This window comes from Labeo rohita, chromosome 20 (assembly GCF_022985175.1).
Source record: "Labeo rohita strain BAU-BD-2019 chromosome 20, IGBB_LRoh.1.0, whole genome shotgun sequence".
Taxonomy (NCBI): domain Eukaryota; kingdom Metazoa; phylum Chordata; class Actinopteri; order Cypriniformes; family Cyprinidae; genus Labeo; species Labeo rohita.
In genome coordinates this window covers 17,325,281-17,540,766 of record NC_066888.1, presented here as the reverse complement: position 1 = coordinate 17,540,766, position 215,486 = coordinate 17,325,281, and the positions used below count along the sequence as shown (strand labels likewise).

The 215,486-nt window shown below is 35.9% G+C and overlaps 14 protein-coding genes across 29 annotated transcripts; 5 read left to right on the top strand and 9 right to left on the bottom strand.

Moving 5' to 3' along the window:
• Positions 1–20,318: 20,318 nt before the first annotated feature.
• si:dkey-85n7.8 (COX8 domain-containing protein) lies at positions 20,319–21,635 on the bottom strand. The gene is made up of 2 exons (XM_051139076.1): positions 21,377–21,635; positions 20,319–20,770 (listed from the first exon to the last, which is right to left on the bottom strand). The coding sequence occupies exons 1-2, from the start codon at positions 21,494–21,496 to the stop codon at positions 20,660–20,662; spliced, it is 231 nt and encodes a 76-aa protein (XP_050995033.1). The 5' UTR covers positions 21,497–21,635; the 3' UTR covers positions 20,319–20,659.
• A 1,529-nt stretch (positions 21,636–23,164) lies between these two features.
• btbd7 (BTB (POZ) domain containing 7) lies at positions 23,165–81,446 on the top strand. The gene is made up of 11 exons (XM_051138660.1): positions 23,165–23,586; positions 48,401–48,617; positions 52,112–53,236; positions 67,048–67,256; positions 68,627–68,702; positions 71,136–71,296; positions 73,682–73,825; positions 74,088–74,277; positions 75,798–75,976; positions 76,831–77,238; positions 78,060–81,446. The coding sequence occupies exons 2-11, from the start codon at positions 48,536–48,538 to the stop codon at positions 78,714–78,716; spliced, it is 3,231 nt and encodes a 1,076-aa protein (XP_050994617.1). The 5' UTR covers positions 23,165–23,586; positions 48,401–48,535; the 3' UTR covers positions 78,717–81,446.
• Positions 81,447–88,038: 6,592 nt separating this feature from the next.
• Positions 88,039–94,250, bottom strand: ubr7 (ubiquitin protein ligase E3 component n-recognin 7). Its single transcript, XM_051092127.1, is given in 12 exon segments — positions 88,039–88,830; positions 88,832–88,851; positions 88,930–88,991; positions 89,073–89,253; positions 89,377–89,568; positions 90,429–90,550; positions 91,741–91,846; positions 91,975–92,028; positions 92,752–92,847; positions 92,927–92,987; positions 93,423–93,556; positions 93,899–94,250. Coding segments are annotated over 12 exon segments (1,230 nt in total). The 5' UTR covers positions 94,031–94,250; the 3' UTR covers positions 88,039–88,760.
• A 2,035-nt stretch (positions 94,251–96,285) lies between these two features.
• Positions 96,286–97,267, top strand: si:dkeyp-55f12.3 (uncharacterized protein LOC568418 homolog). The gene is made up of 2 exons (XM_051139490.1): positions 96,286–96,503; positions 96,823–97,267. The coding sequence occupies exons 1-2, from the start codon at positions 96,308–96,310 to the stop codon at positions 96,927–96,929; spliced, it is 303 nt and encodes a 100-aa protein (XP_050995447.1). The 5' UTR covers positions 96,286–96,307; the 3' UTR covers positions 96,930–97,267.
• Positions 97,268–98,530: 1,263 nt separating this feature from the next.
• On the bottom strand, positions 98,531–99,737 carry tmem251 (transmembrane protein 251). The gene is made up of 2 exons (XM_051139489.1): positions 99,622–99,737; positions 98,531–99,178 (listed from the first exon to the last, which is right to left on the bottom strand). Exon 2 carries the CDS (start codon positions 99,161–99,163, stop codon positions 98,735–98,737), a length of 429 nt encoding a protein of 142 aa, XP_050995446.1. The 5' UTR covers positions 99,164–99,178; positions 99,622–99,737; the 3' UTR covers positions 98,531–98,734.
• A 2,009-nt stretch (positions 99,738–101,746) lies between these two features.
• Positions 101,747–125,414, top strand: itpk1a (inositol-tetrakisphosphate 1-kinase a). The gene is given in 12 exon segments (XM_051138579.1): positions 101,747–102,112; positions 102,243–102,339; positions 104,963–104,987; positions 111,135–111,260; positions 112,321–112,438; positions 116,912–117,010; positions 117,146–117,186; positions 118,088–118,253; positions 121,184–121,251; positions 121,585–121,747; positions 124,190–124,376; positions 124,378–125,414. Coding segments are annotated over 11 exon segments (1,188 nt in total). The 5' UTR covers positions 101,747–102,112; positions 102,243–102,244; the 3' UTR covers positions 124,478–125,414.
• An 83-nt stretch (positions 125,415–125,497) lies between these two features.
• Positions 125,498–141,021, bottom strand: chga (chromogranin A). The gene is made up of 8 exons (XM_051138580.1): positions 140,771–141,021; positions 139,121–139,170; positions 138,088–138,181; positions 136,018–136,086; positions 135,698–135,781; positions 131,728–132,036; positions 128,771–129,138; positions 125,498–126,069 (listed from the first exon to the last, which is right to left on the bottom strand). Exons 1-8 carry the CDS (start codon positions 140,814–140,816, stop codon positions 125,986–125,988), a joined length of 1,104 nt encoding a protein of 367 aa, XP_050994537.1. The 5' UTR covers positions 140,817–141,021; the 3' UTR covers positions 125,498–125,985.
• A 4,917-nt stretch (positions 141,022–145,938) lies between these two features.
• si:dkey-177p2.18 (phospholipase B1, membrane-associated) lies at positions 145,939–154,047 on the bottom strand. The gene is made up of 15 exons (XM_051138943.1): positions 153,480–154,047; positions 153,178–153,268; positions 152,895–152,953; positions 152,029–152,096; positions 151,873–151,916; positions 150,285–150,405; positions 150,081–150,132; positions 149,904–149,984; positions 149,507–149,572; positions 149,014–149,105; positions 148,683–148,764; positions 148,495–148,596; positions 148,252–148,347; positions 147,011–147,082; positions 145,939–146,878 (listed from the first exon to the last, which is right to left on the bottom strand). Exons 2-15 carry the CDS (start codon positions 153,218–153,220, stop codon positions 146,726–146,728), a joined length of 1,131 nt encoding a protein of 376 aa, XP_050994900.1. The 5' UTR covers positions 153,221–153,268; positions 153,480–154,047; the 3' UTR covers positions 145,939–146,725.
• Positions 154,048–154,146: 99 nt separating this feature from the next.
• sel1l (SEL1L adaptor subunit of ERAD E3 ubiquitin ligase) lies at positions 154,147–167,786 on the bottom strand. The gene is made up of 21 exons (XM_051138942.1): positions 167,199–167,786; positions 167,002–167,048; positions 165,823–165,994; positions 165,325–165,492; positions 164,935–165,040; positions 163,730–163,892; positions 163,473–163,526; positions 163,322–163,381; positions 162,913–162,994; positions 162,584–162,738; positions 160,609–160,665; positions 160,421–160,489; positions 160,216–160,293; positions 160,045–160,107; positions 159,880–159,967; positions 159,203–159,351; positions 158,954–159,119; positions 158,066–158,140; positions 157,119–157,291; positions 156,008–156,136; positions 154,147–155,909 (listed from the first exon to the last, which is right to left on the bottom strand). Exons 1-21 carry the CDS (start codon positions 167,269–167,271, stop codon positions 155,703–155,705), a joined length of 2,334 nt encoding a protein of 777 aa, XP_050994899.1. The 5' UTR covers positions 167,272–167,786; the 3' UTR covers positions 154,147–155,702.
• Positions 167,787–168,094: 308 nt separating this feature from the next.
• ahsa1a (AHA1, activator of heat shock protein ATPase homolog 1a) lies at positions 168,095–173,257 on the bottom strand. The gene is made up of 9 exons (XM_051139071.1): positions 172,868–173,257; positions 171,018–171,208; positions 170,855–170,937; positions 170,651–170,768; positions 170,474–170,565; positions 170,217–170,342; positions 169,974–170,075; positions 169,758–169,809; positions 168,095–168,675 (listed from the first exon to the last, which is right to left on the bottom strand). The coding sequence occupies exons 1-9, from the start codon at positions 172,945–172,947 to the stop codon at positions 168,503–168,505; spliced, it is 1,017 nt and encodes a 338-aa protein (XP_050995028.1). The 5' UTR covers positions 172,948–173,257; the 3' UTR covers positions 168,095–168,502.
• Positions 173,258–176,990: 3,733 nt separating this feature from the next.
• si:dkey-177p2.6 (uncharacterized protein LOC568712 homolog) lies at positions 176,991–189,116 on the bottom strand. The gene is made up of 2 exons (XM_051139065.1): positions 188,464–189,116; positions 176,991–180,767 (listed from the first exon to the last, which is right to left on the bottom strand). Exons 1-2 carry the CDS (start codon positions 188,613–188,615, stop codon positions 180,068–180,070), a joined length of 852 nt encoding a protein of 283 aa, XP_050995022.1. The 5' UTR covers positions 188,616–189,116; the 3' UTR covers positions 176,991–180,067.
• A 1,162-nt stretch (positions 189,117–190,278) lies between these two features.
• cdca4 (cell division cycle associated 4) lies at positions 190,279–195,922 on the bottom strand. 15 transcript variants are annotated; one of them, XM_051138776.1, is made up of 4 exons: positions 195,159–195,912; positions 193,749–193,892; positions 193,173–193,259; positions 190,279–192,491 (listed from the first exon to the last, which is right to left on the bottom strand). In XM_051138776.1, exon 4 carries the CDS (start codon positions 192,482–192,484, stop codon positions 191,618–191,620), a length of 867 nt encoding a protein of 288 aa, XP_050994733.1. In that variant the 5' UTR covers positions 192,485–192,491; positions 193,173–193,259; positions 193,749–193,892; positions 195,159–195,912; the 3' UTR covers positions 190,279–191,617. The 15 variants fall into 15 exon arrangements, with proteins under 15 accessions (XP_050994733.1, XP_050994732.1, XP_050994731.1 ...); XM_051138775.1 differs by having other exon boundaries at positions 193,749–193,773; XM_051138774.1 differs by having other exon boundaries at positions 193,173–193,892; positions 195,159–195,270; positions 195,387–195,912.
• A 3,021-nt stretch (positions 195,923–198,943) lies between these two features.
• Positions 198,944–206,161, top strand: ftr97 (finTRIM family, member 97). 2 transcript variants are annotated; one of them, XM_051139400.1, is made up of 16 exons: positions 198,944–199,191; positions 199,340–200,027; positions 200,871–200,966; positions 201,106–201,339; positions 201,444–201,603; positions 201,700–201,831; positions 202,612–202,707; positions 202,819–202,947; positions 203,047–203,148; positions 203,867–203,986; positions 204,097–204,192; positions 204,513–204,623; positions 204,816–204,917; positions 205,020–205,124; positions 205,401–205,490; positions 205,586–206,161. In XM_051139400.1, exons 2-16 carry the CDS (start codon positions 199,455–199,457, stop codon positions 205,609–205,611), a joined length of 2,172 nt encoding a protein of 723 aa, XP_050995357.1. In that variant the 5' UTR covers positions 198,944–199,191; positions 199,340–199,454; the 3' UTR covers positions 205,612–206,161. The 2 variants fall into 2 exon arrangements, with proteins under 2 accessions (XP_050995357.1, XP_050995356.1); XM_051139399.1 differs by having other exon boundaries at positions 202,810–202,947.
• A 377-nt stretch (positions 206,162–206,538) lies between these two features.
• On the top strand, positions 206,539–211,718 carry ftr79 (finTRIM family, member 79). Its single transcript, XM_051139401.1, has 12 exons — positions 206,539–207,268; positions 207,377–207,472; positions 207,611–207,844; positions 208,471–208,630; positions 208,718–208,852; positions 208,949–209,041; positions 209,241–209,360; positions 209,493–209,588; positions 210,337–210,453; positions 210,593–210,688; positions 210,865–210,972; positions 211,124–211,718. The coding sequence occupies exons 1-12, from the start codon at positions 206,696–206,698 to the stop codon at positions 211,207–211,209; spliced, it is 1,914 nt and encodes a 637-aa protein (XP_050995358.1). The 5' UTR covers positions 206,539–206,695; the 3' UTR covers positions 211,210–211,718.
• The last annotated feature ends 3,768 nt before the right edge of the window (positions 211,719–215,486 follow it).

The window sequence follows — 215,486 nt, the reverse complement described above, 5'->3', positions numbered from 1 at the left end:
GCCTCCCCTGAGCCCACTGAGTCTTAACAGACCCCTTAAAGAGTGCGGTGGGTTTGGTGGGGGGTAACTGAGAATGAATAGGGGAAAGTCAACATGAGAGGAGGCAATGCCTCCATCGCGATATGATTGGATATGACTGGTTCTGATCAGCTATGATTGGTGAACGAACAAACAATATAATGGCGTTATTGGGAAGACTAATTTAAAAGTAAGTAAACAACTCACAGACGTACAGTAAATATAATCACTTTGACAAGTCAAAAATCAAACTTCAAATGGCCTGATTTGGGGGAATTTTTTGTGAGCAGCTTGTTGAAATTAAAGGGTCGTGAAGTTAAAGGTTCAAGTCTGTGACCAATATTTACTGAGCCTCTGATGACTGATGATCCGAAAATAAGTTAATTATTAAAAAGTACAGCTAAATCATCAATTCATAAACAAAATATATAATGTATTAAATTATATATATATTTATTTTTAATTGTTACTGCCTTGAGTTATTTTTTTGGAATAAACGTAAAATACTTAAAAACACTAAACTTATGAGATTTATACTTGGTTTTAAATTACAGAATACCCTGTTAATTACACTGTCAATGTAAAATCAGAATATAGATTTTTAATATAAGTAATATTAACCAATAAAATGTGACTGGGCCATGCATTTACATTTAATAATAAAAAAAAGTAAAAAATTTGATGACTTACAACTTCATCTTGCTTCCTGTCATTGCTCTTCTCCGAAACCAGGTGCATTGCAAGAATGCTGTCACAATAAAGCCATTTTGGTTATCTTGGAGAAATGCATTTGTGACAGTTTAAAGGATCACTCCACGTACAAAATAAAAATTTCCTGATAATTTACTCACCCCTGTGTCATCCAAGATGTTTATATCTTTCTTCAGACATGAAGAAGTTTTTTGAGGAATACATTCCAGGATTTGTCTTCATATAGTGGATTTCAATGATGCTAAATGGATTAAAGTGTTAAAAATGCAGTTTCAATGCATTTTTAGGATTTTTCATCATACAGTAGACTTCAATGGTGCTAAACGGATTAAAGGGTTAAAAATGCAGTTTCAATGCAGCTTCAAAGGACTCTAAACAATCCCAACTGAGGAAAAAGGGTCTTATCAAACGATCGGTTGTTTTTTTTTTTTTTAAAAAAAAGACCATTTATACACTTTTTAACCTCAAATTCTCATCTTGTCCAGCTCTGCGATATGCAAGCGTACTCTGTGCACTCCAGTTTAATGCAGTTAGGGTATTTTGGAAAGCTCCCATCTAATTTTTTCCCCAACTTGTTTACAAAGTGAATATCCAAAGAAGGTCAAATGCCATTAACAAAAAAAAGGTAAAACAGCGATTTTGAAGGTGGAGCAGAAAATGAGATGAGTGTTTTTCGACATACCCTAACTGTATTGAACCGGAGTGCACAGAGTATGCATGCGCATCACAGAGCTAGACAAGACCAGCGTTTAAGGTTAAAAAGTATATACAGGTTTTTTTTTTTTCAAGAAATAACCAATCATTTTGCTAGATAAGACCCTTATTCCATAGCTGGGAATAAATAGAGCTCTTTGAAGCAGCATTGAAACTGCATTTTTAACCTTCAGTCTGCTGAGCACCATTATAGTCCGCTATACGGAGAAAAATCCTGGAATGTTTTCCTCAAAAAATGTAATTTCTTTTCGGCTAAAGAAAGAAAGACATATCTTGAATGACATGGGGGTGAGTAAATTATCACTGGAATAATCCTTTAAATCCCTGTTTTGGGATAAAAAATGATCTACAGGTCTGAATAATATGACTTGGATTAAAGCACTTCACACTTCAGCCATTTGTATCATCACAATGTTTGATCTTAAAATCCATGTGTAAGGGTAAATATCTTGTGAGTCAAAGATTGTGGCCTTTAGATGAATCAAACGATAACAGCCCCCCTCTTACTCGTGTCTTTCAGATAAGACTTCCACACCACTGCATTACTCAGTGTCAGCTCTAATAACATGTTGCAAAATATTTCTTTGTGCTTGCATGGTCTCTCCATGATGTAATGCTCTATCGAAGCCTGTGGAGAGCACTTGGATATAATGCAGCTGAAGCACAGTGCCCAACCTTGCATGGGTCCTGGGGGGGTTGGTAGGGGGGTTGCATGGGTAGACTGTGTCCTGAGATGGAGGGAGCAGTTGTGATAGATGATGTTGTGACAGCCGTTGGTTTCTTGCTGAGTTTTTTCCGCCCCAGGTCAAGGAGTGAAGTGGAGTGGAGTCAGCACAGCCATGGCACTGTGATTTAAGGCCTGTGCTTCAACAGTAAATCGATCTGAGTGGAAGAGCCTGAGTGGCCAGCAGCAGAGAAGCAAATCCAGCAAGGTATCCCTCAGCTCCCAGGGAGCACATTGCACTTTCTGACAGGATAGCCGTAGCGCTGCCAAAAGCCTCTGCAAGCTCATGCAATCCCTAAAGTAAATCGCAACAGAGCATGCCTACAAAAAAATCAGTGCTGTGATGTAATGGATAACAATTATTTGCTTTCCCGTGCAACATGTAACTTTGCCAGCGTCATTTTTTACTCAAGCATTTAAATTGGACAGTTAGTCAATCATTATTTGCTGTACCACCTGAGCCTTTTTTAAAATAAACTGCTTTAAATAAAACCATTTATAATGTATATTTCAGTGTACATTGTTGTCAGTGCAACTTGTGTACTATATAGAGTCAATACAACTTGTGCACTATACAGACTTATGGTGCTTTTTGTTGTATGAAATACTTTATCATCCTTAAGGTGCTTTCTGATGTGTTTTTGTCCTTTGTGGATGCTCTGGGAGAGCTTCTATTTACTCTGTGATTAATGGACTTTTGCCTTTTTTCATGAGCCAGTTCATCTCTCTTCTAACTGTCAAGGTAACTTTTAAATCTAAGCTGGGAACAGCTTTAAGTGCCATTGCTGAAGTACGCTTCACTCTCTACTGCGAAAGATAGCTAATGGCACTTTACAGATAACAGGACACGAGTGATCTGCAAAAGCTTTTAGCATTAGAATTATCATTAAGAGGTATTGCGTCATAAATGTCTATGCATTCACCTCCGTTGATCTTTGCGTCACGTACGACAACAGAGTTTAAGTATTTTCTAAACTTGCTGAAGTCCTGGCCTTGTAGTTGCTGTATGTATTACCGTAGATGCCTATGAATTAGATCTTACTGCAGCACGAGCAGAAATAAACTGTAGGCGTTCTGAGTTGAACTGACATGCAAATTACAGAGCCATTACTTTTACACAGTAATGAAATGCTTGAATGGACCATTGACACCTCATGACTTAAACAAAAGCCATAACTTAATGTTTATACAGTGGTGTAAATGTGCAACTCTACAGGGTCTGGTACAACATTTAGTATAATATCATGAAATTAATCTATATTGGCCATTCTACAGAATTGGTTCAAAGTTGTGGAAACGTCTTGGAAAAAAAAAAAAAAACAACAACGTCTTTTTCTCATAATTCCAGTAATTGTGCAGTTAATTCTCGTATTGCATTTTCAGAGTTTTGGATTTTTTTTTACTCTCCCCAAATTCGCAAAAATTGCTAAAACCACTGTATTACGTATGCCAGGCCATGGAGTTAGCATGCTTCTTCTTCTTCTTTTTTTTTCTTAAGCATTTTTGGTGGTTGGCAAACCAACTGATAGGTGCTTTACCGTCACCTTATGGACTGAAGTGTGAAACAAGAGTTTTAGTTAGCGTGCTGTTTGTTCGCGTTGCCCTTAAAATCAGCACGTACTGCGTATGTTTTCGAAGATTTCCGTAGTGTGTGTTTACATGGAAGCAATAACAGTGGCGTTTTCAAAAACTTGGTCTTTAAAACCCCTTTTCAAAATTATGCGTTTTCAGTCCCCAAAACGCTGTCTAAACGAACAGTAAAAAAGCATAAAAAGTTTCCAGTTTTTGGAAAATATAGTATATAGTATAGTATAGTATAGTATATATATAGTATTAATCTTTAAAGATTTTTGAACTTCACTTAAAAAAAATCTAAAAGATATTTTTAAAACCAACAATGGAAGGATCTTAGTATTATGGGTTTTTTGATTGTGGGACAGCAGTTTGCACCAATTCTGTAGAATGGTCCATATATGTGTTGCTTGCAAGCAGATGATTGTGTCGGAAAACATCAGTTTATACTGACTGATCGTCGACTTGGAACTAGGTGATGTAGTCATAGTATCTGCCAGCTTACTGAGCCATACTAACTAGATAAACCTTGACCCCTTGGTCACAAAATTATTTTCACGCCTGTAAAGGATCTGTAGGTTTTATATACTCTGTACTGGCACATTAGTTCATTTTGTCCAGGAAAATTACACTATGACATTTTTTGTTGTCTGAAAGAGTAATGAAATAAATTATATTTTGTAATAAATATACAAATATTGCTTACCCCAAATGTTTAAGGATTAGTGCACATAGTGTTGAAACTATTTATTTAAAAATGACTGGCTTTATTCTAATTAAAAATGTGCCATATTAATTGTTAGAAATAATTATTAGAATAAAACGTAGACCTGATCTGGGGATGTTGTTTTTGTCTTGTTTATAATTGTTCTGTTTTGGAGTAGCAGGCCAGGGATGATGGAGTCTGGTGTGATGAATTGCTGACCTGACCTTTGTCCTTGCCATTCTGATGTATCATCATCGCCTGGCTTAACAGCACAGGTCAGTCCAGAGAACAAATGGAAAGATTATAGGGGAGTGAGGGAGTTGAGATGTCAGTAAAATACAATGAGCTGATATGTCAGAATGTACAAAAATAACCCACTGTAACGGACACACGCTGGGGCCTGCATTTCTTTATGTTTCTTTTTGTTTTATTTTCATCTGGCTTTCCCAAAATATTGTGATGTCTATTTAAAGGAATGGTTTAACCAAAAATAAAAATTCTGTCATCACCCTCCTGTCCAAACCTTTATGACTTTCTTGAAGATATTTTGAAAAGTGTATCTGTGCTTTTTCATCCATACAGTTAAAGTTAATGTTGTCCAACATAAGCAAAATCAGATTAACAATTCTTCAAAGTGTCTTCTTTTGAACTTTCATTTTTGAGTGAACTATCCCTTTAAAGAGGTTTCAGTTTGATTCTTTTATAGAGGACTCAAGTGTGACAATAGCCTTGGTTAAATCTGTTTTTTCTTTGAAAAATGTCACAGTATCAAATGTCAGACCATGGCAAAAGATCAAACAGGGCTTTAGTCCAAAGACCTTCCAGAGATGGATATGTGGCGTATGGTATCGCGAGTCTGCAGAGGGGAGTTTATTTTCCTGAAAACTAGCCAGCCAACATCAATAGCGAAATTAACATGAACAACATGGTGCAACCTTTTGTATTAGTGTCATCATGCAGTATGTTTTTGATACATCAATTAGGGCCTGAGATATCAGTGTGTGTCCTTGTGTTCTTTTGAATGGATTAATGACTTCTTTTCATTTATTATCCACAGGTAAGGGCCTTTGAAACGATGGATGCATTGTTAGCTCAACCATTATTAACGCCCAGGCTCCAGCTTGGCCTGCATGATGAAAGAGAGCAAAATGAATGCGATGGTAATAGACATAGATCCACAGCTGTGGGACTGAAGGCCCCTCTTTGTAATTGAGCTTCTCTTTTAGTGTGAAAGATTGAACTTCGATAGCCAAGAGCACCTCGTTTCACCTTTTGTCTCTCAGACATTAGCTAGGTATCATTAGACTGGAGTGAATGTGGCATAGAATTGTGTTTCAAATGAAATTCCAGCACAAAGACGTTTTAATGATTCAGAAGCAGTTCTTAAAGGAGACACATGAAAATCTGACTTTTTCCATGTTTAAGTGCTATAATTGGGTCCCCGGTGCATCTACCAGCCCCAAAAATATGAAAAAGGACAACCCAGTAGCTGCTCAGATGTTGCTTCTCCCATGACGTAGAAAGAGGATCTTATTATAATATTACCGCCCCTTAATCTGCACGTTTCCACCCACGGCGCCACCATTTAGTTTTTGCAACCAACAATTTAGAGTCCCAGCATGCAGAGGAGACAAGATTAATATAAACACTGTAACTCATTTGTGCTTTTAACATAAACTTGTGTATATTTGACAGTTTAAGCGCAATAAGACATGAAAGAGAACTTTAAAACGCAAGATTTCAGTGCAATAATCAAAAACAAAGTAATGTTTTTAGCAGAGTATCTGAGGTACGAGCTGTAAAGGCACAGCTCTATTCTGGAAAAGGGGGCGGGGAGCATCAGCTCATTTGCATTTAAAGAGACATGCGCGAAAACAGCATGTTTCTGCTTCCAATCAAAATGGCCATTTTCGAAATGATATAATAGGCCTAAATGATCTGTGGGGTATTTTGAGCTGAAAAGTTCACAGACACATTCTGGGAACACACGTATATTACATATTGTGAAATGAGGCATAATAAATCTCCTTTAAATGTTATTCTAATTTCAGAAATTATTGGTTACCACCCTAAATACTCTAAAGTCTTCACTGAGGATGCACAAATGAAGATATTTTGAAACATTTTTGTTTATACAGTGAAAGTCAGTGGAATCCAGTGTTGTTTTGGGCCCCATAGATTTTAACTGGTCAGGCAAAAACAGTTGAAACATTCTTCAAAATATCTTCTACATAACAAATATCCAGGTTTGGAACAACATGAGGGTGATTACATTATGACAGATCACAGTATATTATTAATATTGTGTTGTGTATGGTATTTATAGAATGAGGCATAAACTTATTTGACAACATAGAGTATCACAGATCAGCGGTTCTATTTTTAAAGCTTTTATTATTTCCCTTGTGACTATCAGGATGAATGTTACCAGCGCCAAGGCCCGTGTATAAGGATCTGACAAGCAGCGTCTCAAAGCATCTCATTGTGACTTAATTTGATCATATAGGAACAATTAATGTGAGAAATCAGTGCCAATGAAGCAATAAAAGTGTTTGTTTTGGGAAAAATTAGACTATACAAAACAAGCTGATAGTGCTCATTGACTTCCATTGACTTCCCATATTTTTTTCCATACTATGGAAGTCAATAACTACCGTCAACTGTTTGGAACCAGAATATACAGATGATAAACTAATAGAGATGGACGTTCTACAACAACTGGCTCTGGCTTCTTACTACCTTTCTGGGTCTTGAACGTGTCAATTGCATTGCTGTCTATACAGGGTCTGAAAGCTATCGGATTTCATCAAAAATATCCTAATTTGTGTTCTGAAGATGAACGAAGGTCTTACAGGTTTGGAACGACATGAGAGTGAGTAATTAATGACAGAGTTTTCATTTTTGGGTGCACTATCCCTTTAAAACTTCATATTTACAGTTATCATTATAATGTGTTTGATGTGAACAGGCCATTAGCAAGATCAAAGAAGTTGTCGATTTTTTTCCCCAGCTATCTTTACATCGTACATTACAAATACAACTATGTTCTAGTCTTGCACCATTTGCTTTCACTGCAGTTATCAGTTAGCATCGATGATCATTTTTTCTAAATGAGAGAAATTACTTTAAATGTCAGCAAAACACCTTTTCCAAGAGTCATAATGTAATCGTTTCTGAGAACTCAGACCCAGCTGTGAGAGGAGTCGGGAAGCCTGGGGAGGACAGAGAGAACTCGTGATTGTGGTGTGAACAGCGGACAGTGAGTGGGTTTCTGCTGCCAGGTGCATCTGGCAGGATAAATTATGTGACTGATTTACCGCATCACAGCGGCACAGTTGGTTGTGGATAACAGGGCATGAATCACGCAGCGTCCTCCAGAGGGGGGTCACCACTTTCAACGTAAACTCCTGTCCACTCTGCATCTTTCCAAGTTTGGGGTTTGTAAGATTTTTAAATGTTTTTGAAAAAAGTATTTTAAGTTCTCTTAAGTTCACCCTGACTGCAAATATTTGATTTGGGAAAAAAACATCCTTGTAGCATCATAAAATTACAGTGAACCACTGATGTCACATGGACTACTTTAATGATGTCCTTATTAACATTCTAGACTTTAAACATGGTAGTTGTGTCGCTGTCTATGCAGGGTCAGAAAGCTCTTGGATTTCATCAAAAATATCTGAATTTGAATTTAGAAGATCAACAAAGTTCTTACGGGTTTGGAACGACATGAGGGTGAGTAATGATAGAATTTCATTTTTGGGTGAACTATGTCTTTAACAATGACTGTGCATTTGAAACTACTCTGTGAAACAAAGAATAAACCATGGTGGTCTAGAATGGTGCTTGCCAGCCGAGGTTTACATACTTGCTCAAATATTGATTCATAGTACTATATTAAGTAAATGTTCTAGCAACACTATCAGGCTTATTGTACACATTGTCCCCATACAAAATGAGATCTCAGACCTAGTATTAGACACAAGAACATACACCCCATATGCATGTGTATTGTTTGCTATTTTAAAAGCTGCATGGTCTAAAAGAAAATCAGTTAAATAAAATGTCTGAACAGCATGGACACATTAAATCTTAGTGTTTCTAAAGTAAATCCGCCACTCAATTACAAATGCATACACAACACTAGGTGTTTCAAAACTGAGCTTAGGTTAATGAGACACAGCTAAGCCTAGAATCCTTAGAAAATAGTTTGATTACAAAGCTAATTGATTTTACAAATAAGCAAACATGCTGGTAAACCATACTTGAATGCTGAAAGGCTAATTAAATAATCCAGTAATGTGTAATCTGACCACAGATTTTATCCAGTCTAACTGAATCAGTCCCAAATCATAATGGTAGCAGTCAGTTCCTCTCCTAACATAAATGGCACTTTGTCCTAGTCCTGCTTTTCTTCCTGGTCTCACTGATCATCACCAGCGGATGCTGCACATAAATGAGGTTGAAATACACATTACGATACATGCTAAGATATACGTATATGTGGAGGAAAAAATAAATAAAATATACAAAAAAATAAAATATACACATTCACACACAGAGAATATCTAAAAAATTAGGCCATCCAGTGCTAACTGCAATAAGAATATGACTGAAATGTCAGATGATCTGCTGATTCCAACACAAGGATTCTGTCAGACTTTCTTCTAATTCAACAATGCAGCCACAACCCGGCTTTCACCTATTCAGCCTTTTCATAGTTACTTATGCATGCAGAAATCTGACATTTCCAAACAGTAAAAATTGCAAATGCATAAAATCCCCAGCTGTCTTTGATCTAATTAAGCTGAGTTTTCATTCCTCGTTTGTCATTCTGATTCAGTCTATAGCAGCCCAGTCAGCCAGAGCCATTGACTGAACTCAGCCTTGAAATCAGATGTACCAAACGTGATTGCACACATGATGTGAATGCTGCGTGGACGTATGCCCATCAGCAACAAAGCATTACACAACTGTTAGCTCCAGTCCTCAACTCTGATTGGTCAAGCAGAGTCCTGAATATAGCAGTCTAACAGCACAGAGATTTTTCACTACTTGTATCACTCCACTTATCTGTGTTTGTATATTCCAGACAGGCTGTTTAATTAATGATGGGTATTTTTCAGTGACTTTTTTTTGCTAGTTGCTTTGCTACACTCAAGCTGCTCTCTTTATTGGTCAGTCATTCTTTCCCTCAAATTATTTATTTAGAAGCACAGTTATATAAAACTTTGCATTTACATTTATTCAGCAGCTTACAAATGAGGAATACAACTAGATAGTCTTGTCTATGTGAATTAATCAGTGAATCATTCACTCAACCAATTCATTCAGAAACACTGGCTGTATTTAAAATCGTAACATACACTCACTATTCCCTACATTATTTTGCTAAAATAGTACAGTGAATGATGAAAGGAAAAAGAATGAGCAAATTCAGGCACTATGTGCCGGAAGTCCTGCTTACACCGTCTTCTGGCGAGATAGGAGAATTCATTCAGTGCAACGCTGACAGTTCATAGGCTCTAGTACCTAACCATTGAATGTACGTTCGTTGTTGAGGTGTGTTGTGGGATTGAATGAGTGCATTAGACAATGTCTACTATAGTTTAGACACTACTACAAATGGCTGTCTACTAGGGCTAGACGATTTGACCTAAAAGCAAAATGTTGATTAATTTAATTTTTTACTTCCATTACGATTAATGAACAGTTTTTTTGCCCTCATATTTATAGATGTGAGTATGACTCGCTGTTGCATTTGATCTTTCTGTAAAAAGATCTTGTCCAAAGATTTCACATTTAGGAAGACTGTGCACTCCTATTACTTATGAACGAGAGAAAGTGCAATAGCCAACATGGCGAATAAGTCCTGACTTCTAAATGAAACAGCCAAACGTTTACTAGTAAAGTCATTGCATCACTGCACCTGCCGTTAGAAGCTCCGGTCATAGAAACAGGCAGCGTTCGCAAACTCTTGACTGCACATTGACGCATTAGTCTAGCCTTAAAAACAAGCTTTTTTAAAGTTATCTAAACATAAGAAACAAGCTTATTGAGACTGTTGTTGTCAAATTTCATTGGTTAGCATTGATTGATTTCAAACATGAATTTTGATCGTAAGCTTTTGGAGAATCTGATGTTTCCCCATTTGAAGAGATAGGAGCTGCACTTGCATGCTCGAGAGGCGTTTCAAAGATGGCCGCCGAGTGAAATGACTTGTCTTAAAAAGACTTTGTCTTGTCCTGTCACTCTATATACACAAGTTACTCTAGGTTCTTACTGGCCATTCACAAAAAAAAAAAAAAACGTTTTTGCATGTTAAATGCAAGATGCAGTGTTCAGGAATGGGTTAAAAAAAGCGCAGAGTAGAATGTCTACTCTGCTATGTTGCCGTCAAATACAAAACACCACCTCCGTGGTCTTCTCATTGGTCCACTGTTTTGGAACTGACATTGATGAGCGGTGCTGCATGTAAAAGTTTAAATTCTGTTAACTTGACACGCCAACTTAAATGAACCACTCACGTGCGAGACGCTGCAAAAGACACAAGCACGACGGTCATACACGTCCATATAGCGCCGACTACACACGTGGTAGAATTTTCAAATCCAAAAGAAAATTCAAATCCAATTTGAGCTTTGGATGATATTTTGGAAAGTATTTGAACTTCTGCAGCTAGACCATATGCAACCCCCCAACCGGATGTGATGTATTCCTATCAAAACTATGAGCACGAGGTCAGAATTACTGATATTTTCCACTTTAACGTTATTCTGTAACACTATATATGTAAAATGCCGCTTTAGAATAATTATGACAGAAACAATTATTTTAGAATTGTTAAATCATAATATAGGTTGATTAGCGCCATAAACCTTCTATGTTTTTAGTTTGGGGGTCATTTGTTTTGTGTCGAGACCAGTGTCGAGACCAGTTCTTTGTGTCGAGAAAGTTCTGTGCGACTGCCACTAGGGGGAGAAATGCAACAGTCATATTCAAATGTCAGAGACAGTTGAAAAGCACCTTAAGAATGGTATGTACAAATTCATAGTATTGAAAAAACAGCAGGCGAAAAGTAAACCCAAAAAAAGGAACAAATTTATAGTCAATTTCACAAATAATTAAAAGAAATATCAAGCGAGCTAAATAGTATTTTCTTGTAAAATATACTTCAATAATTTTTGCATTTTTACTTTGGCAGTACGCAGAGGCCTTTTTTTTTTTTGAATGGATGTCAATGGAGGAAAGGCTTCAGTACGCTGAATAAACAGCTTTTATGAGGAATCGGCTTATCATTTAATGAATCGGCTAAACTATTTTGTCATTAAAAAAGATTGGATTAAACTATTTTTAGAGTTTACACCAAAAAATGCTATTTTATAAGAGAAGTCACCTATGTTTTGCGAAAGGTAGGATTTAATTTATGGCACTTCTCATTCATTTCTATCCACCTTTTTCTTTAACACGGAAGTAAGCTTATGGGTGAGACTTCCGGTTCATTAGCCGATATAGGGAAATAACGAGAAGAATAACTATGTACAGACAGTAAACGGTAAAACTGTTTGCGCTATAAACCAGTGTGGACATAAATAAGATATTACATTAAAATAAAATGGTAAGACACACCAATTTGCAAAATCAAACAACAAAACGAGCTGTTTCATACAGCTAAAAAGCTGGGCGCGAATGAGACCAGAAGCCAGACCCATAAAATGTACAAATGGCCACGCCCACTTTTACGGAAAGAAAAAGGTGGATGTTGCACAACTGTTTGAAATTCACTGACGTCCAGGCTGTAATGTGATTGGTTATGAAGGCACACATGATCCAAGTGGTAAGTAATACAGACCCCCGTATCTCCCAATCATAAGACAATCACTGCATTTGATGGACACTTTACTATCCTATGAAGAAGTGACACAGCTGACACTGACAGATTACATGACAGTAACAACATGGTGGATGAATTTCATTCATATACCCATATGGTCGCAAAGAAAGTGCAAACTGAAATATAGTACCTACTCAGACAGTATGCGATTTCAGACACGTCAGTTGTAAGTGAATCTTAAATCATTCCCTCAATTGATTCTTTCAAAAATGGATTCAAACTTTGTCCATTCAGGAAATCCATTCAGGAACAAAATACCACTATTGCTGTGTTGCTCTGGGATTTGACAATTGATTTTTTTTTCTTTTTTTTATCATTGTTTGGGCTTTTTTGTTGGTGTAGCAAAAACACTCAGACCTACAACACTGTGTCTAAAGTAACCACTCAATATTAACTTCTGATTTATTTACCTTTTTTTCAAAAGCAATATCATACTCACAGTCATGTCATTGATCTAAATATCAGTAAATATTAAATATACATGTTGCCTTTTGCTGATTTAAGCCACAATCTAAGCAATTTTTTTCTGAATCTATTCTCAGAAACAGGACAATGGTTTTGTTTCTGCAAGTCACAGGGTCAATGCATAAATGCAGCTCTGGCAAAATGTAATGTAAGGTGCTCTTTAACAGATGTTCTCATTAAGCAGAAAGTAACTGCCTAACAAAAGCTGTTGATCCAAAAATAAAACACCATTCTGTAGTGACATTGTGGTTAAGCCTTGAACAAGTTGGTGAAATGGCACTGCTGTCTTTTACACAAAGGCTCCATCTGCTGGGGGCATTGAAACACCAAGTGATCTCTCAAAGTCTAAAGGTGATCTGTCTACCCTTAAAATAACACACATTGCCCCTTTTGCTGTCTGATTTATGTTGACCGCTGAGGGTGTTTAACATTTTCAACATAAAGAACAGACGACTCTGCAACACGTCTTTAATTTCGAAACCTCTTTGAATAGATTTGATACGTCAGCTTTTTCATATCACAAAGCTACGTACAGCCTTTAGCAAACCCAGCAATGAGTTCAGTTGATAATGGCATTTATCTCTCTTGTGAAGCTGTGATAATGGCAATGCAGTTTCAGCAGTGATTTTTTTCTCCTTCTAAGTCTTCATGCTGACACTCAATTATAAGAAACAAAAGTATGTAAGGCACAGAAGAAGACAAGATGAGAATAACACAAAAGAAGGAGATTGTGTTTTAAGAAAAAAATACCCAGGCCTTACTTATTTTCGTACTGGTCATATCTGGCATTTGTGTCTATATTTATGAAACTTTTAGATGACTATTTTTAGGTTTTATTTTGAAAGTAGAGGCCTACAGTAAAAAAAAAAAAAGGGTTTGATGCATTATTCATCTGGCTAAATTTAGAGGGGCTGTATTAAGACGGGGCACTCAGGCAACGGTCTGATGGTGCTGTGTTCTGGGTTGGACAAGGTTTCATCCTGTTTATTCTGTGCCCTCTGTGCTATTAATAATCTGCCACTCGGATGTGATAGTGACTTGTTTGGGGAAGCCCTAAATGTGGATGCAGTTCATTTAGGGCTATGCCTGTCTCATTGTGTGAGTCATGTGAATTTTTCATGCTTTTTTTTTTTTTTTTTTTTAATACTGCCGTGACTACAGTGGTGCATTTCAAGACATACTGTATAAATGAACAAATGTAATCTAATCTAGAAACCTATTCTTTGAATGAACTTTTTAAATATTTAAAGGGATAGTTCACACAAAAATGAAAATTCTGTCATTAATTACTCACTCTTAAGTCATTTCAAACCAGTAAGACCTTTGTTCACCTTCAGAACACAAATTAAGATATTTTTGATGAAAGCTTTCTGACCTTACATAGACAGCAATGTAACAACCGTACCATGTTCAAGGCCCAGAAAGGTAGTAAGGACATTGTTAAAATAGTCCATGTGACATCAGTGGTTCAACCGTAATTTTCTGAAGCTACAAGAATACTTTTTGTGTGCAAAGATGTTTGGTTGAACTATCCCTTTAATTCATGATTTATTTTTTTAGAAAGTTTGCTTTATTATCTAATTGATGACATTCACTTTTTCACAATCTAGCTTAGACTTTCTAGTTTTAGCCTGAGGAAGAAGACTAGTTTAGTACCCTTTTAAACATTTATTTATTCATAAATAAATTCGTCTTCTTAAAAGATTCTTTTACAGCAGCTATAATATGTTATACTTTTTAAAGTTTATATTAATACGGATTTTATATTTTTCATAATGCTCACTATTTAAAATGTAGCTGCAGAATTACTATAAAGTCTTACTTTCTTACTTTTAAAGTTCTGTGTGCATATTTTTTTGTTCACTACCAGTGTTACACCACAAGAGAGCACTAAATCAGCTCACTTAATGTAATGTTTTCACAATACTTAGCCTTCATGTTCTAGTCATTTTGACTTGGAGAGGATTTTCTTTTTTTCAAAAACGCTAGTTGATGTTATCGCATTGCTAATACAAAAAAAGATTATTTTTATATTTTTCCATGACCTTGTTACTCTTGTGGTGTTTCCGTTTTAAAAATAACCAATCTACAAAAATTGCTTATAAATGTCTTATAAAAATATTTTTATTAACTTGTATTCTCTCAATTAGTTTGTTTTGAATTTATTTTAGCAACTGATTGATTGTAGACCTCATCTGAAATTATGCAACCCAGTTTTTGAGGGAACAGTGCCAAAATGATTAAATAATGCTTAATTTTATTTGCTATTTTTGAATAGTACATAAATAGTACTTCAGCTTGTTAGGTCTTTATTTTATTGCAAATCATGTTGTTTTCACCGATAAGTACAATACGTAAACAAAAACCAGGTGAAAAGGGTCTCGCCAAGACACAGTGTGGGAAAGTGTGAGCCTTATGGCACCTTAACTGTGTGTACATCCTCACAGCAAACAGATACACACACACACACCCCCAGAGACCAATTCACCCAGAGCTCACTTATTTATCATGCACACATACAGCACACACACACTCACACGACTGTGGTCACGTACAGTATCTTCTATCTTGCTCATCTTCGCCTAAAGGCACTGTGTGTGTTTTAAGCTCTGTGGTAACATTTAACCTTAATCACTGTCCATTTACAAGCTTGAGAACTCATTTCATGTAGTGTAATGCATGAGTGCACAGATATCAAATAAATCCAGTCCTTTCCCTCATAATTCTTTTTTATTAAACAGATATGCAATTAGTCTGAAGCAGAGCAGACACCAGCACAAGCTTACTTAGCTCTGAGCAGGAGGGAAAGAACATTCTGTCCCGAGTTGTGGGAATATCAGGAAACAATGTTTGCTCTAGAGACAGTATTGCCGCTATTTACATGTTAATCTTTGAGAGATCAGCTGCAGCATGCCAGAAAGTGAAGGAAGCATAAATCTGTTTTATTTTCAGTCTACAGATCAGGTGCATATTATTAAATCTTTCTAAAAATTAATTATATGTAGCATCACTTGTCACATTTTTTAATATTTGTACACTATTTGAAAAGCAACAGGAAACACATGGGTTAATGATGGATTATCTGCTTTTGATAATGATAATAAAACTCTGCTTGACTTTCCATAATCAACAGAGCCTATCAAAATAACCACTGCATTACTCTGGAACAATTAGCTGCAGGTCTCATAGTACTTGGGGGGGTCCGCTCATTCCATTTCACTGTGGGTCGTTTTGAGTTTCATATACATTTAAAAAAAAACTCTTCTAACTGGAGACATTAGGATGAGTGACGCACTGCTGAATTCGTCCCAGTGGAATTGCTAAAATTCATGCAGAAAGCTACAAGCTCATCATAATTAAAGTAGTTAAACTACATTCAAGCTGCTGCTATTACAAGACATTGACAAAAAGTAGCAAATTACATTGAATTAAGGGGGGGTAATATTTTTATTATTACTACTAAACAATAAAATCATACAATTTAGGCCTGTAAGTTAATCAGATGTATATTTTTAACAACAATTACTAGTGTTACAGTATCAAACTTGAACAGGTAAGTCAATGGTTACCACAACAAAAACAACTGGGGCTCATTTCTGTGAATCATTTTGTCAGTCTATTCATTTAAATGAATCATCAAATGAACCAGACTTTTCAAAGCAATGTGAGTGAACGGGACATTTGAACGAACCGATTCACTAGAACAAATCTGCTGCTGGGTCATTCTATAATTAGGGGTACATTTACAATTTAACAATGTGAAGAAAAGAGTTTTCCTTTTTCCCAAAAACCCAAACGTGACCTTACATAGCTGCTTTGAAACTACCTATATTGTAGTTTTTTTAAGTGCTATATAAATAAAGGTGATCTGTAGGAATATGTGCATAAAATACCATCTATGTTTGCTACTGTCCACCATATTACCTTTACTGGGTAACGCAGTTGACAGGTAACTTAGTTGACATTTTTTGTGTGTTTTGGGCCTATACTCAACATGGAAGCCTAGAACTACTGAGCATATGGCATGTTTAGAAATATATTTTTATTAACAAAATTATGTTTTTTGAGGAAAACATTTCAGCATTTTTCTCCATATAATGGAGTGATATGGTGCCCCGATTCTGAACTTCCAAAATGCGGTTTAAAGGCTTCAAACAATCCCAAATGTGGTTGTAAATGATCCCAGCCGAGGAAGAAGGGTCTTACCTAGCAAAATGATCGGTTGTTTTCATTAAAAAATACAATTTAAATACTTTTTAATCTCAAACGCTCATCTTGCCTTGCTCTCCCTGAACTCTGTGTAATCTGTCTCAAGACAGTTAGGGTATGTCGAAAAACTCATTGTATTTTCTCCCTCAACTTCAAAATTTATTTCAAAATCATCCTAAATCGCTGCAGAAGTACCGACCCAGTCTTTGCAAAGTAAACATGCAAAGAAGATCAAACACCCTTAACAATAGGTAAAACAGTGATATAGGATGATTTTGAAGTTGAGGGAGAACATGAGATGGGAGTTTTTCGACATACCCTAACTGTCATGAACCGGAAAAAAAACACTCCAGGCAGAGTAAGACAAAACGAGCATTTGACATTAAAAAGTATATAAATTGTATTATTTTTATTAAAATAACCGATCGTTTCGCTACTTGGGTAACACCGTTGACAGTCAATCCACTCTTGACACAGGTTTGCTAGTTTAACCGATATTAGGGGAAAGAGAGAGAACACAGCTTCAAGTGTTTCATCCACGTGCTTCTAGACGAAATATCATCACACTGTGCAAATTATGGGAGAATGGGGCAAACCATTCCTTTTTTTAGGGTGGGGGGGGGGGGTTCTTAGGGGTAACTTCGTTGACAATTGTTTTCGGACACAAAAAGTTATATCAAAATAAACACATATTCATTTTGAAGCACACACCCAGATGTCTTGATAACCTTATCTAACTGAAAACAAAACTGAAATGTATTTATATTTAAGGTCATCTTCATGATTAAATGCAGAGTAGAATGAGCAACTTTACAAAATCGGACAGCTGAATACCAGGGTTGTACGTGACGTGAATATCGTTTTTAAACAAAATGATGATTAATTCTGATTCACTAGAATGAATCAGACTTTCCAGAGCTGCTCATACATTATAGAAAGGTCTATTTAAGATGCTAAAGTAGACTTAAGAGAGTAACTTTTATCTGATGGCATCTGATTATTTCTTCAACTTAAACATAAACGGCTTAGTTCACCCAAAAATGGAAATTCTGTCATTAATTACTCACCTTCATGTCGTTCCAAACTTGTAAGAGCTTTGTTCATCTTCGGAACACAAATTGAGATATTTTGATGAGATCCGAGAGCTTTCTGGCCCTCCATTGACAGCAATGCAACTGAAACGTCCAAACGACCCAGAAAGGCAGTAAGGACAACATTAAAATAGTCCACGTGACATCAGTGTTTCAACTGTAATGTAACCAAGCTACTTTTGCAAGCAATGAATAAAAAATAACGACTTCAACAATATCTTCTCTTCCGCGATACACTGTTCTGACAATGCCTGTCTGCTGTCATGCTGCTAGTAAATGTAGAAGCATCACTAGTTTTAGTTAGTTAATTCCCAGTGCAAAATGATGGTAAAAAATGATATAACAGCAAAGTGGACCAGATGTTAAGGTGATTTTGTTATACATTTTTTAAGGCTAGGAATGCATCTTGTTTCCTTTATAAGGATTCAAGGAGACTTATTTAAACAAGGTTAGAACAGAAATAATTTCATGTTACCACAATGAGGCTGAATCTCAACATTCCTGCTGTTCTGGAAAAATAAACAAACAATGGGGATTCTGAAGTGCTTGAGACCAGGGTCAGTCTTTGGAAAATGGATGTATCCTGATGTCCCTAGACTTAGCAACTCATTTTAGTGACTAATTGAGTCTCATGTCTAGATCTTCAAGCCCATGTATGCTACTATGCTGAAATGTCTCTATAGCAGAGAAGATACAGAACATTTTATTTATATAAATTTTGCTGAAAAAAGTAAATTTCCTTGCTCATCTAAATATTTGAAATGTCCATTAATGTTCCCTTTGTAGCAGGCTGCAGGCATGAGTTCATGTGAACAGCATCATTATTAAAACAAAATTATAATTTGTCCACTATGACCTTAGCCTGTGACATAATAGTGTTTCCTTTGCTCCAAAGAGGAAACACTCACAGACAAACATTGGCTGTATCATGTTTGTGTTTTGGATGTTATCAAGCACATCAGTGTTCTGTTTAGTTTCCTCAAGTATGCAGACCTTTCGAGATACTCAATGTGGGTGGTAGCTTGCCATTTAGCTGGCAGCTATCACCTTGCAACTCTCCTGAAGCTAACCAGAGCTGAATCGATACCTGGATGAGAGACTCCTGAGTAAACTAAGGGTAGCTGTTGGTGTCATTTAGACCAGCAGGGGGTGCTCACCCTGTAATCTGTATGAGTCCCAGTGCCCCCAGAATAGTCACTACCTGGGATTCTATACAGTAAAAAGACACAGTGCTTTAGGTGAGATGTTGAACTGAGGTTCTGACTCTTTGTGCTCATGAAAAATCCTAGGGTGGTGGTTTAACCCTTGTGCCGTGGCCTTCTAATAACCTTCACCTACACTGTAAAAGTGGCTTGTAATCATAGGGGAACAACTTTAAGTGCTACATAGCACATATCTTGTCAAATGGTGCTATGTAGAACCATAAGAGGAACCCCATTCTCTTCCTTAGATTTTAGATATATTGTTGATATATACAGGGGCTTAACAGGTTCTTTGTATGTGGTGCCATATAGAACCTCAACCACCCCAAAGAACTGCTGAAGATCCATACTGGACTTAACAGGTTCTTTATATGGTATAGCAGTGCTGTATAGGACCTCAACCACCCCAAAGAACCACCGAAGAACCACTGAAGAAACACACTGGGCTTAACAGGTACTTTATATAGTATAGCAGTGTTGTATAGCACCTCGACCACCCTAAAGAACCACTGAAGAACCTTACTGGGCTTAACAGGTTCTTTATACAGTATAGCGGTGCTATATAGCAACACAACCACCGCAAAGAACAGCTGAAGAACCACTGAAAAACCGTACTGGGCTTAACAGGTTTTTTATACAGTATAGCGGTGCTATATAGCACCTCAACCACCCTAAAGAACCGCAGAAGAACCACACTGGGCTTAACAGGTTCTTTATATGGTATAGTGGTGATATATAACACCTTAGCCACCACAAAGAACCGCTGAAGAACCATACTGGGTTTAACAGGTTCTTCATACGGCAGAAGTGCTACCACCTCAAAAACCCCAAAGAACCACTGAAGAACCAAATTGTTTGTGTGTGTATAAATTTTCTGCATCAATCTGCTTCCTTCAGTCTCTGCTTCAACTTATGGGACATTATTGAAGTGATTTTCTCAAGAAATCTCATTTCTATGTATACTTCTAAGCAGTGCCCCCAAGGCAAGAACAATTAGCACAGTGAAAACACAAAGTTATCAACCAAAACAGAAACTTTATTACAGAAGAAAGCATACAGTCATTTTGCATGCAATAAGGGCCACAGTCCTAAGGCATTAAACACCATGGAATTACATTTTTTGTTAGATTCAAAATGGGGCCAATTTGTTCCTCCCATAAACAACTGGACAGTTTTATTATTGGATCATTTTTATTAATATTATTAGCCATAATAGGTATACTTGTGATGTTGCTCATGATGTTGTGTTTTAAAGATCTAAATGTGTCACTGGAGGTGAATAATGCTTTAGAGGCAGCCAGGTCTGTCAGTGGTACACGACACAGTTATGTTGTCCGTGTCGGAGATGTGCGTTCTTTAGGATGCTGGAGGTTTGGCTCTCTGACGATATTCTGGGATGTGGTGCAGAATCCACCCAGCGGGGGCCAGGAGGGCAACGGCAAACACAGACATGATGAAAAAACTTTGCTGCAGAAACACATGAAATACACACATGAAATCAAATGACTTTAAATGCTTTCAAAATGCACTGCTATTTATTTTAAAAAAAGTAATGTGTAAAATAATATCACATTGATGACAAAAGTTGAATTTTCAGCACTCATTACTTTGTTTTTAGTGTCACATGATCCTTTAGAAATCATTCTAATATGCTAATGCGCTAACAAAACATTTCTTATTATTGTTGTGTTGAAAACATTTTGTGGAAACATTGATAAATAGAAGTTCAAAAGAACAGCTTTTTTAAAATAGAAATATTTTGTTCAATTATAAAAGTCAATTTAATGCATCCTTGCTGAATAGAAAAATGAATTTCTTTAAAAAAAAAAAATCAGACTGACCCTAAAGTTTGAACAGTTATATATTATACAATACTACTAACTATGTGAACCAAATATGTTGTGGAAGGTTTGGTCAATTTGACATTGTAATTCTGTTCTTGTCTAAACACAGGGATTATGTTCTTCAATATAAGGAGTCATCCAAGATAATCCCATTATCTCCATTGACCTAATGCTGGCTGATCCCATGAATCTTTGCAACCTTTTAGGATTTTGTAATCGTTTTACTCACCCCAGGTCCGATCTTGTTTTTGGGTGGTTTGCTGTAGATGCTGGAGTTGCGCTTCTGGACAATATCCCTCACCCTGCTGACAGTCACCGGCTGCACCGCTCCCCTCAGAAAGGTCAGCATCCCACCAGCTGTATGGGTCAGGACCAGTAAGTCTGGATGTGTCTGAGAGAGAGAGAGAGAAAGAGAGGCTGAGGGAGAAGGAAAGGGGGGATGTTCACTGGGTGCAACCCCTGGGTTTCCTGCCTCAGGACTGCTGAAGAGAAAATAGATGTATCCTGTCATATTATAGACTTTATCTCCCAAAACCAGCCCACTCTTTGGGAGGGGCCTATACGGTTTGACCACCCACCCGGTATATTAACTTTTCTCCAACGCCACTTTTGACGATGTAACTAAACAGCAGAATATAACATTGATTCAATGTAATTTTGATTTAAAGTTACATCGACTCATACTGGACCGTTAAACTGTAAAATTAAGATCTTGAACTTTTCTTAACCTTACAGGTGATAGACAAGCTAATGCTAAGCTCATTTTGGTTCATAATGTAATAGTCCCACGGATCGTAACTGTATTTTCTTTTGCGATTAACGTCTTATGTGATTTACACCCTACTTAGTAGATGCTGTTTGCCAGCCCATGAGTTCTCAAGAACACAGGTAGCCAAGAAACACCTGGCTCTCTGCTTAGTGCATTCAGGGCTGTGTCCAGTACAAAGAGGTACAAATTACAAGAGATCTGATTAGAGGAGCAGATTAAAGGGAGATAAAAGTGCAGAAAGTGGTGCAGCTGGCCGTGTGTTCTGTCAGCTGTCAGTACGGCCTGCGGTACTGCGCTTCATTCATGTTGGTGATCACATTACAGAGGCTGGTCTTTCATGTCAGAACACCGCTTGCCATTCAACACTTCCACAGTGGATACACCCTACTCATTGTTTGGTTAATGTACTTGGGTGTGAGCAATCTTTTGTGTATCCTGTTATTGTGCTATTTTAATATCTTCAGTGGAAAGTAGATATTTTACCTGAGGATATTTTTTTTTCAACAGCATTAAACGTATATATGAAAGTAGGACAAAAAAATTCTGAAAGCAAGATTTTTTATGTGCTTTCTTTGAAAGCATAAACTCTTACCAGCCTTTGTTGGTGATAGTGAGGGATGTGTATGAAGCTACTGAAATGAAATGAAGTCATTTTATTATTCAACTTCATCCAGATTTGCATAGATTATGAATGACGTCATAAAGATTTATGAGAAATCGTAGGCCATCCATTTGAAGCCACCTAGTGGACAACAATTCAATAATGTGGTGTTGTCGCCCTCCTATGGGAAAAGTCTGATGACTACATAAAGAAACAATTATATTATATTATATTAAGAATTATGTCACATAGTTACATTAATTATATTCTTAAAATATTAAGATTTATAATATTTTATATATTCTATATACATGTTATTAAAGCTGTTAAGTGTTATAATAATAATAAAAAAAAATGTTTTTAAAATGGTATCTATTTGTATATTCATTTATGTGTAATAAATCTTTTGTAGGCTAACATTATAAATTGATTAATTTACGTATTTTAATTGTTTCTTTAAAAAGAATTCTTACTGACCCCAATTTTTTAACGATCAAACGGTCAAAAACGACTATATTAAAGCGAATGGTTAAGGCTTTAACGCATTTCTTCATTACATTTGGCACATAGGTCCAACTGACGCAGAAGACCTTGTTTTGGTTGATTGGACCTTTTTGCTCTATGCCTCATCTGAGCTCGAGCAGATAGATGGCGTAGCGACATTGCTAACCGAATCCTGACGCTTAGCCCTCCCCTCATTGTTTTACTGAATAAGAGGAGGATACAACACTACATGTAATATTTGCTCACGGCAAACTGAAAGCGAAGAGCCCAGACTCTATTTGAGCTGTTTTGTTGTTGAACGAGGCATTAAAAGCGAGTAATGTAGGACGGATGGTGTAACGTAAAAGTACTAGCAGCCTGCTAGCGCTTCATGTATGTGTTTGTATGTGTGTATGTGTGTGTGAACCCGGGACGCGCATAGGCTTTTTTTTTTACTCAATAACACTCCACGAAAGAAAAGTGCGAGCAAATTTGCTCGGCTAAGCAAATATCAGGAGTCGCTGGCTTGGATTTTGGCTCGTTTTATGAGCAAGAAGAGAAGAGAGGACCAGTAAACTTGACTCAGGTAGGGTTAAAGGCATTTTTTTCTCCTTTTTTGCTTTGCTTGCTAATCTGCCATGGCGAGCTGCTGAAGTAGCTACATTTACAGTTGTGCCTTGTCTATTAAAACCACAACAGCCTGTGACTGTTTATCTACAATGTTGGTTATTATAACCGGGTAAACTTAAAATAGTAAGCTATTTCACTCTTCCACACTGAACTAGTAAGCAAAGCTTAGTTATTATGGTTAGCTTGCATGCTAAACCAAAAGAAAACATTAACATAACGTAAGTTCTTTAATTTATTGCACAGAGAGGTTGAAACAACTAGATACGTCGCATTTTGCTAACTTTTTCACCCAAAGGAGCTGTTAGGAGCTACCTGAATGCTAAATGCACATAAAGCTAGGCTAGCTGAGTATGCGTAGTGTGCAGTTATTACAGATGTAATGCCTTCATGTATGCGGACACGTCATTTAATAAAGAGAAAGATTCATGCATGGATGTTCATTTGGAGCTGTCAGTAGGCACCAGCATGTCATAACCAGTTTCAAATATGTGTCAGACTTGATTTAAAAGATACTCTTTCAGTTGCCCAGCATAATATATAGATCCTAATGAGTTCCAAAAGCATACTTGGCATGTTCGAGATGTTTGTGCTTGTAAAAAGCTAGTATAGTCCCCATGAGAGAGCTGTTTTGCTTCATCTAACAGGTCCTCCCTCAGTGACCTGCCTTTATTTGTATTTAAAAAAGGAGGCTTGTGCACTGTGCCTTATTTTGGACCTCTGTAATTAGACAGGGTATTGTTTAGGAAAATTAGTGGACAGGAACATATTCCCCTGTCTTTGTCTTGACTGTTTATTTCCTCTGGAATTCTGGAAGTCGTCAGGGTCTAATTAAAGGCAAAGTTTTAACTGGTGACCAAATTGGTTTACATAAAGTCCCATCCTGTTTGGCCCCCCTGAGTTCATTCACCTCTACAGTATCTCTTAGTTTCCCACACAGAGCTGCGCTAATAAAACAATTGTTTTGCAGCTCAAACTGCCTTCTTTTTGATAACAGAGACGGTCACAGTGAGAATTATTTGGCGTAGTAGGAAATATTCAGCGATTTCAAGTGCCTTCGTTATCAGATGTCCCCCAAGCAAGACTAGCGACAGAGTGATTTCCTGATAGCCTAGCGCCTACCCATGAGAAACAAAGGTAGACGGTTTAATGGAACAAAACCAAGCCAATTGTGTCCTGCTTTATCTGACGCTGCTCTGTTGAGAGAGTGTCGTCCTTAATATAGCTCAATCAGCACCGTTGTTGTTCATCAACGTGGGTAATTCAAGAAACAATCGAGTGAGGAGAGCACTGTGCGGTTTGGGTCCTGCAGTATGTTATAGACGTGTTTTGACTGTGGTTGATGTGTAGGGGTTTCCCCCCCTCTTTTTTCATCTTCCTGTGATGTAGACCATCCTTTCCTCTGCTACGGTGCTGCAATATGTGCCTGTGCCAACAGTTAAGTCAGATTTATGTGTGATGGTGCTGCAGCTCTGTGTTAAAGGGATAGTTGACCTGAAAATGCGAGTTCTGTCATCATTTACTCATCCTCATGTCATTGCAAAACCTGTAGCGAAATGTTTTGAAGAACATTCATGCAAATCTGTGACTACTGCTACAAAAATTCCAAATGGCACAAAAGTAGTTCATATGACTTGTGCTCTGGATAACAAGCCATATGATGCTGGGAGAAGAACAGGTTGAAATTTTAAGTTGTTATTCACTGATAATCTTGCCACTCAATGAGATTATAACTTGATTTGTGAACTGGATGACCTGGGTAATTGTAAAGAACCTGCTTTTGTTCACTGATCAATTTCTTGAGTTCAGTTAACTTACTCAGTGGTCTGATCTTTGTTGCAGTTTGAGTTTGCACCTTACTTTTTGATCTGTTCCTCATAGCTTTCAGTATGACTTGAATCTAGTGCAGCTTGCATTTATAGTATTAATAGAATACAGTGCTTTTTCCGTTTTAGCTTTTGGTTCTGTCGTTGTATAGAAATGAACTCTGTACAGATTCCTCAAAAGGTTATTTGTTTAATTTTTTGATTTTGTTTTGTTTTTGTGAACAGTTTTGTTTTTAATTGTAAAAAGCATAATGCATATTGCATAGAGACTAGGTGAAAATTATAGGCAGGGCTTGAGTGAGGATTTTTCGTCTCTGCTGGCTCATTCAGGACAGTAATTCAGTCATTTTTACTTGCCCTGCTAGTATTTTCACCACATGGCACAATTATCCATTTTATTTTTAGTGACATATCTGTGTATGAGTCAGGAAAATATAGTTTTCATTGACTGTTTGCTTTGACAACAAATATTTTGAGTTTCTATTTTTTACTTGCCTTACTATATGCACTTCTGTCTAAATGTTTGGGGTCATTGAAAATGTTTTTTTTTTTTTTCTCCATGATTTTGTACAGTCTCTTATGCTTGCCAAGGCTGCATTTATTTTGAAAATACAGTAGAAACTGTAATTCTGTAAAAATTTATTACAATTAAAATAACTGTTTTCAGTTTTTTAAAAAAAAAACATACTTAAATGTAATGTAATGTTATGATGACAGCAGAATTTTCAGAAGCCGTTACATAAAAATAAGCACAGTTTCCATCTAACAAGTCAAAGAGAACAAAATCGTCACTTATAGATAAACTGACACCATATATTACTAAGAAAACTAGGAGAAACCACCGAATGTAGTAACTTTCATATATAATACATTACTTGCACCTCAGAGCGAGCAGATGAAACACAATAAATGTGATTATTTCTTTCAGAGGTGGATGCTTGCTGTTTGGGAACGCAGTTGTGTAAGACTGCGAGGCAATTATACAGAAATACTTTGATGGCAGACTTTGCTCAGGCATTTCAGAATGACCATAACATTTCAGATGCTGTGGAATGAGATCGGTCCACTGGTTAGACGGGTTTTGCTGTCCCATCACACAAAGTCACATGACTTTTTTGATGCATATGGAGGAATTTATTCGGCATATCAAGTCAAAAAGCGAGCTTTTTTGTGAATGAAAGGATTTTTATTCGAAATGTGGCTTTTCCATCACTGATGCAACGCTTTAAAATGCGCATAAAAACAGGGTGATGGAAGCATACATAGCTAGTGTCACATGATCCTTCGGAAATTTGTTTTAATATGATGATTTGTGCTCAAGAAACATTTTTTAATTATCAGTGTTGTAAAAAGATGTTCTGCTTAATGTTTGTGGAAACTTTTTTTCAGGATTATTTAATTAATAGGATGTTCAAAAAAGGGTTTATTTGAAGTGCAATATAACTGCTCTCAATCGATTTAAAAAAAGAAAACTAATCGGATATTTTTTTCTGAAATTAATTGCGATTAATCCCACCTAGCATTAAAGATTTTAAATATACTTTTATATTGCAATCATTTAACATTTAATCTTCAAATTAATGTAGAAACAACATAAAGACAGAATATTTTTAATATTTAGTTAATGGCATCTTTTTTATGACTAAAGGCGAGTATCATTGAAACCAATACTACTGATATTGCTAGGAGATTGTTCTTTTTTTCCTAATATTTAACCATTGACTATAGCCAGTAAACATTATAATATAATTGAGTTATAAATTTTTAACATTTGTTAGATTTTATAAAATAACTTCTAAATTAAGTGAACTTAATGTTCACAGAAACAATTATTTACCTATGCCCTTCAGCAAGTAGGAAATATACGGAAATTGATTAAAGTTATCAAACACTAAATTCTAAATTAAATATAGATGAATGCTTAAAGCTACAAGTGTTTTTAATTTCCTAATTTTTCTTCTGTTCTTTGATTTAAAAGACATCACAGCAGCTGGGTTATTAGGTTATTTGGCTGCTATTACTTTAAGAGCTCCCTCTGCTGCTGAATGTGCCACAGGTCTGACATGCAATAGTAACATATGCTCTTTAATATGAAATGATACAGGTTACAGCACGCGCTGCCGTATTTGTGCGTGCAGTCGAAGAGAATGCGTTACGAGCACAGTATAACTGCTGACAGGACAGGAAAATTAATTTTTACTGACACATGGCCTGACAACATCTCATCTGAACGCAGTTCACTGTTGTTCCACTGAAGCTCTCTCTTGTCACCTGCACCATTTCCGCGCTTGTTTGACTATGGCCTGTGCGTGTCTGAAAAGTCTCCTGTTTGATGTGGTCGTAAAAACGTTCTGCATCTAAATTAACTTGATTCCTGTCAAGAAAAAAGAGCCAGAAGCAGTTGTTGTGAGTGGGGTGGCCAACCCTAGCCCTGCCCCTGTGTTAACTGCGTTAAATATTTTTAACGCCGTTAAACTAGAAAAATGAATCACCTGCGTTAACAAGCTAATTTTGACATTGCTACATTATATTATTAATTTTAATCTATCTGTTAAATGTAAGTATTAATTTCTTTTAAAAAATGCGGCTTGTCAAACTTATGAGAAATGTTTAAGTTTGCAAGACATTAAAACACGTCTATAATCAGTGAATACAAGATGTAGTGACAGTGCAGCAACTGACCCGATAGGACAAGTGACAGATCTGCCAACTGTCCCAAAACTCTCTCACACTGTGGACCATCAGGCCATCCTCAATTTGTTGCACCCTGTTTATAGGGATAACTGCTTTACAGCTGACAGTATCTAGTCAGTGCATTAAGAATCGTTCTGAAATTTTTGCTGTCATGAATAAGTTCACTGTCTCTCTGTAGCAATGTGCCAGGGTTTTGCAGACTGACTGTGTGGTTCTTGTGTACACTGTAAGGCCCCAATCACACCGAACACGGTTTTTAGGTCTGAAAATGGGAGTTGCACCGCACTGCCTTTTTTTGGTGACTTTTAAAAAAAGAGCAGTGCGTTGCAGTTTTTTATGTTGCTAGGCAACCATTAAATCAGCAGTCCTGTCAGTCTAATCAAAGGATTGTAGCACGAGCGCTCTAAAATCTTTGGTTTTTGCTGTTAAGTAAACTGTTATATTAGCAAAAACACAGCTCTGGGTAACCCGCGATAGACACCAAACGTTTCTTCTCCATCACTGCAGTCTCCAGACTTTCTAAGCAACAGTAAACTTTCGTCACCACAACAGAAGGCCCGCCTCTCCATTTATTCGATTGGACAATGGAAAAAAACGCAATGACATTGGGCGCTTTTCTGCTCAGAGTCAACTTCAGGCGCTCAAGGCGCCTCTTACTGCAAAAACGTGTTCTGTCTGATCAGGGCCTAACATGAGTAGCTGTATAACCTTGAAAAGCATCAAACAACTGCAAGTCTGGTTGTATCGATTAACGGCGCCCCAGGTATGATTCAAAAATAAGGTTTTATTGGACTTTTGTTGTCTGCGCACTCATAATCTTATAGTAATCTTTTTGCAACAAAAGTATGATGATTGTTATGAAACATTGCTCATCTCTTCATATTCAGTACAATGATGTTTCAGCTCATTTGGCTTATGTATTTCAGGCAAACAAGGAAATTTGCTGCATTATAAGGGCGGCAGCTTTATACATTTGGACTTTGCTGACATAATTGCTATAATGGTTTGCTATTTTTTGTAACATGAAGCCAAAAATGGTAGCTGGCTGATGCACATGGATATAGAAATATGAATAAAATGTTTGTTTTTTTGTTTCAGTGTGCAGTCTTTGAAAGTCCCTGTAGTTTCACAAGCACACTGGCTTGACCTCTGGCTGCTGTCACTGGAGAGAGAAATTGGATGGGGAAAGGAAAGTGGGACATGTTTTCATTTTCCTCTCCCCCCTTGTTGTCCTTGGCAACCACTTTTTTCCCCTTCTCTTAAAATGACAGGCTGACTCGGGTCCCAATATTTCACCTTGTCCAATAGGATGTTTGAGCTCTCCTTCTTTTGCACATTCTCTCTCTTACACGCACACGCGCACACACACACACGCGGGAATTAAGTGCTCACTTCCTTTGTCTAGCCCTCATCATCATGCACTAATGAAACCCAGCGCTGTTCAAGACCAAGACTGCAGCAGTGGATTTATTTCAAATGCTGGAAATGCTATTTTTCACTTATTTCTCAGAGAAATGTCATTCTTGGGATCTGCCATATTTTACAAGAGTAATGTTGCAGCATAAAAAGTAATGGTAAATTGCAACGCGGAGGGAGTTTCCCATATGAGACACTTCCTGTGCCTGTTAACTTGCAGGTTGACATCATATGTAGCTATTATTCATTGAGATGGGAACATTTTTGACGTTTCCGTTCAGAAAGTTGAGCTTTCGTGCACCACATTGAATCAAACATAAAACAGAGAGCATAGCCAGACATTTTATCTTCTTCACCACCCCAAGTCCTTTTTTTTTTTTTATTTGACTATATTGAGTATCCCTCCCAGGCCTGAGGGTTGTATCAATCATTCAGGAATATTGCGTTGCAATCTAAAGTCTCTTAAGTTTAACTCTCATTCAGTATTACCTCTGTGGCTTGACATCACTCTTGTAGGAGACCTCAGATCTCGCAGGCTTTTATTCATTCATTTTAAAGGCATGGAATAGGCAAAAGTGGTTTGTTGGAGTGTGTGTTCACAAACCACAACTCACTGCTGGAATGCCCAGCTTGGAGTGTTGCGGTCAGGGTATTTAGGTTTGTTTTTTTTGTCTTTTTTTTTTTTTTTTTTTGCTACTTTGGCCTAGACAGAGGGTTATTTGCATTTACTCTTAGCTTTTTTACTCTCAATGATGTTGTATTATTGAGATAAAGATGTTTATAAGTTTTTATATTTTTAGCTGCAGTACATGCTGTGTTGTAACTGTTTGGGTTGTGGATGGTACAAACCCTGTCAGTAAAAAAAGATCATGCACTTTAAATAGGGCCTTATGAAATCTGTTTTTTTTTTTTTTTTTCCCAAAATATATTTTTCCAAATTCAGTTTTTGTTTTAATTTTTCTAGATAGTTTTTTTTTTTTTAGCTTACATTTTTTAGACTCCCTTTAAATGGTTAAAAATATTAATAAAACATGTTTAATTAATTGAAATCATGAAACACACATTTTGACAGCAATCTCTAAAAGTTTAACAAAAATTACATTTTAAGGCCTACAAGGCTTACATTTTAATGAAGGAGTTTTATTTTTTTTTTACCAATTTCTGTGTTTTCTATTAATGTTCTGGATTCCATTTTAATGGTTTCATTCAAATTTAATACTTAAAAGCATCTCTAATAATAGTTTTTATATATAAAAATGTGTTCCTTTATTTTTCAGAAATACTTAGTGTATTTACATTTTTCTATCAAATAAATTTGTTAGAGATGTTCATTTCAGTTACTTTTCCTAACTGACAGCTGACGTTCATTATCCGATTATTAACCGTTAACTGACAAGGTTATTTTAAATTTAAATTGAATTATTTTAGAAAGGATCTGTTAAAAATACCAAAATTAGTTTTCCAGTGATTCATTTTACATGCGCAAAAAGCAGCAAACAACAGAACATGAGGATTCACATGGACGCATCACATCACGCTCCTGCATCGCTTCTGCGAACGGCGAAAAACATAATAAAGCTAGGCTATATATATAATGAATGAATAGGCCTATACGATAAATAATTTTACTTAATTAACAAAACGAGAGAAAAAACTGTGGAGAAAGTAGCTAGTATGCAGAGTTTTGGTTCATGTGCTTTGCGAAAGGAAGATGGCTGAAAGCGGCATCTTATTTTTCTTTATCTTACAAAAGCACAAAGATATGTTTTTATTGTGAATGTACACAAATAAAAGCAAACCGTGCCACGCGCACACACAGTTAAGCATTGCTAACTTGACAATGCAGCCTTTCCATTATCATAAAAAAATACAGTCAGCCAAACATATGGAAAAAAATCACACTGCTTAATCAACAAAAGTGAGTGAAGTACAAAACCAGGGTTACCTAATAAATAATATTTTGGCATTTAAATGCATCTCAAATACGGAAACATTTGGATTTGTGTCGTATGAGATGGCCAACGTTAGTTTCAGTTTCGCTTTAGATTAAAATTAAGTCGTTTTGGTGTTGTTTCTATAGCCTAGCGTCTTATATTTTTCATTCTTGTTCTTTTCTGAATACTGTTAAATTTAAATAATTTTTGTGGAGTGAGGGAAATATAGCCTAGTCTATGTTTGTGGTGTTTGTAAACATTTTGCGTTGGCATCAGGTCTATGTATGAATGTGATAACAAAAAACTTTATAGGCCTTTTTTCTCTCTCTCTCAAAAATGCAATTTTATTTCATTTTAACCATCCAGCAGAAGTATTAAAATATTTTGATAAATTACTGAAAAAAATTAAATGACATTTTAAACCATTTAACTGATTATCGGTCAAAATTTTTTCTGTCGGTTAATGGTTAACCGGTTAATGGTTAACCGGTTAAAATAAGCATCCCTAAAATTCGTATAAATATTTCTTATAAATATTCTTTAAAAATAATATTTCAATCATTTAATTGTTAGTATGTTTAATTGTTAATATTGGTATAATAGAAGTGCTATCATTACATTATTTAATTTTTTTGTCACAGTTTCTTCAAGTTGAACTGAACTTTTATTTTGACAGGTTCCTGTAAAGATTGTTTCTTTCTGTATATGAGACAATAAAAGTTTTTCTCAAAAGAAATGGTAAAATGCTCATGAAGTAATTCTCAGAGCAGTTCTAGAGATTGTTTGCGTTCATGTACTCGTATATCAAGGAGGTAGAGGCTGAAAACAACACAAGCATCATGCACATCTTAGTATGTGTAGTAAACAAAACCGCCCACTTGAGTCATTCATTCACACAAAGATCAGGGTTGCCAAGTCCACGTGGTTTTACCTGAAATTGCACTACTTTTTACACTGTTCCCGCATGTAGTTTTTGAAGTGCGCTGGTTAAAGTGATATCTCTGGAACGTGACTTTGACAGAGGGGGAGCTCTGACCAAGGGGAAAACCGTGGAAAAAACATGATTGAGCTAGTTTTGATTAGCAGTTGGGCCGGTTTTGTGTCACTGACCTGGCAACCCTGACAGAAACTCGTGGAACATGCAGGATTCATATTTAAATAGTATTTTTAGTATTGCATTTTTGCTTAAGTGTACTGACCTACTTTTGATTTATTCATCCAAAATTTGACAAATTCCGTGTTAGACAGTAAGTTCAATTTTTATGACTAGATCCGACAATGACGTCTGCGTTTTTCGCATCACGGAAATCATAGGGCTCTATTTGAAGCATCACTGCTAAAGCTATACTCTGATAGATGGGTATTTTTGGCCATTGCATTGTCTCTCACACTATTTGTTTTTTCACTCTTATATAAATGCCCCAATTTAAAAAAAAAAACAATCCAATCTGAGTTAACCCAAAATCAGCCTAATAATACAGGGCTATCTTTAGACTGATTAGTTGCCTAGTCATTCAGGCAATTTGCAGACTGAAGTTGATTTCAAAAACAAGTAGATTTGCAAATCACTAATGCTCAATTGGTTTTTAAATAGCCAATTGCTCGTTATGTTAGCTTGAAATGGTTTGCCCACACATTCAATAGCTTTTCTAAGTGTAATAAGTAGACAAGGCTCTATCCACATGACCATCTAAAAATGCATTTCTAATTCTAGGCTATAGTCTCAGCAGGGATTTCAGAAGCGCTTTCCAAAAAAGCTTTAATTTTTGACTGACTGGCTTTCTGATGGCATTGACAGGAGGCTCTCAGCGACCTGTTTAAGGTTTTTGATAATGCATTAGCAGTCTGCCCTGCATCAGGCTTCACTGAGACTCCACGTGCCACTGAGATGATAGTGAAGCCTTCACTCCGTCAAGCTTACTTACACTCTGAGACACACTGGAGCTCCCGGTCATCCTTCTCACCGCAGGCTATGTCTTTCCTGATGTGTAAACTCTGATTATGAGAAACAGATTGTAGTTGTTTACAGTGGTGCATAATCACATTTGTACTGGGCACAGGTGACTAGACAGTGAAAGAAGCAATAATGTCCTTCACACTTAGATTCACTTTGATTAAACACTAATTTTACGGAGGATTTATATCAATGGCTTCTATTACCATAAGTCTGCATGGTTTGTGCAAGCATTTAGATGTTGTATACCTGGCACACAGACAGGTAGAGGCGAGAAGCAGAGCTCAGAGGTAGCTGGAGGTTGTATACAGGGGAGAAGTGCTTTGCACAAAGGTGCAACGGGAGCAGTCAAATGTCCCCACCCCCATACACATAGATAGTCCATAGTGATTAGCCTATTTCCCTTACTCTAAAAGTCGGAGAGCCCCCTAGCACTTCTCTGCTTCACAGTAATGAGGTATCATGGTCACAATGACTCATCTTAATGAGCAGAAAATCATATGAACAACCTTCGACTCGCCCAGTAAAGGCCTCCTCGCTTCCTTTGTTTCATTTGGATCGAGGCGTTTGTCCTCAGAAAGTGAACGCCTACCTGTATCTGGACTGGCATATCAGGTCACGCTCGGCACAGAAATACTTACAAAAGTCTCTCCGCAGGGAGGAGGAAGATCCAGTTTCAACCTCGTTTTGGACACACTTTTAGTTGTCCATTGTGGTTGAAGGTTTTTTTTTTTTTTTTTATTTTTTTCTCTCCATAAATTGCTCTGCTTCTCTAGCACAGAGACCAAAAAAGCTGCCATCCTAATTTTCCCTCTCTTTGGATCAAGCTCATAAACTGTGGACTTAGTGGACGCAGATGTCAAATACATTATCATGCTTGTCGGTCCCGTGTTGATCTAATTCTCTGTAGTTTTTAAGAATAGCCAAGGTCTTGCTCTATTTATACAGTCTTATGTACAACAGAATGATTTTTAGAAACAACATGCTGGAGGGTCTGATGAGTGTTTCAATATATTCATTTGTCTCTTTTACAACAGGAGTGTTTTGCCAAGACTGATAGTCCGTTAATTACTTCGATCAGTGGTACTTTACAAGCTTCAGCTGTCAGTGATTCAACAACAATGGATGGCTAGAAGTGACTTTTAAAAATAAAATGAGGGTGGGGATCAAGGGATAGTTCACCCAAAATGAAAATTCTGTCATTATTTACTCACCCTCATGTCGTTGCAAAACCGTAAGACATCTTCAGAACACAAATGAAGATATTTTTGATAAAATTCAAGAGCTTTCTGACCCTGTGTAGGCAGCAACGCAACTGACATGTTCAAGCCCAGTCAGTGGTTCAACCATAATGTTATGAAGCTACGAGAATGCTTTTTGTGCACAAGGAAAACAAAAAATAAGTCTTAAGTCTTTTTTTTTAATGTTCGAATTATTAAATCAGTCTTTTTTTTGCTATTGTCTCTTGTCACTAGTCTTCCATATACAGCAGTCTGGAGTCATTTTATCAAAATGAATCTTCCAAAGAAATGTATATAGACCAAATCACTAAATTAAGTCCAGCTGAGTGTGGAAACTGCAGCTGAAAGCGTAGAGGTAATTACATAGAAAGGACACCATTCATTAAGGTAATTGTCTCTATTGCTTGCGTTTCTCTCTGTCTTGGTGTTCTGGTGCAGAATGTTTGAGTTGAAGGAGAAAAATGGATTTCGATGTCGAGTTCATATTGTGCGTTTCACATCTGGTTTAGATTTAGCTAGTGCAAAGGAATCCCACACAGGGTTCATTCAGCCCCGGTTTTGTTTAACATTAAGTTCGTTTACATGCACTTCAGAAGTTTGATTTCGGACTAAAGCAATAATTTTGTCTATTTAAAATGTCAGGCACATGCTTTAGTCTGACTGAAATCCTACCAGCCTAATTTTTGAGAAGCTGAACTGTCTAGATAATGCAACTGTAGCTTGACTTCATTGTGCCATATGTATTTGAACAGACAAATGAAGACTGTCTTAACTATGCAAAACCCAGCGGTGGCTTATTACTACACATGTAAATGTTTTTACTGTCTCAGGGTGTTAATGAAATAGTTCATGTTTCATTAGTCAAATATTTGAATTTTGGTAGAATATAGTTTTACAAAAGTACCAGACGATACTGTAAACTCATTCCTGTGTTGAAGGAATCACGTCTGCCACACACAAGGGCCGACTGACGTCTAGGACTAACAATGTTCTAACCGCAGACAAGCTATCTTCCACCGTCACATCTTGTGGCTCAGTCAAACATTTGTGTGATCTGGGAATTCCACATCATTCTTCCCCTCCTTTCCTTTTTCCTCCTCCTACATTCATTCATGCATCACTGAAAGGGTCATAGGCTGAGTCTACTGGGAGTGCGAGCTGATGAAAGTCCTTTTAAAAATTGAACAGTGGTGGACTCTTGCCAAGGAAGGGGACCGAAATCGTACAGTTTTTCACATTCCTGCTTTTACTTTATAATTTATTCTGTCCCAGTGGCTTAAATCATTAAAAATATTTAGACGGAATGGAAATTGTATTATGTGACCCAGTGTGGTTTGGACTCTGTAACACACAACAAATATTTAGACTAATTAATATTGACAGAGATGTTGCAGCAGACTCATTCATGTTGTCAGCTGAAGTGGCAAGGGCTGGTTTTAAAGTATTAACTATAATGCTTGAGTCAGTGAGGTGGTAGATTGTGGTATTGATCAGTTGGCCTCCTGTTCTCATCTGTCCAAAAGTGTGGCACTACCGTTTACCTCAATCACCATGATTAGATAATCCCAACACCCCTCAGCTAGGACCAGCACTCTCCCTTGATGGCTCTGTAACAAATAAGTAGTAAAAAGAGGAAAAAAAACACACTCGTAATTTATTGACTCAAGGCATTTAGGGCTGTCACTAAAGGCTATTTTGGTAATCGAGTAATTGTTGATTTTTCTGCCGATTAATCGGATAATTGTAATTAATTTTTTGGTAATATAAATAGACTTAAGTGAACAATAACCTTCAAAAAGCAAATAATCATATGGTTTTATTGAACAAAACTGTTAAAATGAACAACAGAGCTAACGTGCATTATGCATTATAACAAATACAGAGGGCGCCAACGGCCTGACGATTGTTTTTACACTTAACTGTGCGATCTAATCCTTGTTTAATATTGACTAAACAACATTTAATTTGTATATCCACTTACACTTTAATATTTGGCGTTTCTTTATGACAGAAATACTATAGACACAAATTTCTTGAATATGTGGACAAAACGTATAAACTCTGAGTGAGGGTTTGAGCATTGTTTTGAAATTGCGATGAACAGTTAGCATATTGAGAAAGCTAATGATGTATTCTCTTGTGCTTGCGTATGTTTATAAATGATTTACCTTACAAATCTAGTTAAATGGTGCTTGTTGCGTTCTCAGATGAACGTTATAATATTCAGAAATGGAGTTTGAGATGCTTCACACATGTAAATAATAACAGTTTGTGTGGAGCAACATTTAACATTTACGGAACTGCTCTAAGGCGCATGTATGTAATCTCAATTAAAGCATATTTTAAACTTGCAATGGATATATTTGTCTAATTAAATCGTAGCATTTGGGAATTCACAATAGCATTATTCTTTTTGATTTTTAAATGGATTTATTGTATCATGCAGCCTTGGAAAACAGTCCAATAATCCATGGAATGTGACACTTCCGATATATTGCAGATTACTCAACATCAGCAAATTTGCAATTGAGGATTTTTTAAAATCAAATACTCAAATTTATATAAGGAATTGTGACAGCCCTAATTGTCATTTATGCATTTGTAGGTTTTACTCCTGATTTATTGACTCAAGTCATTGAAAATTTCAAAAGGTGTCTACTTTTTTTTTTTTTTTGAATTTGCTTAGGACACCAAAAATGAGCATGACGATATGTCCGGCCCAAGTGCTTCATTCTGTTTTATTTACAGTAAAGCCATTTTGGGTATCATACTGTCATGAGTTTGGAGAAATGAATGAAGTCAGCGTGGCATTTCCCTTTTGCGGAGGAGAAAGACAGATAAAGATGCTTAGATGAATGGAAAAATAATCAAAAACAGGAAGCAGGCCAGTTTGCCAATAAAAGCACAAAACATGCATAATTGTCCTTCTGCCATGTGTGTGTGATACCAAGAGGTTGTTAGAGTAAACAGTGAACCGTTCTCATGTCATTGGAACTGTTCTTATGATGATACCATTGAGAAAAGTCTTTCTTTGTCATGCAGGCTTTAATTATTTCAAGACAAAGGATTTTAAATATTTTATGCCCATAAACCTGAAACTGTGCATGATCTTCTAGAGCTAATCCCATGAAACCTGCCAAGTAATGCCCAGATCAAGTTTCTCCCCAACACCAAAAAATCAGCATTTTTTTTGCAAAAAATAAAAAGCTATCTGCTGTTGTGACTTCAGGACAGTAAAACATCTACCCCCAGTTCTCAGTTCTCTGATTCTCATATTATTTTACTGTAAAAATACATTTAAATGAACTTTAGCGGTTTAAAATAAAATTAATATTTAAGAAGCAGTATCACAAATACCTAATTTATACAGTTGAAGTCAAAAGTTTACATATACCTTGCAGAATCTGCAAAATGTTTATTATTTACCAAAAATAAGAGGGATCATACAAAATGCATGGGATTTTTTTTTTTTTTTTTTTTTATTATTAAGTACAGACCCGAATAAGACATTTCACATAAAAGATGTTTACATATAGTCCAAAAGGGAAAATAATAGTTGAAATTACAAAAATGCCCCCTGTTCGAAAGTTTACATACACTTGATTCTTTTGTTTAGTGATTGTTGTTCATGAGTCCCTTGTTAGTCCTGAACAGTTAAACTGCCTGCTGTTCTTCAGAAAAGTCCTTCAGATCGCACAAATTTTTTGCTTTTTCAGCATTTTTGTTTATTTGAACCCTTTCCAACAATGACTGTATGATTTTGCAGCTGAGGGACACATATGCAGCTATTACAGAAGGTTCAAACACTCGCTGATGCTCCCGAAGGAAACACGATTAAAAGCTGGGGGTGAAAACTTTTTAAATGTAAAGATCAGGGTAAAATTACTTATTTTGTCTTCTGGAAAACATGTAAGTATCTTCTGTAGCTTCTGAAGGGCTGTACCAAATGGAAAAAATATAATGTTTAGTCAAAATAAGAAAAATATATCTTCATTCTTCAAAAGTTTACACCTTACTCTTACTCTTACTGCATTGTTTTTCCTTCTAGAGCAGGGTTGCCCAACCCTGTTCCTGGAGATCTACCTTCCTGCAGAGTTCAGCTCCAACCCTGATCAAACAAACCTGTCTGTAATTATCAAGTGCTCCTTCAGATCTGAATTAATTGGTTCAGTTGTGTTTGATCAGGGTTGGAGCTAAAGGTAGGTAGATGGAGGAAGGTAGATCTTCTGGAACAGGGTTGGGCACCCCTGCTCTAAAGCATCAGTGAGCGTTTGAACCTTCTGTAATGGTTGCATGTGAGTCCCTCAGTTGTCCTCAGTGTGAAAAGATGCATCTCAAAATCATAAAGTCATTGTTAAAAAGGGTTCAAAATGCTGAAAAACTCTTTCTCTCTGTCTTTTAATTGCGGAGTTGAAATGTGACTTTGACACCCCTTCGTGAGATTCGCCCAGTTACATGTCATCACATTTCCATCAGGGACGGACCAATAAACCACTGATGCTTCGCCTGTGAACAGCGCTGCATTATTTAGGACAGCGAATGAATGAATGCAGAGAATGATGACAGGGAAAAGCTTTGGCTTATGTGTTTGTCAATTCTCTCCCTGACCGCTGTGACCCAAGCATAATGAACATCATCATCAGTCAAGATAAATCCATATTAATTACTTTGAAATTCATGCCTGAGACAGTTCTCATATACCCTGTTTATTAACTTGGGAATTTCAGAAACATTTTGTGCTTTCAATTTACTACCTAGGTTTGTCACGCCTTTTATTAAAAAGAGGAACATCTTGAATCTGTTGTCTAAAACATTGAAGTGACCCGATACTCTTCTGATGTTTTATTTTATTTTTTTTTCTTTCTTTTCCTTGCTTAGCAACAAATCAGACTTGCCAATCCTGGCATCTCTAAAAGGCTACTGGAACATGGCCAATCTCCTTAGAAAACATCTCATTGTCCTGTGCCGGCCTGACCTTTTAGGACCTAATTAGATGTTTTATGAAATTGTATTTGCTGAATCTCACATTTTGAGTGCGGGTTGTGGGTCGAGTGTTGTGTGAAGCATTCCTCAAGTTCCCTGCGGAAAAGGGCGAGCCTTGTCTGTCAAGGCAGCGTGTCTCCTGATGAAATGTCAGGCCTCCTCATCATCAAAAGAAGCACTTTGGGGTGGCATGCTGTCCTTCAAGGGTGCTGGTCTCCTTATGTTTCACTCAATGAATTTTGTTGGACGTGACGGATTAAAATTTGATGGCGTGGCGTTTTCGCTCTGTTTCTCTTCTTCGCCCAGCTCTGATGCTTGGGTCCCTGTGGAATTCCAGTAGAAAAGCAGGACAGGGTGGACCAGACGACCTGCAGCTGGCCTGGTGTGGCTTGGCTCTGTCCACGCTCATTAGTTTCACACGAGCCAGACCGCCACTGCTCACAGGAAACTGCCACGGGGTGCCCGTGACCCCTCCCCGCCCCCCATCTCTGTCTCCCCACCTCAGAGAGAACTACAGACACCCTGGAACAGAGAGCCCTTTATACCAATGATTTTCAATGGACATTGCTTATGCTCAGTGGTCTGGTAAAGTGTTGTACCCCAAACACATTTAACTTTCTCTCTCACAGTCTCCTTGCTCTCATGCTACCATGCAAACTGGATGTCATTGGCATTCACGTGTGGCAGTGGAATTTGGGTGCGTGTTTATGTTGAAATCAAATGGGATATAACTGGTCCTGTCCAAATGCAACAATGGAAATGGCAGGAAGAACATTGGGAATACATTCTACAATGTCTGTTTGTTGTTACTGGGTCATGGATATGCAGCTATGTGATTTGGAAGAGTAAAGTGACGTAAGAGCTTGTGCCAGCTCGGTTCAAGGAATATTCTGGGCTCAGTAAAAATTAGGTTTCATGGACAGCATTTGTTGTCTGCATAATGTGTATCATTGCTCAGTTTTTGTCTTTATTCTCATTTCTTGTCTTTATTCACTTATTTTATTTTGGTAAAATAAATACCTTTTATTCTGCTAGGTGGCATTAAATTAAACAAAGACATACAAAGACATGTTTCAATAGGTTTGAAATAAATACAAAAAGATTGTCAAATCTTCCACAAAAATATTAAGCAACACAACTGTTTTCAGTATTGAACTTTTATTAATATGTATTTTTTGAGCAGCAAATCAGCATATTAGAATGATTTCTGCTGAAAATTCAGCTTTGACATCATAGTTCGTTCTTCTGTTAAATTGAGTATCTTTTAAACTTGATTTTAGGTGTTTCGTCATCATGGAAGCAATGTTGTCAAATTAGATTCATGCAAAAGTTTAAAAAAAGTGATCTGTTGTTCCCTGCTAAAGTTATGTTAACACAGATGTTGTTTACATCTTATGTAGGGCCCTTTGAAATTCATTTTATTTATTCCCAAATTCTGTTGTTGTTGTTGTTGTTGTTGTTGTTGTTGTTGTTGTTGTTGTTGTTGTTGTTGTTGTTGTTGTTGTTGTTGTTGTTGTTGTTTGTTGTTGTTGTTTTTTCTTTTGTTTATATTTTCTGGATTTATTTTTTTATTTTTTATTTTCTGGACTCTCTTTTAATGGTTAAATTATTATTGTTGTTATTATTATTATTATTATTATTATTATTATTATTATTATTATTATTATTATTATTTTTTACAGTAGAGCCCTATGAGTTTTGTTCTCTCTCTGGAAAATAAATTAGAATGAAAAACATTAAGGACTTGAAACACAATTTACCGGAATTTATAAAAAGGTAAAAAAAAAGTCATGTTTTTTTTATATTTTATTTTGTTTATTCATTATTATTTTTCTTTCTTTCTTCTTTTTTTTTTTTTTTTTTTTTCTTAAATTCAGTTTTATTTTTAGAATCACCTGTCATCTGAGATAGTAAAGCTGCAGAACAGCCGAATTTCTTCTCTCTGCGTAGCATTTAGGCACAGGCCGAGATGAAGAAAAATCACAGTGTTTCAAAGGCAACGCTTGACTGTCTCAGATATTAAGAGCCTGTTCAGACAGCCTGACATTCAGGACTTGAAACACAATTTAATGGCAGTTTATAAAAAGTTTTAAGTAAATTTCTCTTGATTAATTGATTTTATTAAATCAATTTCTTTTTTTAATTTATTTATTCATTTATTATTATTATTATTATTATTATTATTATTATTATTTTTTACAGTAGAGCCATATGAGTTTTGTTCTTTCTCTGGAAAAAAAAAAAAGGAAAACATTATTATTATTATTGTTTTTTATTATTGTTATTTTTTAATGAAATGAAAATTAAAGAAACCCTTCTATTTTTGGCAAAGTGCTGCACAACAGAGGTTTGTTATTAGTAGTACTATTTTGCTGCATTGAGTCATATACTTCTTTTACAATTTCTTCAAGTTAGACCAAACTTTTATTTTGCTGGGTTTCTGTGAAGACCTTTAATTTGCTGTTTCTGTAGCCTATGATATGACAATAGTTTTTTAGTGAATGAATTGTAGAAATGCTCATGAAGTGACTCTCAGAGCAGTTTTAAAGATTATCTTTGTGTTCATGTATATATTGAGGAGGCATAGGCTAAAAAGATGAGCGCTTCAGTATGTGTGTATTAAATGAACAATTTATTCACTCCGAGACATGCAGAACATCCGGTTTAATATTGACAGATAGTATTGCATATTCAATATGAAATACTGAACTGAATAATTGCATTTTGATTTAAGTGTACTGACCTACTTTTGATTTACTCATGCAAAAATTGGCAAATTCCATGACTTTCCACGTAGTACAGTAAATTCCAATTTTATGACTAGATTCAGCAATTCTCTCTTTCGCGTTGCGAAAATCATAGGGCCCCAGACCATCTTATGTCTGTTCGTTGAAAGTGAGTATTTGTTGTGTTATGGATTGGTCCTGTTTAACCCCATTATAAGTGATTCGGTGTAACCCAGTAGTCAATATTGTGCCACAGAAGCTGTTGATTGAGCACTTTTATTGAACCTGTAATATTCCTTTAAGGCACTGCTGCAATGTCTGCTGCCCTTTTTATGGTGTGTTAAGTTGTTTTGTGTAATATTTTAGTGTGTATGAACATCTTTTTATAAGCATCGCAGTGCTGCTTCGTTTCTAACCACAAGGCCCGATTTAATCCGTCGAGTCCACAAACACCCACCATATGGGACACACCCAGCCGGAGTGATGATGGCAGGCTTTTTCAGGGGAGGATCCACATAGAAACCCCTGTCATCTGGGATAGTAAAGCTGAAAAACAGCCGAATCTCTTCTCTCTGCGTAGCATTTAGGCACAGGCCGAGATGAAGAAAAATCACAGTTTTTCAAAAGCGACGCTTGACTGTCTCAGACATTAAGAGCCTGTTCAGACAGCCCGTCTGAAACAGGTGCTCCTGTTAAACGCTGACCTTTCTTTATCAAGCCGAGTCTGATTCTTCTAAACCGGCGAGGGAAAAAGCATTGATCAAGGATCAATTTCCCTATTCCACTGAAGTCGATGTGAGAATGGGAATGAAGCTGGGTCAGAGGCAGCTACAAGGAAAACCACCTCTCGCAATTGATGAACGAGTATACAGGCTGATTTATGTGACCCAGTTTGAGGTTTGCAGACGCACAGGGCACACATTTCTCGACGTTTCACTCTGCGGTCTCTTTGCTTTAGATTTGTAGTCCAAATAAAAGAAAACGTTGGCTTTCTGAAGTCGTAAATGTCGTTTTGGGTGGAAGCGAACCTAGACGGTTTGAAAACCTTGAGGTGCATTATTGATACTTTCCCCTGCAGCAACGGTGCAGAGGCTCCCTATTGATTTGCCTAATGTGGCAAAACTGCTCCACTCTCCTGCTTGCTTACATAACTGCTGTCTGTGTCAGCGCCTGCTCTGGAGCTCTGCAGCATTGAAGAACTGTTCATTTATTCCCTCTCCATTCCTGTCACTCACATTGAGAGACAGTTGTTGCATCGGACACCGTGATTATCATTTTTCACCACCGAGTGTTTATAATGAGCCTTCTGTCTCTCAATGTAGGCCTTATCTTTGACTAACGTTTTTAGCACTTTAAAGCAACTTTATTAAACACTGCACAATGCACCGCTACTTCACCTGATGGAGGGTTCGGCTGTGCTGAGTGCATACAAATTCAACAATGCTCGTCAAGTTCACGGTGGCTGTGAATTCGCAGTAATTGTAATTGTAAATTCGATGTGTTCTCCAGTGGCAGAGTCTGCCTGTTTACGCTTTGCTGGAATGATGAAATATATTCTAAAGATTTTCTTTTGATTGGAGTTTGTCATTTCCTTTTTTTTCTTTCTTTAGTTAGGGATGTGGCATTTAGAGACCTGTTTTAGGGATTCTCCACTTAAAGCATCAGTAAAATAAGCTTTTAGTTTTTTATTAAGGCCCTTGGGATGTCAGAGACCAGCCAGATATGCAGGGTAAAATAAGTTAATCATTTATTTAAAATTTCCTTTTTAATAGCATTCACATTGAACTTCAGTGGACTTTATTTTGGCTCTTAATTGCAATAATGTTGCGTTAGTTAATGTAATGAACAATACATTAGAGTATTTATTATTCTTTGTTAATATTAGTTAATGAAAATGCAGTCGTTCATTATTAGTTCATGTTAATTAACAGTGCATTAAATAATGTTAACAAACACAATGTTTGATTTTAAATATGCATTAGTTAAAATGTTGAAATTAATTTTTACTAAGATATTGTTCATTCTTAGTTCATGTTAGTAGCACTGGGGCAATTTTTAAAACACTATTTGGTGTAATATTAATAATACTAATCTTCTGTCATTGCATGTCATTAACTTTGTATATTATTGTGATTTAAAAAAACACAAATGTTTGAAATTAGGCAGTGTCAAAATAAAGTGAACCTGCCGAACACTCCGTTCTCATGTTATAAATAATCCACACTGTGGACATTAAGATGAAACCGCTGCAAGGGCATTTCTTGTCAGTGTCAATCCGAGATGTTGTTTGAGTCTCCTGCCACAGTGGCTGGCAGATAAGCAAAATTACCTGCCACTTTTTGTAAAGCATACCGCATTGGATAGAGGCAGGTTTTAATTTCATACCCTGCACATTTGCAAAATTGGAATTATTTCAAGGACAAAGGTCAGAAGTTAAATGAAAGCCCTTTTTTGCCAACTTTTTGCTTTCTTTTTTTTTTGGTAAGTACTAATGCCACAGCACTTTGATGTTGAAGGTCCAACAAAAGAAACTGATGTTTGTCAGCAAAGCCACTGCATTAAAGCTGGTACTTTGATGTTGCAAACATTCCAAACACAGCGTGAAAGAGACTCAATGGCAAACATAAGTCTGCGATTACATATGCATGTCCTTCTGATGTCACTGTGGAGCACACAAATAGTGACCAAATGCATAATTTAGTTTGTTTGCTCTAATTTATGACAGTTAAAGGGTTAGTTCATCTAAAAATGAAAGCTCTGTCATTGATTACTTCTCCCTCATGTCGGTCCAAATCTGTATGAACTCCTCTTCGGAACACAGATTTATTATGAACAAGATGTTTTTGATGAAATCCAAAAGCTTTCTGACCCTGCATAGACAGCAATGCAGCTGACACATTCAAGGCCCAGAAAGGTAGTTATGACATCATTACAATTGTCCATGTGACACCAGTCGTTCAGCCATCATTTTATAAAGCTACAAGAATACTTTTTGTGTGCAAAGAAATGCATTTACAAGAGCATCAGAAATGCAAGCATATGATGCTGCTGACGCAGGAGCCGACATTCTGATGTAGAACCCGGATGCACTGTGCCTTGTTTACAAGAGGAAGACGCACTCTTTGTTAGCATGTCTGAAGATTTCGACAGAGAGGATGACTTGCAATTTTTTGCCCAGCCCTACTTATTCAAACCATAATATATAGACAGTGCACTAAGAGAGATGGATGTTCTATGTCAGAACGCTGGCTCCTGCATCAACAGCACCACATGCTAGGAATGTAACATGAGGAAATTTTCCCACCAATTAATCAACGTGTGACAACACCAGTAATACTGGTATCACCGGGGGAGGGGTTGGGAGTAGTTCATTTTTCCACGCTTTTCTTCACTTTTAAATAGTTTGTAAATGCCTGTGCACATTTTACTTTCACTTTCAAATTAACAGCAATTTGGCATCAGTTGATTGAATGGACAATTACAAAACAGTATGACAAACTCACTTATATTAAACAGAATGATTAATTGTATTTCTTTAGTATTCTGTTTCAAATCTTTCGCCAACGTTTTGCTTTTCTTACCTCACTCGTCAGCTCGACTCACTCTCCTCATGTGATAAGTGGATCTGACACTGATATCTCATGGACTATTTTAACGATGTCCTTACTACCTTTCTAGGCCTTGAACGTAGTAGTTCCATTGCTGTCTATGCAGGGTCAGAAAACACTCTCATTTTTGGGTGAACTGTACTTTTAAGATGGTAGGGATGGGACTTTTAAAATTTAGTAGGATGCAACAATACAGTTAGTCCATGGTTCAATACATACCTCGGTTTTTAACCACAGTTTTTGGTTCGGTTCGGTTCTGATATCTTGCCACTTCAGTGTGCTTTTTTTTTTGCAACAAATTAACAAAATACTCACGTAAACCTCTGTACACTGGAAAAAGCGTCGTTTAGTATGTCTGCTTAATTTTTCTGTTGAGAGAGGTATTATTTTTTTTATTTTTACGTAAAATAGAATGGGTTTCATTCGTACTGGACGCCAGAGAGGCGCCCTCGTGCAAAAAACCCACATATGCGTCAAAGTAGTAACACTGATGACGTTCCGTTCCAGCTTCTCTAATATGGATAAAAGCATCGCTATTGCTGTTACTGATTAAAAACAAGATGACTAAATGTAAGGACAATAAACACTCGTCTGCAATAATATATGGTTTATCTGTGTTCTTCAAGCCATCTCATGTATTTTCATAAGCCATTGCTAGAATTTATTGTCTGCCTCATTCTGTGATAAGAATCCACATCAGATCACATAAGGAAGTTATTTCAAACACTGGATTGATGTTGTGAATTAAAAACAAGTCATAATGTTTAAAAACTTAATGTATAAAAACTTCTGTTTTTGTAACTCTTTTGTTGGACAACAGGTTTAGAAAGGCTTATCATTGCATGTCATTAGAATGGAAGATGCTCTGCGTATGTTGCTTTTTCAAATATAAGCAGGGAAGCGTTTCCTCATCTCAGCATGTGAAATCGCGGGCACACATACAGCAAGTTCCGAGAGCAATAAAACTTAAGTTATTTAAATGCAAAACCGAAAAAACGCAATTCACAAGTGCGTATTGAACCGTGGACATCCCTACTATTTAGGCAGTCTGGCAGGTGACTAGGTTTTGGAAATAAGCTTAAGTTTATTACTCTTGCAGGTTGGAGACTATATCTTAATATCCAAAGCAATTTGATTTAAGAATCTATTTAAATTAATTTTAATTATGCACCTGTCAGAATATATTGAAGTATAACAAAAAAAATTCATAGTAGTCACTTAATGACATTTTTGGGGCTGCTGTGCAACTGAACTTTTGTAGGAGCGGGATTTCCATCAGCTGAATGCACATTGCACCCCATTTCCACTGTAGACAGCTTCGTTCACACCCTGTCAGAGGAAAACAGTCTTGATCGCCTAGACCTCTGGGGATTTCACAAACAACTCCAGCCAGTGTTGAGCGAGCAGACAGGGGATCTGTGCTTTAGAGCACATGCAGTGGACGTCTAATCGAGGTTTAGCAGTGTATGTAAAGCTAAAGATGGCTTTGTCCGGTGTCCTCAGGCTTTGGCTCAGCCTGGAAAATTCTCTCTTTTCATCTCACTCTCAGTGTCACAAGTGGGGGATGTAAAGCGTCTCCCCAAACTGTTATGGGCTCCCCGTATGAGGAGTTCCCACCAGCGCAAGGTTGGAATGTAATGTGAAACATAAATATCTGGATGGAGCAATAGCTCTTCATCTGAGTACAGCAAAACCCAGTCTTCCACCTCCCCAAGGAAATACATATTTGGCAAAGAACTAACAGCGTTTAGTTTGTTGCCAGGGCAGTTCAAAGCAAGTCTGGTTTTCTAGAAATTACGCGCTGTGCCGATGGCGTGAACTTGAGGCCTTGAGCGCTGAAGGCCAAAGAAAGGTCGCAGGCCAAAGTTAGGAGATTACAGAGAACTAAAACGAGATGTGAAGTACTGTAGACATTGTTTAGCTTGAGTAAACAAGCCAGTTGTGCCTCTGTGTCAGATTGCATTAGCATGACATCAGTGGGAGGGTTTGAATAAGTCAGAATCCTCCAGCAGTATTGTAATGGTCTTCAAGAGCAGAAGTAAACATCAAAGCTCTGCTTATGTAGTCTGTTTGCTTTGCTTTCGTTGCCTTCCTTTCAGATTAGAACGAGAACAATTCAGTGCTGTTTTACACACTGGATTGTTTTTCTTTTCCAAAAAAACAGAACATTTTTTAGAAATTAATAATTATATTTAGAAATAATTTTTGATTTTTTTTTTTTTTTTAAGGTAATTAATTATAAACGTAAATGTTATAACAATAATATATTAGAATATTGAGATTCTTTTAATATTAGATTATTATTGTATTAATACTTTGTTTGTCCAGATTCCATGACTATCTTGTTGACGTTTAATGTATTCTCTACCCCCGCCTCTCTCTCTTTCCCAGGAATGACGGACATCGCTGCAGTGTCGCCACATTCATATAGGTCTGATTGAGCGGAGCCGTGAGCTACTCAGTGCGTCGACGCTCGGACGGAATGATCCAGCAGGGTGACTAAGAGGAGGAAGAAGGGGGGAGAGGATGGGTGTGAATGCCTCCAGCTACCCTCACTCGTGCTCCCCTCGATTTGGGGGTAACCCACAGACCCAGCAGACCTTCATAGGTAAACTCTCATTTGGATGCTATTACAGAGACATTTGTTTGTTTTTAGTTCAGCAACTATTGTGATCTATAATGATAGAAAAGGTCTGACAGCCCTTTATATTTTTCAGTTTACAGATGGCATATGTTAGACCCAAATTCTCTGAATCTTTGCAATATGATTTTTTTTTATTTTTTATATATTGCAGAAAAGGAAATCACTCTCAAAGACTTCATCTTTGACTTGAATATATAATAATTCTACATTGTTTTTTTGTTAAAAAAGCAAAAACAAAAACAAAGAACAATGTTCATGTTCAAAGGCACTTTAACAGCATGGAGAAATAGAATCTCATTTAATTATTGACTTCACCAGCTGGGACAGTCTTCATATTCTTTCACAGTAACATCTTGTCTGTATTCATTTATTTAAAGGCTTGGAAATCGTATCACAACTGTCAGCAGTTGCTTTGCAATTTTTTTCCTTCAGTATCCCACAGAGTCTGGCTTTAACGGCATATTCTGATGTGAATATTTTCATGTCTTTGCTGTCTTTGAGATCAGTAAAGTAATGGTGCTTTCAAAATGCTTAGCCATGCATGACAGTGGGCCTACAATGAGAAATGGAACGTTGGATTGAGACATAAAGTGTCGTCAGGGAGATATTAGCCATGCTGGGGAGGACATTAGATGACTTCATAGTTTCCTTTTTTGGCAGGTGAAAATTTCGAGATTTAGAGGGGGGGAAAAGTTAAAAGCGCACATTAAGTGGTTTGGGGATACATACTTTCCTTTTTGAGATTGGAATTGTTTATGCAATGCTGTGTTAAGAAGTGATATTAGCATGCACTGTTTAAAAAAAAAATTATTATTATTTTAAGCACTGTCACTCTGCTAATTTAAAAACACCTCATTCCAAAATAACACTTACATTTCTCCAAACACTACATTTCTCTTTTTTTTTCCTTGATTTCAGCAAGTTTAGTTCAGTTTAGTGCACAATAAATGGTTTGGGGATGCATACTTAATTTTTGGAGTTTGAATGTTTATGCAGTACTCTTTCAAGGGATGATCAGATTATAAAAAATAGGGAATTTTTAATGAAATTTCTATTTTAATATCTATAGATTTTGTTCACCCACATCACTTAAAGGATTTGTTCACTTCCAGAATAAAAATTTCCTGATAATGTACTCACCCCCATGTCATCCAAGATGTTCGTGTCTTTCTTTCTTCAGTCAGAAAGAAATTGCGTTTTTTGGGGAAAACATTCCAGGATTTTTCTCCATGTAGTCGACTTCAATGGTGGCTAACGGGTTGAAGGTCAAAGCTGCAGTTTCGATGCAGATTCAAAGGGCTGTACACAATCCCAGCTAGGGAATAAGGGTCTTATATAGCAAAATTATCGGCCATAATAATAAATAAATAAATAAAAATTATATACTTATTAACCACAGATGCTTGTTTTGTACTAGCTCGACTTCACGCATTATGTAGTCTCGTTGGAAAGGTAACGCGTGACTTAAGCAGAAGAAGCGACTAGGGCTGCAACAACTGAATGATAAAATCAATTATCGATAATGAAAATCATTGACAACGTTTCTGATTATCGACTAGTCGGGTCCGTCCACAGTGCATGTACAACTTCAGCCGGTCACGTCTAATTACAGCACTGAATAGCGCATTTCTATGGACAAGATGCATCTAAAACTAGTGGAGGAAACAGAATGAGATGCTGCGGGAGATGTACGTGATCCAAGCTGCCCAAAACATGAGAATTCTTTATTTTAAACTTTAAGTTAATGCATTAACGTAATGGCCTGCTCTGTCAGGTGCTTTGACAGATGTGTTTGCATCCTCCGCTTTATTCCTTTTTATTATCTGTATTGTTCCTTATATTTTTAATGAAGAGATTGACACTGTTCACTATGTACAGTGCTTAACAAATTTATGTACGTTTTTTTACAAATTATGTAAGGTTTGTGCCACTACTGCTTCAAACTAACAGAATTGATGATTTATTTTTTTTAATTAATTTTATTTTAAGCTTTCTATTTTGGTTAGTCCTCCAAAATGCTACTCTTTAGTAACAGTACGAGGCTATTTCTAATGCTATAATATATATTTATTGCTGTTATGTATGAAAGAAAGGCTGAAAAAATAGTCATGTGCTTTATAGTGATTTTTTTTTTTTTTTTTCTCTTTAGATACCCAATTACAGTGAAAAAGTATGTAAACAATGCCAGCAAGAATGCCGAATGTGGAACAGTGTATTGTTTTTTTGTTTGTTTGTTTTTTTGTCAAAAAAATTGTAACGTTTGTTTTTTTTTTTTTTTTTTTTAAAGCCGATTAATTGATTAATCGGAAAAATAATGGCAAACTAATCGATTATCCAAATAATCGTTAGTTGCAGCCCTAGTACCGTCCCACTGTTTACAAAGCGAACATGCAAAAAAAGGTCAAACGCCCTTTACAGAAAATGGATGATTTTGAAGTTAGCACAGAAAATTAGTTTTTCGCCCTACCCTACTATTTTGAACACGAGTACATAGATGAAGAATTAACCATGCGTGACCTTTCATGATTACGTAGGGTGATCACCTGTCCTGCTTTGCATTGTACTACAGCACAGCAATTTCACCCTTTGTCCCACACGTCGCATATTGAGAAAATATGCATTTTCACCAGTCTGTTGGTTTTTAATGATCATATTAAGAAAATGTCCATGTGTTCTTTTGCCTTTTTAAGAAAGCTTTTTATTTATTCTTTTTGCAGCATAGTTTCTGCATCAAGGATTTGCGGACCTCACTGAGTGATCTAGAACCACCGACAAAAATGGTCGAGCAAACACAGAAAAACACGATATTCTCTATTCATTTTAACCAATTAAAAAAAATCGATGCAGCTTTCGGATGCAATTTTTTTTCTTGTTTTAATAGTTAGTTTGAGACAGTTTCTATGGCGTTATTGTAATGACACATATCCAGAGCACATTATTGTAATGCAGGGGCACATCAAAATGCGCAAACAAAAATCTCTTCTCTTGCAGGTGGATTCTCTTTACTCTCATAAAAAGACTTGCTTTCTCTCGCTTGCATTTGCGCGCTCGGAAACGTAAATTGGCGCATATGACAACGGATGTAATCACCATTTACATAGCATAACAGTAGAAAATGTATCTGCCTCACATGTGTCCCGCATTGTAAAATGAATGTATTTTTTTTTTGATGGCTGTTATAGGGATGCAATTCTGTAAACTCAAAGCTTAATCCAATTGTAGTGTAATTTTTGTACTCTCATTGCATTCAATTTACTCCGTCAGTCCAAAGTCATTAAAAGTAAAGTGTGTTTCAGAATTGTTCTGAAGCACTTGCACAAAGCAAAGCCCTGTGGTGTTGCACTTATTTGGAGTAAACTTTAATTATACCATCAGCAGACCTCACAATGCATATTTTCCTGCTGACAACTTTGAAGGCCTCCAGACTCTTACACAGCATGTTTCTTTTCTGTCACCAGGCGCCTCCTATGCACCACAGGGTTATGGCGGCGAGTCCAAGCTCTACAGCCTAGAACATGGCCCTGAAAAACCTCAGGACAAGAAGAAAAAGAGCTCGGGTTTGGCCACGCTCAAGAGGAGATTCATCAAGCGACGCAAATCCAGTCGCTCTGCCGATCATGCGCGGCAGATGCGCGAGCTCCTCTCGGGGTGGGACGTGCGCGACGTCAATGCCCTGGTGGAGGAGTATGAAGGCACGGCAGCACTCAAAGAGCTCAGTCTGCAGGCGGGCCTGGCCCGGCCCGAGGCTCGCACCCTGCAGCGTGATTTAGCCACCCTTTATCAGCACAAGTACTGCACTGATGTGGACCTGATCTTCCAGGATTCCTGTTTCCCAGCACACCGTGCCGTTCTGGCTGCCCGCTGCCCATTCTTCAAAACCCTGCTTTCGTCGTCGCCGGGTTATGGAGCCGAGGTGTTGTTAGATGTTGGGACGGCGGGCATGGATGCGCCCATGTTCTCCTCGTTGCTGCATTACCTCTATACGGGTGAGCTGGGCTCGGAGGACGCAAGGTTGCAAAATGTGGACGTACTGGTCCGATTGAGCGAGGAGTTCGGTACACCCAACTCCTTAGAAGCCGACATGCGAAACCTCTGTGAGCACATGCCGTATTTTGACTCACTGTTAAGTTTCTCCTCAGACTCTGAGCTGGTGGAGGCTTTCGGAGCAGGTGCACCTGCTCCTAGTGGCGTTGGAGGTGGAAACGCAGGGGTGAATCACAGCTCGCCTGATGAGGAGCTAAGAGCCCACAAGGCCGTGCTCTCGGCGCGCTCGCCCTTCTTCCGCAACCTGCTGCAACGACGCATCCGCTCGGGTGAGGAGATCACCGAGCGAACTCTGCAAACCCCTACCCGTATTATCCTCGACGAATCCATCATTCCCAAGAAATACGCCCGTGTGGTCTTGCACTGCATGTACACCGATGCGGTGGACCTTTCGCTGGTGCTGCGCGGAAGCCCTTCCGAAGGCAGTCTGGGTGAAGTTCAGGCGCTGGTGGCTGGGAGAGGATGCATGAGTCGGGCCGAAGAGGCCATGGAGCTCTACCACATCGCCCTCTTTTTGGAGTTCAGCATGCTGGCGCAGGGTAAGTCTTAGCGTCCCTTTTTTTTTTTCCCCTAGTCATTCTCTTTCGCCTCCTCAGCTTTGTTTACTGCCTGATTAATTCACAAGCTGTCAAGGGACGACTGGAGGAACAGGGTGGGGTTGCTGTAGTTTATTCGCCTCATGTTAGGATTACTGTTTGTGAGAGATTCCCATATGTGCCCAACAACAAAGCACTGCAACCTCTGCGCTACTTTTAATACCCTCATCCTTTTCCGCCTATATTAATTTTATTCAGGAAGACAGGCTTTCTAAGTGTTGTAGAATTGGGCTTGTTGTTAGGAGTGTGTACTTAATGACCAAAGTGACATAAATCTGCTTCAGGGTCGACTTTCTCTAAAGCAGCTCTACATTAAACACTGTTAGCTTTCCTTTGTGTATTTATGGCAGGAGGTAAAAGAATAGGTCACCGCTCTCAAGTTGTGGTTTGCATTCTGGATTCAAATGTCTTTTTCCTACTGTTGATGTTTGCTGCAGGGTACAGCTATTGATTTGTATTTAATGCCCTGAGTCTGTAGTTTGTTAAAATGACTGTTGATTGAAGCAGTTCTTTTATTTTTTTAAGAATGTATTGGGCGGTTTAATATAGCTAAATCACGTCTTGATATTTTATATGCCTTTTAATGATATTTGATCTCCATTACATAGTTTAAAAGGTTTATACAGCCATTTGTTAAGTACATCCAATGTTTTATGCAAAAGGTAAAAAGTGGAAAAACTGGATTTTATTATATAATGTTTCAGTAAATGAAGCATAGTATTATAAAGTATATCATCATAGATCATTTATTTTAATGTTTTTTGTTTTTTTTATAACCGTTGCAAATTAACCATTTAAAGTACACTAACAGTCAAGATTTTTTGTTTTTAAAGAAGTCTCTTCTGTTTACCAAGGCTGCATTTATTTGTTCCAAAGTAAAAAAACAGTAAAATTTTGAAATATTTCTGCTATTTAAAAAAATGGTTTTCTATATGAATATATATGAAAGAAACTATAGAAATTAATCCTTTTATTTAGCAAGGATGCTTTAAATTGATCAAAAGTGATGATAGACATTCATAATGTTACTAAAGATCTCTATTTCAGATAAATGCTGTTCTTCTGAACTTTCAGTTAATCAAATAAACCTAACTCTTATGTTTTCAACAATAATAATAATAATAATAATAATAATAATACATATTATTATTATTATTATTATTATTATTATTATTATTATTATTATTATTTTATTTATTATTTTTTTAAATTATTATTATTATTATTATTATTATTTATTTATTTATTTATTTATTTATTTATTTATAGTTATATAATTTTATTCCGAATGATCATGTGACTGACTGGAGTAATGATGCTGAAAATTCAGCTTTGAAATCACAGGAATAAATTACTTTTTAATATATATTTAAATAGAAAGCAGTTACTTTAAATAGTAAAAATATTTCAAAATTCTACTGGTTTTGCTGTACGTTGGATCAAATAAATGCAGGCTTGGTGAGCAGAAGTGACTTCTTTAAAAAAAAAAAAAAAAAAAAAAAAAAAAACATAAAAAATCTTGGACTGGTAATCTAGATGGTTCTTTTTAAAGTATATATTGTGGTTTATATGTAACCCCAAAAATATTATGCAGCAGAAGTGTTTTTTTAAATTGATAATGAGAAGAAATGTTTCTTGAGCGCCAAATCAGCATATTAGAATAATTTCTAAAGCATCACTACACTGGAGTAATTGTTTACTATTTGAAATTGAAGTAATATTTCACAACATTACTGATTTTATTGTGTTTTGATCAAATAAAGTAGCCTTACTAACCCGAAAGCTTTGAACGGTAGTATGCACCAAATGACACCAGTATGCACCAATTAGACACTACATATTAATACATGACAAATGCCACTGCAGAACAGTTTTTGAGCATTTTATGAGTGAATTGAAGTAGAGGAAACGAGGAGAGATTAGGAATCTACTCAAATTACATGCTCTTTGGGAAGCTTAATGATCGAATAAAAATGCATTAAAATCATTGCGATATTCACTGTTACTTGAATTTTATTTCGTCATCAAATTCTACTGGCGATATAAAATTAGCCCTACTCACTGGAGGAAGAAATAGCTTCTTTGAGTGGTATCTAAAGTAGTTCCTCACAGTAATTTACATCACTTTATCAGCCCTTGCCAAAACCTGCCGGTGCATCAATTCTCAAAAAAGGGCTTTTTGTCGGCAGCAAATTTGCAGCCCGGTGTCTTTTTTTTCTCATTACACATTTACTAGCCTGTGCACCCCTTGCCGGTGTACTGTGTATCATCAGCCCCTATTGTGAATTGGCCAGTTTATCTCTATTTACTGTACAAATGATGGGCTTTAGCTGTGCTGTGCTAAGATATGCTTTTTAGAGAGCCACCCGTCCTTCGGATTACTTCATCTTTGAATAAGAGTATCAAACCCTGCGCTTTACAGCACAGGTCTGCAGCATCAGTGTCAGCTGATCCTTATGACCCGTTGGACAGCTGTGGTTTGTAACGGATAGCGATCCGATTCAGTCCTGTCAGCATAGCCCGATGATGAGCTCAGGAGGACTTGTTTTCTTCCAGAACATGCTGTGCCATTTGCTACGTCAACCCTTGGTTTTTTTTGTTTTTTTTCTCACTGACATGAAACATATGGCAATCAAATACAAATTGCTTGCGCAACCCTGACTTTGATTTGATTTGACTTCAGTTTTGACAAACTTTATTGTCAGAAACCCTGTCAGCTGCTCCTCTTTTCAACAGCTATTTTAGTATGGTGCAGTGTAGTTACAATGTGTTGCATGAATCTTACGAGTCCACATTACTGACTTCATTGTTTTTGATTGTTTGATTTGTTGAGAGACTCCATCAGTCAAAGAAAGCTCTGGACTGAATACTTGAAACTGAACAGGCAATCATTGAGGTGATTTCAGTACATGTGTGTTGATGGCCTCCAAGGGGAAACAAACGTGGCAATGACCTCTAGGAAATGGAGGCACAGCAGTCATTTAACACCCAGTCAGCAGCCGGCCAGTGGTTGGTACATGGCAAAGATAATTAATGTGCTGACCAGGCAGACGCACGTTGATAAAAAGCCACCCGTTGGTCTGGAACCGACTCTGTTCCGCAGAGGGAAAATTACTCTTGTTCACACTAACTGCAGGAAATCAGCTCCTGCAGCTGTGGATCTTGTTAACCTCTTTGTTAAACCTAAGCTGTTAACTTAAAGGTGACATATGTGACCCTGGACCACAAAACCAGTCATAAGTAGCACGGGTATATTTGTAGCAATAGCCAACGATACATTGTATGGGTCAAAATGATTTTTCAATGTTCAATGAAGATGTTTTGTAAATTTCCTACTGTAAATATGTTAAAACTTAATTTTTTGATTAGTAATATGCATTGCTAAGAACTTAATTGAGACAACTTTAAAGGCGATTTTCTTTATATATATTATTATATATATAATTTTTTTTTTTTTATTTTTTTATTTTTTTTTTTTTTTGCACCCTCAGATTCCAGATTTTCAAATAGTTGTATCTCGTCCAAATATTGTCCTGTCCTAACAAACCATACACCAATGGAATGCTTATTTATTCAGCTTTTCATTCTTTCAATTTTAAAAAAAATTGGTTTTGTGGTCCAGGGTCACATATGGTAGAAATAGACAGGCAAATGTTGTGTATGAAGAAAAGTTTTCTAGAATGTATCTGTGAATGACAGACAGTCTTTCCTTTGAGATAGAGGATGCATAGGAGAAAGCGCACAGTGTGCTCGCTTGTATCAGCCTCAGATGTGTGCACTCGACTGCCGTATGTTCGCCTAGCCTGCGTATGTGTCTGTCAAATAAAAGGAAGCACAATCATTTCCATCACATCAAAATTGTATATTTATCTCATGAATGACAAAACATTTTTTGTAACCTAATTACTGAAAAAATGTCACGGCCCCCAGTTTTTAAGAAAGTCATGTGAAAAAATCCCTTCCTATTGCTCTGTGTTTGTGCTGTGACAGGAAATTGACGTCAAGTGAAACTGAACAGATAACAGCAGTGAAAGTAACAAAGTCTTCCCAGTGCTTTGTTGACTTAGTAATCTGTATTTGCTTAAACTTATTAAGCTAGCTCATATGATTATCTTTGGTACCTCTTTGTCAATACATATGTAGAAAAAGAGTAAATAATGTGTTTTGTTTTATGATACCTTAGTGATCGGCTATAGTTTTATTATACCTGTAATTGTATATATTAAACGCACTACCATAAATTAATACAAATGCAGGCATTGCTAATTAAGGTATTGCTAAGAAATCATTCTAGTATGCTGATTTGGTGCTCAAGAAGCATTTATTGTTATCAGTTTTGAAAACAGTTGTGCTGCTTAATATGTTTGTGATTATTTTTATTATTATTTTATTTTATTTTATTTTTTTCAGAATTTGTGGATGAATGGAAATTCAATAGAACAGAATTTATTTGAGTGGAAAAAACATTAGAAAACATTGTAACATTAGCAATGTCTTTACTGTCACTATTGATCAATTCTATCAGTTTTTGCTGACTTTTGATCTGTAGTAGATGGGTCTCGACTACTTTTATCTGTGCTTTTATGGCAGTTTTTTGAATAATGTCAGAATTGTTTAGGTAAATGATTCCTTTAAAGAGTTAGTTCACCCAAAAATTAAAATGAGCCCATAATTTACTCACCCTCCAGACATCCTAGGTGGATATGACTTCCTTCTTTTAGACGATTCCAATCGGAGTTATATTAAAAATTATTCTGGCATTTCCAAGCTTTATCATTGCATGGGTGGATGTTTCTCTTCATCAGTCCAAAACAAGTCCAATAAAGTGCATCCATCCATAATAAAAATTGCCTCACACGGCTATGAGGGGTGAATAAAGGTCTCCAGTAGTGAATCAATGAGTTTCTGTAAGAAATATATCCATATCTAAAACTTTAAACTTTAATCTAGCTTGCGCCGGCTGGTCGTACCCGGAAGCAGCACCAGGCGAATGGCGTAGGACGTCGGCGTTACGCATGCGCTGTTGAATCTCATGAAAACCAACGTGTGTTTACAGGAGCAAAGAAAGCAAAGTTTCCTTACTTCAGCAAAGGAAAACCAGTCTCCTCTTGGTTTTTTAAAATCCTCGGACGTTTTCCTTGTCAAATCCTCGTTTTGAACTTCTAATTCATGACCGTTGTTTTGATCTCTTCATGGTGCGCTCGCATTCGTCACTTCTGACATATTACGCCATCCGCCTGGAGCTAGATTAAAGTAATTCTTACGTTTTAAATATGGATATTTTTCTTACAAATGCGCATAGATTTGCTACAGGAGGCCTTTATTCACCCACCTCCCCCCCAGAGCCCTGTGTGGCACTTTTTATTATGGATGGATGCACTTTTTGGACTTGTTTTGGACTGATGAAGAGAAACACCTGCCCATGCAATCATAAAGCTTGGAAATGCCTGATGATTTCTAATATAACTCAGATTGGATTCGTCTGAAAGAGGGAAGTCGTATACACCAAAGATGCCTGGAGGGTGAGTAAATTATGGGCTAATTTTTACTTGAACTAACGCTTTAAAGGGATAGTTTACCAAAAATGACAGTGCAGAGCAATGCACTTGCATGTGTCGAAGACTGACCTGGAAGAGAAGAAATTGTTAAATAGTAGTTGTTGTTTTTTTCTTTGCGCACAAATATTCTCATAGCTTCATAACATTAAGGTTGAATCACTGATGCCACATAGACTATTTTAATGATGTCCTTACTACCTTTCTAGGCCTTGAACATGTCTTGCATTGCTGTTTATGCAGGATCAGAAAGCTCTTGCATTTCATCAAAAATATCTTAATTTTTGTTCCGAAGATGAACAAAGGTCTTACGGGTTTGGAACGCCATGAGAGTAATTAATGACAGAATTTAAATTTTTGGGTGAACTGTCCCTTTAGTGCAATGTCCACAACACAAAGCTTCCATCCTAGTCCAGTCAGACCGTTTATGGACAGTAAGTTGTAAAAACTCACTCCATCACTCAGAAATCAGCATGGTTATGTTGTAAGAAGAATGTGCCAATGAACATATTAGGCCCACATTTACCTTAACAGTTATTCAGTAACTTGGCACTTGGCCCAACCTAATGAATGACATTGGCTAACCTTAGAGTACTGTCATAATCGTAACTGTGATCATTTACATATAGAAGTTTTAAAGTGCATTAGCAAATTAAACAGCCTGTTTAATTCTAAGGGTCAGAGAGAGGGTAGTAATTGCTCCTGTAAAACTAAATGACGGCTTTTTGGTGCAGGAAACCTGGCTAACTTTAAAAGTGGGCCTTGGGGGGAAAATTAGCATCTAATCAGTATCTCACAGGGTAGATGAGATAATGCAAAGTGGTGGTCCAGATATCCAGCTTAGGCACATGAGACCATTTTCAAAGAGTGTGATGGAAATAGGCTGACTTGGAGTTGAATTAGACAGTTCTGGTGAGGGTTCGTGCTGTGAATGAACTGACACGGGGCTGAGCGTGACACTGCACCTGTGACGATAACATTAACTGACAGCATGGCGTACCATAGGTCTGTTCTGTAGTGCAAATGAAATGCTGCATCGATGGGCCTGGAGGCTGGGAGCTACAGAGAGCTGTGCACATTTCTTCCAGTCCTCAGCACCTTTAAAAAATGCATTGCTTCTCATTTGAGACAGGGACATCTGGGGATAAAGAGAGAAATTATTCACAAACTAAAAACCTTTTGTGTGTTCCAGTATGTGTTCATTTGTATTTTTCATTCTTTGTTCCACTTGCAGTTTTGTGTCACTGTTCATTAAGTTGAATGGTTTAAAAAGGATGCTTTGATATTTCATCATTATCTAACAATGAAATGTGGGCAGCAGGAGCATTTCAAAAATCCATGAAGCAAGGTCTTTGTGACCTTGTTTTTCTTTCAAAGCTTTTAGACATTTATTTTATACTTTAATTTAATTAAACCATCTAAACAAGATGTATATAGAGTGTGTAAATAGTAATCTTGCAGCTATTTAATGGGGTTGTTCTGTATTCTAGCGTGCTTTATATGTGAAAAGCTGATTTATTATATTTGAAGGCATTTAATTTCTTGGGATGCACTAATATTAAATTCTAATTGCCAATAAGCTCTTTTTTTGTGTGTTATACCTATTAACTGTTTTATAGCTTTTTTTTTTTTTTAAATACATTACAAATAAAACACTAAACACTAAAATCAATCATTTTGTTAATTTAGGTATTACAACATTATAATGTACAATTTGAAAGTTATTTTGAGATTTGCTAAAAATTACATTTAACAGTATTAGATGTTAATAATATTAGCATTTCTTTAAGATTAACTTTAAAGGGATAGTTCACCCAAAAATGAAAACTCTGTCATTAGTTATTCACCCTCATGTCGTTCCAAACCCGTAAGACCTTCGTTCATCTTCGGAACATGAATTAGGATATTTTGATGAAATCCAAAGCCGCTTTTCCACTATCGGGCCGAACTGTTCTCTTTGCTTAACCATTCCATTCCGTGCTGATCCGGGTCAGTCAGCACGGATACGGTTTCATTTTCCACTGTGGTGCTGATAACGGAACTCTTTGGAATGGAAATACACAATTGTAATGTAAATAGCCATATGGACGATAATCAGATATTTCTGTTTTTGGGACACCTTTTTTTTTTTTTTTTTTTTTTTTTTTTTTTTTTTTTTAAATCTGATAGTTCGTCAAATAACTGGGAAAAAAAGAACACAACACTTGCCGCAAAAAAATAAAATAAACAGAAGGCGATGACGGGTATCACGCTACCAACAAATGCTGAAGGGATATGCATGCCAATTGAGACGGACACAGCATGGTTTAGCACGGTTGTTTAACCGTGCCGAGAATTCTGGCCCGAGAACAGTTTGTAATCGTGCTGTGCAGTACCAGGCTCTTGTGGAGAAACAACTTGAACCGTACCTGACCGTTCTAAGAACCGTTCGACCCGATAGTGGAAAAGCGGCTCAAGAGTTTTCTGACCCTACATAAACAGCAACACAACTACCACATTTAAGGCCCAAAAAGGTAGTAAAGACATTGTTAAAATAGTTCAAACACAAATTAAGATATTATGCATGAAATCCAAGAAGTTTCTGACTCTGCATAGACAGCAAAGCAACAAGTTCAAGACCCAGAAAGGTAGTAAGGACGTCCTTAAAATAGTCCATGTGACATCAATGGTTCAACCTTAATTTTATGAAGCTACGAGAATATTTTTTGTGCATTTGGTTATTTTTGTTTTCTTTTGTATTCTTATAGCTTCATAAAATTACGGTAGAACCACTGATGGACTATTTTAACGATGTCTTTACTACCTTTCTGAGTCTTGAACATGTTAGTTGCTTTGCTGTCTATGCAGAGTCAGAAACTTCTTGGATTTCATCCAAAATACCTTAATTTGTGTTCCGAAGATGAACACAACAAAAATGGTCTTACGGGTTTGGAACTACATGAGGGTGACAGAATTTTCATTTTTGGGCAAGCTATCCCTTTAAGTGATCATTAGATGATGACAAAGGTAATTTACATGCAAAAAAAAATAGCAGATGAACATTTTAAATGTAACTGACACTGACAGGATAATTTCTTATGTAACATTAAGATTTCACATTTTGTATTGAGTTGAGGGCAGGAAATAACAAAAGTCCGTTGGGTAACAAACACTGTCACCGCAGCATCTCTGTTCCTGGAGAGAACAGGTCTAATATTGATAGCTTTGTAGAGAGAGTCCTTTTGAAATGATGCCGCTTTGATGCTTGTGCAAGAGGTTGAGTCAGACGTCCTTTAGAGTGTTTCAAACTCAATACGGAAACCCTTTCTGGCCCCAAGGCACCGTTCTGATTAGTATTAACACAGATTGCTGGTGGTGTTTCCATTAAGCCTATGAGAGATTGTCAGCTCTGTAATGATTCTGTCTGTTACAGCTTGTCTGAAAGGTCATGGAGAATTTTAACCCAACACCTCTCTGGGGCTCCTCCACTCTCCGCTTCTCATTTTCATCTCTGTATCTTTTAGCAATTTCCATCTTTCACATTCAGTCATACAGACCAGGCTAATTTTCCACTATCTCTGTCCTTTTTGACATTACCCGCCTAATCTTTACTCCTTCTCCCATTTTTCTTCCTCTCAGCATGTCGCCGCTTCTCTCGCTGACTGGCTCGCTCTATCTCTCCTCCTCCTCCTCTGTCTATTAGCCTGTCTACCCCTTATATCAAGCTCCAGGGCTCTGGCTAGTTAATTGGGGTACTGCACTTGTTCAAGGCTAATAGATACCCTAATGATTAGTCCTTCACTGTCTCCGCTCTCTTCCTGTGTTGCTGTGTTCCTCCAATATCAGGTGTACTCAACTGTAAAATGAGCTCAAGACTACTATTAGGTATTTCACATCACATGGCCTTGTTGCTAGCTTTGAGTCCTTGACAAAATGCGTTTCTTCCAAGGAAGGAAGTATATTTTAAATGTATACTGAGTGTGTTATAAAACACCGCCTTGCTTGTGGTTTAGTTTTAAATTAGTTTTTTTATGAGTTTTCTAGTGAAATGAATTTTAAATGACTCATTTGTTAGTAGTTCCACGTTGCTGAAATCAGTCTGCCTTCCTCGTGGATCCCTCATCATCACCATGCAGGCTTTGACTTTTTTCCCCCTTGTTTTTATGGATCATTTTTAATGTTAAATAGTACATACAAAGCAGTACATCTGCTTTTTGAACAACTGATTGGCATCAAGAACACACAAATGCAGATGTTTGCCCCACACCCACACAAACTTCCTGTTTTTTGCATAGAGCAAAGCTCACCCTGTAGGAGTTTTCACATTTCTTAATTAAACCCTTATTTAAATTTGAGCAGCTTAGTGTAAATGTAGATTTTGTCCTGTAAATTTGAATAGATGTTTTTATTCCCAGTGTGAAGCTGATCTTGAGCTCAAATATTGAGATGCTGTTTAAAAGCAATGCATTTCCCATGTTTATAGATATGGTAAGGAGATACGGAGTCCACAAAACTAACATCGAAGTGCTGATGAAATGTGCGGCGTTTGCTCTGGACTCATTACCATCAAATCTTCTGCACTTGGCATTCAAGTGCCTTTGAGTGGAAAACACTGCAAGTTGTGCTTAGTCTTCCTGACATGTGTTGCTTTTGTTTTGTAGACTTTTGTTTCTGCTCTCATGTTATGACACTCGTCTCATGGTTAAGTAATTATTAACTCCTTGGTGTAAGTTCAGCAATCATTCTTGGGGTTTGAATTCGACTCGCATCTAATCATTAACTTTCATTAACTCGTATTGATTTGTTTCTGCGTTCATGCCCAATGTGAACCATCTACACATTGATTACAAAGTCGATAAAGAATGATGAGATTTTTTGGATGCTGGGTGATACGCTCCCTAGAGGCTAATATGATACTGTTTTTTTGAAAATGACAAGTTTATGGCTCTGCGAGCAGAGATTATAATTAACTGGGACGGGTTTATGAGGGAATACTGCACTACTTTGCTTCTGCATGCTAAATGATTTCTAGTCATGCGGTGAAACAGATGTGGTGCTACTTTTAATCTTCCGTGTGCTCCAGGCTGGAGACGAGTGAGCCGTCATCCTCAGGCTGTGCGCTGCCCATCATAAAAGAGAAGACACTGTCATTGGATCTCAGACTTAAACAGTACACCTTAGCACTTTGCAGGCAATGAGAGAAGTTGCAGGCGGCTATTTGTGCAATATCATACGGTTATAATTTGTCCATAGGCACAAGGCTGCTGGTAATCATGGCTTATATTCAGTAAAACAGCAAAGCTGTGAGTGATTATTGATTTTGAGAGCGTCACAAATTTTGAGTGAGTAAATGTTGTTTGGGGTGTAGAAAAAATATACTGAAATGCTTTTAAAAACACTCCCAGGTCATTTTATGGTAACTCTGATCTTATATTTGCAGATGAAAGGTCCAAGTTGTGGTTTTCAACAGGTCAGGGTGTTCTGCCATGAGAAACTATGAATGCTTATTGTCTTTATTTGACTTCCTCAGATCCTTAACATCTTCAAGGTCACTCTTACGAGTCTTAAACAGCGTACATGCTTACAAAATATGTCATTCGACAATGTAATACTCTCTCCAGAGTTTTGAAAGAGGCATCTGCTCTGACGCAGGCTGCCATCCAGTTGAATATTTAATGGTACTGATCAGCACAGTGTGTCTGAACACTTAAAGGGATAGTTTACCCAGAAATGAAAATTCTTTTGGAATTTTCTCACTTTCAAGTTGTTCCAAATCTGTTTGAGCTTCTTGAGTTTCTTTCTTCTACTGAACGCAAAAGATGATGTTTTGGAGAATGTTGGTAACCCAGTAGTTGCTGGCCCCCATTGACTTGCAGAGGAAAAAATACTACGGAAATCATTGGCTACCGGCAACTGTTTGGTAACCAACATTCTTGGGTAAACTGTCCCTTTAAAGGAGTAGTGCATGCATTTATGGAAGCTGTGTCATTTCAGCAGTCATTGCTCCAAGGGCTGGGTAAAAATATCAATTTCTGGATTTTAATCAATTCTCATTTGTTTACGCAACTATATTGACTCTTAAATCCCAAGAATCAATTAATCCAGCCTGTTTTCACTTGCTGAACGGGACATTGTAGTGCATCTCCCATCCACTAAATAAGCTTTGTGCTTGTTACTTTTGATGTAAAACTAACAATAAATACCGTTTTGGCGTTAATGTGGAGTGACAGATTGCCTCAGTATAAGAGAAGCCACAGCGCAAAATGCATGTGAAATGATCATCTCCTCCGCTTTAAAGGAGAAGTCCACTTCCAAAACAAAGATTCACATTTAATGTACTCTCCCCCTTGTCATCCAAGATGTTCTTGTCTTTCTTCAGTCGTAAAGAAATTGTTTTTTGAGGAAAACATTTCTGCATTTTTCTTCATATAATGAACCGATATGGTCCCCCGATTTTGAACTTCCAAAATGCAGTTTAAATGCTGCTTCAAACGATCCTGAATGCTGTTGTAAACTATCCTAGCCGAGAAAGAAGGTTCTTACGTAGTGTAACAATCGGTTAAACTGCCTTTAAACTGAAAGAAAAACATGAACATCTTGGATGACAAGGGGGTGAGTAAATTATTTGTAAGTTGTTGTTGTTCTAGAAGTGGAGTTCTTCTTTAATACCAGTTACAGCTAAAAAAATAAAAAGGAATGAACATCTGAAATTATGTTAAGAGTACACTTGTACACAGTACAACTTGTCGGCGCTGATAGCCTCGTGGGCAGAGCATCGACATACAGCGCTGTTGTGCTTCGGGCGTCCCATGTTCGAATCCCGGCTCGCGGACCTTTCCCAATCCCATCCCCCTCTCTCTCCCACTTCGTTTCCTGTCTCCCTACTGTCCTATCAATAAAAAAAAAATAAAAAAAAAGTACAACTTACTGAAATCTCACATAACATCACATTTACCTCAGAAAAAACATATTTGGTGACCGTAAAACTCGTTAGTCAGCTAGAAAAAATTTAACTCTAGAGAGGAACGTTTTGCTAAATATATGCACCATATAACACATTCGTTATAATTTATTTAATTTATGTTTGAAGAAATCTGTCAAATGTTTATGACAGCCACCATTACATGTTTATATTTCAAAAAACAAATTGGAGAAGAAATATAGTTATGTAATTGTATCTTTATTATTATAAAAACTTCACTAAGTGTAATTCAAGCATTTGTAGACACATTGGTTCATTTTAACCTTCAATATTATAGTTATGTAGTACCAACTGACTCTCATGTATATTATACAGCATTAGTTTAGAGTTTGTCTTTTTGTTTGATTTCAAATCGGAAATTTAATCAAATTGCAAGCTCGTGAATCGGATTCAAATCAGGAAATTTGTGTCAAAACCCAGCTCTACTTTCTAATATGCTGATTTAATGCTTAATAAACATTTCTTATTATTATGATTGCTAAAAACAGTTGTGCTGCTTAATATTTTTGTTGAAACGTTTTTGTTTTTTCTGAATCCTTCAAAAGAACTGCATTTATTTGAAATAGTCTTGTCACTTTTGATCAGTTTAGTGTGTTTTGTTAGGTATGATACAATGAAGTTTCACATTTCTGTACTCAAACTATTGTTGGAGCTGAATTTCTCATAATGCCTGTTAGAAAGGGAAAACCGCGCTTGCTCTCTAGAGATGCTTGGCTTGAATTGCATTGAGGTTGAAATTCTCCACTGCTCCGGGGGTCTTTGTATCAAGCGCAGGAAAAAAAAATGGTGGCATTTACTGATTAAACTGCACTGAATGCCTCTCTTTTGACATTCGATCTTTGATGACTGGAAAAGCAGAGCGAAAGAATTGAATAGAAGAGACAAAACAGATCAAATCAGAAATTCAGGGCACAGTTTGAAGCAGCATAAAGCAATGTTTTGGTTGTGAATAATTGGGTAAATTATTCATCTTTTCCCACAGTGACATTTAAATGCATACGTTTTCATTAATATTTTAGACATATTTGCATATATTGTGGTAGAATGTATTTGTGCTCCATTTGAGGGCGTTTTAACTTTTTGAAGTGTTTTATTAGTCACAGTGATTTGAATTTTGTAAATGGATGAACCAACTTAGAGGGCAGATGAAGGTAGTAACCCATCTCGACCACCCACGTTTCTAGCCTAGCCATGTTTATGCCTAAATAAAATGTGATGCCATTGTTTATTTGTCTTAGGCTGTGAAGACATCGTGGCCGACAGCATCTCGCTGGACTCCGTGGTGGCAATCCTGAAGTGGAGCTCGCAGCCCTACGGCTCCAAATGGGTTCATCGGCAGGCCATGCACTTCCTGTGCGAGGAGTTCACCCAGGTCATGACCTCCGATGTCCTCTATGAGCTTAGCAAGGAGCACCTGCTGGCGGCCATTCAGTCTGATTACCTGCAGGTGATGACCTTGCACCAATTCACCTTGAGTTCTTTGTGAATTTCCCAGTGAAAGATGATCTAGTTCAGGATTTCCCAGTATAGGGTCGCTGATTGTGAAAATATATTGACGTCTTTCCTAAATATGTGATGTTTCTTAACTAAATGTGAACAATAAGAGGACTGGCAATTGTTAATCTGACTTAATCAAATTTTCTAGCTCCGTATTTCTAACTGTCAAGGTCAAGCTTGTTTTCTCTCTGGAAACATACAGGGGTGATTCAGGGTTGCTGAATCATATTGCATGATTGGGAAATTTGTTTATTTCAGTCCATAAATCATTGCAGGGCTTCAGACCTATCTGTTTCAGACAGCAGCGTGTCAGTATCAGTCTGTTTATCGATCTCTGTTGATCAGGGCTCCCTTCTCTTAAAGGTCACCTGCTTTTGTTTTTAGACAAATGAGTCAGCTGTATCAGATGACCCCCTTAAGTCTCCTCTGTGAGCTTATATAGAAAGCTGTAACCCCATCTGGGATTTGGCCTGGCACACAGAAGTCTGTTAGCGCCTTCACACTCTTGTGTGCTAGCTGTTCAGCGTTTACAAGTCTTCGTTAACTCTAGCTTGGGTCAGTCCTGTTGAAATGCTCTAATCCCTGTAGTGACTAGGGATTTGTAAACACATATTAACAGAAACTAGTGTTGATTTGACACTGTAAAAATGTTGTTTTTCTACTATGCTTTAAAAAAAGGGGAATTAACTGATTGATTCATTGCCATGGTCATGGAAAACCTGTAAATATGAGTGAATTCGGAGCTTGTTTACAGATTTAAAAATGATATGGAAATTAATACATTCTCAGAAGTCAAGGAAATGTCTAATAAATATGAAAAAAAAATTCCTAGTTATGCTCATTTTGACATTCTGTGCTTTGGACATGGTCAAGACATATAAGAGCTGTTTGTCATTAAATCCAATTTACTCTCTCTCTCACCCATCTGTGTAAAAAAGGCAGAAAGCCCAAAAAATACAATTTAAGAAAGTGTGGCCACCCTGATATTAAAAAATGTAATTTAGTTTGAGGGTTAATCTTTGTCCATTAAACCTGGATCAGCTTCTGACGATGAATGAAATGAGATTTTGGCTGTGCAATATTCTCCGTAAGAGATAAGATAAGTAGAAAAATCATTTTGCTCAGGTTTTACCTGGCACCTGCAGGACCCGCTGCTCTGAAATGCATTGGTTTTATATATCCTGTTTTTTCCTTTCGTTATTGTTCTGTTGTATTAAATGTGCCATCTTTAAGCTTGCATACAGCGGTCTTTTCCAGCTTTGCAGCATTGACTAAATTCAGTAACATAAACTTGGTACTGTTCTTCTCCCCTCTTCACAGGCCAGTGAACAGGACATCCTCAAGTATGTTGTAAAGTGGGGCGAACACCAGCTCATCAAGAGGATGGCCGACAGAGGTAACACGCATATGTCACTAGATACAAATTAAAGGAATAGTTAATCCAAAAATGTAAAATCTGTTATTTATTTACTTACCCTCACATCATTCCAAACCTTCTATGTTGTTGTTTTTTTATTGAAAAAACAAAAACAAAAAATGATATACACTGGTGTTCAAAAGTTTTGGATCAGTAAGGTTTTTAATACATATATATTTTTTTATTATTATTATTATTATTATTATTATTATTATTATTAATTATTTTATTTTATTTTTATTTTATTATTATTTATTTTGTAAGAATTCTCTTATACTCATCAAGGCCACATTTACTTGATAAAAATACAGAAAAAAAAACTGTAATATTGTGAAATATTATTACAGTTTAAAGCAATGGTTTTCTATTTTAATAGATTATGAATATAATTTATTCCTGTGATGCAAAGCTGAATTTTCTTAAATTTTAATATGCTGATTTATGCTGATTTCTGTGGGGGTTTTTTTTCCAGGATTCTTTGAATAAAAAGTAAAAAAAAAAACAGCATTTATTCAAAATAGAAACCTTTTCTAATAATAGTCTTTGCTAACTTTTTTTTTTTTTATCAGTTTATACGTCCTTGGTAAGTAAAATAATTAATTTCTTTCAAAAAAGAAAGAATAAAAATTTCTATTTTAAATAAATGCTGTTCTTTTTAACTTTTAATTTACTAAAGAATCCTGAAAAAAAAAAAAAAAAAAGTATCACAGGTTCCAACAAAATATTAAGCAGTGCAATTGTTTTTAACATTGATAATAATAAATCAGCATATTAGAATGATTTCTGAAGGATCATGTGACACTGAAGACTGGAGTAATGATGCTGAAAATTCAGCTTTGTATCACAGGAATAAATTACATTTTAAAATATATTCACATAGAAAACATTCAAAACCATTTAATGTTTTTTTTTAACAGAAGCTTCGTATGCTTACATGCTTTATTTCATTCTAAGGCTTTATTTTATTTGAAAAAATACAATAAAAACTGTAATATTGTGAAATATTATTACAATTTAAAATAACGGTTTACTGTTGCAATAATTTTTAAAATATCATTTATTCTTGAGATGGCAAAACTGAATTTTCAGCAGCCATTACTCCAGTCTTCAGTGTTACATGATTCCTCAGAATCATTTTAATATCCTGATTTGCTGCTCAAGAAACATTTATATCAGGTTTGAAAGTGCTGCTCTTTTGTGGATAAATTGTTTTTTTCTAGAAAGTTAAAAAAAGAACAGCATTTATTTGAAATGGAAATCTTTTGTAACATTATAAACATTGTCACTATCACTTTTGATCAATTTAATGCATCCTTGCTGAGTTGAAGTATTAATTTCTTTCAAAAAACTTTTGAACGGTACTGTGTATTTCATTACAAGAATCATTATATAACCTATGTCATACAGTGACAGTCCATAGTGGCCATGTCTGTCAGACTCCAAAAGTAGATTGAACATTTATGAAAAAAATATCATAACATCATAACATAAATATCTTAAATGTGGTCCGTTTGATTTGTCACTACTTTTATGGTGCCATTGGGACCTTGATAGCCTGTGGTCCCCATCCACCTTCATTGTATGGAAAAGAGCAGCTTGCACATTCTGGTAAACAACTACTTTTGTGTTTCACGGATGAAAGAAAGTCATATAGGGTTTGGAACGAAATGAAGGTGACAAAGTAATACCAGAATTTTAATTTGTGCCTGAATTATTCCTTCATCTACTCCACACACACATACTTTTCTCTAGGCTGAACTTTTTTCTGTGCTGCCGAATTTGTCCCTGTTTCCACCTCTTGCTATAGATGGTGGTTTGAACTATGCCAGTCTAATGATTTATTCCCCAATCCTCCTAATGTCTAGTAATGACTCTGACTGGCTCAGCGCTGAGAAATCAGGCCAAGTGCTCTGCAATACAGAAGCGTAGCATATGGCTTGCGGCTCCAGACCTGGGTCTGCAATTGCTCTGTGTACCCAACAGAATCAAATATACCCAGACTAACACTATCTTGAACGTTTATAGCTGCTGCCAAACGCAAATACGATCTCTGATTGCTTTTCTCCCAGAACACATTCGAAAGGGAAACAGCAATACACTGATTCACCTTCATTTTGTCATTAACACTCTTTATACCATGATGCTGATTTGCCATCTGAGGTGTAGATAGTAATTCAGGGTCCAATGCAGCGCAGCATCCTTCGAGCAGAGGAGCTTAAATTCCTCGCTCAAGGGCACGGCTGCAGTCAGTGGAGCTGCGTGGTGATACCGCTAATCCTCTGGAAGCGCACACACTCCCACCCATCTTTGTCTAATCTATATTGTGGGCTAGAAAAGTTGGGTCACCGTTTCCTCCAACTTAAGTTCTTGTGTGTGTGTGTTTGAAACCGTGTGTTTCTGTGTGTTCCCCAGAGCCTAACCTGTTAAGTGGTACTGCACATAGTGTGAATAAACGTGGCGTGAAAAGAAGGGATCTGGACCTGGAAGAGCTTAAAGAGATTCTCTCTCCACTGCTGCCTTTCGTCAGAACTGAGCACATATTACCAACCAACAGCGAGGTCCTCTCTGACACTGTGAGTGTGTTTGTATGTCTTCTGTTAATGTATGTCTCTTTTGGTTTATACAGTTTAAACAGGAGCATGAAAGGAGAAGTCCTCTTCCAGAACAAAAATGTACAGATAATTAACTCGCCCCCTTGTCATCCAAGATGTTTGTGTCTTTCTTTCTTCAGTCATAAAGAAATTGTTTCTGGAGCGAAAACATTTTAGGATTTTCCTCCATATGGTGGACTTCTATGGTGTGCAGGAGTTTGAACTGCAAAATGCAGCCTCAAAGGGCTCTAAATGATCCCAGCCGAGGAAGAAGTGTCTTATCTTGCGAAACGATCAGTTAGTTTCTAAAAAAATGTACAATTTATATACTTTTTAACCTTAGATGCTCATCTTATCTAGCTCTGCGATGCGCATGTGAACTCTGTGTAATCCGGGTCAGTACAGTTAGGGTATGTTGAAAAACTCCCACCTCGCTGCAGAAGTAGTGTTTTCAAAGTGAATGTGCAAAGAAGATCAAATGCCCTTTACAAAAAAGGGAGTTTTTTGAAAATTCTTTTTTTTTTTTTTTTTTTTTTTTTTGAATATAAACAATGATTTCGCTAGATAAGACCCTTATTCCTCGGCTGGGATCATTTGAAGCTGCCTTTAAACTGTTTTGGAAGTTCACTATATGGAGAAAATTCATGAAATGTTTTCCTCAAGAAACAGTTTCTTTATGACTTAAAAAAGAAAGACACGAACATCTTGAATGACAAGGGGGTGAGTAAATTATCTGTATATTTTTGTTCTGGAAGTGAACTTCTCCTTTAAGGGGCAGTCACACTAGATTTTAAGAACACCGAATTGCTTTTTAGCTCCATGCAGCTACTAATGCTTGCTCCTAAATTATTTTATTTGATCAAAAATGCAGCAAAAACTGTAATGTTGTGAAATATTTTTACAATTTAAAAGATCTGTTTCTTATTTTAATACATTTAAAATGTAATTTGTTTTTGTGATGGCAAACTGAATTTTTAGCATCATTGCTGCAGTCTTCAGTGTCACATGATCTCTCAGAAATCATTGTAATATGCTAATTTGGTGCTCAAGAAACTTTATATCAATTTTGAAAACAGGAAAGGAATTTTTACTAACATAAACATTGTCACTTTTGATCAATTTAATGCATCCTTGCTGAATTAAAATATTAATTTCTTTGCAAAAAAAAAACCTTTTTTAATAGTACTGTGTATTATATTACAAGAATGATTATGTCACTTTTTTCATACAGTGACAGTCCATAGTGGTCATGTCTGTCAGACTCCAATTTAAACAGGAGCATTATGGGGGCAGTCACACTAGATATTTTGAAATATTTGGAGTTGCTAAGATTTCTTAAATCTTTAAATATTGTATTTTTAAATTTTAAACTTTAAATACATTAAATATTAAAACAATATTTTAATATATAAAAATATTACATAGTTTTTTTCAGCAAGGGCATATTAAATGGAAATATTACAGTAAAGACATTTATAATGTAACAAGATTTTTTTTTAAATGAATGCTGTTCTTTTGACATTTCAGTGCAAAGAATCCTGAAAAAATGGTTCATGCTTTTCACACAAATATTAGGTAGCATGACTATTTTCAAAATTTATAAGAAGTAATGTTTCTCCAGTAGCAAATCAGCATATTAGAATGATTTCTGAAGGGTCATGTGACACTGATACTGAAGCAATGGCTGCTGAAAATGTAGCTTTGGCATTACAGGAATAAATTACATTTTAAAATAAAAACACCATTTTTATAATGTAGCACAGTGTTTCACAATGTTACAGTTTTTATTGTATTTTTGGTCAAATAAATGCAGACTTGAAGAGCATAAGAGGCTTTTTCTTACAGACCACAGACATATAAACAGTTGTTTGTTTAATAGTGTTCTTTTAAACTTTTTATAAAAATACGTAAATCAGAAAGATGTGTGAACCACATCATGTGAACCAGTGTTTAGATTGTATATTCGTCATCCTATATTTTTTTTTCTTAAACATCTAAACTAAACTGTTTAGCATCATTCTGTGATTAATATGCTTATACACCAGCTATGAATGTACAGGAAGTGAATGAATATAAAACTCTGAGTGCTCTTTAGTCTGTAAAATGCACAGCCACAAGCCAAATGACTAACATGTTACTTTCCAGTACAGCACACGCTGAATAAAAATGACAAAAATGTAATATTGATTGATGTATGAATGGCTACATGCTCTGATTCTCAGTACTGCTGAGGATGTAATTTGCTAGAGAGTAAGAAAACAGATACCCCTATGTGCTAATGCTCCAGCAAATTACATCATCTTTCCACCGTTCTTCTTGACCGCTCTCTTCAAGTATCGGTAAAGACTTTTCCTCTGCTTTTAACAGATGAAGAGGGGTCTGATCAGCACCCCTCCCTCTGACATGCTGCCCACAGCGGAGGGAGGCAAAGCCAACGCCTGGCTCCGGCAGAAGAGTGCTGGCATTTATGTCCGCCCACGCTTATTCTCTCCTTATGTGGAGGAGGCCAAGGTAGGACACACTTCCTCACCTCACATACTGTAACATTACAATGAACTAGTGAAGGCAGAAAAGGTGATTTTAAAAAAAAAAAAAAAAAAAAAAAAAATTCTACACCTATTTATTAAATATCTCTTTGCATGTCATTTCTTTTAAAATACAACTTTAATATTACAAGGTAAAATTATTTTTTAAAAAGTATGTTTTTAAATGTTACAAATTTATAGAATGCATTTGTAGAATGTGAATTAAATCTTTGTGTTTTTTCCTCCAGGCGGTTTTGGAGGAGATGATGGTTGAGCAGACCGACCTGGTCAGGCTGCGCATGGTTCGTATGTCCAACGTACCCGACACACTCTACATGGTAAACAATGCCGTCCCCCAGTGTTGTCACATGATCAACCACCAGCAAATGGCTGGCAGCCAGACTGCTCCACCGTCTGTGGTTGCTAATGAGATACCAGGTGGGTTAAGTGCTCATTCATGCCTTGTAATGATGTAATGTTTCAGCCAATCTTTAAAACTAGACACATTATATCTGTATGAAATATACACTACCAGTCAAAAGTTTTTGAACAGTAAGCTTTTAATGTTTTTTTAAAGAAGTCTCTTCTGCACACCAAGTCTTTATTTATTTGATCCAGTGATGCAATTAAATGAAGCAAAAGCAGTAATATTGTGAAATATTTTTACTATTTGAAATAACTGTTTTCTATTTGAATATATTTTTGAATATATTTATTTATTTATTTATCAAAATATATTTACATTTATAAAATGTAATTTATTCCTGTAATCATAGCTAAATTTTCAGCATCATTACTCCAGTCTTCAGTGTCACATCTTTCAGAAATCATTCTGATATGCTGATTTGCTGCTCAAAAAACATTTTTTTGATTATTGTCAGTATTTAAAAAGGTGAGTAATTTTCTTTGAATAGAAAAATCCAAATATCAGCATTTATCTGAAATTAAAAAAAAAAAAAAAAAAACCTTTTGTAACATTATACACTATACCATTCAAAAGCTTGGAGTCAGACTTAATTTAATTTAATTTAATTTAATTTATTTTGTGAAAGAAGTTATAGAAAGTATTACTTTTATTGAGCAAGGATGCTTTAAATTGATCAAAAATGATGATAAAGACATTTATAATGTTACAAAAGATTTCTATTTCAGATAAATGCTGTTCTTTTGAACTTTCTATTCATCAAAGAAGAAAATATTCACCAGAAAAAAATATTCTGATCTTGTGTTATTCTATTTTAATAATAAATGTTTTTGAGCAGCAAATCAGAATATTAGAATGATTTCTGAAAGATCATGTGACCTGAGTAATGATGCTAAAAATTCAGCTTTGAAATCACAAGAATAAATTACACTTTAAAATATATTCAGCTAGAAAACAGTTATTTTAAACACTAAAAACATTTCAAAATTGTACTGTTTTGCTGTACTTTGGATCAAATAAATGCAGGCTTGGTGAGCAGAAGAGACTTTAAAAAACATTAAAAATTGTAATGTTCAAAAACTTTTGACTGGTAGTGTACATGATTGTGGTGTTTGTGAGATTGACTTGTTTTATCAAGTCATATTAGAGAGATTGCGATTTAGTTCACAGAGTTCAAGTAGATCATGTACTAATCTAGATGTAGTCGCAAACCCCATAAATCATACCATGAGACATTGTTTTCTCAAGTTAATTTTGCTGTTCTTTTGCAAGAAGCAATTCAGTGTTTTTTTAGATATATATAATGTGAGTGGGAACATTGGCTTTGTGTGTTGGCAAGCTTTGTGATCCTGTGGGTGTTATATAAAACAATTCAACACCAATTTAACAAAACTCTTCTGTTTATTGTCTTATATGCCCATCTTGTATTAATGTTGTTTATCAGCTATAAAATGTTGTTAACTGCTGGGCTTATTCATCTGTATTTGCACATTAAAGAAGTCATCTGTTTTCCTTTTATCACCCTGTCTTTCAGTGCCCAGGTTGGCAGTAGTGAAGGAAATGATCCGTAGGCTGCAGGAGCTGCGTCATACGGACCAGGTGCAGCGAGCGTATGCTCTGAACTGCGGTGAGGGCGCCACAGTCAGCTACGAGCTGCAGATCCGTGTGCTCCGAGAGTTTGGCCTACCTGATGGGGCTGCAGAACTCCTACAGGTAACCCAGCACATCCTGTTTGCGTGGAGACTGACAAGTGTTGCTATGGCTACCGTGGATCTCTCTCTGACTTTCATGTCAGTTACTATTACCCCGGATTTGGATGAATACAATTTATTTTCCAGTGATTGCAGGCACTTGTACTGATTTTGTTCAAGTAAAGAAAGATTGAAAAGGGAGAATTTTGCTCTTCAGATTTCAACACTCTTTCAGTGCATTGCAAATGTGTGTGTGTGTGTGTGTGTGTGTGTGTATTGCCATTCAAAAGTTTGGGATCAGTAAGATTTTTGATATTTTAAGACTTTTTTTTTTTATACTCATTAAGGCAGCATTTATTCCATTTAAAATACACAGAAACCGTAATATTGTGAAATAATGCTGCCATTTAAAACGTTTTATTATTTTAATGTTTTAAAATATAATTTATTAAACCTTTTTATTTTAATATATTTTAACAATTTATTCTTGTGATGGCAGGAAAATACACATTTCTTTTCTAACTTATCACTTCACATACCAAAAAAAAAAAAAAGTAAAAGACCTTTTACAGTAATTTGAGCTATAGTTTAATCAGAATGCAATGTGTATTTGCAATCCGGCACATTTTGGATGAGAGTACTTCATCACTCCCCGATATTTTGACTAGCATGTTACTCCAGTTACTGTGAAGTTCCCTGAGCTCTTGAACTGCTGTGATATTGTGTTATTCCCACCATTAAGTGACCAGTGAACCTACGCTGAATAACTTGGAAGTCGTCAAAGACTCTTCAGCATACCAGACAGCCTATTAAGTTTCATTTTTGAAGCATGTCTAGCACAAACATGCCCTCACGTATACATGTGCTGTGTTTCAGAATCCGCACAAATTCTTTCCCGAGGAGCGCTTTGGAGACGAGAGTCCCGTCCTGGCCTTGCGCCAGTCAGGTCGCTGCCGGGTCAACAGTACACCAGCTGTGGAGAGCATGTTCACTGACCTGGAGGCTCTGGTGGGCTTCCACCCCCCTCTGCCCCCTCCTCCTCCACCCTATCATCCCCCGACCACCCCGGGCCATAGCCAGCAGCAGTATAAAACGGGCTGGAGACCTCGAGTCCCCACGCAACCTCCCTCCAGATCTTTCTCCTACCCCTGCAATCATGCACTCCTTCATAGGCAGCCGTCTTCCAAGATGAGCAGCCCAGTCTACCCACCAGGAGCCAAGCCTTTGCCTCCGGACTGCACTAATGCACAGGGGGGGAGGAATCTTCATCCTGATAAGCAAATGGTGATTATTTTATATTAATATTATTTTTTTTTTTACTGGGGATGTAACAATATCAAAATCTCACAATAATATCTCAATATAAATTACATTTTAAAGGTAAATTCTTCTATCTAATGCACTTTGAGAGTTCAAAATTAAGAGCTCCAACCCATGTTTTAACTAACAAAACTCAAGTCAAAAAAGTCAGTGAATTGACTTGAACTTTAAAGGGGACTCAACTCTCTTTTTATTTGTACTGTCTCAGTCTAAATTACTTTCACAATGATGTTTTAGAAGCCAAACTAATTACAATATAATGATAATAACCGCAATTATGTATTGTTGTTATTCCTATGACAGTAATAGCTGTATATTGTAAAACAGTTGCACTGTAAAATAAATGAAAATGAATATTTCATAGGTATATTATTTTCCCTGTACACTACAGTAGTGGAATTACAATGCTTCTTTCCTAATTTGTACACTTTAAAGAGATATTTTGAATTTGGACTGCAGTAATGTTACCCATTTAAACCGCTAGCTGTCAACAATTCATACTGCACTTTTAGGCATTTATTTTGACGGAAACAACTTTAAAGACCTTTTATGCTATTTTTCAAATAAGATGTTTAAATATGTTTTGAAAACTACACTTTTTGCCTGGAAGACCTGTCGTTCATGTCATGTGACCACGATGATATTGAGACTGTGATCGTGATTGCTATCGCGATACCATGATATTGATAATACTGTTACATTTTTTTTGTATAAATGTGTAGATTTGTTTATGAACTGCCATATTTTTTTGTTTTGCTAATCTACATGCTCTAATTTCTTCTAAGAACATGGAGCCTGTTATCAACGAGTTCATGCCGGACATCGCCATGGGTGTTTCGGCAATGAGCCTGAAGGAGCGGCGCCTGCCAGAGGTCTCCATGGAGGTGGAGAGTCACGAAGCCCACCCTCACCATTCAACAGCTCCTCCAATGTCCCACAGCTACTCCAGTCGACACCCGCATTCCTCCCGCAAGAGGCACGCTGCCGAACCCAAGCCCGAAGGCCCGCAACCTGACTTCCCAGATCTCTACGAGTTCCCAGGCCGCCACGTGCCTCCCTACAGCGGACCGGACCTGTACATCCACGGCCGTCAGGCAGGTGGTGGTGCACCACCTCCGTCCTACTCCGAGGCTTCAGAATCCCTCCGCCTGGATGTGCTGGAACAGCCTCCGCAGAGACTAGACTTGGCAATCGTCTCGCAAGGGGGCGTTGCACAAGGGGTGCAAAGGTCGTGGCCCATAAACGAGACGGACCTCACCTGTGGGCTTGGGCCCTCCACAGAACAGTATGAGGAATGGCCTACGGGCCGTCGACCTGCTCCAGAAGGAATGGGGCTCGGCTTAGGGGCGAACGTTGGGTCTGGGGACGAGGGAGGCTTGGGCGCCCGAGACCGCAGGTCGCCCAGCAAACCCGAATACCCCTACAGGAAGTCTGCTCTCTGACCCCTGATTTAAAAAAGAGACTGAGGACTGGTTTAAATGCTAAATGTAAGCTAACAGGTGAGGCACCAGCAGTCCTGCACTTTGTGTTCTTTTGAGGGCCGACAGTATCTTGAAGTGTTGAACGCCCATAAGCTGCGCGAGTGGCTGCTTTTTTGAAGGGTAAAGGGAGATGATGTGTATACTGCGCTGGATAGGTTTTAAACCCAGTAGGGAGTGAGGAGAGCTTGGTTTGGTTGTGTGCACCCGGAAAAGAGATCAAAAATGCTAAATATTTTAATCCGAGGCATCCAAGGACTTCATTAAACGGCCCTGGAAGTTTCATTGTTCTGTGTATCCGAATATATACTTTCATTTCCCTGAACAGACTATGATGAGTGGAGAAATATACATTCATCTAGATGCACAGATTTTGTTCCTTAGGAGTAAATTGAAAAAATATGAAGGCAATAAGTTGCAAACTCATTACTTTGTCTAGTCCTTGACAAACAGCTCCGTCTTCTTTTGAGGGCAGAGTGGCAGTAATAGCTCGTGTAATCTGCCGCATTCGCCGGCTTTTACATTAGCCTGTGCAATTTAAGAGCCGAGATGGAACATAAAAGGGAAAACAAATGAAATCCCCTGTCTCCTATGAGGCAACTTATCAGGCATAACAATGGCACAGATGCACCATTAAATGTGAATGGGGCTTTGTTTTAGCGTGTTTCACAACTCAGATCTGCAGATTCATTCCAAAGTATTTAACTTTAACTTTAAAAACTATCTGTACGCTCAAACAAAATTTTGGCATCCTCTTTCACGTTTAGTTTTCTCATTCCAAGGCTGCAGTTGGTGGCATTCCTGAGAGACTACGAATATGGGTTGATCATTATCAGCCTCATTCTCCACAATTGTGCAGGACGCTCAACCAAACCAAACTCACGCCACATCCTCAGTCCTCGGGTTCAGCGGGACGACAGCAGTCCATGGGCGGGAGTTCATTAGCTTTTCTGCGCTAGTTCTGTCAGCAGATGACCAACAATTATGATGTCATGAACAGGCTTTGCAAAAAAAGAGAATTCTCGGAAGTGTCATGGATTTAGACACAAGTATTTACTTTTGATTTGTTACACAACACTTTAGGAAACAATATCATACACACTGCTGCACACCCTACCTATAGATGAAGTGACTTATTTTAAGCTTTTTTAGCATCCGAAATACCTGTATTCTTAAATAACTGTGCAATAGTGCAGCTTTTTCATTTTAAATATTCGTTTAGCTTTCTTCTCCTTACAATAAGAATTTCTCAGATTATACTGACACAGCAAATATGCAGGCTAGTTTACCTAAAATGCTAATTCTGTCCTCGTTTACTCGTCTTCATGTAAAAGATATTTTGAAAAACTGTTTTTGTCCTTACAGTCAAAGTCAATGGGGTCCAAAAACGTCAGCATTGGACCCCATTGACTTTCACTGTTCGGACTAAAAGGTATGCTTTAGGTATGCTTTTAACTGTCTTTTGTGTTCTGCAGAAAGAAAATATGTCATATAGATTTGAAAGAGCATCAGGGTTAGTGAATGATAAAAGAATTTGCATTTTGGGTGAACTATCCCTTTAAGATAATCAACAATAGCCTTTCCCCACAAGTGATGATGGTACTGTATTCTCACACGCTCTTAAATATTATATAACAATCTCTTGTTGTATTAGACTGGATGGGAGTTCTGTTGAACATCCAAATGATCCTCAGCTGCATCCATCCCACATTCTTCACTTCGAGTGCTTCTTTCTTTGGAGCACAAGAAGCGCTTTATTGGTTGAAAGCACAACGTACTAAGAATGAGAAATACCAAGAATGTCATTTTATTTCTTGTCAGATAGTGCTCAGACAATTCATACGCTGGTAAAAGGCTTGAGTTTCAGTTGGATGGTCAATCACATTTTTTTTTCGACTGTTACGAACACACAGTTAGACCAAAGATGAGTTTGGGAGGATGTTTGTGTTGCTTGGTGAATCTCGGAAGCATTTGATCTACCAGGTTTCTTTGCCTCCTAGCAAGTTGAACTGAAACCATTGGGTTGAGATTCATGTTTGTTACACAGACTCTTTGGTGACTGTGTCCATAGAAGGAACATTTATCATCGATTGATTTTTATCGATCTCTCCCCAGGCACTTTGACTTACAGGGATGGCCTTAAGAGTTGATGTAGGGTTATCTGTATCTGTAGTTACGGCCTTAAGACCTAACCTTGGGTGACGCGGTTCTTCATCATCTTCATCTTGCAAAAAGGTCTTCTGTGCCAGAGACTCTCTACCTCTGACCAGCTTCTCTCAACATATTTCAATCATTTCGATTTTCCTCTTTATATTCTTTTCAACTTATTCAGACCTCGTGAGCCTCACCTTGAACATTTGTCATTGAGAGACCAGAAGCAAGGTTCCTCTGTCTTTTCTTAACACTTACTGTTTTATTAGAACTTGACAGCACAATTAAAGGGATAGTTCGCCCAAAAATGAAAATTCTGTCATTAATTACTCACCCTCATGTCGTTCCAAACCCGTAAGACCTGCGTTCATCTTCAGAACTCATGAACAAATTAAGATATTTTTGATGAAATCCAAGAGCTTTCTGACACTCCATAGACAGCAAGGGTCCTATCATGGTCAGGGCACACGAAACGTAGTGGCTCAATCGTAATTTTACGAAGCTACAATAATACTTTTTTGTGCTTAAAAAAAAAAAAAACACCTTTTTTCAAAACTCAGAGGAGAAGATTTGTTGAATAAGGTCAGTATTTTTGTTTTTTTGCGCACAAAAAGTATTCTCGTAGCTTCATAAAATTACAGTTGAACCAATGATGTCATATGGACTATTTTGTCCAGAAAGGTACCAAGAACTTGGACCTTGACCTTGGTAGGACCCTTGCTCTCTATGGAGCGTCAAAAAGCTTTTGGATTTCATCAAAAATATCTTAATTTGTTTTCCCAAGATAAACTGAGGTCTTACAAGTTTGGAATGACATGAGGGTGAGTGAGTAATGACAGAATTTTCATTTTTGGGTAAACTAACCCTTAAAGATGTTTGTGCACAAAGTGAGGACAGTGCCATCTTGCACTCCATTAACTCCAGTAAGCTGTGTTTTTCTCCATCTACCCTTGGTTGTTCTTCAGGAACGTTAGCTGCGTGATGCAGTAGGAGTCCTCCTGGACTCCTACGGCAGCCCACCTCTGAGTCAGGCCTGAAAGAGTCATGTACCCTGAGTGGGAGAGCTCCAGTTCGGCGTCCCGCAAAGCTTCAGAGAGTCAGATCCAAAAATAGATTTAATATAGACCCTAGCTGGGGTGCAAGCGATCTCCTCAGAGAGTTGAAGTCAACTGAATTGGACTGAGATTGGTAGGAGGCTGTTTGTCTCCTCTGAATGTCAAGGACGTAGCTCTGCAGTTAGCTCTTTACACCAGGCTTATTAGATACAGTTGAGATCAAACTTTTACATACACCTTGGAGAATCTGCTAAATGTTAATTTTACCAAAATACGAGGGATCATACAAAATGCATGTTATTTTTTTTGTTTAGTACTGACCTGTATAAGATATTTTACATAAAGACATTTACATATAGTCGACAAGAAAAAATAAGTTCAATTTATAAAAATGACCCTGTTCAAAAGTTTACATACACTTGATTCTTAATACTGTGTTGTTACCCGAATGATCCACAGCTATTTTTTTGTTTAGTGGTAGTTGTTCATGAATCTGTTGTTTGTCCTGAAAAGTTAAACTGCCTGCTGTTCTTCAGAAAAATCCTTTAGGTCCCACAATTTCTTTGGTATTTCAACATTTTTGTGTATTTGAACCCTTTCCAACAATGACTGTATGATTTTGAGATCCATCTTTTCACACTGAGGACAACTGAGGGACTCACATGCAACTATTACAGAAGCTTCAAACACTCACTGATGCTTCAGAAGGAAAAAACAATACATAAAAAGCTGGGGGTGAAAACTTTTGAACTTTATTAAGATGTGTACATTTTTGCCTAAATATATTATTTTTCCATTTACTACTGCACTTCAGAAGCTACAGAAGATAGATACCTGTTTCCCAGAAGACAAAATAAGTTAAATTTACCTTGTTCTTAATACATTGTGTTTCCTTCAGAACTATCAGTGAGCATTTGAAGCTTCTGTAACAGTTGCGTATGAGTCCCTCAGTTGTCCTCAGTGTGAAAAGATGAATCTCAAAATCATACAGTCATTGTTGGAAAGGGTTCAGATACACAAAACATGCTGAAAAACCAAAGAATTTGTGGGACCTGAAAGATTTTTCTGAAGAACAGCAGGCAGTTTAACTGTTCACACCAAACAAGGGACTCATGAACAACTATCACTAAAAAATCATTTAGGTAACAACACAATATTAAGAATCAAGTATATGTAAACTTGAGTCATTTTTATTAATTCAACCATTTTGTCTCGTGGACTATATGTAAACATCTTTTATGTGAAATATCTTATTCAGGTCAGTACTAAATAAAAAATAACAAAATATGATCCCTCTTATTTTGGTAAAATTAACATTTTGCAGGTTCCGCAAGGTGTATGTGAACTTTTGACCTCAACTGTACATGAAGATCTTCAGACTTTTCCATTGGCATATAACAAACTTGATATTGTTGTATCTGTGGTTCTCTCAAAATGCAATGCGTCACAGCCTACTTAAGCCTTCCTTCCTTGACCTCATTCCGCAGCAAAAAGAGGACGAGGGAACCAACTACTCACCACTTTCATTCAGAACAAAGAGATACTTGTTTCACAGAGCGACTATATTTCACCTTGCAGATCCTCCAACGAAGACTCAATCTACCTGTCACGCGAGTAGTTTTACCACCAGCTCACACGTTCTCCTTTTGATGTTTCAGAAGGTCTTGTCAAAGAAAAGTCTCAGTTGTGCGGCTTTGTAACTCAGTATTTTTGAGCTGTTGGTCCATCCTTCTGCACCAGTGCCGTTTTGAATTGGGTCGTCCTTCGGTCTGATGAGCAAAGACCTCTCGGTCTATTTTTTTTATTTCCAGTTTTATGCAACAGTTGCATGTTAGTTCAGATTTTCCAGGCGACTGTTACCTGTAACTTGGAGCGTTGAGTAATTGGCATCAGCTCTTCCCTTCGAGGCAGCCGAGAGGAGATCTGAGGTCTGTCATGTCATTCTAGCGAATCGCACTCGTGATCCAAACCCGACAGATGGATATTTAGGCCTACTGCTGCTACTCAGAGGTTTTCCTGCCAGCGGAGAACATTATTTCTTGACGTCAATGCCGATCCCAGCGATCTAGTCCCATGTAGACCCAGCCATGCCTTAATCTTAAAGGGGAGGTTAGGAAAACTCCTAGGTTAGGATCGCCTTCGCCTCTGCTATACTCAGGCCATTTTGAACTGCTAAAGTCATTTATTTCATGTCCTGAAACACCAGATCATTTTGAGGGTGTGTTTTGATTGCTGCAAAAGTCAGTGCACAGTTTGAAGGTATTATTTTGTATTCGATATGCACACTGACCTCATAATTAATACATTTCTATCACAAATGCTATTTGTGGTCATTTGGGTTTTGTCAGATTTGTGGGTTGCTTGCCTGAGAGACTGTTAAGGGAATGAATTGGAAATGCATTTGAGCTCCCAGATGAGAAGCTCGAATCATTGTTTATAGCTGGCATGTTGTTTGGCGTTAATTTTTCATTGCTTCAGAATAATGGGTCCGTTTTAGAGGGGCGGAATGAATTTGGCCACCGTACTTGACATAACCTTAAACCGAGGAGTAAAAGCTAGAACAGATGAAGGTACCCATTGCACTAAATTTTTATGATGGCGATATGCGTAACGTTTGTTGTGGAATAGCGCCCTCTGTTGGCGCTCTTGGTTTGTTTTGACTGAAACGTCTGTTTATTGAGTTTTAGAGTCATTGGTCTTAAACATTCATTCCTAATCCTTTTAGTATATCTGCATGGCATTGCGTTATTTATCTCCAAAGTGCCGCAAGGCTGAACTGAACTGAAGGTTTGTGTTTTGGATGTGTGAGAGGCAAGGGAAGTTGTGTTTGCAGACTTATAAGTCGAGATCTCCAGGTTCTCTCTTGTGCTATCTCTCTTATGGAGACGATTTAGTGCCTTCCCTGCCTGAGGCTGGGCTTCCTCCACACCCCTTTTGTCTTATGCAAGCCCTTTCTACAAACCTCTGTTAAAGCGTCTCTTTGTAATACTGTAGCCAACGCTTAGTGTGCATAATGTTTAATTTGTCTTTTCGTTTCTTCGAAAGATATTTTTCAAAATTTTTGGTACCTTTGATCACAGGCCTCAGAAATATGGTGTTTTGTTGTATGTAAAATGTAAAGTTTTTTATAAATATATATAAAACCTGCGATATCTATTTGAGACTTTGTGTGCGTTTGTGTGTGTATATATACACACGCCCACATACAAAAAAAAAAGCATTCTTTTGTGGAGTTGTGGAAAGTGTCTATTTTTCTATTCTTTTCTTTGGCCGGTGTAGTTATGAACTTTACTCTGCAATTAGTTGACTAATGTCTTGGAAATAAATAGTTTTGAGTTATAATAATGGTGTGTGTGTGTTTTGCTGTTTGTTCGTTTTCATTCATTCTAAGCTGCCAGATGAGCAGTGAGTAACACCTTGCCATTAGTGGGAAAAGGGGAAAGGGAGAAACACAGCGGGTCTCATTCACTAACCACACAATCTATACAGAAATGCTTTCATGCAGAAATCATGATTGGGTTCCCACTGAAATTTACAATAAATTTAAAACTGAAACAATGCCTGTACAAAATCTCACAAGCCTGGAGGCCTTAAAAACAGGCATTTATTAAACTATATAAATAATGTGGAAAGCCCCTATGGATATTGTTTGGGCCTGTTTATGTAAATTACTACTGTAGCTGCAGGCACTCATTCCCTCAGATTGATTGAGCTTCAGTAGCATTTAAAACTCTTTACCCATGACTTGTCTGAACATACCTGAAAGTTGAATTGGGACTGAAATCATAGGTTTTTTTTTTTTTTTGTTTTTTTTTAAGTGTTTTTAAAGGTATAGTGCACCCAAAAATTAAAATTACCCCATCATTTACACACCTTCAAGCAATCCTAGGTGTATGGAAGCCCGTTTCTGCCACTGAATAAAAAATTTAAAAAAAGGTTTTTGTGACTTATCTCACAATTCTGACTTTTTTTGCAGAATTGCGAGATATAAACTCCAGTTATGAGGAGAAAAAAAAAAGATTGATATGTTCAGAGAATTGCAAGTTTATATCTCACAGTTCTGAGGAAAAAAGTCAGAATTCTGAGTTTATATCTCGCAATTCGGACTTTATTTCTCATAATTGTGAGTTTATATCTCACAATTCTGCGAAAAAAGTCAGAATTGTGAGATAAGTCGCAAAAACCTTTTTTTACAGGTGGCAGAAACGGGCAGAAACGGGCTTCCTTTTTTCAGATGGAGACAATCGGAGAAAAAAAAAACAAACAAAAAAAAAAAAAAAAAAAAAAAAAAAAAAAATCTCCTGGCTCTTCCGAGCTTTACAATGGCAGTGAATGGGTGTTGAGATTTTGAAGCAAAATAAAGTGCAACCATCCACCATAAAAAGTACTCCATACTTCTCTGGGGGTTAATGAAGGCCTTCTGAAATGAAGCGATGTGTTTGTATAAGAAAAATTAAATTTAAAACATATAAACATATTTATAAACCATAATCTCTCGCTTCCGCTAACTGTCGTACGTGCAAAAAATGTCAGAGGATTATGATTATAAGCCAAGCGGAGACTTTTTTTTTGTTTTGTTTGTTTGCTGTAAACAAAACTTAGTTCTTGTGAGACTAGCGTGTTCTCAGAAAATTTATGCTACATCCTACGTTATCCACTGGAACGCCACTCTCTCATGAATGCGCCTACGACAGTTAGCGGAAGCTAGAGATTACAGTTTATAAGGTTTTAAACATGGATATTTTTCTTACACAAATGCATCGATTCACCTCAGAAGGCCTTTTTTAACCCCTCTAAGCTGTGTGGAGTACTTTTTATGATGGATGGATGCACTTTATTTGACTTCAAAATCTCAACACCTATTCACTGCCAATATAAAACTCAGATGAGCCAGTACACCACACAACTCCAGCGAGTTAATAAAGGCCTTCCAAAATAAAGCAATGAGTTTGTATAAGAAAAATATCCATATTTAAAAAGTTATAAACAAACTCTATTCTGCTAACTGTCGTACATGTGAAAATGTCTTAGGATTTCAATAAGCCAAGAAGAGACTGTTTTTCCTTTGCTGTAAACAAAACTTGGTTCTCACGAGACTAGCATATTTTCATCGGAACTTCCGCTTACATCCTACGTCATCCACTGGAATGCTGCTCTCTTATGAACGCACATATGACAGTTAGCGGAAGCTACAGATTACGGTTGATAAAGCTTTAAATATAGATATTATTCTTACAAAAATGCATCGATTCACTTCAGAAGGCCTTTATTAACTCCCAGAGCTGTGTGGATCACTTTTTGAGATGGATGGATGCACTTTATTTTGCTTCAAAATCTAAACACCCATTCACTGCCATTATAGCGCTCGGTTGAGCCAGTACTCCACATGGCTCTAGGGTGTTAATAAAGGCCTTACAAAATGAAGCAATGCGTTTGTATAAGAAATCTTTAAGCTAAGCTTCGTACGGGCAAAAATGTCCGAGGATTTTCGCCAAGAAGAGACCGTTTTTCATTTGCTATAAACAAAACTTGGTTCTCGCGAGACTAGCATATTCTCACTGAAGCTTACGCTATGTCTACATCCTAGGTTATCCACTGGAACACCACTCTCATGAACGCATTGTACAACAGTTAGCGGAAGCTAGAAATAAAGGTTTGTAAAGTTTTAAATACGAATATTTTTCTTACTCAAAAGCATCTCTATGCTTCAGAAGGCCTTTATTAATTTCCTGTGGCCTTGTGGAGTACTTTTATGATAGACTGATGCATTTATTGGACTTCAAAATCTCAACAGCTATTCACTGCCATTTTAAAGCTTGGAAGAGCCAGGACATTATTTTATATGACTCTCATTGTACTCATCTGAAAGAAAAAAAAGTCATATACACCCAGAATGGCTTTAGGGCAAGTAAAACCATGAGGTAATTTTCATTTTTGGGTGAACTAACTCTTTATGTCTAGTGGCCTTGATCAGTTTTTTACCCATTGAAATATCAGGTATGAAGAAATTCATTCCTGACCTAATGAAATATAAACATGGAAACAATTCCTAGGATAAACTGAGACATACGTCACAGGGCCCAAATGTATTACCATGTTTATTTCTCAAAGATAGGACATTAAAAAGTAACAGAATCTACAAACAAAACAGGTTAAAACGAGATAAAATGAATAAAGCGTTACTAGACAATTCACAATTGCAACTGAACAACCTGAAAAAGGGCTTGCGTAGGTTTGTTATCTAAACAGATTTTTCCAATAGGCTGTAGAACTATTTACCCTGACGTACATGAATGTGAATATTTGCCATCTCATCAGAACAGAACGAATACTGACCGCAGTCATGCGATTGTGACTTCCCCAACAGCCTTCTGTAAATAACGGCACCATTTTAAATTGCTTAAAAGATAAAAGAGCTCCTGAGGATTGACTGTAATTCCTATTTCTATGACATTATAGAAGTGCTTTATTGTAAATCCATAGTTTTTAATCTTTCCACAATGTATCTGGACACCGAGTCAATTGACATGCTGAACCGAACGTCATCTCAAACTCAAGCCCCGTTTGAAATGGCAGGATTATAAGAAAAGAATTACAGCTACATCTTTGGAAACACATAACTTGTAATACATCACTATACAAGGTCAAAATCATACAAGGTTATGAGGGCCTGAATTTGACCTGCATATTTATTTTACAAAACCAGGGGTGGCTTTGAAATTAACAGACTTTGGGGGGGGGAAATAATACATGTAGGATTGGATGTAGCTGGTATGTTTGAAGTGGCAGGGTGAAGGGTGGTTTAACTGCAGTAATACTGGCCTGCGTCGGCTCTTCGTCTCTTGCGGCTTTGCTGCTGCTCGAAAATGACGGATGTCCTCAGGTGTCACCACCTAAACAAGCAAAGAGGAGAAAATGAACACTAGACACTACAAACTTCTGATTAACTAAAACACATTTAAACAACCTACCTTTCCTTCTGCAGCAAATCGCTGCAGGTAGTCCTTCAACTCTGTCTTCATATCATTATATTCTGAGAAAAATGAAATGCGAGTTTCACAGTTAATATGACGTTTCATGTCAGTCAGAAAACTAAACGCATGAAATCACTAACCATGAATGATCTCCAGCTGCTGAACCCGATTTAGGTTGTTAAGGGCCGACATCAAGGGGTCACGACCCTCGGCTCCACCTGCTTGTTCAGCCTGCTCTGTAGACTTGCCCTTGTTCTCATACGCCAGGACAGTGTCCATCTCATCCATAAGGAAAGACACCCCTGCATCTGCATAGAGGACCTAAGCAAAGACCAGAAACAATATTGTGTTTTTTTTTTTTTTTTTATACAGAATCCTTCTGTTAAGAATGAAAGGAGCATTTTCTAGTAAATCTCCTCTGTAATGCATGTCTTTGAGCTGTACCTTGCAGTCGCCGCAGGTGCAGAGTTTCGTGCGCCAGGCAGACGGCCAGAATACGGCGCCCTGTGGAGTCCGGCTCTTCCCTGTAGCCTTCATTTCTCTCAGCCTGCATCCTGAGCACGAACCCTCCTCTGAGGAACCTTCAGTTTCTTCTTGGTGTTTCCGCTTACAGGCGGATGTCCCGTTGACCTGCACCTGACGGCAGAGAGAAGGTCAACAAATCTTCATCACCGATTCCTTTCTTATTGTGCAGATTGTTAAAATCATTTCAATTTCTCAGTCATGCAGCTGAATTGGCATTCTTGCTAAGAGCAACAAAACAATGTGGTGCAAATGTGGTTTAGCTCAATTCCTTCAAATTATGGCTTAATTGAGACAGATGACGCATATGAGATGAACCAATTCCCCAATGAAATCTCTTTCAGAGTGCATCGTCTAAGAGAACTACTGCCACCTTGTGGTGAGACTTTAAAACAAAGGCAAATCTGTCTAAAACGTTGAATGCATCCAATGGCTTCAAACACTTATTTATTTAATACAAGTAGGAGATAAAAAAGGGTAGTTCAGCCAAAAGTGAAAATTCTGTCATTAATTACTCACCCTCATTTCATTCCAAAACCGTAAGACCGTCGTTCATCTTCAAAACACAAATTAAGATATTTTTGATTAAATCCGAGAGCTTTCTAACCCTGCATAGACAGCAACACAACTACCACATTCACACAGGTCGAACCACTGATGTCACATGGATTATTTTAAAGATCTTCTTACAACCTTTCTTAGCCTTGAATGTGGTTGCATTGCTGTCTATTTCTGCTGTCTAGAAATACCTTAATTTGTGTTCTGAAGACGAACAAAGGTCTTACGGATTTGGAACGACATGAGGGTGAGTAATTATGACAGAATTTTCATTTTTGGGTGAACTGTCCCTTTCAGTTTGGCTGTCCGCAATAAAATGGACTGAGCAGGAATCAATGGAACAAAAATGCCATGTCATGATTCGTCCTCTTATTTAGAGACAAGAAAACGGACACATTACAGCAGACAGTAAGTACCTTCTCATCTCCAGGGCTCTTCGGGTTCTCATTTTTAATCTTCTTCTCATCTTCATCATTTTCTATCTCCACCTTCACGTCCTCCTCTCCTTTGCATGGACTTACTTTAGTTATGGGTGGCACTGATGCAAACAAGACAGAATAAACCTTCACAAACATATAAATGTTAAAAACACTGTAAATGTCTTTACTGTCACTTTTGATCAGTTCAATCTGTCCCTGCTGACAATAGGGCTATGCAATAATGACACAAAAAAATTATATCGCAATATTTTCTGTAATTTTGTAGATAACAATAATTAGACGATTTTTTGCTGAGCGTGTTATTGTGATGGTACCTTGACAGCTTTTGATATTCTTCATATTTTCTGTGGTGGTTAGTTTGTAGCAGTAACAGAAATGAACTTTTCCAGTGTAAACTGATTTTTATATATTATATATAAAAATATATATATTTTTATATATTATTTATATATAAAATTAGAGTTTTTTGACATACCCTAACTGTCATGAACCGGAATACACAGAGTTCACGCAGAGCTAGACAAGACGGGCATTTGAGGTTAAAAAGTATCTAAACTGTAAAATAATTCTTTTTTTTTTAGAAAAATAATCGATCGTTTTGCTAGATAAGACCCTTCTTCCTCAGCTGGGATCTTTGAGAACCCTTTGAATCTGCATTTAAACTACATTTTGGAAGTTCAAACTTGGGGGCACCACAGAAATCCATTATATGGAGAGAAATCCTGAAATGTTTCCCTCAAAAACAATTTTTTTATGACTAAAGAAAGAAAGACATGAACATCTTGGATGACAAGGGTGTGAGTACATTATCTGTAAATTATTGTTCTGAAATTGAACTGCTCCTTTAATGGAGGACATAAATGCATTTATCCTGCAGTTACAAATGCATAAATAATATTTATACGTCTAAAAATGTTGAATACTGATATTTGAAATGATTTGGAGGGGAAAAGATAGGGAAAATATACTTTGAATATAAACCGCCAGTAGGTGGCGTTAAATCACTGCACAAATGAGTCGTTCATTCAAACAATTTGTTAAAAATGCTGACTGATTCAGTAATGAAACACTCAGTGATGCAAAACGGTTCTGCTGTGGCTTTGTTTGAAACTACTTTGTCGAAATACTGCAAAAACAAGAACTGTTGTGTCTTACGTAAGTCGATTAATGTGTTTTTGCGATACACTTAATAATATGACAAATCCCTGTTTATTTTTTAAAGACAACTTTACTCATTTTCATTCTAAATATCTGTAAATGCTAAAGCAGAAAACTACACCAACATTACCTGCAATTTGTGCAGCATAGTTCCAAAGGAAAGATGTTTTATTCATGCATGACTCGCAGATCATCTCTTGCAGCTCCACACAGTCTGGCACTGTGCAGCCTAAATGCTGAGAGAAACACACAGAGATGCTCTCAGACATTTCACCCTGAATATATTACGCTCCACATCTACACAGACAAAGAATACTAAACCATGTTCATGTCCTGCCTAACCGTAATCTGATTTGAAACTAACCCGACCATGGAACCAGTCCTCACACACGATACACTGGATCATCTCATCTGGAACCTGAAAAGAGAGCATAGTTCATATATGCATGTAACCTACTGTATGTAATAGAGTGTTTTCATGACACGTCATCGATCGACCATATTGGTGGCAATGAATGTAAACAATGCCACTGAACCAAACAGAGTTCTCATATTTTGTTGATTATTGCTGCTGAAAATGGTCAATTATTGTCATGTTTTGGGTTGTACTAACTGGTCAGACCGGTAAAAACATGTGGAGCAATACAGACTGCCAAAAGTGCAAAAAACTATCTGAGGAACAAAAGGCATTTGCAGTTGGCCAAATTGAACCAGGATTTCCAGGGCAAGAATCTTCACAACATTCTTTTTTGTTCTTTTTATTTCTGGTCAGGTAGGTGAAATACTAGGCCAATATCTTAAATAATACTGCTTGTATGCTCGTATGGCCTTTCCTGCTTACTATGTCCTTCTCTATATGATTTAGCAGCTTCCACACAGCTTTTAGCAGCTTCCACACAGCTTTCATTTTTTTTTCCATGGTTTAGACAGCAAAAATGAGCAACATATTCAGTAGTACATTAACTGCTTGCGTATCCAGGTAACTATCCAAACCTTGGCATAAGTGCAAACACTCTATATAATATAAACAGTCTAAACGTCCAACCAAATCTGAATATGGATTCATAATTAAATGTTAATCTGCAAAACATTATACAATAACAGAATTATACAAAATTATGGAATCCAAACCGTACATTACCTCGTCCTCTGGATCTGGGTAGGGTCTGTCACATGTGCAATACAAGCCAAAGAAATTGTGGCTGTATTTGTTCCCTGAATTTATTTTCTCTTTATCCTACATAACAGAGATCCACCAAATTAGAAAAATAAACAAAAGAAAGACACAAATTCATAACAGTAAAAAAGTATCTTACTGCAAATAGCTTGCACTCCATTTCCCCAAACTTGTCGTTTCCACAATCACATCGAAAATTCCTGTATTATAAATAAGGTTTAAATAATGAGTGAAGCTAATTTGCAACATATCATAATGCCTCTGCATACACAAATTAAGGATCCGTGCGTAATCCAATCCAAACCATCTAAAAAACAGATGCACGCTTTTATTGCCTCTAGATCTCCATGTGGAATTCTCTTCACATTAAACACCAAAACAATAAAAACAATTAGGTCTTTGTGACAGGCCTCACACGGGTCTGTACTCACATTGCCTATGATGCAGCCAGTGATAAATATGTTTAGGAAAAATATCTAAGTAATCTCAGACATAGTGACAAAAATATAGATCATCAGCAGACCACCAAACAATCAATGTCAGAGCCAATCAGGCTTTGCTTAAAAATGTTGATGTACCTTCTAACAGTGTAACAGCTTGAGTGGCTATTTTAGATGAATTGTGGGACTATTCACCTCTTGGTATATAGCTCAAAAAGGTCATGGCCTTCATGGCACTTGTAGGAACATGCCAGACAGATGCCAGCTGGCTCTCCTCCCTTTGGTGTGCAGGTGTTGCAGGCATACAGAGCCTGACGCTTCACATATCCCTGTCAGGACCAAAAATCACCTTGTTTTCAGAACATAAAACTTATTTTCATTTGAGAATGTGAATGGAAATTCGGAGCATTTGCTGACAACTATTGTTAAATGCACTATAAAAACATTCTGCTATCATCTGTTAATGCAATGAGGTTTATTTCCAACAAACAGACGCAGCATCGACGTGTTAATAACAATGTTTTATACTAAAACCAAAATTAAAACAATCCTAAAAACATTTTGCAAGAATTATGTTGAAAACCAAGATGAAACAGGTTTTGTCGAGGTATAATCCGCATGCTAAAAACGGATTTATATAAGAAGTCTGCGTTTACATAAAGATGTCAAACCTCTGGATACGAGCATTTCTCTGAATCACTTCCTCCTAGAACAGCGGAGGCTTCGTTCTCCAGTTCTTCATCCTCCTCTAAGACGTCCACCAGAGATACAGTAGCCTCCTCCTCTCCATCATTTGCCGCCATCCTTGAAGAGACGAGCGCAAAAAAATGTTTCTAGTTCCTGTTCCAGGGCACGAAACGAGTCACGAACTAACTCGACTGTCAACGAAATCACCTTTTACTGGAGACAGCGAGTCCTCTGTAACATAACTAAAAGAGAAATATGAGAAAGTGTCATGCAATTTGACATTACCCGAACAAATTCTCAGGATTAACTGTGACAAAAACAAAACCAATGCTGCTTCCGGTTTATGCAAATACGAGATGTTTTGGCGGGAGAGTTGCGGGTGTTGTAAATACAATTTATTATTTCAGAACTTTTTGTCTGACTAATGTGTATTAATGCATCACACCCACATTACCTCAGTGATTTCGGATAAACAGAAAAAATACGATTTTTTGCAAAACCAATTTCATAGGTCGGAGTTCAAAGGGTAGATCAGTGTTGCCATGTCCACTTATTATCCCGCTTATCAATAGTATCACTTATTGATATGTTCTATATACACTAGCAGTAAAAAGTTTTTGAACAGTAATACTTTTAATGTTTTTTAAAGAATTTTCTTCAGCTCCCCAAGAAGCTCTTTACTGCAAAAGCAGTAAAATTGTGAAATAGTTTTACTATTTAAAATAACTGCTTTCTATTTGAATATATTTTAAAATGTAATTTATTCCTGTGACCAAAGCTAAATTTTCAGCATCATTACTCCAGTGTTCAGTGTCACATGATCCTTCAGAAATCAATCTAATATTATTTGCTGTTCCTGAAACATTTATTATTATCATCATCATCATCATTATCATCAATATTTAAAACAGTTAAGTACATTTTTTTCTGGATTCTTGATTAATAGAAAGATCCAAAGATAAAAAGCTTTTGTAACATTATACACTATAACACTAAAAAGTTTTTTGGAAATGATAGAAATTAATACTTTTATTTAGTAAGGATGCTTTTAATAAATTGATCAAAAGTGATGTAATTCAAATAGAAAACAGTTATTTTAAATAGTAAAAATATTTCTAAATTTGACTGTTTTTGCTGTACTTTGGATCAAATAAATACAGGCTTGGTGAGCAGAAAAGACTTCTTCAAAAACTTTCAAATCTTCATATATATATATATATATATATATATATATATATATATATATATATATATATATATAGTGAAAAATGTTGTAGTTTAGCCTGAAATGTAACCTAATGTATGTTCAAAAATTCTTCCATTGTCACATTTTATGTTTATGTTTATCTTCATATATATATATATATATATATATATATATATATATAATTGAAATATTATATATATATTATTCCTGTGATCAAAGCTAAATTTTCAGCATCATTACTCCAGTCTTCAGTGTCACATGATCCTTCAGAAACCATTCTAATCTGATTTGCTGTTCAAGAAACATTTATTATTATTATCATCATCATCATTATCATCAATATTTAAAACAGTTAAGTACATTTTTCTTCTGGATTCTTTGATGAATAGAAAGATCCGAAGATCAGCATTTATCTGAAATAAAAAGCTTTTGTAACATTATACACTATAACACTAAAAAGTTTTTTTTTGGAAATGATAGAAATTAATACATTTATTTAGTAAGGATGCTTTAAATTGATCAAAAGTGATGATAAAGACATTTATAATGTTACAAAACATTTTTATTTCAGATAAATGCAGTTCTTCTGAACATTCTATTCATCAAAAAAAAACCTGAAAATTATATTCAGCTGTTTTTAACATAATAATACATGTTTTTGAGCAGCAAATCAGAATATTAGAATGATTTCTAAAGGATCGTGTGACTGGAGTAACAATGCTAAAAATTCAGCTTTAAAATCACAGGAATAAATTACATTTTAAAATATATTCAAATAGAAAACAGTTATTTTAAATAGTAAAAATATTTCTAAATTCGACTGTTTTTGCTGTACTTTGGATCAAATAAATACAGGCTTGGTGAGCAGAAAAGACTTCTTTAGAAAACATTAAAAATCTTACGGTTCAAAAACTTGTTTTTTTGAAAAAATTTTGAAAACATGTTCAAAAATTCTTCCATTGTCACATTTTATGTTTATGTTTATCTTCATATATATATATATATAGATATATATATATATATATAGAGAGAGAGAGAGAGAGATATATAGAGATATATATATAGATATATATAGTGAAAAATGTTGTAGTTTAGCCTGTAATGTAACCTCTTCCGTTCTATTTTATAAATAGGATGTGATTTTCTTGTGAGATCTGGCAACCGAGTCACAGTGTGTATCTGCAATATGGCAGCGTGCGAGCTGAAGGGAGAGCTGAAGTACCGAGATGGACAGACGAACCAGTTTACAGTACAAGTAGATGGCAATTTCAAATCAATGATAAATGGCCTCAAGAAATTAAACGCTGATATATCTGAAGTTTTGACGGCTCTTGTTGAACAAGAAAGAGGCTCAGCGGAAAACAACACAGCAGATGTAGATGGTAAGCTGCTAAAATAAAAACTGGGTCGTTTATGGGAAACAAACATAAACAAACTTAAAGAAATCACACAGTAAAGATTACGAAGGTGGTTAAAACTCTCTACTCATATACCGGTGAGCTCCTTAATTTGATTGATATTGCCTTCTGTCGTTTGCTATGCAAATATGTTTAGTGTCCCAATTGTTTTCTACAGTATTTACTTACTTTTAGAATACGTTATTACTTCAATATTATAATTACAATAAAGTCATTTTCATTTTCATGTCATACTCATTTTGTTTTCTTAATTATATCAACTTCTATTTTTGAAATTTAATAGATGATGAGGAAGAGGACAGTGACGAAGAGGATAGCACCACGAAAATGGCCAACAAAAAGTCAAACTCAGAACCTCCAAACAAGCGGATAAAGACCGTGAGGTCATGATCTTCAGAACTGTCATTGTTTTGTTATGGCCTTTATTACATAAAGATGTGTTGTTACATCAATACCCTCCTCCTCAGAAAAACCTTCATGTCAGCCACAAGTTCAAGACGATGTTGGGATTTTGCCTTATTTTGTTCTCATTTTTATGTATTTCTAAGTTATTTCTCCTAACTTCAGTCTCCTCTAAAAGCCAAAAGTATAATTGTGTAAAGTGAAAATTGTTTCATCAATACATTATTCCTGTTATAAAAAGTTACAGATTGACAGTGGTTATCAGTACTTAAGTTTCTTCAGCTAACAGGTAGTAAACCACTGTGTAATAAACTAGATTCAAACTATCCAATAAAATGTCTAAGTTTCTGATTGGGAAATCCCTGCAACAGTTTAAAAAAGATTCAAAGGAATACACAATACCCTTTACATGTCTTTATTGATTTTTGTCAGTGTCCAGAGTTGTTTCAAACCACAGTGTATTAAGATTGCAATGGAAAGTTATTAACAAATATCCATTAAACATTATAAATTCACAATCAAGCCCTTTTAGACAAAAAAAACAATGTGCCTTTTTTGATCATTTCAACAAAATCATCCACATGTGACCGAAGACACTGTCACCACAAAAGAAGTGATTTTAAAAATCGAAACATTTGGGTCTGCAGCACAGGTCTTGTGCCAGACTCATTACAACCTACCACACCCAACAAGTCTAAACAACCTTTGCATTTATGCAAGATAAGATTATTCACGCTGTAAAATTAAGCAAAAATCCCTAAACAATAAGACATGAGATTGAGTTCACAACCATTTCACACAGACATGAATATGAACAATTTGTTTTCTGAGGACACATGATTATCACTGATCATTGATGATACATGAAAATTAGTATGTCAAATAACCACAAACTAAAGATTTGGACAAAATACACTTTCCATGTCTAGAGCTGACAAGAAATCATACTTGAACAAAATACTGATATTAAAATGTACTCATCACAGATTTTCTTTTAATACAAAAGATTCCTTATTACAACTCCTTTCCTTGTTCCTGCCTTGAGTGCAATTTATATTCTAAACAAATGAAAAGACACTGTTATAAACAAATGGAAAATACATATGTAGGTTTTCTTATTTTCCAATAATAAAATGTCCACTGGAGTTGAGAACAAACGCCTGGTGCATTAAAGTGACATTACAAATCCATCGGCCTCATAGTACTGAAACATTTACAACGCTCCACATCTTTATTCATCTTAATTTCTAGAAAATCCACCCACCATTAGAAGTGTAATTCAAGTAGTACACAGAGTTTAACACACTGACATTCTCCACATCTTGGACAATGGCTTGACTGCCTCCATTTAGGCTACTTAGATTTCATTTATCAAATTTCACTTCAATTATAAAAAGTTTTTTTTAATCAGTCAAATTAAGCTTCTAAAAAAAGTACCATAAGACTGAGCCGGACATGGGGAAAAACTTCTGGATCCCATAAATCTACATTAATTAAAACGCGGACTAATTTTGCCATTCAGCTTGAAAGAGAGTATGAAACATCACCTATCGTCCTGTTTTTTTTTTGCTAAAAATACACAGTAAAAACTGGTGTGGAACTGCAAGTGACTCAAACAATTAGCTGTTAAAGAAAAACACTCAAGAAAAAGAATCCTAAACATGTTCCCCTTTTAATTCCTCCATCCAAAGGACCAAGTTTTAAAAAATAAACTTATTTATGAATGCACTTTTGTATTACTCAACCCCTAAGACACCCAACTGTATGGCACCAGCATAGGACCTCTCATCACTTCAAGTGTCAATCAGCTGCAGTCTGCTGATCTGATTGGAGGCCTTGGCGAAGGTTTGGTGACGGTTGCAGAGAACAGCAAGGCAGATGGGCAGAATGCAGTATCCTACAGTCTTGGGGTCCGCCCTTGTGCAGGAGTACAGAAAGAGAAACACCTGGAGGTAGGGAATGAGGAAAATGGTGGCCCACACCCAGAAGGGCAGGAGGAGAAGTCTCGTTTTCAGAGTCACCATCCATGAGGTTGAAGATGGGGAAGAGGAAGATGCATCTCCCGACCATTTCGTCTGTGCTCCGGCCGCCTTTTCTACTTGTGCCAGTGCAAGTCGGTTGTATGTTTGGCTGATCTCAAATATGTAATACACTGCAGCCACACTGGCCAACAAGTACAGTCCGACGCCTATCCACCCCATCCGCTGACGGAAATTCATCATTCTCCATGCTCTTCTCTAGAGAAACAAAGACAGAAAATGCAACTGCAGACAAGAAACCAAACACTGATGTGGTTGTGAAATCATGTGATCAATGGAGTGATTACTGTTAGAGTTTCAGTAAATACAAATTCAAACAGCTCAGCTTAAACTGTAAACTATTAACTATTACTGTTGTTAAATGACTAAGAATACAAAGCAGTTATTATTTAATTATATATTTTACATGAAAATGTTTATTTTGTAAAACATTAGCTTTCTTGTTGTACGAAACACTTTCCTAAACCAATTATAGAACTACCACGAAATATTAAATAAACAAAGAGGAAGTCCTTTGAACACAAGACACCTCACCATCTGGAGATTTCTCAAAGCTTTTGACTAGCACCGTTGGTTTATTACACAGTGACACGCCCCCATCTTATCGACTAAACACATGATTCTGACTTAGTGTTACTTACTGTGATCACACAATCAATCCATTTTGCTCGGTTTTCAGCACAATATGTTTCTCGAGTCCAAACACACAACGCTGTCACAGGATTGTTGTCATAGGACTCACTTCCTGGAATAGCAACATCCGGGAAGTTTCCCTTGAATTTCGGTGACTTTATTATTAACCTCGGAAGGGGCTCTACTGCCCCCCCAGAGCATCTCTGACATAGACACAACGCTAGATGTATATATGTTGTAACCACTGGTCTGTAACAGACATTACAGCAGCAGTTGTAAGACTATTGTAAAATTAAACAAAAAAAGACTAAAACAACTTTGAGATGAGAAAATGAGTTAAACTGTATAATACAGTATAGTCTATATACACTACCGTTCAAAAGTTTGGGGTCAGTACATTTTTATTTTTTCTTTCTTTTTTTTTTTTTTTAAGAAATTAATACTTTTATTCACCAAGGATGTATTAAGTTAATAATTAAAAGTTTATTAAAAGTTCATAATAAATAATTTATATTGTTATAAAATATTTATATTTTGAATAAACACTGTACTTTTTAAACTCGTTATTCATGAAAGAATCCTGAAAAAAATCACAGGTTCCAAAAAATATTTGGCAGCACAACTGTTGATATTATCCAGCATTGATCATTCTAATAATAAATCCGCATATTAGAATCATTTCTGAAGGATCATGTGACACTTAAGACTGGAGTAACAGCTGATAAAAATTCAGCTTTTCATCACAGGAATAAATTCTATTTTAAAGTATGTTAAAATAAAAAACATTATTTTATATTGTAAAAACATTTTGCAATATTACTGTTTTTTTCTATATTTTTAATCAAATAAATGCAGCCTTGATGAGCATAAGAGACTTCTTTAAAGACTATTACAAGTCTTACTGACCCCAAACTTTTGAACGGTAGTGTATGTACCCCTAAATATATAAAATAAATATTTTTACACACACACACATATATATATATATATATATATATATATATTTTTTTTTTTTTTTTTTTCCCTTTAATGTTAAAATGTTAGTGTTGGGTGTAATGGGTTATTAAGTAATTAATTTCTGTCATTTAATTGCTTTTCCCTTTAAAAAGTACAGAGGTTACTCTATTACTACTACTCTATTACTCTATTGTAATGTAACTGCATTAAATTAGCATTTAACATCTAAATTATGTGTTTTTAATGTAATCTTCTTCCTTTAAATACTTTCCAATTCAAGAATAATTTATGCAATTTTATATTATTTTTTGAAAGAATTAAAATGTAAGTTTCATGTCTGTTGTATTTCCAAAGCTTGACCAGTAACAGTTACTGTCATTATTTTTCCTCTAAATCACATATTTAAACATTACAAATAGCCTATATAATAAACAACTATCATGTTTTATTTGAAAATATTTTATATACACTACCAGACAACATTTTTTGGACATAAAGATTTTTAAAAACAACAAGCCTGCATTTATTTCATCCAAAGTACAGCAAAAACAGTACTGAAATATTTTTATTATCTAAAACAACTGTTTTCTATTTTCATATATTTTAAAATGAAATTTTTTAATATTCTGATTTGCTGCCTAAAAAACAATAATAATAATAATAAAATGTTTCTTCAACAGCAAATCAGCGTATTAAAATGATTTCTAAAGGATCATGTGACACTGAAGACTGATCACGAATAAATTACATTTTAAAATATATTCAAAGAGAAAGCAGTTATTTTAAATAGTAGAAATATTTCACAATATTACTACTTTTGGTGTACTTTGGATCAAATAAATGCAGGCTTGGTGAGCAAGAAGAGACGTCTTTAAAAATATTAAAAACCTTACTGTCTAAAAACTTTTGACTGGAAGTGCAACTAAAATATAACCTTATATAGCTATTACTTGTAATGACATTAGTCACCTACGTTAAAATCACTGTGGTTACACTAAACGTCTCTGTCCCTTTTCTTAATCCCTTTTTATTTCTTATTGTGAAAGATTTGAACTTTGGTACAACAAAACACGAATGAATGAATGCATTTAGTCGGAGCAGATCCCTCACAAACACCACGCAAGTTTCAGTGAGCTAAAGCCCGCCTCTGTGAGAGGGTGTGCCCGGGCAAATACGTTTCGTTGCTGTCTAAATGGCCAATCAACATTACATTGTTAATCGACCGCATTGTCAAGAAATGGACAGACCATTTGGATAAATGAGATTTCACATCTTTTGTTAGACAAGGGACACACGCGCCGGTTTCCTACTGTGATGTGTCATGATGTGTTTGTTATGTCGATATGTGTTGGTGTCATATAAATAATGTGACGAAGTTGCCATAAAAATTGAACAACTATTTAGACAGAGGGACACGCGTTCTGGAGGACACAAGCCACCCTGGATGGACTACTGACGACAGTCTGACTTGGACTTTACGAGACGCGAACGAAGAGAATCATCTAATCAGAACGCATTGATCCAGCACGTTGATTCTGTCAGGTATGAAATCTTCTGTATCTTTTGTCATTAACAACCCGACTATCCTTCTTGCGTGCAGTTTACCATACTTCAACTAAACTTCTGCTCGAATGAATAAACTCCGCATTTGGACTGACATATCTCTCTCCAGAGATGCAGACGTTCGTGAAAGGAAAGAGAGTCGGTTACTGGCTCAGCGAGAAGAAGATTAAAAAACTCAGTTTCCAGACCTTCGTCGATATGTGCAGGTGCGTAAAAGCGCATCTCAGACAAGTCATAAGCAGCCTATACTTATAGAAAGTTATTTGACTATGTGTTCCTTAAACGAACTAAACTCTGCTTATGTTACTAGTTGTCATTTTTAGTAGTAGGTTATCCATTAGTGACTAGCAGGCAGTCTTTTTTGATTTAACTAGTGATTAGATATTAATATTCACTAAGTGGTACTTAGTAACTAGGTACTAGTACTTCTGTTTATTAAATACTAGTTTACACACTTAAGTGCATTTAAGTGTTTTGTACTTGTTTCAATGAAAACATCTTGCTGCTAAGAGTAAATGTTACTAGTAACAATTGGAATATACCTTAGTACAGAACATACTAATGTTTATTAAATAACTTTTAGCACCTGTTGTGTCATTTTCTCAACACACAGACAAAAAGAGCTTATAACAAGAAAAATTATTGAATGTTTCAATACTATTGGAGTGAGCATTACAGTATTTGACACTGTTAAAGTGACTAGTAGTAGAGAAACAAGTACTAGTATTGATCTAATAAATAGTTACATTGAAAAAAGAGTCACTATTTGGATTGATAGCTACTTATTTAAAGTGCTAGTAATGTAAAATATACTACTTTATTTTAAGGAATGCATGTTAAAATCTTAAAACTTCTTGCTATAGATGAGATTTATTTTTGAGAGGAGCTGAAGTGTCAAAACATTCATGTGTAATTCAGATGATTTACAGGATTTAGAAAACATGATTCATCACACCTCCTCATGTCCTCTTGCCTCATCTTCTTTCATACATCAGTCGTTGACACAGTTTCACTCACTTTATTGTTTCCAGTAAATGTAATAAAAAGCTGTTTATTCACTATTTCTTACTGTTATCTCTGTTCTAGTTTGTGTTCTCCAAACAGTCTCTAAAAAATGTAAATCTGCAGTAACTCACTTCCAGCACCCCATCCCCGAAAAAAAAACATGGATTTCCTTTGTCACATTCTTCAGTCTACCTGTTAATCATCTAAGCATTTGTTTTTCGAGGGAGTCCCTTCTGAACTGTGCTAGATTGCTTATACAAAACTGTAACTTGTAACACTGTCCTGGGACTTTTATCATTAGATGGTCATAAAACCATATGTGAAATTTTTGGTAATAAAAAAAGCAAAGACCTGGACAAAGTTCACCGGTTACCTGGATAAGCACCAGCAGGCAGACAGTCTTTGATTTCACAGACTTAGGAGTAACATTACTTGCATATCTCTTTAGACTCCATGCATTCCTAAGAGTCTGCAGCAAGACTGTGCCTGTTACTTAACTGATTCAAAGCTGAATCCTGTTACTTATTTAAGTTAACACTGCATTATCATCAATATGGCTGTAATGCTATAAATGTTGTGTTTGCGGAGGGAGGCACTGAACATGCGTATCTGTACGGATGATGTACCGTGCGTGGGCTACATGACATTTCTGAGTTAATGTAACGTGATCTCCTTTCTTTCAAGAGCATGTTCTAGCTTAGAGATAACCGGTTTTTCAAAGGGATTTTACCTAAGCTTGTGCAAAATGCTCAGTGATTTGTTATTCTGCTGGCTGGCATATTTGTCTTGGGACTTTCGATGAAAGGCTAAGATATTTTCACCTAGTTTTGAAGCTACTACTGAGTCAGCACTACTGATAAACTGCCACACAGTGCTACATTTGTTAAACCACAACAGGTTTGTCAGCTGTTGAAAAAGATGAGAGCTTATTGTTATTATCAAGGACTTTTAACCTAAAGAGTTAAAGAAAATACAGATGTTCACACAACAAATCAGACACACTGTTCATTATATAAACTGTTATCATTTAAAGAGTGTTTTATTTAGTTTTATCAATAGCATAAATGTGACCATGGATCACAAAACCAGTCATAACGGTCAATTTTTCAAAATTGAGATTTATACAGCATCTGAAAGCAGAATAAATAAGCTTTCCATTGATGTATGGTTTGTTATGATAGAAGAATATTTGAAAGATGCAACTATTTGAAAATATGGAATCTGAGGGTGCAAAAAATCAAAATATTGAGAAAATCACCTTTAAAGTTTTTCAAATAAAGTTATTAACAATGTATATTGCTAATCAAAAATTAAGTTTTTTATATATTTACAGTAGGAATTTTGCAAAATATCTTCATGGAACATGATCTTTGCTTAATTTCCTAATGATTTTTGCCATAAAAGAAAAATCAGTAATCTTGACCCATACAATGTATTTTTGGCTATTGCTACAAATATACCCCAGCGACTTAAGACTGGTTTTGTGGTCCAGGGTCACAAATGTGTCATCTGGAAATGAAAAGCATGTGTGTTTGTTGCTTTGTTGTGACTGTGATTGTGAGAAGGGAATTTGGAGAATTCTGTCCTATTTGTTTCCTATTTGTTTCCTATTTAGGTCAAAAAGCCCCCTTTGGGTTGCCAAGAAAAAAGATTTTTCCCAGTTCTATTTGAATTTCTGTCGTGTCTTCCTAAGAATTTGTCTCATTGTGAAGTTCTCATTATTTCATGTTGATCATTATTTGAATCATCAGTACTTTAGTTGCATGTCACATGGAATCAATATAAAATATTCATAGCTTGTTTTTCCACTTTTTTGTTTTCCAGGAAACAAGGCATAGAGATGATTCAGGTAAGAAACCCTTATGGCAGTATTTCTTTCTTTATATGGCTTTTCCATGACACAAAACGCCTGTATGTGAGGCTGCTTCCACAATATCATCACAATATGATTGTCAGCATCTGCTCCAAACATTACAAACATACCTTTCATTAAATGAAAACAAAGCTATTATACTTGGGGACACTTGAATTGAAAATATCACCATCAGAGTGCTATTACTACATTACTACACAACTAGTCACTTTTACACTACCAGACAAAAGTTGTGATTTTAAATGTTTTTTTTTAAAGACGTCTCTTCTGCTCACCAAGCCTGCATTTATTTGACACAAAATACAGCAAAAGCAGTAATATTGTGAAATATTTTTACTATTTAAAATAACTACTTTCTATTTGAATATATTTTAAAATGTAATTTATTCCTGTGATCAAAGCTAAATTTTCAGCATCATTACTCCAGTCTTCAGTGTCACATGATCTTTCATAAATCATTCTAATATGCTGATTTGCTGTTCAAGAAACACTTATTATTATTGTTGTTGTTATCAATATTTAAAACAGCTGAGTGCATTTGTATCAGTATTTTCAGGAATAGAAAGATCCAAAGATCAGCAGTTATCAGAAATAAAAAGCTTTTGTAACGTTATCCACTATACCATTCAAAAGCTTTATGGGAAAGAAATTACAGAAATGAATACTTTACAGTAGCAAGGATGCTTTAAATTGATCAAAACTGACGATAAAGACATTTATAATGTTATAAAAGATTTCTGTTTCAGATAAATGCTGTTCTCCTGAACTTTCTATTCATCTAAAAAATATCTAGTTATTTTAAATAGAAAATATTTCAAAACTTTACTGTTTCCCTGCACTTTGGATCAAATGCAGGCTTGGTGAGCAGAAGAGACTTCTTAAAAAAACATTCAAAATCTTACTGTTCAAAAACTTTTGACTGGTAGTGTATATGCGGTTGGAATTGTGCTTTTTGAGGTTTGTATTGCAAATTCATTGTTTAACAATGCTGGCGTTGCTTACTGTAATGCCGTATTATTAATGTTCATTCTGATATTGCATGAACTTTTTTTGTGGCTTTTTTGAACAAATGCCAGTAAAAACAGCATATAGAGCCTTTTTTTGCTCCAAAGCAGTTCTCAGCCAGGGCCGAATATAGCCTAACATAACAAAACGTAAGTTTGCTTCTACAAAATTGCATGGAAATTGCACTGATTACCTTTTCCTGGCCAATATGGTTTATATCTGCTTGATATGAACCATATTTATAGTCTAAGCTAGGGCTTGTCTTGATGGATTATACTCAGTGGTCTATTTATCAAGTAATTTTATAAAGTCATACTGAGGACATTAGTATAGTGGGACACATAGGTCGTAGTACACATACTGTAGATTAAACCCAATCTGTTCTCATTGATAACAGTGGCACTGTAAATGGGTTCACCCGCACATTTTGTCCTAGTAAGGAACACCTGGCTTTGTCAGTGTCAAGAGTGTTGTTTTTGTCTTCTACAGATGTCTTTAATTTCTTTTATCTGCAAAACCAATTGCCACTCCATTTTAGTGCTGATGAAGAGAACATGAACTGTTCTTGAATGACTTTTGTTCAAGTTAGGCCATCACCATCAGGCTATGTTTGCTCAAGGTTAACAGCATCATGGGTGTTTATTGAACGATTCTGTTGCATTTGTAACACCTTACCTTTGTTTCACCTTGGCGCACTGATAAATCATTAGACAAATGACTCAGAGATCAGAATGTACCGTGACACATTTAAGACAGTATTATTATTCTGTTGGTCTGAGACTGATTAGAAACCTGTGATTGAACTACTTAAACCTTCAGGGTTTTAAAAATAGAAAAGATACAACAATTAAGGAGAAATATTAAAGATATGTTTATTTTTTTATTTTTTATAATTAAAAAAATATTAATCCCTGAGGAAGAAAAAAGAGCATATGCTGGTTAGGTTTTGAAGCATGGTAACTGGTTTGAGCTGGTCCTTGGTTGGTCCTGAGCTGGTTATAAGCTGGTTCTGAGCACGAGCTATTTCCAGTTTAAACCAACTCATAACCAGCTAAGGACCAGCTTAAACCGGCTACCATGCTTCAGAACACACATAAACAGCATATGCTGTTTTTTTTCAACCGGGATGAAACGTAAAAATTATTAAATTAGAAAATAGCAGAAACTCAGCTGAATGTAGTGACATGGGGAAATGCTTTATTTTGGAGTAAATGACTGGCTCTTTGTGGTAATGTTTTCAGTGAACATATGAAGACAGTATTTGCACATTCCAGCAGGACATGCCCTTGTCAGCCATGTTTATATTGTGTTAAGTTAAAGAGGAGCTGAGGTGGCCCTGAGATACGTAAAGGGCCTTCTATAACAAACCAAGCAGGTTGTAGTGGAAATGAGGTGTAGATTTGCTTGCAGACATAGAACTCAAGGCCTATCTTTGGTTAAAAAATAAATAAATAAGTGTATGTTTATGGACAAACATTGTCCTTTTCTGTTTTGCCATGGAAAATGAAGAGAATTCAAGGAACAGAGTCACCTTGTTTTGTTTTGGGACTTGAATGTGAAGGCTGGTAGACTAAACCAAGGTCCTTGTTCTGTCATTCTGGGTCTTTACTGTGAGTCAGACATTTATCAGTAAAGCTGTCTGGATGAGTGAAACACTAAGGGCTTTTCTCCACTCCCAAGATATACACCTCTTTGCTATCCACAGCATGTAGGGCATAGAAACCGAAGAGAGTATAGGCTGGACTTTGACCTGTTTTCGTCTCATGCAATAGACTACTCAGCTGCACCCAGATTTTATAGGGTCTCTAAACTACTTAAACTATCTAGCAATCAGTCCATTTGCTGATCACTTTAAGCAGGGGAAGTGTCATTAATTTGATTAAGACAATGTGATTATTTAATCATTAAGTTACTAAAAGCGATCAAAGGAAAAGGGCTTAATCTCATTGCTTTTTTGAAAATTAAAGAAATGGTTCACACAAAAATAAAAATTTTGTCATCATTTACTCCAAAACTATAAAAGTTTCTTTCTCACAGTATGTTGAACACAAAAGAAGATATTTTGAAGATTTTTGAAGAACCAAACAACTGTTGGTCCCCATTGACTTCCATGAAATTGTTTGATTACCAGCATTCTTCAAAATATCTTCTTTTATGTTCAACATAAGAAAGTAACTCATACAGGTTTGGAACGACCTGTGGATGAGTAAATGATGATAAAATGTTCATTTTTGGGTAAGCGATTCCTTTTTAAAATTGATCAGATAAATGTTACAGTATTACTGTTTTACTGCTATTTTGATGAGGACAAAATGTTCATTCTTGGGTGAACTATCCCTTTAATAATAATATTAATGCGTTTATTTATATAGCACTTTTCAAACATAAAATGTGACTCAAAGTGCTTTACAACATTATGTCAAAAAAAAACACTATATATACAACAATACAACACATTCAATGAAACATTTGAGACATTTTCAGTATAAACTACCCGAAGGCCAAGTTAAAACAAGTTTTCAACTTCCTTTTAAAAATACTGAGTGTGCTAGCTAATATTTACAAAGTCTGCGTCACTGTTTTTTTACTTCTTGAACTAGGAACCTCTAGTAAACCTGTGTTGGATTATCTTAAAGTTCTTGATTGAGTATAATTAACAAGAGACATACCAATATAATTAGGTCTTTGCCCATTAGGGGCTAGTATTTTTTTTTAGTACGTCTTTACCTACCTTAGTGTATTTTTTGTGGGTACATACTGTTAAAGGAGAACTCCACTTCCAGAACAACAATTTACAAATAATTTACTCACCCCCTTGTCATCCACAATGTTCATGTCTTTCTTTCTTCAGTCGTAAAGAAATTATGTTTTTTGAGGAAAACATTTTAGCTTTTTCTCCATATAATCGACTGATGTGGTGCCCCAATTTTGAACTTCCAAAATGCAGTTTAAATGCGGCTTCAAATGATCCCACATGCGGCTGTAAACGATCCCAGCCGAGAAAGAAGGGTCTTATCTAGCATAACGATCGGTTATTTTAATAAAAATAATACAATTTATATACTTTTTGATGTAAATGTTCGTCTTGTCTTAATCTGCCTGGACTGTTTTTGTTCCTGTTCATGACAGTTAGGGTATGTCGAAAAACTCCCATCTCATTTTCTCCCTCAACTTCAAAATCGCCCTATATCGCTGTTTTACCTTTTTTTGTTAAGGGTGTTTGATCTTCTTTGCATGTTCACTTTGCAAAGACTGAGTCGGTACTTCTGCAGCGATGTAGGATGATTTTGAAATGATTTTTGAATTTGAGGGAGAAAATATGACTGGAGTTTTTTGACATACCCTAACTGTCTTGAGCCAGAATACACAGAGTTTAAGGACTGCAAGGCAAGACGAGCGTTTGAGAATAAAAAGTATTTAAATTGTATTTTTTTTTTATGTAAATAACTGATTGTTTCCGTAACTTGCCTTCTCTTCTCAGCCAGGCCTACTTTACTTATTAAATTATTTTATAGGTTCATAGTACATTTACAAATTGTTTAAAAACAGCAATTACAGCATGTCACCACCATAGAGATAAGGTAATTACACTTTCTCAAGAACATACCCACCCTCATTTCGAAAATATAATAACCCAAGGGTCATGGGAGTGACCACACGCCCTTATAAGCTTTTGGTTTTCTTAGGATATGAGTATGTCCTCATAAATCGTCATTTTTTATGTTTTATCAAAACGTTGGGTCAGTAAGATGTTTTAATGATTTTGAATGAAAATTTTTTTTTAAGTCTCATATGCTCGTTTTATCAAAATTGCAGTAATGGTTCACCCAAAAAAGAAAATTTTGTCATCATTTACTCATGTCGTTCCAACCCTGTAAGAGTTTCTTTCTTATGTTGAACATAAAAGAAGATATTTTGAATAATGCTAGTTACCAAACAGTTGATTGTCCTCATTGACTTCCATAGTATTTCTTTCCCTACTATGGAAGTCAGTGGGGACCAACAACTGTTTGGTTCTTCAAAAGATCTTCTTCTGTGTTAAACACAAGAAAGCAACAGATGGAATGATGGAAACAGATGTTAGATGGAAGATGAATAATCTAGCAAAGCAAATAAGGCCTCATCATACATCAGCAGTGAAGCTCTTTGACTCATTGTTTTACAAAGCTACTTTAAATGACTACTACAACAACATTAATGTGATGTAACGCATGGCTGTCTCATGCTTTATATCAGATGATGTGTGTATCAGCTGAGTATCCTTTACAAAAAGGAAGTGAGGGGTCTTTTCTCTGAAGTGTCATGAGGTGTCTGTGAGGAATCTGTGTCATCTTCTTTCTTTATGTCTGTTTTCGCGAGTTGTTTGTCACACTCTGCGCTGGCTTTGAGAATATCTCCAAACATTGTCATCTGAAACAGAGCCATTTAGGGAATAAGTTAATAAGCCCCTTAGGATCCACACAGCCCAAGTCCTGTATTTGGTGCTGCTTTTAAAAGAGTGACTCTGATCTAAGCATTTTAAATAAAAGTGCACTTAGAGATGCCCCCATCCCCTATTAACTGTACAAATGCCTCTGATGTTTGCCAAGAACCTTTGTGGTCTGATCCAAAAGAAATATGCTCTTATCCTCAAAGGTTAAACCCAAAGGGACCACATGTTCTACGTACCCCAAGCAGACATTTTCCATACTGGACGTCATGTAAAACCTTCAGGACACATTGTGCTGTCTGTCATACGCTGCATAGTCGACTGCGTCTGTACTGTTACCATTATATTTATAAATACGAGTTACTGTGAATATGCATTTTTCACAGTGTTCCAGACCTGAGCTTTATAATTCAGTTCAAATAATCATCCGTTCTTTGTATGTCACCCTTGTGCAAACAGAACTTTGTGGCAAAACTGGAATTTCAAAATGTAGGCATGCTGTTTATATTGTCAACATATTACATATTAATTTGCTAATTATCATGCTTAATTTCTGACAAATGAAACATACAGATGCATTTCTGAGAAAAAGACATCCTCTGCTTGGTCATGTATTGACATTAGAGTTATTGCTAAAAAAATGTCTTGTGGATGTTTACTGAGCTCTTGGCCTTGTTCTCCCGGTCTAGCTGGATCTGAGCCAGCCAATAGAGAAGCAGGGTCCGTTTGATGTCATTATCCACAAGCTGACAGACCACATTGTTGATGCTGACCAAAATGTCACAGAGTCTCTGCTACTTGTTCAGGGTGTTCAGGTAAATAGATGAATCGGCTCAAGTGGCCATGCATTTATCTGCTCTTTACGCCTTGAATTTAATGCTAAATAAAATATAGAACAATATGTATTTTGTTTATTTTTAATAATAATACTTTATATTAATATAAAATAACTATATGTTATTAGTAATAATTTTAAATAATACTGTAATATTATACACTACCATTCAAAAGATTTTTATTTTATTTTATTTTTAATTATTTTCTTTTGCCCATCAAGGCTGCATTTATTTGATCAAAAATCCCGAAAAAACAGTAATATTGTGAAATATTATTTTAATATAAAATTTTCTATTTTCTATGTGAATATAATTTAAAATGCATTTTATTCATGTGATGCAAAGCTGAATTTTCAGTATCATTACTCCAGTTTTCAGTGTCACATGATCCTTCCGAAATCATTCTAATGCTGACGTATTATCAATGTTGAAAACAGTTGTGCTGCTTAATATTTTAATCTGTGATACTTTTTTTCAGTATTCTGTAATAAATAAAAACTAAAAAAAAATAAATAAATCCTGTTCTTTTTAATTTTTTATTTATCAAAGAATCCAGAAAAAACCCTGAAAGAACCACAGGTTCAAAAAAGATTGAACAGCTCAACTGTTTCCAACAAATTATTGAACAGCATTGATAATAAAAGTAATAAATCAGCCTATCTGAATTATTTCTGAAGGTTCACGTGACACTGAAGACTGGAGTAATGGCTAAAGAAAATTCAGCTTTGCATCTCAGGAATAAATTATATTTTAAAATCTATTAAAATAGAAAAACATCATTTTAAACTGTAATAATATTTCACAATAATACATTTTTATTCTGTATTTTTAATTAAGTAAATGCAGCCTTGATGAGCATAAGAGAATTTCTTTAAAAAAATAAAAAATAAAAATCGTACTAATCTCAAACTTTTGAATGATAATGTATGTTTTTATTTATCTTTATGCCGTTTTTTAATAACTTCTGATATTGTTCTTTCATTATGCTGTGCATACAAAGCAAGACCTCATGAATTATATGTTTTTGACCTCTTTCCAGGACTACATAGATGCTCATCCTGAAACAGTGATTCTTGACCCTCTTCCCGCTATTCGTACCCTGCTGGACCGCTGCAAGTCATACAAGCTAATCCATAAACTTGAAGAATGCATGCAAGGTCTGTCTACAGCACTAATACACAATGATACATGTGTGCATACTGCTGTGCTAAATACAGTTATTAATGGGCAACCCAGCTATATATTTCAGATAAGAGAAAACAAACTGTGTTTGGTTGCGTTACGTCAGTTAGATGTGGATCAGACCGATTTCTACTTATTCTAAATGTTGTAAACGGTTCTGTAAACCAGGCCTTTAGAACCTTCTTTGTTCTTCAGAGGTGAACTAACATGAGGAGGGCAGGTTTTTGCCTTTCCACAGGGGAAGTGTGAGGCTTATAGAGGGCTTATGTCCTAAAGCTGCTGAGTTGTTCATTCTTTGTACTGCTTGCACGCTGTATTCACTGGCTACTGAAAGAACAGGAGGCCCGCCAGCTCACTACAAGCCAACAGAATAACCAGCTGTGTGAATGGCGTAGTGCCTAAGGAATTCCATCTAAATCTGCACTCTTATTCTAAATATTCAGCCTAAATATTTCCACACATAAGTGTCTACACACACTACCATTCAAAAGTTTGAATTACCATTCAAAATGTCTCTTACTCAAATATGTAGTAGAAAACCCTTGAAAGACTTACATTATTTTAAAAATCCACATAAATGTATACATATTTTGGACTATGGGGGTACCATTATTTCTATGATGTGAAATAGTTGCACTCCGTGAGCTACTGACTATTGCTATTTTTACCACAACACAACTCGGAAAATAAAGCCCTGATACGATGATCACAGCTACTGAAAGAGCTTACAGGTGGTGATGTGTAGAAGCATAGGCTTAAACCAAATGCCATACCATCAATTTTCCCCACAAGGAGTCTAAACAGCCCTGGATTTCAAGTGAAATCTGTGCTGCGATACTCCTACAGTGGCTCCAGCATCATGACAAACATCCTGCCAGGATGGCATCTAGCGTTTCTTGTCTCTGCCATTTGTAAGATCTTTCAGTAGCTGTGGTCTAATAAAAGGCTCAAATGCATCAGGGCTAAAGTGAAGAGAACAAAGACGCAGGTCCTCTTCTTATCACCAGGAAAGCAGTGAAGACTTACATCGCTTCTCTTGTTGCCCATCGACTGAAAATTGGAACCAAAAGCCACACAATGTGGCATCGTATCAGTATTTTATTTCCAGAGTTGTGTATTCCAAGTTGTGTTGTAGTAAAAATAGCAATAGGTAGCGCCATTAGCTCACTGAGTACAACCATTTGACGTCATCGAAATAATAGCGCCCCCCACAGTCCAAAATATGTATAAAACAATGCAGATTTCTTATATGATGTAAGTCTTTCATGGGTTTTCTACTACATATTTCAGTAAGAGACATCATATACTTTACGTTAAGTCATACAAGTCTCAATACCCGAGGTTCCCTTTAAAGTCTGGGACTGTTTCATCTTGCATTCTTTTATAATTTAGCACAAACGTTTTATTGACATTTTTAGTGGTTTTTGAGAATGAACTGCTTGATCTTGTATGGTCACTGTAACAGTGTGGGGTTTTGGACTCCATTAGATATAAAGTTTATGTTATAAAAGATCTTTAAATGCGAAAATTACTGTGCTTTCAAAATTGTTCACAGAGAAATCTCTTGCATTCAGATCAGAGAAGGCCACGTTGTCCAATCAAAACCATATCAGAACGTCAGTGTTCTCCAGTGGGTACAGGAGTGTCAGCTGAGGGTTGGTGTGAAGTTAACCATCCGCCTTGGTGCTTCCCCAGTCTCTAAGAACGAGACGACTCTGTTTAGGATACAAAGGGAGTGACTATTTTCTCGCGCCCGCTTGCCAGGCAACTGCCTCTATGGCTGTTAGCTTATGAAACAACAGTGCAAGGGATTCTGGGGAAAGAAAGATAACACAGCTCATATACCCTCTGTATTACACAAGATCCTTTAAAATAGCTCACTTGCCCAATACATGCATGTTTGACGCTATCAGCAATTGCCATCAATGAGTGATTTTGTTAAAAGAGGCACATTTTTCCATGAGTTAATCAACTGCCATGTCAAGTCCATGTGAATTACTGACAACAAGCTGTCATGCTCCTGACGTTTTACACTTTATGCAACCTTCGTTTACATTCTTACTCATAGGATTTGCAGTAAAGTTGCTATTTTGGATTCATCTTGAGTCATTTGACTGGTTGTGTAAATTGGTGCTCATCCTGTGGTTTCGTAATGAATCATAATCAACCCCAAAATACTCACTTCAGCTTATCTCATATATCATTGTTACACATCACATTGTTTTATTCAGTGTTTATAGCTGTTTTAAAGGTTACTGCTTGTTTGATCAAATTGATTCAGGTTCTTTATCTAATGTAAAATGTGATGCTTTAATATGCTGAGCTGCCCAACATAGAAGAAGATTGTTTTTGAGCGGCTATAAATAGCCTGTGCTTTCACTCTTGGAAAAGAAGCTGTTTATAAGATTTAATTGATGGTTGCAGATCAAAAGCAAGCTGAAATTTCACAGATACCTCAGCGGTTTATAAATGTTTCCGTGGATCCATTAGTAATATTATCCTGTATAAAGTGTGCTCATCACTTAAAATGTGTGCAGGCTATACACATCATTAAGACCTCCATCCAAACTTAGTGTCTGCAAGGAGCTATGCTCAGGGTGTGCTGGTTAATCTTGTCAAGGTGCTGTCGTCTGGCCTGTTATGTTTTCATTCATGTGTGTAGGTTTGAGAAAAGACAGTAAAAAGAAAGAAAGAAATGTTAGCTAGTTTAGAAAGAAAAAGTGAGAGCAAGTGAAATGAAATCTAACGCATCAAAGAAACTTCTACACCGCCTTGTATTTCTCCCAGACCTTTACAAACAAAATTCCTAATCAGAGTGGGCCATCATGATCGGATCCAGAAGAGTAAAGAAGACAGATGTCAATGTTTTCTTTTCTTTTTTTCTTTACAGTGACATATAGTTTAAATGTTTAAATCTTAATTTTATGTAATAATAATAATAATTATTATTATTATTATATCTTCATGGTAAAAAGTGTTATTTATTAATTAATTTGTTTGTTTGTTTATTCATTCATTCATTCAAATATCGTGCATTAATAATTCCTTAATATTATATCATTACATTTTTTTAGAAAATCGCTACATGGTACTTTTTATAACATAAACTAATCTTTATATTAATAATAATAATAATAATAATAACAACAACAGTGTCTCCATAGTAAAAAGTGTTATTCATTCATTCATTCATTCATTCAAATATAATGAATTGTTAATCCCTTCAGATTTTAGACAATTTTAAATATTTTTAAAGTTTTTAGAGAATTGTTAACAGCTAACTTAATCTTAATAATCATTTTCAAAAAAAGTTTTTAAATATATTTTCAAGGTAAAAATGTTATGTATATATGCATGTATGTATGTATTCATATCATTAAGTTTTTTAAAAAATCACTCTATGGGACTGTATAGCATAAACTAATCTTTTTCATAATAATAATAATAATAATAATAATTTCTTCATAGTAAAAAGTGTTATTTATTTATTAATTCAAATATCATGAATTATTATTCCCTTAATATTTTAGACAATTTTAAATATTTTATAACATTTTTAGAGTTTTAACATCATCTTAATAATCATTTTTAGAAAGGTTCTCCATAGTAAAAGTGTTATTTATTTACTTATTTACTTATTTATTTTTTTTTCATTAATTAATTAATTCATTGAAATATCATTATTAGACAATTTTTTTAAAATATTTAAAATATTTTTTACATTTTTTTAAAGTTATAAGAAAATTGTTAACAACTGGCTTAATCCTGATCATAATCCTAATAATCATTTTCAAAAAAGTTTGTAAATATATTTTAAGGTAAAAGTGTTATTTATTTATTTGTGTTTGTTTGTTTGTTTGTTTGTTTGTATGTTTGTTTGTTTGTTTGTTTGTTTGTTTGTATGGGACAATTTATAACCCAAACCAACCTTGCTTTGTCAAATTATCTGATATTGTTAACTCTCATTTGGGTTTTTTTAAATAATAAGCAGTGAAGTGGTTTGAAACAAATAATAAAGTTTTTAGTTTTTAATCTTTTATTTATTCTCGAGATTGTCATATCAAATTGACGTCAAAACTGACGTCAAAAAAAAAACAGATCAAATATGCAAATCAAACTGAAGTCAATTTGACATGACCTGAATTTGTTGTAAACATATTGGCCTACATATACAGTACATTAAACCACTTTCAGTGTCAGATTAAGCTGAATTTAAAATGACATTACAGCATCTTGATCAAATATTGACCAATATTTGACGTCAAATTGATATCAAGGTGCCCACTGGGAACACACTGACGTTATCAAACTACATTTTTAACCAGATATGAAAAACATGCTCAACACAAAAGAAGTACATTCAAGTTGTTATGTGCATAAAATACATTTTTAATGTACTAAATGTATCTATACCGACACTAGCATGTGCTCATGTGTGTTTTCTGTAGAAGACAGAATCTGCTCACCTCCATTCATGGTCCTCAAGAGTGAATGTGGCACTGAGACTCTGGAGCAGCTCCAGAAACATGGAATCACTTTTCCCTTCAGTAAGTCCCTATCGTTTAAAATCATCAGTAATCTTGACATACATAGATTTGCCTCATCTAATTCAGAAAAGGAGCTGTTTCTTATATATTCTCTCTTGTGTACTGAATTTTCACACTGTTTTTGTTTGATTGCAGTCTGCAAGACCCAGGTTGCTCATGGCATCAACTCCCATGAGGTAAGAAACTGGACTTTCTGTAACCTGCACTATTTTTTCATATCTTACATAATAAGCAGCAGATAAGTATTGTAGAGCACAGTGCTATTCTGATCCATTACATAAGAGCTGCTACATGATGTTAGTTAATCATTTCTAACATTGACTGGTGTCTCATTAAAATGATTAATTTTGGGCTTGATCACAATTTTTCATGCAGGGTTTCTTATTTAGTAAATCTAGACATCTGAGAGTCTAATTATTATTAGTAGTAGTAGTATTTAAAAAGACATAATTTTTTTTGATATTTCACCAACACTGCAACCACTTCTGCCTCATAAAGGCTACAGTGATTCATTTAATGTGCCTTAAAAGTGCAATACTAACCGCATCGCCTGTAAAGTATTTAAAGAGAGAGTAAAGCTGAATCTCTCATTGCTCTGAAATACACGTAACCCTGCCGTCCTCGTGGATCATTAACAGGGGTGCAGCTTCTGTTGCTATGGAGACCATATCTTTGATTCTCAGTGACTAATGTACAGGCAAAGTCTCAGATCTCTTGCATTCCTTCAGAATACTACTTCAAGACACTAGTGACTCTGTTTTACAGTGTTGACAGTGAGGGGCGTACTAGATTAATATGTCACCACGACTGTGTTTGTGCAAACAGGTTGACAGTCATGTGTTTTATGACTGTGAGCACATCAGTTTACTTAGGTAAAGGAAAGACAAGGAACTTACGGATTGAGGGGGTTTTTGGTGTGGCAGTTTTAGCATCAGGAAGTACAGTACATACATTTTATTTGACTTGCTCCTTTACATTTCAACATCACAAGAGTGATGTATTTTATTATTATTTGTTAATTTGTAACCAGCCTGCTCTGGAATGAGTTAAGATGTTGATTTGGTTCCTGCTCCATAGATGGCCATCATCTTCAGCGAGGAAGATCTGAAAGACATCAAGCCGCCATGTGTCCTCCAGAGCTTCATCAACCATAATGCAGTGCTGTATAAGGTGTTTGTAGTGGGAGAGGCCTACAGTGTGGTGCAGCGGCCCTCCATTAGAAATTTCCCATCTGGACCCACAGGTCAGTTGAGTCACACAATATCCCTGTGATGGATGGTTTAAAGTATTTAATGAATTTTATTTGTTTAGAAATATTTTCCTCTAGAATTGAATCTTAAATCAAACTCTAAGAATCAAATCATACATTTTCATAAGTGTTAAATACACTACTGTTCAAAAGTTTGGGGTCAGTACATTTTTTCTTAAATATCTTTTATTCAGAGATGATGCATTAAATTATGGAAGCCTGTTTCGCCACTGAATACGAAGTTAAAAAAACAGTTTATTGTGACTTTTTATCTCAGAATTATGACTTTTTTCCACACTATTTTTTCTCAGTGTTGCATGAAATAAACTCACAACTGCGAGAAATAAAGTCAGAATATTCTCATAAATGCCAGTTCGTATTTCACAATTCTGACTTTTTTCTCAGAACTGAGATACAAACTCGCAATTGTGAGTTATAAAGTCAGAATTGCGAGATATAAACTTACAATTCAGACTTTTTTCTTAGAATTGCATGATATAAACTCACAGTTGCGAGAAATAAAGTCAGAATTTTCTTGTAAATGCAAGTTTATGTCTTGCAATTCTGACTTTTTTTCTCAGAATTGAGATACAAACTCGCAATTGTGAGTTATAAAGTCAGAATTGCGAGATATAAACTTAAAATTCTGACATTTTTCTTAGAATTGAATAATATAAACAATATAAATAATTGCGAGAAATAAAGTCAGAATTGTCTTGTAAATGGGAGTTTGAGTTTGTCATATTTCTGAGAAAAAAAGTCAGAATTGCGAGTTTATCTCACAATTCTGAGAAAAAAAGCCATGATTGTATCACGCAGTTTTGAGAAAAAAAGTCAGAATTTGCGAGTTTGTATCACAATTTTAAGGAAAAAAGTAATAATTGGGAGTTTGTATGATGAAATTTTGAGAAAAAAGTCAGAATTGGGAGTTTACATCTCATAATACTGAGAATAATTCAGAATTGCATGTTTGTATCACGCGATTTTGAGAAAAAAAGTCAGAATTGATCGTTTATGTCTCATAATTCTGAGAAAAAAGTCAGAATTGGGAGTTTGTATGATGAAATTTTGAGAAAAAAGTCAGAATTGGGAGTTTATATGTCATAATTCTGAGAAAAAAGTCAGAATTGGGAGTTTGTATGATGAAATTTTGAGAAAAAAGTCAGAATTGGGAGTTTATATGTCATAATTCTGAGAAAAAATTTAGAATTGTGAGTTTGTATGATGAAATTTTGAGAAAAAAGTCAGAATTGGGAGTTTGTATGATGAAATTTTGAGGAAAAAGTCAGAATTGGGAGTTTATATGTCATAATTCTGAGAAAAAATTTAGAATTATGTCTTTGTATGATGGAATTTTGAGGAAAAAAGTCGGAATTGTGAGTTTGTATGATGAAATTTTGAGAAAAAAGTCAGAATTGGGAGTTTATATGTCATAATTCTGAGAAAAAAGTCAGAATTGTGAGTTTGTATGATGAAATTTTGAGAAAAAAGCCAGAATTTCAAGTTTATATCTCAAAATTTTGAGAAACAACATCAGAATTGCAAGATCTAAACTCACAATTTTTTTTAATTCAGTGGCAGAAACAGGCTTGCATATTAAATTGAGTAAAAGTGACACTAAAAACATAAAAAATAAAAGTAAGATAAAAACAGTAAAAAAAAAAATTAATTTCAACTGTTTTCAACACTGATAATAGTAAGAAATGCTTCTTGCACACCAAATTAGCATATTAGAATAATTTCTAAAGGATCATTTGACTCTAAAGACTGGAGTAGTGATGTTAAAAATTCAGCTTTGCGTCACAGAAATAAATAACATTTTTCAATATATATATTTTTGGACATTACTGTAGCCTTGGTGAGCATAAGAGACTTTTGAACAAACTTTTGAATAGTAGTATAGTTTTTAGAGAAGCTGCTTTGTATTCATCAAGGTATACATTCACGTAGAAATAAAGACAAATCTGTAAATTGCTCTCTGTGTGTGTCACACATTTGGACACAAGTTCACCAGGTGACGTCAAATCCAATAAAAACACTTTATAGGGTGCCAGGTCCAGAAATGTAGACATCAGGTCTCTTTCAACTAGTTTTAGCCATCCAACACAAGCATATATCCTAACAACCCCACTTAGTCTGGAACTTTTTATAAGGTTTCCTTATGTTTGAAAGCTGTTATCAGAAACAAAGTGAGATTGACATTAATGGCACTCATGAGCAACTCTGTGATGGCCAAGGGCCTTTCAGCCTGTCTAGACCATTCTGTCAACACATGTTGCTGATGTTTAGACTTTTTCCTTCTCTTACAGAAAAGTGGTTTATTTTGTCTAAAATAAGCAAGTCAAAGATATTGTTCTCAGATGCCAATGTGGTTTGGTGAATTATGCCCCCCAATGGCCAATCAAATTCACTGTTGCCTAGATTTTGTCATTACTGGTGCATAAACTTTACAATGAGATGATGAAAGATTTGGGAATGTTTCTTCAGTGAATAAATGTAGCAAAAAGAATAATTAAAAAAAAAAGTTTAACACATTTTTTATTGTCTTGAAAGAAGTCTCTTGTGCTCATAAAGGCTGCGTTTATTTGATCTTATCAAATATGCAGTAAAATTAGTAATATTGTGAAATATTATTACAATTTAAAATGTTTTTGTTTGTTTTTTACATGTATTTTTCCTGTGATGGCAAAGCCATTATTCTAGTCTTCAGTGTCACATGATCCTTCAGAAATTATTCTAATATTCTGATTTGGTGCTCTGAAAACATTTGGTATGATTATCAGTGTTAAAAACACTTGTGCTGCTTAATATCACGAATAAATGTATTGCGTTTTTGCTGAATAAAAGTATTAATTTCTTTGTTAGAAAAAAAACTTGCCGTCCCCAACTGAACAACTGAACAAGTTGTGTTGTTTATCTTCCAGACAGGAGAGCAATATCCTTTAACAGTCATAATGTGTCTAAACCAGAGTCCTCCTCTGACCTGACCTGCGTAAGTCAACATGCCTCGCATTTATAACTCAAGCAATGCTTTAACTCCTTCAAGTCAAGAAAAAACGACACTGTCCTTCATCTGAACTGTTATGTAAACATTTGGAGTGGTTTAAGTACCTGGAAACATTTAGCTAAATCCTTTCATTTTAGACATTTATTTTATTTTGTATTTAAAAACCACCCTGTTAAAATGGAAATGAATCTATCAAATGTTTATATATAACTAAAAGGTCTTATGAAAAGAGTTTTGGCATTCACAATGAACAGTAACCATACATGTTCAACAGTCATGCATTTGAAACTTTTTGTCCCTTGTCTTTTTTTCTTCTAGAGGGACAACATGGAGGGCCAGTACTGGGAGCCCAACAATGATGTCATTCAGAAAATATCTAGAAGGTTACGACAGGCCCTTGGCATTTCTCTGTTCGGAATAGACATCATTATCAACAACCAGACTGGCCAGCACGCCGTCATTGACATAAATGCTTTCCCAGGTACTGTACGTGCAGTTCCTCACAAGCTAATGACTGAATCCAGTGCAACAGTGACTGGGTAATATATGTTATCTTTATGCACTGACCTCTATTCCCACTTTCAAAACCAGCTATGTAATAATGCAAACAAACCACATGGTGTCAGTGCAGAATAATAAAGAGGCCTGTTAGTGCTTTGTAATGTTAACATAGGTCATATTTCTTTTCCATTTTACCATCATTTAAACAGCTTCCTACATTCTTAGAATTCATGCAAGTTTTGAATTTCACCAGTGGAATGATGTTTATAAAAACATCACTATTTGCTCCTGAGACGCTGGAAGGAATCTGCTAATCACTCCTCACTCCTTTAAATCATGACACCATATTTTTTCCATTTTAGCATTTTATCATTTTTAGTGTTTGATGTTCCCTATAATTCACTTTGGGTGTTCAACCACTAATCTCGCTATGCTTTGTGTACGCAATCATAATCATAATGACTGTTGTTTTTACAACACCAAACAATTAGGCTGTTGAAAACATTCCTGCTGAATGGGTTTCCATGATTTGCCCTTTTTGGAAGTCTGACAAGTCACCCATTTCACAGATTGCTTGTACTAAACAAATGAAAAATATAGCCGCAAGCAGCGATTACCGGGGTTTAAGTGCTTTAAGGCATTTGAGCAAATATGGAAAAAGACATATTATTTAGTAAGTCTGTATCCACCTAAATCAATGATTAAAAAACATTTCGGCAAAACAGGTAATAGAAATATGATGTTTTTTTAACGTTTATGATTGTTATAGTGCCAGCAGTGGTCTGATCTCCTTAAAACTTTACATGCTTGTTTAGAATCACCTGTTGCAAGTGCTCAGCAGGTTTTGTGAAGTTTTGAGTTTTCCTTTAGGCTTTATAGGATTTCGGGTAAATTTGGACAGGCCTCTTTGTTAAACGACTATGTTATAGCTTCCTAAGGGTATATTTCCAATTTTTTTTTGATAATTTGATGGCCTTAAGAGTCCAGAGAATTGTACTGCAGTGTTTTTTTCCCAGACTGAGCGAAAATCCTAGGACTAGGTTAAATTGTTTTTTTTTTTTACATCGTCTCAATCATTAAACAAGCAATTTAATTGACTGTAGTGGTTCTGGAGGCAAAGTTGTCTGGAATGAGGAGTTCTGTCATATGATACACATATGGTGCATATGTGTGAAAAACCACACAATGTACAATCGTTTACACCCTTTAAAAATGCAATATCGCCTCCCAGTGGCCGATTTTATATATGTATATCTTTTATTTCAGACCTGTGGGGCTATAAGTCAAACTGGCCCACCGGGGAAGTCCACTTCCAGAACAAATATTTACAGATAATTACTCACCCCCTTGTCATCCAAGATGTTCGTGTCTTTTTTTCTTCAGCCGTAAAGAATTTTTTTTTTTTTTTGAGTTAAACATTTCAGGATTTTTCTCCATATAATGGACTAGTATGGTGCCCCGAATTTGAACTTCCAAAACGCAGTTTAAATGCGGCTTCAAACGATCCCAAATGCGGTTGTAAATGATCCCACCCAAGGAAGAAGGGTCTTATCTAGCGATATTAAAATTTAAAGTCTTATTTTCATTCAAAAATACAATACAAAAATACAATACAACTGCTGTTTACAGTTGGTTTATTTGCCCAGTTGAAGAATTTGTCATGTTATTAATAGTTCTACAAGTTTTCCAACCATTAGTCAGAAGTGTATGCACCCTGCTGAAAAAAATAGCTGAAACCAGCTTAGGCTGGTCTTAGCTGGTCATAGCTCGGAGACCAGCTGGAACGACCAGCTAAAACCAGCCAACCAGCCTAGGCTGGTTTTAGCTGTTTTTTTCAGCAGGGCAATTACGGGATCCCTTCTCAATTTACAACACTATCTACATGCCAGCTTTTTAAAAATTCATACCGTGTGCATATATCACCCAACACTAGAATATAGAAATTGAAAGATAAAATATATTCACTATCTATACAAATGAACTTATATTAACCCCTATTTTATACATAGTATTATATAGACAGATAGATATACTCTATTCACTCTGTTAAAGTATTTGCTTTCACCTATACATCAACATTCAGCTGAAGTCCCACAAGAAGGTGTAGAACATTGTGGAAAAATGGGGACAAGTACATGTAAAGCCCTTGATTTCAAAACTCTACTAGTAACTACAGGCACAGCTGTGTTTGTCAGCTTACAGTATGTTTAAAAGCCACCTGGCCTTCTCTCTGCTTGTTGCCATGGTGATCTTGTGTATCTAGCAGGGAACGGCACTTTCATATCTCTCAGTGGTACATCCAACGAGTCCCATGATACCGCAGGAGTGAGACAACAGATGATATCTGCCTTTTATTAATCTGCCTCTGTCACGAGAACCCATTAACTACTGTTAACTAAAACCACCTTCATTTTTCACGCAGGTTATGAAGGAGTGCCCGAGTTTTTCGATGACCTGTTGAGTCACATCACCAGCGTCCTGCAAGGTCAGGTGTCTAACGGAGCGCCGTGCGGTCATCTGAGAGTGAACGGGATAGCGCAGAGCCCGTCTGTGGCCTGCGGGATGCACTGTGGCATGCTGGGAAACGAAAGCAGTTGGTTGATGGACAGCGTCCCCCCATCAGGGACTGAGCTGCGGCGGCGCTTGCATGGCTCCAAACTTTCACCCGCATGGCAGATCGAGTTTAGCAACGGAGACGTCCTCGCAGTGACCCATGCGATAGAATATTTCATTACTGTTCACAAACCAAATGATGCTTCATCAAAGGGTAGGTGTATAGAAAATTCCTTGTGCCAAATGTGAATTGTGTAGGAAATGATTGAATGTGTATCAGTCTTCTCATTATTTAATTTCGTGTTTGGAATGGATCGACCTGATTTTGGACATTTGATTTTTTTATGAATGTTGCACTGAACTTGATTCGAAGGAAAAGGGCTTTGTGGAGGAACTATACATTTTATTGATGTTAATATATTAATGAGATACTTGAAAGAAAATAGGTGTCATGATTTGGGTGTAAGACATTGCACTATTTAAATAAGTGTCCAGCTGGCACTAAAGCGGTGTATCGTAAATTCTGGCCAAATAAGAGAGCTAGAAGACCTTTAGTGCTGTCTGAAGCAATCTGCTGGAAATGAATCTTTTAAAACACAGCAAGAGCAGCTCTGGTTGTTTTTTAAAAAAGACTGAAGTGTAAGATTTTTTTAAGCCTAATCATTTCATATCTGAAGGACCGAAAACCTTGTAAAGGTGCTCCCACACTGGCAGGGGCTTTGAGATTGTATGGGGGTTATGCATTGATTGCATATAGAAAATTAAAAAACTTAACCAAAAATAAAAAGGTAACCCAAAAAATTAAATTCAGTCATCATTTTGACTTTCTTTATTTTTTAGTGCACAAAAGAAGATATTTTAAAAACACTTTTATTGTGTTAAATTGTCTTTTTTTTTACCAAAAAAAAAAAAAAACTATCCCTGCAGTGTAATTGATGAATGTGTTCAATTTGATAGTTGTTTGTTAGTCCGTTTTATGCCCATTACGCTATTCCTGTACATGATGTATACTTTGTAAATATGTTAATTTTGTTTTCTTTGGAGACAGACAAAAACTCTAAAGTAACATGAAAAGGAGAATAAAACCACACTTAAACACTGCAAAGTCTGATTGTTTGTCTGCTGTGTTGACATCAGTTATGGGTCTCCTTGAGGTTTAGTTCAGACTTACGCTTGAAACACTTCTTTTTGATCTTTATTTGTTGTCTTGAAACCCAAAAAGCATTTAATTACAGTCATCACCATATCTAATAAAAACATTATTGCCTATGGATCATAAGACTCCATAATATCAGGTACACGCTTTCAGATACGTATCCTTACGTATATTAAAATTTCAACCTAGTGTGGTAATTCTGGGTAGCAAATATTTTACATTAAATGTACTCAATGCCCAAATTTCTTCAGGAAGCAAGCACGATAAAGCAAAGCGGAGGAGCTGGGAGAAAACGTGAAGGGACCTCTGAATGTCTGACACCAGAGAAGTCGCTTTGAGGTTTCATTTTACACACGGAGGGAATAAGCCGAGAATCTGCGGCGCTGAGATAAGAGCTTGCGCTGCTGTGGACTGAGCAAGAAGGTGAGAGCCTCATCTCCTGTTAACATGCCTTTCTACTGAAGGAGAGATGAAGGGCGAAGTGGAAAGAGAAGAAGAGCTGGAGCAGTTCAGCCTCGTCTCAGGTCATGAAGTTTCTGAGCCACACTCTCCAGTTCAGACTCAATGGCTGCCAGACTTTCGATCTCAGCATCCTGATGACAGAAGAGAGGAAATCAGGCCATTCATTTTAAAATGCAAAACATTTACACGTACACTACCATTTAAAAGTGAGATGTTTTTGAAAGAAGTCTTTTTTATTTATTCCATTTTGTCTATTTGCATTCATAATGTTGTGAATTAATCATTTAAAAGAACTGTTATCTATTTTGATATAAATTCTGTAATTTATTCCTGTGATGGCAAAGCTGAAATTTGAGCATCAATACTTCAGTTTTCAGTGTTGCATTATCCTTTAGAAATTAATTCAATATGCTGATTAGGTGTTTAAGAATCATTATTCTTATCAATGTTGAAACTAGCTCTACTGCTTAATATTTTTATGGACACAGTACTACATTTTTTTAAGACTCTTTGTTAAATGCAAAGTTCTAAATAACAGCATTTATTTGAAATATTGTGTAACTTTGTAAATATCTTTACTGTAACTTTTTAATCAATTTAAGCATTCTTGCTGAATAAAAGTACTCATTTCTTAAAAAATATGATATACCATAACTATGATAATCAGTGTTGGGTAAAGTTACTTTTAAAAGTAATGCATTACAATTTTGCGTTACTCCCTGGAAAAGTAACTAATTACGTTACTTAGTTACTTTAAATGGAAAGTAATGTTACGTTACTTTTGCGTTACTTTTTAAATCTCGGCAGGGCTTGCTTCTTGTTTTTAATATAAAACAATTCTAATGTAAAAGCCCTTTTACACCAAAAGTGATCTGAATTCATAGGCTGAAAGAAAAGTTCATTTATGCAGGAGATCACTCTTCAGCTATGAAAAAATGAAGCACAAATGTTAGTTTATCTAGAGTAATTTTTGCTTATTAGTATGGTTGAATTGCATCATCGAAGGTCAGCAGCAAAGACACTGGTTAATAAAACGGGATTAAATACATAAAGGATATTTGTTTTATTTAACATATTTATTTCAGGTTTGCGTCATATTCTGAGTTTGCATTTCATTCAGTTATTATTCATTTTGAGGAATACTGAATCTGTTTTTTATGAGTGAAATGAATTATTGCATGTTCACATTTAGTCTAGAATACAGTAACATCATGTTTACTCCCAATTTCCCGAAAGGACAAATTTAACGATAACTACGATCAACGTAACCATAATGACAAATCCAATGAGAACTATGAGCAGGAGCGCTGTAAGGGGGGAAGGTTAGGACAATTCCAAGGGTCCGGTGATGAAGGGGGGCCACCGCGACTTCTTTTATAGAGGGGAAAGCGGAATGCAATTTCTACTGAGATTTCTACCGAGGTGGAACCCAACCCGAGCAAATACGGTGTATAGGGGGCCCACAAACTGTAGCGGCACCCTTGACTGTGACAAAGTTAACCACAATTACAAATTTATCTGTAACTATGATAAACGTAACCATAATGACAAACTTCAAGATAACTATGAGAAAACTAACCGTAATGACAAATTTAACGATAACTATGATCATCGTAACCCAGGGGTGCCCAACCCTGTTCTTGGAGATCTATCTCCTGCAGAGTTCAGCTCCAACCCTGATCAAACACAACTAAACCAACTAATTTGGATCTGAAGGAGCACTTGATAATTACAGACAGGTGTATTTGATTAGGATTGGAACCAAACTCTGCAGGAAGGTAGATCTCCAGGAACAGAGTTGGGCATCCCTGACGTAACTGATAGGGTTGTGCCGATAGACGATAATATAGTGTATCAACAATAGTCAGAGATATTGCCTGTTGCTGATGCCTTTGATGACAAAAAGACAAGTATTATTGTTATCTGTCAATAAGAGGCTAGGCCTCTAACGTATTGATGCAGTGCAGGGAGCCGCTTCTGGGATGCTTCAGAAACTTGCCGCTGCGTGACTGGTATAAACACAAGCATTGACTAGAGTGGCCGTGATCTGCTCCGGTAGCCGTGTCGGAGCCATAACAAACTGCAGATGTGTGCAGTGTGATAAGAAATGTATTCATCATACAGTGTAAATAGCTTTACTTATAACGCGAGTGTTTTTTAAAATGCATAAACTCCCACTAGACTAGGCTAGTCAGTGATGATGCTCTTCGATAATATTAATGTTCTTTGCTCATTTTCTGTAGCTTTTTTGAGTACCTAAGGAAATGTAAGCATTATAATTGGTAACTTACAATGTTCCGATTAAATTGTTATCATGTTAAATACAAATTAAGTCATATTAAAATTAAATTAATTAGCAACATAATACTGTGTATCGGCAATCTCACAGGCTGACGATAGGATGATATGAAAATTGAGCATATCACCCAACACTAGTAACTGTAATTACAAATTTACAAATAACTATGATAAAGGTAACCATATTGGCAATTTTTCAATAACTATGATAAAGGTAACTATAATGACAAATAAATCGCAAAATTAATATATATTTAAAAAAAATTAGAACATGTAGTTTTACTTACATTTGTTTATTTATTCAGACAAAAATGTAGTTTTGTCTATACAAAACTATAGTATGACTTCAGATGATTTGGAATTTGAGTAACATGGACTATTTTAATGTTCATGATGGTTTTTGTCATTTTGGAGCCATGGACTCACTGAAATGGTCATGTGCAGAATTTTCAAAAAAATTCTACTTTTGTGCTCCACATAAAATAAAATACTCTTTGTGTTTTAACCTTTAAGAAAACATGTTAGGTCTCATACCCCTGTCTTTCGGCTGCCGCTGCCCTCTTCATCTCGTTTGTCCTGTGGTTGAGTTTGTGCCATGAGCTGCAGCTCCTGCTCCTCCGGGCTCCTCCACAGCTCCCCCTCTTGATCTCCTCTCTCCTTAGAGTGGTGTGGTGCATCCCAGTGCTCATCCAGTTTTGGGCTTGCGTCTACTCTCTTGTGGGACAGTTTGCTCACGCGACTCCAGCGCTTCACTCCGGCCTCTCTTTTCTTCTCCTCCTCTTCTTCCTGCTCTTCTTTTGAATGTGTTCTTTCCATTTCAGCTCCCTTGTGCTCCTCGCTGTCCTCCATGATGGGTTGTTTTACATTGGGATTCGCTTCATGATCATCCGTGACTGTTGCCCCTTCAGATAAAAAGGAAGAAATGTTATAATTATATCGCATCTTCTGTATTTTCTCAGTCTCAGTCTTCCCTCTCATTATTCTACACACACGCACACATTTACTTTAGTGCAGCATCAGCAATCCCAGCACTCTTCTAAATGAAACGCTCTCGCTTGCCAGCTCACGGCTCACTGCTTGATGCCTCTTATCCTAAAATATAAGCCCCGTCCCGTCCTTCTATCTGCACTAATGATCACAGATTCCCAAATTATTGCGTCTATTAACAAACACACTACAGCAAAGTCACCTAAAATGTTTGGTATTTTCTACCAAGTTCCTCTGAGATCTGAGGGCTACTTTTAACAAGCTCCAGGCAGCTGGCTGATCTGGATGGCATCCAACATCAATTATTGAATCGATTCAGCGTGCCACAGCGCAGCATGGATTTCATTTCATAGATGGAGGCACTGTCACACAGGCCTGTTCATGGAGCACTACTAAATTCCCCCATCAATCTTCATTCCCCATCCCTCCCGCCTGTCTCTTTTTAACCTCGTTGTGTCTCCTGCTGTTATTCCCAACCTCTTCAATGAAATAAGCAAGTGCCTGTTATATGAATTCTCCCTGGACATCCCTGTTACTCTCAGTCACACTTTTCAAAGAGTAGTGATTATGTAGCTATTGATCGAATGTAGGAGAGTGACAAAGGAGGGTTAGTAGGAGCACTACGGCTATTTATTCATCTGCTGGGCTTTAAGATATACACACCTGATCATGGATGGATTATGATATTTTGAGGCCATTCGTGTCACAAAAGCATGATCCAATGACCGAATAACAATTGTAAATATTAATGCTGTCAAAACCAGCATGCTAACGCTGGTGATTCATTTTTCCAGTTTAACGACATTAAAAATATTTCACACATTTAATGCAGGGCTTCTGTCCCTTTTTTTGTTTTTTCAGACACACACTCCACTTGACAAGGGACAACAAGCATGCTTGTCAGATCCGTGTCCCGCTCTTAAAGTAATAGCAGCCAAATAACCTGATAACCCAGCTGCTGTGATGTCTGTTAATCAAAGAACAAAAGAAAAAATAGGTAATCAATAACTTTTGTAGCTTTAAGGATTCATCTTAATTTCATTTAGAATTTAGTGTTTGATAACTTTAGTCAATATCTGTATATTTCCTACTTGCTGAAGGGCACAGGTAAATAAGCGGTTTATGTGAAGATTGTTTTAAGTTCACTTAAATTAGAAGTTATTTGTTAAAGTCTAATAAATGTTAAACTTGATAGCTCTCAACTATATTGTAATGCTGAAGGCATATAGTCAATGGCTAAATATTCTGAAAAGCGCTAGTAAACATCCTAAATAATATGAATATGAGATAAGGTCGTGTTAACCGAATATTGTCCGTCATTGACGAAATTTTTTTATCAGTGATGGAAAATTCCGAAGGCCGTCCGTCACTTTGACAGATTACACTGACGGTGATTAAACTCTGAGACTTTGTTTTGTATCAGAAGTAACACAAAGCCTAGCATATTGTTATTTATTGGAAGGAAGACACACTATGTACTGTTTATTCATCTACTGAAAACAACATAGACCTATAGACACTATCACAGATCGATAGTGATTTAAGAATTTGGTTCATTAAAATGAGAATCTATTAAAATCGAGAAATAGTTTTATTTTTATTATTATTTTTTTTTTTGTTTACCCAGCCCTAGCCTATTTTGTTGTTTTTAAACGCTGCACTGTCGTCCTGTAGGTTCATGATTAAAAATGAAAATGTGAACAAAAACAAAAGCAATTAAATGTTTTATTCTAATTAAAATATGAAAATTATAATAACGAGTAATAATAGACTATGACGAAATTTTTACGACCCTGTCCGTCAAAATGACAGACAAATACAGTTTTCTGAGTGCACATGAGTACTAAACTAAGTTCTCTTTCAGGTCTTATTGCACTTAAACGGTCAAATACACACAGGAGTTACAAAAACAGTTGGTTATGTCTGTGAAGGTAAACAGCTAGGAAAGAAATTGCATTGGGGACCCGGTTATAGCACTTAAAAAGAGAAAAAGTCATTTTTCATGACTTAAGCAAAGAGGACATTATAGCTGAAATACACCCAAATGAATCTGAACTGAATCAAACTGGAATGAAATCGTAAATGAAATCTAACTGAATCAAGAATGTTGGAATCTGAATAAATCAGGAAATCTTGTAGTCTAGAACATCATTGCGTTCTTTTGATGCCATGGAGGAGCCTGGAACAAGTGACATTTCTCATTTCTTTGTGAGTTTCACATTGTAGCAGTAGTTTCTGGCACACATTCAAGCACTATTCATCTACCAATTGTACATCTGCAGTGGCTTGTTTCCAGGTATCGAGCCACCACAAGCTTCTCAGCAGAAGGTCCCTGAATTTGAGAGGCCCCAGGGCACTGGCCCCGTCAGGCCGGTAATACGTCCTTACACCTAATTTACTGTCAGAATATTTCTTGTTATATCATATCATAATAAATAAGGCTTTCAACAGATAAACTCAGAAAGTAGCACATATGGCACGCCACATATTGCATTCATCATTACCATCTTTATGGTGGGCAGGTTCGTTTTCCTTCTCCTTTTCCAAGCTGGAGTGTTTCTTCTCCTCTTGTTTTTCCTCATCCCTTTTTGCAGCCTCCTCCTGTGACTCTCTCTTCTGCTCTGGGTTTATGGAGCTGGAAATGTGACTGTTAGGATCTTTATCTTCATCACGCTTTTCTTCTTCAGCAATCTGGTTCCGTTTTGGAGACTCCTGCTCTGTCTCCTCACTCTCCCTGGAGCTGTCCTCTTCTGCTCCTCTCTTTTGTGCATCATCTTCTGGTTTATCCATGGAAACCAACATTGACTGATCATCTGTAGGATGGTAAAGGGTTACACTGAGGTAAGATGTTCATTTTTGTATTGGTGTTTTTCTTTTTTCAGATTTGTTTTCTTTCATGTCCAAGCCTTCATGTTTATTTATATATGATAATAAGTTAATATATTTAAATAAATAAATGTTTTGTGTGATATCCTTTTATTCAAATTGGAGTTCTTTCAAGTCAGAGCCGTCAGGCTTCATTCATGTATGAAAATAAATAAAATCTGTGACATCTTTTATGCAGACTGGGTTTCTTTTTTAGGTCAGAGCCTTAAGGTTTGATTTATATAAGACAGACAGACTGATAGATGGATAGGTTTTTTTTTTTTTTCAGGTCTTCAGGTTCTAAGGCTTTAGGTTTGAGTCATCAATAATAAACTCTGCTATAGTGCCTTTTAATGAAAGTGCCAGGCTGTGGAACAGACTGGTTATGTTTTTTTTTTGATCAATCTGACCTCAGAAGTGCAGCATTTGCTAAAGAACATATAGATGGTGTGTTCAAAACACGTTAACCTCAGTAAAAAGGTCACTGACTGCATATCTCCCTGAATAAGCAGACTGACACGGCTTAATATGAGTCGAGTCGAATGCATTGCTTAGGATGAAAGTGTAATTGCAATGCAAGCAGATCATAGAAATAGATGACACGGTTTTCAAGGTCAGCACTTTTGAATGCGCTCAAATGAAATGTACAGCAAAGTACACTGACAACCCACTCACAAATTAAGGGATAGTTTAAAACACAATCAGTGTTTTACTTGACTGATGATATTTTAGCACCCACACACTTGTGCCCACAGACTTGAGCTATGACATATCCAAGACAAAAGTCCAGGGTGGTGGGCATAAGAAACTTTACAAGCTCAAGATTGTACCACCAGTATTGTGCATTTGCACTAGCAAGCAAATGATGCACAATAGAAGAGACAGATGTGCCCTCTGCCCTGATTCTGTCAGAATGCTGCTAAGTGCACCACAATAGAGCAGAACACAGTGATTCACACTAAAATGTGCTTTGAGAGCACTGGATGACTGTCTTTTGTCTTTTGAAGGGTGACAAGCAACATGAAATCAACGTAGCATGGTTTTTGCTGGAATTTAGGCTATTCTAAGATTAGAACACTATTTTATCTTTATGCAAAGAGTGTGAAAGTGCGCATATAAAACGTAAAACATAATAAAACAAGCCATACACAAATTGTAATATATGTACGTATATTAAATCACCATACATTCTGATAAGAATTAAAAATATATAACCTATTAGAACTTGGAACAATATATTAGCATATATTTAGCCCATACAAATAGTACATTTTTGGATATATATGTCATGTACATGTATATCAAGGGAGGCAGTCTCCTCAAAAAAACGGATGAGAAAATTCATAGTATTCAACAAAAAAAAAAACAAGTATTACAAAATATGACATAAAAAAGCATATAAATCACTTGTTTTTCTAAAGAAACATTGTCCAACAGCAACACCAGCAGTTAAAATTCCCTTACAAAAATTAACTATGGGTTTATTATAGTAAAACAGTAGTAATCATGATTTTTTGGTGTATTGATTACCATTTGTAAAACCACAGTTTTACTACAAATACCATGGTTAAACTATAGTTAGAATACCAAAACTATGGTTAATTTGTAGTTACTGTGGTTTAAGTATAGTAACTATGGTTTTTTGGTTTTATTTGTAGTAAAACCATGGTAGTCCACGTCTCCTTTAGACTCTTCTGAGCCCATTGAGTTTTAACAGAGACTCTAAAGCGTGCAGTGGATTTGTTGGGGGGTAATTGAGAATGACAACTGAGGCAACGCCACTATCGCGATATGATTGGATATGACTGGTTATGTTCGGCTGTGAGTGGTTCATGTGATAAATACCGCCTCTTGTGCTTGTGCGTGATTTGTGCTTGCAAATCAGTCTGAATAAACAATATAATGGCGTTAATAGGAAGACTAATTTAAAAAAGTAAGTAAACAACTCACACACTTATACATAACCACTTTGTTACATCAAAAGTTTTTAGCTTGGTGAAATTTAGTGACCACTATTTACCGAGCTTTGGTAACTGATGACCTGAAAAGTTAAAAAATAAAAGTTAACTATTAAAAAGAATAGCTGAACATATGTTTACAAATAAAATCTATTGTGTAAATTTTTACTGCTGTGACTTAATTTTTTGGATATAAATGTAAAATGCTTAAAAATATTAACTTTTTAAGATTCATACTTGGCTTTAATAAACAGAACATTGATTACATTGTTAATGCAAAAATATATATATATTTTTTTTCTGATAGTGTAAGTAATGTTTATTTAAACAAGAAAATGTGACCAGGACGTGAATTTACATTTGATTTAAAAAAAAAAAAAAACTAAATTCAGAACAGCATTGCACACCATTGCTATGTACATAAACAAAATTTACTATATAAACTTTATATATGCTATAAACTTATATCTTCATCTATCTAGAGAATGTACAGTTGAAGTCAAAAGTTTATATACACCTTGCAGAATCGGCAAAATGTTAATTATTTTACCAAAATAAGAGATCATACAGAATGCATGTTATTTTTTATGTAGTACTGACCTGAATAAGATATTTCACATAACAGACGTTTACATATAGTCCACAAGAGAAAATAATAGTTGAATTAATAAAAATTACCCTGTTCAAAAGTTTACACTTGATTCTACCTGTGTTGTTACCACAGCTTTTTTTTGTTTAGTGATAGTTGTTCATGAGTCCCTAGTTTATCCTGAACAGTTAAACTGCCTGCTGTTCTTCAGACAAATCCTTTAGGTACCACAAATTCTTTGGTTTTTCAGCATTTTTGTGCATTTTTGAACCCTTTTCAACAATGGAAAGGAAAACGATGCATTAAGAGCCGGGAGGGGTGAAAACATTTTGAATTTGAAGATCAGGGTAAATTTGACTTATTTTGTCTACTGGGGAACATGTAAGTATCTTCTGTAGCTTCTGAAGGGCAGTACTAAATTTAAAAAAAAATATGATATTTAGGCAAAATAAGAAAAATGTACACATCTTCATTTTGTTTAAAAGTTTACACCCCTTGCTTTTAATGCATCGTTTTTCCTTCTGGAGCATCAGTGAGCGTTTGAACCTTCTGTAGTAGTTGCATGTGAGTCCCTCAGTTTACCTCAGTGTGAAAAGATGGATCTCAAAATCATTCAGTCATTGATGGAAAGAGTTCAAATACACAAAAATGCTAAAAAAAACAAAAACAAAGAATCTGTGGGACCTGAAGGATTTTTCTTAAGAACAGCGGGCTGTTTAACTGTTCAGGACAAACAAGGGACAAACAACTATCACTAAACAAAAAAAACACAACAACACAATATTAAGAATCGAGTGTATGTAAACTTTTGAACTCTTGTGGACTATATGTCAGTGTCTTTTATGTGAAATATCTTAATCAGCTCCGTACTAAATATAAAATAACATGCATTTTGCATTTTGTACAATCTCTCTCATTTTGATAAAATAATTAACATTTAGATTCTGCAAGGTGTATGTAAACTTTTGACTTTAACTGTATATATATATATATATATATATTCATAAAGATGTAGCAGACTAGTATAGACTCATGTATCATGGCAATTAAGCAGTATCTCACCTGCAGTTTTCATTGTGTCTCTAGAGAGGCTGGTCACATGATCAGTCACATCTCCTGGGTGTTTCTGTGCTCTTTCATTTGCTCCTGAGAGGCAGTTTGGTGGGGAAACGGTCACAAGCAGACATAACAGCTTCTTTGCACTAAAGCAGAATCTACGGATTCTCTTTCAGAGTTCATCATACATCTACATTTCAAATGACCTACTGCTGCCAAAAAAGCCATTAGCATCCAACTGTCATTCTGCTGCCATTAGCGTTTCTCCATAGGAAACAGAGTTAGTTCATGCAGTCCCAATCAAATCTGGAGCATCTGTCTCTTACCTTCCGCAGCGATATCTTGCAGCTCTCGGAGAAAGTTGCGGTGGCGCAGGATGCTCACAAGCCTGTCATCTGGAAAAAACACAGTACACCTCACACATAGCTCCAAACTCCTAACCCTATTTTTAGCAGTCAGCACTTTACTTTATTTTTACATTATTTGCATTAATTGCACTGAGATTTACTGCCTTCTCCTGAGCAGCACTATTAATCATCCAGCCCACTGAGAGAGAAGAGAGGAAGTAAAAGCAATAAAGAGGGGGAGAGGAAAGATTTGCGTTGAATTAACGTTGAGTCAAGCTTTTCCTTTTCTGCTGACCGACAAAGGGTGCATGCAGAGTCGGCTGCTCACTCCGTGGCAATGCTATTCTCTCTACTCCTTACTTTCTCTCCCAGAATGTCTGTTGCCTTATTTCTCTGCCAAGCTTCTTCACAGTCTAATAAATTATGGTAGAGAACTGACAGCTGTAGTTACCAAAATATTACTGCAAAAAATACAGAATTGACATTCCCTAATGCATTTTGGTGTCTGTATATCAATCTTATTTTATCATTGAGATATTTTTACAGTTTTTATTGATAGCTTAAATCAGTTTTTATTTAACTTTTATATTGTCCATTTTCATTTTAGTTAAAGTTTCAGTAATTTTAATGTTTTTTTTATATGTCTATATAGTTTTTATTCATTTTTATTTCTGTTTTAGTTATTTTAGTTCTTTAAGTTACACTACCAATAGTTTTTGAACAGTAAGATTTTTAATGTTTTTTAAAGACGTCTTTTCTGCTCACCAAGCCTGCATTTATTTGATCCAAAGTACAGCAAAAACAGTATAATTTTGAAATATTTTTACTATGTTTTCTATTTTAATATATTTAAAAATGTAATTTATTCCTGGGATATCAAAGCTGATTTTTTTTAGGTTTCTTTATTGAATAAAAAGTTCAGAAAAACAGCATTTAATAGAAATATTTTATAACATTATAAATGTCTTCATCCTCACTTTTGATCTATTTAAAGCAGCGTTGCTAAATTACAGTAAGGTATTAATTTCTATAATTTCTTTCCTAAAAAAAAATCTACTCGAAGCTTTTGAATGGTATATAGTGTATAATGTTACAAAAGCTTTTTATTTCATATAAATGCTGATCTTTCTATTCATCAAAAAATCCTGTTTCTTGATCAGCAAATCAGCATATTATAAAATTACGATTTCTGAAGGATTATGTGACACTGAAGACTGGAGTAATGATGCTGAAAATTTAGCTTTGATCACAGGAATAAATTACATTTTAAAATATATTCAAATAAAAAAACTTATTTTAAATAGTACAAATATTTGTTACTGTTTTGCTGTACTTTGTATCAACTAAAAAACATTAAAAATCTTACTGTTCAAAAACTTTTGACTGGTAGTATAAACTAAATTAAATTGGCAACTAGCTGAAATAAAAACATAATATTTTATTTCAGTTAATATTTATTTTATTTCATAATATATATATAAAATTATATCTATAAACTATAAAATATCTATAATATAATATAATAAATATAATATAATTTGAATATATTTTGGTAAGGTAACTAGCAGTTAACAAAGGGGTTTTTTTCTCAGTATTAACATTTTTACTGTCTTTATGAAATTCTGCTTTTCTCAACTTATCGGTCCTCGTCTCTCCTTCCCTCAGTCTCTGTCCTTCACTGTTTTTTGTCCTAGACTCATTGTGTAAGCCTCTCACACAGTGTTTGATTTCACTATTGTAAGCATTATCTCAGTAACAATACCTGCCTTGACAATAGAATGATTGATTTTCCAACTATTAAAGTATCAAGGAAAAAAGACCCTGCAATGTGACTGAACAGTGCGTGGCAAAACTTCACACTATGACTCCTGTGCTAAAGTCATTCGTTACTTTGCTCCATTAACTTTCGACTATCAGAAACGTGCAGTCACAGCAGCAAAGATGGCATAAATTGATCATATCGAGAAGGTCACTGCTGATGATAGGGAAGAAGTGCACCCATGTGCAGCTAAATGTATGGGAGTAATAGCAGTCCATATGGGCACTCACCAGCGCTGAGGGTTTCAAGGCAGTCCTGGGACACTGGGATGGGATGTGGTTTGGTCAGGGCATCTGCAATTACCTCCACGATACACTTCATCACCTATACAAAGACAGAGAAAGATTGGGATAAGAAATGGTATGACATTTTTAATTATTTTGTAGATATGAATGTATTCCTGTGATGACAAAGCTGATTTTTTTTAGTAGATTTTTTAGTACTCCAGTCTTCAGTGTCACATGATCTTTCAGAAATCTTGCGTTTAATACATGTAATGCATCCTTGTTTTTAAACAGCAGTGTGTATATATGGAGCACTCATGAGATCAATGCGAGAGAGGACACATGCCGACAATATCTCAAATCCCCCCATATCTAGCCATCCTTACTGTCTTACATTTCACTTTCAATCAATGTCATTTCCTCCTCAGTGCTTTCATCCCTTTCGCCTGTCTCTGCGATTTGTTTGGCTCCACAATCCCCCAAAGTCAAGCATTTCTCTGCTGTCAGGGAAAAACAGCCTCCCTCAGTCCAAAGTGCTGCTGAAATGGCACTACCATTTTACCAAGAAGAACTGCATCTATTTGTAACTCAACATTGCCGATGTCTTTCCCCCCAGAGTTTTAGAGTTTTCTGGTCTAGAACTAGAGCTTTCTAGTCTTCTCTATTAAAACATTTTATCGGCAAGGACAGAAAAGGAGCATGTGACAATCTCAACTAAGTTAAATAAGTGCAACTCAACTTTAAATTCAGTTCATCATAGTTTAAAAGCACAGTTTGCAGTCATCTGTAGTTGGTAGCCTCCTCTGAGTAAGCACACATGGCACCAGCTGTCACTAGGCTGAAATCGTGTTGTTGAGTCACTGTCTCACTTATGCTGCTTTCCTCCACACTTCCTGACAACATGGACCAAGGCTGCTGCCATTCTGTGCATCCTTATGTTCCAAAACGCTGCCCCAAATACACATTAAAATAATGCAGTACAGTAAACAAGCTGAAATCAAATATATTGTTTGTTAAACAATGATTTATCAAATCATACCTTCACATCCTTATCGTCCAGGTGACCCGGAGAGACAGGTACCGAGAAGACTAGAAATAAAGAGACAGCTTTGATAAGCAAAAACACAATGCTATAAAAAAATATACACTACCAGTCAAAAATTTTTGAACAGTAAGATTTTTTTATGTCTCTTCTGCTCACCAAACCCGCATTTATTTGATCCGAAATACAGCAAAAGCAGTAATATTGTGAAATATTGTCTATTTGAATATATTTTAAAATGTAATTTATTCCTGTGATCAAAGCTACATTTTCAGCATCGTTACTCCAGTCTTCAGTGTCACATGATCCTTCCGAAATCATTCTAATATGCTGATTTACTGTTCATGAAGCATTATTATTATGAATATTTGAAACAGCTGGGGGCATTTTTTTAGGATTCTTTGATAAATAGAAGGATTCAAAGATCAGCATTTATCTGAAATAAAAGCTTGGAGTCAGTATAATTTTTGGGGGGGAAAGAAATTATAGAAATTAATACTTTTATTTAGCAAGGATGCCTTAAATTGATCAAAAGTGATGATAAAGACATTTATAATTTTTCGAAAGATTTCTATTTGAGATAAATGCTGATCCTCTGAACTTTCTATTCATCAAAGAAACCTGAAACAATTCTACTCAGCTGTTTTGAACAGAACAATCATAATAAATGTTTTTTCGAGCAGCAAATCAGAATATTAGAATGATTTCTGAAGGATCATGTGACTGGAGTAATGATGCTAAAAATTCAGCTTTGAAATCACAGGAATAAATTACATTATAAAATATATTCAAATAGAAAAAAGTTATTTCAAATAGCAAAAATATTTCAAATTTTTACTGTTTTTGTTGTAAACTGGATCAAATAAATGCAGGCTTGGTTAGCAGAAGAGACTTCTTTAAAAAAAGATGGAAAATCTTACTGTTCAAAAACTTTTGACCGGTAGTGTATATAATAAATCAAACTACACTTAACCCTGGGTTAACTTAATGTCTTCTTAAACCCTGGGTGAAGACTAGTTTAATCTTCTGTTTAAGTACCTAAGGTACGCGAGTCGTTTAGCAACAAACAACCAATCACAAACTGCGTCTGAGCTTCGCTCATTAAATATTCATGTCCTTTGTACAGTCACAGAAACTTTCACTCACCGTTTGTAATCTGAGGGAAACTGTTAAAATGTCAAACAACGACGGGAAACGCGTTAACGGACGCATTATCATTATTTGCTGCTTACAAAACAACCAGAGTCAATCCAAGTGGGGAGATTTTCACAGATACACTAGACAAGCGGATATTAAAACTGGTCGCTTGCTGTATTTGTCTATTAAATGTAAATATGTAAATAAGAACGTTAACCCTGGGTTTACAATGCGAAATTTCAAAAAGGATTAATTAATGAGAGACTAAGTATTAACGGTGTAAAGCATGTAATAAGATAAAGCACGATTAGCCTACGTTTACAAATGTCAAGTGTGAAAAGCCTTTTGTGCTCCTCACAAGTGTTTTTATCCGCTGTCCTTGGTGCTGACAGAGACTGACATGTAGAAAACGTACAGTAAACAGAATCAATACATCATCCAAAATGACACTAAGTGCGCCCACAATAACTTCAGACATTACGTGATTATTTGTACATCTTGCACACTTACCAAAATTCACCAGCACCACGAGAGCAGCGCATCCTCGTGCGATCATTGTCGTTATGCGAAGTGCAGGCAACCGATGTGTTTAAAAGTGACAAACCGTCGTGCCGGAGGAAAGCGAATGAACGTTAGTACTTTCCTTTCCTTAGAGTGAATGAAAACACTCGCTGATTTATGGATGCATTATGCGCATAAGGCGCCTGCTCTTATTTGCTTCGCCGAATCACAATGCCTCAATGTCACTACTCACTACTGCAGCGATGCCGCCTTTATATAGAAGACTTGATGAAGAGGAAATGACATCAGTGTGAAATACAGCTGCTTAGATCGCCGTCCACTAAATGATAAAGGAAAAAAGTTATTAATAATAATTATTACTATACAGTATATGTAAATACGGATGCAAACAACTGTTTTTATTGTAGACATTTTGCAAAATTATTTAAATGTTTAAACTTATAATAATACATATAATAATATACATAATATGCATACTGCTCAGTATATAAGTAGCAGAATTATATACATACATATATATAGATAAATAGATAGATAGACAGATAGACAGACAGACAGACAGACAGATAGATAGACAGATCAAGCAAACCACCATCAGACTAAAAGACTTGACGTGATGCATTTTTAAAATTAGAAAAAATAGGAACATAGGATATATATATATATATATATATATATACACTCTGCTTTATGCACACACACACACACACACACACATATATATATATATATATATATATATATATATATATATATATATATGCATGTATATTAATATGCAAAATTTTAAGTTGATTCAACTCAAATATCTAAGTTGTCACTTAGTATAGTTGAGTGAACTTAAAATTTTAAGGCAGCCAGGTTACAAATTATTTTAAGTTGACTAATTAGACTAATAAGTTGGCAAATATTTTTTAACAGTGTATTCTGCTTATACACACTGTGTATATATATATATACACTACCGTTCAAAAGTTTGGGGTCAGTAAGACTTGTAATAGTCTTTAAAGAAGTCTCTTATGCTCATCAAGGCTGCATTTATTTGATTAAAAATATAGAAAAAAACAGTAATATTGCAAAATGTTTTTACAATATAAAAAATGTTTTTTATTTTAACATACTTTAAAATAGAATTTATTCCTGTGATGAAAAGCTGAATTTTTATCAGCTGTTACTCCAGTCTTAAGTGCCACATGATCCTTCAGAAATCATTCTAATATGCGGATTTATTATTAGAATGATCAATGTTGGATAATATCAACAGTTGTGCTGCCAAATATTTTTTGGAACCTGTGATTCTTTTTTTTCCAGGATTCTTTCATGAATAACAAGTTTAAAAAGTACAGTGTTTATTCATAACATGAATATTTTATAACAATGTAACTTATTTATTATTAACTTTTAATAAACTTTTAATTATTAACTTAATACATCCTTGGTGAATAAAAGTATTAATTTCTTTAAAAAAAAAAAAGAAAAAAAAAAGAAACATACAAAAATGTACTGACCCCAAATATATATATATATATATATATATAAGCATATTATACATATATCGAAAGTAAAGTGTATATATATATATATATATATATATACATAGCCTATTTTTTTCTCATTTTAAAGATGTTATAGTCTATAATGTTTATAGTCTGATGGTGGTTTGCTTGATTTTCAATCTAGCACTCTGCTTTAGACCAACGCAAGCAAAAGTATATATATATTAAAGTATATTTATTTCCTTTTTTTTCTCATTTTAAAAATGCATCACATCATTAAGTCTTAGAGTCAATATATTCAATCTATTAATTATTCTGCTTGAGACCAACGCAAACAAAAGTATATATATATATATATATAAAAGTATATTAAATATATATTAAAAGTATATATATATATATATATATATATATATATGTATGTATGTATACTCTATTTTTTCTCATTTTAAAAATGCATTACATCATTAAGTCTTACAGTCTGATGGTGGTTTGCTGGATTATCAATCTAGTATTTTGCTTGAGACCAACGCAAGCAAAAGCGTGTACTTATTATATCATAACCCTCTCCTGAAACTAGGCATTTCAAAACAAGGCTGTGGCTTGATTTTTTGCTTTTGAATTCAAAAGTTATAATCTAGGACAGACCAAAATATAATATGGGTCAAATCTGCTTTGGCAGGCAAACTAACATCACTCATCATCCACACAGATGTCTTATTGGTTATGAAGTTCAATAAAGATCATTGCTCAAATAAAATGCATTACTCAAATAAAATGACTTCATAATTTCCATTAAAATGTCTGTATATTAAAATATTAAAGTATAAAAACATTATATAGTAGTCATTTAGTCCTTAATAAAGCAAAATGAATGGCAGGCTGTTTGGCCTGAATCTTTGTGTTGAATACCAACCAGAAGTCGGTCAGTAGTGCATGCTATTCAAAACAGAAAGTAATTCAATTAGAAAGGGACTGCATTAAACATTGGCATAGATGGTAAATGATGGACCTCAGGGGAACTATATGTGATTATCCCACCGACTAATTTATTGAGCACAGTAAAATGCATTAGAAAGATGGTGGCAGGGGATGAAAGAGAGTGATGTGAGCAGGAAGCAGATTATTAGATGTGGGAGAGGGTCATGCAATTACGTACCATACAGCATTCACTACAGCTCCTCTACATGCTGTGTAGGTTTTCAATTCACATGCAAATCTGCTGAAACGTTTCTGGTTAATTATTTGCTCGCTACTTATTCTTTTATGTTTTAATAGGTTGCTTTGATGGAAATATGCTCTCTTTGTTAATTGCAATACGTGGATAAATGTCCTTGCAGCACATGAAAACCACATATCAGCTACTCATTGTGCATCTCAACAAGCCATTCAGACTTCATTTGTCATATTATTCATAGGTGACACAGAATGCAAGGCTCTCTGATAATGTGGACATTAGAGGCAGCTGTTTACACAATTGTACCCCTGTTGGGGAAAATGATATTGAGTTAAACAGATACATTGCAGAAAGGCAAGGAATTCAAGGCAGTGGACATGTGAACCATTGATTTGTAATGAGAAGATAATGCTATTTTTCTATTCTGGACACGCTAAAATTGAATGAAAATCGAACAGTCAGTAGGCATACGAGTACGTGCTTGTGATGTATTGCATCTAATTTCCTTCTGAGAGAAAACAATGTATTGTTTCCTGTTTGGATCAGTTTGAAATAGACAAAACAAACACGAGCGTCACATTTGCTCCTGAGTTTTGCAATGATTTTTTTTTTCAAGTAATCAGGTTAAAATGCATAAATTCTACTTTTTTTCCCTGTGGAAATACTCGAACCTGTACAGTGCTGTTTTATTCAGTCATGCATTGAAATCAGATTTATTTTATAAAGTACATGGGTGAACAAAATAAGCATTTTGCTTAACTACTTTCCCAGAAATGCCTACAAGACAACATACTTATGTGGAACTAAAAAGTTGAATAATAATAAAAAAGTTCTCATTTTTGAAATAAAACTTGCTTTTGTGTTCAAGTTCAATTATTTCAGATCGTGATAATAAATTTGCAATGAAAAGCAGTTTGTCAGAGCAAAGTTACATCATTGTTTAAAAGTGCAGACTGTAACAAAAACAAAAGCACTCCCAGACAGTCAGGGTCAGAAATTAACTTTTCCATTAAGGGGATTGATTACCAAGGGCTTTTTTTTAACCTTTGTAAGGGCATTTTTCATAATTACCTTTTTAACTGTATCTGTTTTGCCTTTTACATTAAATGCTTAATTTAACCAATCACAAATCAATCAGAATAAGAAATTGCTACCAAGAATAACAAACTGTTTTAAATTCCACATTAAAAAATAGGACCTTATTACAGAGTAGGGAAATATTCTGACAAAAAAATCTTATATTGTTAATTATTGCTCTTGATATTGCAATAATGACTATTCATGTCGATTAATAAAATACGTTACATATTAAAATGTTTGGAGAAAAGGCATGTCATCCCTGGTTAAAAAAACAGCATATGCTGGTTAGGTAGGTTTTGATGCTGGTTTAAGGTGGTCCTTTGCTGGTTTTTGCTGGTCATGTTGGTGGTCAAGGACCAGCATGAACCAGCTAAGGACCAGCATAAACCAACAAAGGACCAGCTTAAACCAGCATCAAAACCTGCCTAACCAGCATTCCAGCATCAAAACATACCTACCAGCATACGCTGTTTTTTTCACCAGGGATATTCTAGCTGCAGACAAACCTATCGGTTCACAATGTTAGTCTAAGGCAAATTCCCCTTACAAACCCCCTTTTATGAAAACGTTTTCAACGTTGGCTAATCTAAACGCCTTTTATTGGCGCGTTTGCAGCGCTGACTAATTTAAACACCTCCGATTGGCCATTGCGTTTCTAAGCTCAACAGAAACACGTGTGATTGGTTGTGACTGTCAGCCCTGCAAAAAAAAAAAACAACATACAAAAGGAAATCTAATTCAACGAATTTCCTTAATTTTATTATTTAAATTTAATCACGACAGCCTTAATATATGTGGGACTTTTTTTCTTATTTCGGAGGCATTTTTGCCACAAACCAACATTAAATTGGTTTAAACTGGTCCCACTACCTGTATGCTTTACTACTGACAGAAGACTATCGGCATCAACATTACCTCATATTCTGAGACATCTTCATTATTGATATTGACCAAGGCAATAGCTTAACATTAGGTGTCAATACAAGAGAGTAAACGAATAGCATATGTACACTAAAGCCCCAAAAGCCTTTCAAATATTGGCCTTCCTGCATAAATATGAGTCGATTAAAGGTAAATTAAAAGCAAAACAGGACAGCCTTAAATTCACTGATCTCCAGGACAGAAAAAGATCCAAATGAGATACCAGCATTAATAATAGACATTACTTCCTGTGGCAAAATAACATCTGCAGATAGTTTCTTTGTTGTGTATTTCTTTTTAAAAGGCTTTTAAATAGAAAGACAAGCTAATATTAGCAAGCCTAGATGTATAAAGTGGGTCAAAACACATCTGCTTTGAAAGATAATATTTATGAATATTAAGCACTCAGCTAAGTTTGGACAAATGCGGACAGAATGAAACAGACTGACAAAACATCAACATGTTTATTAGAAACCATTCCTATAACCATTTTAAATAGGCCTACTTTTTTCGTTAACAACTATAAATATGAGATCTTTGATTGGTAATGGAGGAATTCATTCAACAAACCACGAATAACCTTCAGCTGTATAGAAAAACATACTTTCAATGCATAAAAAGGAAGGAAAACAGGTAAGCATCCCTTCTGAAAGCTTTATTTGAGAAGACCATAAGCACTTCTCATGTTGCAGCATCCAAAGCAATTATCTCATTACTGTGGGCATTAAGATTTACTTTGCACCATGTTCTCAGAAGCAAAACAGTTGTTCTCCGTCAACATTCAATTCCTTTATCGACACAGGCTTAATGAGTTTACAATATAACCTCTGGCCGTTTTTATTCAAACCATCCGGAATTAGCTTACACAGTTACCTTCCGTACCTAAATTAATTATAGCAGCATTACGCAGAGCTAAAAGTGGCTTTGCACCTGCTCTTGTGCTATTTTGGTTGGGTATATCAGAAAAGGTCATCACATTAGCGTATATTTTTCTATTCTGAGGTTTCAACATTCCCATTTCCATTGCATAAACTCTACAGAGCAATTAAATATGATATTGACTCTAACCAAGTCTTCATATTTTGCCATATTTTAGACTGATAACGTGTTATTTATCTTTTACTCCCTCATTTTCCGCTTTATCATAGATCGTCCTGCAGTGGCTCAGGTCTCAGAATAGATCCTCAATGGTTGAAAGCATTGATATCCAGCCCAAGTAGAACATCGGGTGGGCAGACATGATGTACCACGATACTCCATATGGATGTCCTACAAGGAGGCCAGATTAACAGCCAACCACAGTGGAAGGAAAGCCAAGATGAGGTGGAGAACAGTTAGTCTGATGCCAGCTGACTGGGGCATCTCAGGAAGCGATGGGCCTGACTTTGCAGCACTGGGTCTGGTGTAAATGTACGGATGACTCTGGGATTTGTCAGTTTGAGCATGAAAGACAATTAAAGCATGCAATAATGGAATTAGCCAGAAAATCCAACACATCATGTTATTATAGTGACATAATGGTGTAATACAATTACACTAAGAATCTGTTCTTACCACAGGGGGGCAAATGAGCTCAATAGGGTTAGAAAAGCTCTGCACCATGAACTTCTCCCCCTCAGGTTGAAACTTGCCCCGCAAAAAATGAGAGAAAAGATTTTAGAATGACATACAGTAGCTGTATGACAGTGACACATAATCAGAGGTTGTACTGGTAAAATACCTCAAATGTTCTGCACTGCACATCAAAATGATATTTTATACTTTTTAATATTTTATTTCATTTATTCTTTTTTTTCCATTTTATTTAAATATTATCTTAACTTTATATAATTTATATTTTAAATATCTTAAATTATTTCATTTTATTTTATTTCTTTTTATTTTATATTATTTATTTTTATATTATTACTTTTTATATTATCTTACGTTTTGTTTTGTATTTTCTTAATTTTACATTATTGATATTTTAAATATTTTAAATTATTTTATTTTATATATTTTTTAAAAATGTATATTTATATTCTGAATATTTTCTTAATTTCATATTATTTATATTCTGAATATTTTATTTTATATATTCTTAATTTTACATTTATATTTTACATATATTTTATTAAATTATATATTTTCTTTTTTTTTCTGAATTATTTTATATTAGGCCTATTTTAGATTTTATTTTGTATTTTTTAACTTTACATTACTGATATTTTAAATAAATTTAAATGATTTTATTTTCTATTTTCCTAATTTTATATTATTTTATATATTTTCTATTTCATTTTTAAATTTATATTTCCTTTATTTTTATTTTATATTGTCTTCTTTAATTTTTTATTTTATTTTGTGTTTTATTTTGTATTTTCTTAATTTTACATTACTGATATTTTAAATATTTTAAATGATTTTATTTTGTATTTTCCTAATTTTATATTATTGATATTTTAAATATTGTAAATTATTTTATTTTATATTTTCTTAATTTATATTATTTATATTCTGAAGATTGTAAATTATTTAATTTTATATTTTTAAAACTGTATTTCTATTTTAATTTTTTTATTTTATATTTTCCTAATTTTATATTATTTATATTCTAATTATACTTTCTTAATTTATATTATTTATATTCTGAATATTGTAAATTATTTTATTTTATATTTTCTTAATGTTATATTATTTATATTCTAAATATTGTAAAATATTTGATTTTCTATTTTCTTTATTTTATATAGTTTATATTCTAAATATTTTTATTTTATTTTATTATATTTTTTATTTAAAGTTTAAGTTGTTACCATGTTGTTCCACAGTCCCTTGGCTAACTCCTCATGTCCTTTCATGGTGAAGTGGAAACAATCCGGAGTAAAAAAGCTCATGTCAATCTTCCCATTCTAATCAGAGGAAAATACAAAAGCACAAATTATGAACAGCACATTCATATTTTAACGTAAACTTTACCATTTAAACCTTAACGCAAAACTAGCAGCAAAATGCCACAGACTATAGTAATTACTAAAAAGTCAGTGGTCACTACTCACAGGGAGTCTCGGAGGATCTGCTTGTTTCAGGAATGGCTGCAAAACTACAGCGAAGTCATTCTTAAAGAAACGGTCAGTGTGCAAGAGCTGCTCCAGTGCTTTCTGAGACAAAAGTCATTCGATGTCATTCAGTGTAAAATTCCAGATTCGTAATAGAACTCTATGAATAATTCTGAAAGCAAACACACCTGGAATTCTAGGTTGACTCCAACCAGCTCCTTCAGATCAGCAGATCCCGCAGCAGGCTTCACCAGACAGGAACAGAATGACCTGAAGAGATCAGAGCATTGAATAGGAGAGAAATTATCCTGTAGCACTCAAAGAATAAAGATGACATTCCAACCATCTCAAGCAAAACAGCCTGAATGTTGTTAACCAACATTTAAATAGAGTTTTGATTTAATGATTTTGAAATTGACTAGATATGCATTGCATATGCACTTTTCATGTGCAATCATCATCTAAGACAGCGCTTTCTATCTTTACTCAATTTTAAAAGCTTGATTCAATTCCCTGTACCTTTGGAGCAGACATCCTGGCGTAGGCTTCTGTACTTCCCTCAGGGTCTCCATCGGCAGGATCTGGACCACGTTCACTATCATTCGAGGAACCTGCAAAGGTAAATTAAAAGAAAATGTTCAAAAACACTACCAATTATTTGATAAAAAATACAGTACAAACAATAATTGTGTTAAATATTGGTAAAGCCATTTTTTCAACATTACTCCATTACTCCAGTCTTCAGTATCACATGATCTTTCAGAATTTATTATAATATGCTGATTTGGTGCTCAAAAAACATTTATATTATCATCAATAATGGAAACATTTGCGCTACGTAATATATTTGCGAAAACTTAATTTTAAGTTAAAAAAAATAAAGTTCAAAAGAAACACAATTAATTGAAATATGTTTTGTACTTTAACTACTAAAGTACTTTAACTTTTGAGCAATTTAAAATATATGGTACAGTACATTCAATTCAAATGGCTTCAAATCTCAGAAAATTACCTCATTCATCAGCATTTCCAAGGACACAGTCATGTAATGGACAAAGTTCTCCACTGAAAACAGGGACTGTGTGTATAAATAGAGAACAAATTTAGAGGCTCCAAAAACACACTCCTACAGGACAATATGTCTGAACACAGAACAGTCTTTAAAGGTCACTTCGGCACTTTGACTAGGCTAGAACTGCCATTTCTCAAAAAGCAAACATTTGTAAGCACCAATACAACTACTAATGCTGATAATGATCGTCTTTACGAGCATCTCTGTTCACAATCAGTTTAACATTTATCTTAAGCCTCCTCTAGTTCCTGCTTTGACACTGTGAACAAAATTTGTCAATACTGTAGAAGAATCTTCAGTCTGTAGTTTGCCAAAGAAACAGCTTTGTAAGCAATGCCTTGTCTTTGCAGTAATCACAGATGTCATTCATCCCAATTAGAATGGTCAACAGTTTCCAGTCCTCATCAAAGTCAATATCCTGTAGCAAAAGATGGAAAAAAATAAATAAATATCATAACAACGCCCAGATTTCACCATCTGTATTTCATATATATTCAAAAGCAATGCAACTTACCTCATACGTTTTCAAAGTGTCAATCAAATGTCTGACTTGTTCAGGAAGATTACTAGGAAGACAGCAAAATTCATATCATCAACTGATAAAATACCACAGCAAAATGAAAAACACAGTTAAGGTAAAAAAAAATCTTCATAGCATATCAAGTTTCATCTGTAACAACCATTTATGAAGAATGTCTAGTGATGTACTGGCATTTACAAGGTGTTGTGTCCAGTTACAGCCAGGTTAAATCCAGTCTCGCAGAGGGGAGCCGGAGTCCCATGGACCGTCTTAGCTGGGGCAGGTCCGACTAAGATGGGGTTGAAGAGTCGAATGATATCTAAATCATAAGCACAGAACAGTCTAGGTCACCAATGCAGTTAGCCTTTTTATAAACACTTCACAATCAAACTATGAAGATTTCTGATTGAAGACCTTCGTTCATCTTAGTAACACAAATTAGGATATTTCTGATGAAATCAGAGAGCTTTCTCATCCTGCATAGACAGCAATTCAATGTTTAGAAAGTTAATAAGAACACTGTTAAAATAGTCCATGTGACATTAGTGGTTCAACCGTAATGTTATGAAGCTACGAGAATACTTTTTTGTGCAAATAAAACAAACAAAAAACACTTTATTCAACAACTACTCTTCTGTGTCAGTCTTCAACTATTCACGAGTACCATGACGCATACGTGTGGTGCTGCTGACGCAGGAGCCGGCGTTATGACGTAGACCGTATATCGTTCTTAGTTCATTGTCTGTATATTTTGGTTCAAATAAGTAAAGCTGGGCAAAAATTGCAAGTCATCCTCTCTGCTGAAATCTTTAGACACGCTTACAAAGACAGCGTGCATCATCCTCTGTTAGTAAACAAGGTGCAGCGCATCCGGGTTCTTTGCATTCTGGCTTTCTTTGTGCAAAAAACGTATTCTCGTAGCTTCATAAAATTACGTTTGAACCACTGATGTCACATGAACTATTTTTACGATGCCCCAGTGTACAAATTGAAGGGGACCTCCCATAAGCATTAAGGGATCCCCCATAACACACAAAAATATATACTTGGGGGGTCACGTGGTTTTTCATAAAACTAGTAAAAATGAAAATTAAATAAAAAGATTTGATTGCTGTATTAAATTTAGACCTGTTCATGTTACATCATATTTTATTTTTACACGTTTTCACAGCGTTGCTGATTATAGCACACATACATCTCGGAGACGTCTATTTGACGTCTGCATTTACATCTGCAAGACGTATTTGAGTGCAAGAGGGTTTGCTAATCTGCAATGTGTGTATAGGACGTTTCCTATCAGATGTCAGATAGACGTATATTAGATGTCTTTAAGATGTTTATGGTTTAGAATGTATGTAAAACTCAACTTACAAACATCTGTCAGATGTTTGTCCACAGCAGATGCTTTTCAGATCAAGTGATCTTTACAAGACATCTTGCAGACGTACGTGTGCTATTTCAGACACAACTCTATCACTGCGTGATTCAGTCTAATAAAATGCATTTAGAATGATCACAAACTTCAAGATATGGGGGCAGAAAATGACCCCCCAAGAGCTTTGACACAATTTGAACGCTGCAATGTCCTTACCACCTTTCTGGGCCTCGAACAAATCAGTTGCGTTGCTGTCTGTGCAGGGTCATAAAGCTCTCAGATTTCATCAAATATCTTAATTTGTGTTCTGAAGATGAACAAATGTATTACGGGTTTGGAACGACATGAGGGTGAGTAATTACAGAATTTTCATTTTTGGGTGAACTATCCCTTTAAGGCAAAAGAACGTACTTGCCAGTGTAATGACATCTTGAAAGGATCCATAGCCACCAATGCTGTTAAAATATGGAAGAATCACAATAAAACGAACATTTTATTGGCAAATAAAAGCCACATTATTTCTAATACAGAAACAAAACGTAACATTAATATTACTTATACTCTTACCTCCAAGACACGTGACGGAATTCAATAGGTATGCCAAGAACAGTTGTTGCATTTGCACCAATGGCTGTCTACAAGTGAGACAATAACTATTATTAGAGATTATTATTATTTTGTTCACACACAACTGTATTATAAGTAAATGCATCATTTACTAATTATTTTGTTTTTAATTTGCTATCTGCTTAAAGTCGTTTCACACTATTATGTTGTTTTAAACCTATGTGAAATTTTCTTCTGTGGAAAAAAAAATATATATTTTGAGAAATACCCAATTGTTTTTTTTGTCCAAACAATGAAAGTCAATGGTAACCAAAACTGGTTGGTTACCAACATTCTTCATAATAACATCTTTTGTATTCCACAGAAGATAAAGGTTTGGAACAACATGAAATGATGACAGAATAAGGTAAAAAACTAGTTGTTTACCTTATTTTTGCCGCAAAAAATGAAGGTGTTTAAAGGTAGTGTAGAATTAAAGGGATAGTTCACCCAAAAATGAAAATTCTGTCATTAATACTCACTTTTATGTAAAACCTTTGTTCATCTTTGGAACAAAAATTAAGAATTTTTTGATGAAATCTGAGAGCTTTCTGACCCTGCATAGACACACAACTACCACGTTCGAGGCCTAAAAAGGTTGTAAGGACATCAGTAAAATAGTCCATGTGACATCAGTGGTTCAACCATGATTTTATGATGCCACAAGAATACCCAAACATGAACAAAGGTCTTATGGGTTTGGAACGACATGACAATGAGTAATTAATGACAGTATTTTCATTTTTGCCTGAACTATCCTTTTAATTCTGTCGTCACCTAACTAAAGAGTGTTCTTTAAAACAGAAAAAGGAAAGAATCACACTTACTGTCAGTGAATCCCCAAGGGCAGCAATCACTTTAATATCCGCTGGCTTTACCAGCTCAACTACAATAGAGATACACAGAATCAGAAAATCAGATACCAAAACATGATCTAAAGATGCTGCTGTAATGAAGTTTGCCTGTAGTACAAGAGCTAACATTCATCAACAATGATAAACATCAGCATCTATGTACAAATGACCAAGAAAATGTGAAAAATGTCATTAAAAACTGTAGTCTGTATTCATCACACATTGTGGGCAAAACACTGATCCTAGACCAGCCTACCTGAGGTGGGCACAGAAGAGGAGGGGCTCATGTCAGGACACATGAAAGGTGGGTGCTTGAAACTGATTGGCCTGGTCTTCTCGGGAAACTCCTGTAACGAAATAACAAGCTGGTTTCTGTGAAGACACAACTAAAACATCATTCAGGGAACGGACCACACCATAGACCAACCGGAGAACTAAAACGTTTTTAAAGATAAACCAGTCAAAAGCCTGTATTTATGGCCTTATATGACATCCAAAACACAACAACATCCTTGATGATGCTGATAAAAACATTTCTATCACAAAACACAAACGCACCTTTCTAAGCGCTTCCTCGCTGTAGTGACTGAGTCCTTCCTCATATTCCAGTCTCCACTCATCACCTTTGGGAAAACAGTAAGATCCATGAGCATTTTAGACTTAAAAGATCAAAATATGACAGTCCGGCCTCTATTGGCTAGCACCGAGGCCTTCAACACAGGTCCACACAAACATCTCGTTCTTTCATCCCAGATGAATCTCACACATGTAACGTGGACCCTACGCTCCAGCTCGTCTTCCCAGCTCTGGATGCTTCTAGCACTTACCTTTGACAGGACAGAGGGCTAGCAAGCAGGTTGCCACGGCAATGAAAAGCCACTCCATGGTGGAGCGTTTCCAAGCGGGTTAGCACAATGGATGTGCGTGCAGAGAGAACGGGGCCATTATATCAGCGCCCCTTTATCTCCCCCACCCAAAACAGCTGAGTGACGAAGTTCAGGCCCACCGACATAAAGCATGATCTGGGCGCACATGCAACTACCAGAGGACTGGTGACCATTCACAACTTTAGAGGGCTTTAATAGAAACCGTGTCGCATTGGGGCCTGGGAGAAACAGACTGGGAGCTCAATTCAGATCGGGACCAGGAATCTTTGTAGAGAGTGGATGTTTGTTTGGACTGAGTAGCATCTGTAGGTCTAATTATATTAAGATAGGAAATTACATTCAGTTGTGAACCCATTGATTTTTATTAGTTATTTAGAAACATTGCCATTTGAAAATGTAATCATTTCCTTTTTAAGACTCATCGGTTGTTATATCAGTATTTTGAGTGGTTTGATTGACATGGAACAAGGAAGAATCTGTTATATTACTTTCAAAGCTTCAAATCATTGCTGAATTGTGAGAACTCTGCAAAAACAAACTAATGCTCTGTGAATCTTCACAAGAAAACAGTTCTTTACATCCTATTCACATACATATGCTTTACATTACAGATCTTTTTTTTTTTTTTACACATCGAAAGTTGTGGTATTGCTACATTACCTGAAACGACAGACACCATCGCCAAATAATCAATAGATATTCTAGACATGCTCGCAATTTTATGATCTGAAATAGTTTTCCTCTAAAAAAAGAAGTTAAAACTGAGATTTAGCACACAAACAGCCATATCCCAAAACGAATCAACTTCCGAAGGTTGATGATAGATTTCACAAAGCTACAGATCTTGCACAAAAATCATCAAAAATATTTCTGTGAGCACTCAAAGTATTGATCTTGAAATAAAAAAAGGAAAATGTGTCTTGTAATGCCAAAAAGCGAGCATTATAGCAATACAGCAACCCATTCATCAATTTAAATAGTTTTTCTTGTATGCAGAGGAATATAAATCCCATTTTGGAAAGGTTGAACGAGTGAGAAGAATGAGCTTTGAGGTAACTACAGCTTCAACAATTTGAAACATACTGGACACCAGCCATAATTGCACTAAATCTTTATCATAAACACCCTACAGACATACTTTTGTAACAATGAAAGGAGGTCAAGGGCAGTAGTCATCTGAATGAATCAAGATTTGGCAAGGTGAGCGTTTATGGCAATTAAAAGCCTTATGAAAGACCGCTAACCTTAAATTACTTACCATGTAGGTTATTCATATATAACTGTGCACGTTTTAATCAAGACAGTAAAATCTACATCTGTGCTGGTGAAAACTACTTTTGTCCAAATACTGACTTTATAAATAATTTCTTGTCTGTGAAAAAAAGCCACTTAAATTAAAGCATGCTGAGAGTATGAACTTTTTACATATCGACTTCGCATCCCAAAGAGGCATGGTGTCCAAGTCCGAATTTGTACCAAAAAAAAATAATAATCTGAATGGGTTGCACAAAATAGGTTCGATCCTTGGCTTTTAGCACAGTGGCAAGCGGAAGCAGAAACAACTAATGGAGTTCATTCAGCAATGTTGTCTTTTTTTTCCCCCCACATAGTGAGCGTTGATTTGCACAAATGTTATTTCACCTGGCAAAACCCTGAGGCGCACAATTAAGATATTGTAGTTCATCTAGTTCTTCCCCATAAGCCACAGTTAAAAGACTAAAGAGGGGCTGGACAGGGCAACAAGAGTCTTGAAAGCTCCTTTGGGGCTTATAGGATTAAAGACCACAGCAGGGCGTAAGTGTCAGCGGCTGTATTAGGGAGAGAGAAACACTCAATTCGTTCTCCCGCAATCCTAGTCCTGTTCCTTCACCTCCACCCTGATTTCTGCTCTCTCTCATTGTTCTTCAGGCTCTCCGGCTGGCTGCTCAGCCTGGGCTGGAGGTCTAGGGGGCGCTGCAGGGGCTCTAGGTACGGCTTGGTGTTGTCTCTGCCGATATGCGATTACTGTGCCCAGGAGCAAAGCAATGACAGTCATGAGGTACAGATCCCACTCTGGACCTAATAGCTGGTCAAGATCAACCTGAGATACAAGCTCCTTCAGCTGAAGAAAAAAAAAAGAAAAGAATAAAGATTCATGTTATTCCTTGAGTTTAGACAAATCAGATTTCAGGTTGATCCTCACTGACATATTTAACTTACATTGAGATCCTGCAGGTACTGTAGTGCATAAATGAGGCCCAGCTTGCACAGGGCCAGGAACACAGGAACTTGGGCATCAGGACTGGCTTCTGCAGCCATGTCATAGAAACGTTTAGCCAGATGAATGTCCTGTGGAGGAACAATCCAAAAAATGAGTGCAATGTATACACTATACTTTAAGAAATTAATACTTTTATTCAGCAAGGATGCATTAAATTGACCAAAAGTGACAGTGGAGAGATTTATGAGGTTACAAAAGTTTTGCAATTCAAGTAAATGCTGTTCTGTTGAACTCTTTTTAACAAAGAATCCTGAAAAAAATCTGTTTCCACAGAAACGCTAAGCAGCATAACTGGTTTCAAACTGATAATTCAAAACTGATTAACACTGATTACGTTTATTGTGCACCAAATCAGCACACTAGAATGATTTCTGAAAGATCATGTAGAATGATCATGTGACACTGAAGACTGAAGACTTGCCATCACAGGAATAAATTACATTTTTAAATACACTACCAGTCACAAGTTTTTGAACAGTAAGATTTTTAATGTTTTTTTTAAGAAGTCTCTTCTGCTCACCAAGCCTGCATTTATTTGATCCAAACTATAGCAAAAACAGTGAAATTTTGAAATGTTTTTACTATTTAAAATAACGGTGTTCTATTTAAATACATTTTAAAATGTAATTTATTTCTGTGATTTCATCAGCATCATTACAAAAATTTACATTAAAAAATTCTACTCAGCTTTTTTCAACATAATAATAATTTAAAAAGTGCTTTTTGAGCAAATTAAAATATTAGAATGATTTTTGAAGGATCATCTACTTTGAAATGGAATGTAATCACTGGAATAAATTACATTTTAAAATATATTCAAATAGAAAACGTTAATAAAGTTATTTAAAATAGTAAAATAGTAAATAGTGAAATAGAAAATAGTAAAATAGAAAACAGCTATAGTAATTTGTCACAATTTTACTGTTTTGAATAAAAAAAAAGGCAGCTTTGGTGTACATAAGACTTTTTTCAAAAGCATTTCACAGACCCCAATCTTTTGAACGGTAGTGTACATGCTTGCTGTTGGGTAAAAATGCATGGCTATTTCACCTGTTTAATACCAAGGCCCTTCTCATGCATATAGCCTAAGTTGAACATGGCCTGTGCACTATGCTGTTGCTCAGATGCCAGACGATAATGAATGACTGCAGTCTCGTAGTCCACATCAGTGCCATAGCCGTAGAAATGATAGTCACCCAGCTTGATTCTAGCCACTGTGTAGCCTATTAACAAAACAAAAGATAGAACAGATCGTTTTACAGAGGTCCTAGTTGTTCAACAGCTTGACAGAGCAAATAAACACTTGCTATATATATATATATATATTTTTAAGTTTATTTTACAACAGTGATTATGTAGCTGCGTGTAGAAGATTAGCTGCCAGGAACAACAGAAAAATAAAGTTCTATCATGACAACGCTCTGAAGATTTTAACATGGTAATGCACTGAATTGCTGCTGCTGTTGGTTATTGCTGTTGTTGTAGATTATTGCTGCTGCTGATACATACACAGATACAGTGCTGTGAGTATTTAAGACATACTGCTGCTGCACAAATAGCATATATAATAACTCGTAGCAGATCTATAGACGTGGAGCTGGGGAAGTGGAGGGTTTCATAGTAACTTTGAAAGCGCACTGCAAAATGCTCTAGTGAATGCTAACCAGCCGTTTATATATAAAGCAGAAAGCTCATTGGCTGCGTATGCAACATGAACCAATCAGCTTGTACCAAGTAGTTTAACGCTGTGAATATCATCATTTTGTGGTCCCATCAGCCTACGCCATCTAGAGTTTCATGACAGACCTTGGCATTTTAGCAGTAATGATACTGAAATGTGAGACAGGAGGATGCTGTGAGTGACCAATCAGAATCAAGTATTTGAGAGAGCCATGTAGTAAGCGGTTATATTTGTCTCACTATAATGGTTGTAAGGTCATCAAAGCACTTTGGCATTTTACTAGAGTGAATGTGTGGGTTGAAGAGAACAGTCTAACCTTGAGCAGCTGCTCTGGTCCAGTGGAGCAAAGCCCGTGGGTACGTTTCATTCTCATTGAAAATCTGTGACCCCTCTGAAATATACAGACAGAGACACACAGTTAAATTTATCTTTGCAAAAGTGAAATGGCTTAATTTAACTGGGTTTTAATTTACCAAGGGACAATAAACAGAAAGGGAACATCTTTATAAGTAGCCTCTCAGGCTTTCTATGCAGACTGCTTTAGCTTCACAAAGATTCTGTGACCATGGCGTTTCTTTAATAATTAAGATTTTTAAAAATTAGTCATACATCCATGACTCCTCATGCTTTTTTTTTTAAAAATAAAATAAAATAAGTAAAAAAGTAAAATTGCCACCTTTTCACAAGTATGGGAAATCTGCTCTTTACTAAAAAATTTTTAAAAATTCAGACTATGGTCAGGGAAGATGGCAAGACATTTAAAGTATACATATACTGCATATACATATTAAGATGTTCTTGTTCTGTTTCATATATTTTTAAAATAAAAATATGGTTTAAAAACAATTCAAATTACATTAAAATATTCTCGGAGCTTCATAAAATTAAGGTTGAACCACTGATGTCACATGGACTATTTTAACAATGTCCTTACTACCTTTCTGGGCCTTGAACATGGTAGTTGCTGTCTATGTAGCGTCAGAGAGCGCACAAATTAAAAAAAAATCTTTAAAAAAAACATCAAAAATCAAAAATATCTTAATTTGTGTTCCGAAGATGACTGAAGGTCTTATGGGTTTGGAATGACATGACAGTGAGTAATTAATGACAGAATTATTGTTTTTTTAAAAACTATCCTTTTGATATGCATGTAGGTGTTGGGGGTCTAGCACCCTCTGGTGGTAGTGGCAGAGCACTGACTCACTTTGATCGAGGATGAAGGCCACATTGCTCTGGGCGACCTCGTAACCCTGTTCGGCCAGCAGTAGATACTGTACTAGAGCAGAGTCCATGTCGCCCTCCTTAAAGCTTCCGTATGCTGTCATGAGTCTCTCAGACCAGCGGCCACGTTCACACACGTTCTTGAAGAGCTGGTTTCACAAACATATATATACAGTCAACTATCAGAAAAGCTTTATGAAACATGGCTATATGCATGATGAAAATGTCTCACCTCCACTGCTGTGTGGCAGGAGCGCATGACCCCAGTCCCTGTGGCATGCATCTGGGCTAGATTATAGAAGGCTAGGATGTGACCCGCTTGAGATGCCAGGTTGAAGAATTTAAGAGCCTGCTTGTAATCACGTTTCACTCCGATTCCATCTAAAATATGAAGTAAGTGAAAATCATGAATTCACTTTTCATACTCTCAACACCCACCAGCTGACATGACTAACACACTTCTCAGTCCTCAATGTTTGTCAAGATCATGTCAAAGCAGAATGCAGGTGGGAGTTTGTCATAGCAACAATCACCTAGGCAACTAAACTAAAAGGAGTCAGCCGTGATTTAAGATAAAAATAAGATAAATCGCAGCTGAAGTGGCGGAACAGTTCACTAGACATGCAGGTAGAAAGAGGGAAAAGAAAAACGTTCTGAAGAAATATATATAGAGCAAAATTTCACAACATAAATTTTCATAGCTTTTCCAAATTTGTTTTAAATTTGAGTACATGAATATTAAACTTCTTAGGTTAACTAATGCATTACTGTATTTGTAAAAATATTTCTATATCAAATGTAACATTTAAGATGAAGGGAATGTTAAAAAAAAAAAAACCCTCATGAATTATGAATTCTGGTGTTTTTGTGGAATGATTCACATGCAATCTCTGTCCAACACACACTTACTGTAGTACATGGTTCCCAGCTGTAACTGTCCGTCCACCCAGCCTTGCTCTGCAGCCTTCTGAAAATACTTCAGTGCCAGGTCATAGTTCTGCAGCATTGAGAAGAAACAATGACTCGAATGTCTTTCAGTAATCACAAAATGTTCATCTCATCTAGGAAACTCACCACAGGAACACCCCTTCCATACAGGTAAGCCATACCAAGGCCACTCTGGCCAACTGGATTTCCCTAAAAGATGCCAACAAAATTACAGATTAGAGGTGAACAGTGAAAATATGCCGTTTCTGAATCTTGACAAGGAAAAAAGAAAAAAGAAAAAAGAAAAAAGATTCTCACCAAGTCTGCAGCCTTCTTGAAATAATGCAGGGCTGTGTCATTGTTCTGAGCCACATACTCACTGCCTTCAGAATACATCTGAGACAACAGAATGTGAGTCAGAGAAAGAAAGATGGACACACAGAGTTTGAAAAATTAAAACAAGAGTGAGATCACTCAATTACAGTCCAGGAAAGCTAAAAAATAACAAGGACTAAGTCTATACCTTTCCAAGGAAGGCCATTGCATGTGTGTTTCCTGCATTTGCTGCTTGGTTGAAGTACTCATATGCTCGCTGAAAATTAATGACAAATAGAAAGTAACTATAAAATCATTACTTCAAATCATTGGACAAAATGCAAATAAGATGGCAGAGCCCCTAAAAAAAAAAAAAAAAAAAAAAAAAAAAATTACCTGATGATTCTGTTCTACACCTCGTCCTCCATGTAAATGTAACTGGCCCAGACCCACCTAGACAAAAAATTAAAATGTCATGGTAATAATCAAAAACATTGTAGTAGATCAAAAGCTGTGTTCATTTTGACAGCAAATTTTGAATTAGTCTTAGTCACAGTCTCTTGACTAAAATGCCATTTAGTTTTAGTCATATTTTAGTCATCTGAATTGCTTTTGTCTAGTTTTAGTCGACTAAATCTACAGTTTAGTTAAAGGATTAGTTCACTTACAGGACGAAAATTTACAGATAATTTACTCACCCCCTTGTCATCCAAGATGTCCATGTCTTTCTTTCTTCAGTTGTGAAGAAATTATGTTTTTTGGTTTTTTTTAAGGAAAACATTTCAGGATTTTTCTCCATACAATGGACTTCTATGGTGCCCGCAAGTTTGAACTTCCAAAAAGCAGTTTAAATGCAGCCTCAAAGGGCTCTAAACAAACCCAGCCGAGAAAGAACCCAGCTGTCTTATCTAGTGAAATGGTTATTTTCTAATAAAAAACATGTACAATTTATATACTTGTTAAACCTTAAATGCTCGTCTTGTCTAGCTTTGCGATGTGCAGGTGTACTTATGTGCACTCCAGTTCAATATAGTTAGGGCAGTGGTTTTCAAACCGGTCCTAGAAGCACCCCTGCCCTCCACATTTTGTATGTCTCCCTTATCAGACACACTCAATTCATGTTGTGCAGTTTCTACTAACGAGCTGATGAGTTGAATCAGGTGTGTTAGATGAGGGAGACATACAAAATGTGCAGGGCAGGGGTTTGAAAACCACTGAGTTAGGGTATGTCGAAGGCCTTTACAAAAAAAGGTAAAACAAAGCAAAGTAGGACAATTTCGAAGTTGGAAGAGAAAATGAGACGGGGGGTTCTTCAACATACCCTAAATGTCTTAAACCAGAGTGCACAGAGTACACATGCGCATCGCGAGCTGGACAAGACAAACATTTGTAGTTAAAAAGTATATAAATTGTTAAAAAAAAAAAAAAAAGTAGAAAATAACCGGCTGTTTCACTAGATAAGACCTTTCTTCCTCAGCTGGGATCGATTAGAGCCCTTTAAAGCTGCTTTAAACTGCATTTTGGAATTTCACACTCACAGGCACCACAGAAGTCCACTATTTGGAGAAAATTCCTGAAATGTTTTCCTCAAAAAAACAATTTCTTATAACTGAAGAACGAAAGACATGAACATCTTGGATGACAAGGTCAGTAAATTATCTGTAATTTCTTGTTCTAGAAGTGCACTAATCCTTTAATGACTAGTTTGGATTCAGTCAATAGCAGTGATTTTCTGTCTCTTTTGTTGGTTGATTAACAACAATGGCAGACAATAGCAACTAAATTACGTTGCTGTCCCTTTAAAACCAAAAGCACAGATGCAATGTACTGATCCACATCTGAAATTTTCCCAAATGTTTACATTCACTTGAGATGTAACGTAAAGTGTGTTTGCGTTAATACTCATCAAAATGGACAATTCAACATCATTTTGTGTGTATTTCTCCATTAATGTGACACAAAAGACATTTTTAATGTTTTGAGACATGCAGCAAGTGTATCCTAGTTTATATCCCGCCGTATAGATAAATAGACTATGTTACAGTTCAAATGTGTGCATCTAACACCCTAACCACGCAGGAGATTGGTTCTGACTGGATCTCATTCTAAATTGTCCCTCCCTCAATTTCATCGCAATTTTATTTGTTGACAAAAATGTCAAAGGATTTTCATCATAGTTTTTGTCATTCAAAACAAGTTTTACTACATTATTGTCTGTAAAAAAAAAATAAAAATACGAAATTTGTCAACAAAATTAACACAGATCAAAAGGCCATTAATACATTAGCTGTAGTGACACAGTCCATGTTCAACTTCAAACAATGCCACAGGTTGAAATTCTTACAAACAAATCAAAATGGTTTTATTTTACCTGTGCCTGCACATCTCCTTTCTCAGCCAAAAACTGGTAGTACTGGATTAAATCCTCCTCAAGCATTCCACTGCTAGAACCAGGATTTTCCACTTCATCTAAGAGCCGGATCCGCTGTACTGCACTGCCCCCTGTCAGGGACACGTCGCTGGCCACTAATAAAAAAGAATAAAAGATGTCTTGGGTTACTTTGATATTACAAGACTTAATCATCACTGAGTTCAGATCTGGACTGAGTGAGAACAACTGAGTGATTATTGGTGAGCAGTATGTGATGAGAAAGTATAAGTGTATGTATGAGGACTGCATAGAAATGTGACAAGATTTACCATGATTGGCCACTAGTCTGTAGTGAGTGAGAGCAGATTCACAGCTCTGAGGAACCCCAACACCTCCCCAATATCTGTAGCCCTGAAAAAAATAAAAAACATTGTGGCATTTAGCAGACGGCACAGCCAGGAAATGTAGGCCAAACACAAGCAACAGCACTAATGCATTAAGAAAGTAGTCATGGATAAATTATGGTGCCACAGGATCTGAGGTTTCAACTTTGCTTCATGTAACTGAGCCAACGTGTCGGTCAGAATTTCAATAGGTTTGTTTAGACCCTCAACTTGATATATGCGAAGTCAAATGAAGACTTGACACATACGATAAGCAAGTCATCAAATCTAATTTCCTGGGTGGAACAAGATCCTCCCTTATTTAAAAGATAGAACAGAGAATCATTCTTCTTACCAGAATCATATGTGCTACTAGGTTTCCTCCCAAAGCTCCAAAAGTGTAGTACACCAATGCCTGCAATTAAATAAAATACAGCATTTTCATTAAGCATTCACAATTAAAATAAGCAAGCTGTGCTTTCTAAATAAATGTCATTAGAGCATACCTTTGCTTGACTTGAGTTCACCCCTAATCCTGCAGCATATAGGAAACCAAGTGCCTGTGTGAACACAAATTGAAAATTGGGTCCTCAATATTAAAAAAAGAAATAAAGTTTTCCTGATGCAATAGTACTGCAGTGATAAAACAACCCCACACACAGCTGCTATTCTTATGAAATGGCTTGAAATGAGTCACAGGACAAAAAAAGCATCAGTATTAAGATAGAAAGATGACATTTAGTTAATAAACAGATGCTATTACAGTCTGGGCTTTAGGGGAGCCCTCCAGTGCCAGTTTCTCAAAGATCTCCTTGGCCTGAGGAATGCTCTGGGGTAAGTAGTCTCCAAACAGCATGGCATATGCCACCTTCTCCATGGCCTTGGCATGACCCATCTCTGCAACTTTCAGAAGTCTGTCATACAACCTGAAATACAGAATACAGAACTCAACATAAATATTGTTATAGTTATCTTTGTAGTTAATTTCCTTGTTGCGAATGGGCGTTTAAGGTACAAATTTGCACACTTTAGGGGTAGGTAAGGTACAAAGGTGTATCTTTGAATTATTAGAAGACTTAAAGTACAGTTTTTTTGCAGGTTCAAGGAATAAAAATAACAGGAAAACTGTTGAAATACACTACCAGTCAAAGTTTTTAAAAAAGATTTTTAATGTTTTTTAAAGAAGTCTCTTCTGCTCACAAAGCCTGCGTTTATTTGATCCAATAAACTGATCATTTATTTATCATTTAAAATAACTGCTTTCTATTTGAATACATTTTAAAATGTAATTTATTCCTGTGCTCAAAGCTAAATTTTTAGCATCATTACGCCAGTCTTCAGTGTCATATGATCCTTCAGAAATCATTTTAATATGTTGATTTGCTGTTCAAGAAACATTTTTATTATTATCAATATTTAAAACAGTTGAGTAATTTTTTAAATCAGGATTCCTTGATGAATAGAAAGATCCAAAGATCAGCATTTATCTGAAATAAAAAGCTTTTGTTTCATTATTTATAAAAAAAACATTTATAATATTTTATTTCTATTTCTATTTCAGATAAATGCTGTTCTTCTAAACTTTCTATTCATCGAAGAAACCTGAAAAAAAATATAGTCAGCTGTTTTAATAATAAAAATAAAAATAAATGTTTTTTGAGCAGCAAATCAGAATATTAGAATGATTTCTGAAGGATCATGTGACTGGAGTAATGATGCTAAAAATTCAGCTTTGAAATCACAGGAATAAATGACATTTTAAAATATATTTGATATTTTAAAATATATTTTAAATAGTAAAAATATTTCAAAATATTATTGTTTTTGCTGTAATTTGGATCAAATAAATGCAGGCTTGGTAAGCAGAAGAGACTTCTTTAAAAAAAATGTAAAATCTTATTGTTCAAAAACTTTTGACTGGTAGTGTAGGACCACAAGAAAAAAAACGTAAGGCTCCACAGCACTCACTCTTTCTTCTGGCTCCTTCGGTTGGTGCTGTTAATCATCTTAATTGTGTCCTGGTACTGTTCTTCAGCCTCTTCCACCAACCTCCTCTGCTCTGCCTGCTCTTCCGCTGTGAGGACAGATGGACACATTACACATGCATTTAGTGTAACAACTGAAAGTGCTATAAAAAAAAAAAAAAAGCTGGTAAAAATAGCACTGATCCTTTCACATCTAGATTACTAAAGCAGAAGAGTAGCAAAAACACTTTTCGCGTCTAACATGCCAAAAACTCTTCTGCTTTTAACTAAAGTAGCATTATTATATTTCATGTAGACTGTAGAGTCAAACAGTATGATTCAGTTTTACAGTATAAAGTACACTGAGGTATGCAACCATTAACAGCTCACTCACTTTCACAGAAGCCCCATTTCTTATCGCTGTTGTAGTCATATGTTGTGGCACACCACAGCCTACCATCTCCCCTGCCTACAGTAGTGCACTCCGAGAACTCTTTATCTTGGAACAGAAAAGGAAAGACGCAGGGCTCCCCATGGGCCGTTCCACCAATCGCCACTGGAACTATGATAAACACCAATGAGAAAATGACACAATAACCAGACACTTTCACAGGAAGCCAACTACACACGTTAATGCATGGGTGAGCAGGTTTCTTTTCTCAACAAACAGGTGTAAGTTGGTAAACAACAAAGAAGAAATGATGCAGTAAAAACCTCAGTGACATATGACATAAACCGCATCAAACCCTTGAATTTGTGAGCAAAAGATTAGCTGAGTAGCAAAGGGAGATTAATAAAATGATACTGAATGTGCAGAGAAATCTACTGGCTAAGCCTGAACGCTACATCTTATTCAGGAAGCACCTGCAGACCCGATCTTGCATTTACTCACCTTCTTTATGACGCTCCTGTGGTGGAGGAGGTTGACTCGGAAGGTCTTCCTGTTCAACCCCCTCAACCTCACTCTCCGCTCCAGTGTCTGTTGTACCGTGGTCAGCCTGGGCATCTTTAGGGACATATGCATGTCCCGCCACAATTTTGGAACCATCATTATTATCTGTGCTCTGATTTTGACAAAACCATAGACAGAAAACATGAAATGATTAGTAGGGAAATAAAACTGTTTAAAATAAAAATAAATACGTACGTGCATATATTATATATATTTTTTAATTTAAGAACTGATTGAATTGAACACATATTTAAAGATACATACACAAACAGACATGCACATACACTGCTGTTCAAAAGTTTGGATTTTTTATGTTTTTTAAAGAAGTTCATCAAGGCTGTATTTATTTAATTAAAAATGCAGAAAAAACTGTAAAATACAGCTTTCTATTTTAACATACTTTAAAATGTAATTTATTTCGGTGATCAAAGCTGAATTTTCAGCATCATTACTCCAGTCTTCAGTGTCGCATCATCCTTCAAAAATCAGTGTTGGAAACAGTTGTGCTGCTCAATTTGAACCTGTGATGCCTTTTTCAAGATTCTTTGATGAATAAAAAGCATTTTTTTTAAAAATAGAAATCTTTTCTAATAACATAAGTCTTTATTATCACTTTTTAGCAATTTAACACATCCTTTCTGAATAAAAGTATTAATTTCTTACAAAAAGAAAGAAAGAATAAGAAAGAAAAAAGACCCCAAACCTTTGAACAGTAGTGTATATAATTACAAAATACTTATATTTTAAATAAATGCTGATTTTTTTAATTCAAAGAATCTTAAAAATGTATCACAAAAATAATAAATAAATAGATAGTAGAACTGTTTTCAACACTGATAATAAATTATCTTATTAGAATGAATTCTGAATGATAAAGACTGGAGTAATGATGCTGAAAATGCAGCTTTGATCACCGGAAGGTTATAATTTTAAAGTATATTAAAATACATAACTTATTTTAAATTGTAATAATATTTCACAATATTACGTTTTGTTCTGTATTTTTGTTCAAATAAATGCAGCCTTTTTGTGTGTATACAGTTATGTTTTACAGTGAGAACTTGGAATCTAATGTCTTTTTCTCAAGTGTCACATCACTATGTTTTAAGGCTGTATTACCTGAGAATCACCACCCTCTGCAACTCTTTCATCATCTGGAAGTACTTCTGCAATCAAGATGCCAAACAGTTACAGCTCATATACACTATATTAACGTGCTGTATATATTAAATGTAAATGTTAAACAGCTTAACGTTTTAGGTAACGCATAAATAAACACTTTTGTCCTAATAATTTAAGAAGAGCCTCTGACTCACCACCAGCTGTCACTTGCAAAGTCACAGCTAAAGCCACAATAAGGACCAGACATGACTTTTTAGTAGGATTCATGTTTCCAGAATGTGCAAAACGCAGTGGACGACTAAAATCTGACTTAATTAAATCTGCACCAACTATCTGTTGTCCTAGCTAGCCATCTAGCTACATAAATCTGTCAGTGAACTGCACCTGACTGCATAACCCGACTAGCTACTTGACCAGCGAGCCAATCAACCAGAAACTTGTCCCAAGAGCAAAAATGTATCATAATAAAACAACCCATTCGCATAAACTGAACATTAACACCCTCACCAAAGCATTTTCAGCTAGCAGCTCAATGTAACTAACTCAGTGACAGCCTGTCTACACAGCTAGCACAGCTAAACAAACAACACTTCTCACAGACTAACGCCGTGTCGGTCGCGGAACATGAAAATATTCCAAGACGATTTCCGGAATGATGTTTCCAGGGCAACTGGAACGTTTAGCAAAATCGGCGACACAAGACAATAACAGAAGCTTTCGTTAAGGTTTCTCGTGCTTCAGCATATTCCTGTTCACTGACCGACCCCCTATTTCCTAATCCGCTGCGGCTTCGCCAATTAGGAGACGGGACCGTAGTTAATAGCCAATCGCCGCGCTCCTAGGATCAGTTGACCAATCAGATGTGCACACACAAGAGTATCACGGCTCCTGAGATACGCGAATGGAGCAGAACTGTACACGACAGTTTGCAGGATGTGGAAACGCCTTTGAACAGCTGACTCTCTCTCAGCCGGGTGTGAAGTAAACAGCACGGGAGATATCAACTATTACATTATTATTAGAAATAAATATTTTAAATAGCCTACAAATATTCTAATGGTTCGTGTGAATGTTCTGAGGCTCTTATAAGTTAAAACATTTATTTCTCGTTTTATTATTTTATTACAACTCAGACTTGACAATGTGTTTAAGAGGTATCATGATCATACAATCAATGCCACTTTCACTTCATCACAGGCAAACATATTTTCACATATAAAATATTTTAAATACTTCATTATCTATATCTGGAATGCCCAGATATAACATTCAAACATATATGTTACTTTCAAACATAACATAAGCTCTAATGCAATTGCAATAACAAATACAAAAAGAATCTAGGAGCCTGTTTTTCATTGTAAAGGCACAGATGTTTGTGGGTATTTAACTAGTGCAGGTAGGGTATACAACAAGTGGCACATGTTCACAGGTGTCCTTTCTTCTTTTTAAGTTATTTGTATTATGTCCCGAGTTTCTGGCATGGCATAACACTGGCTCAGCAGAGACGTGCTCCATAACCAAATGTCTGTTTAATGGCATCAAAATAGTATCTCTGCCAGCCCTCTTTCATTCTTTCCTCCTCATTGCTGGGGACTCCTCTGGCCTCCATAATAAGCTCTGTCTCACTGCCTTGATTGATGAAATTTAAAATGACGGTTGCTGCGTGTCCTGAAAGAGAGTTAGAAAGAAATCATAACTCAGATTAAAGCAAACAGATCCAACACTATGATGAACATTGGCTATAAACAATCGACAATGAGCAAAACATTCATAGGCTTTCCTTAGTATACATTGCTGTTCAAAAGTTTGGGATTTACTTGATCAAAAATACAGAAAATAAACAGTAATATTATTACAGTTTAACATAATGGTTTTCTACTTTAATATATTTTAAAATCTAATTTATTTCTGTGATGCAAAGCTGAATTTTCATCAGCCATTACTCCAGTCTTCAGTGTCACATGATCCTTCAGAAATCGTTCTAATATGATTTATTACTTTTATTTTCAAAGCTGTTTTTTTGGAACCTGTGACTTTTTTTTCCAGATTCTTTGATGAATAAAAAGTTAAAAAGAACAGCATTTATTAAAAATAGAATTCTTTTCTAACCATTTAAATCTTTGATATCACTTTTGATCATTTTTATCAATATATTTATTACTTTTTCAGTGACTTTTTATCAATGTAACAAGAGTAAAAGTATTAATTTTAATTAAAAAAGAAAGAATAAAAATTTACTGACCACAAACTTTTAAATTGTAGTTTATATTATTACATCTTTTTTTTTTATTATTTATGTAAGAATCCTGAACAAAAGTATAACAGGTTCCAACAAAATATTAAGCAGTGCAACTGTTTTCAACATTGATAATAAATCATCATATTAGAATGATTTCTGAAGAATCATGTGATACTGAAGACTGGACTAATGATGCTGAAAATTCAGCTTTAAAACACAGGAATAAATTACATTCTCAAATATATATTAACATAGAAAACAGTTATTTTACTTTTTATTTTTTTACTTTTTTCTGGATTTTTGACCAAATAAATGCAGTCTTGATGACCATAAGAAACAAAACAGTCTTACTGATCCCAAATTTTTAATGTATACTAAACAAGTAATATATATAAAAAAAATAATAATAATATAGAAGAATATTATGATTCCTAATATTAAACATGGTATGTGGGTTTATAAACAATTTTTAAGACTACACAAATATATTTCATAAATAAATAAACCATACCAGCTGGCCAACTTGAAAACCTCCATTTCATGACAATTTTCTGGTCTGGGATCTAAAGGGAAAAGGGCAATTTAAAAAAAATATATATATATATTTTAAAAATAATGCTTCATTACAGAAACTTATAAAAATCAAGCGAAATTCTCACCAGAGAAATTAATCAAACCAAATTAATTGATATAACCTTTTAAATCATTATAAGAAGTTAATTCTCACCAGTTCTGCAAACTGCCCAAGAACATTTCCTTCCAGCAGCCGGAATTTGCCACCCGAGCACCCATCCACAAAAGCAGCAAGGTGTGTAAATGCTTGTACCATCTACACACGTGGAAAGACAAGGAGCAAGTGAGTTTAACATCATATAATCTATGCATAAAAGAACATCAGGATACATCCACATTTACTGATTTGTTTGCATTTGTATGGACTGACAAGACAAGAGAGGAGTTTGATTCTGACCTCTTGGGTTAAGAAAACTCTGTACAGCTCTTCTGGTGAGGTAAGGAAGCTGTCTTTCATTGTTAAAGACACTGTTGAAATTTTAACTCCAGTGTTGGGAGCATTTTTTGTTGTGGAGGATCCAATCTGTGGGTGGGCCAAAACATAAATACTCAGTTTTGATACAGCAGGTGCACAAATATCACTTGATTCCAAATACAGGGTGGATGTACATCTAGCATGTATTTGTGCTACCAGAAAAATTTACAAGAACTTACTTGGGTTTTGTCTAGTTGGACCTTGGCTTGTGTCTCCTCGTTCTGTTTGTTGAGCGCTTTTTCTGTTGGTAAAATCATACCCTGAGAGAACTCTGTAAAACAAGTTAGAGAACGTGATGAACTGCACAAATAAAACAAAGCAGAAATTACTAATAGACAACGTTTTAGAGCCGTCACCTGTTTTGAGATGCTTGACATAGTTGCCCAGTGCCATTCTGATTTTCTTGACTCCCTCCTTTCTCATGAGATCAGTCAGCGGTGTGCTTGGCTGGTCTTTACAGAGCGAAACAGAAATCTGTACAAACAAACACAAGTTAGATTTTCATTCAACATGCTCTCTTGTATAGAAAGAGTCTTTATTCGGAAGAGAGGTTCACTTACATCTAAGTCATCCATGTCATTTTCATCCGAGAGATTTGGTATTTCCACAGTGCCTTTATATTTGATTCCCATTTTATTTGTACCTACAGTGAAGAAAACCATCTTTGATTTCAGCAGGACTTTCAGTTATTATGTCGCATGTACAAACAGAACTTTGACTCACCAGTCCACGAGGCTTTAACAACCCACTCATAGAAGTAGATGAGTTTCCCTTTGCGGTTGTTGATAGAGGCCTCGCCATCTATATTGGTTACGTCTGTGATCTCGCATGAGCCTGCTTCACCCTCTACACGAAGCCCAAGAAGGAGACCATTTATTGCATCTTGAGACCAGCTTGTGACATCTCTCTCTGTCCTGTAATAAGATTAAGAAAAATTAATATTTCTAAACAGTTTATTTGATAGAATTAGCATATAATTTAGTATCAAAAGAGAACTATGCAACTACTACTCATTGGAGTTTTTCCAAATTCTATAGGGGAGTAAATGTGTGTATATATAATGCTACTTATGTATACAGGTTATCTACACTGCCATTCAAAAGTTTGGGATCAGTAAGATTTTTAATGTTTTTTAAAGAAGTTTCTTATGCTCATCAAGAATCTTTTTATTTGATCAAAAATACAGAAATATTGTGAAATATTATTATGATGTAAAATAAAGTTTTTCTATGTTAATATACATTAAAATCTAATTTATTCCAGTGATTCAAAGCTGGATTTTCAGCATCATTCCTCCAGTCTTCAATGTCACATGATCCTTCAGAAATTATTTGAATATGCTGAATTATTATTAATGTTGAAAACGCTTGTGCTGCCTAATATTTTATTGGAACCCGTGATACTATTTTCAGGATTCTTTAATAAATTAAGAACAGCATTTATTCTTTATTCAAAATATAAATCTTTTTTTAAAATACAAACTACCATTTAAAAGGTTGTGATCAGTAAGTTTTATTCTTTCTTTTTTTGCAGAGAAATTAATACTTTTAAAATTAATAAAAAGTGATAGACTTACATTGTTAAAAAAGATTTATATTTTGAATAAATGCTGTTCTTTTGAACGTTTATTCATCAAAGAATCCTGAAAAAAGAATCACAGATTCCAAAAAAATATTAAGCAGCACAACTGTTTCCAACATTGATGAAGTAATAAATCAGCATATTAGAATGATTTCTGAAGGATCATGTGACACTGAAGACTGACAAAATTAATATTAATATTTCACAATATTACAGTTTTTTCTGTATTTTTGTGTAAATGCAAGTAATCAAGTAGATGCATGTTTGATGAGCAGAAGAGAATTTTTCACAAAAAAAGAAAAAAAAAAAGAAATATCTTACTGATCCCAAACTTTTGAAGGGCAGTGTAAATATAGATTGCTGATAACATTTTACACATGTCGAGACAGTTCAAAAGTTGTACTCTGTTTGCTTTTCCTCAGAACACCCTGAGTGTAATTCTGTCTCACATTCATGCATTTCCAAAAATAGACTGTGCCAACCCCTCACATTCAGCTACAGGACATTCCAGAGGCTTCTGCAAACACTGGAAAAACTAAACTAATGGCTGTAAAAATCAGAAGTAGGCACTATATGTAACATATAAAGCAGTCTTCTGTAACGTGACATGTCGTACTCGACTTAAACATTTTTTAATCTGTTTTTATATACAGTGTCTGGCCGCACATTGAGACTATTGGATAGATGTGCATTTGTCACAGGGCAGGACCATTTAAAATGATCAAGTGAAAGTATAGTACGATCATAATGCTTAAAATATGTATTCAGTAACATAATCTATATACTTCCATCCATACATTTATGCATTTTAACCCAACATCTAGATTAATAAATATTAAACGTCCATATGTTTGAAAATAGAATTTCATATTCTAAAGACACTTCATACAAGTCCTACAGCGATTTTAGGGGCACCATAATGTTACACAAAGGGCGAAAGAAACTTATGGCTTCCACAGTCGCCAACTGGAGGACATGCACGTGTTACGTACCAGTGCCAGTTATTGACATTTGTCGCATCTGCTCTTTCTTCCACAATCCAGCGCGGGTCTCCCTCTCCCCATTTGGCCATGACAGAATTTAGATTATTTCAAAAAACTGAGATGTTCCGATAAACCGCGGATGCGGGATACTAGCGCAGGGACTGACAGATGTAAATTCGTGAATTACAGAATAAACGTATGCAGGAGGAGCTCAGCTGATTTGCTGCGTCGATGAAGTAGCATAAATATTCATGAGAATATACGGGAACAGTATAGGACGTAAAGAGTAGGCTTATATAAAAAGCACAAAACAAAACTCTTAAATTTGGGGAAATCCGAAGGAGGCAGTGAGGAAATATGCAAGAAGTAGTCGAGAGGTTACTTGTCCGCTTAACCAGCCGGCAGCTGTCCCTCAAGACCTTTATAAAGCCCCTATAGAAAGTCCCAGAACCGGAACTGGGCGAAGAAGCTTCCTCTAGAAACGAGAAACTTGTGGACCTTCTTGGCTAGAGATCCTCATTACATCAGTAACGAAAAAAAAACTCCTTATTTCAACCAATCTTTCCACTACGAACTATCAATCTCATTTCTCAACTGGTTTGAGCACCTTTGTAAAAAAGAACAGTGCTTAGTTGTTTTAAATGTGCTTTTATAGTGTACTTTATATCTGAAACGTATGAATACATTAATAACAACAACAACTGTACTTTAAGTTAATATTAATGAAATAAAAGGCAATTTAATTACTGTTGTTTACACACTTAAGTAGACTTTTAAAAAATAATTTGTAATCATGTCAAGTGCATTTTAAATAATTATATTTCAATAATCTTTTGTCATGCTTTAAAGATGTAGGCTACACTTATTTAGTATAAAGGAGGTGTTTTATGTAAAGCCTCTACTTATTTTGATCTGTCGACTAACATACTAAAGCTCATGTATTTTATTATACTTATTTGATGTTACATTTGAAGTAAATATATTTTAAATGTAAGCCTACTAAATTGTAACTTCATTACAAATCTGTAATTACAAATATATTCCATATCAAGTTTTAATAGAAATTATATTAAAGAATATTTTAGTGAAAAAAACTATCTGCACCAGTTTATGGATTTCAGATGCTTAATCTGCTCATAAATAGTCATTCTTATTTAGCAACATTTTACAAGTTAACAATTGTTATGAAGAGCATTACAACGTTAAACTTGTTACTATGCACAAACTATGGTAACTTTTCCTAGGGAAATGAAACACGCAAACCCCATACACTACTGAAGCATCCATCAAAATGAATCTGTTTTTCTTTTTCTTTTTTTTTTTTTTCTTTTTTCTGGTATTAGATGATCCCAATACAAGTGTGAAAATGAATGAGATATGTGGAAAGAATATAGTCTGTGTGATACTGCAATTAAAAAAAAACAAAAAACAGATTGACTTTTAGTCGTATGTCCAGCAGGTGGAGCTGAGGTAAAGAACAATGACTGATCTTTGATCCTCTGGCCTTCAATAAGGCATGCTGTTGTTTAAGAAAATGCATTGATTTTATAACCCTAACAATCCTGTTCTGATACTTGAGGTGTATATGTAAAAGATCACTGAATGTCTTGACATATATATATTTTCAATGCATTGTCTTGGCAGGAAATGTACTGTGTAAATTAAAAGTACATAAAAAATCCTTAGAAAGTGTTTAAATGAGTATAAACAGAATACAAAGTCTAGCCTTGATTCCTTTCGAAACTTCTGGAGGTAAATAGCCAACATAAGAAATCAAATGAATTATTCAAAGCAAACTGACAGGTTAGCATCAGATCAGCTGAACAGGAAAAAAGTGTTTAGTTCCGCTATGTGTGTAACATTATGTAAAAAAAAGTGTAGTAAACATGAATCATGTTCATAATTGTTCAAATGAAATAATTTAGATATTCTTTAATCAAATATTGTTACCCAATACATTTGTTAGAGAGCCAACATTATATAATAAACTAGTCTAATTCAATAAGAAAACTATCAAATGTGCATCACATTTATCTGAAAACCACAATCTTCTTCCATACCACAAGAAGGAAGACTGTGAGAGCCACATTGGCGCTTTCCTGTGTCAGTCTAATTTGTAATTTGTCTCCCACGCTTATGCTGACTTTGTTGTTCTTGGCAGTGGCTATCAAGCACAGCAAAATGCAGTGATATCCCCGGAAGCGCAGCTCCGTACCCACTAAAAACAGACAGACGGAGGGGCACACAGTTGTGTATGAGGAAGAACCTGGCATTTGAAATACTTAAGCACTTCTAATTGGCCTGCGGTTAGAGAGAGAATTAAATAAGAAGAGAAAGATGGCTGAGACTCTCTATGGGGTCGAGAGCAGATTTCTTCATACATGTTGATGCATTATTAATGCATCTGTTTGTTGCAAGCAATTCGATCCAGGTGCAGACGGCCTCCAGATAGCCATCTTGGAGTTTGAATTCAAATGGTTTACAAATAGATCCACGGAAAGCAAATCATTTTTTAATTAGTTTTAATATGGGCCATTCTACAGAATGGGTCTAAAGTCAGAGTTGGAAAAATCTTGGGAAAAAATGTGTCTTTTTCCAAAAAAAAAAAAGAAAAAAAAAAAGTATATATGCAAATTGTATAATATCCAAGGTACACATTTCTAGGAATAGTACAATTAATTATTGTCTTTTCAGAATGTTTTGTAGCATAATATTTGTCCTCTCCACAAATTTGTCGCTAAGGAAACACCGTAATAATAATTTAATTAGAAGGGTTATATTGACCTATTCAGATTTTGCTTACTTCTACATAGTAATTTTTTTAATTAAAATCTTTTGAAAGGTAAATCAATAACATTTACATTTTTAACAATATTTCAAGTGTAATTCATGAGATTTGTTGTATTTTGAATCCAATTTTTCTTTGTAAAAGGCATAAAGTTGATCATATTGATTTCAAAGTTAAGGATTCATTAGTTTGAATATACATTGAACCAAAAACTATCATAACACCGTAGTTGACAATTCAGTATACAGTACACAGAAATTTACCTTCCATTAAAAACACTACTAAAACATACTAAAATACATGCAAAACTGTACTAAAATTTTGTTTATTTCTCTCAAATATGAGAATTATGTGTTCCCTTTTGTCACTACCGAAACAGTGATGACATGTTTTGGTCGTGACTATTAAGGTAGTGACAAATTTATGGAATAACAACCCAAAAAATAAATTATGTCACTATCGAAACTTCACCAAATGTTCCGGTAGTGACCGTTTTAGATATTACAAAATAACTCCTAAAAAAGTGTGCTTAATTGCAGAAAAAAAGGTGTTTAAAGTTACCCACAGATTTTTTACACTTTTGAACACATTTACCTCAAAATGATGGGGCCTATTTACTCACCATGTAGCTATGAGAGAGAGGGGAACATGAATATTTCCTGATGACAAATGTAGGAGTGTAAATCAGTCTCAGCCAATGGACTAAAACATACACTGTTTCGGTAGTGACATGAAAATGCGGGACACTATATATCTATATCTATATCTATCTATCTATCTATCTATCTATCTATATATATATATATATAATTTTCATAAGTTAAAATTTAGGGGTAAGGGTTCGGGAAAGCCACCTTCCAATTGAAAGTACCCAATAAATGGTGAATTTATATATAATAGCCTTACTGTTATTTTAAATATTATTGTAGGTTTGAATAGATAATAAAATGATCTTAGTAAGCATCTTAAGATTTGAATACCTAAATGCGTTTTTTTTGGTTGTGGGACAGCGTTTTGGACCAATTCTATAATGGCCCATAGAGTATGGTTTAAAATCTCATTTTTAATGCATAGCTTAAGTAATACACTTTGTATCACGATTTTATATACCATTTATGTTTGTGCAGCATCTAAAAGATATTTTACAGCATATTATTCTGAAAAAAATATATTTTAGTAAGTCGATATCTTCATATGCACTAATTGATTTTGCCTCTAGGGGGCAATGTATATCTATATTTTATATTTTTTTTAACTGCCTTGTTTACTCCATATTGACTCTCCGTTTTGTATCACTTATAAGGCGTGTTTGACTTCAAGTAGATTGAGTAAATACATAACACGTTTCCATTTCCATTTTTTATTTGACATACTGACCTGCTACAATGTATTGCATAGAATATGACAGCAAAAGAAAATGCTTTATTATTTACAAACCTCACAAAAATCTGCGGTCAAAACAGATCAAAGGACAGTTTCTAGGGAAGAAGCAAAAGTAGGGTGTAAAGTCATCATTAGAAAAAAAAAACAACATCTAGCCATTTATTCATTCAAAGATTTACAGGCCTACTACATGTGTCATTTGCAATTAGGCAAGACAGCGCTTTATGTTCATATTTTCATATTGCACTTGGGACAAAGTGACATTTTGAGGTTTCTGATATTACAATTTTATTAGGATACTTTAAAAAAAAAAAACTTGTTAAAAATAAATAATTGCCAAATTAACAAGATGAGGTGATGTTTAAAGCTTGCTTTTTTGTGCCTCACAACCAAGCAAATCTAAGAACCTCTTGCTGCTTTTTGTATTCTCTGTGCAACCGGTACATCAAACGTACCATACATTATTTGACTAAGCCGTTCACAAGTTTACAACACAGTGTAAACCACTTTTCACTGGTGCTCTGTGCATTACTGCAATACATGCTCCTAGACTAAAACATAACAAATATGAGTTTAAAAAAACAGAGGCTCCTGGGGCCGATTATTGTGAAACAAATGTCCTTCAAGAGACTGAAATTCAAGCAGCAGGAGACATTACATTTAAATGAACTCTCCTCATTAACCACTTTAGCATAAAAACTGTTAAAAAGCTGCCTAAATAACTGCCTGGTCCAAAGGGAAGTGAAGAAAATCCCGTCGTCGTTCAGTTCAGAGTCAGCACAGATCAAAACCTTTACAAATAATTTCAACAATAAACATCTCTCATAATTCCGCATTTTATATATACACATGAATTATTACTAAGAAGAGGAGGTGAAGTACAAATCACACTTCAAAAAACAAATAAAACCTCCTAAAGACCGAAGTCTACTGAGCATATTTCACTCTTAAATAAAAGCAATATATTATCTCATGATCTTCAGTCAACAAAGAAAATGTCAAAACACAAGTAAAATATATATAAATACAAATATATGTACACAACACAAACAAAAAAAAAAAAAAAAAAAAAAAAAGAGAAAAATAAACAAACTGATCAAGCTTACAAAGCTTAAAAAGCTACACACTCATTAGATCCACAGCTTTCAGCATTAAAAACAGGTCGCTGATGGTCTCACCGCACAGTCTGTCCATCGAGCATGTTTCCTAAAATCTGAGTGTAAACTTTGTGAATGTCAGGTTTTCTCTATGGCCGTGCATGTGTCTTGTGAGCGGGAAAGGCAGGGTGGGGCGTCTGCGAGCCTGAGTTTAAAGGGGGACGAACGCATCAGTTGCAACCAGCAACAAAACAAAAACCCCTTCTCTGCTGTCACCTCAAACTCCGTAATTAGTATACATGTATATATTTCATAAATTACATAAATATCTCATGTATTTTGAAATGGAATGTCTAAATTTAACTCAAATTCAGACTGTAAAGCCACTTAGGCAAGGGAAGACATTCCACCATGAGCTAAAAGACCAAACTGAACCGCTTCCACTTGTTATTCTATTCCACATAAAGCAGAGAGAGAACAAAGCTCCTCCCTTAAACAAAAACGATTGGTCGGGAGGAGATCAAAGCCCCTCGGGGCCTCACTAGGGGTGGAGTCTGGTGCAAGCGCACCAATGCGAGCACGAACATACCAGCTGTTGTCAAACTCTCAATGTAGCGTTCACCACTAGCACAGCTCTCCACGTGACGGGAGCTGTTTGCTTTAACTCCCCCCCCCTTAATCTCGCTCTCTGGTTCTTCCCCTCCCCCTGTTTCTGCCCAGCAGCTTGTGGCTCTTTCGCATTCGATTGCAGCAAGTTGAAGTTCAGAGGATGTCAAAAATGAAGGCCCTTGCCCTCTCGCACTCTTCCCGTTTGAGTAGTAACTGGTTTGTGATGAAGTGAAAAGTAAGCAGGTGAGACATCAGTTCAGATTAAATCTCAAATCTGGACATTCATTCAGAGAGGCATCCACAGACATCCACGATCAGCTTTTTGCAGTGTAGATCACAATGAAGGACAGCAGAGAGGAGATGTGGACCCACATTCGGGTAATGGCTTCTTTAGAGGACAGAGGATCGTGCTAAACGCTCTCGGAGAGCAGGAAACTCAGGCAAGTCTATGTGCGGGTCCACAGTGTGCAGTTCATCGTCGGCAGTCTTCATTCTCCGTTGTAGGCACTATGTTCATACGAGGGATTCGACGGTGGCTGTGTGTCTGACAATCATGTACGTGAGAAGTAGAAATAGCATTAAATTCCAAGCGGTTAGAAAATATAGATCACTTCTGACGCAAGCAACAGCTCGTTCTGAAACCAGAAAAGGAGGTTTTGAATAGAAAGATCTTTCTTCGACAGCTATAGCTTTGGACTGAATCCTAACGTTTGAGGAGAGGCCTTCCTGTGAACAGACAGCCATATATAAAACAATCAGCAGTTTGAAAGTTATTGGAAAGAAACCATCCATTAAAATACAGTTGTAACAAGTCTTTGTATAGAGAAAGAGCTCTTGGTATTTTGAGAGGTAGTGTGAGTGCTGCATGTGCATGACATGATCTGATAATCATAATTACTGACAGTAAATGTAATGCTTTAGAATACAGTGGAGATCACAAAAAAATAAAAGTCTTTTAGCTCTGCAAAAGCTACGGAGCATCCGCTTTTCTTCAATCTCCTCGTTTTAAATACAACTGAGTCCAATATAAATAAGCGTCAATGGTAATACTTTGTATTTGTTTCCGGAGTCCCTGCATATTCATATCTTAGTTTGCTTAAATATGAAGGATGGCGGCGTAAGCTCGACCATCAGAAGTGTCTTAAAATGTGCATTTATCCTACAGTGAGAGTGTGTCAGGCAGTTTCCTTTTATTATATATATATAAATATATCAGTCCTTTGTATAAAAATAGATAAAATATTTGTTTGTTGTTTTTTAAAAAAGAAAACACATTGTATTATTCATTCCCCATAGAAAACGTTGGGATGGCTGAACGGTGCGAGCCGTGATTCAGGAGCGCACCAGGATCTCCATGATGTGGTCCAGGTCGTTAATATCTGAGAGACAGAGCTGCAGGCTGTTGTTGGAGGTGCAGCTGGAAAGGTTCTTGAGGCCATCGTCCACCCCACTGCTTCTCTGCACAGGAAACGCCAGGACAGAAATGTCAGAGGAGTCGTACATCGACGTGTCGATGTCCTCGAAGATGTCATCCAACGGCAAGTCTGACAAGTAGCTGGTGGAATTAGTAATCTCGAACGAGCCGAAGAGCGAATCCGATGACCTTGCGTCGTCCTCACCAGCGAGGGATGGCAAAAGAGTTTCAGTGCCGCCCAATTGGACCTCGTCATCCTCAGCCATCGTGAGGGGGAATGAAGGGGACAGTGCTCCGGTTAGGGGTGGAGGACAGTCTAAGGGCACAGGTGGCAGGTCGGGGAAGTGACGTGGGGTGGAGGCGTGAGGGAGCGAGGGGCCTAGCGGGGCTGGTGGCAAGCAGGTTTCCCCCTCCTGTCTCATCTCCTGCTGAATCTGGCGGAGGGTGTTGGCCAGCAGGACCGATCGGTGCAGGCTGGGTTCAGCTCGCCGCTGGCAGCTTTGTAGCTTGTCTAGACACAAGTCCAGCACCAGCTGCCTCTGCTGAGGATATGGCAAGTCCTGGCCAGGGTCCTCGGATGTGCTCAGCTTACGTTTCACACCGCGGCCCAACATGTACCTAGAGACGAGAACAGAAAGGGAAGTTTAGAAAAACAGAACAGGAACATTTCTTTCGCTGACCTACCTTGCAGTAAAATGAAATATTACATAAGGGTGCATCATAATTACTTGCAATAATGTATTTTGCAAGAACACACAAGAGGGATGTCATTTACCAACAATGTTTGTGAGACACATGCACATCACCAAACAAATGCACAATCAATTCCATAGATGGGTCAGTGACAAATATAAGTGTCCTGTAAAGCCATTTGTGTCCTGAAAACATTTTAAAGACTAGTTTTTCCTCTTAATTTTTTACAGGAATGATAAAAAGGGTGTGAAAAAAAAAAAGAATAGAAGTGTGTTCAATGGATCCCTTTTTTGTTTAACAATACGCCAGTTGTCAGTAGACAGATTTAAATTTAAAAAATATTTATTAAAAAAAATACAAATATGGATAATTTGATAATATAAATATACATACACGCACTACCAGTCAAAAGGGTTTTTTTTTTAAGATTTTAAGATTTTTAATGTTTTTTTCTCTTCTGCTCACCAAGCCTGCATTTATTTGATCCAAAATACAGCAAAAACAGTACAATTTTGAAATATTTTTAATATTTAAAATAACTGTTTTCTATTTGAATACATTTAATTACATTTGAATACATTAAATTACATTTAAAATGTAATTTATTCCTGTGATTTCAAAGCTGCATGTTAGCATCATTACTCAAGTCACATGATCCTACTGAAATCATCCTAATATTCTGATTTGCTACTCAGAAAACATTATTATTATTATTATTATTATTATTAATATTATTGTTTTTGTTGTTGTTGAAAACAGCAGGTTTTGCTGTACTTTGGATCAAATAAATGCAGGCTTGGTGAGCAGAAGAGAATTCTTTTATAAAAAAAACAAAAAACAAACAAACAAAAAAAAAAAAAAAAAAAAAAAACACATTAAAACTCCTACTGTTCAAAAACCAGCCTCATTTCACACACGTAAAATTCAATATGCTGTATTTATTGTAATCACTAATTTCAAGAATTTTTCATTGCAACAAAGTCATTTTCATCATGAATTAATAATTTGTAAATATAATTTTTTAATATGCTGTTGAAACACAGCACCACACTTTACAACATGAACTAACCTTGCTTTGTCATAAAAAGGTTGAATTATTTGATATTTTAAGAACGTGTTAATACATGACATGTTTCTGCATGTTGGTTGGTTCACGTGAGAATGCATCCATGATCTACCAATTCGTGCAGAGTTCACTGTGCTGTTTGCTCCAGCTATTAACTTTGCATGCAATAAACCACTTGTGATTTTACAGCACCATGACCATGTCTGTGCACACAGACTACAGCTGAACTCTGTTCTTGACAAACACATTCGCCTTGAAATTTGACTGCTACCTGATACATGACTGATAACGTGAAGCTTTAACCTGACACAGCTCTTTCTCCTCCTCCTCCCAGAGCGGGACTTCCTGAGAGGTGGATGCATTAGCTCAAGCTCCTCCTGTCTGCGACTGCAGTACACTTGAGAATAAGCTCATGCTTCATTAGCACTCCTTTCTCACAGCGGAGGAGGATACGCAGCACAGGAGCGCAATGCTTACTGCTGCATCTCTGCAAAGCCTTCTATCGTGTGAACGAGATTCACAAGCAAAGGCTCCTTTAAGATACACTTTTAAAGGGATAGTTCGCCCACAGACTAAAATTCTGTCATTAATTACTCGCCCACATGAGGTTCCAAACATGTAAGACCTTCATTCATCTTCGGAAGACAAATTAAGATTTTTTTTTGATGAAAGCGCTTTCTGACCTTGCATAGACAGCAATGCAACTGACACGTTCAAGGCCCAAAAAGGTAGTAGGAACATCGTTAAAATAGTCCATATGACATCAGTGACTCAACTTTAATTTTATTAAGCTACAAGAATACTTCTTGTGCAAAAACAAATGAGTTTATTAAACCATTTCTTCTCTTCCGTGTCAGTTTTTGACATGTTCACATGTCTTACAGTTTTGGAAAGACATGCGGGCGGGTAATTAATAACAGAATTTTCATTTTTGGGTGAACTATCCCTTTAAAAATAAAGGTTCCAAACAGAAGTTTTCGCCTCTCAGTGAACAGTTCTTAAAAGAACCATTTTTTTTTTAGTGTGAAGAACATTTCAATAATCTAAAGAACCCTGTCCACTATAAAAGAACATTTTGTGCAACGGAACTACCCATGCCAATTATTTTTAAAAGTGTATTGTGACTACCATGACTTTTACCTCTCAAATCTACACTGTAGACGGAAGTAGCCATTTTTGAGCATTAAAAAAGAGGTTTCTAAAGTATGCAATTCAATATTCAAAACTACCAATCCAAGCCACAAATTTTGTTTGGCCAATACGTTTATGCACAAACAACAGTGAAATGTGGCTTGCGGGTGCACGATTTGAATCCCAACCATAATGCCTCTGTCAGATAGCCGCCTTGGATCTAGAGAGCTGGAGTTTGAGTGGAAAGGGCTGTAAATGTGAGAGACTGTCTATCCACCTCTGCGCTCTCTGTGGTGTAGGCGCCCCCCTCCCTACATCCATCACTCTGAACGAAGGCAGACATCCCCCGCAGGTCTGGTCACCGACTGCTCTTCTCTACTGCAGGGTGCACAGGAAGCTGCAGGAGCCAAGAAGAGCCTCTTGTGTTCAGAAGTGAGACGGATGCATTCGATTGCGTAGTTGCAATCCCGCCATGCAGTGTGATAAGTCTCAGATACCGCAACCAGAACCTCGATTAAAGCATGAAGTATATATTTAAGTAAAGAACAACTAACATCATTTGTGTCAAAACAAGTTTGATTAAACACTTTCAATGCCCGGAAACAGCCTGAATGCATGTGTGCGCGCACAAGCATGGGCTGCAGCGCTAAAGTGTGTCACGCCGGGGCTAGCGGTTATATAACCATGCACGCTAGCAGAGCACTCCGGGCTCATTCCTGCTCAGCCCTATAGGTGCCGTTCCCACAAAGCAGTCACAAGGCTTCAAAAGGGACATTTTGTATTCCTGCAGATTTCACAGCTGAATTCCGGCAGGAGCACACGTACGCTTGGAAGAGGGTCTGCAGCCTGTCTCTGTCAGCAACAGAAAGCTATAAATGGAATGCGAGCGAGCAAACCACCACGACTACGGAAAAACAATATAATCAAGAAGAATATGACGTGGAAGAATTCATATTACATATGGCTTATCACGCTTAGGTTCAGAAAAAGGTCACTGACTGATGCTTGCACATTGATGTGTGCTTTTTTTTTCCCCCAAGAAGGCAAGCTGAACAACTTGAAATTTGACTTGGTCACTATAAAGTCTCGCCGCTTTAAAGCAGCAAGGCATGATTTAAATTGGGCCCCTCTGGTTAGACTGGCCTCTGTGGTCTGCTTGCCATGGCAACAGCGGTGGATGAGAGGCTGGCGCTTGAGTGGCACACAGAGTCTGCAGCTCAAAGACAATAAGCACAAGTACGGAGACGACCATCAAAGTGGCTGAACACAATGGAATCCATAGAAGAGGCAGCATTGCAGTAGAGTATGCTGCGTTGCATCACTTCAGGTCTGCACATATACATGATGGCACTTCAGTTTGTTTTTTACCTAGTGGTGAATCAGAAGCGAGGCCGACCATGGAAAGTCCCACCATGGGAATACAATGATACTGAATTTTTCATAAGCAAAACGTGATCTAAACATGTCCAATAGTCAATGTGTAAAACTGATTTTTAATTATTGTCATATAACTGCTGTTCAACACAACAATAACGACTTAACTTAATGTTTAATTTGCCAAATGAAATCCAATACTTGTTTCTTACTCATTTTGGGGTGCTGACTTCAAAAATACTGCCCGTTTTGCTTTAGCATGTGTCACACTTTCTCACAAAATATGGTATGCATTTCACTGTAGATTGCATTCAAGGTAGACTGACAACATTAAGCCACAACATTAGATTTTAACGTTAGAATTATGAACCAGATGTTTTTTCCTACATCTGTGGGTATTTTACTGCATTCAGACAGAGACAGAAAATTACAGATTTTGTGGAAAGTTCTTTCACTTTAAAATGAGTATCTGAACATTTTTCCACTCCTTTGCAGGCTGCAAGTTCAATTTAGTTTTGAAAACTTACTTTATCATTAAACCTTTTAAATTTTTGACTTTTATCAAGTGCTTTAAAGCTGATACTAATTTGAAAATTCTTATTTTGTGAAAAAAAAAAAATGTACATGATGAAAAAGTTTTGCTGTCTATAACTATGAAAAAAAAAAAAAAAAAAAAATCATCCAGCCCTAATTTGAACATTTTTCCACTCCTCTGCAGACTGTGTGTTAAATTATACGTTTTGAATAATTACTTTTGTCATTAAACCTTTAGACAACTGATAGCTTTTGTTTTTTTAACAAGTGCTTTAAAGCTGATACCAATTTGAAAATTCTTATTTTGTATGAAACTGTACATGATGGAAAGTTTTGTTGATATTTTTGAACTCAGCATCATCAAAATAGGTAATATTAGACCTTTTTTTTTTGATAATCAGCAGACATTCTTCAAGATGCAGGGCTTTGTTACAATAGTAAAAATAAAACTAAATGTATTATTTAATGCATTTGATAATAAAATGTTATTATCATTACTACTTTCATCTCATTTTTTTATTAATATTAATTAATAATGTGTTAAGTGTAGTCTCAACAGACTTTGCTTTACCTCTATAATGAAGTAGGGCTGCACGATTATAACAAATATCATCATTGTCGCATGCCACATTTTTATATATAATTTCTTCTTTAAAATTTTTTCTGTAAAAATGAAAACAATGAGAAAAAAAAACCCTTAAGATAACCTGCAGGAAAAATACACACTCTCTCTCTCACACTCACACACATCTTAAGAAAGTAGAATAATGTAAGTGGATTTTTTTTTTTTTGGTAATTGTGCCATTTGTAATTGTAATAACAATTAGAAATTTAATTAATTGTGCAGCCCTAATCGAAACCGAAATTCAGAACCTCTAACCAACGTTATTTATTTTAGTTTATCCATGTTAGTACTTTTCCATTAAAAACATATTACCACGTTTTTTGCAGCACCTCGCATCAGTGGCGTGATTAAGAAGCCGTGTCAAGTTAACAGAACTTTAAAACTTTTACACGCAGTGCCACTCATGTCAGTTCCAAAACAGTGGACCAATCAGATGACCATGGAGGCGGGGCAAAAATAATGGAAAGTTTTGTTAATATATTTAAACTCATCATTAGACCTTTTATTAGACCTTTTCTGATAATCAGCAGACATTATTTAAGACTTGTAATAATAATAAATGTATTTTTTAATTCATTTGATAATTATTATCATTATTACTTTTATCATATTGTTATTAACAACGTGTAAAGTGTAGTCTCAACAGACTTTGCTACACCTCTATCCACTTTTTTCACATTAAAGTGGGCCTGGCCCTTTGTAAATTTTATGGTTTGGCTTCTGGTCTCATCTGCATCCAGCTATTTTTAGCTATACAAAGCAGCTCATTTTGTTGCTTGATATTGCAAATTGGTGTGTCTTACCAAATTATTTTAGTGTATTATCTTAATTATGAGCACAGTGGTTTGTAGTGCACACATTTTTACAGTGTACTACATGTTGTTATTGTTCTCGTAATTTCCCTGTTTTCGCATTGAAGAAAAAGGTGGATAATGCAACATGCATAAGAGGCTGAACAACAGCACAGCACTACATAAATGAATAGCAGCCTAGTTCCACACAAAGACATACATCAGTTTCAATAAAGGTAGAGAGATAAGGACCTCATTTCCATCACTGTGTGGTTAGTACATAAAAAAAAAAAAAAAAAAAGTGACAGACACCACTGAAATGCTCTTTAGTCAAACTCTGAGGACAAGATAAGAGTTGCATCAACTCAAAGGCCAGCTTAAGTTACGATACTTCCTGCACGGGAGCAAACCGAACGGACGTGGGTCATTTTTCCATCTTTTTTTCTCTTCCGGTTTCCCTCCCACCGCCCCAAAGGAGGCAGTCACGATATAGAGGACAACAGGAAATACTCTTAAAAAGAAAAGAAAAAAAGAGCAGGAAAGAAAGAGGGTGTACGTAAACCAGAGCAAGCAGGAGCGTCAAGAAAGCTTAGTCTGCGAGAGAAAGTGGAAGAAGAAAGAGAGATCGAGTTGAGGAGTGTAAGAAAGAGCACAGGGGATTGACTGTGAGTAGGAGGGAGGGAGTAGGTGGCAAATGCCATTGACAAGCCGACTAAGTCCTGAATAATGAACCACTGGGTAGACAGGCCGGATGTCTTAGTTTGGGCAGCTTTGGAACTGGGCGGCTCCAACAGACTGACGAAGTGACTCAGGGTGTTAGTCACGATGACAGACGTGAACACACGCTCATATGAAGCCCGATCGTCTTATCAGTGGTGTAAGTCTTTGAGTCAGTGGTGAAACCTTAGTCTAGTATGAGATTCAGATGGTTTCAATTTATTTATTCTGAATAGTTGCCTACTAAGAAATAATTAGCAAGCAATGACTGAGGGGCAACGGTCAAGTTGCTGACAACCCTGCTTTAACATTCGACTACATGCTTACTGTGAAGACCTTCTAAAAAGTCACTTGCTTTTGCAAGAAAGAAAACTAAAAAGAACAACTGATAACTTTTCTTGCAAGATAACCTGTTTGACAGCCACGAGAGAGCAGAATCTAGCTTAGGCACTGCTGATTTGCTGTTTACTGCAGAAACAAACAGTTAGGATCTGTAGAAATCAAATGCATAATACAAACAATGAATAAAACAAATAAAACAAAATGAATAATCCAACCTGTACATTTCTTTTTTTTATTTTTCAAGTCAATTATCCACAAAAATACCCAGAAGTAGCTATACTGTACACTTCAGCTATTACTATGTAAAATAACATTACAAGCAAACAAATGTATCATTTTTAAACTCCAAACTAGCTGCTTTCAATAATAACGGTCTTTCGCTTTCCAAAAAGTATCTGAAACTGAAACTGCATGTTTAAATCACTCCTCGAGTTCTTAGCATATGAAAACACATACTAAGAAACACATACTCATCAAGATTCATGTAAAATTACACATTATTCATTCGAATTATGAAACTTTAGTAAAACTGAAACCTGCTTTCAAGCACTCCTGGGGTTCGCTAGTGCTTTAGCTAGACATGTTTGTGAAAAGGTGTCTGAAATATCATAACGACACACCGTTTTATTGTTTACTAACAAGTTTGTTCCTGACAGTCCAGTCACATATCACGAGTGAACGTCAGTCGGGTCCAAACATCAGTGTGGCTAAATAGACCCCGTTACGCAACCGAGACCACGTACAACGTATAGAAGAAAACGCGAGGTAGAAAAGTTTCTGTGTTTATAGCCTCACACACAATGTTGTAGATACAAACAAGTATAAATTCGTTTTGGTTAGACTGCTGCAGTTGTAAATAAACTAGCGTAGAATGAGCTACACAAGCTCAAGTATCGTCAACATTAACTCGTGTTGTTACGTAAAGCGGGGCAGTGCTGAACAGTATTAATATATAAAACAATGTCCAAAAAACAGAACTACAACGTCTTCGACCAGGCTCAAATGGCATCCACATAACAGTTTACGACTAAAAGTCGTTACCTTGACGAGGAAAGGGCACCATCTCCTCCGCCGGGCTCAACTTCCTTCTTCACAACAGCGGACTCCACATCCAGTCGACACATAGAGACAGTGGGTATTCCGTTTTTTCTTTTCATGGACGCCTCGAACGCTGTGATGTCCCTTTGACCCATACCATTATGTTTGGCTCAACCAGTTGCTTCGTTGTTTAGCGTTTATTACAACCCAACTACTATCGCAAGACGTGAGCGCGCACCGTTAGCCTCCGCGGCTAAGCTCACAGTGATGCGCAATGAATTAGCCACTTAGCTAGTTCGTACTTGGTAAAGTGCGAGCTCTGTCTATATGGAACTACGAAATTAATTTACCCGAGATCCTCGGATGACCGCTACATTCTCTTGACCGGTAAAAGTAGGATGTACGGTTGTTTAAAACAGTCGCTGAACTTCGTCTAGAGCTTCTGGTCCAAAATCTGAACATTATTTTGCGCAGAACTACGCGACCGATCGCGTCCCTAAGCAGGCACGAGAAGCGAACTCTCGCTACACTGTAGAATCAACGGGAAAAGAACTCAGCTGATTGACGGTCGTCAGGTGGGATGGCTGTGATTGGTCGAACGCGATCTCAGACCCGCCTAGTAACTGCCTCTGATTGGTGGAACGTGTGTTTAGCCCCCACCTCTCAAGTCTATCACATTCGTCCCCCTAACATGCCCACAGACCGAAAACGTGACCGTTTGGAGCACCGGCTACCGGACTACAGCACACTGCATTGTAAATGGCACGTTTGTGGCTTTCCATTTCCTTCTTGCTTTTTTGCCAAGCATCACGTGTATTTTAAGAAAAAAAAAACATGTGTAACTACCGATGTTAGCAGTTATATTTGCTGTAGTTTTTTCTAAATGCTTTGCAAAGCTGATTTTTAATCGGGTTTGGTACACTAGGTAAGAAAAGGTCCTCACAGCTATGTGGGTTGGATAATACAACATATTCTGACATACAATCTAATAATATCTGGACGCAAGCAGAGGGATTTAAACATTGACGTTCATTTGAGTCACTTCTGCTGACGTCACTTGCGTGAGAATTGCTCCGTGCAGAATAAAACGTTTGACGCTGATTTGAGGAACGGAGGTCTTACTGTACGTTTACTCTATGGTAATATTTGACGTTTTGCGCATATCAGTATATACGTTTTGTGTTTCCCTAGCACTATTAATAATTCATGTTTTGTTGCTGTATCAGTTCTTCACTACATGGAAACAAAGCAGCATGATATCTTCAAACAAGTTCAGAAAAAATTATAACCAACTCAGTTACTGGGTAATCTTGCCACTTCACGTATCAAACTTTTCATCCAAACAAATGTGACCCTGGGCCACAAAACCAGTCATAAGGGTCAGTTTTGTGAGAATAAATAAGCTTTTTATTGATGTATGGTTTAGGATAGGACCGTATTTGGGTGATATGCCACTGTTTGAAAATCTGGAATCTGAGGCTGTAAAAAATCAAAATATTGAGAAATTCGCCTTTAAAGTTGTCTGATTGAAGTTCTTAGCAATGCACTAATCAAAATTTAAGTTTTGATATATTTACAGTAGAAAATGTACAAAATATCTTCATGGAACATGATTTTTACTTAATATCCTACTGATTTTTGGTATAAAAGAAAAGTAGATCATTTTGACCCATACAATGTATTGTTGGCTACTGCTACAAATAAACCCGTGCTACTTATGACTGGTTTTGTGGTCTAGGGTCACAAATATTCTTAATGCTCATTTATAGAAATTGATTCACCTTTAATAGTTGATTGCAGGAGAAAAAAAGCACAAAGTTGTTTTCATAAGTTGTACCTTTTATTAAAAAACGTTAAAAAAGCTACAATGCTCATATAAAATGTTTATACTCTATACTAGTTTAAGATCATACAATAAACAACATCCTCTTAAAATTTTAAGTGTGAGACAATGTAGAAGAAAACAATTATCAAAGTGTAATAACCTATAATTTGCACAAACATAGTTTATGCAAAACTTAACTTTAGACAAAACCAAATAATATATATGTAACAAGTGGGGGGAAATGCTGAGTAAAATAAAACCGTCTTTTGTTGACTGATTCTTAAGTATAAAAAGAATACTGTACTAAATGCATTTTGAACACTTCATTAAAGTGTGTTATGACACTCAATGCATAGAACTAGACAAATGCCTTCTCGTTATGAGGGGTCTAGAGGACTAATAGACAGATATGCTTAAAGCCATTCACCAATATTAAAACAGTTAACTTATTTTAAATCAATAAATGGTGCAAAACAACTTGCAAAGTGTAATTCTGTGAACGGTTTACTCTAAGCATAAGGCTTTTGTGAATCAGGCCTATTAAGTCCTCTAGAGTTAAAAAGCCACCCTGAGTTTGACCACAGCCAACACTCACCGTTTGCAGTAAATAAATTAAATAAATTAAGTCACAATATAAAATGGGTTGGCCCCATTATACTTCATTTGTTGATAAGACAAAATATAAGAACTTTGATGTCTAACAACAAACAAAACCTATGGCTGAGCTGATTGACAGCCAACTGCAATCAAACCTTGAGAAGAAAAAAAATACTTTGTGCAAACAAGCACATAAATGTAAAACATGCAACATTGTATACTTGGTGCCGGTAGTATTGAATTAAGTTCCTTCAGTTTATGGATTTTGATGAACAGAAAACTTGAAATGTTGCCCATAAGAATCTAATCTCTTCGGTTAAAATAAATTTGTAGAACATGTACATAATGTACAGTAACATATTACAAGAAGAATCTATTGTAAAAAATATATATTTATATACACATTTAGACAATCTTTTGTCTCCTTATGAAAATATCCCAAGCTTTACAACTTTTGTATACATCTTGTTCTGCTCTCCGTAGTGTCATGAGTATAACAAATAAATTAAATAAAAAACAGCATGTCTGGACAGACAAATACAGAAAAAAACTCATTAAAACATACAAAGGGTATGCAAATAAGATGACTATGGTCAGCTCATAAAATCAAGGCCATCCTTCGAAAGACATCAACTCGTTTCCCTGAAAGGATTCCAGACTTTACTTGCTTTCCATAAGGAACAGAAAAGCCAGTAACATTAAGACAAGCGTGTAAGTCTCAAAATAAGGTCGAACCTAAGAACCGACAATGATTTCCATGATGTGATCCAGTTCATTTAGATCAGAACGACAGTTCGGGGGTGAGACTATGGAAGGGGAGCTGTGTGAAGGTGCCAAACTGTCAAGGAGGTCATAAGGGCCCATCTTGGGTGCGCTCTGCATGCCGGTCAGCATGGTGTCCAGATCATAATAGGAGGTGTCCACATCTGAGAACAGCTCCTCTAGAGCAGAGTCTGGACCGGGAGAACCGTTTTTAATTTCAAAAGTCCCAAAAACTTGTCCGATGGTCTTTGGACCCTCTGTAGAAGCCCCATCCTCGGTGTCTATCTCCTCATCTTCTCCTGAGCCAAGTCTAGAGTCTTCAAGCGCCTCTTCGTCCCTCTCTACATCACTGAGCTCGCTCTTCTCCCAGCACTGGCCTATACGCCCTGCCAGGCACACATTAGAGACAGTCTCGCTAACCGAAACAGAGCACAGTGTCTCATCAGCTACCACCTCCTCTTCACGGCAACCTTCGTAGCTGATGACGGAAAAGAGCTTAGGCTCTGCATCCTGCTCTCGTGACCTGCAGAGAACCTCTGTGGCCACCAAGCGCTCAGAAGGACTCTGGCCTGTGCCGCAGAACGCTTCGGTGACCATATGCCAGCTGCCATCGTGGGTCATCTCCTCCTGAATCTGCCTGACCGTGTTGGCGATGAGAACCGAGCGGCAGAGGTTGGGCTCCACCAGCATGTGGCACAACTGGAGTTTAATGAGGGACATGTCCAGCAGCGACTGCCGTTGCAAGCTGTACGAAGATGCCACCCTGGCACCCACCAGGCTTTCGTCGGATAGCTCTTCATCACCATCGGAAAACTTACGCTTGGTGCCCTTGGAAAACATGTTTAGCCTAGAGAAAAGAAAAAAGGGAGAGTGATGGTCAGGTTACATCCACCCAATTGGCCAAATGGTCAATCCTGACCCTAAAAATGTCTTTTACATTAATTAAAAATGCTAAATAATTATTGCATTATCAGAACTAGAATACAAAACCAAGAATAAAGAAGAAATTCAAGGAAAATCATTCTATGAAAATGCATTTAAGTGCATTCAGCCTAACAAAAAACATACAACAAATGCAGAGTGCAAATAATTCAAATGCAAATTATTATCTTAGAACATTTAAACTGTATAAAAACATCTGTGCCATGAATATGTTTGTATACGTGTAAAATGTATAATTAACTATGATGATTACTATAACGATTTAAATACTATAATGGACCATGGTAAGAGTCTAAAAATGCTTTAGTCTAACTGAAAATTATTTCAGCAGGAACAATAAACTCCTATGCTTCCGAACATATGACTATTTTTGAGGCCTAAGATCACGTCTTACAGTCATGGTCAATCCACAACCACCTAAAGTATGCATTTTTAATGTAGATCTTTGCACATGATGGGAATGTAAAGATTATTAAAATAATCTACATTAATCATACTCTATCAAATGACTGATTTAGCTAATAAAATGTTGGAATTGTGCTTCAAGCCTTTGAATATGAATAAAAATGGAGGTGAAAGTAGATACCCCGAACAGAAAGTCTAATGTGGAGAGCCACAGTACTGAGACGAGGACTCCCTGTCTCCGTGGCCAGCCAACCAGGGTTACAGGAGCCTAAAAGTAACAAACATGCATCCAGTATAGGAAAAACACATGACACCAACCAGCATGACAAAGCACATTATCTGTCATCACACTAGCTCTTGACCGACTGAGTGTTTGTGAGTGTGTATATGACTGTGTGTGTGTGTGTATATATGTATGTTGGGAGGAGTAGGGAGGGGGCACAGGGACCTCTGATCAGCTACAAATACTGGTGGGTAGGTGAAAGGTGGGGAAGACATAAGACGATAGCTAAACAATGGTAATGAGTTACATTTTACACATCAAACTCTATGCAAAACAAGCAAACCAACAAATCCATTGAGTGCAAGCACACAAAAAAAACCACCACATATATTGCAAAGTCATTTCATGTTAAGAGGGATGACTTAACATAATGGAGATGATTTGCTTGACAGTTAACCAAGATCACACACAAGAACTTTAAACCCATAACCACACTGTTAACCAGATAAATTAAGGGCATGGTGGTGTGCCTACCTGAAGCATGGGTGACATCCCAGCACTGTTGAAAAAGAGACCAGAGTGCAAGCTGACACACATCCACTGCAACTAAAACTACAACCAACATTTCGTACACCAGCACTGCATTCAGTTAATAATAGAGTGCCGCAGGAACGAGTCCTAAAACCCGGAAACGAGATTTTCATCGTTGCGAAATCAGTGTTTAATTAAAAACCTGAAATAAAAAACAAGCTCAAGATATTTCACATTTTATTTCGCAACATAGGTTTTGGTGTATCTTAAAAAAAAGATCTAAAAGGAACTTCAGAGGCTTCCAGGAACATTAAACACCATCAGGGCAAATATCTACTCACAAGTCTGCGTTTACAGCCTTGCTGTGTTTATACTTGTGTTTTTTTCCAACTCAAACTTTCCAAATTGTTGCCCTTAAAGATTAAAAGATTTGGTGGAAACTGTGGTGACAGTGAAGTCATGCGGCCGTGGTGTAGTTTGTTTACACATTTTTGTTTATTTAGCCCAATTGCATTCAGGATTTGTGATTATTATTAAAGATTATTGTGATGAGCAAAACGTGAAAATCATTAACTAGTTTACAAAGCTTATTTTTTGTAATTATCCAAAAGTTGGTGAAAAATCCTATAGTGTTTTCACGACGCGTCACTGATCGGCCATATTGGCGGCACTGAACGTAAACAATGCTACTGAACGGAACGGAACGTGCAAATTCAACCGAATATTGCTCTTGAAAATGGTCAATTTTTATCTTGTTTTGGGCTGCACTAATCTGTCGGACAAGGAAAAACATTTTGAGTATTATAAACTGTCGGAGGAACAAAAGGCGTTTGTGGTTGGCCAAGCTGAACCAGGATTTCCATGGCAAGAATCTTGACCACATTCAAGTTTGTTCTTACTATTTCCAATCAGACAGGTGAAATATTAGTGTAATATCTTAATTAATACTGCTCGTACGTATCTTTACCACATTTTAACTTGAGTTTGTCAAAATATTTCACCCTTCCCTGCTTACTAAGTCCGTCTCTCTATGATTTAGCAACTTCCACATGTTTTTCTGTGGTTTCGACAGCATAAATTAGTACATCAACCGTGCAATCAATGCTGTTGTTTACATCCGAGTATCTCCAATATGGCCGCGCATCAGGGTAACTGACCAAGCCGTGGTCAAGGCAACCGGTTTTGATGCTAACTTCTGGAGTGTTCTATAAAAATACGTCATTCCTGCAACACTCTATATCGAGCAAGATTTTCAGGAGATCTCCATGTGCCCTTAAGTGTAACAGTTAGGAATTTGAGGAAAGTGGAATTCTACATTGCAAGCTGTGACACAAAACTAATCAAAAGAAATGAATGAAAAAGGTCAGTAAACAATTCTTCCAGTAGCTGGAGTCTAAACTAAAGCAGACTTACAGCGAAACGGGGAAATGGATAATTCATCCACAGTGAACGTATCATACAGGCTCCACCCAGACAGACTCACTTCCCCTCCCCCACCGCACTGACGTGGTCAAAAAGTGCGCTACTGGGTAAGTAACAAAATAAATAAAAACCAGTGAAATAAACACCCAAACTCTTAATACTCTTAATTCGGTGGACGATTATAGTCCACTAGATAAATATAAAAAGGAGGTTACTCACAGACTCCCTGACATGCGAGACGGGGAAACAAAGGTATAAACCTCTCTGCTGAGACGACAAAGATGGAAGCCATTTTGATTTTTCAAACGGGTCCGCTGGCTAGTCAACTTCGCCTCGTTTACGGCCAACCCAAACAGCATCTTCAACTTTTCCATACGCTTACCGTGTCGACAAAATGCACGTGAGAGTGAAATATATTTTGGAAACACACACATGACATGTAAAGGCAAATAACAGGGGCGGCTAAACATGGACCGCACGATCACTTCCGCAAACATGCCGCTTTTCGAAATCGACCGCGCATTTAACCATCGCGGATCGAGATCATCTGAAGCGGTGCGATTACATAAAATAGATTGTATTTAAATGACTCGTCTCGGTACGCTTAGACTTACCTCGTGTTATTTGTGTTCTTTGGTGGCGAGCGTCATAAGCGTTTGTAGGCCGGCTTTAATACTGAAGCAGCAGCTCCTTCGGCCTCTCCAGCACAGATTGCAGTGAGCATACGGTAAGCAGCGAGAGGCAGCCAGCTGCAGCAGTGAAAGGGCCGATGGGGGCGGACGCTTGCGTCTTGATCGACAGCAGGCCATCGCAGGAACGGGGAGCCCGAACAAAAGCGTCTGTGATTCAACCCTGGGCCCCAACTTCAACAATGCACATCTTGTTTTTGAGGCATCTTAAAAATCAAATGGACACGCAAGAGTTTATGATTTCACAAACCACACACTGTACAAACTGCCATTCCCACAGCCCAAAAAACAGTTTATTGAAATAGATAACTTTCAGAAAATCATTTACATTTGCAAAATTCACATTTTATTTAAAGTGAGTTATATTGAAGGCAGTGTCAGATATTAGCTTTGTTATTAAGGGGCAATATTTGCAACCTATACACGAATATCTGGGGCATTTATGACTTTTCTTGTTAATATAAGTATGTTAATTAAATGTAATCAGTTAAATAAACCTTAAAATGTGTTTTTTGTATGCTGGGGTATACAGACGGAAAGTGATGTTGGAAGAGATACAAACTGTAAAACAAAATAAAAAAGTAAACAAAAAATGTGTTGGAAAATAGCTGATTTTTTTCTGAGGTATTTTTAATATGTAAGTGAACAATTTTAAGTAAAGCAAATCAGATTTATTACACTAAAAATGCTGGCTTAAATATGGATAAACTCACCGATTGGGTTGTTTTGACCCAGCAGTTGAGTTAAATGTTTAACCCAACCTTCTGGGTAGTTTTATTTAACTCAGCTCTTGTTTAAAATTACTACATGGCTGGCTTAAAATGAACTCAAAATTGTAAAATAAAAATCATTTACATTTGAAAGATTCACAGTTTATTCAAAGTGAGTTATATTAAAGGCGGTGTCAGATATTAGCTTTGTTATTAAGGGGCAATATTTGCAACCTATACACGATTATCTGGGGCATTTATGACTTTTCTTTTTAATGTAACTAATATAAGTATGTTATTTAAATTATGTCAGTTAAATAAACCTTTAAATGTTTTTGTATGCTCGGGTATACAGACGTAAAGTGATGTTGGAAGGGATAAAAACTGTAAAATTGAAAATAAAAAAGTAAACTAAATTGTAGGCCTATTATTTGATTCCTGATGTGTTGGAAAATAGCTGATTTTTTTCGGAGGTATTTTTATGTAAGTGTCCTAAGTGAACAATTTTAAGTAAAGCAAATCAGATTTATTGCACTAAAAATGCTGGCTTAAATATGGATAAACTCACCGATTGCGTTGTTTTGACCCAGCAGTTGGGTTAAATGTTTAACTCAACCATCTGGGTAGTTTTATTTAACTCAGCTCTTGTTTAAAATTACTACATGGCTGGCTTAAAATGAACTCAAAATAGGTTGTAAATTAAAATCATTTACAATTGAAAGATTCACAGTTTATTAAAAATGAGTTATATTAAAGGTGGTGTCAGATTTTAACTTTGTTATTAAGTGGCAATATTTGCACTACATGATTTTCTGGGGCACTTTTATGTTTATGACTTCTTTTTAATGCAACTAATGTAAGTATGTTAATTAAATGTAATCTTTTAAATGGTATCTGTATGCTGGGGTATACAGACATTTTAAAAGCTGGAGGTGGTGTCAAAAACTAAATTGTAGGCCTATTATTTGATTCCTGAAAAATTTCTGGGGTAATTTTATGTCAGCGTCCTTTGTCATTTTGAACAATTTCAAGTAAATCAAATTAGATTTATTATTATTTTTAATATTTATTAAAATGCTGGGTTAAAAACAACCCAGCGCTGGGTTAAATATGGACATACCCATGGATTAGGTTGTTTTGTTTTGAAACGCTGGATGTGGTGTCAGAAACAAAATTGTAGACCTATTATTTCATTCCTAATGTGTTGGAAAATGGCAGAAAATTTTCTGGGGTATGTTTATGTCAGTGTCTTTTGTCATTTTGAACAATTTTAAGTAAAGCAAATCGGATTTATACACTAAAAAATGCTGGTTTAAATATGGATAAACTCACCAATTGGGTTGTTTTGACCAAGCAGTTGGGTTAAATGTTTAACCCAACCTTTGGGTAGTTTTATTCAACTCAACTGTTGTTTAAAAATGACTGTATGTCTATCTTAAAATGAACTCAAAATAGGTCGTAATTAAAAATCTGACACGTAATTGCTTAGAAGCATCAGCAACGATCAAAAGGTGAACATTTATTAATATACAATTGAAAAAAAGTTTATTATTTAATTATTTATTTAACTTGTCAATAAAAGTCCATCTAATGAACACATTAATACATATTTTTAACATATTTTTAACACATTAATACGTATGTTTAACAGATTTAACATATTCAGCGGTTGGGTTAATTTTACCATTAACCCAACCGCTGGGTTTGTCCATATTTCACCCAGTGCTGGGCTGTTTTTAACAATTAGTATATATTATAATATCAAGTTAATTTTTTGACCACACATTCAGCACTCACCTTTACAATTCAGCTACTAGGACTGTAGCAAATGTTATTTTTTTTTTTTTTTTTTTTTTTTTCTGGAAAAAAAAAACATCCCAATTGTGACTTAAAGATACAGAAATGGCAAGTATTATTTTATAGTATAAATAAATGTTTAGTTAATTTGGCAGGAACTGTCTGCCTTCAGCTTTAGTGATTCTGAGGAAGTGAGCTATGGTAGCTACTTCTCCCTTAAATCGGTTCAAGTCTTATCAGTTTGTTTCTCCTCTGGCTTTAAACTGTGGTGTCCCACAGGGCCCCATTTTGCTGACAACACACAAAAGAACAGTCACTCCAATCAGATGACATTCACTTCATTTTCTCACTTAGGTCCTACAAAACATTCAATGATGGTGGGAGAGAATTCTCCTCCAGATCAGTGCTAAAATGAAATGAGATTGTCAATGAATCTGTTATATCCTGTGAAAGAGTAAGAATGTTAATCTGTTATGTGGTCCGAAAGAGTAAAATTGGTTCATCGTCACATGAAACTGAATAAAGATTTATTATACTTTATTCAGTGTCCCCATCTAGTGGCTATACTGAAAAACACAACTGAAAAGGACACTCGATCACATATTCACGTGTCCTCAGTAGCTCCGAATTTCATTTAATGCTTTTAACAGAACTGGGTGTTTGTCTTTCTTCCTTTAAATGTCCGCACTTAAAACTAATACTTAATATTTATTACGCAATTAAATGCACTTTGGACAAAAAAAAAGTTTCAAACCGCGGATCAAAGGTCGAAATTCGTCAAACGCTTCCTGCCACCTCATTTTGACGCACACAACGAACTGTCATCAGGTAAATACAAAAATGTGCTTCAGTTTTGTATTTAAACTGTATTTCTGTGTTGTTTTTGTATTTCAGAAGTATTGTTAGCCTTATATTATTATTTTTATTCATAGGGTTACACAAATTCTTTACTTTCACTTTCACTCTCTCATTTTAGATTACACGACGCATAACTTTTCTAACCAGAGCGATTTTTTTGGTAAACACGTTTTTGTGAAACGACAACATCAGGACAAATCTTTTGTAGTGTCTTAGAACGTGTTAGCAGCGAAATGGCAGAGGCTATACTCGGAGATCACGACCAGTACAGTTGCTCGATATGTTTGGAGTTGTTGAGGGATCCTGTGACAATTCCGTGCGGACACAGTTACTGCATGAGCTGCATCAGTGAGTGCTGGAATACGAATGATCAGAACGCGATCTATAGATGTCCGCAATGCAGACATGCTTTCGATTCGAAGCCGCCGCTCAACAGAAGTACAATACTTGCTGAAATCATGGAGAAACTGAGGAGCACAGAGCTGCAAGTGTCAGAGTCAAATCTTGCTGGACCTGGAGAGGTTGCGTGTGATTTCTGTGCTGGAGAAATGATCAAAGCTGTCAAGTCTTGTCTGGAGTGTCGAGCCTCTTATTGTGAAACACATGTACAACCCCACTATAATGTTCCTGCCCTGAGGAAACACAAGCTGGTCAAAGCTGCAGTCATCCCAGTGTGCCCCAAACATGACAAGCTCCTTGAGGTTTACTGTAGAACCGACCAGAAATGTGTCTGCATGCACTGCTTACTGGATGACCACAAGGGCCATGACACAGTGCCATCTACAACAGAGCGCAAGGAGAAACAGGTAAAGATGTCAATCTTTTTTTTTTCTTTAATGACTTGTAAAGGCTGTCAATAGATTAAAATTTTAATCACGATTAATCGCCATTAATCGCACTCTTATCAAAAATAAGCAAAGGCCATTTGTTTAACACATTCATTTTGTCATCAAAAGCCAACTGCATTGAACTGACCGAATATACCTACTACTGTACACTGATCCATTCAGAACGACTAAACACAGCAATTATATCCATGACAAATCAAAACATTATCCTGAATGTGTGTGGAAACAATGTAAATGTACTCACATGTGTCTGTGTATAAATACTATCCCTGCTGATGAAACCATCACAAAAATTCTAGTGGTTTCCACTACAAATACCATCACAAATATTACAAACCATCAACTATTAACCATCGAAACCATATAAAATGTTTTCCTGTTGTGTGTTTTGGGACATATTCTATTACGATTTAGTGGTTTCAACAAGCCACCAATAAAAAGCGACAAAATAGGGACCATTACAGTTTCCATTAAAACCAATACAATTCTCATTTTAACCAGTATCACAAATTCTGTGATGGTTTCTATTGTTTTTTTCTTTTTTAGCAGGGATGTGCATCCAGAGCACACATATGTTTTTTTGTGCCAAGTGTGAAATGATGTAATTTTATGTGCTTTAGTAAATTATTTGTGTTTCATTATTTTAAGCATTTTGAATTAACCACATAAGTCGCTTTATTAATCACATTGCAGAACACATTAACTTTGGCAGCCCTACTTATAACATAATGTAATTACAAAATGCTACTGACAAATGTTTCAGTAAAATTTAGCAGACTGTCACTTGTGATTCGCCCTTAGATAAAACTCACACACTCTCAGACAAAAGTCAAGCAGACAATTCAGACAAAAGAAAAAGAGCTGCAGAAGATGAAAATGGACATCACGTCCCATTCGGTAAGTTCTGATGTAAAACTAATAACTTGGACACTTACACAGAATGATTCTGCATTTATCAGCTGATGCAAGGTTAATCACTGCCATGTTGGATCTTGTAATTGTAAACAACAGTTTGTTTTTGTTTGGTTCTCCTCAGGATGCTGCAAAGAAGGCAGTGGACAACAGTAAGAAAGTCTTCAGTGAATTAGTCAAACTTATTGAGAAAAAAAGCCTTGAGGTAATTGAAGAAATAAAAGCTCAAGAAAAGGCTGATCTGGATCAAGGCAAAATGCTACAAAAGAAGCTGGAGGAGGAAATTACTGGGCTGAAGAAGAGGGAAGGAGTTCTAGAGGATCTTATACAGACAGATGACAACATCCAATTTCTTCAGGTACAAGCAATATAAATTATATGATTACATATTAGACATAAAGGACTGTTAAAACATTGCTAGTCATTCTGAAAGTTAGTCCTTGAATATTTTCTCTTTATCAGAATTATGAGTCTGTATCCTCTTCATCTGGATCTGATGAGTTGCCCAGTTTCTCATTTCATCCATACTGCTCTTTTGAGGATGTAAGTAAACTTATATGCGATCTTACTGGGAGACTGGAGACTACTTGCACGCAGGAAATAAGCAAAACAGTTAATAAAGGTACAGTAACAATGATTTCCATTTCTGTTCTTGAGATCTTGCATTTAATTGTGTTTGTGAGTGATGAAATGGTTTAATATAATCTTTTACTTTTAGTTTTAGATTTGTCAGCAAAGAGGCCTTCATCTGACATTGTAGTTGGAGACAGAGTCCGCGTGAAGCAGTCTGTTGTTACTCCAACACACAAATGGGGATCGGTTACTCATTCGAGCATTGGTGTTGTTAAAAGTGAGAACACAGACTGATATTGATTTGTATTTATATTATACATGGCAATTTATATTTATTCACCCTCCAGGTATCCTAAGTGTATATGACTTCCTTCATTCAGACGAATACAATCGGAGTTATTGTAAAAATTATCATGGCACTTCCAAGCTTTAGAATGGCATGGGTGGGTGTTTTTCTTAATCAGTCCAAAACAAGTCCAATAAAGTGTATCCATCTATAATAAAAAAGTGCTCCACACAACTCCAGTGGGGTGAATAAAGGCCTCCTGTAGCGAAACGATGCAGTTTTGTAAGAAAAATATCCCTATTAAAAGTGTAGAAATCACTTTAAACCACCTTGCGCCAACTGATCGTACACAGAAGCATTTCGGAGCGGATGAAATAGGATGTTTGCGTTGCACATGCACCAGTGAGTCTCGCTATATTTTTCTTACAAAAATGCAGCGATTTGCTTCAGCAGGCCTTTATTCACCCCGGACACATGTGAGGCACTTTTTATTATAAATGGATGCACTTTACTGGACTTGTTTTGGACTGATGAAGAGAAACCTGTGCCCATGCCATTCTAAAGCTTGGAAGTGTCAGGATAATTTTTAAGGTAACTCCAACTGGATTTGTCTAAAAGAAGGAAGTCATATACACCTAGAATGCCTCAGGGGTGAGTAAATAATTGGCTAATTTTCATTATTGGGTGAACAATCCCTTTAACGTCTATAGTACCACAGAGTGAGGAACTGTGATAGTTTACATTATTGATTTTTTGTTTATACTAATGCAGAAATTCAGAATGATTTGTTGACTGTGGATTTCCCTGAACAAAGAAACTGGACTGGAGTAATTTCAGAAATGGAGCGTGTGACCAGTGGTGGTTCAGGTAATCTACCATATTCATCAAACAATGTAATGCTGTAATATATAGAACATTTAACTTTTACAATATTACACATTGCATCTGAGCAGTTTTGTAATATTTTAGTTGTTGCAGACTTGTCAACCAAAAATGGTCTAATGAACATCAAGGTTGGAGACAGAGTCAGAGTGAAGCCATCCATTACGACCCCAAAACATAACTGGGGTAGAAACGTCAGTCATAAGAGTGTGGGCGTGGTAAAAGGCAAGATCTGTTTTTTTTCCCCCTCATATACTCTAAATAATTTATCAAGCTATTTCTCACTAAAGTACAAGTGTTATAATATGAACTTGTTCTGTTTAGACATTAAAGATGATGACAGTGTGGTTGTTGACTTCCCTGGACATGCAAACTGGAAAGGAATTCTCACTGAAATGGAGCTAGTAACTAAGGATGAAGAGACTGGTAAATAAAAGTTTAAGCACTTAAGTATTTAAGTAAATATTTTAAGTTCAGCAGAAACACTTTTAAAAAATAAAAGGCTACAAAGGGTTCCGCAGTGAAGATTCCATTAAGGTTCTTTATGGAATCATCAATGCCAATAAAAGAACCTTTATTTTTAAGAGTGAATATGACTCCAAGCAGCACATACACTTGAAGTCAAAAGTTTGCATACACCTTGCAGAATCTACAAAAAGTTAATTATTATATCAAAATAAGAGGTATCATACAAAATGCATGTTATAGGTGAATTGATAAAAAATGACATTCAAAAGTTTACATACACTTGATTCTTAATACTGTCTTGTTACCTGAATGATGCACAGCTGTGCTTTCTGTGCTTTAACACTTTTTGAATTTGAAGATCAGGGTAAATTTAACTTATTTTGTCTTCTGGTGAACATGTAATTATCTTCTGTAGCTTCTGAAGGACAGTACAAATGAAAAAAATATGATATTTAGGCAAAATAAGAAAAGTGTACACATCATTCTGTCCAGAAGTTTACACCCCTGGCTCTTACTGCATCGTTTTTCATTCTAGAGAGGTTATTTTAACAAAACAGTTGTCTGTCTGTAGAATGAGGTGCAAAATGTTTAAAACAACCACATTTGATCCATGAGAGAATAATTTATGAGAGTCTTCCATCAAAAACTCATCTTGTACCTTCATGTGACATTTCAGGACCTTCAAATCTGGACTCCACTATTAAGGTTGGAGACAAAGTTCGTGTGAAGCCATCTGTTGTTACTCCAACACACAAATGGGGAGCAGTCACTCACAAAAGCATTGGTGTTGTTAAAAGTAAGAGAGTTTTGTAACATATTAGTCATTCAAAATAATGAATATTTAGAGTGATAATTACAAGCATACTTTATATTAATGATTTTTTTTTTTTTTTTTTACATTTGCAGAAATTCAGAGTGACTCTTTGACCGCAGATTTCCCTGAGCAAAAAAACTGGACTGGTATCATTTCAGAAATGGAGATTGTGGCAGGCGCTGGTTCAGGTTGTTGACTGTATTTAAAGTGAATGTGCTTGCTGTAATATTTTACTTGTTTCAAATTTGTCAACAATAAATGCTCCAGTTCACATCTGAGAATCTTGTTGTCTGTTTAGACATTAAATGTGATGATCGTCAGTTTGTTGCCTTTCCAGAACATGTAAATTGGAAGGGAATTCTCTCTGAAATGGAGCTAGAGACTAATCATGATGAATTTCATAATTACACATAGTATCACAGTATTTCCATGACATTTAAGTAGCAGCTATTCAACAGAAATCTCCTCTCAGACATTCATGACGGTCCTTGCATTTCTGGATATTCAGGTCCGGAGTCCGTTTTTAAGATTGGAGACCAAGTTCGCGTGAAGCCGTCTGTTGTTACTCCAACACACAAATGGGGAGCAGTCACTCACAAAAGCATTGGTGTTGTTCAAAGTGAGAACACTGTCTGACCATGATTTCTTTACTATGCATTCCTTATGCATGTGTTTTGTTTTGTTTTTTTGATTAAATACAATGATGAATTTTTTGTAGGCTCAGTCTACACCACAGAGTGAGAAAAAAGGACACATATATGATAAGTAATGATTATTATGTGATTATGATATTTTTGTTTTTATTCTGCAGAAATTCATAGTTCTCTTGAGTCACTGATTGTAGATTTTCCTGAGCATAAAAAATGGACTGGCTTAATTACAGAAATGGAGCTTGTAACCGGGGCTGGTTTAGGTAATCTTCCCATGTATTTTTTTTGTATCTATTTATACTTGGTCGTGAAAATGCTTTCTATGTTGTCTTAATTTTCATATTTTTTGACAAAAAACATTTCAGATGACATTAAGGTTGGAGACAGAGTCAGAGTGAAATCTTCCGTAATTACTCCAAAACATAACTGGGGTGGACATGTCACACACAAGAGTGTTGGTGTGGTAAAAGGCAAGACCTGTGTATTTTTCTTAAAGAACAGACTTAAGGCGAAATAAACTAGTTTCATATATTTATCATATACTCTAGCATCCAAAAGTAAAGAAAAATCTCTTATGCTCACCAAGTTGCATTTATTTGATCAAAAATACAGCAATATTGTGAAATATTTGTACAAGTGTTTTCTATTCGAATGTATTTTAATGTACACACAGTGTCACATTTACATTTAGCATACATAGTTGCTCTTGGAAATGACCTATTTTAAGTGGTTGTTCTCTCATCTAGATATCAAATCTGAGGATGTGATTGTGGATTTCCCAAGTCACAAAGGCTGGAAAGGCATTCTCTCTGAGATGGAGTTGGTAAACAATTCAGGTCAGTTACTTAGAGTTTTTTTTTTTTTCCCTGAATTAGTTTTTGTTTTCCACCAACATGTAACCAAATTATTAAGCCTATCTGTTTATCTACAGATGCTGATGTTTTAGGATCCTCCTAGATTGTGAGGATGTGACTGTGGACGTTTCTCCTTACCTTTTGCTTTTGTGAATGAGTTTTGATCACTGACACTTGCCCATGTCTTTATTTGTAAGTTTGTTGTCATGTGAACATGAAAAATGAGATACACTTTTGGTTTCAGTCTTACGGTTTTCATACTGGTTTTCTTCACAGCACAGCAGAGATATTTTATTAGACAGAAGCTTGTGTAAATGGTTCTTTTCATTCAGGTGTTTCAAATCCATTTGCAATAGCAAACCATATTTTGTCTTCAATTTGACTCGTACAATTGCATCAGAATTTATTAGCTACAGCATGGGTGCTGCAGTTACAATATTTCTACATATATAGACACTGAATTTTATCAACTGAAATCTGTTTCAGCTCTGGGAATGAGTGCATGTTCAATCTCAGTTATGAATCTAAAATGATTAATTTCAATTTAATAACAATGTCCTGTCAAAATGAGGCACAAATGCAAATGCTGCTAAACTAGTCTCTTTGTCTTTTAGATTAATTAAATAAACTTCAGCCATTGTGGCTAAAGCTTAGGCATTTTTGTCTTTTCATATATTGGTCTACATACATCTGTGGTCCTGGTTTTGTTATTGTTTTGTATATTTTTTTCCTAGCTGAGGTTGTGTTATAATTAAAGAATCATAACAAGCTAATTAGTATAGTATAGTGTTGACCATACAGTTTAGTTTGTATGCATTACTAAGTTTCATGCTCGACAAAACTACATTTCCCACTAGGCCGTGTGTGCGCTCGACTAAAATGCTTCCTGTTTCTGCCAGTATGTGTCTCCATCTAATGGTTACACTGAAAACCGAAAAAACTAAAAAAAAAAAAAATATACAACCTTAATTTAAAGCACACCGATCTCTGTTATGAGGAAAATAGGAAAACAATTTTTTTTTTTTTTTTTTTTTTTTTTTTTTAACCCTGCCGACCTCACATAAGCGCTTGGAGTTTTACAGCTAGATTTGTGTGTATTATGACGAATCGTTTCTTGCTTTCACTTTCACTCTACCGTCACTTACGTTCGTGGTTGTTTAATAACACAAGAAACTTAAGATAAAGACATGGCAGAGGCTATACTCGGAGATCATAACCAGTACAGCTGCTCAATATGTTTGGAGTTGTTGAGGGATCCCGTGACAATTCCGTGCGGACACAGTTACTGCAAGAACTGTATCAGTGAATGCTGGAATAAGAATGTACAGAAAGGGGTCTATAGATGTCCACAATGCAGACAGACGTTTAATTCAAAGCCACCGCTCAACAAAAGTACAGTACTTGCTGAAATCATGGAGAAACTGCGGAGCACAGAGCTGCAAGTGTCAGAGTCAAATCTTGCTGGACCTGGAGAGGTTGCGTGTGATTTCTGTGCTGGAGAAATGATCAAAGCTGTCAAGTCTTGTCTGGAGTGTCGAGCCTCTTACTGTGAAACACATGTACAACCGCACTATAATGTTGTTGCACTGAAGAAACACAAGCTGGTCAAAGCTGCAGTCATCCCAGTGTGCCCCAAACATGACAAGCTCCTTGAGGTTTACTGTAGAACCGACCAGAAATGTGTCTGCATGCACTGCTTACTGGATGACCACAAGGGCCATGACACAGTGCCATCTACAACAGAGCGCAACGAGAAACAGGTGAAGATGTTCATGATATGTTTGTTTTTGATGACCTGTAACTTAACAAAATGCTATTGACAGATGTTTTCAGTAAGATTAAATGGACTGTGACTGATTTACCCTTAGATAAAACTCACAGACACTCAGACAAATGTCAAGCAGACAATCCAGGCAAAAGAAAAAGAGCTGCAGAAGATGAAACTGGACATTGCGTCCAATTCAGTAAGTTCTGATGTAAAACTAATAACTTTCACACTTATACAGAACAGCTGTGCATTTATCAGCTGACACAAGGTTAATCATGCCATGTTGGATCTTGTAATTGTAAACAACTTTTTGTTTTGCTTTGGTTCTCCTTAGGATTCTGCAAAGAAGACGGTGGAGAACAGTAAGAAAGTCTTAAGTGACTTCATCAAATTTATTGAGAAAAGAAGCGATGAGGTGATTGAAAAGATTAAAGCTCAAGAAAAGGCTGATCTGGATCAAGGCAAAATGCTACAAAAGAAGCTGGAGGAGGAAATTACTGAGCTGAAGAAGAGGGAAGGAGTTCTAGAGGATCTTATACAGACAGATGACAACATTCAATTTCTTCAGGTACACTTTAAGTTGTTATGATTACTTACATTATTAGATGGCTTCTTGATTTGGAGTGGTCTACACTGTAAAAAACAATTTGCTGAGTCAACTTAAAATAATTTGTAACCTGGCTGCCTTAAAATTTTAAGTTCAGTCAACTCAACAAAAAAGTTTATTCAACTTAAAATTTTAAGTTGATTCAATTTAACATTTCAAGGCAGCTGGGTTACTTACCCATCTGTTAAGTTTAGCAAACACAAATATCTGAGTTGTTACTTAGTACAACTTAACATTTCAAGTTGACTAAACTTATTTTAGTTGACTGAACTTAAAATTTTAAGGCAGCAGGGTAACAAATTATTTTAAGCTGACTCAACGAATTGTTTTTTTTATTTTTTACAGTGTATGGTGGTTCATATTTCCTAATATTTGCTGTCAATTATGCCAGTGCTGTATATCAGTCTGCTCGTCCGGGTAACTGAAACAGGTGTTACTTTCATGTCTTTCATATCACACCATAAGCTCTCTTTTTTCAGACAAACACAACTGCCATCTTTTTGTCTCAGTTATGAATTGTAGTGAAAATGACTATGGAAGGCTTCATTATTATTACTTTAATATTAATGTTGAATGCTTTTTTTCAGAGTTATGAGTCTGTGTCATCTTCCTCTGGGTCTGATGGCTTCCCCAGTCGCTGTTTTAAGCCTTGCTGCTCTTATCCCGATGTAAACAAACTTGTTTGTGAACTTAAAGAGCAGCTAGAGACTATATTCAGCCAGGAAATAAATAAAACTGTTCAAAAAGGTAAACTTGCTAAGGGTTATTTTTTTAACGGTTGTGTTTGATTGTATCTCAGTCTGAGGGATGATATAGGTCTGTATGTTTTACCAGTTTCAGATCTGGCTGTAAAAAACAATCCAGTCGGCATTAAGTTTGGAGACAGAGTCAGGGTGAAACCTTCTGTTAAAACCCCAAAATATAACTGGGGTGGAGGTATCACCCATAAGAGTGTGGGAGTGGTAAAAGGCATGTATTATTCTCATAAACACAGATGATACATTGTGCTGCAACGCATCCCAAATGAGCATGTGCAGCACGCTCATTTACATGTTCTTCTTTCAGATATTAAAAGTGATGAGATTTTGGTCATTGACTTTCCTGGATTCGCAGGCTGGAAAGGACTTCTTTCTGAAATGGAGCTGGTAACAGATGATGGTGAGTGTGGTAAATATACAGAACAGAACACATTTTTTTCTCATCTAATTAGTAGCTACCCATCAAAAATAAAATGAGGAGAACATTTTTGCTACAGAAATTTGATGCTATACTGTTTTAACCCATCTACAGTGAGTGAGGCATATGAGAGTGCCGCATCAGTAAATCATGACATTCTGTTCTACTCACTGTATTTCAGGATCTTCAGCTCTCAGCTGTAATATTAAAATAGGAGACAAGGTCTGTGTGAAGCCGTCTGTAGAAACGCCAAAGTATCTATGGGGTTCAGTCAGCCACAAAAGCATTGGCAGTGTTATAAGTAAGGACATCATCTGCTGTATTGATCTGACAGTTTGATACAAAACTTTCAGCTATTATTTACAATGAATCATATATGTGATTAGGTATAAACAATATTTTTTAAAATAATAAAAGATTTTCTTCTTTCTAGGTGTGCAGGGTGAGACCGTGACAGTAGATTTCCCCGAGCAGGAAGGTTGGATTGGTGAAGTTTCTGAAATGGAGCTTGTAGTCAGTGCTGATTTAGGTATTATAACTCAATAATAAATCAAAATAATTAAATCAATAGTGAAGTTTATATTACATACATATTTAGATATATACACTACCGGTCAAAAGATTTTGAACAGTAAAATTTTTAATGTTATTCAAAGAATAACATCTCTCTTCTGCTTCTGCTTCATTTATTTGTTCTAAAATACAACAAAAACAGTACAATTTTCGAAATATTTTTACTATTTAAATGAACTGTTTTGTATTTTAAATATATTTTAAAATGTAATTTATTCCTGTGATTTCAAAGCTAAATTTTTAGCATCATTACTCCAGTCACATGATCCTTCAGAAATCATTCTAATATTCTGATTTGCTGCTCAAAAAAACATTTTTTATTATTATTATGTTGAAAACAGCTGAGTAGATTCTTTTCAGATTTTTCAAAAGAGCAGCATTTATCTAAAATAGAAATCTTTTGTAATATTATAAATGACTTTATCATCACTTTCGACCAATTTAAAGCGTCCTTGCTAAATAAAAGTACTAATATCTATATAAAAAAAAAAGTTTTACTGTTTTTGCTTAAGCATAAGCATAAGAGTGAGCAGAAGAGACTTCTTTAAAAAACTGGTAGTGTACTTTTATACAGACATATACTTTTTCTTTTTTTATCTATTAAACACATTTCTTCACGTTTTTTACATTTGAATGTATTAATTTAGGTTTGCTTAATCTAGGTGTAATGTAATAGCCTAAATCAATGTCTAACACCACTTTAGGGTCCCCCAGTCATGCCTGCTTCAAAATAGGAAACAGAGTCAGTGTGAAATCTTCAGTGAAAGATCCAAGACATGGATGGGGATCAGTCGCTCACAGCAGCATCGGTGTCATTAAAAGTAAACACACTCAGCATCTGTCGCTGATTTTATTAAATTCCATTTTATATATTGTGAGTTACCTGAAAATGAAATTAAACGCAGTCCTTCACACATCAAATGATTTTGGGGTTATTAATGACTTTCTGTTTTTTGTCAGGAATCCAGGGTGAGTCTTTGACAGTTGATTTTCCTGAACAGACAGATTGGACTGGTGTCGCTTCAGAAATGGAACTCATAAACAGTAATGTTTCAGGTAATATGATGGATATTAGGATATAATTGAAGAAAAACCTGCAAAATCAAATATGCTGGTTGCAAATGTAAATGTTTCCTTCCATATAAAATGCCACAGATACAGGTTAAATACTTTATTAGCCTGATATGGTTGATTATCTCCATTGACCTTACTAATGTTCCTTTATAATTCAGAAGTGCTGAGTTTAAGACCTGGAGTGAGGGTCCATATTAAACCCACCATCAACACTCCAACACATGGCTGGGGAAATATCACCAAGCACAGCACTGGAGTGGTCGTAGGCAAGTGTTGATAGTCAGTGAGAATGAGCTGAAGAAATACAGTATTTAAGTCACAACTAGCATTTTCTGTTTCATATGTGCTAGTGGTGCTTTCTTGGAACATCTCCAAGGGTAATCGTAACAATGTCTTTCTTCCCAATGTCTTTAACAGCTATAGATGGAACCAAAGTGACTGTAAACTTCCCTGAGCAGTCTGATTGGACTGGCATTGTCTCTGAGATGGAAGCTGTAACTTAATGATGATGCACAGCATCCAGAGGCTGTTCACTACATTTACAGTGTGCAAGAGTTTAAAATATATAGATTTTTGGGAATAATGAGTCTGCTGTTATGGCTGTAATGTCCTGACCCTTAACATAATCATAGTTATTTCATAAAGATGAAAGGCATATTGCCGTTAGCATAATATAAATGAATGTGTTAACAATATACACTAATATGTGCTAATATTAGCGTTTAGATTCTTTTTGTTTTGAGTAGCTGCTCACAGGTAGGGCTTGGTTTCTTGTGTTGATTTAAAATTCTTGATTCTTTTATGACTTTTAATTATTATATGTATGTCAGTCTATGTCAACTCCAGTCATCAAACTCCCAGAATGTTTAAGATGATTCATCTGATTCAGCTTGTTGACATAGACACATCTAAGGTAGTAAAAAAAAAAAACATTCCAGTAACTGATCTGGAATTATTTGTGAACACACAAAAAACAAATGCAAATTGTCTGATTTTTTTATTTATTTATTAAAACCTTCTGAGAAAAATGCTTTTCCTTATTTTGATGTTTTTGAAAAAGACACTGATATCCGTCCATATGCCCATTTTGTCTCTGCTGGTCCAGTCAAGCAACTTGTCAAGGGTCAGCTCGCTCTCCAGATGTCAAACGCATACATGCTGAAAAATAACATACACAGCACCAAACTATTCTATGGGATCAAAACCTACCCATCATTTTCTAATCATGGCAGTTTTACTGACCTTCAGAAGACAGTCAGAGACATCCCGAGGGATGGATTTCATTAGGAAGAAGGATCAACATGCTTAGCTCCTCCTATTTATATGGTAACTCCAGCACCTGCAGTTCATACTCTAGGATGCATCTATAGGGGAACGATTTTGATTTGGTACATCATTTCCACAGGCCGGCTCTCATTCTGATAGTAGACAAATGGCATCAAATGTAGAAATGAATAGTAGTGTCACAAATCCTGTCCTTGGTCTTTGGTCTGCACACCACCAGAGGTCGCCTTGCTATTTCAGTGACTCACACACTACACTGACTGTTGACTGTTATGTCACCCTGGACTACATTTCCCATGCTACACTTCTCTGTTTGCACACACAGCAACAGCCAATCACACATAGTATAAATACAAAGTCCCAACCATCATTTAGGGCAGAGTATTGTCATTGTCTCCTTTGGTCCAGTCAAGCAGCTTGTCAACCGTCAACTCGCTCTCCAGCTATCAAACAAACACACATGCTGAAACATAACATAGCGTCAAACTATTCTATTTTTCTGACCATAGCACTTTTGCTGATCTTCATAAAAGGGTCAGAACCATTCTGAGGTTTGTTTGGAAGAAGGATTAACATGCTGAGCTTTTCCTGTTTGTATGGTCTATATGATGTATCTTTTTCTCATGGTACATCATTTGCACAGGCCGGCGCTCACTGTGATTGAAGACAAATGCCGTTACATGTAGAAATACTAGTACATACAAAAAGGCTTTCAAAACTCAACACGAACTTTATATTCATTTTTCATATACACCCCTGAAATAAAATGCAGATCACACCTGGTTTTAAATGGCATTTTTTAGTGGTTCTTGTTTCAAATCTGTGCATCCAGGTCCCTTTGAAGTAGATGGCATTAACCAGAACTAGTTGGGCCAACCCATTTACAACACCAGGCTTAAGAAGATCTTTAATTTTATCTGCAGAGAGATAAAGTAATTTATACTCTGCCACACATAAAGCAAATATATATCCAAACACACCAGCCTGTAATTTTCAAGTAATTCTTTGAACTTGTATTAAATTGTTTATGTGTGTATGATTAGGGTTAGAACTAAAAATATTAACATCTCACTCTGTCTGCTTTTCCACCCATTTGTTAATGAGCTGTTGTGACTCTTCAGATGCTTCAGTGAAGTCCACAGCTTGGCATGGTACAGCTTCACAGTGGAGTCCAAATACTCTTGCAGCACAAAATAAAAACAGTTTCTCAAAACACACAAAGTGCATCGAAATGTATCATTGTTTGAGGCAGAATAAATCTCACAGGTAAGAAGTTGAAGGTTTTCTCTCCATAGAGGCGGTTGGCCAGTTTGAGGATGTAGGAGGGTAACATGCATGTCAGGTAACATGCATGTCAGTTCTTCATACCTTTGCCATTTCTTTGGCAGTGTCTCCTCGGGCACGAGGACTGATGTGACACTACAAGTAATAAAAACCAAAACATCAGAACTGTGAGTACTGTGGTTCATGCAATGTTTTTTTTTTGTTTTGTTTTGTTTTGTTTTTATCACTTTATATTTCTTAGCAATGTCCTTTTACTGTAATTCAGTTATGCAAAGGTTGTACAGTTTATTAAACAATCAAATATACAGGAACACCACCAGTCAAAAGTTGTCGAACAGTACGATTTTTAATGTTTTTTAAAGAAGTCTCTTCTGCTCACCAAACTTGCATTTATTTGATCCAAAATACAGCACAGCAAAAGCAGAGCAGTAATATTGTGGAATATTTTTACTATTTAAAATAACTGCTTCCTATTGAATATATTCTAAAATGTAGTTTATTCCTTCAGCATCATTAGTCCAGTCTTTAGTGTTACATGTTCCTTAAGAAATCATTCTAATATGCTGATCTGCTGTTAAAAAAAAAAAAAAAAACATGTATTATTATTATTTTTTCAGGATCCTTTGATGAATAGAAATATCCAAAGATCAGCAGCATTTATCTGAATATAAAAAAAAGAACTTTTGTAACATTATACACTCTGTCTCTCTCTCTCTCTCTCTCTATACTTTTTTTTTTAGCTTTTTTAATGATACTTTTACTTTTTATAATGATACAAAAAGACACAAATTGCCACATGCTATAATACCTAATGATGTAGCCATTGATATCATATATCATCAAAACAAGCAAATCAAACTTAAACAGATAAATTTACATACAATGTAACTAAACTACCCTTTCCCCCAATTCATACAACTGAGTCTGACTCTAAATCAATACTGATAAAAAAATAAATAAATAAATATAAAAAATAAAGGTAAAAATTTTTTTTAAAAAAACACGAAATGCCACAAACTAGAATCGGCGAACCTCTTGAGCATGTTCAGTTATAGTTGTCGTCCGAATGAACAGAGTCAGCAGAAGAAATGAAGTGTGTATTTACTTAAACGCACTCTGCAGAGATGTTGAATGCTTGCGCAATAAATTTGACAGCTGTGGTCTTTTGGTTGCGCTGCACCGCTAATCACTGAGAAACGGTTTTAAGTTACCGGAATATGTTTTTTTTTTAAACATATTCTTCATTTTTGAGGTTGGAGTGGTTTTATGTTAAGCAAGCCACGCGCTTGAGATAGTTTCATTTTCTTGTTTTCATGTAGGCTCGGATCAGTGCCGCACGTATCCAACTTTTTCTTCCCATATACAGTGAGCGCGACTATTTGTAAATGTTATGGCTCTGGCATCTATGTCCATCTATTTTTTTTGCTGCTTGATATTGCAAATTGGTGTGTCTTAACATATTATTTTAATGTATTATCTTAATACGAGCGCACTGGTTTGTAGTGCAAACTGTTTTACCGTTTACCTCACGTTGTTATTGTTCTCGTTATTATGCGGTTATCTCGAACCGCAAATCTTGCCCATAGGCTTAAGAGCGCGGGACACAACCTAATACTTTTTGAACTTCTCAGTTTGTGTAAATCCATAAAAATAGTGAAAATTGCATGGCTAATGTAGAATAGCATAGTATAATATAGCGGGGCAGATTGTAATGCAGTGTTACAACGTCTTCCATCAGCGCGACTGGAATATAAAAGTGGGTAGTGTCTTCTGCTGGCTTGCCAAGCATTAATAAACTAAATAAACTGATAAATAACAAATTGGCGATTAAAATAATAGCACATTTGTCTCATTTTAAATGAATACTAAAAACTGAGATGATGATTAGTTAAATGGATGCGCATCCATGTTGTCGATACTCGGATGTAAACAACAGCATGGATTGCAAGGTTAATGTACTACTGAATTTGTTTTTTTGATAATTAATGCTTTCTAAACCACAGTTGAAACGTGTGGAAGCTGCTAAATTATATAGAGAAAGGTTTAGTGAGCAGGAAAGGGTGCAATATTTTAAATAATAGGTGGGAAAAATATGGACGAGCAGTATTAAGATATTAGCCTAATATTTCACCTACCTGACCAGAAATGATAAGAACAAACACAAATGTTGTCAAGGTTCTTGCCCTGGAAATCCTGGTTCAGTTTGGCCAGC

Bases quoted from the DNA above. Each gene is read 5' to 3' on its own strand.
- si:dkey-85n7.8 (XM_051139076.1), bottom strand. From the start codon at position 21,496: ATGCTGACCTTTCTGAGGGGAGCGGTGCAGCCGGTGACTGTCAGCAGG. The intron at 20,771-21,376 runs GTGAGTAAAACG...GTGTTTCTGCAG, and splicing joins AAAACAAGATCGGACCTGGG to CAAAGTTTTTTCATCATGTC.
- btbd7 (XM_051138660.1), top strand. From the start codon at position 48,536: ATGGGTGTGAATGCCTCCAGCTACCCTCACTCGTGCTCCCCTCGATTT. The intron at 53,237-67,047 runs GTAAGTCTTAGC...TATTTGTCTTAG, and splicing joins GTTCAGCATGCTGGCGCAGG to GCTGTGAAGACATCGTGGCC. The intron at 68,703-71,135 runs GTAACACGCATA...TGTGTTCCCCAG, and splicing joins CAAGAGGATGGCCGACAGAG to AGCCTAACCTGTTAAGTGGT.
- si:dkeyp-55f12.3 (XM_051139490.1), top strand. From the start codon at position 96,308: ATGGCAGCGTGCGAGCTGAAGGGAGAGCTGAAGTACCGAGATGGACAG. The intron at 96,504-96,822 runs GTAAGCTGCTAA...GAAATTTAATAG, and splicing joins CAACACAGCAGATGTAGATG to ATGATGAGGAAGAGGACAGT.
- tmem251 (XM_051139489.1), bottom strand. From the start codon at position 99,163: ATGATGAATTTCCGTCAGCGGATGGGGTGGATAGGCGTCGGACTGTAC.
- chga (XM_051138580.1), bottom strand. From the start codon at position 140,816: ATGATCGCACGAGGATGCGCTGCTCTCGTGGTGCTGGTGAATTTTG. The intron at 135,782-136,017 runs GTAAGAGACAGA...ACTGCCTCTCAG, and splicing joins GCAAGATATCGCTGCGGAAG to GAGCAAATGAAAGAGCACAG. The intron at 129,139-131,727 runs GTAATGATGAAT...TTTTATCTGAAG, and splicing joins ACCTGCCCACCATAAAGATG to GGGCAACAGTCACGGATGAT.
- si:dkey-177p2.18 (XM_051138943.1), bottom strand. From the start codon at position 153,220: ATGTGTCCTGACATGAGCCCCTCCTCTTCTGTGCCCACCTCAG. The intron at 149,985-150,080 runs GTAAGTTGCATT...CTTTTGCTACAG, and splicing joins ACACTTTGAAAACGTATGAG to GATATTGACTTTGATGAGGA. The intron at 149,573-149,903 runs GCATTGCTTACA...TTATACACACAG, and splicing joins GTGATTACTGCAAAGACAAG to TCCCTGTTTTCAGTGGAGAA.
- sel1l (XM_051138942.1), bottom strand. From the start codon at position 167,271: ATGAATCCTACTAAAAAGTCATGTCTGGTCCTTATTGTGGCTTTAGCT. The intron at 163,382-163,472 runs GTATGCTCTAAT...ATTTAATTGCAG, and splicing joins TGAACTCAAGTCAAGCAAAG to GCATTGGTGTACTACACTTT. The intron at 155,910-156,007 runs GTAAGTTAAATA...TTTTTTCTTCAG, and splicing joins AGTACCTGCAGGATCTCAAT to CTGAAGGAGCTTGTATCTCA.
- ahsa1a (XM_051139071.1), bottom strand. From the start codon at position 172,947: ATGGCCAAATGGGGAGAGGGAGACCCGCGCTGGATTGTGGAAGAAAGA. The intron at 170,566-170,650 runs GTGACGGCTCTA...CTTGTTTTACAG, and splicing joins TGTCAAGCATCTCAAAACAG to AGTTCTCTCAGGGTATGATT. The intron at 169,810-169,973 runs GTGAGAATTAAC...TTTTCCCTTTAG, and splicing joins TTGGGCAGTTTGCAGAACTG to ATCCCAGACCAGAAAATTGT.
- si:dkey-177p2.6 (XM_051139065.1), bottom strand. From the start codon at position 188,615: ATGGGTCAAAGGGACATCACAGCGTTCGAGGCGTCCATGAAAAGAAAA. The intron at 180,768-188,463 runs GTAACGACTTTT...TCTCGTCTCTAG, and splicing joins GGTGCCCTTTCCTCGTCAAG to GTACATGTTGGGCCGCGGTG.
- cdca4 (XM_051138769.1), bottom strand. From the start codon at position 193,918: ATGAAAATCTCGTTTCCGGGTTTTAGGACTCGTTCCTGCGGCACTCTA. The intron at 192,492-193,748 runs GTAGGCACACCA...TCTTTTCTCTAG, and splicing joins GGATGTCACCCATGCTTCAG to GCTAAACATGTTTTCCAAGG.
- ftr97 (XM_051139399.1), top strand. From the start codon at position 199,455: ATGGCAGAGGCTATACTCGGAGATCACGACCAGTACAGTTGCTCGATA. The intron at 201,604-201,699 runs GTACAGTAACAA...TTTTACTTTTAG, and splicing joins AAGCAAAACAGTTAATAAAG to TTTTAGATTTGTCAGCAAAG. The intron at 203,987-204,096 runs GTAAGAGAGTTT...TTACATTTGCAG, and splicing joins AAGCATTGGTGTTGTTAAAA to AAATTCAGAGTGACTCTTTG.
- ftr79 (XM_051139401.1), top strand. From the start codon at position 206,696: ATGGCAGAGGCTATACTCGGAGATCATAACCAGTACAGCTGCTCAATA. The intron at 209,042-209,240 runs GTGAGTGTGGTA...ACTGTATTTCAG, and splicing joins GGAGCTGGTAACAGATGATG to GATCTTCAGCTCTCAGCTGT. The intron at 210,973-211,123 runs GCAAGTGTTGAT...TGTCTTTAACAG, and splicing joins CAGCACTGGAGTGGTCGTAG to CTATAGATGGAACCAAAGTG.